Raw genomic sequence first — 275,757 nt, forward strand, 5'->3', positions numbered from 1 at the left:
CCTTGGCCTCTGCCCCAGACGCTAGAGTGGCTCTGGTCACGGCAGAGCGACACCCCGGAGGGGCAGAGCATCGCCCCCTGGTGGGCAGAGCGTCCGCCCCTGGTGGGCGTGCCGGGTGGATCCCGGTCGGGCGCATGCAGGAGTCTGTCTGACTGTCTCTCCCCGTTTCCAGCTTCAGAAACATACCAAAATAAATAAATAAATAAATAAATAAATAGAAAAATAAAAGGAGGCACCAGCAAGCATAGGCGGCAGAGGATCATGGACTAAGCCACCCCTTATGGAACGCGTTTGCTCGGTCATGCGCCTTCTTGGCCTCTGCTACTGTCTTGTCAGAGTTGGGAAGGACAGTACTTTACCGACGTTGGCACAGCCCGTCTCATTGCTCCCTGCTCTCTGGACATCCCCAGGGGCTGCGTTTCTACGCACGGAAGGCTCTCCACCTGCAGAGAGATCACAGCTCACTTCATGGCAGTCCTTGCTTTGTGTCGGTGATCTGGAGCCAAACCCCCAGGTCAATGAGGTATGCCCATGTTCTTTTTAACAATCAAGTGAGTGAAGGAATGAATGAGTGCACGGTCTTACAAAACAGAGCATCTGATACATTGTCAGAAGAGCACTTTCAAAACCAGGTAAGTCACACGTTGTCCTGACAAAGGTACGCTGCCTGCTCCGGCCTGGACTGTCCAATCCCAGGTGAAATGAAGAGCAGGCACATTTCTCTAGCAGAGTCTCAGTTTCACCCGTTGGGTCTACGATTTGATTTCAGCCTCCTCCCAGGGCCACTAGGTTAGCCTGTTCCAGTTTCGTGGATGTGGGAGAAAAAGACAGGAGACTCCTGGGTCAGGGCAAGGAGCTTTATGACTCGGGGCACAGCAAGAGCAAGACCCCCAGCGTGGTCACGTCACGTCACCCTGCCCCCGACTCCACAGGGGTGATGTGCTATACGAGAATGTTGCACACACAGTGGGTCACATTACCCTTAAGGAACCCTGAGCTTAGTGAGCCTATTGCTTTTCTTTGCTTATTTAATTTTTTTTTTTTTTTGGAGGGGGCAGGGGTTTTGCTAACAATCAGCTGGAGACCTCAGTCTTTGTCCCCCGATCAAGCTGTGACTACATCCCTTCAGGTTGTTTGTTGCAAACACGACCTCGAGATATGGCTCACGTCAAGAAGCATTAGGACCTTGGAGTCTAACATACCCAGAAAGACAGAGAGGCGGGCTGGAGACCCGTGGAGGGCTGTCCCTCCTGCCAGAGCTCGTGGTAGCTTCCTCTTAGACTGGCTTCCCTTACTGGCTGCTGCCAACACCCACGGGGGGGAGATATGACTCTGGACAGCTATCTGGACAAGTCCTGAGCTTTCCTGTGCTAGGACCACATGTGAATTAACCGGTGGAGCCAGGGGACTGCCCTGGACTTGCACTTAGTTAGGTTTTATACCCGATTCTGAACTAATCTCTGTGTTAAGGAGAAAAGATTCCTCTGATTGCCTTAGATAAGCAGGTCACCCAAGCTGCCTCACACAATAGCTGCTAGCCAGCTGGGGGGCCAGACAGACTGTTAAGGAGGCAGGCTCTACCCATCCCACTGGTCTCTAGGTGGTACAGCCAGGAATGGGCTTTTCTTCAGATATTCCCAAGTCAGTGAAATGGATGGAGGACAAAGAAACTGGATCTCTTTTCTTTACCTTTATTCTAAGGAATCTTATCTACCCTTTTAGTCTACATTATTGACTGAGCACCAGTTGGATGTCAAGAATGTACTAGACATGGACGTGCAATGCTAGGTTAGTCAGACGGGGTTGATAATTTAACGTAAGTGACCATGGGACGAGAGGGACGGTGCAGGTGATGACAGACGTGGAGGGAGCCCCTGACCTGGACACGGGGGGGGGGTAATGTGACCCACATTAGAGAAGGGGCAGGAAAGGCTTCTTGGAGAACAAAGTCTGATCTGAAGCCAGAGGTATGAGCAGGGGTCCTGTGGTGACCTGTCTGTGGCCTGCAGGAACACCTTAGCAGATGGAGCGGAGAACCCAGTGAGAGAAACTAAAGGGTGTTCTGTGTGTCTGAACCCACAGTCCGAGGTGAGAGATAAGGGGGAGAGGAAGGGAGGAGTGGGAGGCGGAAGGTGTTACCTGTGGAAAGGGGTTTGGACTGTCCTGAGAGCCCTCTAAGGCTAAGGATGCAGGGGCAGCAGGATAGATGCTGCACTTCAGAAACGTCACCCCGTGGAGCAGGAAACAGGGACGGGAAGTGCTGCTGAAACACAGACAGCCGTTAGGAGATGCTGGAATCCAGGCCAGGGACACCGGTAACCACAGCAACGGGAATGGAGGCACGGGCAGGTCTCTGATGCATTCAGAAGGTGGATCTGTAGGTCTCAAAGAGTGACTGGATGCATGAAGTGAGCCTAAGGACGTCAAGAAGCCTGGAGACAGGAGAGCAATGACAGAAACACGTATGTGAAGGTCAGGCGGCAGGCAGTTCAAATCTTGATTCTCCCACTTAGGATCAAAGGCTGAGTTAATTACCAATAAAAGGGAGACACTGATAAGGACCTACCATGGTTGCTTTGAGGATAAATAAAATACTATGTGTCAGTTTCCTGACAGAGTAAATCTTCAGTAAATTTAGCGATTTCTGAGCCCCTGGTTCCCCATGTTAGGGAGCTGGTTGGATGGAGAGGCTATTCTTCCAGTGTAGCTCTTAGGAGTATGATGGCTACAAGTAACAATTCACTGGATCCGCAGAAGTTGAAACAAATACGGGTTGTTTCTCTTGCATAACCAGAGGACTGGAGGTGGGCAGCTGTTGGCATTCAGTCAGTCAGGACCACTGTCTTTGCAGTTACCCTCAGCTTTTACCTCCTGGTCACAAGATGGCTGCCCCAGTGCCAGGCTCCAGCACCGCATTTAACTTCAAGTCAGGGTGAATGGGAGCCAGACATAAGAGACAGGTCATGATGGGGAACACAGGAGGAGAAGCAGACTTTGGGGGGAAATAATGAACTTGATTTTGAATATACTGAGTTGTAGGTTTCTGTGACATGGTCACATAGAAACAGGTTCACTGGACAGTTGGCTATATTGGTGCAGAATCATGGAAAGACATCTGAGATGGAGGAGGAAGGCTGAGTTCTGCGGGGCAATGCGAGAACCCACAGGAGGAGGCCGTGTGAGCAGAGGGCCAGGGCACGGCTCTGGCACAGAGCAACGGCTCATGGGCGAGGAGAGGCGAGAACGGCCAGAGATGAGAGGCCAGCCAAGGGCATGCCATGTCCCGGATGCCACGGCAGAAGGCAGCTGCATGGTGAAAAGCATCAGGTGCTACATAGAAGCAAGGCGGTGTTAGGGACCTCGCCAAGAGCTTCTCCCATTGTGGGGAGAGAGGCTAGACTGGTTGAAAACCGCAAGGGACACGAGGAAGTGGAAAGAAGAAACGTAAATACTTCTTTTTGTTCTTAGAATTCATATTTAGAGTTCACTTGTACAAGTCTGTTCTCCCTCCCTCCCTCCCTCCCTTTTTTCCTTCCTCCCTTCCTTCCTCTCTTTCTTTCTAAGAAAGATTTTGGTAAGGTCAATTTAGCTTTCTGAAGAGAATCCAGCTGCAGAGTGTTTGATCTTGTGACCTTCTAGGGGTCTCTCCCAGTGCCCTCCAGGGCCGGGGACTGTACCCACCTGCCCACTCCGTGATGGAAACACGGGAGTAAAGCCACCTGACCCGATGGGTTTCGGGAGCCGGCAGGTACGTGTTCACCATAGAGCGCTTCCCAGGACAGAAACGGGCAGTGTCCACGACTGCTGCCCCACGTGACACAAACTGACCCTCCCAGGCTCTGTACCTGAGGGTGTCTTCACGTGGATGGCTGTTGTGGAAGAAAGCGCTTGTCATGGGAAAATAAAGATGCTCTATTTGTATAATCTTGGTAGATTTAAAACACTAAAACGTTTTGGGCCACATAGGAAATCAACATTTAGGTTGGACCATTCAGGTTCAAACACGTGATGAGAGACTATACAGATAAGAAACCTGGAGGCAACAGTGTGTCAGGCTGCCCGACTGTTCCGGCTCAAGAAGTGTCTTTCCTGCTAGGAAGAAAATGAAACACTTATTTAAAGGTAAAACACTCCAAACGGTGCAACAGGCCTACTTCTAAGAATGTGGTTTTCAAGAGGAAATCCTCCCTCCTCCAGCCTTGAAAGACGACTTTTAAGAATACGAAGTTTATAAAAACTAATGTTCTGCTTTTAACTTCTCTTCTTACGCGCTTGGTCGCGTTAAGGTGCAGACTGTAAAGCTCAGAGAAAAAACAAACAAACCCGTTTTAGATCCTTTTGTCTGTTTTCATCTTCAGTGTGGTCATTCTCAAAACACTTATCCTCTGGTCCTGGTCGCTGAGCTCTCAGAGTTCATGTTAGGTGTCTGGCGGCCGGAAGGCTAAAGCCCTCCTGTGTCCTCTGCTATTTATAGAATTATTAAGTGAATGGTTTGCAGTCACTGCTTCTTTTAGGTGCCGGGGGTTTCACCCGTCTGTGCTGGAGAGCTTGTGCTCCGGGCCCCATCTTGCCGCAAAAGGGGACTGTCTCCTGGGCGAGCCTCTCCCCTCCCCGAAGGTGGGCCGAGCGAAGGCGCATGACGCAAGAGTGGGCTGTGTCCCCACCGCTGCGCGCGGGGCCCCGGGGACCAGCGCATTCGCGCGTTTGCAGCACAGGCTCCGCGCGCCCTGCCCGCTGCTGCTCCTGCCCGCCGGCGCCCAGGGGAGCGCGCGCGTCTGCCGCCGCGGCCGCCTCGGGGCTCTGTCCGCTGCCTTCCATCCCTGCTGGCTACCCGGCTCCCGGGACAGGATGGGCACCGGGGATTTTATCTGCATTTCCATGACCGGAGGGGCGCCCTGGGGGTTCCGGCTGCAAGGGGGCAAGGATCAGAAGCAGCCCCTCCAGGTGGCCAAGGTAGGACCCCGGAGAAAGGCGTGGCTCCCTCCGAGCTGTGCCGGAGGGAGGCGCGGATGCAACCTGTTGATGGGAGTTGGGAAGTCCATAGATGAGATTGACGTGGGTGCTGTCGTTGAATTGTTATTTTTAGGACGTTGGGTTTGTTTGTTTCCAGGAAACTTTGGAGGAAAACATAGAGCACATGATATAGGTAATGAAGCAGCCACTGATGGGGGAAAGCGTGTCCTGTGGATCGGTTAATGGGCCCCTCGGACCTCTGGCGACACCTGGGCGCTGTCTGGGAGGCGGCCTTGGAAATTCCAGTTGAGTTTCTGTTTCGGGTCCCCAGGCCTGACTCGGGGAGGAGCAGCGCCCCCGCTCGGCCTCACCAATGGCCAGGCTCACTCCCCTGAAGCGCTGGAACTGACCTTTATCATGCAGCATTCACCAAAGGCCAATTTTGGACAATCATTTTAAAAAGTAGGATGATGTCATAAAGTCTATTGGAAAGAATATGCATTTAAGGATTTGACAAATACATGCAAAAATCCAAGCACTCTGCCCCACCCATTTATGAGTCCACAGCCGGTCAAGCTCTCAGAATAAATTTGATGATACTCAAAATATACCTGCAGCTAATGATGATTTTAAACGTTTTCGATGTTTTGGTTGCCGTGGGATGGCTTGTTTCTTCGCTCCATGTGCTCCCGGTTTGCTGGAGGGGATGTGCTCATGGTCCGGCGGGGACCCAGCTGAAGTAAATGTAACATCCATGAGCAGAAGCAGACTTGTATCTGCTGTTGATACTATAGTGTGGTCCTGAGAGAAAGACCGTGTTTGATGGACTTCCTGTTTTGTACTTACATCAGACATGGAGCTAGGCCTGCATGGAATGTATGGGCCACAGTTTTTCTTCACCTTTGGCTTTATTTTATTGTTTTGTGTAACGTTCACTCTGGGGAGAGAGGGAGTTTCTTTGAAATTTTCTGCTCGCAGGCTTCCATCAGAAAATTCTTTCCCAGCGCGATGGTGGAATCCTGCCACCTAGCGAAAATCTCAGGCAGCAGGAATGCGGCACAAAACCAGAGGTGAAGGGCCTGGTTTACAGAACTGGAATGGTTCTCAGAGTGCCTCAGAGTTCTCCAGGCCCTCCACCCCCCACCGCATCGCCAACCCCCCCTCGTGTTGGGTGAGGAGGGGACCTAGAGGTAATGTCACTGGCGGCAGGACTCCAGGCTGGGACTGGCAGGGAGACTCGAGGGTCCAGTAGGCGTTTAGTCGTTGGGTTTCTCCGGGAGGCAGGGCAGGCAGTACCACATCAAACATGGAGGCCTGACTCTGTGCCTGTAGGATTCCTGAGCCTGGCTTTGTTCTGGGTCGAGAATAGCCGTTGGCCGGCTCCAGGTGCTGAGATTTGGGGTCTAATTCCAGCTCTGATCTAACTTGCAGCTGGGCTTGAGACAAATCTCTTAACCTTTTTGACGTGTGTGTGTGTGTGTGTGTGTGTGTGTGGTGTGTGTGTGGTGTGTAGAGGAAGAGAGACATTTTCAGTGGGGTGGGAAGGGAGGGAAGAAAGGAGGGATTGGGTGGCACCACCGTCGAGGGGCTGTGTTGCTCAGTGTCCTAGTCTGTCCAGCAGTTCAAATGTGGGGACAGACGTTGTTGCTTGAAGCTGTCGTTCCCTGGCGGCTCTTCTGTAGCCAGACCTTAAGAACAGAGTGGTTAATGCGTTTTTGCTGACATCTCAGTGCACTGATCTAGAAGTGGAACCACTGTGTGTGTGGACTTTTTGAAGAGCCAAAGACATTGACGAACCGAGGGTGCTCTGCGGTGTGTCTGTGCTGACAGTGGGGCCAGAGAGGCTGTCGACGGCGTGAGGGTCAAACTTTCAGGCCTGCTCTCCCCCGGGTCATCTTTCTGACCACCCAGACAGTGACTTGTGCTTTTAAAAAGATCACTATTAAAGCACCTGGCCACTTGGCCTTAATTTTTGTGTATGCGTGCATGTGTCTGTGTGTGAGAAAGAGAGAGAGCTACTGTAGTCTAGATTTTAGCATATATAAAAACTGATTGGAGAGCCTTCAAAAGAAGATATAATTATTACTATGGTGTGCCCACCTTTTAAAAATCCATCTTGTCTATTTTTTCCTCTGTTCAAACTTAACTGTATTTGATTTGTATACAGCTTTCAAACTGTATTTGAAAGCTAGGATTTCTTATCCTAGCTTTGCTCGTTGTAGAAAAACCCTTGGAGTAAAGTTGTCATCATTTTCTATGTCATCAAGTCCCTGGCCTCACTGGGGTCACTGCTTTTCACTTAAACATTGAATCAACTTGGTTCCATTCATGGTTTCTCACTGAGGTCAAGGTGAGATGAAGGTCACTGGGCGTTGACCTTCTTCTCTTCCTCGGACTAGCAGGAACTTCTTAGGGCCAAGTTATCTCGATGTGATAAAAGATGAAAGAGACAGGAAGGTTGGGTAGGCGATGGTTGTTAGCCAACGAAATACTCATGGCTTAGAAGCACATGCATGCAATTAATTTGGGAATCGAACAATATATATAATTTCCAAAGACAAAATTTCAGATAGTGCTTGGCTCCTGCTGTTTAAACTGGGAATGCTATCAAGCAGTTCTATAGATAACAACACATTTTTTATTTTTGGCTTATAAACTATCTACTGTTTAGATTTCCATAATCCTGTATAGCATGAAAATCTAACAAGCTAAGATAGCAAGAGAAACACTAATGTTACTGCATATGATTAGAAATTGAATAGCTTTATAATGCCCAATAAATATCTTTCTAGTGACAGGACTAAGTTACCTTTGAGAGGTGTTCAAACATTTTTATTCCTTGGCTAGCACACTAATCTCGTGAATGAACCCCAGCTTTCGAAGGTCACTAACAAAAATCTTAATACTCGTAACTTTTCATTGACATGACAGCCCAAGGCCATAAAATCCTGTTTTGTTTTCAAGAGTAAGTTGAATTTTTAAAAGGCCCAGCTAATTAGTCACATTACCCTGGTTTTAAAATGTTTATGTATCTTTTCATTTGTTTTCTAAACACATGTGACGGGAAGCAAATATTTCCAATAGAGTCATAAGACGGTGCTTGGCCAAGTTCGTCCCCAAGAGATCATCTGCAGAAACAGATTGTCCTGACGTCATTACAGCAGAAAAGCCCATTGTGTGTGCAATTGTCCTTGTGAAAGGCACGCTGGCACTTCACAGGCTCTCCTTTTCGGAGCGTGTATTTACAATACATGGCTCTGTCTCTGAACATGCTCTTGGCAAGTCTCCTCGAAAAATCTTCGTATAAAGAAGTGTGGGGGGGGGGGGAGGAAGGGGGAGAGATTTACAGTATTGCAAACAACATCTTCTGAATAATTCAGAAATAACCTGTGTTTTGAAAATAATGACTAACTACATTTTTACACTGTTTATTCTTTACAATTTCTAAATGTTTTAACATTTAGAAATATAAACTGTAAGCCAAAGTTATAGACCATTATGGTTCTTATTTTTCTATTACTTATTATTATTAAGTGAGAGGAGGGGAGGCAGAGACAGACTCCTGCATACGCCCCGACCCAGATCCACCCGGCAAGCCCACTAGGGGGCGATGCTTTGCCCATCTGGGGGCATTGCTCTGTTTCTCACCAACCCAGCTTTTCTTAGCATCTGAGGCAGAAGCCTCTGGAGCCACCCTCAGTGCCCGGGGCCAACTCGCTCCAATGGAGCCATGGCTGCAGGAGGGAAAGAGACAGAGAGAGAGAGAGAGAGAGAAAGAAAAAGAGAGAGAGAGAAAGAGAGAGAGAGAGAAATGAGAGGGGTAGGGATGGAGAAACAGATGGGTGCTTCTCCTGTGTGTCCTCACTGGGAATTGAACCTGGGACTTCCACATGCAGGGCCGATGCTCTACCACTGTGCTAACTGGCCAGCACCTCTATTATATTTTAATTCAAAGTTTCAAATAATTGTTTCTTAAAACTAAAATGACAAATTATGGTTACCCATATAGTATGAGGCAGAAGTGGACTTAATGATTCTTACCTACTACTGTGTATTCTCTCTTTAAAACTTTGAATAAAAATGTGTTATTTAGGCAAAACACAGTCAACTAACATAATTCTTACCCCTTAGATCAGGGGTCGGGAACCTATGGCTCGAGAGCCAGATGTGGCTCTTTTGATGGCTGCATCTGGCTCGCAGACAAATCTTTAATTAAAAAAAATAGTAACGTTAAAAATATAAAACATGACCCTGGCTGTTTGGTTCAGTGGTAGAGCGTTGGCCTGGCGTGCAGGAGTCCCAGGTTCGATTCCCAGCCAGGGCACACAGGAGACGCACTCATCTGCTTCTCCACCCCTTCCCCTTCTCCTTCCTCTCTGTCTCTCTCTTCCCCTCCTGCAGCCAAGGCTCCATTGGAGCAAAGTTGGCCCGGGCACTGAGGATGGCACCATGGCCTCTGCCTCAGGTGCTAGAATGGCTCTGGTTGCAATAGAGCAACGGCCCAGATGGGCAGAGCATCTCCCCCTGGTGGGCATGGCGGGTGGATCCCAGTTGGGCGCATGCAGGAGTCTGTCTGACTGCCTCCCCATTTCCAACTTCAGAAAAATACAAAAAAATAAAAAATATATATATATAAAACATTCTCATGTGTTACAATCCATTTCCTACTGCTCATGTTCATGGTTGCGGGTGGCTGGAGCCAATCACAGCTGTCCTCTGGGACAACACCAAATTTTTATTGGATAATGTGTAACATACACAGGTCATTGTATGGCTCTCACGGAATTACATTTTAAAATATGTGGCATTTATGGCTCTCTCAGCCAAAAAAGGTTCCCAACCCCTGCCTTAGCTCCATCAAGGAGGTTTCTAAAATGTTTCAAATAAAATGACTACAGAAGCATTTTCTATAGGGGAAACAAAGATTTTAATGTGTTTGGTTTGAATGTATATATTTGAGGATAAGTGCTCCCTAAGATGTACGGAAAGCACTCACATCTTTATAGGAAAATAGGACACTTAATTTGTTATTGATTTTTGAGCACTAACTTGGTAAAAATTCTAAAACAGCTGTGCTTACAGAAGTCAGTGCAGCCTAGCTGAATCTATTATACAGATGTTATATAAAATCTTTGTTTGGGAATTGGACATTTTAAGACAGATCACTCTTGAGGGACAATGGGATAAAATGAAGGCATGAACTTTGCCACGGTCTGGTCATAGCACAGAATGCAACATCCTTTACCAGCCCCTTGTCGTGTGCCGGGGAACATTCCAAGTTCTTCGTGGGTATTCTCTCTTCAAACGATTCCGCAAAGGAAAAACGCCCTCATTTTAGAGATGAGGACATCTAGGCAGAGAAACACTAGGTTACCCGCCGAAGGTCATAGAATACAGTAGATTCCATGGCAGGTCTGACTTCTCCTTCTGCGTTGGCAGAAACAGGTGCCCAGAGGATACACGCAGGCTAACGTGGTCCCGAAAATGGAGTTTTGAAAAAAACACCATGGTCTGCATGCAGATCTGACTTAATCAGTCAGGGGAGCCCCTGGGCACCCAGAGGTGACTGGCATGTGGTCAAGATTGGAATCATCACTGTGGAAAGTGGGGGTCACATATGTCCCCCCAGGGCTTCCTGACCAGTGGAGGCACTCCCCTGCAGCTCCTTCCCCCAGGGAAGTCAGGTGAGGACCAGGGAGGGGTGAGCATTGTCCTGCCCTGATTGTAAGCAGTGGGGGGACTTGCCCTGTCTGAAGCCAAGGTGGGTGTGGGTGGGGCATGGGGAAGGAGGGGTGCTGGGAAGCTCAGAGACGACCACTGGGAGGCCTGGCAGTTCATCCCTGGGGATGCCCTCTTTGTCGGGGCAGTTGCTGGTCTGCCTGGTGCCCATTTGAACCGTGGGATGGAGAGGGGGCAGAATAAAACCGGAGAGAGATACAGGGGAAGGCAGGGAAAGATACAGAGAACGCACAGCACCTTGTCTGTTCGGTAAAGCAAGGATCCCTGCCTTTTCCTTGGATGAAGGACTGTCCCAGAAACTGGCTAGACTTGAGCCATCATGCCAGTACCCTGCCCCCACAGGCCAAGCTCTTATGGGCTGGCGCTGGCAGGAAGTAAACTGGCATTGCGAGGAACTCCAGGGGGTTTGGAAGGGACATAAAGGAATTGGGCAAGAGCCTTATTTCCTATAGAAGGAAGCTGTGGGGTGGCACGCTCTCCAGAGCTCCTAGGAGGAACCCCATGAGTGCCCAGCATTTGGATACCAGCACAGAGAGGACAGTGATGGCCACTCATCGTTAACTGGAGAGAAATGCCCCTCATTCATTTTCATTCACAGATAAATATGTCAGATTTACCCCTCCCTCTCCAGCCTTACCTCCTGCCATCAACCTGGGGGGAGGGAGTTTGAGGTGGTAAGAAGCAGACCACACCATCCTTCTCACCCAAAGCCTGAGTCCCAAACCTCGCCACGGATCTTAGGGAGAGAGTTTAGCATCAGGCAGGAGATTGAAACTGGGATTGGACTTGACTGTTTGAATAACCAAGAGCCACCAGAAAATGCATGCAACCCGACCAACGTACTATTAAGGGAGGGCCTTGACTTGGTCAGATCATGGTTGAAATCAGTTGATGGGAGAAATAAAACCATTTCGTGTTTCTAACTGAGTGGGTTTGACATGTCTCAGAAAAATCAGTTACATCACACAGGTTCCTGTGATCAGTCATATGAACTGGATGTTAGCTGTGGAAGTTTATCACCCACCCACATGACTTCCATTGGTGGTCATGTTGAAGTGACGTTTCTCAGCTGAATGAAAAACTACTTAGAATCACAGCTGGGCTTTGGGCTTCACAAGAAATGTAAACCACACTTTCTTCTTCTTCATCTTCTTTTGTTGAACGTGAGCCAGCACTTGAATAACCTAGGATGTTCTGTGCTCTTAGGCAGATGCACACACATTCAGTTTGTCTAGGGAGCTGTTTCTAGAACGTTCTGTCAGAGTCTAAAGCCCTCATGTTAAAAGTAAGTATGCGGGGCTTTTATTTGGACATTAAACTAAAGTGATTGTTGTTTTTAAAAATGTCATATTGCAAATCCTGGAAGTCAGCAGGTAATAGCATGGTGACATTTGCGTCATACCTAACTAGATAACTTTTGCATATTTTTCATGGTAATAGTTTTAAAAAGCAGATTTGCTTCCAAAACAATTTCACCTGCCTCTGTCAGTTCATGTGTTCAAGAATATAAGCTAATTTACATATTTAACTAAAAGTACGTCACCTGTGTGTACCTTTCACTCATCCAGGTGCATTAACATCTGTTATCCCTTTGATACCAGCTGGTACACAAAGTTTGATTACTCTCAGCTTAAAGATTAAAAACCAAAAAACAAACTGATCCCCAAAAAAAATAACTTGCAAAAAAAAATATATATATATCTATATGCAAAGTCAATATAACTCTTTCCCACTCACAGGGGCATCACGCCACCCTCTGCGTCAGATCGAGGCGGGGAACAGGCTTAGTCACGCTGACATGGCAGGGGCTTCAGACGGATAAAATAGACTCTCACCAAATCGAGGCCTCAGCAGCCCTTACAGGCGTCCCCAAACTATGGCCCGTGGGCCGCATGCGGCCCCCTGAGGCCATTTATCCGCCCCCCCCCCCCCCCGCCGCACTTCTGGAAGGGGCATCTCTTTCATTGGTGGTCAGTGAGAGGAGCACTGAATGTGGCGGCCCTCCAACGGTCTGAGGGACAGTGAACTGGCTCCCTGTGTAAAAAGTTTGGGGACCCCTGTAATGTCTTCTTTGAGAGGCCCCCAGGGGAATGCCTCTCCCAGCTCGTGGCCAGTGGGAGATGAGACTGGAAAGGGACACAGTGTACTTGTCAATAGACCTGAGACCAATCTGGACTCCAGGACGTGTGTGTGCCGTGTCTGTGCTCACGGATGCACGATGAAACCTAAGACCAGGAGGCTCTCTGTAAAAGGAAGCAGAGAATTCCCTTAAGAGCTCCATTAAATAAATAACTCTAGCGAGTCAACAGCGGTCGGTCATGGAGTTAAAAACCTCATGTGAGAACCAAGGTGACATCGCTGTTTGCGGGGCGATTGGGAGTGGGGGGGGTGTTCCACTGTTTGGCCACCTCAGTGAGGATGTATTTATAGTGTTGAATTATCTTAGATGCTTTATTTTTCTGAATTATCTACCCTTTTTTTCTTTTTAAAGAGCAGAGGTGGAGAGATTCTCAAAGAAAAAAAAATGTGTTTGGGCCCTGGCCAGTTGGCTCAGCGGTAGAGTGTTGGCCTGGCGTGTGGAAGTTCTGGGTTTGATTCCCGGCCAGGGCACACAGGAGAAGCGCCCATATGCTTCTCCACCCTTCTCCCTCTCTTTCCTCTCTGTCTCTCTCTTCCTCTCCCACAGCCAAGGCTCCATTGGAGCAAAGTTGGCCTGGGCGCTAAGGATGGCTCCATGGCCTCTGCCTCAGGCACTAGAATGGCTCCAATTGCAACGGAGCAATGCCTCAGATGGACAGAGCATTACTCCCTGATGGGCATGCTGGGTGGATCCCAGTCGGGCACATGCGGGAGTCTGTCTGACTGCCTCCCCACTTCTAACTTAGGAAAAATACAAAAAATAAAATAAAATAAAATAAAAAATGTGTTTGTAGTCATCATGAAATCCTTGGTGCATGGCGGGTCCTTGGCAATGGCGGGCAGGGTCTTGGCGTGCCAATGGTCTGGATATTGTTTTTGGGAACTACAATGTAAACGGGGTGTGTTTCAGATAAATGTACTAAGAAATGTGGTGGACTCACCATTTGAAATGTGGTGAATGAAAGATTGGTTCTTGATAAAGCAATAAAGAGCTGTTTCCCCGTCCATTGGTCTTTGGTCCCTGTGACCTACCTTCCTGGGTCCTGGGACATGCTGAGTGCGTGTTCCTGGACAGAATGGAGCCTTTGCATCCCGTGTGACTCTCCCTCGGTGGTCCGCCGCCCTTGACCCTCTTCCTCCGCCCATGTCTCTGTTAGCACAGCTGACCTGGCTTGCATTTCACCTTTGTAGGGCACAGATTATTTTCTAGGGAAGACACCTGTGAGAAAGAGTCCGTGAGTCTCATTTACCCCCAACATCTCGTTGCCTTGAACAGTGCCTTGTGGAGAGAAGGCTATTCCAGAAACTCACGTATCCTGTGTGCTGGGAGCCAGGCACCTCTTTAATAGCCTTCTGGGCATGAGGAGGGAGCCCCTGGGGCATGACCCCTACTACGTGAGATTCCCCCACAGGGGCACAACGGGTAAGTGGCTGCCTGGGGTCCCCTGGGTGGGCAGGGCCAGATGCCTGGAGAGTCTGGCTCCCGGGTTTGTGTTCTGTACAAATCTACACACGACAGCTGCACGCGGCACTGTAGTTTGAGCAGCAGTTAAGGAGGAGAGAAGATCCTAAACAGACCATGGCGGAGAGATTTCCGAGGTTCCCATTGATTTCTCCTGTTCTGACCCTAGGTGTACCTTCACGAATTTAAACTGGTGTCAAATCAGTTCATGTGAAACTTTTATTTCCAGAAGAAATGCTTTAGAAAGTGAAATAGAAACGCTAGAAACTTTCAAGTTGGTTAGAGCATTGCCCAGATATGCTAGGGTAGCCAGTTGTCGGCAGCCAATGAGTGTATGGAGGGGCAGAGCAACACATCTCTCTCTCTCTCTCTCTCTCTCTCTCTCTCTCTTCCTCTCTCTTTCTTCCTCTCTCTCTCTCTTCCTCTCTCTTTCTTCCTCTCTCTCTCTCCCTTCCTCTCTCTCTCTCCCCCTTCCTCTCTCTCTCTCTCCTTTCATCTCTCCTTTTCTCTCTCTCCCCCTTCCTCTCTCTCTCTCCCCCTTCCTCTCTCTCTCTCCCCCTTCCTCTCTCCCCCCTTCCTCTCTCTCCCCCTTCCTCTCTCTCCCCCTTCCTCTCTCTCTCCCCTTCCTCTCTCTCTCCCCCTTCCTCTCGCTCCCCCTTCCTCTCTCTCTTTTCCTCTCTCTCTCTCCCCCTTCTTCTCTCTCCCCCTTCCTCTCTCTCTCCCTTTCTCTCTCTCTCCCCCTTCCTCTCGCTCCCCCTTCCTCTCTCTCTTTTCCTCTCTCTCTCTCCCCCTTCTTCTCTCTCCCCCTTCCTCTCTCTCTCCCTTTCTCTCTCTCTCCCTCCATTCCTCTCTCTCTCACTCCCTTCCTCTCTCTCTCCCTTCCTCTCTCTCACTCCCTTCTCTCTTCCTCCCTTCCTCTCTCTCTCTCCCTTCCTCTCTCTCTCCATCCATTCCTCTCTCTCTCCCTTCCTCTCTCTTCCTCCTTTCCTCTCTCTCCCTCCATTCCTCTCTCTCCCTTCCTCTCTCTCCCTCCCTTCCTCTCTCTCCCTCCATTCCTCTCTCTCCCCCTTGCTCTCTCTCCCCCTTTCTCTCTCTCCCTTCCTCTCTCTCTCCCTTCCTCTCTCTCTCCCCCTTCCTCTCTCTCTCCCTCCCTTCCTCTCTCTCTCTCCCTTCCTCTCTCTCTCCCTTCCTCTCTCTCTCCCTCTATTCCTCTCTCTTCCTCCCTTCCTCTCTCTCTCACTCCCTTCCTCTCTCTTCCTCCCTTCCTCTCTCTCTCACTCCCTTCTTCTCTCTTCCTCCCTTCCTCTCTCTCTCCCTCCATTCCTCTCTCTCCCCCTTCCTCTCTCTCTCCCTTCCTCTCTTTCATAATTCTGTCTTCTGAAGGATAGTTCTTCTTGGATTTCCTCTTTATAAAACTTCCCATGTTGTCTTTTTTTTTTTTTAATTTTTTATTTATTCATTTTAGAGAGGAGAGAGAGAGGGAGAGAGAAAGACAGAGGGGAGGAGCTGGAAGCATCAACTCCCATATGTGCCTTGACCAGGCAAGCCCAGGGTTTCGAACCGGCGACCTCAGCATTTCCAGGTCGACGCTTTATCCACTGCACCACCACAGGTCAGGCCCCCATGTTGTCTTTCAAGTAGGGCATGCTACTTTATCTTTGAAGGAAATCGTGTCTAGCAGGAGGACCATTTTGGAGAATTCTGTCATGTGGGTTAAGACGCAGTACAGGTGAACATATCAGAGGGGTGGGAGCTGGGTACTGCCTTTCTCCTTCCTCAGGGTCCCCACTGTCCCTTCCTCTGTGTGCTGCTGCCATGGCCCTGGCCCAGGCCTCAGCGCTGTCTCTTCGATGAGGACACTGGCCTTTCCACTGTCCCCTGGCCTGAGGTTTCATATTCCTCAGGTCCATGCCACAGAGAGCTGCCAGAGAGATTTCTCTAAATCACCTGTTATATCACTGCTTAAAATACTTCAAAGTGTCCCCATCACAGTCATCAAAATAGCCGTGCGGTTTATGGAAGCTTGTTCTGCATAGACAGGGAAGCGCTCTGAGAGCTTTGCCCCCACAGAGGAGGAGACTGAGACCAGAGAGCATGAGGGAGTCACTGGGATCATGCAGCTGGCGGGGTCAGGACAGGGGTCATCACTCTGGTGCCCAAGCCCGTGCTCTGAATGACCCCGACGCCGGGGCATGTTCCCAGGCTCACAGCCTGTGTGGCGTGCACAGCTTCGGGAGCTGGTCCCTGCCGCACCATCCAGCCCTGTCCCCCCTTTTCCTGCGGATATGCGCTCAGCCCCTGGGAAACTCCCAAAGGCGGCATCCTCCCTTCTGTGGAGACCTTCGGCTGACTGACCCCATGGCCCGCTCTGGGGGACTCTGCTCAGAGTCAGGACCCCAGGAGGTTGACCTCAGTTTCTGGTGGGAGGTGACCGTTTGCTTTGCTGTGTCACACACAGCAGTCCTTCTGCTCCCTCAGGCCACTGCCTACGGAGGCTCCGGTCTGCTCGCTCCATTAGACCAGTGAGCTGCGGAGGTTTGGGTACTGTTACATTGTTGTATAGATAATGTTACATAGCATAATTTTGAGCATATATATGTATCTACACATCTACATACACAGAATGCTCAGAATTCTTACATATAACAATGTAATGTCTAGGAAATGAAATAAATGGAATATATAGACTATCTATTAATACTGTGCAAATAGTTTATGTCTAGTATACTACCTATTAAAAAGTTAGAAAAAATAAAGATAAAAGACGCAACATTTTTAAATGAATTTTTATTTTACTCAGATGGCAGGCGGAGTCTTTTTAGTCCCTGACCAGAAGGGGTTTTTTGTTTGTTTGTTTGTTTGTTTTTTGTTGTTGTTTCTAGTGGGTACCATGTGATTGGCAGACTCTATAATTTTGACTATCTTGTTATGACCCCAGCTGGCACAGTGATTCAGAGGTCTAGTGAAATGTTAATTCATTGCAATACCTGTCTCTAAAGACGGGCGTGGTTGGGAGGGTCCCTCCCTGCACAGGGGCGGCCCCACCATGGGGAACAGTGTCGCCAGCTGCACATCCGTCTTTGTGCCCGTGAACCAACATTGCCTACCTGTGTCGTGACTTGACAGGTGGAGTTCCGTCTTCCTTCAAGTCCACTCTCTGTGCTAACAGAGTAATTGGAATAGGCTGCCTTCTTACGTTTTAGCGTTAAAATCCCGCCGATTACGTTTTGTTCCAAAGATGTGAAAAGCAGTTAGAAAGTATTTTCCAGTGAAGACCATAGATAGACAGGACGTTTTAAAGAACAACACAAGGACTGTCCAGTAGGAAAGGTACATAGTGACGGGAGCACTTGGAACAGCTCTTCAACATCTTCTGTTTCCTTCATTGCCTCTGTAAGTCACTTTCAAAGCTACCAATTGTTAGGGGTTCTGCTGTGTTTGTTATTCTAAAATATATGCCAGGTAACTGATGGCTGAGAGCACTTGGTCATTTCAGAAAAGGTGTCAACAAATGTGTCATATTTATTTGTCTGTTAATAAAACTGGGAGATACCCTTGAGTTCTGCAAACCCCCCCCCCCTTTTTTTTAGTGTGTGTGTGTGTGGGAGCAGACAGGGACAGACACACAAGAAGAGAGAGAGATTAGAAGTATTAACTTGTAGTTGTGTCACTTTAGTTGTTCATTGGGGGGAACTCAAGCTTAGCCAGTGGCCCCTGGCTCAAGCCAACAACCTTGGGCTTCAAGCCAGTGACCTTGGACTTCAAGACAGTGACCTTGGGCTCCTATCAGTGACCCCACGCTCAAGCCGGCAACCTCAGGGTTTCGAACCTGGGAGCTGGGAGCTCAGCGTCCCTGGTTTACGTTCTATCTACTTTGCCACCACCGGTCACGCCTCCTTTGTTTTAAATTCTGTCAAGTTTGAAATCAAGTATTGCCTGACTTTACCCTTTTTTGAAAAAAAAAAATATCTGGAAGTTTCTCACGTGATGACTGCTTCATTATTAAACACCCTTTCAGTCCTGACTGCTTTACAGGGACGCGAGCTGAGACCTCAGGCCACAAGGCAAAGTTCCTCTCTGACAAAGTGGGTTTTACCCGCATTCCAAAGAGTCTTCCTGGGAGTTTTGAGTATTTTACCTGCCTGTCACTTACGATGAGACAGGAACGGTCTTTGTCTCACAGCCTGGCTGATGGAGGTTTCCATAGGAACGTGGGGAAAAGTCAAGTCTGCCATATTCTTCTCGTGAGCTTGTGATGTGTTACCTTGTATTAAAAGCTTCTTTTCAGGCGTGTTTTCAAGGTTGTGTCATTTTGTAAGAGTTAAGACCAGATAATAACAGGGAAATTCACTTATCCAAGGACCGTAAAACATAAGATATGGCAACACCATGTTGAGGAGGTCCCCTGCTGGGGGGGTCACCTGAAGTATGAAATTGATGACTGTCTGGACCAGGAGACATGTCAGTTCACATATTAACATAGACGACACATTATCAGTGCTCATTTCCTTTTCGCAGGGGCTCCAGTGGTCTTGGCAGGTAAGCCGGGGAGCCTTCCAGGCACGGGGTACTCCCAGTATAGAAGGGCCCTGGGCCAGAGGCGTGCCGTGCAGGTCCAAGGACCGCAAAGACGCCAGTGTAGCCAGGACGTATCTCCGTGAGGAATTGCTCCAAGAAGTCCTGTCTTTCCCAGTGAAAAACTGTCTCCCCTGGGGCCCCTGACCATGCGTCGTGTCCCCAACGTGAGACAGTTAACAAACTGGGTCCAGGAGCGGTCCTCTTCATCCATGGCAGCTCCTGTGACAGTGGCAGGTTCCTGGCCAGTCTCTAGGGCACTTACTCTATTGAAGTAAATGATTGCCACCACTTCTTATGGAGAACTTTGGTTCCAAAAAGACATTAAAATTATCTTTATTCTCCCTCTGAAATTGATTCTCCGGTGAGAGAAGAATGTAAGGGGTGTTCTGGAGAACTGGCCGCAAAGATCCTGTTTATTTTGACCTTGATATCAGGAACGAAGAGTTTTGTTATTTTCTTCTAATGTGTCATTTCATTTCTCCTTCAAAAAAAAAGGCTCTCATTTTGATGTTGTTTGGAAGCTGACCCACTGATTAGAGAGAAGCATCTCAGTGCTGACTGCCACTTCCTGTGTAGCTGGAAACCCACATTTCTGAGCCTCAGTTCCCTCATCTGCAAAATGGGTACTGTGTAATGGAATGGCCGTGTTTGTAGATGAAAATGTCACCAGTGTTACAGGTGAGGCATCCAAGACCCAGGGAATCAGTTCATCGTCTATTTCGCAGTACTTTGTGAGGATTCCACAGTAAGGGAATAAATACCTCACACGTAGTATCGAGGCAGCAGAGGGCTCTGCCCTCATTATCCCATTCAGGGATGGAAGTCAGTGTCTTCCATACAAGTTCCTCTTCTTCAGAAACGAAGATAAGCAGTAATCCAGTTCCTTGTGCTCCAGATACGCAGATGAGAGTTAAGGGCACAAAAGTTGAACAAAACGACTTGCGATAGTTCTTTCATCCAGGGAAAATTTTCATTGTTGGTGAAATGCCACATTTCACACAATGTTGGCGGCATGAATTACTTATCAAGAGTTCTTTGTTATACAGTTTAATAAGTTGGAGGCCATGGGTCCTAAAGTTATACTAAAGTTATATATTTTATAAGGCTCAATAGAATGATTGTCCCACTTAAAAACAGTACAGAGTTTTAAAAGGAAAATCCCTCAGCCTGTACAGAATTGGTCGTTTCTAATTACGTTGGGCTGCATTTAGGGGGAGGCAACTCTGACTCTTTTTCTTTTCTTTCTTTTCTTTTTTTTTTTTTTTTTTTGTATTTTTCTGAAGCTGGAAACGGGGAGAGACAGTCAGACAGACTCCCGCATGCGCCCGACCGGGATCCACCCGGCACGCCCACCAGGGGTGATGCTCTGCCCACCAGGGGGCGATGCTCTGCCCCTCCGGGGCGTCACTCTGCCGCAACCAGAGCCACTCTAGTGCCTGGGGCAGAGGCCAAGGAGCCATCCCCAGCGCCGGGGCCATCTTTGCTCCAATGGAGCCTTGGCTGCGGGAGGGGAAGAGAGAGACAGAGAGGAAGGGGGGGGGGGTGGAGAAGCAAATGGGCGCCTCTCCTATGTGCCCTGGCCGGGAATCAACCCGGGTCCCCTGCACGCCAGGCCGACACTCTACCGCTGAGCCAACCGGCCAGGGCCTCTTTCTTTTTTTAAAAAAATATTTTATTTATTGATTTTAGAGAGAGGAGAGAGAGAGAAAGGGTGGGAGGGTGGGGAGGAGCGGGAAACATCAACTCATTGTACTTGCTTCTCATATGTGCCTTGACCGGGCAAGCCTGGGGTTTTGAACCGGCGACCTCAGCATTCAGGTTGACGCTTTATCCACTGCGCCACTGCAGGTTAGGTGACTCTGCCTCTTGCAGTCACATTAGCGCCTGTGCCTCAGTTTTCTCAGTTGTAAAGTGGGTGTAGTGTCTGCACCTGTCTCCCAAGGATTGTTCTCAGGGTTTAGACGTTACACATGTCTAGTGGCTTCGCACACCAGGGACATCCAAGGTCTTGAACGCATCGCTCTGCTCACATTTGTGGCGGTTCGGATTCTATTCGGCCGACCTGCATGACGTTGAAGGGATAGCCGCCGTCTACCATAGCCACGGCCGCCCTCTGGGGTCGGATCTTGGTGTCAGTGGCTGGGCTCCTGCAGCCCGCGGGGCCCCTCCCCGTGAGATGGCCTTTCATGGTTTCCAAACGGGCCTTCCTCCCTCTGAGAACAGCAGCATATGGAAATCATCACAAGGGAAGGTGTCGTTTAGATGCTTTTGAAAATATAAAAGAAAATAAATTGTCCTTGGTGGGTAAATAGAAGACACAGATCTCCAAGGACTCCGGAGGGCTCCCTGCCAGAGCCCCCAGGGCTGGTGGATGAGCCCGCCTCCTTCCCGCCCACCCCCACACTCTTGTCTGCTAAATGAGAAGTTATGACTATATAAGGCTGCTTTTCCTAAGTAAATGATAATGCTCTCAACTCGGTGTTTTTAGCTCTCCAAACAGTGGTGGCTTATTTTCATCCATCACGATCAAGCGAAGGGAAGAGCAGAACTTGTGACAGGCCTCAGGAGTCCAATGAGGCCCCAGAGGTCACCTTTGTTCTTATTCCTTCCGTGAAGAACACAGCATGTTAGCATTGTCCACTGGCCGGTGCGCAGCATGACTGACGCTGATCGTGTTGTGTAAGACTGTGTCACGTTTGTCAGCTGCTGCAGGCAGTCAGAATGTGGGGGCCACTGTAGGTCCTCTGTCTTCTGGCTGCTGGCCAGCCAGCAGAGAGCTGCGGTCAGAACAGTGTCCCCCTGAGGCAAAGCCCTTCAGGAGAGGACACCCCTTCCTGCCTGTGTCCCTGGTGCCAAAGTCACCATGCTGCCTCCTCGTGTTCACTGATTTACCATGAGTTCCCAGAGGCAGGCACAGGCCTGAGCGTAGACACAAACTCAAGTAAGGGGCCCCTGATGACGGCTATTTCATTCTGTGCTTGTTACCTTTCATTTCCTGATTCTGCGCTTCTGTGTCTGGGAAGAAAAACTCTATCCCTGTCGCCCTGTCCTATTCTCTGTCCTCCTCTGTCTCTATGTTCTCACACCTCACATAGCTTCCTGAGCAAGCCAGGACATCGAATCTGATGTTGCCTTATCTGCAGAAGAAAGAGAGTGGTTGTGTGTGTGGGGGGGGGGGGGGGGAAGAAAGGGAGGGAGAGAGAGGGAGGAAGAGAGAGAGGGATAAGAGGGGGAGAGAGGAGAGAAAGGGAGGGAGATAGGAAGAGAGTAAGGGAGAGGGAGGGAGGGAAAGAGAGGGGGAGAGGGAGAGAGAAAGAGAGAGGGAGAGAAAAGGAGGGATGGGAGAGAGGGAGAGAGAGAGGGAGGAAGAGAGAAGGAGAAAGGGACGAAGAGAGGGAAGAAGAGAGAGAGAGGAAGGAAGAGAAGGAGAGAGGGAGGAAGAGAGGGAGTGAGGGGGTAGAGAGAGAGGGAGGAAGAGAGAGAGAGGGAGAGCAGACACAGATTGGGCGATCAGACGAACGAGAATGGAGAGTTACTTTGTCTCCTAACTTTTCTCCAGGAGTGCATTCCGACAGCCCAGCACTCACTCATAGAAATTCCTTTGTAAGGAGGTTAGGCCCTTTCGCCCCTTTCTCTGTCTGGTCGGAGTGGCTCTGCCCTCCTGTGAGGCTGCTCCCGTTTTCTCTGAGAATTGCCCCCTGGTCTCTCCTCCAGGCCTCTGTGCCTGGTCCCGTGGTCTTTTCGGAAACAGAAAGTTCCCCTCTGGACTTCTTTCCAGCATCTGCTATGTATGTAATAAAGATTATTCTTATCATTCAATAAGACTATGATTTTACCACATCGATTAGTAGTGATTTCCATTGTTAACGCAGGAAGTGACAGGTTTCATTCCATTCAGGACCGGTGCACAGCGTTTGGGGAAGTTCACAGGGTGCTCAGAGCCCGTGGGATGAAGATGTGGGTTGACACTCATCACCTGCATCACGGCAGCCAGGGCTTCGGGGTGGAGGGCCCTGTAAAGGCGGGAGGGGCTGGGCGCTGGACAGAAGGGGATGGACGTCCTTGTGCTCAGTGCCCTCACTGCCTCCAGACCTGGATGCCTGCTCAGGCCTCGTCCTGGAGCCAGGGGGCCAAAGGACAACCCCAGTCCTTTTGTGTAAATGTTATCACTGTGTTTTTTAAAATGACATTAAGCATTCATGGACTTAAAACAATTGACTTTTTTTTTTTTTTTAATAGATCTGTCTTCATTACTCAAATTCTAGATCTAACATGATGTTTAGCTTTTTTTTTTGGTATTTTTCTGAAGCTGGAAACAGGGAGAGACAGTCAGACTCCCGCATGCGCCCGACCGGGATCCACCCGGCACGCCCACCAGGGGGACGCTCTGCCCATCAGGGGGTGATGCTCTGCCCCTCCATGGCGTCGCTCTGCCGCGACCAGAGCCACTTTAGCGCCTGGGGCAGAGGCCAAGGAGCCATCCCCAGCGCCCGGGCCACCCCTGCTCCAATGGAGCCCCAGCTGTGGGAGGGGAAGAGAGAGACAGAGAGGAAGGAGGGGGGGTGGAGAAGCAAATGGGCGCCTCTCCTATGTGCCCTGGCTGGTAATCGAACCCGGGTCCCCCGCACGCCAGGCTGACGCTCTACCGCTGAGCCAACCGGCCAGGGCCTGGATGTTTAGCTTTTAAGTCTTGTTCTCAGCCTGCTTAACCCTGCAGAGAGACCACAGAAGGGACCGCGTCAGGGTCAGGCCATTCACGAACCGGACTGCGTGATCACCACTAGGGAGGCCGAGCGGCGTGGGGAAGGCAACTGTGTGTCCCAATCTCCTCTGAGTCCCGGAAACCCTTTCCTGTGGGTGGAATGTGTCAGGGAAGACGAGAGAGTCCTCGATGGACTTGGCCTTGATTAGTTTAGTCCCACATATCAAAAGGCAGGATTCTCAGTCAAGTCGTGGCTCTGCACCAAATGGCGCATATGTGTGTGTGTGTGTGTGTGTGTGTGTGTGTGTGTGTGTGTATATGTGTGTGTGTGTATAAATATATATATATAAATTAAAATAGCTTACAAAAAATAGCACATTGTCATTGTAAAAATATTCAAACATTATTGAAAAGGATAAAATAAAGTAAAAACCCTACCATCCAGAAATAGCACATTATTAACATTTTGGTGAATACTTTTGAGACCCCTCTCTCTGTGTACGTGCACACATACACACACCAACCGACAGTCATATTTACATTCAATTCCAGGTAAAAAAAAACTGTTGGCCCCAGCCAGTTGGCTCAGCGGTAGAGCGTCAGCCCGGCGTGTGGAAGTCCCGGGTTCGATTCCCAGTCAGGGCACACAGGAGAAGCGCCCATCTGCTTCTCCACCCTTCCCCCTCTCCTTTCTGTCTATCTCTCTCTTCCCCTCCCACAGTCAAGGCCCCATTGGAGCAAAGTTGGCCCGGGCACTGAAGATGGCTCTGTAGCCTCTGCCTCAGGCCCTAGAATAGCTCCGGTCACAATGGAGCAACACCCCAGATGGGCAGAGCATTGCCCCTTGGTGGGCATATCGGGTGGATCCTGGTCAGGTGCATGCTGGAGTCTGTCTCTCTGCCTCCTTGCTTCTAACTTTGGAAAAATACAAAAAAAAGAAAAAAAGAAAACTGTTGAAGGAAGTACTCACCAACAGATGAAGGCATCAGCACAATGTGGTCATGGATAGTCACACTGTGTGCCTGTCCCTCTAACTATATTTTTAAAATGTTTATTCATTGGTTGATTCTAGAGAGAGAGGAAGAGAAACATTTCTTGTGTTGTGCCACTTATTTCCGTATTCATTGCTTGGTCCTTGTGTGTGTCCTGACCGAGAATCGAACCCACAGCCTGGGCACACCGGGATGACGCTCCCACCGAGCCACCCCGTTCAGGGACACTCCCGCTTGTTACAGGTGGATGAATGTGGTTCCCACAGCCATGTCTTTGTTTTTCATCCCCAGAACCCGAGTCCCGCCATGGGCCCTCGGCACTGACCCAGCTGCAGTACTGATGGTTCCCCCCGTCCCTCCTGTGTGGCTGCTGTCGGTCTGTGTTCTGTCTTGGCAGCAGTGCACAGTGCCGGGTCTGCCGTTGTGTTAGCTCTGAGGTGGTGCCTGGTGCAGGGGGCAGCCCGGACCTGCCGCCTCCCGCCTGCCTGTGCCCCAGGCCCCTCATGGGACAGGATGCGGGAGGTACAGGAAAAGGGACGGAGGGGCGTGCAGACGGGGTCACTCCATGTGGCTGTTCCCATTCTGTGTGCTGGGACTTTGTTTCTCCATGTCCCCCAATTCGCTTTTGACCTTACAGAACGTGACTTCACTCGTTGCTGAACGAGGAGTGTGGCCTTTGGGAACCTCGTTTTTACAGCATCCACAGCTCCTTAAATGTCGTGAGCACAGATGCTTAGAGATGACTTGATTAATTTCATGTATGTAGATGTACTTATGGGAAAAGGGAGCTTTTAAGAATTGCCTGCTTCTATCAGTTGGTAGGATAGAGAGGGAAGACTGGGATATGCTGAAACCCCCCCCCCCCCCACAAAAAACAGAAGTGCTTTAGGGGGTTTTAACTGATTTCATAGAACAGCCAAGTGGTTTAAAAGCTCACTGTGTGTGTGTGTGGCGGAGGGGGGGCCCAACCACTAGTTCACTTTAAGCGAGGTTAGAGGAGCACAGCATCAGAACAAATCCCTCTTTCTTATCTTACGCAATCCATTAATTTCCCTAATAAGCCTTTCAAATCTAGTTCAGCCCAGTTGTGTTCACACAGCCCTCCCCAAGCAAAATGTGATGCCTTCTTCTTGCCCCCACTCCCCGCCCCATCAGGGCACATATGAGAAAGCAATCAATGAACAACCAAGGTGCCACAACTATGAGTTGAAGCTTATAGTCTGTCTTCCTATCTGTCTGTCTGTCTGTCTGTCTCTCTCTCTCTCACACACACACACATAAAGTAAAAGTAAAAGAAAACTTAATGGGCATGAGGATGGAATTCAGATTTGGAGTTTTCTGATATTTCTAATCATTTTATGCTGTCCTTGGTCCCATCGTCACTGGTGATTGGGAACTGCCTGCGTCGCACCCGTGTGAACCTTCTCAGTCACCATTAATGCAGATCAGCCGCGTGGCACGTCTCTGCTCCCTTCTGAGGAACTCCAGGTGAATGGTCTGTGGCTACCTCTGTCTCTGTCTTTCCTCTTCCCTCACTTCCTTTCCCGCTGAATCTAGTCACCTTTCAAGCTGCCGGAGTAGAAATACCAACATGTTCTGGGATGCCTGATCCTTTGTTCCTTCATTTGTTATTGTTCTTTCCTCGTGCATGCAGGAAAGGTTCTTGGCTGTCTCATTACAAACTCTACATTCTTCTTCCATCATTTTCACGAAATTTTCTGTGTCAGAGTCAAAGGAAAGCCCTCTGCCTACGAGGTCACACTGAAGGTCCGACCATCTCACCGTCATGGAAAGAGGTGAGGTGCCAGCAAACAGAGGCTCTTTAGACCATTAGTTCTAGGCACTGAGACGAGATGTGTACTAAAAACCATTTTGTTCACAAACCCCATTTTCTCTCTTTATAATATCTGTACACAGTGAGAACACAGACTTATTTTCTTTTCTTTTTTATTTTTCCCCCATTTTTTTCTGAAGCTGGAAACAGGGAGAGACAGTCAGACAAACTCCCGCATGCGCCCGACCGGGATCCACTCGGCACACCCACCAGGGGCGACGCTCTGCCCCACCAGGGGGCGATGCTCTGTCCATCCTGGGCATCGCCATGTTGCAACCAGAGCCACTCTAGCGCCTGAGGCAGAGGCCACAGAGCCATCCCCAGCGCCCGGGCCATCTTTGCTCCAATGGAGCCTTGGCTGAGGGAGGGGAAGAGAGAGACAGAGAGGAAAGTGCGGCGGAGGGGTGGAGAAGCAAATGGGCGCTTCTCCTGTGTGCCCTGGCCGGGAATCGAACCCGGGTCCTCCGCATGCTAGGCCGACGCTCTACCGCTGAGCCAACCAGCCAGGGCTCAGACTTATTTTCTAAAGAGGAATTTCCCCAGAGGCGCAGGCATGAATTAACAGGTTACCCCAATCGACAGGATTAAGTCTAAGGGAAACAAGACCGACTGCAGGATGGCGGCAACTGAAAGCTATGAGACATATTCATAGGATCATAAAACCCTCCACTTGAAAGAGGCGTCTCATCTAATGGAGCTGGCCCCTGGATGGAGGACTTGTTTTGACAATGTCACTCATAGATAAACAAGCAGCCTGCAAGGGAAAAAAAAAAATTCTGGTCTTGGGACCTAGTGAAATCCAAAGAATTCATTGTTGATCACCATTATCCACAGAACGATTTTCTTGATGTTTAGGTCACATCTTCCTACTTATAACTTCTACTCCGTGACTCAAACTCTGCCTTTACTGAAGTATTGAACTGTCCACCCCTTCTTCTGGTGACAGCTGTTCAAATGAAGACTTCTGGAAATTCCAATCATTCTTCCCCTGGGATTGCCCTTTCTAATGGAACGCACCAACCTCAAAGCCCTTGCTATGCCAGTAAATGCAGAGCTCTGCATTTAATTTAAAAATAATCAGTTTTATAAGTTGATGGGGGTGACCCTAGCTAGATAGTCGTTGAGAAAAAATAAGGCATTTAGGTTTTTTTTTTGTTGTTTTTTTTTTTGTATTTTTCTGAAGCTGGAAACGGGGAGAGACAGTCAGACAGACTCCCGCATGCACCCGACCGGGATCCACCCAGCACGTCCACCAGGGGGCGATGCTCTGCCCCTCCGGGGCATCGCTCTGTTGCGACCAGAGGCACTCTAGTGCCTGGGGCAGAGGCCAAGGAGCCATCCCCAGCACCTGGGCCATCTCCGCTCCAATGGAGCCTCGGCTGCGGGAGGAGAAGAGAGAGACAGAGAGGAAGGAGAGGGGGAGGGGTGGAGAAGCAGATGGGCGCTTCTCCTGTGTGCCCTGGCTGGGAATCAAACCCGGGACCTCTGCACGCCAGGCCAACGCTCTACCACTGAGCCAGCCGACCAGGGCTGGCATTTAGGGTTTTAAGTTGGCCAGGCTCACTGTCACATTACATGGAGGTTCAGCCACTATGAAATAATGTCAGTCATCGTTACTAATTAGGCAGGTGTTCAGCTAAATGTTTATCACTTCAGCTTCATCGTCAGAACTGTTTTCCATGTAACTTTCCAAGTTGGGTCTGCACCCCTTAGGGGAATGGATTCAGGATAAAATCAACCACACTCCCCAGATTTGTGGGTCTGACTTAATTTTTAGCATCAGCTCCAGAGATGCCTTCTAATTAGGTAAGGTAAGCATACTCACCACTTGCTTTGCAAAAAGTATTATTCGGATGTGGTCGTTTTTCCCCCTCAAGAACACTAGGCATTTCTCCAGGTCTCTGCGGACACTGACCAGGTAGGTATCTGACGTAGTGAGCTCAGTCCCCTTTCCCCTCTGCCTGGAGATGGTGTTGGAGCCCACAGCTTGAGGCTTGGTCCCCCAGGACAGCCCCCTCTTCAGAAGCCATAGATGCAGATAGTTACCCATGCTTCTGACCCATTGGCTATCAATGGAAGGTCCCCAAGACCCCTTCCCACCTTGGATTCCGTTGATTGGTTAGAACGGCTCATGGAACTCAGGGAAGCATTTACCAGTTTACCGCAAATGCTGTTCTAAAGAACGCAGGGAGAGAGCCAGGTGGGGAGATACAGAGTGAGGGCAGGAAGGGTCCTGAGCGCTGGCACTTCTGTCCCTGTGGGACGGGGAGCCGCCCTTCCGGCACATGGATGCGTCTCTGTAACCCCAGTGTTCAAGAGTTTTTATAGCACTGGCTCTGCAGCCTCACCCAGTTTCCTTCCCCTTCCCAGAGCCTGGCAGGCAGGGCTGCAAGCGCCCACCCTTTATTCACTTGGTCTTTCTGGTGACCAGCCCCATCTTGAGGCTGTCAGGGGGTCCCACCCTAAGTCACCTCATTAGCATCAACTCAGGGGTGTCAAAGAAGCTCTTTATGGGTAACAAAGGATGCCCTTGTCACTCAGGAAATTCCAGGGGCTTAGAAGTTTTGAGCCAGGTACCTGAGACAAAGACCAAATTTATTTCTGGCTCCACCACGGCCATGCTAGATTCTGGAGTGAACAAGACATTGTTCTTGCTCTTGAGAAACAAACTTCCATGGAAGAGGCAGAGCTGTAACTGTTGCACAAGGTGACAAGGCTTTTCAATAGAGACAGAGGTCCTGTATTCTAAAATAAAAATCATGAACAGACTAATTCTGCGTAGTGACATCGGGGAGCAGCAGAGGCATCCCCGTATCCAAACTGGACCCTGCCGTGGAGGGGACACTCCTGGCCTCCTGGCCTGGGAGCCCATCCAGCAGGGACACCAGCACCTGCGAGACCGCGGCGTGCTCAGGGACAGCAGGTGGTCGGCAGAGACGTGAGCCTTCTGACAGAACGTTCCGTCCTGGTGCTGCGGTGACTTCTTCTGTGATGTAGTGTAAATGCAGGTGAGTTTTGAATAAGGCAGTTCAATTGCACAGGGTTCAGAACGTCCCCCATGGATGCCTGAGCCTTCTTCTCTTTGCGGTTTCGTGTTTGTGCAGCACAGCAGCTCACTGGTGCGTCTCTGTGGTGATACTGGAGACAATACTCGTCCATAGCTCACGGGAGGTCTGTGTTAGACTGAAAGGAAGCCTCTTTGTGAGAAAGACTGTGGTGACAGTCTGGCCACCTTGCCCTCACGGAGAGAGTTAGAGGACACTACATTTCAGATTCTTTGCTTCATTGACTCAGAAGTTGAGAAGAACCAGGGGCTCATACTCACCAGCTTCCTCCTTTGAAACTCACCATCTCAGGCGTTACTAACCCTCTCCAGTTGTCATGGAAGATGTTCATCGAGGGGTGTGGTACATCCTGGTGCCACTTAGGAAGCTGACAGGTGGAGATGTGCAGGTGATGGGCAGGTGCAGGCTGGGGGTGGAGACTGGGGAGGAGGTGATTCTAATACCGCAGTGACTAACAGGAGACTGTGGATCAGGCTCGTAGCTCTGGGGCGGAGAAAGAAGGAACAGAGACAAATTGTAAGGATGACGGAGGTGGATAACAAGAAGAGGGGAAGAGGGAGCAGCCACGTGGAGGAGGGTGGATGTGACATGTGCCGAAACATTGCACGGGAGGAGCAGGTGGGGCGAGAAGAGACTAAATTGAATCTTCAATAAATCGAATCTGTGTTACCTGGGGACTTACAGAAGGGGCTGTGTGATGAAGAGGTGGGGGTATCAATCTGGGCTCAGGACAGCAGGGGACAATAGCTCAACTCCACGAAGTGGAGGACAGAAGACAGACGCTTGGGGAAGACCTGCATGGACAGCAGGGACCAAGACCGAAGAGCCAGTGAGAGAGGTCAAAAGAGGTCACCAGTGAGACAGCGCGAGCGTGAGTGTTTCTGATTAAGTGGTGAAAGGAGACTGTTGCGAGGAACGGGTCTTCAGGGACAGGTCTCTCAGGGTCCCTGGAGGAGGATGGTGAGAACACACCCGCGACACTGGAGGTTTGGGTGGCCTTTCCTCCGGGGAATGGTGGGAAGGAAGCCACGTAGTACCTGCTGGGAAGGGTGGGGCTGGCGGAAAGCAGGAGACACAAGAGGTGACCATCCTGTGGGAGCTCTGACCACGGGGAAGGGACAGCACTGGTGTGACCGATGGCGGGTCAGAAGAGGGGAGATGGCGTCCACTGAGGGAGAAGGTGGCCCCGGAGCGTGTTTCTGAGAACACTGGGTGGAGAAAGAGAGAAAGATGGTAGGTAAGACCACGTAGTTCCTCTTAGCAAAAACCAGGGGAGGTGGAAGGAATAAACCCATGGCCTTAGTGCTTAATATGTTGATATTGATATTTTATAGATTTCATTTTGGTATTTGGAAGTGTTTTTTATATTATAAAAATATTAGATTTTAAAAATTCCTGTAAAAGAACAGAAAAAAAATACTATATAAATCAGGTCATTATCTGTAAATCTTCCAAAGCATTTGATCCATGGAGTGTGAGTTTTTGTTTATTGAAATTAATTTTTTTTCTTACTCTGGGCAACAGAAGGACAGAATTGGAATAAAGATAATCCTTGGTTCATATGACACATCCTGAGTTATTTTTAATCACCTCACGAGCACACGTGACTCCAACTCCCTAAACAAAAACTAAGACAATATGTGTCCCCACATACCACCCCAGGGGGACCACCAACCTGAATTCCACATCTATCACTGCTTGCCTTTCTTTGTGTGTAGTCTTTTGGAATATTTATGCATTCTTCAGAAGTTGGTATTTTTATTTCAGTTGTTTTAGCTTTACAAAAAGGGTGTCATGCCGTCACTTAAGGCATCATCAGTAGGACCTGTCCCTCTGTCTGCAACTCAGGCAGCAGTGGGAGTCAGCAGGTTTGCAACTGTTCAGCAGAACCGATACCTAATTTTTTGTTGAGTTTGGCGAATAGGTTGTTAAAATGGCTGTTGTCATCAGGGTTCTCTCTAAGGTGGGCATCTGGGCAGCCGCCCAATGTGGAAATCACACATTTACATTCCTTACTCTTTTGTAACGTTGATCTGCACAACAGCGTGTTCTAAGCACCCGTGGTCATGTTCATTCTGTACACAGGTGAAAAACATTGAGAGTGAGGACGCCCATCAAGAAGCAATATGGAAATAGCTTAAATAACAGTTTGATTGTTTTTTTCAGGTATTATTTAATATTTTTCATCAATATTTTAAAACTTTCTTATAACATAATCCAGTTTTGCGTACCTCTTGTTTACGTATTGTTAAGTATTAAATGCATGAAATAATAAGCTGCCTTTCGGTATATTGTTCTTTTACACTTAAAACGGTCATCAGGGCAGAGAACCGGTGGTTCTATTATTTGAATCCCACCCCTGAACTCGGGGTCATCTGTCCTACAGTTTGTTCACCAGCGTCTTGTCCGTGGGCGGGTGGGTGTCCCCTGCATTTGCCGTTGAGCGCAGTGCTGCTAGACTATGTCCCCTGTGGCTCCCTTGGGGCTCCTCCAGTTCTACATGCAGGAGGAGTGATGGACGTGCCTGGCTGTGGGTGTGTGAGCGAGCAGGTTCAGGAGAAGAGGCAGCCCCTTTGCACATCGATGCCAACATTACCATTCCACCAGCATTGCATAAGCACCGGTGGGTCCACATCCTCTCCGACACATGGTCTGATTGGACCTCCTAGGTGTCACGGTTCTGCTCCACAGTGTGATCTGACAGGACCTCCTAGGTGTCACGGTTCCGCTCCGCAGTGTTCTCTCTCCGTGGTCTTCGTTTGTATTTCTCTGACCTCCGTGAAAGCTGGCTACCTCTTCATTTGTGTTTTCTCTTCTGTGAATCGCCTCTTCGTAGCTTTCGGATATTTTCCTCATTGGCTTCTTGCGTTCCCTACATCGATTAGGACGGTCCTGTCCTTTCTCGTTATGTGAAACCCTGTCGGTCGTGTGTATAGTGAATGCTCTCCCAATGTTGTAGCCTGCATATTATTTAAGGTTTCTGTGGATGAATGACAGTTTTACTGTAGCCAAGCATCAATTCATTTTCTTCTGTAGTTCATGTTTTGGGGTCTTTTTAGAGAAATCTTTGATGCCAACATCGTACTTTCTGTAAGATCTTGAGTTCTGAAATTACTTTAAAGTGCCTTTCCTAAGACGTTTTTACCAGATATATATATATATATATATATCAATAAACCTTTTATTTTTCTTACATTCCAGAGAATTTCTACTACTTCCAAAAAGGTTAGTTTAATCATCTTAAAGGTTAAAAGTAATTTGGTTAAAAAGAAACAAACCCCTCGGATTCAGAGATGTGAACCTTTGCTGTCCCTGGTGGGAAATGGCATTGATACATTGTGACTTAAAAGATGGGAATCGAGTATTTTAATTTTTTTAATTCTTTAGCTCCAGCTTTGTTGTTCAGATAAGAAAAGTAGGAAAGACTTTAGTCAAAACCAAAGCCTGGTTCTACATACTATGTAGCTGTGCGTGCGTGTGTGCGTGCCTGTGTGCATGTGTGTGTGACTTCTAGGGAGCAACACTAACATTTTAATCTGTAAGAATGATTTTGTGTGACTGGGTAAACACCTGTCACCCGTGTCTTTAAAAGAAGAATTTCATTATGCCAGGAGTCATTCTTCTAGTTTAGTGGTCGGCAAACTCATTAGTCAACAGAGTCAAATATCAACAATACAACGGTTGAAATTTCTTTTGAGAGCCAAATTTTTTAAACTTAAACTATATAGGTAGGTACATTGTTATTCACTTCATTAGGGTATTCCTAAACTGGCCTTTGCTAAAAACATCCTCAATCTGAGAACCGCATGGGGCTCACGAGCCGCGGTTTGCCGACCAGGGTTCTAGTTCATTCTAAGACACTGACAAAATAGATGAAGGGTAGAACTATTTCAGTATAAAGTGGGAACACTAAAACGATTGGAGAAATTTAGAAAAAGAACTATCCAGCCACCGTATACTAAAATTTTCCGTTCTCTCCCTTTCAAATTCCATGAATGAGAAGGGTCACAGAGAAGTCTACTGGCGAGTGACCGCTTGCCCATCAGCGGTTGCATCGGGCGCGGGGGGGGGGGGTGTCCAGGGGCCCGTGTCTCCTGCAGAAACCCACTTTCAACCATCGTTCCTGTTCATCTTTGTATATGAATCCTTTGCAATACAAATTCTAAGCTTTATACCTTTCCTAGAACCTGCAAGTCCCCCCACCACACACACACACACACACACACACACACACACACACACACACACATTTTATTTTACTTTTAAAAACAAATTTCTTTAAACAAAGCAGCCAAAATATAATTCAAACTGAGACCAGATGTTTTCCTGTTTGCAGAAGAAGTGTCCTTGATCTTCCCATCCCCTGGGTGCCCAGGTACATATGTTTATGCTATGTGTTTATATATCACAGATGACAGCACAGGAGAAAATATTGAACAAGCCCACAGACGGACCGGGCTGTGGGGCGCATCCATCAGGTCATGGATTTTGTAGAACGGTCTTCTTCCGTTGTTGAGAGCTTGTTCAAATGGAAATGGAAAGAGGTTTATCGCCAGAAACAGGTCTGATTTCCTTAAAAGGCAGTTGTTTCGTTTTTCCTTCGCTTCTCTGGAGAATTGGCTACAGGCTGGGGATGGTTGTCCTCTGACTCACTGTCCAAGGCCGTGTTACAGCGTCTGCATCCGGTTTAGAGTAGGACGGGACGGACCCTCATCAGACCTAGTGGGCCGAGAGGGGCATTTAAAAAAGGGCATTGTAAGGGTTGCATTTTCTGAAATCTGCTTTGCAAGAAAAATAAGTTGTTCCTTAAAAAAATAAATAAATAAAAAGACAGCCCAAACATCGAAATAAGATTTTCATTTGCCTTTTTAACTCAGCATAGCTAGTTTTCATATTTGCCAAAAAATGACACATATATTCATATTAGTCAGCAATCCTTTAATTTTTATTCAGACATTTCAAAGGTAATACCAACTCCATCAGCATACACAGAAGAAGGTAGTTGCACCAGGTGGAGTACACAGGCTAAAACTGAGGCTGTTGCAAAATTCTAGGACAGCTCTCTGTGTCAAACAGAAGTGCCCATGGTGGGTTTTCGCCTGGAGTTCCCACTGTGAATATATTCTCTGAAAATGCAGACACCTCCTTCCTTACCCAAAGGGAGATCTCTAAAAATTCTTACTCAGCACTTATTCAACAAAAAGACTTGCTTGTTGAAGACTCACATGGAGGGAGGGGAGAGCAAGCTGAGGGCAGCAATGTGACAGGGGGGGGGGGTCACAAGGGTTGCCACTCTGCTTTTTCAGGGCCTGAAGGGGCCGCCTGTCCCTTCTGCTTGCACCCAATGAGCCTTTTGCAATTGATTAGACTTGGACTTGGAGCCAAAATCTCTGCAATCATTGCACTTGGCAATTTTCCCCCTCAGGTTTCGGTTACTTTCATATACCAAAGTAATGAAATGCAAAGAGAAAAAATATATATATATCAAGTTTTTAAACTGTTCTGATGTTAGTAAACATCCATTAAGGCTCGCTGTGAAGCACACGAGGTCCCTGGGGTGGAGGGGGGGACGTGAACTTTATAAGGTTCTTCTCTTCAGAAAGCTTCCCGTATCACAGCGGGGTCACACGGGGGACACAGTGTAATAAGATTGTGTGTGTGTTCCTGTAGAAGACGGTGTTGGGGACAGTGGAGATACAAAAGGGTACGGGGAGGGGTGTCAGGACATTTTCTAGAAGGTGGGACATCAGCTGAAGCTTGACATGCGAGAGGACATCCATTGGGGTCTTGGGCTGACACTAGAACGTCTGGTAAGAGCCTCCGCATACAGGGCTTTGCTCCGACCATGGGGCAGGCTGAGGGTTTAGAGCAGCAGACCAGAGAGAGAGGTGGAGTCAGGCAGGTGTTCCGTCAGGGCCTCTAGGAAGTCAGAAATTTATAAAGGCAGTGGGAACCCACTAAAACCCTTTTCCATCTTCAAGGAATAACATGATCCACTCACGGAGAAAGAACTGGTGAGGTCAGAGACGGCAGGCTGGGAGAGCCATCACGGATATTGTCCGAGTCAAGGGGACAGAGGGCGGGGTAGGAAAGAGGAGATGACATCACTGATGGAGACCACGAGATTCTGAGGATAAGCTGGTTGGAGGCCTGTGTCCCCCTGGGAGACAGGGATTACAGAAGGAACAGGTACACGGGAAATGTGGAGCATTTATCTTCATGCACTCGAAGCACAGACTTTCCCGGAGGCCACTGCAGACAGAGCCTCCTCAACCCATGTGCACGGATCCGAGTCCAGGAGGAGGGAGGGACTGGGGATCCGTGGGGGTGCCCCTGGTGGGGAAGATTGCTCACTTAAGTTATCCAAGTGCTGGGAGCAGATGCAGCCCACTTGGCACCCACAGGGGGCACGCAGCCAAGATCGAGGGCCCTGAGAATGGAGACCCCAATGCAACAAGGGAAGGCAGGCAGTGCCGTGGGCTTTTTCTCTCTAAACTGCAGAATAATTAAGCCATAAAAAAAAAAAAAACAAGGCCCTGGCCGGTTGGCTCAGCGGTAGAGCGTCGGCCTGGTGTGCGGGGGACCCGGGTTCGATTCCTGGCCAGGGCACATAGGAGAACCGCCCATTTGCTTCTCCACCTCTCTCCCCCTCCTTCCTCTCTGTCTCTCTCTTCCCCTCCCGCAGCCAAGGCTCCATTGGAGCAAAGATGGCCCGGGCGCTGGGGATGGCTCCTTGGCCTCTGCCCCAGGCGCTAGAGTGGCTCTGGTCACGGCAGAGCGACGCCCCGGAGGGGCAGAGCATCAGCCCCTGGTGGGCAGAGCGTCGCCCCTGGTGGGCATGCCGGGTGGATCCCGGTCGGGCGCATGCGGGAGTCTGTCTGACTGTCTCTCCCCGTTTCCAGCTTTAGAAAAATACAAAACAACAACAACAAAAAAACAAAACAAAACCCAAAACAGAAACCTCCTGAGCCCTGGCCGGACAGCTCCACTGGTTAGAGCATTGGCCTGAAGCACAGAGGTTGCCATTTCGATCCCTGGTCAGAGCACAGACAGGAACAGGTCAGTATTCCCCTCTCTCTTCTCCTTCCTCTCTGGTTAAGACAAGAAGATAAATAAATAAAAAACTTCTCGCAGTTTTAGTGTGATAGGATAAGAAATATGTATTTCATGCTCCAACTTTATTAAAATTGCCTGCTGAAACAATTAGGCCGAGCGTGAAATAAATCTTAAACGAAGACAATACACATACGAAACCACTTTTCTGGACACCAGTCAAGTCGTGGAATAACCAGGCAGAAGGTGGGAGAACCGGTCAAATCAAGAATCACCTCCTCTGGTCAGAGGAGACCCCAGGGAAGACCCACGGAGGGACTTCACCTAGCCATTAAGTGTTGCTCCCTGCAGGCTGCAGGGTTCGTGGTCGGTCCACTGTCTCATGCTCAGAGGCCCCGCCCCCTTCCTTCTGTTTCCGGCGCCCACGCCTCCGTGTCCAGCCCGGATCTTTCATTTCACGTCTGTCTTCTGCCAACTGCCAGGATCTCTCTGTGCTGAATCACGGATGGGCCCAGGCCACTTTCCTGATAAAAGCCTTCCCTGTTTCCGCACTGCCTGGCCTGGCCCTCAATCCATTACTTCATCTCAGTGTTTTTGTAACACGGCATATCTCTGTCACTTAACACAATGTTTCACAATTATCGGTGCATATGGCTGTCTGTCTCCATGACGACCCTGGGCGCCCTGGGAGCTGGGGCTGTTTCCTATTCCTCTCCGCCTCCTTCTCCTGGAGCACATGCTACAGAAAGGTCAAATAAACGAGGGAGGAGTGAAAGTCAAAGAAAAACTCAGTCTGTACCTCAGTGTAACATTTTAGCCACTGATGATTCCGGATTTGTTACTGTCCCAGGCTTTGTGTTACTAGTTCTAATCCTGGATTCCTCATCAGATACTGTTGTCTGAAGTCGACACACAGGTCTGCCTCCCGGACAGGGCTGTGTGTCTGTCCCATCCCTCCAGAAATATTTCAGTCTGAGAGAAGAAAAGGTTGGCTCTCTGCTCCAGGAGCTGTAGGTAGACGATCCGTTCTGGAAGTGAAAACCAGGCGAGGTTTGCGGTGCTCCTAACTTCATCCCTCCAGAGAATTCCCCAAGGAAGGTCATACAGTATACTTTCTGGCCTGACAGTTTGGTCAGATGGGTTTGCTCTTAACCCTTTTCAGCCTGCATCATGCCTTTCTACCTACAAATATGCGATTTTTGAAGACTCACATGCCAGGTTTCCTTACGAAGCCAAAGAGGGTTAACAGCTTTTTCCAGTACGTGAACCCTGAGCATTTTTTAAAATTTATGTTACTTGTAAATATAAGGCTGGTGTTAAAATAGTATAGACAGACATAGTGTTGTCGTCTTACACTTTAAACTCAAAGGGAAAGTATCCCAAAGAAGCATGTTGTATTTAGGGATCTCAGACAGCCTGTCAAGAAGAGAGGAGATTTTTTTTTTTTTTACTAGAAGGAAGTGTCCACATAGTACAGCAATCTTTGTTGATACCCTGTGCTCATAGCACAAAGCAAACCCTTCAAATGAAACAGATTCCCTGGATATGTAGTAAAGGCACTAGCGTTCATGTTCCTTGCATATATTTGTGAAGGACAAAGTCTTCGCCGTGCAGCCGCATGCACACGCACACACACGCACGCACAGGTGCATACAGCAGGGTGGCATCCTCAGAATTTCACACGTAATATGTAGTTTAAGAACCGTGGTGTTGACCTTGGAGGTTGCCTCCTAGCTCTAAGTCTAAATGCGACTGGTAATTGAGGGATTAAAGGATTGCTGACTAATATGAATATATGTGTAATTGAGGGTGTCATCACATCTAGAATACGGAAGTCAACTGTGAGGGTGCAGACAGCCCCCCAGATGGCCCCCTGGAGGGGGTCCAGGCCCGTCACACCACTGCAGTCCTTGTGCCTTCTCAGTGCCAACTCCTTCTCAGCCTCCACGGGCCTCTCCTCACAGAAAAACCCCTGCCCCCTGCCCGGGGGAGGGCACATGTGTCAACAGGGTGCCCAGAAAACATCAACAAAGCGGAGTTCATGTGGCCGCAGTCTTTCCAGCAGGTCTCCAGGGTCTCGTTATTCTGAGTTCCAGTTAATTCTGAGCTCAACTGGAATGGTTTGCCCTTGTCTGTCGTCTGTGCTTTGCTTTTGCGCACTTGTATTTGACAGTGGCTGTCTGGGTCTTCAGATCAGACACGTCTGCCAGGGAGGGGGTGGCAGTGTGGAAGGCAAGAGACCGGGGCTCTGTGGGGGCGGGGGCGGGCCCCAGCGGCTTCAGTGCAGAGTGGCTCGTCTGTTACAGGGACACCTTCACTGCAGTGCTGCACGGTTCTGCGGGGAATCTTCACCCATTCTTCCTGGACACGGGGATCCAGAAGCCACAAAAGAGGGGTCTGTGGCCCGACTCTAAGGAGAAGGACAGAAACTTTAACTATGGCAGCCTTTGAAGTGTTACCATTTTGGATGGGACAAAGCCACGGGCACTCTGACTCCATTTCTTTGTAATAACGTGGCTCTCACAAGGGTAGGAATGTGTCCCCAGACATGCACCCTGTGTGTTGGCAACATTGAAGCCAATAGGGGGATTCATAGCAGAAATGATCAGGACCTTCGTCCGTGTTGTTGGATCCTCTCCTGCCCCTGCCCGTCCATGCCCACCTACCAGGGAACCTGACAGGGCGATGGCCCTAATCCCGAGATGTTTGGCACACCGCCTCTGTGTGGACATGGTGAAGGGCTGAAGAATCTCCAAGGAGATGTGGAGAAATTTTCAGACTGTGCCCTCTCCGGCCAGGTGGGTAGCGCTCAGTCCTTGGGAGCTGGACAGTTGGTCCTGCCAGCGGGTCCACTGTTTTCCAGGGAGGTTTCCCTCTGGGCTGCTCTCCAGTCCCTGAAGCAGCTTCTCCCCGATCCTATTTCTGTCTGTCTCTCGCTTGTAAAAGCCCATATAATGTGCATTGGATCGAGTAGCCAGCATATTACTGGATGTTGGGAAACTATTTTGCAAACTGCTGTCTAAAGCAATAAAGTATAATTCGCAATCCTCATAGCCGCGCTAGCTAGTCCAGTAACTAATGTTTCTCAGACTGGGGGCGGCCCTCCCTGCAGGGGCCATGTTCCGGCCACACCGTGCTTCGCCCACAGTGAGTCACGGCGGTCTGCTCGCGCCTCCATCTGTAGTCTGATTCATTTCCTGAGGGGCACCAAAGCTTCCAGTGGGCAGTAATTCCAGTGCCGTGGTAACCCAGAAAACGCGTGCTAGGATGGCGTTAGGATGGAAGCACTTGTGACATGGCAAGAGACGCAAGGAAATTTGACTTACATCCCCTGGATTCACCAGCAAGGGTAGGCATTGGGTGGGAGGCGTGTGGTCCACAGTCGGCAGCCAGGAACCTGCCAGCCTCACACCCCAAGGCTGTCAACCTCAAAGCCCAGCCCACCTGGACATAAGACCTCGACATTATTTTTCCACCCCCAGACCCCACTGCAGTTGTTGGGTTTGGGGCTGGTCATCACATCTTGTCATCACTTAAATCTCAGGGTTTGTGACCTGTGTCCTCTTTCTTGTCCTTTAAGGCTGTTCTGTAAGGACAGAAGCCTGAATATCTTGAGCTCCATGACTTTCCCCCAAGCATGTGTCCCCTTCAGGCCCACTAACGTCTGACCCCAGCAGGGACCCTGACTGTGTTCGGGTGTTACTATAAATCACTGCATCAGGTTAAATCCATCTCTGGTGTATTCAGAGAAAAAGGAGGTGGGAACCGTCCTGAGGAGAAGAGGTGTCCTCCTTTCTCCAGGACCGTGTGGGTGGGCTGTGTGAGGCTCGCACACTGCCCAGCCAGGTGTAGGTACCAGTATAGACAGCCTGACAGGCAGTCACAGCCCAGAGACCTCCGCGTGACCCATTCCCAGAACTGTTTTCAAATTCCAAGATGTGTTCAAAGTGTCTGGGAAATGCCAGGATGTTTCTTTTTAAGTTTTTATTTATTTATTTTAGAGAGAGGAGATAGAAAGAGAGAGAGAAGGGGGAGGAGCTGGAAGCATCAACTCCCATATGTTCCTTGACCAGGCAAGCCCAGGGTTTCAAACCGGCGACCTCAGCATTCCAGGTCGACGCTTTATCCACTGTGCCACCACAGGTCAGACGCCAGGATGTTTGCTAGATGCCGGGAAAATTATGCTAACAGAGACCGGGATCCGGCCCCCACAGTGTGCCCGGCCTCGCCGGGGGCAGGAGGAGAGGATTTTCACCAGGCAGATGAGGGGTCAGTTGGATCCAATGAAACCATGTTTGCATTGGCAAGAAGAAGGGGTGTGGTGTGACTTTGAAGAGCTCCAGACACCTGGGGGATGGAGAATAGAGCTGGGTCTCAGAGCTTGACCTGGGGGGCCCCATCTGCGAGGACTTTGCAAACCAAGATACAGATTTCGAGTGTCATCTAGGAGTGTATCCTGGGGACCTAGGGAGTGAGTTAGCGAGGGTGACGTTTAGTCACGTGATTCCGGGAGGGGAAAATCTGTTTTTTTCCACCCATGTCCGGAGCTGCTGGGAAGCCACAGCAACCGTGGGACCTGGTGGGGACAGGGCCTGTGTGTCCACAGTGAGGAGTGTTGTGGTGATGACACATTTGGGCCATGCGGTGGAAAAGTTTGTGTGATCAGTTGGAGTGGTGACCAGAGATCTGTTTCTCTCCACCTCGACTAACCGGTGCTGGCAGCTACTCAGAAGGGACTAGAGCGCCCCCTGGAGTTGTGCGGAGCAGACTTGTCTCACAATGTGCCACAACCCTGTGGCCATTTGGTCTCCAAACTGTCCAGTAGGCAGAGCAGAAGAAATGCAGTCAGTTACTAGTTAGGTTATTAAACATTGTAATACAACCAAAGTTGTAAAATGCTCTGAAGTTACAGAAAGTCATCAAGGTAAAGTATTACTCTTATAGTCCAGTGTGCTTTTCACTGGGGGGCTGGGGGGGAGCGTCCTCCATGCTCCTGCGTCCGCCAGAACAAAACCAACACTGTCCCCCGGTGGCCCCCTCTGAGTCTGGTCTCACCCGTTTGCCCACCACGCACAGCCTCGCCTAGACCACCCCTCCAAGGTGCTGGGCAGAGGGGCAAGAAGAATTTCCTGCCACATATAAAAGCCCCTGAAATGTGACAGCCTTTGGATTCCTACTCGCACTGCCTTAACTCACAGTGGCTGCTGGGTTCTCTTTCATTTACATGAATGACAAGACAGAAAATGTTGCAATCAGAAGGTACCCTGAAGTCACCCTTCCTCAGTCCTGTCCTCTTCCAGGTGAGGAAACCGAGGCCCAGGAAATGAATGAATTGTTGGAAGCTCTACAACCAGGCAGGGTCGGAGCTGAGTCTGCACTTGAGCGCCCCGCCTCTCGAAGGAGGCGTTCCCCCCCTGGCTACGCACGCTGCTGCCTGGCTCTTTCCTGGAATTGCACCAGCAGGAGGAAGAAAGAAGTGCATCTGTTAGCTTAGAAACATTAGCCTTCTCTGCTGGAAAGGAAGAAGGTCAGAAGAAACCTCTCGTTAACTGTGCCCTTCCGGACAGCGCTGCAGGCGGGCTGCTCTGCGGGCCTCCGAGTGTAGACGCTGGTCCCTCTGCTCACGACACGTGCCAGTTGGGACCAGGGAGGCTTTTAATGGTGCTGATCTAGAGCCTGTTTCTTCCTAAAAGGGATTGAGAAGTCACAACTGTAGCAGAACTTTGAAAGGCGAGGATGCTTCATGTCCTGTTGATGACTGCGAGACTGCAGAGGCCGTTGCTGCTACTGCTGGACTGTAGCCACTCTTAGTTCTACGCATATTCTGTAGATATACCTGAAATTCTTTTCCTGTGGAAAGTTTAGCCATGCTGTCAGTCTTGGAGAAGAGCATCCTGCTTGTATGGGTCGTGCTGGCATCACATAGAACTTGGCCAGGACACTATGTTGCTCTAGGAACACGAAATGTCTTCCCCTGACTTTACCTTTATAAGGCACTGTCTTAAGCACGTACATGGGTTGATTACAGAAACGAATCAAGTATTCTCTTATTAAAAAACCATTTGCAAACACTTCTTGGACCTCGTCCCAGCAGGCGGAGGGTGTCGGCAGAGGCCGGACTGCCTGGCTCCCAGCACTGGGGCTTGCTAGGCAACCAGCACGTGCTTGCAAACAGTGCCGACGTGTCCCCTGCCGGGCCCGCTGCCACTCCAGGGGCGAGGGGGTGCCGTAAATCAGAACAGACTGGAGCAGTGGATACGTTACCCTTTAAGAAGCGTTGATGCTTTCTGGCAGGGGTTTATTTGTACAGAACTAATCGGTCCATGTAGGGGTCTATTAGCTAATTGGTTAGGATCAAAACGTACAGAAAAGCATTTGGGAAATAGTCCGCTGTGATTACCGTGCAGGAGAGAACCCTGTGATGGGGTCGGGAGTGTTGATCTTTGAGAAAGCCTGCCAACCTGCACGTGACTCCGGGTGGGAAGAAACACGTGTAAAATATGTCCTTCTATAGTAAGCTTTATAAAGCTCCCCCAAGCGAGAGAAAACAGGGGGCACCGGTCTCGTGAATTCACAGCCGACACTTGGAGGCTTGAACATCCAGGCCAGTTCGAACGGCATCCGAATGAATGTGGGCAGTGGCGATGCTTTGGAGAGGTTAAACGTCACTTATTAAGCTCAGGTCACTTTCACATAGATACAGAAAGATGCTTTCTTTCTATTTGTTTCTGATTTTTAAATGCATGGTGAAGAGGAGATTAGCCTGTTTATTAAAGTGAGCTAAAATATTTAACACCCAGTTCCCCAGGGATACTGTGAGGCAAAGTTTTACTATGTTGTGTGGTTTTTTTTTTTAATGTTTATGTACTTACATAGAACTACATACATAGTCAACCATAAAGCAACTTCACAAACCCTGCGTACTGAACTGTTTCTTGTTCTGAACTGAAGCCACATTCCACAGCCATGTGCTCCTGCCCAATTATAGCACTTACAGTGAACACGCTTGTGTAATTAACAGTTTTCCATCGATCATAGCCCCATGAGCAAGGAACCCTGTCTGCTTTATTCACTGTTTCTTTGCCAGCACTTAGGAAAGTTCTGGGTCCCTGGCTATGGAAAGAAAGAAAGAGGTAAAGAATTAGAAAGAAAAAGGTAAGGAAAGAAAGGTGGAAGAATGGAAAGAATGAAAGAAGAGAGGAAAGGAGAGAAAGATGGGGGGAAGAGAGAGGAGGGGAGGGAACAGGAGCAAAAAATAAAGCCAGTTGAGTAACTTCCGGAAGTGATTGTGAAGCATGATGACCAACGTTAACAATACTGTACTGGCCCTGGCCGGTTGGCTCAGCCATAGAGTGTCATCCTGGCATGTGGAAATCCTGGGTTTGATTCCTGGCCAGGGCACACAGGAGAAGCACCCATCTGCTTCGCCACCCCTCCCCTTCTCCTTTCTCTCTGTCTCTCTCTTCTCCTCCTGCAGCCAGGGCTCCATTGGAGCAAAGTTGGCCCGGGTGCTGAGGATGGCTCTATAGCCTCTGCCTCAGGTGCTAGAATGGCTCTGGTTGCAACAGAGCAATGCCCCAGATGGGCAGAGCATCGCCTCCTGGTGGGCGTGCCGGGTGGATCCCGGTTGGGTGCATGCAGGAGTTTCTCTGTGTCTGCTTCCTGGCTTCTTTGGAAAATACAAAAAAAAAAAAAATACTGTATCGTTGCTCGTTTCAAAGTTGCTAAGAGAGTAGATCTTAAAATTCTCATCACAAGAAAAAATGTTTTAAGTATGGGAGGTGATGGATGTTGACTTAACTATGTAATATTTTTTTTATGTAATAATTTTTGCATTATTTACATACATCAAATCATCATCTTGCATACCTAGAACTAATACAATGTTATATGTCGATTATATCTCAACAAAACCAAGGAATAGATGCATACAGGGAAAAAAAAGCCAGTTGAGTGGTTGTTTTTTTAATTGCCATAAAAATAAGGAACTGGGACCTTTTTTAAAAAGTAGATGAATGTTTTTTGGTTTGCGTGAATAACTGAATCATTTCTATCTTCAAATTTAGGTCAACAGAAAGATTTATTAGAATGTGCCTTGAGAAAATTAAATAGCCTCTCAAAGTTTTAAAATCAAGAGATTTCTAGTCTCCTTTTTGGCTAATTATATAGAGGAAAATAGAAATATATTTTATGATATTTTCCCAAGGAATGTATAGCTGGCTTTTAATTTCTAATAGAAAAATGTATACTTTATTATTTTATTTAGTTGAATCCCACCCCTCACTTTAGATTTCTTCACATCCTCATAATATTTTTATTTGTTTGTTTGAACTAATAGAGTCCTTCAATTATCTTTCAAGAGTTGACAAAATAAAAAATTTTTTTCCACTAAGTTACCCCTGAGGGAAAATTCCAAAATATACTTGTGCACTTTTTAAAATCAAATGACACAGTGGTTATCATAACTCATAGACAAACTGATCTGTGCTAAGTCAGATTCCGTGAACCAGACCTCGCAATCAGTGATGCATCAGGGACATGTATCCTTTGTGTGTGGTTTATCTGTGTCTACGTTCTGCTTGTAGAAGAAATAGGCAAAGGACTAAGAGAGCAAGTGGATAGTATTAACTTAGTCAACAAGAATTACACCTTCAATATTATATTGCTAGATGAGATGTTTATAATGATCATTCTTTAGATAAACATTGTAAGAATGACCCTGTGGAATTGTAACTAGGCATTTTTGGAGAACTTGTCTGGTGTGTAACATGTATCGGTCCCTCAAGCAGAGAGAATAAGATGGGGTGTGTGTGTGCGTTACCAGGAAGTGGATATCTATTCAATATTAAGCATTTGTCACATGCCAGGTTGAGTGTTAACCGTAAGTAACCCACACACAAGTCTTATGAGCAATTATGTTATTTTGCTCCCATTTGACACACCTAGAAACTAATGGAGAAGGAAGTTGGAAAAGGTCATGTGGCTGGAAATGTACCGTAAGGGGTCCTGAGCCGCTCTCCCATCAGGTGTTCTGACCACCATGTTTTAGCACTTTCTTACGTCTTCCCATGGCTTCCTGCCACACCTGCCCTTCAGCTGTGTTGGGATTTCTGTCATAGCATCTGCATGCCGTACAGGAATCATTTGCAACGTAAAAAAACAAGCTTTGTCTTTCTCAGGAGCATGCAAGCTCCATGAAGTTATGGTAGAGGACATCTTTGTGTTCCGTGTTTGTAGCGAAGGGCCTGCTATCTGGTTGGAGGAAACTCAGCAAAATGTTTGCCCAATAAATGAGGGGTGGTATCTGGGTCTGTCACCATTAGGTCGTGACAAAGTCTCTAACTTGCGACTCCTTTACCCATGCTGATGATTCACATTAACATTTATTGAGTGGAATTAAGGGTTGGCATGAGTGTTCTATTCAATGAGCATTTAATATCACAAAGAACATTGAATTGTATCTCTTATGTTGTGTTGACTAAGATATGGAAATACTATCACATCTTTTGCAGATATTCCAATGGATAGATAGATATCACACCTTCTAGGGCTTTCCACTTTATTTGTTTTTATTGACTTTGTTGGAGTGGCATTAGCTAATAAAATTGTACAGGTTTTAGGTGTACAACTCAATAAAGCCTCATCTGCATATGTGATTGTCCACTCACCGACCAAAGTCATGTCTCCTTTCACGACAATTTATCCCCTCCCCCACCCCTCTCCTCTGGCTATCACCATACCGTGGTCTATGTCTGTTTTTTCTGTTTTGTTTTGTTTTTCACTTGATTCCCTTCATCTTTTTCTCCCAACCTCCCAATCCCCTTACCCTCTGACAGCTGTTGGTCTGTTCTGTGTCTGTGCATCTATTTCTATTTTGTTAGTTCATTAGATTCCACATATGAGTGAAATCACATAGTATTTGTCTTTCTCTGACTGGCTTATTTCACTTAGCATCATGCTCGCCTGGTCCATGCACGCTGTCGCAGAATGTAAGCTTTCCTTTTTTATGGCTGCATAGTATTCCGTTGTATAAGTGTACCACAGCTTTTCTGGCCACTCATTTACTGTTGGGCAGTTGGGCTGCTTCCAGATCTTGGCTATTATTAATAATGCTGCAATGAACATAAGGGTGCCTATATTCTTTTGAATTAGTGTTTTGGGTTTCTTTAAATATATACCCAGAAGTGGGATTGCTGGGTCATAAAACAGTTCTCTTTTAAATTTTTTTGAGATACCTCCATACTGTTTTCTACAGTGGCTGCACCAATCTGTGTTCCCACCAACAATGTAAGAGGGTTCCCCTTTTTTCCACATCCTCGCCAACACTCACTGTTTGTTGGTTTATTGATGATAGCCATTCTGACAAGTATGAGATGATATCTCATGGTGGTTTTAATTTGCATTTCTCTGAATATTAGTGACATTGAGCATGTTTTCATTTGTCTGTTAACCATCTGTATGTCCTCTTTGGAGAAGTGTCTATTCAGGTCTTTTGCCCATTTTTTAATTGGATTGTTTGTTTTCTTGGTGTTGCATTGTATACATTCTTTTGAGTTATATATGTTCTTTATAAATATTGGCTATTAACCCCTTATCAGATATATCATGGCTGAGTATGTTCTTCCATTCAGTGAGTTGTTTTTTCATTTTCTTGATGGTTTCCTTCACTGTGCAAAAAGTGTTTCATTTGATGTAGTCCCATTTATTTATTTTTTCTTTTATTTCCCTTATCCAAGGAGATAGACCAGAAAAAAATATTGCTATGAGAAATGTCTGAGATTTTATTGTCTGTGTCTTCTTCTAGAATATTCATGGTTTTGTGAACCTCATTTGCTGAATTCTCACAATAAACCTGAGAAATTAGAAACTCATGAATATGGAAACCAAGCTCCAAAGCGTGTGTGACCCAACATTTGCCGGCGCTCGGGGTGGGGGGGGGCAGAGCTGAGATGAGAACACGGGCCTCTGACAATGGGTGGGGGTCCTTGCCTGGGTGTTCAGCCACGACACAGGGACCTTTCGGTTTACGAGAACACTGAATTCCCCCAGGGCCCAGCGTCTAGTTTTCAGTAGTTATGGAACACTGACAATATGGTAGACTACATAGTGACAAATGTCAGACAGGCGTGCTGGAGACTCAAGAAGCCTGACTTCCTCCAGGAGGAGCTGTACAGAGACGCCAAGATGAACCCTTAGGACTCCTCTGATTTTATCATCTGGCCGCAGACAGAACCTAGCTCTGCTGCCCAGCTCAGAAATAGCCGGGAGGGAGGGAGGTGTGGGAAAAGGGGTAAGCAGATCGGCAGGCCCCCACCCTACACCCAGCTGTGACACCCCACCCACCCCACCCACGGCCCGTGGCCACTCTCGCCTACTCCTCTGGCTCACAGAGTCAGCAGCCCCTGGCTCAGGAGTGCCAGCAGAGGCCAAGGCATTTACAGACTGGTTCGTCCAGGACCGACCCGACACATCATTAAACATCAGTAAATATTTGTATATTTCCCGGGTGGAAATTTCTTACGACACCAGCCATTCACTGGACTCCGCTGAGTTACAGTTTTATCCTGAATGGGACACTTGTCACCGCTCAGAATTCCTACAGGTTGGGACACCGCTGTTTCTCAACCCCGTTCCGGGAGGCGTGGCCCCCAGCCCGGGACAGCACACACAGTAAGCCTGCTGCTGTAAAATGTTTGATTTTATCCTTTTCCACAATCTTGCCAATCTTTCCCTCACCGGGTCTCTCTCTTCTTTTTTTCCTGACCAAAGTGGCTTAGTTTCCAAAAAGACTTCAAATAATAGGCTTCCTGCTATTTATAAGAGTTTTCACCTCAAAGATTCCAGGGTGTTGGAAAACAGAGGAGAGCGATTTCTTTGAGCTATTTGTGTCCCGAGAGAGAGGCAGCGTGAACCACACCGGGACAAGGCAGCATTCAGGGTGGGGTTCAGAGAACAGAGCACTCACTCTGAGAGGCTCCCCTCCCCCGCCTTCAGAAACAGAGTGGTTCTGAGCTGGTGAAGGTGCCTGTGCTGGACCGGTTGTTTATAAGGGAACACACAACATTTCATCTCACGAAAGCAAGCATCCTAGAAGCAATTTGTCTTCTGCTAGCTATAAAGTTTTAAATTGCTTTGAATGGTTCTTGCACACTTTAGCCAACAAATACCTAGACTTCATTCATTATCCACCATCAGCGGTTTTATCCTGGTTAAATGAGAAACCATCGTGGGAACTGGACATGGGCCCTCTTCAGGGTTGGCGTTTGCCATAAAACGGTGTGATCTGTGTCATCAGCGTGAAGCTGAAATGTATGAGCACCTGCGTAAGAATTTCTTCTCTGCTATCGAAAAGCCCACATGTTCAGTTACTGTTGTTCATGACGGCGGCTGACAGGCACGGTCAGAGTTCAAGGGTACGTCCTGTGGGAACCAGGACCTGGCTTCCGGAGTGTGCCGGGCAGACATCCCGAGGACCTGTGGTGTGGTCAGCGTCTCCCCCCCCCATGTTTAGGGGCCGGAGTCTTGTCCGTGACCAGTGATGAAGTAAGGAAGCACCCGATGACCTGGCACCCCCCCCCCCCCCCCCGGCAAAAATCCACAATGTCTGTTTCAAACCAGAACGTGCTACAATCCACCTTTCTAAGTTGGGACGCTGCGTACGAGGACAGAAACACAGAAACGTAATTTTCAAGGGGAAGAGACAGGTAAGAACATCTCATCTCGTTGCAGGAGCGGGTTGGCCAACTGCGGGACCCCCCGGCGACCCCCATGCGCTCCCTGGGCAGCGACACGGGCTTGTTTATGCAGCCTCAGTTTCCCCACCTGTCCTAGTAGAGGACATAACCCTCCCTTTGTGACAGGATTGTTTGAAGGATCACATCACAAGGCCACACGGTGTGCTCGGGGTGCTTGGCACAGACAGCTGCGCCCTGTGTGTGGGTTGTCCATGCCCTGTGGCTGCCTTCAGGGTGCGTTTGCTCAGGTTAGGCCAGATGCTAGGGAATGAGGCCATTTCTTTTTTTTTTTTTTTGTATTTTTCTGAAGCTGGAAACAGGGAGAGACAGTCAGACAGACTCCCGCATGCGCCCGACCGGGATCCACCCGGCACGCCCACCAGGGGCGACGCTCTGCCCACCAGGGGGCGATGCTCTGCCCCTCCAGGGCTCGCTCTGCCGCGACCAGAGCCACTCTAGCACCTGGGGCAGAGGCCAAGGAGCCATCCCCAGCGCCCGGGCCATCTTTGCTCCAATGGAGCCTTGGCTGTGGGAGGGGAAGAGAGAGACAGAGAGGAAGGGGGGGGGGTGGAGAAGCAAATGGGCGCTTCTCCTATGTGCCCTGGCCGGGAACCGAACCCGGGTCCCCCGCACGCCAGGCCGACGCTCTACCGCTGAGCCAAACGGCCAGAGCCTGAGGCCGTTTCTTGAACAATTCCAGAATGTCACTAGAGAAGTTGTTGCTATGCAAATTAGAGCAGCACTGAAAACCTGTGTTTGTTTGTTTTTTTAACAGATAATATGCGATTCTCCCTAAGCGTGTTTTTCTCATCGTCAAATAGACTGCTTACAAAAATTAGGGGATATTTCAAAATGAGTATGAGGCGATAAAATATCCCCTAATTTTTGTGAGCAGTAGATTTCAACTGAGCCATAATTTCACTTCTCCCTCTGAAATTGTCTTGAACTACGTTGAGTTTTCTTTTAATTTGTATAATATATCTATATATAAGTACTTATTTTTATTAATAGATGGTTTACAAATAATCCACCATGCCTTTTTATATTTTTCCGTTGAGATTGGTGAGTTGAGCACGTTTCAAACACACAGCAAACTGCTTGGGCCTCTCGACAAGGATTTTGTTTCTTTTTTATAAACTCCAACTTTTGGTGGAGAATGGTACCTTTCCCTTTCGTTTACTCCCTCTTTTCCTGGTAGGACTTCTACAGGGTCTGCACAGTCACAGTACTGGTCTGTGTGGAGGGATTGTGACCGTGTGTCAATTTCCACTGGGACGCCTTCCTCTGGGTAAGTAGCGATGTGACACAAGGCATAGCATTTAAAAGAGCCCCGACAGGCCACCCACGTTCCCTCACAACAACAACATTAACGATACTCGCGGGGTAACGGTTAACGGCTGCCCAGCGGCCTCTGGCATGGCAAAGGGAAGACAAAAATATACCCTGGTCTTGGAATATTTATAGCCTCACCAGTTTCACCATTGTGCCCTATTTAGGAATATTTTGAGGGAGCTTGACTCCAAGGTCCAAGAGCACAGCCATCTTTGGCGTCAGGGAAGCCCAAGCTGACCACAGGGAAACACAGACCCACCTCCTAGGACGGACTGAGAGGGAACCCCCCCACTCTTATGGAGATATAATTGACAGGCAACATTGTATTCATTCAGGTGTACAACATAATGATTTGGATACAGTGTGTCCATAAAGTCATGGTGCACTTTTGACCAGTCACAGGAAAGCAACAAAATACGATAGAAATGTGAAATCTGCACCAAATAAAAGGAAAACTCTCCCAGTTTCATACCTATTCAGTGCAGTTCGATGTGGGCTCATGCACAGATTTTTTAGGGCTCCTTAGGTAACTATCCCGTATAGCCTCTCGCAGGGGTCTTCAAACTTTTTATAAAAACCGCCCACTTTTGCAGTGCTGGTCAACCTGGTCCCTACCACGGAACCAAACAGCGCTGCGATTGGCCCACCATGAAAGCTGGACCGCCCACTAGTGGGAGGTAGGGACCAGGTTGACCAGCACTGCAAAAGTGGGTGGTTTTTATAAAAAGTTTGACGACCCCTGCTAGTCACTGACTGATGGCCTACAGAACGGGGTTTCTCCACCAAACTGCCGGTTTCCTTCAACTGCTATCCCACTGAGTAATGTTATTCCTATGTGGTGGTGCTTCATTATAAATGCGCCAATATTCACGTTGCACTTTGGTCATGGATTTAGCAAGCCACAGAACACACTGAACTTTCCTCTGGAGCGTCCACATCTGGACTGGCATGGCCGCGGGCTGCTCCTCTGTATACACGATGTTATGTCATCATCTGCGCATGCGCACATGCTGCCACATCATCCTACAGAAACTGGGAGGGTTTTCCTTTTACTTGGTGCAGATTTCACATTTCTATCGTCTTTTGTTGCTTTCCTGTGACCGGTCAAAAGTGCACCATGACTTTATGGACACACTGTATATGTCTATATTGCAAATGATGAGCTCAATAGGTTTAGTTAAAGTCCATCAGTATCATATATACAGTTACAATGTTTCTCTTGTGATGAGAATATACAGAATCTCCTCTCTTAGCAACTTCCAGAGACACCAGACAGAGTTGGTAGCTGCAGACTCCATGGTGTCCACCGCATCCTCGCCTTGTAACTGGAAGCTTATACTTCGTGATTCCCTGCACGCCTGTCCCACAGCTCGCTGACTTCACGCAAGGGTGTCACAGACGGGATCAAAAACAGTCAACAAAAACAAAAGCTTCTCTTTTAGCTGATTTGAAAGCAGTTCTTTGGCTGAATAGTTCAACACTCTTTAAAAAAAACACTACTAGGAAAATATCCTGAGAAAGCCCGGTGTGTCCATTGGAGGGTGTGGTAGATAAAGGTATGTGAGGATCAGGTGGCTGTCCATCCTGGATGACCGGGTACAGATTGAAAGCAAAGAGAAGGGGCTACACAAGGCAGCTTCCACCCAGAAAGGTTGCCTCATGGAACACCGGAAGTAGGTCCAGACGCTACATACTTAAAAATACGTATTCTGTTGTTGTTTATCTGGTGTTATTATTTTTTGCGTGAGACCTGACCTTGAAGGTGTATGAGGTCAGGCCAAAAGCAGCACTTTCCAGCCAGACATGGGCTCGGGGTTGGCTCTGCGGGGATGGGGGTGGGGTGCTCTTCTGGACGTGGCCGGTGGTCAGCAGGAAGTATTTCTTTCTGGTTCTTTCTGGGACCCAGTTTTAGAATTGGCCACCCCAAAGGAAGAGTCCAGCAGTCAGACCCGGGAACCTGGGTCCTCCAGGTCACTGGCTCACACCCGGCTGTGTCTACACTCTGAAGTTAAAGCAGCAGCTGGTCACTCCTCCTGTGTTCTTTCTTTCAACCTTCCTAGAATCATGACAGTACATTTATGTCCTCATTAATGTTGTGGAAGATGTTGAGATCCTAGAACGTTGTACTTATGTTGGTTTTCTTACCTTTTCACTCTTAAACATTTCAAATCTATTAAAAACACCCATGCAGCGTGTTCTCTTTTCTAAGTGTCTCATGGTAAGCGCCGCGGAAATGCTCCTGGTCCCTTAAGAATGAAACCGTCAAAGGCTCTCCCATCTTCTGAGAACAGCGTGGTTTAGAGGGGGCATGGCTAGGCTCACACTTCTGGGTCGAGCCCTTGGTCGCAACCATTTTTTTTTTTTAACACTGAAATGCTCACTGGTCGAGCTTTTGTGAAACTGCAGGTGAGATTTTTGACTAAAGACTCTTCTTAGTCTCTCTGTTCTATCAAGAGAAATCTTGGGTGGATGTTTCAGGTTTTTGTGCAAGAGATCCCATTTTTTACTTGGCTTCAAGTCGGTTTAATTCATCTTGAAGCGCTGGCCGGATGCCTGTGAACTTGGGAGTCTCTGATGATCCACGTCCCTGTCTTCCCTGCGCTATATCTTTCACAGTCAGATGGAAAGATGGTTTACATCAGGCCCGATGTATATTTGAACAGTAAGGTCACCGCAGAGTTGCATTGCCTTTTATGGGCTGGGGGACAGGCAGCCAGCCTTCAGCTTCAGCCCAGATGGGACACCCTGCTCACTGGTACGCCTGGTTTCCATGGGATATTACTGTCTAAGCACGTCTGTGTCCACCAGCGGAGCCTTATTTAGAGCAGCACATCCTCTTGAAGCAGACTGAGGAGAGGACTTTGGTCCCAGCCCTCTGGAGCAGGGGTCTCCAAACTTTTTACACAGGGGGCCAGTTCACTGTCCCTCAGACTGTTGGAGGGCTGCCACATACAGTGCTCCTCTCACTGACCACCAATGAAAGAGGTGCCCCTTCCAGAAGTGCTGCGGTCGCCGGATAAATGGCCTCAGGGGGCCACATGTGGCCCGCGGGCCGTAGTTTGGGGACGCCTGCCTGGAGTCTGGTTAAAGCCACCTGAAATAAGTGTATGGTATGGCCCCAGACTCTGCTCTCTGTCCCCTGGGGCCTCAGCTGTTCCTTTCCCCAGAAGGGCTGACCATCCAGCATTCATGACGCCTGGCCTGGGGGTAGGAGGACTCTGCCCACTCCAACTCCACAGAACACTGAAACAACTGTTCAATTCTAGCATGGGGGATGTGTTCAGGTTCTGGTAAGACATGCCTCCATAGCTCTGTGTGTGTAATTAATCATAGGACAGTGTAGCTCAGGCATTGGTATGACTTAAATAATAAAGGCCAGTCTGGGTGCCACTATCACCGTAGTCTAAATTGCTTTTCATTTGGCGTCACCCAAGTTTGGGGGATCTGTTTGGTATTTCCAGCAAACATAAAAAAATTACAGTGGTTCATAATGGCCAGCTGAGTCTGTAAGCGAAAGGAGAAATAAATCTTTCTCTCTCTCTCTCTCTCTCTCTTTTTTTTTTTCCTTCTATAGAGTTTGTTTAAAGCAGCGGTTCTCAACCTGTGGGTCGCGACCCCGGCGGGGGTCGAATGACCAAAACACAGGGGTTGCCTAAAGCCATCAGAAAATACATATTTATTATACAATACATTTTTAAATAAAATACATATTTATTATACAATACATTTTTAAATAAAATACATATTTATTATACAATACATTTTTAAATAAAATACATATTTATTATACAATACATTTTTAAATAAAATATGTATTTCCGATGGCTTTAGGTGACCCCTGTGTTTTGGTCGTTCGACCCCCGCCAGGGTCGTGACCCACAGGTTGAGAACCGCTGCTTTAAAGAGAGATTCAAAGTGATTGGTTGAGAGCTGTGTCGGTTCAAGATTCTCAGTTATGGTTTGTGAAAGATGGAACTTTTGAAGTTAGTTGATTGCATTAATAACACTCGTGGTTCATGGGAACAGAATTAAGAACAAATGAACTTAGAACAAGGTAAAAATGAGCAGTAGGAATAAAAAGAGGGTTTTCTTAAGGAGGAAAAGAAACAGTTGGGACCCAGGACATGGAGGAGACCCCTTGACCACCAAGGTTCTCACTGCGGGGTTGTTTGGCCGCACACTTGTGTCCCTCCACCCCCAAATTTCTGATTCAGTGGGTCTGGGGGTGAGGCCCGATAATTTGCATTCAGAACAGGCTGTTGGGGGTCCACTGTAGGGCTGGGGCTCTGGGCCCAGAGAATGCCACTTTGCCGACCCCCAAAGGAAGATGGGGAGTTTCTCCCTCAAACGCCATGTTCCGGGATCCTAATTTTGCTCATGTCCTTTTATTCCAGAAATTTCTCCTCCACTACATCCATCCCCTGACGGTACACGGTGAATCCATATATATACACATATGCATATACACGTACACATACAGATACACAATACATATACACATACACATACATACATGTATACATACATGCACATGCACACGTGCACGCACACACTATACATACACACATATGCACATACACATGCACATGTACACACATACACATATATGCACACACATGCATACACACATATACACATATACACATACACATACATATACATAAACAGGTTTCTATTGCTTTGGGAAAGCAGCGATGTGTGTCACAAGTAAGGTGAATTGCAAAGTCACCCTGCCCTGCTTCTTGGTCAGCTCGTCAACAAATAAGCTATAGGATGTGCTCCTCTCTGCATCGCACTGGAGTGTCTTTCTTGACCGACTCTCACCCACTGGAGGGTTTTAAAATAGCAGAGTCTGGGACCAGACGAGTTATGTTTTCGGTTAGGAGACGCTTCCAGGTAGCTCGGAGTGCAGCCTGCATGTGGAACCTTTGATAGCTCTTCTCACTGGTTCTCAGTGGGTGATAGCGCCCCCAGGGCTGAACACTGGTTCTTGGGTGGGTGGGGGGATATCTTATCTGTTACAAAGGGACACACACACATAGGTATCTAGTCCGACTGTGGTGTTAGCACTTCACAGGGACCAGGTGATAACAGAAAAGAGTACTTAGGAAGAGATCGTGAAAACGAGATTGGGGAACTCTGCCCTGCCTCTCTGCCTTGGGGAGATTGCTGTTAGTGTGTGGGGATCCACCTGCCTTTTGCATTGCAATGCAGATCCAGCAGCGTGCTCTTATAGATACTGACAGGGAAAAATAGCATTTTAAAATTCTATTACACGTTGGTCATCTAGCTAGGTGCTTTTTTATAAATATTACCCAGTAACTCCTCATTACCCTGTGTTGTTTTTTTTCCCTTAAGTGAGAGGCAGGGAGGCAGAGACAGAGACTCCTGCATGTGCCCCAACCAGGATCCACCCAGCAAGCCCACTCGAGGGTGATGCTCTACCCATCTGAGGTTGCTGCTCTGTTGCTTGGCAAGTGAGCTATTTTTGTGCCTGAGGCAAGACTGTGGAGCCATCCTCAGCGCCTGTGGCCAACTTGCTGGAATAAGCCATGGCTACAAGAGGGGAAGGAAGAGAGAAAGAGAGAGAAAGAGAGAGAGAGAGAGAGAGAGAGAGAGAGAGAGAGAAGAGGAGAGAAGAGAGGAGAGGAGAGGGGGAGGGATGGAGAAGCAGATGGTCACTTCTCCTGTATGCCCTAACCAGAAATCGAACCTGGGACTTCCACACACCAGACCAACGCTCTACCACTGAGCCAAATGGCCAGGGCCACCCTCTGTTTTTTGTTTAAAGTATACATCAAAGTTTTAGTTTTGTTTGATTCTGGCTTCAGCTTCACTCTCAAAATATACACTGCTCACAAAAATTAGGGGACATGTCAAAATGAATATGAAGCTATACAATATCCCCTATTTTTTGTGAGTAATGTATTTTGTAATGAAGACAATGTCCGTCCTCCTGTGACTTACAGAAAAATCCACTTTTAACGTGTAAGGCAACCAAGCACCTTCCAATTGCTCTGACTCTCCACCATTGTCAGATGCGCACAACACAACGTTTCATGCTACAACCTCACAGGGGACAGCCACCGCTGTGTCCTGGTCTCAAGCATGCCATTTTTCTAAAGAATTCTAGTAAATTATCATTTCATTCATTTGTAATAACATAACTTTTAGAGTATAACTTGCTACAAAAAAGCAACTAAATCAAAACATCTCTAACTGCGTGCATTCTTTCGCTATGTGCAAGGGTACATTTTCGTTTTAAAGTGTCCCTCAGGAGTTAGTTTTTATTCTGGCCGAGTGAAGCTAACAGATCAGGAGACACTGGGAAGATGGTTTGTCCCCCCTCCCAGTTCTCAAGGGGAGGGGTTGTGTCAGGCCCTGCAGGGCCACAGAGGGAGGGGCCAGGCGGGGTGGTCAGGAGGTGGGGAGCATGGGCAACAGCCTGTGTGTGCTTCCCAGGTGAGCAGGTGTGGGACGGGGTGGTATATGTATGTATGTGTGTGTGTGTGTGTGTGTGTGTGTCTGTCCCCAGCCGTCTGGTCTGCCCCTGAGAGAATTAGGGGAAGAAAGGTAGTTTCCTAGGATGCCGGGTAGAGGAGGCAGCGGAGGGTGTGGACTCAGCATCAATGAGCTTGCGTATCCAAGGTGTCCTTGGAGTAAGCCGCTTACTGTCTCTAGGAGTGGGCAGCCCCTGGGCGGGGTGGGCCATCCCCAGTTACGGGGAGAGGGTCACAGATGTCAGAGCATCAGGAATGCTGGTTGTCTGACCACTGTGCTGGACACCCGAAACTGATACAAAGTAATACTGAGAGTAAACTGTCATTGAAAAATAAGATTTAAATGAAAAAAAAAAGAGAAAGACTGCAGAAAATAAGGAAATATAATGATTATTGTTAAGCATAGTTAATGCAAGGTTGTATCCCAGAAAGTCTGAGCCGCACACTAGCTTGGTTGTGGAGAAGGACAGAGACAGACAGATGTTGTGGAGAGCACATAGCTGGGCACGATTCCATCTGGTCCATCTCTACATAAGCAGGCGGTTTTAACCATGTATGTATGCTCGTCTCCATGGTGTTGTGCACACGGGTCGGGAAGAATCAGCCGTCCCGAACCGTGAGACCTACCGGGAGGGGTTGCGGGAGGGGGCTCGACTGGTGTTCTGGCCTGGTTGGCTCGGGTTCCTGGGTCTGGTGTCTCTGTGCCGGTGTGCGTGGGCAGCGTCAGCGAGCGGAGGCTCTGAGCAGGCAGTCCCTGTGAGCGGACAGCACCAGTATAGGAAGAAACGGCCAGTTTGCTGGGACCCAGGGTTGAAAGCGTGTTGCTCCAAACAGGACCAGGAGTTTTATCATCGCTGTGGTTATGTCCACCGTCCAGCCAGCGGCAGGCAGTGCCGGGTCCTAAGAGGACCCTGGCTCCCGGCTGTGCAGGGAAGTGGCCGCGACCCACGTCCTCACGCGGCCTTTCACTGACCGGCAAACCTCGGGCTACGTGTGTTGTTTCTCCAGACGTGAGCTTCTTTTCATCGTGAAATGCTGACTATATCTATTCCTGAGATTGGAAGCCATTGAGAAACACACGTAGGGAACGGATGAAGTTTTAAATGAAAGATTTTTTGAGAACTACACTGAATGTGCGGAGGTGAAGCCTTAAGGGCCTCTTGATATTCCCCCAGAGTGAGCCCCTCACCCAGACTCTGCCAAGCTGGAGACAGAGCCCCTCTTCTAACCTGGTCTCAGGACCGCTGAGATGCATCCTGCGAAGGGGGTCTCCTGGGTGGGGGGCCCAGAGGGCTCTGACCTGAGCCAGGCTCCCTCAGTCCCTCCTCCCGGGCTCGGCCATCAGGCAAAGCGCTGCCCTTCCTCGTTAAGAGGTGAGTGACCGGCGATGGAACAGCAGACAACAGTCCCCCCCACCCACCCCCGCACGGGAAAGACCAGAGGCCAGGATTGGAAATCCCTGACACTGCTTTGAGGGTTATTATGAGGACAGATGACAGATATGCCGAGCTGGAGGAGGCATTTAGATGGAAGGGGATAAATGCCACATGCTCCTGTCCTTGGAGCCAGTGGGGACTCTCCGTGTCTGCACCATGACGGAAAGCGGAATAACCCCACGCTACGAACTGTGCCACCGTCCTGTGCACTCAGGCGGCGTGTGGGCCCCCAGCCAGTCCCGGTGAGCGCGAGGATGTGCCCTGTCTGCTTCCCTGTGCCCCCAGGTGAGCAGGCAAGCTCTTCCGAGAGGACTGAACAGGGCCTGCGCAGGGCAGGTCCAGGATGCGGACAGGAGGCGCCCAGGAGGAGGCGCGCAGGAGGGAGGGGGGACCTGAGCCAGAATGTCCGCCTCCCTTTGTCTTCATTGAACATGTATCTGTTGAATTTCAGGTGCTCAGCTTGAAAAAGTACATCCAGTTCTGAGTGGCCCCTGTCCCCTGCGGCTCCCCAGTGCCCTGCAGGTGGTGGCTGGATCGACGCCACCACGTGCCAAAGGGAGGCGGACATGTGCAGGGCTCGGCTGGCACAGGGCATTGTTCCAGGGGAGCAGGAGGGGGCCAGTGCCTGGGGCGCCGGTTCAAGTCCAGAGAAGTAGATGTGTCTGGGGAGGCTGCTCACATCCAGAAGTTCCCAGGACATGGTAAGCAGGCCGAGAATTCGGACTTCACTGTCCAGAGGAAGCGGAGTTGTCTTGCGAGGTCAGAAACGAGGTTGGGAGGGGAGTGAGATCGCGTGCAGTGGGGGGCGTCAATCCGGCCACCACCTGCAGGCTACCGGGGAGCCACAAGGGACAGGGCCACTCAGCACTGGGTGCATTTTTTTTCAAGCTGAGCGCCTGAAATTCAACAGATAGGTGTTAAATGAAGACAAAGGAAGGTGGACATTCTAGAAACATTGTTAAGGAAGTGTCAGTAGGAGTTGCCTGGATACTTATGGAGCCGAGGAGAAGTCAGAGAGTACTGCACGGGTGTTACACACGGGCGGGCAGCCGTGTGAGCTGAGACCCCGTGGAAAGCAGGTCTTGCCATCTTCCGTGGCCCCGACCTGTGTGATGCTCTGAGCTGAAACGATTGTGAGAATTAGTGAAGGGCAGTGGGCGGGGGCTGTCTGTGCACCCACCTGTGCCCTTGGGCCACGTCCCATCCCTCTCTGACCCTCCATCCTCGTGACCCACTCAGTGGGCCCGTGTGCTCGGTTATCAGACCTGGATTCGAGCCTCGGCCACCTTGAGGAAAGTGAAGGTGAAATTTAACCTCACAGATTTTCAGACCTGTCCTGTTACCTTAAATCCTCCGATCTTAAGAATAAAGCGTGCTTTTCTCCAACTTTGTTCACCAAGCTACGTGATCGAGCAGTCCATTATAGAATAAGTGCTGAACTTGCTCCAGACAGGCCGGTCCCGGGCTTGTGTGGTTTTGTTCACCCCTTAGGACTTGGGGCAGTGGGGGGCTGCGGGGGGGAGAGCATGGAGAGTGGTCAGAAGTTCACGGCTGCGGTTTCCAGCCCTCCCCCAACAGCTCTGCCCTGCGCCTGTCCACCGTGTGTGAGAGGAGGGAGACGTGGACCGCCCCTCGGCCATCCGGAGAAACAGACGACGTCCATCCTCGTTTCTCTTCTAGAGGCAGGACAACTCTGTCAGATGAAAAGTTGAAGTTTCCCTTCCGTTGCTCGCCCTCGAGTTTTTGAGGGTTCAGCCCCGGCGTGCCCCGACAGCCACTGAGAGAGCTCCGCCTGCAAGCACACCCCAGTGGTTCTGTGTTCCGAGGTCAGACACTCCACTGTGGTTTGATTTGAAATGTGTTTCTCCGAGGGATCCGTTCTGACATAAGACAGGGGACACCTGGACCCTCCGTGGTGTATTTCCATTCAAGGGTTTTGGGGTACGTTTGTTCATCAGTAAGTCAAGCTGAAGTGCATTGACTCTAAAGGTGTTGGTAACGCGGACTCTGTTGTTTTTATAACAAGACAAGCGTGTATTTTCCTCAGGAGCAGGGCACTGATAATTGCATCTCCGAGGTGTATCCCCTGACGGAGTGGAAACAGTTTCCTCGAATCAGCCCTCTCTGTCCCGTTCAGTTCACGGACTGAGTCACAGGGGTTTGGGCCCTAAATTTAGCTTTGGAAACTTGCCGCAAGTGCCAAAGAATTTGCTAAATCGGTTTCAAATGTTAGCGCTGTGGACTCGGGAGTGAAGAAGTCAAACAGGAGTGATGGTCCTGTCATAGCGAGAGCTCGGCACAGAAAGAAACGATCTCCCTCTCTCCTTCCCTCCTTTCCTCCCTCCTACCCTCCCTCCCTCCCTTCCTCCCTCTCTCCTTCTCTCCCTCCTTTCCTCCTTCCCTCCCTCTCTCTCCTTCCCTCCCTCTCTCTCCCTCCCTCTCCCTGTCTCTCTCCCTCTCCCCCTCCTTCTCTCCCTCCCTCCCTCCCCCTTACTCCCTCCCTCTCTCCCTCTCTCCCTCCCTCCTTCTCCTTTCCTCTCTTTCTCCCTCTCTCCCTCTCTCCCTTCCCCTCTCTCCCTCCCTCCCCCTCTCTCTCCCTCTCCCCCCTCCCTCCACATGATCACTTAAAGCAGCACATGTGCGGGTGATAACCCTGAGGCTTTCCAGCCACCTCGGGGCAATTTAAGTACATGGACAATGTGCTTTATAAAAAGATCGCTATATACATTCACTTTTTTTTCACTCAAGGCCTCTTTTAAATTACTCTGGGGTGCATCTGGTACAAAGAAACAGGGAGATACAAAAGAATCAAGAGAGAGAGAGAGCCCCCCTCGCTTGTTGCCTGTGACCCCCCCCCCCCCCTAGTCATTCTTCCCTAGCCGTGGTCCTCTCCCAACTACTCCATGTGCTGGAGTCCCCACAGGGCTCTGTCCTCAAGCGTCAGCGGGGGGGGGTGGGGAGGCCTCTTGTCTTCTCTCTCTTCACCCTCTCCCAGGGTGCAGTGGGCTGAGGGGTGACCCCGAGGAGAGATGTGTCCCCCTAATTCCCTGAGCCTGCGTTGGTTCCCTTTTGTTACCTCCTTTGGGAGAAAGGGGTCTTTGCAGATGTCGTTGAGGGACAGAATCTGAGACGAAGAGTCATCCTGGGTTATTCAGATGGGCCCTAAATCCAACAACAGATGTCCGTGTAAGAGACACAGGGGACAGGCTTGACAAACAGCAGAGAGACGGCAGTGGGACCAAAGACGGGGAGCTCAGAGTGATGGGGCCACGAGGCTGCTAGCCAGGGACCGCTGCAGCCGCTGCAGGCCGAGAGGACCCAGGAACGGGGTCTCCTGGGGGCCTCCAGAGGGAGTTCTGCCCCACAAACACCTGGAATTTTTAGACTTCTGACGTCTGGACTGCAAGAGAACAAGTTTCTGTTGCGTGAAGCCTGTGGTTTGCAGTCGCTTATTACAGCTCCCCGGGAAGCAGGTACCCCAGCGGTCCCATCCACGTCTCCTCCTCAGACCCTCCTCCCCGCCTCCCCCCCGCCCCCCGCAGATCTGACTCTCCAGTCCCGACCTGTCCCCAGAGCGCTAGACCATGCACCTAACTGCCCACTTGACCTCTCCACTTGGACAGCTGATTGATATAACTCAACCGTAATGGCTCACAGAACTCTAGGTTTCTGGCCGCTGCGATCCATGTATAAGATGCACCTTCATTTTGGGGCCCAAAATTTGAAAAAATATATATTACATAAAGTGATTGAACTCAAGTTTTATTCATCATAAAATTCATACAACTCCTCATCACTGTCAAAACTCCCGTCTGCTAGCTTGTCCTCTGTGTCTGATGACGAATCACTGTCTTCATAGATCACCTCGTCCTCAGTTCCATCTATGGCATTTGAAATGCCACAACCACTGTGTAAGACGCACCCAGTTTTTAGACCCCAAAGTTTTCAAAGAAAAAGGTGTGTCATGTACATGGGGAAATACGGTACTAGGAAAATCGAGGCGAACAAAGTCACAAGGTCCCCGATGCCCAAGCCACGGAGCGAGGGAAGTCTGCACGGATAAAGGCAGTGTTGTTAGTGCGTTGCTGGAGTTTTGAGCATGTGTGTTGGGCTGTTCGTTCCTTTTATTAATAGGCAAGTAGCTAAACATCTTCTGGCAAAGCGAAAGTAAACATCGCTTTGAAGAAATGCCTACAACACAGGAAGGTCGTGCAGAGACTCAGATCTGACTTTCCAAAAACCGCAGCCCCTGCTCTGAAACATCCGTGACTGTGAGGGGTGTCCAGGCCCTCCTAGGATCCCTCATGTCCCCAGTGTCTGTCTGACTTGTCGGGCCAGGCTTTGATCCTCTTCCCAAAGCTATCTCCAGAAGGCCAGAGCTAGAAGCCTCTGGCTTCCTTTCATGCTGGGCCAGGTGTTGAGAAATCAGCTTGTGTGGGGGGGAGGGGACTGGCAATAGGAAGAGCTGGCAGAAGCCGCCCTGTACCCCGCATGGACCCAGCCCTGCGTCCATGTTGAGAAATGGTCTCGTCAGCGTGTCCGCACTCTGCTGGCCGGTCATGGCTTGGGAGAATGACGGGTGCTCCCCCCTGTCCCCCACCCTGCACCAACCACCCGTGGCCACAGTCCTGACCTTGAGGAATGCAGACCGTCTACAGCACCCAGAACCCGAGGGAACGTAAACGGAGGGCACGTGACGTGTGGGTGCAGCCACCTCGGGAGGACCAAGCACGTGACGGCCACGCGGGACCGGGCTGGCCTCGTGGCGGTGAAGGCTGTCCCTCCGTGTGAGGAGACAGGTGAAGGAGAGACGTTTTTTAAAGCAGAGTGGAGAGAGAGAGGGGTAAATATTGCATCCGACTCTAAGAAAGAACCATTGTTGGGACACCTTCCGGGAGAGAGTGCGTTCTTGTGCCCAAAGTCAGACTCTCCACCAGGCACCGTGAGCAGATATCCACCCTGCGAGACCAGGACAGGAGGAGTCTCTGTCCCATTTAAGCATGTTTGCACCCCAGAAAGACTAAACTTGACTCCTGTCTACAACCTCACAGCTGAATTAATTCAGATTAAGGGCGTAGCTGCACCGGCCTTCGTACTCAGAGACCTCGGGGCCTGCCCTGCGGGGCTGTCATCCATCGTTGGTGACAATGAGGCAGACTGGTGACATCTGGGTTCTCATGCATTTAGAGCTGATCCCCAAACTTACTTTTTTAAGTTCTGCATCTTTAACTCTTTTTCTTTAAACATCTGAATTTACCTATTTCTTCTATCTATCCATCTAATACAAAGGGATGCGAGGACCAGCTTGCTTTTTTTTTTTTTTTTTTTTTTCCAAAGCTGGAAATAGGGAGGCAGTCAGACAGACTCCCGCATGCGCCCGACCGGAATTCACCTAGCATGCCCACCAGGGGGCGATGCTCTGCCCCTCTGTTGCATCCAGAGTCATTCTAGTGCCTGAGGCAGAGGCCACAGAGCCATCCTCAGCGCCCGGGCCATCTCTGCTCCAATGGAGCCTTGGCTGTGGGAGGGGAAGAGAGAGACAGAGAGGAAGGAGAGGGGGAGGGGTAGAGAAGTAGGTGGGCACTTCTCCTGTGTGCCCTGGCCAGGAATTGAACCCGGGACTCCTGTACGCCAGGCCGACGCTCTACCACTGAGCCAACCGGCCAGGGCTCAGCTTGCTTTTTAAAAGTAGTGTTATGACATGTTGTGATGATTTTAATCGCATTGTCTGTCAAACCCAGTGTTGCAGGGGTGTGTCCTTAGGCCCTCCCACCTGACAGCTTGTATTAAGCTATTTTTACAGCCTGACCAGGTGGTGGTGCAGTGGATAGAACGTGGGACTGGGACTCGGAGGACCCAGGTTTGAAACCCCAAGGTCGCCGGCTTGAGTGTGGGATCATGTGGTTTGAGCAAGGCTCACCAGCTTGAGCCCAAGGTCACTGGCTCGAGCAAGGGGTCACTCACTCTGCTGTAGACCTCCCCCCCCCTTCAAGGCACATATGAGAAAACAATCAATGAACAACTAAGAAACCGCAACAAAGAATTGATGCTTCTCATCGCTCTTCCTTCCTATCTGTTCCTATCTGTCCCTTTCTCTGTCTCTCTCTGTTTCTGTCACAAAAACACAAAAAAACAAAACTTTTTTTGCATAAAGGGCTAGAAAACCTGTCATTCACCCTGAAGTGCTGTCTCCAGACAAGCCCACAGCAGCACGGGGGCCAGAGCAGTCCTGGACATATGCTGTCCTGGAAATGTGAGCACTTCTAGTCACATGCTGGCCAGACAAGGCACAGTCCCTGCTGGGTTGGATGCACAGCCTGCTGGGACAAGCATAGCCTCTGGGTGAGGGCGGGGCCCCAGGAAGACCACTTGCCGGGCTTCTGGGTCCACTCAATCTAATGCTAAAATTCAGAGGTGCCCAGGAAGTTTCAGTGAGTCAGCAATAAGTCAGAAATAAGGAAAGCACATTACCTGAGGACACTTCAGTTCTCGGTATGTTAGGGTTCCGTTCCCCTCCCTCCATGTCCTCTCATTTGATTTTTCATTCATCTGTGGCTGTTCTTACTGAAGAAGATCTATGATAAAACGGTCGTTTATTCATTTAACAAACACTTCCTTACATTTGTTAGACAGTGGGCTAGAGATGCAGATGTTCCTACAAATGTGGAAATAACCCTGCCTCTGAGGAGCTCGTAGCCCAGGGGGTCCCACACAAGAAACTTGACCGTCCCAGCCCCCGTGATTGCGTCCCCACACAGGCTAGAGCGAGCCCCCAACCCCGGATGCACTGGCATCTGCTCCGCCTGGACATCTGCCTTCCAGTCGTCTTGCGTGGTGTGGCTAGCTGCTCCTTTATCTCCGACCTGACGTCAGCCCAGTGCCGGGTCCCTCCATTCCCACACGGCCGTCACGGGGACAGCTGATAGTGCGCCTTAGAAGCTGACCGGAGCACAGTGGGGACATGGGATAGCACAGCCGTGAAGGATGACGATACAGGGCACGTTCCTGCTGTGGGCCTCCCCGGTCCCCACCGCCAGGGCTCTCTCACTGTCCGTGTCGCCCACCCATGCCCAGGCTTCCATCCGGCCTCTGTCCAGCGTACCCACCTCCAGCCCCTCCTGCTCTGTCTGCTCTGGGCCGTCCTTGCTCTCTGCTGTGCAGGCAGTTCTGCGCTTTTCCCGAATTCAGACACAGGCCCGCTCTGCCCAGACCTGACTTGGCCCCGGGCAGAGGTCCTCTCGCGTCCTGGCGTCCACGCTGCAGCCTCGCTGGGAAAGACGGGGTGGCAGCATGCGCTCGCCACTCCTTTCTGCATGCCGACTCACCTCCGTGCTCCTGCAGCAGCATGTGCTGGGTCTGTCTGCTCCATGCCAGGCTCGGGCACCGGGCAGGAAACCGTATGAGCCAGGCACAGGCGCTGTCCTCACGGACACAGGTCCCAGAGCGCCTACGAGATGCTGCAAAGAACTCGAGCCGCCTCCGCGTCCTGGGATGGGGCTGCTGGCCCAGGAGCCGGGTCATAGCACAGGTGGCATGCGTCTCGGTGGACCCCAGACCACAGCCGCACAGAGAGGGGCTTGGGCCTGAGTTGCCCCTGGGGTGCTCCCAGCGCTGGGCTGCTGGAGTGGAGAGAGGAAATGCACGCGGCTGATCTGAGACGTCATCGTCCTCTCCCCTCTGGCTCCTCCTGTACCTCGGGGCTCATGGGCAGAACAGAGGCGTGAGGTCCCCAGGGAGGACGGAACGGCAGGTTGCCCTGGATTTGCAGCTTCTGGCTGAGCCAGCAGATTAGAGAGGAGAGTTAGTGTGTGCTTCCTCCCCCTGGGCAGTGCCAGGCCCAGGGGGTCCATGGCATGGCTGGGAGGCTTGGCCTTGACCATGAAGGACTATGGGGCTGGGATGGACCATTGATGCAAAACTAAAAACATCCTGGCACCACTTCTGGGCAATGCATCCCAGAGACAGAGTATAGGGCCCCCCGCCAGGTCCCCTTGGGAGGGTGTGGCCCCAGTGGGGACCTGGTTTGTCCCCAGCTGTGTGGATTCTATTGCTGTGGGCCCAGAGGACTGATGAGGGTCTTGTGGAACTTGACCCACCGAGGGAGGGGCCTGGAGGGTAGGTTCCTCCTCCTCACAAAGCCCTGAACAGTCACCAAGGAAATGGCCATCCTCAAGAAGCTGCACTGTGGGTGTGTCTTCTCCCTCCTGTCCAGCTACGCAAAAATACCCGTCACGGTGGCCGCCTGACTGCGCGTGCCTGGGGTGGCCGCTGTTCCCCCCACTTAATGTTTAGAGCCTTTGGAGGTGGGACTCAGCCCGTCAGTGGGTCCTAACCGAGAGCCCATCACAGTCCAGGCCCTGTGTCGCTACCCATCGGCTTGCCTTCCCTCCCCTCCTCTCTCCTGCCCCCTCTACCCCCCCATAGGGAGTGAAGAGGCAGCCACTGAGCTTCCTGAGAGCTCTGCCGTGGACCCTGAGCACTGACATTCCCTGAGACGGGGCTCTGCAGACACATAGCTCCCCCCTGTGTGTGTGGGCTCCCCAGGGTCCTGGCGTCGGGCTTCCCGACCAGCATGCGGCACGCCCAGAGCCTGATCCTTGCTGAGTGGTGACCCATGTCAGCGCCCAGGGACACCGAGCTGCACTTGGTCCTCGGCCAAGGCCCTGGGGCTTCACGGACAGCTCAGTTGAAAGCTGGGGGGGGGGTGCCGTACCCACACCCACCTCTGCAGGACCCCCGATTGCTGCTGTACAGAGAGGTGCCACGCTTTCCCTGTGTGTCTGGATACCTCTGGGTGATTCCCTGAGGTACTGACCATCTCCTGAAGAAAGCATGAGATACGCAACATCTGACTAAGATTTGTAACACCAGAGCCTGTGGGAGGTAGCCCCCTTTACTTGGCTTTGGTGGGGTGGGGGCTTTATAACTTAACAAAAAGTAGATCCCCTTAAAATGGGGACCTTTCTGTGCACCTGTGACCTTGGGGAATTGATGCAATGAAGACACGCGGCTAATCCACAGAAGTCTAATGCTGGTGAGAGACCCACACCATCCAGTACACGCATTAACTTCGGGGTCAAGGACCAGCCGAGCGGCTCCTCGTCTGGCTGTGGAAGGACCGGCTGGGGTCAGTCTGGCCCCCCGGACGCCGGGAGGAATTTGGGGGGAGCCCCAGCTGCTTATGTACTTTAAAGAGGCAGGAACCCCCTGGAGTCAGGAGAAGGGCACTGGCGGCCCTTGAACTTGCTAAGGCCAGCCAGGCCTCCTGTGCTCCAGACAGACCCTGGGTCCAGAGGAAATGGTTTCAATGGGACTGTGAGAGCCGCGCCCTGGCCTCCCCAAGATGTCCTCTCTCCCCGACGTTGTTATTTTCTATGTAAAATTACCATTTAACCCACCCTCCCCGTGCTGACATCCCCAACTCAGTAGGGCGTGTGAGTGACAGACCTTCCAGACGGAAGCCCGGACACTGGACGATCAGAGCTAAGCTCATGGCGGGGGCCAGTCGCCATACCACCGAGTAGAATGTGCAGCCAGGGTGCAGCACTGGGGCACGCCGCCAGGCAGGGGACCCTGCGGAGCGGGAGAGACCAGGGCCTGCCCCTGAGCCCTAGGGTTTGGGTTGCCAAGTAACGAGGTCTGCCTTGGGAAGAATGTGAAACAAAATCAATTTGTGAATAGGTAGAGAAACACTGTGAGTTTCCCATGGGCGACATCACGGGTTTATCCCCCCCTGCCCCGCAGAGGGATTTCCTCTCCGAGACCGAAGCGCGCCGGGCCGGGGCCTGAGCAGACCTTTGCGTGTGCGTGTGCGTCTGCGGGGCTGCGTGCCCCAGGTGGGGTGTCCCGGGGAAGCGCTCCAGCGGCCAGAACTCCAGCTGCTCCACGCCGGGAAGCACGGCGTGGTGTGACGAGTCCGCAGGACGAAGGGCGTGAGGACACTGGGGTCCCCGGTTATCCCCGGGCCTCTGTCCAGGTTGCCGAGGACGGGGCGTGGGTGCGCGGTGGGCTCCAGGGCCCTGGCACAGAGCAGGATCACAGTGCTCTGTCCCCGATAGCTCAGCACCGTCGTCGTGTCTGTGACACTGCAGCGAGCGGCCCGTTGGGGGCCGGCGTCTCTCCGCGGTCTTTATAATCCCCTGAAACATTTCTCGGTTGTGTGACGTTGAACTCTTAAGTCCCCAAGATGCTATAGAGACTTTCCATTGCACGGGGCTCGGAAAAGTGAGACCGGGAAAGTGTTGTCTTTCAAACCAACCCACACGTGTGGTGTTGGGAATGGAGCCTGCGGTCGGTTGGGAGGAAATAGACTCCTTCCCCCCGCAGATCCTCGTGAGGAGCCTGCATGGTCCCTCCACAGAGCCTCCACTGCCCTCTGCCGCCCTCGCGGGGAAGGCTGGCCTTGGAGAGCTGGCCCTGCCCCCGGGTGGGGAACAAGGCACATTCCAAGCAAGCGCAGCACCACCGGACTTGGAATTTCCCAACAGTGAAGCCGCCCGTGGCCTGAAGCCACATGAGCAGAGTGTTCTCGTGAGTCAGGGTTTTCTGCAGGGTTCAGGGTTTTATGGAGTTCTGTGTGTTCTTTCCACAAGATCCCTCACAATGGCAAAAGCTGTTTATCTAGAGATTGGTTACAAGAGTTTTTTTTTTCTTTCTTGCTGTAAAATGTTAGTTATGTTTTTCAAACAGGAAGAATTAGTAGATATGGCAACCACCCTGATCTTGGAGAGCCTCTCTTCTTTAAAAGTGGAGTGAAGCTTACTTGATAGAATTGCCTCCTCTTGTGGGAATGGTCTGTAGTTTGCAATTAAATAGTGGGTTCTTGGAATAAGGAGAAGATGGAGAGGGCGCTCTCCATTTCGATTTTGTCTTCTTCTAACTTTTAATTAACAACATCGGGGCCATCTCTGTCCACTCTCTCTCCAGAGCTTCTATTTCATAATAGCAGCAAAAATAATTAATAACGGACACCCAAGAGCCTCCCTGGAGATCTGCTTATCATATGTATTCACTGCTCACCCAGGAAAAGTGTCACCTCACATCTGGTCTACTCCTGAATTGAAAATTACCAACAGCCTGACCAGGCGGTGGTGCAGTGGATAGAGCATTGGACTGGGACTCAGAGGACCCAGGTTCAAAGCCCCAAGGTTGCTGGCTTGAGTGCAGGCTCATCCGGTTTGAACACGGGCTCATCAGCTTGAGCGTGGGGTTGCCGGCTTGAGCATGGAATAGATATGACCCCATGGTCGCTGGCTTGAAGCCCAAGGTCACTGGCTTGAGCAAGGGGTCACTCACTCTGCTGTAGCTCCCTGGTCAAGGCACATATGACAAAGCAATCAATGAACAACTAAGGAGACGCAACAAATAATTGATGCTTCTCATCTCTCTCCCTTCCTGTCTATCTGTCTCTATCTGTCCCTCTGTAAAAAAAAAAAAAAAAAAAAAAAAAAAAAAAAAGAAAAGAAAGAAGAAAGAACATTATCAACAGATTCTACTCACTTACCCATTGGGTGTCAGATGTCAACCAGGCGCCCGGCAAACACTCATATGAGTGAACCGTGCTTGTGTCCTACGGTGCTCACAGTTCAGGTCAACAGGTGCTTTGGTGAGACATTTCCACAGGTTGTGTCCCAGTTGTTCTCAGCTGGAGCCCCAGCAGTTTGCTTTTTTGCTTCTTTTCCATCGGGATCTGTGACATGGTCTCTCATGACTGCTCCTGCCCCTCGCTAGCCCTACATATTCACTAAAGACATGCCTCCCTCTCCTTTTTTAACTGTATACCTGTTAATAACTCGATACCTCCCTGGGACAGGGTACATGCATCTGCCCTAAACACCCCACCTGTTCTCTAGTCACAAGAGTGTTTGTGACTAATAGAAAGATAATGTACATCCAGGTGCAGATAACCTCTTGTTTTGTTTTTTTTTTAATTTATTTTTATTTTTTATTTGTTTTGTGACAGAGAGGGGCAGAGAGAGGGACAGACAGGGATAGACAGACAGGAAAGGAGAGAGATGAGAACCATCAATTCTTTGTTGTAGCACCTTAGCTGTTCATTGATTGCTTTCTCATATGTGCCTTGACCACGGGGGGGCTACAGCAGACCGAGTAACCCCTTGTTCAAGCCAGCGACCTTGGGCTCAAGCTGGTGAGCCTTGCTCAAACCACATGAGCCAGTGATCTTGGGGTTTCAAACCTGGGTCCTCCACATCCCAGCCCGAAGCTCTATCCACTGCGCCACCTCCTGGTCAGGCGATAACCTCTTGTTTTAAATCTGGAGGGACTGTAATAGTAAATGGTCCCACCTTATCCAATTACTGCCCAGACAGAGAGCTGCAGCCTCCACAGCTTCAGGGGGAGATGATGACATGTCACCAGTGAGGCCTCAGTAAACCTATTGAGCAAGTTAGAGTATTCGGTCACCAAGAGCATGTTTTGAAAACATAAGGATTGGAGGTGGGGGGGGGGGGGAGGTGGCTTTGCCAAAGTCCACCTAAGGATTGAATACACAGGCCCTGTTGCTGCTCCATGTCATTCTGTTGTGGTCAAGTAGGGACTTGGTTATGTTGGCTCCAGTTTTTCCTCAGAGTACGTTGTTGGAGTCACACTGTGTGGTGTGCAAGTCAGGAGCTGGGCTGCCTGTCCATATGTGGGAGCCCTGAACAGAAACCCCAAACTTCTCCCTGAGAAGCTGAGTGAGCCGAGCCCAGCCTGTCTCCGGGGGCCACCAGCACGTGGAAACAGCATGGCCTTCTGTCTGGACAGCTCCCTTCTGTCCCCTCCGTCCTGTGGCCAGCGTGTCCGCCAGCAAGGTGAGCGACAGGGACTTGTCAGTGTGTAACATCTCGTGTCCACACTTACCCAGTGTCCAGCCGATGGAAACCTGTCTGTTCTAAGGAATAGTTCAAGAAAACGCTCCATAATTTTTTTTTATATATACAATAAGCGGGTTTTGAAATTTTAGGGGCATTATTCAGTCCTCCCTCCCCTGATTTCTGAATCAATTAAGAGATAGGCCAGAGTTCGACATATGGAGCTAAACATTAAAACAATAATAATAATAAAAAGCCAGCTTTCTGGTTGGTAGAGCTGGCCCCAGTGGGCTTTCTGCAGTCCCCTCACCTCCGAAGCGCGTGCCCATGGGCATGGCCCCAGGACCGGCTCCTTGTTAGCAGTGGGCAGAGGAAGTGGCCAGTGGGACAGGTTGTGCTTTGCTCCTGGGAACGTCATGTAAATTCCGGAACACGTGGCCCATTTCCCTTTACCTTGCACCGGGGGGGCCCTTGCCAGCTGCCAGCAGGAGCCCCTCAGCAGTGGCAGAGCTGGCCTGGCATGGGGGCTGAGCACGTCCTGGTGCCACTGCAGGGCCACCCTCCTCCCCCCCCTTCCTCTCGTTGCTCCATCTTAACCCGCAGCCTGGTCCCTCCGATGGGGAGGTGGACAGCTTGCATTTCTGGGGTTTGCTCAGCGCCTCAGGCCAGCTGCTCCGGCTCAAGGGGGATTAATTTAAACACCAGCTGCTGTTCAGTAACTCACTGCCCTCCATCAACAGACATTTATCATGAGCCTTTTAAATAGAAAGCAAAGAAAAACACAGAACGAGCCCACAATTCTCGAGAGCAGGAAGCTGACCTGTGAGGCCAGGCCACGCCGGGACAGCGGGTGCAGGACGGCTGAGGACGGCGGCCCTCTCTGGGGTCCAGCGCTCCCGGCGGAGCCGTGCTCACACGCTTTCAGGGCCGGCCTCCAGGTTGTTGTGGTGCTTACCCTGAAGGTGGGCCGGGCACCATGACTCGGACCTGAGGCTAAAATCACGCCTCTGGTGGGGGCCAGCCTGACTCGTTCCCGGGAAGAGTTCGCTTCCTCCTGGGGTCTTGAAGCGCAGGCCAGCCTGGTCCCGGACTGGAGGACAAAGAACAGGCCACCCCCCGCTTTTCAGTTCACCTGTAATCCTGGGGAAAGGCATAGGTCAGGGGCTCTCCCCCTATTCAGTTAGCCACTGCCCTCCAGAGAGGAGTGACGGGAGCCCCCAGAACTGTGTCCTGTCCCAACGACGAGAAGAACGGAATTCCCTCCTGTGAGGAAGCTGGGAAAGGTCTCCCAGCCCCAGGTCACTCTACAAGGTGGACCTCACAGTGCTGTCCGTCCGTGCTGGTGGCCTGGGACCTTCCTGGTGCTCTCAGGGCCCTGAGCCGCTGCAGGTTGACAGGTAGAACTCAACCGAATCCTCACAGACATCCTAACATAGGATGCACATGACCTCGATGGGCCCCGACAGAGCCTAAGAGAGAGAGGGAGACCAGACAGCATTTACCACACAGCCCACATGCAAGGCGGACGGACGACTCCTGGGTCCCCACCTGGGAAAATCAAGCATCTGAGACAGATGTTCCTCCCCTCCCCCTCCAACAAGGCAGGAGCTAATCGGGTGGAAGGAACCCACAGGGAAGCCGGGCAGACATCTCTCAGGCGCTGAGCCCGGTTCTCTCCGTCACCTCTGGCCTTCTCCTGGGACTGGCGTCAGGTTTGAGGTTCCGTGGGTGGAAGCATCTCTCCCTGTGCCTAACATAAGTCACACGTCTCTGGGTTTGACCCTTGGCTGTCACAGGGGCTAGCTCTGTGACCTCATCCAGGCCACTGAAATCTCTGAGTCTAAGTTGGTTTTGCACCACAGAGGAAGTGCTTGATACATTTAACGCCTTTCCTTTGAGCATTAGAAATGAATGAGTTATCTTGGACGCAGAGGTGCTGGTTTTGGAAGCTGGCTGTCCCCTCTGACGCCTGCTGCTGCGTCCCACACAGCGACTTGGCCGACAGCAGGCACAGAGGACAGCGGCTGAGCCCCTGTGTGAGACCGTCGTGGGCTTGCGTCCCCGTTCCATTGTCCACCACCAGTTGTGCAGCTGGAGGGCCATTGAAGAGGTCTTATCTGTCCACTACGCTGACAAGGCCGTCCCGATGGGAAAGGAGCCCCACAGCCAGACTCGGGTGGGCAGGAGAGAGTCGTGGAGCCAGCATCGGACTCCCTGCAGGTTAGAAAGGTTTTCGGTATGACAACTCCGTCAGGCGTGGCCCACGCCCTGAGGGTGTGCGCACTGGGAGGTCAGCTTCCTCTCTGGGTGGGGCCTTAGCTTCCTTTCCGGGTGGGGCCCCTTTGTTTGAGGATGCCTCTGCCACTGGTGCCACTGCTAACTGACCTGTTATCATTCTGTCACTGGGGCGCGTGAGGTGGGTCCATCCCCGGGCCGGGCAGGAGGTTTGACCATCCACTGTCAGAATTTCCCTTCATCAAACGTAAGCACAGATGCTGCCAAGTACTCTCCAGTTTTTAAACTTTGTTTTTTGTTGGAAATTAAACCCACGCGTGCCGACGTAGTCACCAAATTCAGAGGGCTGCTGGGCAAACTGCCCGCATCTACCCCTAACGTCCCCACCCCACCAGAGAGCCGTCATAAATGTCCACATTTTGTGTTTCCTTCCTGGCCTTCTGAACCACAATTTTGGATTTTAAGGCTCGGGACCCAAAGAAGCCTGGTTGTTCCGGGGCAGTTACGTTGACCGCACCCATCAGTGGCTTCTGAGCCTAAAGAATCGCCCTGGAGAGAGTGACCCGCCGTCACTCTGACTATATTTTAGGAAGTGTAGATTCTCTGCTGACCAGTGTGGAGACGTCCCTTTCGTCCCAGGAAGAAAGGGCAGCCGCTCACATTGCCCCTCGACAGCCGAGGCCAACTCAGGGACAGCCAGCAACGCGGTCATGCGGGTCACGGGGCACACAGTTTGGAAAGGAGGATTGAGGACGAGGGTTAGATGCCACCCAGAGGGGGCACTTTCGACAACACGGTCAGCACGGGGGGGGGGGGGGACGTGGCCACAGTGACCCGCGTCTGCCTCCCCTCGCAGGCGGAGCTGGGGGCACCCACTCAGGCGTCTTCCCTCCGGCATTCTCACGTGCCTGAGTCCAGTTCCGGAGACGAATCTTCTCAAAGCCAAGTTGTGTCGCTGCTCTGCTGGGGGGTGACTACTTGGTCTGTCCCTGACTCCCCGGCCCATCCTCGGCCAGTGGGCCCGAGAGGCCCAGACCCCAGGATGCTGGGTGCTGTGGACTTCCCGCCGGATTGGGTTTGACTTCCCTGCAGCTCCCTCATCCATCCACGTTCATGACCTTTCTTCCCACATCCGTCCCAGTTGATCCATTTGGCTCTGACGTCTCCTTTCCATTCGAGTCCCATTGCAACAATCGAATTCTGACACCTTCAGGCTGTAAGAGGGATGCTTTCACCATCCCTCCGCTTAAATCCTTGTGAGCAGCGTTCCCCTATACGATCGCTGTCCCTGAAATGTCTTAGCTGGCATCGAGGGTCCTGTCCCCAGTGGTTTCAGTCCCTTCCTTAGACTCCTTTTCCTCTGCCGGTGACACCACCCCATCACGAATTCGCCGTCGCTCACATTTCTGCTCCCCCGGGACCCCGATCTCCCCCGGTGTCTGTGCTCCCCGTCCTGCCCCTCATCTCCCTCCTCTGGGTGGTGATGGACACATGCTAAGGCAGGCTTCCACCACGTCGTTTGCACGGCCCGGGCGGTGTCCTGGTTCCTCTGCCTCTGGTCGTCTCGGTCCGTCCCGCACATGGACGGGTCTCCCCAGGCCGCTCAGGAGCCGTGACGGTTTCCTGTCACGACGGGGTACACCCGAATGGCTCGTCCTGGCCTTCGAAGCTGCTGCTCCAGCCCAGGAGGCCACCTTCCTCCCTTGACCTGCCTCGCGCCCCTCCCCCGCTTCTGCCAGAGGGAGAGGGACGGGGAGGGCCCACGCGTCCCGTGATGGGGCTGGAGGGGCTGAGCAAAGCCCCCTCGTAGGGCGATCAGCCATCTGGGAGATGGGGTCCCAGGAGTAGAAGGAAGACACATCTACCAGGTAGACCAGAGCTCAGGACAAGGAGGAGAACAGGAGGATGGGGGAGGTCTGGGCACGTCTTCCTTGCAGAAAAAAGTCAGACTGCAAGAGTGAAGCCAGGCCTTGGCTGGTGGCTCAGTGGACAGAGCGTTGGTCTGGTGTGTGGACGTCCCGGGTTCAATTCCTGGTCAGGACACACAGGAGAAGTGACCGTCTGCTTCTTTCTCTCTCCCTCTCCCCCTTCTCTCCCTCTTCCCCTCCCACAGCCAGTGGCTCGATGGAGCGTCACCCTGGGTGCTGAGGATAGCTCAGTGCTAAAGCATCCCGGTTGGGGCGCTTGTGGGAGTCTGTCTCTCTGTCTTCCCTGTTTTTTAAAAAAATGGGGGAACCTGCAGTGGTGCAGGGTGGGGTAGCATGCTGAGAAACCCGGCACACAGACAGTACCCGGTTCAGCTGCTGACGGGCGTGGAGGAGCCCAAGCATCCCTGTGAAGGCCACAAGCAGGACCCCACCCTGGGGAGGAGGCAGGGAGGTGTGACAAGGACAAGAGAAGCCTGTCACCATAGAGGAGCTGGGTCATCGTGCACCTCACCAAGGGCAGGATTAGGTCGCAGAGGCTATGAGGGCTGGAAGGTGGCTACGGGCTTGGTTCTGTAGAACAACCTGCCTGTCAAAACCGGGTCACCCCATCAGAGCCGGGTGGCATTGCGCCCCTGGCCCAGGACCCAGCACACGGGGCTGCTCACGTGTGCACCAGAGCCCGAGAGGGACTCTCCCGTGGCTAGAGCCTTCAGACATGGTTTCATTCTCCTGCCTCTGGCGGTGTGATCGTGGGTCAGTTCCTTAACCTCAATTTCTTCATATATAAACACGGGAAGAATGAGAAATTACGCAGATGCGGTCAGATGGTTAAGGACCATGCCTGCCGTGGGATCTGCCATTGAACAACAGGCTCCCTGCCTTCTGCCAGAACTTCTGGACTCTCTGCTGCCCAGGGGAAGGACTGATCTCAGGAGCACCCCCACGAGCAGGACCCCGCCGTTCCACGGAAGGCAGAGGAGAGGCGAGAAATCCGTCCTTCTGGTGGGACTCCTCGCTGGGGTGCGCCCCCTTGTCCGCCCTCACTGGCACCATCCATCGGGAACACGACCCCTCCTCAATGCCGCCCGCCCCTTCTGGGGGGCGTCAGCATTTCCCGCGCACGGGGGCTCTCCATTCTCTAGTCCCTTCCGAGCGGGCATCTCATGCGTCAGCACTGGACCGGGCTTGGTCTCAGCTGTCCCAGCTCGGACTTCTTGCAGGTAATCCCCAGGCGTCATGGCACCGCCCCGTGACCCCGCGGGGATGTGACTTCCGCGCGGGAGTGCTGGTCTGAGCGGTGAGTCACGGCCCCTGTGGCAGCCAAGTTGGCGTGGGGCGGCGTGAATACTTGTGGGGGAAAGACGGGGAGTCGCTGAGGTCTCGATGGCTTCCTCTGCGTGTCACAGCCCACTGCCCTGTGATTTATGTCCAGCTGACACTCACTCTTCAGCCAGATGTGCCTGGAGGGACTGCTGCCTCCCCCGGTGAGGGGAGGGGTTCTTCCTCCTGGTTTCCCCCAAAGCTGTCTCCACGGTGAGCGGCCAGCCCGCTGCTGTCTGTCAATGCCACGACCACATCTTGTGACCAGGTTGCTTAATTTTTGGAATTCTAGATAGTTGTTTTCTTCAGTTGTCCAATTCCATCTAAAAATTTTTTTTTAATGTCACTTTTCTAACATCATAAAGAAGGGGAAGTAAGAGACAAAAGGGTTGGGTCTTACCCTCATTTTTAATGAGAAAAGGATACCACTTGCAGGGAAACCGGGCTCCATGCCATCTCTGTCACCAACGGGCTTCCGACACTCAGGGTCATTGTGTCGCGCGTTCTGTTTATGGGGACATTTCTGGCCCAGAGCCCTACATCATTTCACTAAGAAAGAGGAAGAATTTATTACGCATCACCATTGTCCTGTCCACAGCCTCTGTCCCCGTCCCTGTGTGACACAGCAGGGAAGGACGGATGGACAGACCACTGAATCGAGCGGTTTTCAGGTCCTGATCTGCGTAGAGGGTGGCTGTCCATGAGGCCTGCCCTCCGCACGTCAACCCCTGCCCTGAGCTCAGACCCACCGTGTGCAGGCGAGGACGCGGAGCCCAGGGAGGTGGGGCGCCTCACACACGGTCTGTCATGCGACCACGCTGTGCCCAAGCTAACGCTAGGTCCCGAGTTCTAAGCACAGGGTCCCCTCCCGGATCCCTGCAGCCCCAGGGACCTGCTAGCACTCGTTCCTACTCCCTGGACGAGCCCTGTTCCACTCTGTGTCCAGAAGCAGCTCACGGGAACAAGCCCCTCTGTCACTGAAAACCTGGGCTTGTTAGAGAGTTACAGAAATCAGGGAAGGTCCCAGGAGCCACGGGATAACCAGCGGGACAGCACAAGCCACATGTGCAGCCTGGTGGCTGGGGCTCCTGGCCGGGCAGTCTCCCAGCCCTGAGAGCCACCTGGTCCTGAGCCGGCCAGCCCAGCTGCTTGTCCCTTGTGCACAGACACCGGGGAAGCTGAGCCGCCCTCCCAGGGCATCCACATTCAAGCCCTGCTCTCCGGCACCCCCGGGATTCATGCCATCACCTGACTGACCCCCTTGGGGAACTGTGGTCACAGGGGAAGGGTTGAATGTTTTCTCTGAGCCCCCTATTTCTGGGCAACGTTCGTCCTCAGTCCTGGGACATGATGTCACCAGCACTGATGAGGGCTTCCCCTGAGGAGCTGAGGACTGGCCCCCAAAGGCCCACCGGGGCCAGCGCAGCAGTCCCCCCTTGGCTGGGTCCCCGGGGCCGCGTGTGAGGACCCAGTTACTGGGTAACCAGTAGAAAACAAGCTCGTGGTGCCGCTGCTATTCTTCTTACAACTATATCTCCGAGCGAACATTGGAAAATAAAGCCTCCCTGTTTTTCTCATGACCCTCGGACTTGACACATTATAACATATGTAGATTTTTTTAGGTCCCGGGTGATGGGTTAAGTCACACAAGTCTGGTTGGAAACAGCAGAAAAAAAATCGCTGCCTATTCTCTGACGTGACCACCGGGGGGCAGCATAGCCTCAGGATCAGCCGATCAGACCCGCTCTTGCAGCAGACTTGAATTCAGGAAATAAAGCCACAGGTGGTGAGAATACTACCCCTTCCCCACCCCTGCCCAGGGCAGCTGTCTCACGTTTAAGAATGAAGGTATACATGTCTAATTTTAAACGTACTTACATTGTTTTCTTGTGTAATATAATTGCTAGAGGCAGGCACAACAGAAACCATTCTTGTGAGCAGAGACTTAAAACTACCAGAAGGTTTACCAAAATACCAAGTCCCGGAAGGTATAGAAACAAAGTAAAATAAAACGTATCCTGCCGTTAGCGTGGGGACAAAATCGTGGGTGGTTTTGCAGGTCCTTCTGGTCTTCTTGGGGACACAGCTCTTCACAGAGGACCTTGTCCCCATTAGAGCCCCTCTGAGCCTAATCAGGAGGGCTGCCTTTCTGCCGCATTCTGGGAGCAAGTTGAGGAGGGTAGGAGGGTGAGGGGGGTAGTTCATGAGGGAGAGGCAGGGAGGAGGAAGGCTTGCCCCTGTCCCTGCAGAACCAATGCTCTGGGGAAAGGTCCACAGGGACCCCCGTCGCAGGGAGGCGTGCTGAGCCCTCATCTCTGACCTGCCTCACCAGCGTCAAAACCACCTGGTCGTTTTCACAGGATGCTGCTGAACAGATCACCACTAGTGGGCCTTCCTTCCTTCCTTCCTTCCTTCCTTCCTTCCTTCCTTCCTTCCTTCCTTCCTTCCTTCCTTCCTTCCTCCCTCCCTCCCTCCTTTCCTCCTTCCTTCTTCCTTCCTTCCTTCCTTCCTTCCTTCCTTCCTTCCTTCCTTCCTTCCTTCCTTCCTTCCTTCCTTCCTTCCCTCCCTCCTTCCCTCCCTCCTTTCTCCCTCCCTCCTTTCCTTCTTCCCTCCAGTGTCTGCAGGCCCTTCCCCGATCCCAGTGTGTGGGGCCCAGTCTTTCTCTCCCATGCACTGCAGGCCCGAGCCCCAGCCGGGTGTACCCGAGTCAGCCCGGTCCTCACACCTGTGCATGGGACGGCTCTCCTCCTCGTATGTTTTGCACTTTAGTTCAATGCTTTTCACCTGATGGGCTCTCAGTAAGCAGTGTCTGAATGTCATCAGTCCTGGATCCTCTGAGGATCCAAAGTGAGAACGGATATGAGGCCAATGGCTTCTCTGTGCCGTTAGGAAGCACAAACGTGAGGGGCCCCTCTCAGCCAGTGCTCCTCTCACTGGGGGCCCAGAGCACCAAGACAGGAGCCCCGGCGCTAGCCAACATGCAGGCTCCCAGGCTCCTGCGCCGACCTGCTGCCTCAGGACCTCTGGGGTTGGGTCGGGTGGTCTCAGATTAGAGCAGGCATCACAAGTGACCCTGTGTCCCCTCAAGTGTGAGCGCCTTGGCTCCCAGAGGACAGGGCAGGGTGAGGGAGGTTCTGGGGGCGGAGACTCCCCGAGATTCCTTCAGCTGACCCTGCCTCTGTGCTCCGCATCCTGGGTTCCTGCCAGCCCTTCAGCCTGTGCCCAGCTGTGCCCCGGGCTCCTGGCCCCGCTCACCCTTGGTCTCCCCTTCCCAGAGGCTGACAGCTGAGCTTTCAGGCTCTGAGTCCCTGCAGAAGCTGGACTGGCACCCTCTGCCTGGAAAAGAGTGCCTCCGACTTCAGCCATTAGCCCATCTTCTCTCCTTTCCTGGGACTGCTGCAGGCAGGGGATGGTTTCTGGGTCTAGACACAAAGGTCCCGAGGCAGGAAAGTGTGGAGACCCGCCTAAGCCCCTGAGGTATGAATAGAATGATTGTTGAAAGCCCGGTCGTCCAGCCTGGCATTCCCACTGAGCACTTTGTCAATCAGTAAGTCGATCAACTAATCAACAAGTATTTACCGAAATCCGATTTGGCGCCCAGAAGTGTCCCAGCATCTGCTGGCTGGGCCTGACCCTGTCGGAACTCGGTGCTGTGACCTTATGTTATCCCTGATCTAGGATCTAAATCTAGACCATGCTGTCTGCTCGGGCCGCCTCTGTGGCCATGCCAGCTCCCTGGGATGTGCTTCACGTGGACGAATACTGTTTACGCAACTCAGCAGCCCTCGGAAAGCCCAGAGGAGCAGGGATGGGCTGCTCGGAGGTGACCAGCTGTTCAGGGATCTGCGCGTGCCATGTGCCTCCGACAGTGTTGAGTTTCGCTTGGTCTCGCATGGGGTTAACATGAGAACTTCCGCGGACAGGTCTGTGACCCCATGAAAGAAGCTCTCTTCTTCCCCCAGCCCGGGCGCGCACACTCAGACCCCCACCATCAGCATCTGTGGTCTTCGTAGTCACAAGAGAGCCCTTGACAGCAGTGGTCCCCAACCTTTTTTGGGCCACGGACCTGTTTAATGTCAGAAAATATTTTCACGGACCGGCCTTTAGGGTGAGACGGATAAATGTATCATGTGACCGAGACAAGCGTCAAGAGTGAGTCTTAGATGGATGTAACAGAGGGAATCTGGTCATTTTTTAAAAATAAAACATCGTTCAGACTTAAATATAAATAAAACAGAAATAATGTAAGTTATTTATTCTTTCTCTGCGGACCGGTACCAAATGGCTCACGGACCGGTACCAGTCTGCGGCCCGGGGGTTGGGGACCACTGCTTTACAGGTTATGGTTACCGTTGACGCCCAGTCCTGGGCCCAGCCCTGGGCCCAGCCCCGGGCTCCTGACCAGAACCAGCAGGCAGACGGCATGTTCTCGAGCGCAGGCTGACGTCACAAGCACTTGTCACTTCTCTGGTGACAGTCACGTGGGGACCACAACCGCTTCCTCTCTGTTCTCTCCCTTTACTCTTTTATTGACCAAAGACGGTAAAACAAGTTCAGCAGGTGTCCAAGTGTCAGCTCAGCCCGGAACATCTGGGCCAAGAGTGTCCTAGGTCACTGTTCGTTCTGCAGGGTCATTCAGGATCCCGGAAGCCAGAATTCAGGCGTCCCTGGTTACCTTCAGGGGATCCAGTACAAAGCCCCATGGTGAGGCCTGGAAGACCCTGGTCTCCTTTTTGCTTGGATCCCCGGTGGTTGAAAGGGTAGATGGAAAACTTGACCCTGCTCTCTGCAGGGCACAGCTGGGACGCAGTGTGGGCTGTTCCCTGAGTGATACCTGATGATGGCACCCTCTCCCATCCAGAGCAGGCTGGATTTAGAGCAAGGCCTGAGCACCTGAAAGGGATCTAGCCGGTCATTTCCCACCGCCCCCCATCCCCCGGCCCTGACACCGACCCCCTGGCTGGGTCACAGGAACCAGGAAACAGAATGTTACTCAGCGCGCTGTTGACGTTGCCCCAGAAGCTTCCAACAGCGTCCCCGTCAGCATCTGTGAACGGGCCAGAACATTCCAGCGGGTGGTTGTCCTTCCCCGTGGATTGAGAAGTGTTCCACTTCTCACTCACGAAGCCGCCAGGACGGAGCCTCCCTCAGGGGCTGCGTGGTTTCTTGGCCTTTGTTCTCGGTGAAATTGCCAATAAAGACCATGAGGGAATGAATTGTGGGTATCGACGTGGACATGGGAAAAAGTTAACTATCTGGGTCAAGTGCACAGAGCAAGATAATTAAGGTAGAACAGACCAAAAAAGTGGCGTCTGGTGACTTTCTCCTAGGGCTGCAAGAAAACTGTCTCTCTGGGGACACCGACGGTACCCCCCAAGAACCCTCAGGAGGACTTGAATAACACGCTTTTCGTTCTTCAGGATCCCACCCTGCTTTAAAGTTCTGTTAGTTTCTATTTCACTTCCTTCGCTTATTAAAATACCTCATCTGCACCCTAATCCTAGCTCCTAGAACCTCTGCTTCCCATAATTCTGATGCATCTAAGGGTAAAGTAAGAATTAGATTGCTGTTAAAATACACTAGCAGAGCTCCCACCCCACCCCACCCTTAAGAGAGAGAGAGAGATAGGGAGAGAAAGACAGGAACATTGAGCGAGCTGCTCCTGTGTGTGCCCTGACTGGGGATCGAACCAGCAACCTCTGCGTGTCAGGATGATGCTCCAACTAACTGAGCTATCGGGCCAGGGCCTACTTTTTTTTTTTTGAGACCGAGAGAGGAAGAGGAGGGGGAGAGGGGGAATGGAAGCATTCATTTGTTGTTCCACTCAGTCGTGCATTTTTTGGTTGCTTCCTGTGTTTGCCCCAACCAAGGATCGAATCCACAACCTTGTCATTTTGGGACAAGACCCTTAACTGACTGAGCTAACCGGCCATGGCCTGAGGCTTTTCTGTGTTCCACTTTCATCTTTATCCATTTTTGTATTCACTCGCCCCACGTCTAGCTGTTTAAGATGTGTTTCCTGTCTCCTTCACAACCGCCCATCAAGTCCACGTTGTCGTCCGGACTCTGCAGAGAAGGGGACAGCTCAGGAAAGCTGTGGGGTGTGAAATCACGAGCTCAGTGCCTGACACACAACATGGCCTCAATAACCGTGCGCTGGAATTACCGTTTTCTTCCCCGGGGTCGCACAGGCTACTCAACAGGAGACTTTGCGTTCCAGCTCAAACGCTGCTAGATCCGGGCTGCCTCAGACTTCAGACCAGCTGTTGTGAGCAGACTCTCATTTCAGCCCTGTCCATGGGGACAGGCAGAGCCCACGGTGCAGAAGACCACATTTACCTCTGACGTCCGCTCACGTGCGCACACACCCGTGTGGCTTCCTGGTTTCACCTGCTCTGCATTGGTTTTGTTTTCTTGGTTTTCATGTTGGGCATGTTTATACCTTTAAGGAAACCGCTGGACAGAAGGAAGCTTTCTCCCCCGAGGGAGGGAGGACACGGTTCGTGGACAAGCACAGGGGGCCCCCTGCTCCTAGTGAGGCAGGCACGGCCCTAAAAGCAGAGGTTCCGGGCCCAGCAGCTCCCAAGGCAGGTGGGTTGAGTGACAGCCTCGTTCTAAAAATAGGACTTGCCTGGAACCACCAAGTGAAGCTCTGGCTTCCGGTTGATTTCTAACTGAAGTTTGGGGAGTTACATCCTGGATTGTCTCTAGAAGCACTCCGAGGATGGAGCGTGGATCAGCAAGAATTGGGACTTTTATTTGTAAACTGATAAAGGAAGGAAGGAAATTAATTTACGTTCTAATGAGGGGTTCCAGGTTCAGACCCGCAGCCCCTTTCCTGTCAGGAGGAGGGAGCGGCCGGTGGGCTGCAGGCGTTCTGCAAAGGCAATGGCCACGGAGCCTCAGAGTCGGGCCATTCAGGCCTGAGGGTCTCTGGACTTAGATGGGAGGTTTGGCCCTGAGGACACTCCTGTGGAAGGATTCTCAGGTGTTGGTGCTGAGCAGCAGGCCTCGTGGTTCCTCTCCTTGATTAAACACGCAGGATTAAAGGCAGTCACACTAAGTACGGGGTATCGGGTGGGGCCAGCACTGAGCTTTGGAAATGCACCTGCAGCCCTGGGACACCAGGGATGTGGCTGGCATAGTTTCATGTTTACACCAAGCGGAGCTGATGGGAAAGGCCTGAGGCTGTCCGGCTGGGCCGCAGGCTGCGCGGCCCGGTGCCCGGCCCTGGAGAGTGGACACACAGCCGAGCATGGGGGTCCTGTTCCCGCCACCCAGCTCACTTGGGTCTGGTCTGCTCCCCTGTGACAGGTGAGCTCTGTGAGGGTAGGGGTCCCGTCTGCTCCGCTGACCACTCCGTCCCCAGCCTCAGGCACAGTCTTTGGCGCAAACGGGTGCCCTGTACTTGTGTGTTGAAGAAATACTTGGAGGAGGGGCTTTTGAATTCTTCAAGATCGAGCAAAAATGCTCTTTCCCGGGAGGAGTCAGCAGTCCGCACGCACATACAGGCGGTAGCGGGGAAAAGCCTCTGTGCGCTGCTGGCCGCAGCCCGCGTCTGTGGAACACTCCGCAAAATCCCCCCCGCGGCCCTGCCGTGCACAGCCTGTCCCTAACTAGTGGTTACAGGACTGTGTCACCGGGGAGGCAGGATCACACCCCTCACCTTCTGTTCATAGCTGAGAGCATGCTGCCAGCCATTCCATATGGGTGGAAGAGCCCACCACAAATGAGTGCGGGTCTGTCTGGGAAGGCTCAGGGCATGCTCTCAGGGACTCCCTGGAGAGAGCCACCCAGGGGTGGGGGTGTGCCCCCAAGTCCCTGACCCTTAACCCAGGCCCTGGCTTCTTCTGTCCCTGACACCAGGTCCCCAGAGGCTGCGTGCCCTTGGCCTCTGTGTGCCTCACAGGCTGTTTCCACCTCGGTGGTCAATGAAATACCACAGACGCATCACTCATGACAGTCCTTTGTCGCTTGGAACACAAGCTGGCCTTCTATATTTGCAGCTGAAGTCACCGCTACCACCGATGGTCAGTCATTCAGCAGGATGAGCCGAGGACTCTGGCAAATTCTTGTGGGAAATCAAAAATAGCGCGCTCCTTGTCTCAGATGCTTTCGGGCTTGCGAGGGAGCTAAGATCGCCCAGGATGCACTTAGCGAAAGGCACAAACCAGGGTGGAGTCACCCACCAATGTGAGTCACAGGGTGAGGCCCTGGCGTGCAGCCTCCAGCTCACTGTGCGCTCCACTGCTCCCCGCTTCGTGCAGACATCCCTGCGAGTCCTGTGCGCCGCCGCCCAAAGTCCCAAAGCGGTGGCCCCTCTCCAGCGCTGGCGCAGAGTCTGGCCGGCACTGTTATCACCAGGGCCTGCCCTGGCCACACCTCTTCCAGGTCTTCTGAGAAGAGCACCCGAACTGACTTGGGCCTTTCCAGTCAGCTCTCCTGGGTGTAGACATGGAAGCATGCGGGTCGCATCCCTGGTCCCAGGCATCAGATACATTTCCAAAGTCTGGTTCTGGCCCCACTCAATGCCTCCTATTCTGTGTGACCACATTATTTAATTTATTTGCTTGTTTGTTTGTTTATTATTTTTTAACGAAGGGAAGGCACTACAAGGTCTGCGGGCAGTCTACTCTCACTCTGCAGTGTGGCCCCATGGTTCCTGGGGCCTGGGCCGGTGATGTTTGAACTGCCCAGGGGGTGAGGCACATGCCAGAAATACACAGTTTTGGCAGCAAACCCTGACTTCAGCAACAGCTGGAGGACCACAAAATCTAGAAGTGCCCCGGGTACTCATCTGCTGCACCTGTCGGGCGAATCAGGTGTGAGGCCCATGTGAGCATCTCACGGGGAGAGAGGTTCCCGAGGCCTCCGGATGGGGCACAGGGAGAGAAGGGCTGGAGCAGCTGGGCGTGGAGTGTCCAGTGGGTGGTCGGTTCAGCCCAGAGGGGATGTGAGGCAGGGCCTCCACCTTGCGTGGCATCAGTGGAGGGAGGGACGGGGCGGCAGTCACTTGGATGGGGCAATACCTGAGGGCTTGTCCTCACCTGTGTGCTGGGGTCCCTGGGTGCTGAGGTGTTCTTTAAAACTATCGTGAGGGCTCCTCACCCAGCATCTCAACACGGAGCAGGAAAGCACCGCGGTTTGTGAAAGACAACGCTAACTCCCGCGCATGCCGGCGGTGCCACGTGGCCACCTACGTGGTGGGAAATGGCACGTCATTAACAGGCACAAGCTGGACAGCTCATGTCCACCATGCCCGGTCAGGAGAGCAGCAAGCTCTTGGCTTATGGTGTCTGGCTGTTTAATTTTGTCCTTCCTTTACTCATCCACGTGCCTGTCCACAGGATACTGATGTCATCTGGATGGGACATGTGGTCATCCCAGACCCGTGGTTCAATATGCCTGGATTATAACCAAGCATTAGTCATGGAACCCTGTCTCTGATCATTTTGAGTATTTGATCGCTCACAAAAGGACACAAGAGCAGAAAAAAGTGGGTTCTTCCAATGTGTTTAGTGCATTTGTGTTGATGCCTCGGAGGAAGAGCGAGGTTCTGCATCGACAGTGCCTCAGCACCGTGCCACGGGGTATCGAGCGCCGTCTGGCGGTCTGGGGGCCGTGCTGGTCACAGCTCTTGCTGCCGTGGGGTGACTCCAGCCGATAGCTCTCCTCTGTGGAGTTCTTTAAAGAGGTGCCTTTGTCATGCACCAAAGTCATTTCTTCAAAAGACGGAACCCAGACCAGATGCCCTGGTGGGCACCTGAAGGGAAATACATGTCCCAACCTGGAGCTCCAAGCCCGACATTTGTGGTAGTGACGGCGGCCCCTGCTCACTGCTTGTTGTACGCCCTGTGTCATGGTGACCACTGTCCATGCACTCTGCTGCTCATTCCTCTCAACAGCCCCGTGGGATACGCCTGTTATTCCCGTTCTGCAGATGAGAAAACCTAATCCCACGGTTAAATCGTGTGCTCAAAGCCACACAGGGAGGGAGCCGGGGAGGCAGGACAGCGTGTGGCTGTGGCCTTGGACGCGGCAGCCAGACCAGCTGGGTTTGAATCTTTGCTTTTCCGGTTGACAGCCGATGACAGTGAGACCGGGCCAAGTGACTTCCCGTGTCTGCATGTCACGCTGCCTGTCCCTTCCCTGCGGGATGGGCGAAGTACCCATCTCACAGTGTTGTTTGGGGGACTGAATGTGTTCATATCCGGAAGGCACTAAGAAGGCTGCTCGAACGATGGACGCATTCTCTAGTGGACACTGTTGGTGTTATTCTGTCCATAGGCGCGGTGCCCTCACCCCTGGGATTCAGTAAGCCCCGATTACATCATCATCCTCCGTCTGGACTCCACGGGGGCGAGGCCAGCAGCCCACCCCAGACCCTGGTCCACTCTCCATTCTCCACGACCCGACACGTTTCCACAGGACCGACCTGTGTGTTGGGTCCCAGGTCATTTCCTATGTTTTCGCCTTTGTACTTGTTTGTCCCCTTTTGTTTTGAGTCCTGTTTGGTCTTCTCGGGGATATTTCATTTTTCCTCCGCCTAGCTCGGACCTCACCTCCACAGGAGGCCCCCCAGCCCTGTCTGCTGCCACTCCCTCTTACAATCCTTGAATTCCTGATACTTTTTATTGCTGCCTTGACCACACGCGTGGTCCCTGTCACCCCTCCCCCAGCCACAAGCCTGACTGTCCCGAGGGCTTTCTCACTTCCGCGTGGACACCGAGAAGCAGGGACTGAAGAGACACAGCAAAACACCTGCTCCCAGGAAGAGGCACTTCGGTACAACAAAAATAAACATCACACAAGGCGTAGGCTGTGCCCGAGAGAGGTCAGCGAGTGTCTCTACCAGCGGGCAGCAGACTCGGCCGCTTTTGATGGATGTTTGAAAGGAGGGACACTGCAGTGGGAACCTCTGACCGGCCTCCTGGTAGAAGGGTCTCTGTCGAAGGTGAGCCCACCCTCGGTTGTGCAGATTCTACAACAGCCTTGTCCCTGTGCAAGCAGTAACCCAACCTGGGCATCGAAGCTCGCGCCACCTGCAGACAAAGACGGGGCTGGGGCGGGCTGTGAGTCTGACTTCTTCCTTCAGAGAGAAGTGAGGACGTGGTCATGGAGACCAGACACTCGCATCCTTCAGCCAGTGCCAAGGACTCACTCACTTCCTTAGGATCCAGATGGGTCTGCAGAGCTGGGTCGGTGTGGTGTGTGGGTCAGAACCAAGTCTGCGAGGCGGGATATGCGACGGAGGGTGTCTGCCAGACTGGATTCACCTGCTCATGGGGACGCACCTGTCCCTGCAGACCGAGCCCCCGGCCTGGGCGCCTGCTCTTCTGGGCATCACTTACATGGGCACTGTCTCCTACTCTATCGTCTGATTTCTATTTCCTTCCTTAGACGTGGTTGTGACCCTCCACCAGGTGGCCCAGGCCTGAGCTCCGCCCATTTATCTAAAAGCCATTTCAAACGTGCCTGCCGGCGATCTCAGACTTGGTGCTCAGAGGCAACGCCTGGCCTTGTTTCCCAGATGTCCACGTCCCTGATGCCCGCAGCCACAGCGGGAGGCTCTGATGCAGGGCGGGGCAGGCGCTGGCACGCACTGCCAGAGCACAACAGGGTTCTGTGTTTTAGATTCGCGGTCATCTGGCACTTGGCTGACTGCCCATGCTGGCCAAACACATTTTCCTGAAAGCAGATATCAGTTAATTGGGGAAAATTACAAGGCCCTGAACTTGGCCCTAAAGAAATTTCCATACCCACCCCCCCGCCCCCCACTGGCGTGGTCATGTTCTAAACTTACTGCCTTTGTGCTGCTCAAAGGTATGAACCCAGCAGGTGCTCCCGGGCGGGTTCACTAACCCGCCTGTTAGTGCTGTGGTGACAGCGGAGGAGGAAGCACACTGGGAAGGCGAAATATCTCCTTTGTTGGTGACCCAACAAAAGACAAGCATGTTACCTTGTATATTTTAAGTATGAGTCTGTGTGTTTGGAGACAAGAAAATTATTTTAAAAAATAATGAAAACCCTTCTAGAAATGGCCGTTCTTGCTTCTTGGCAGCCAGAGGAAACACGTTGAGGCAAACAAGCAGACAGACAAGCTCAGGTGTTGGGCAGGTGCCTCCCCGTTCAGCATGTTCCCCTGGGGCTGGCTGGGGGGGTCCGTACTCTCCAGCTGTCTCACCAGCCATGTGGCCTTGAGCTGGGACCCCAGCCGCTGGGCCCGGAGACCCTCTGTGAAAACAGCGAGGACAGGGTATGCCCAGAGTCTCCAGTCTCACAACTCCACACCTCCGCAAGTCTGCGAAGTAGCGGGTCCACCCCACGGGTGAAAGGCTGAGATTTTCACCTCTCTCTTCCCTCCCCGCTCCTAGCGTGTGGCCGAGGGTAAGAGGGCAGATTCTGGCTGGGAGGGCAGGCTCGGGGAAACGCGGGCCACTTCCCGACAGTGTGACCTTGGGCGAGCCACGCCATGCTTCAGAGACTCAGCCTCTTCTTCTTCTGCAAGATGGATGCAGCCCCCTTGGCTGCTGCGAGCTTGGGGAAGGGCAGGTGTGCGGCCAGTGGTGTGGCCAGGGTCCTGAGATCACTGCTTCTCCACATCGGAGACTGAGGAGGTAAACGCAAGGTTGGTGTTTTTCGTGAAGATACGAGTTAGGAGCGGAGATGATGTTTTCTCCTCATTAGAACACAAGTGACAAAGTTCCAGGAAAGAAGTTCAAAGCCACCGTTCGTGAGGTCACAGATGGGATATGTCTGCATGGGGGGCAGGCAGGTGATCGGGGGAAGGGCCTCAGGGAGGGGCCTGTGGGATCTGAGCCCTGAAGGAAACACCAGACTTGAAGACGGGTGAACAGCGCAGGCAGCGGGGGAGAGTCTGAAGAGCGAAGAATTATCTTCCAGTCCACAGCCACAGTCACCTCTCACAGGCACTGTCGCCTGGAACTTTCTAGGGGTTTTGACGTAGAGATGTTGGGTACCACCATATAGTGGTCCAAGAGTGAATTTTCCCCGAAGGATCTGGCAGGGAAAGGACTCTGGAGAGAGAGACACTGTGGGGCTCCCAAGTGTGGCCCCCCTGGGGACGCACATGGTGCCCACAGTGTGACGAGAGAGCTGGGGCCACCCCTCTGTCAGTCTCTCTTTCCAGGTGGCAAGGTTTGGTGACTTAATGACGTGTCAAAAAGCCAAGATGGACTCACACCGAGTCCAGAAGAAGGGACGGCAGAGAGGGTCATTCTCATTTCAACCCCTCTTTGCTTCTAACGTGCAGGACCTTGCTCGTAGGCAAGAACCTCCGAGTTCGGGTGAACACCCAGTGACCTCCTTCCCTCCTGTCGTATGCCAGGGGAGGGGAGGACTTGCTGGTGATTGCCACATAGAACAGGAGACTGCAGAAGAAGACGCCCACGGAACGCAGCCCAGGTCCACGCCCCGGTCTATGCTCGGGTCAGCGCCTGGGTCCACCGAGCAGCCCGAGCTCCGTTGCTCACATTACACAGGCTCCCCGCTGGCCACTGTGGTGCAGGGCAGCAGTGCTGCTGGAACATTCATGCGGCTGTCTCCATACCAGGGCCATATTTTGGAGCCTGTGACCTCATTGCCATCTGAGTTGCCAGAGCCAGGTGCCAGGAGAAGGGGGGAGGGAGGTCGACGGCGGAGAAGCAGCCAAACTCCGCAGGTTGGACAAGTGAAACTGGTCATTCCTATCATTTGCACGGATGGGGTCTGTGCCTCCTCGCAGCCCTCCTCCCTGCCTCCCTCCCTTCTCTCTGAACTGCTGCTGGGACCCCAGCCTAGACAACCTCGAAGCACCAGAGCTCTGAAGTCATTCCTGGGGGCGCCGGTCTGTGGGGTCCAGGGCTCCAAACACATGGAGGAGGTGGGCGTTCCTCTGAGCTGACCGCTGGCTCGTTCTTGCCTCACACTGCTTTCGTCCGCCCTCTCAGGTCCCTGTGAGGGGTCAGAACTCACTGCCACTCACAGCCTCTACTGTGCCCCCAACTCTGTGCCCCCGAGGGGGGGTGTCGGTAACGTGTATGTAGCGTGCTGGGGCCCCTGGCGTTGGCAGTGTCCTGGCCCTGCGGTCCTGCCACGGACACTTCAAGGGAGAATGGATCGATGGACTGGACTGAAACAACAAAGAGAGAGAGAAAGGGAAAGCGCGTCTTCACGTACAGAACACAGCCGCTGATGAGAAACGCATGCACATCGGTGTGTCTGTGGACTGGCCGTGACCGAGGACAGGCACCGAAACAAAAGCAGCATCTTCATATTGTCCTCAGTCAGGCACTTACCTGCTCACACAGGAAGCAGGCAGGCAGCTGATGTTCCCATCCACCGAGCCCACAGATGATTTCTCAGGGTTGGAGGCAGGCACCCTATCCGAAACTGCCCGAATCTAGGCGGACACTAGCGCAGAGCCCCCAGCACCATTATTATCTGCGTATAAAACCATGCACTGAATTTGAGATGATTCCCAAAGGAACATGCTGGTGGTCTATTTTTTATTTTCTTTATGTTATCTGTAATATTTATATAGTATTTGGTATTATTTATTTATTTAGTATTTTTCTGAAGCGAGAAGCAGGGAGGCAGACTCCCGCATGCGCCCCGCCGGGATCCACCTGGCATGCCCACCAGGGGGCGATGCTCTGCCTATCTGGGGTGTCGCTCTGTTGCAACCAGGGCCATTCTAGCGCCTGAGGCAGAGGCCACAGAGCCATCTTCAGCACCCGGGCCAACTTTGCTCCAGTGGAGCCTTGGCTGCGGGAGGAGAAGAGAGAGACAGAAAGGAAGGAGAGGGGGAGGGGTGGAGAAGCAGATGGGTGCTTCTCCTGTGTGCCCTGGCTGGGAACTGAACCCGGGACTTTCACAGGCTGGGCTACTGAGCCAACCGGCAGGGCCTGTAATATTTTATTTTTTTATTGCAGACACATCTGCTAGAAACAGCTCAGTTAGGTTAACCATTTTCTCTTTAGCTCTGAGCCAAATTCTTTTAAAGAAAGAGGAGGAGACTTATTATGGCTTAAATTTTCCTTTGCAACAAATTTGTAAAATTAGAAGAGTCCTTATTTCAAGAAATTAATACTGTATTGTTTTGACCTTCAAAAGGACAATTTCTATAGGTTATTGGGCACTTGTCTCGAGTGATAGCCAATGTTTATATATTAACTTCCACTCATTAAAATACTTTAATATGGTTATCTTCTATTTGAACCAGGCCATTTCCTTCAAATATTAGAAGATGCCATGTTATGCACAGCCAATTTAATTAACGTGGAGATTTTTTTTTTTTAAATGAAACAGAAACAAGCACTTGGTAATTCCGTTTCTTGGCTTCAGGTTTATGTAATTATAGAGAGGAAACTGGAATTCCATCATCTTCGGTTTATTCACCATTGTAGGTCAGGGCTCAGGACACTGTTGTCACAGAAAAACTGCTGTCACCTGTGCGAGGTTCTGCTGGTCTGGTTGTGTCTGGAACACGTTGGCACTGGAGCAGGGTCTGCCCATGCAGAAACAAACAGGTGTGTCCCTCAGTCCCCGCGGGGAGCGTGACCGGCTTTGAATGCCTCTACAGAACACTCACGTGGCCGCGAAGGACGCAGAGGGCGCTTGGCAAGACGTCGGCTTCCCTTGTTGAAGTGCAGGACTTTGGAGAGGTCCACCTGCAGAGGACCTGCCAAGCCGCCCGGGCACCCATGCCCTGTGGCCATGCCCTGCTAGTGTAGCTCCAGCCACGTGCCACCCCACACGTGTGCTGACCTCCACAGACACTTACCAAGGTGGGTGGTTCAACTCTCTCCCTTATGACCTCACCTCTTGCAGGCGGACGGGTCTGGGGCAATTCAGCATCTGCAGGAGCAGCCACGGGCTGCTTACTGAGCCCCAGGGTGGCCATGGTGTGGCTGGGGCCTCCATCATGTCTGATGTCCCATGTGCAGTGGGTCCAGTCCGGTGCACAGGTACTGCAGGCTCTCCCTGGTGACCCCTCAGCACGTGTGTAGCAGCGTCACGCCTGAAAGAGGAGATGAGGAGAGAACAGAGAGTGGAAGGTTTGGGAGCCACTCTTTGCCCGGCGGCTGAAGGAAGCTGAGACCGACATTTGGGTAAAATTCAGTTTACCCACACTGCCACGTGTTCAGCACGTATTTATCGCACGCCTACTGCGTGTAAGACCTGTGTAGGGTGTACAAGGTACAGGGTTCTTGCACGCAGTCACAGCTCACTGCTCGCTTCAGCCAGCCAGTCGTTTGGAGTCGTACTCAAAATGCCAGGGCGCCATTTCCAAAGCCGCCTGGACATTCCAGCACAGGGGAGACGTTCTTCTCCCTGTGTCTCTCCTGTGCATGGATCGTGGACTTTTAACCTCCAGAACCAGGCTGGAACGGTCCGCTAATCCAGTCTCCCAGACCACCAAGGTTGGTGCCCCATGGGGTCCCTTAGTTGGTCGCTTCTCCTGTGTGCCCTGACCGGGAATTGAACTGGGACATCCACGCGGGGGGCTGACGCTCTACCACTGGGCCAGCTGGCCAGGGCCGAGCAACCAAGATCTTAGGAGGCGAGGTGTTGCGGCATAGGAACCACTTAGTTGACGGGAGCCTGTGCCGTTGACAAACCCGCACAGAGATCCGGGAAACCCGCACAGGGATTCTAATTCCTGTCTTTTCTGAGTAACCCTGATTATACCCACGACTTCCTTATCTCACCTTCTAGGTCTCACATGTGTTTTCTATGAGCTCTTTCCAAAGTCTTCTTTCAGAGCCTGTGCAAATGTTTGTGAAAAGAGTCTGTCTGTCATTTGGGGCCTTGGTGCGATCCTTCACAACGGAATCTAACAGAAAGCAGACAGGAACGTGCTTGCCCGGGCTGCGTCCTTCTGAAGGAGCCGGTGTTTACGTCCCCAGGGAGGCCGGGGGCGCGGAGAATACCATTCCATATTTGAATGTGCTCTCCCAACCCCACGGGGCAGCCTCAGCGCACGGCCCATGGATCAGAGCTCTTGCTCCTGTCGAAGCCGGTTATTTACTCCGGGAGCCTGTCCAGGGCCTCTATCAGGAATGCTTTCTACTTTTATGGACACTTGGTCCCTAAGGATCCAGCCAGTCACCTGAGAGGAAGACTTCTGCCAAGTCTCTGGATGTGTAGGAGCACCTGGAGCAGAAGTGCTCCGGCTTCAGCCCCACACTCAATGTGACAACGACCCGACTGAGCCTGAACTGAGGTGCTGAGGGTGGGACCCCTGAAACACCCGGGGTGGTCCGCCTCCACGCCCACGGCCTCCGACCTGCGTGTGCCTTCGCAGGCTGATTTTCACCGTGTAGACACGAGCAGTTTGTCTGATCGTGTCCTGTCTTTGGCTCTGTCTGCGCTGACCGGTGCTATCGTGGAGGAGGAAAGCCTTTCCGGAATCATCTGCCCTCCTCTGGACAGCTGCGCAAGTGGACAGTCATCGCCCGCTTTCCCCGCAAGAGACACTCACACACACAGCGTCTCTTCTCCCTCGCGCGGGTGTCCTCCTGTGTGATCTACAGGGGCTTCCCTGACCATCCTTCCTGCTCCTCAGGGGCCGCCTCCTTCGGCCCCTCCCTCATTCTGCAGACATGCCCCCCTCCCACTCACCTTGCGCCAGCCCCCCACCCCCCACCCCTGCTCTGCCCTGCACCCCGGCCAGAGCGCCCACCTATTCTCCTTCGCAGCATGGAGATGTAGCCGCCCCTCCACAAGAGCTTCTAGTCCTGCTGCTCGGTGTCGGTTCAGAGCTCACTGGCAGGAAAGAGCACCCCCTGGAGTTGTTCTGGTCAGGAAGGGGTTCGGTAGGTCCTGGTGGCCCTGGAAAGGCTGGCCTGAGGCAAGGCCTCCAGGATGGCTTCAGACAACACTCTCAACGGGCCACCCACGGGACTGGCACCGTTTGCCACAGTCAGGAAGCCAGTGGGGCAGCACTGGGTCGTGGGTTTCACGCCTCAGCCTTGATCTGGGCTGGAGGAGCCGCCGGGGGCCCCTCTGTGTCCAGAGGAAACCGCCCCACATGATGGAAGCCACTGTCGGCGTCCCAGGCCCTCTCTGTGTTGCTCAGTTCCAGACCAGGTCCAGCCCCAGGGGCGTCCGGAACAGCACTTTGTCGTCTCCATGCTGCAGCGCACCAGCACCTGGAAGGAGCTCGGAACAGAAGCTGGCCGCCATCTTCTCTCTGACCTTCCTCAGCTGCTACTTGTTTCCCGCTCACTTACCCCGCATTCCCGATATTCTCTCCGGCCGTCCTTTCCGGCTGACCAGCTGAGCTCCTGGTCTCGGTCCCAGGATGCCCTCTGCTTCCTGGGCCATTGCTGCTTTCACTCCTCCCACCGGGTCCCGGCCTGCTTTCCCCTCGTTGCCCTGACAGTTACACTGCTCTCCCCTGTTGGTTCCCTAAAGCGTCGTACCCCCTGTGAGCATGAATCCCAATAGCCGTGCACTCAGCCTCGGTGCTGGGGACCCCCAACCCCATCCCACCCCACCCTGCCAAGAACTGAGGCTGGACCTCAGAGTCCAGAGAGCCAGCCACTCAAAGCGGGTTCCTGACGTCTGAAATTGAGCTGCGTCTTCATCGCTCTGCTGAGCCTCCTGGAGACCTTTCTGACCATTTCCCGGGTCAGTTGAGGATTACAGACCTTCCCAGGGCTTTGGTTTGGGAGCCGGGGGCGGGCGAAGGGGATGCCCACCCAGCCTCGGCTCAGGTGTGAGGGGGGGTCTTGTCCAGGGCCTGATGTGGGGAGGGGGGAGGGGGAGGGCGGGGACTTCGGAGAGAGCTGCTCTCCCCTTCCCATCAGGGCGTCTCTCTCAAACTTTGCCCGTGGTCCATGGTCATCTTTCTCACCCTCTCTCACTTACCTCCAGGTCCCCCAGACTGCACTGAACAGATTAAGAAGAGCCCTCCTCCATTCCATAGGCTAGATCGTTTTCATATATTTTAACAGATAAGAGTCGTGGAATTTGAGAAGGAGATTGTCTTGGTTCTGCCACTGACTGACGCCCTCCCAAAAGGACTTGTCGAGGACTCCCACGTGAACACGCAGCCCGTGAGACGAGGTTCGTTTCACTGACAGGAAGCTGACCGGGTAGATGTGGCAGACATACCTGCCGCAGGCGAGCTGAAGGGCAGGGTCCCAGGAGAGCTCAGACCTGATCCTAGCTTCCGAGCCAGTCCCTGGAAGACTTAGAAATGAAGCTATCATAAGGGGACAGGCAGAAGGAATTCTGTCATTTTGCCAAGGAAGTGTTCATCTGGGAAACTATATAGCGTCGCTGACACTCCTCGGGGGTCCATCCCGTGGTCCAAAAATAAGGCTGTGTTTCCCAGGAAACCTCAGCTTCTGCTTTCACTTGGTTGCCGTGAAGCAGATTGTCCCTGGCAGGGTCAAGAGGTCATAAGCAAGAGGGCAGAATACTTAGTAAAGACTTACATTGCCACCGTCCCGGCTCGTCCTGTGGTCTGATGGCACCAAGAGGCACTGGGAGGGAGATGGCTGGGGGGGGCGTCCACAGTGTGGAACGGTGTCTCTGAGTGGACGCTCTCAGAGAAAAGGGGGTTATCTCAGGTGCTGACACGGGTCACGTCGTATCAGATCACAGTTTGCAAAAGATGAGCATGCTCGACTTGGCATTCGTAACCTAGTGGGTTGTACTGTTGAGTATTCCCCAATTTTTCAAGAATATATATAACTCTTAACATAGTAACCAAGGAGGAAGAAGAAGAAAGAAAACACGATCAAACAAAACCCATCTTTCTCAACCATGGTGCATGCCCTGAGCAGGACAGGGTTTGTCACCTCCACCCGGTCCCTTCCATGTCCTCCCTGACCTTAGTCCCTGCCCTCACCCATTGTCACCCTAGTCTTCTCTCCTCCTGCGAGGGCTCGTGGTCAAGAATTGAGGCTACTGACTAGGGAGACAGTGTGCCTGGTGTTTGAAGATAGGCTCTGCAGTCGGTTCCCCGGGGTTTTGACTCTGGTCCTGGCTGTGCAGTTTTAGGCAAAGTACCTCCTAAGTCTTCTGAGGGTCAGAGCTCCTGCCGATCAAAGTAAGGTAATGACAGTTGATCTGAACATGCGCAGGTGGAAATACCTTTGTCCTTCTCTTTAGGGGGTCTGTAGGGTTAAGTGATATAAAGATGTAAAGGGCTTACTTAGCATCCTAGGTGGTCAACAAAAACAAGCCACAAATGTATAAACATCTGTGTCATTATTTCTGCAGGGAAACATGATGAGTAGGTAGGCTCGTGTTCTTCTGTCTTTCAGTTATGAAACGTGTACGTACTGAGGAAAAGGCAGATGAAACATTATCTTCTACAGTGGTGTGTCCGTAAAGTCATGGTGCACTTTTGACCAGTCACAGGAAAGCAACAAAAGACGATAGAAATGTGAAATCACCAAATAAAAGGAAAACCTCCCAGTTTCTGTAAGATGATGTGGCAGCATGTGCGCATGCGCAGATGATGACGTAACACCGTGTATACAGCGGAGCAGCCCACAGCCATGCCAGTTGAGATGTGGACGGTACAGAGGCAAGTTCAGTGTGTTCTGTGGCTTGCTAAATTCGAATTCGTGACCAAAGTGCAAAGTGAATGTCAGCGCGTTTATAACGAAGCGCCACCACATAGGACTAACATTACTGGGTGGGATAAGCAGTTGAAGGAAACCGGCAGTTTGGTGGAGAAACCCCGTTCTGGTAGGCCACCAGTCAGTGACGAGTCTGTAGAGGCTATACGGGATAGCTACTAAGGAGCCCTAAAAAATCTTTGCGTGAGTCCACATCGAACTGCACTGAATAGGTATGAACTGGGAGAGTTTTCCTTTAATTTGGTGCAGATTTCACATTTCTATCGTCTTTTGTTGCTTTCCTGTGACCAGTCAAAAGTGCATCATGACTTTACGGACACACTGTATTACAGAAAGATAATGCAAAATATATGGATAAGAACTGAAAATAAACCCAGATGTTTTCTTTTTTCTTTTTTGAAATTCAGTGAGAGGAGGGGAGGCAGAGAGACAGAGTCTCGCATATGCCCAACTGGGATCCACCCAGCAAGCCCACTAGGGGGCGATGCTCTGCCCATCTGGGCCCTTGCTCTGTTTCTCAGCAACCAAGCTCCTCTTAGTGCCTGAGGTGGAGGCCATGAAGTCATCCTTTGTGCCCGGGGCCAACTTGCTCTAATCAAGCCATGGCTGCAGGAGATGATGAGAAATTGAGAAACAGAGAGGCAAAAGGTGGAGGGGCAGAGAAGCAGATGGTTGCTTCTCCTGTGTGCCCTGACCAGGAATCAAACCTGGGACTTCCACACATCAGGCTGACACTTTACCACTGGGCAAACCAGCCAGAACCACACCCAGATGTTTTCAAGCATCTTGTGACCAAGTACCAACATTGCATGCCCCTTCCCTTCACCTGGCATGCTCCTCGCCTGTGTGTGTAAAGAGCCAACACAGCCTCACTTTGGCCTCCCGTGAGCACGTCCGAGGACTGTTTCCCGTTGCGCCCACACATACCGCTTCCAGTCCACCTTAGCCGTCGGGAGAGGCCACGCTTACTAGCTCGTTAGAAAACTGAGGCCCGGGTGCAGGAGAACCCATCTAAGTTCAGAGACGCAGTGAAGCCCAGCCATCCTCCATCGGGGCGGCGACCTCCCCGCAACGACACACACATGTCGGGATGACTGACCGCTCCGTCCATCCAGGGTTCATTGCTTTTGCAAGGACCACCTCCTCACCTTGCCCTGCAAACCCATGAAGCTGCTAAAACACACGCAGCTCACAGTGGATAAAGAGAACACGCCCCCCGTAGGTCGGCCATGTGGGGTGCAGGGCATTCCATCACACATTTCAGCAACATAAATAGAACCTTTCTGGTTCTCCGGAGGGTGAATTTTCTGTCCGTATTCCGGTACATCTGACTGGACTGCACGAATGGGTTTGTCTTTATTTTTATTTTTTTAAGATTTTATTTATTGACTTTACAGAGAGAGGAGGGGGGAGTGAGAAGTATCAACTCATAGTTGCTTCGCTTTCGTTATTCATTGGTTACTTGTCATTCGTGCCTTGGTCCAGCAAGCCCAGGGATGTCGAATGAACCAGCAACCTCAGTGTTCCAGGTCAGCACTTTATCCACTGGGCCCCCATACTCCAGGGGTGTACGAATGGGTTTATGCTTCAAAAAAAAAGTTTTATTATCCACCTAACCTTATTTTGTAAAAAATTAAATACATTTAAGTGAAATAAACATAAACAAGAAAACTCTCACCCCTAACTGTAAATGTTCATTGTTGCACATTGTTTTATCCTCCGCATATTGGCTGCTTTCTCCTGAGTCTTTATTTTAACAATTTCATGTGAAACAAAAGAAGGCAGATGTATCTGTCAGTTAAACAGATTATTTTTACAACGTGGGTCCGTACTCTTTTCTCGTTGCCGTTTGTTGCTTCCTTATGGGCCTGGGAATATTCAGTCCATTTGATTTTTTGCAGTAAGTTAGCGTGTGTTCTTCCCAAACACGAGGAATGAGAGGGGCTGGTCAGCAAAGGGGAAGGCCTTCTGTAGATGAGCACTGCGACCCTGAGAGGCTGGAGCCTTCCGGAACAAAGCCTGCGGGACCCACCTCACTCAGGTCGGTGCTTCGGCAGGGAACGGCATTCTTCTGCTTCCAGGAGCTCTCGATTAAAATGTGAACATCCTCAGAGAGACCCACTTCACCTCTTGGTCAGCGAACATATGATCATTTGGGACCATAGCAGGAAATAGCGGGCAGCGCTTAGAGGAACCGAGGTCCGTCTCGTGCCCCATCGGCCACAAGCCTGGCTGTGAAGACAGCCTCTCAGAGGAGCTGCTGACCTGGTGGCGACCTCTCCGACTCAGAACCTTGATTTTAACGGTCAGAGAGGGGTCACCTTCTAGAAGGTGTCAACACTCGTACCTTAAAGTGTTCTCGAGTTTGAGAGTGTGGGACCACGGCACATAGTTCGTGGAGAACTGTGGAACTCACACTGTAAAGTGAAATCTGAACACGTTTGTCACTTGGGGTCCCTGCAGGAAGTCATGTTCAAAGATGAGGGTGACGCACAGACTAGAAAGGCAGGCTCCGCACACCGATGAGAACGCCTTACCTGAGACAAGAGCAGGAGCTGCTTGTCACCCCTGGGCTCGAACACACAGGGAGGTGGTGTGCAGGGATGCACACACTGGGGCAGGACGAGAGTTCCGCCATGGTGGGGGGCAGACAGACGGGACAGGACCTGTGGCCGTCTGGATCAGTAAACAGCTGGGGGCCCAGCAGGGAGATCCCTGCCTGACCGTGTTCCCTTCGTGTTTCGATCTCTGACCGGGGTTCCCTTTGGCCAGATCCAGTCCCCCAGGCCCCCATGGGAAAGGACCTGTTAGGGCAGAGGGACGATGACCAGCCCAACACTGACATTATCGTAAGGATACATATCTAACCCCCCAGTCGCTCCTCACCGAGACCTGGCAGGGGTCTTCTGCTGTTACTTTATCCCACGTGTCTCTTCTCCCGGGGTCTTGTAGGTCTTTTCCCTTTGACATCATTCTTAGTACCCTGGCTGTCTAATCTCCCCGCTCTGCTAGGGTAGTTCCTTGGGTTCATTTCACTGTAAGGCTCCGTCCTTCAGTGGATTGCCGGTCCTGTCTCTCCTTCCGACGGTCAGTGCCCACCTGCCTTCCCGGTTGGACAGGCTTTTTACCTTTTATCTGAATGGGAGAAGTCACTCTCTGATCAGGGTCGGAGTCCATATTCTCTATTCTTTATTTCTTGTGTTCTCATTCCCATGGAATAGATTTCCTCTCCTTTTCTGTTTATCTACAATGCTGTGAATGAAATAGAGATATCCTGGTGCATACTACATGTGTGTGGGGGAGGGGAGGGAACATGTTTAAGACAGTCTCACAGGTTAACAGGTGAACAAAAACTCGGGGCTGATGTTACAGATGGCCCATTGATTTACCTGTCCCAAGTGCAGGTTTTTTGGCAATGGTGGCGTGGTTTTGACAAGTTACACCCCTTTCACTGTTGCCTTTTTTTTTTTTTTTTTTTTTGGCTCCACTCAGATCCGCAGGCAGAGCAAAGCGTCAGGGTCCGGGCTCTGTGAGGGGGATGAAGTGGTCTCCATCAATGGCAACCCATGCTCCGACCTCACCTACTCCCAGGTCATCAGGCTGATGGAGAGCGTAGCGGACTCCCTGCACATGCTCGTCAAACGGTAAGCCCCCTGGGCCGGCACGCAGGCTTCCTCCGGAAGCTGGCTCCGGCTTCCGGCACACGCACGGCGGTCCTTCACGGGGCAATTGGGGGTCCTCGGCCGAAGTCAGGGCAGTTAAATAGAAGAACCACTTCGTCTGGGAAAAGTGGCGACTCCACCCAATCCACTGGATTCTCTGCTTCGTCAAAAATTAACTTCAATAAGCTTTGTTTCAAGAACTCCGTTGAAAAGCTGAGTTATTGGAAACTAGTTTCTAAGAAAGTTCGGTCGGTTGAGCATAATTTAATCCTCCCGGGTCAGGGTTGTGTGGTGGACCGAGATCACTAACTTATAATCCCCAGATTCACAGATGAATTCAAAACAGTTCAACGTTAAACCAATGCACTATCCACCTATTCCTTTTTATCGAAAGAAAACACGTAGGAGAAAGACACAAACAACCACAAAACACCTTGAAGGCAGCCCAATTCCTGCTTGCCAGGACCCCCAACAGAACCAAAGCTTAAGTCTGGCAAGAGCAGGTGGTTAGAATCAAGTCTGGGGGCTGTCAGCGCACATCACTTGTTTAATTTGATCTCCTCAAATCCAACCTCCCCACTAACTGCTTGAAAACGCAGACGTGAAGTTTAAAGGTAAAAGCAAACAACGAGGGCATTCACACACATACACACACACACACACACACACACACACACACACACGATCGTAGCATCCACATTTCATGTGTGTGCAAACCAGAGCCCAGTCTACACTAACGTCGCAGTTAGACCCCAACCATGGCCTTCTAATGACTCCAAAGAGCAAGACGCTGGCCTCCTGGGGGGCGGCTTGCTTGGAGGTGTCAGAGGTCCCCTGACAGAACCGCCACCCCCCCCCCCAGGTTCTGTCCTCACCCTACAGAGACACGACGTACAGCATCCGCCCTCCGACAACCAGTCAGCATGTTTGCGTTTCTGTACGAACAGGAGCTCACACTGTGGCCAATGTCCTATGAATAGGAAAGAAACCTGGCACTGCCCACAGTGTCTCCCATCTAAAGATTTACCCGTGGAGCCCAGTGTGTGCGCCCTGAGGGTGCTGCTTATTGATAGAGCCCCCACTGGCTTTTCAAAGGAACCCAGCAGGAAAGCCGCCCTGTGCCGTCACAGTGCGTGCCACGGGCCCACAGGAACCTGATTCGTTTGAACACTACCCTCTTTGACAAGGTTCCGTCACATCCAAAATGGGGAAAATGCCTTTTCTGGCTGGCTCCCTGTTCAGTGTCTGCATTGACCTAATGAGGCCAGCGTCTCTGGAATGCGCTCGGGTTGGGACGTTCCCTACTAGCTCTTGGTCTGGCTGGAATGACTCTCCCCGGGGAAACCTGCCATGGCTTAAAGTTGAGTCTTACGTACATGTGAACTGTCGGAAATCACTGGACTGGTTCCGTCCTTCAATAAATAGAATCATGACTATTATTAGTTTCTCTTAAGTATTTTGACTTCACCAAATAAGTAATTGGTGATATTGACAGTGGGATTTCCAATTCATCCCCACTCAAAGGCAGTCACCATCATCACCATCATCAGCATCATCGTCATCACTGCCACTCGGTTGCCTGACCATGGTTTCCGGGGTGTAAACCTCTTTCCCGCTCATGTGACTGCCCTCGGTCACTTTAAGGCAGGTGGTTTACTTTTCCTGGGCCATTGCCCGGAAATAGTGGGGGTCAGGCTATCTTAAAACACCTCTTCATCACTGAGTCTCTATTTTCTTAAATGTTATTAAAATAAGACATTTTTAATAATACAGCTATGTATGGGAGAGAAGGAGATTTTACTCTAATCTTCTAGGATCTTCTGGCTGCTCTAACTTGACATGAGAAAGACCAACAGAAGGAAACAAGCAGATTTAATTATGTTTGTATGTATGGAGCTCATTAAGACAAGGGGTCCCAGGGGCCAGGTAGGGTCGTATGCTACCTGGAGCTAAAGAAACAGGTTGGGGTTTGGGACTTGCAAGGGAAGAGGGAGCCACAAGGGACAACGGAGCACAGAGAGGAGTCTGATGGCGGGGCTCCCTCAGTCTCCCCATCCCGCACGCCTGGCTCCCGTTCTGTGTAGATGTCTCCGGTGACAGCTCTGTTCTGGGAAGAGGTAGCCTGTCTCAGTTCTTTTAGGCAGTGAGGGCAGAGGTCAAAGGTTCTTCCTGAGTCTTCTGTTTCTTCAAAATAAAATGATCCCCCCCCACTGCCAGAGAAACCCTTTTTGGGGTGTCAGGGTTGGCTGCCTGACCGACGAGACATCGATCCTGGAATGGTGGACCTGTGCAGACCGAACGAAAACGAGCCCTTCAGGGTGCGGACCTTTAACCACTGGCACTCTCCGGATTTTATTCCTGGATGTCCTCTTACCTTGGCGACCAAGGAGGGCTAACATCTATCTGAGCAACAAGCCTGTCTGACAGCCTCTGCAGCTGGAAGGAGTTCAGACTGGGCTCTGCTTCCGAAGTGATTGCTCACATAATTCGAAGTGATTTGATCCAGCTCCCTCCATGAGGCCTTTGCCCACGAAAACTCTGACCTTCTGGTGCCCTCAGCTTCAGCTGCAGAGAGCGTCTCCATCATCTTCAACTTAAGAAAGAGCTGATTTTCTGTCATCATGTTTTCAAAATACTACATTACAAATTTTTTTTTCCCGGTATCCCTAGGAAGCTGTACCGATTTACATGCTTAGAAAAAGCTGCATTTCATTTGTTTTTGTTGAGTTTTCTTTAGCTAAATGTGGTCCAAAGCCAAGTTAGGAGTAAGTATAATATTCGTCTGAAATGGCACAACCACCTAAATCCTGAGCTAACTCGCTGTAGCAGACAAGAAGGAGTTCCTCCGTCCCTTCATCTGAGGGGGTTCTGCATGAGTCAGGGCACACTTGGAGGGTGGGAGAGAGGGGTAGGGAGACCCTTGCTGCTCCTTAAAAAAACAGAGCTTACCAACAGGAGACATGGAGGAGGCGTCTCCTCCAGCTGGTCTGTGAGTGACGCTTCGCTTCCAAGCGCCGTTCAGAGGTTACAGAGTTTTAGCAAGAATTTCTGTCCATGGACCGCCATTGCTCCTTGCCAATTCACATTTGCAAAACCAAATGGGAATTTTAGGGTCTCTTCAAAAGAAGAGACCTGCACTTCTCAGCGGAGGGGGAGGGGAACAGTCTGACCTCAGAGGTCCTGTAAAGAAAATGCTCCCAGAGGTAGGTTCACACGAGAGAAGGGGAGACGTCTCCGGGTATAAATACTGCATGATGCACTGGTTCATTGCAGCCTGCAGAGAGGGTTTCTCTTTCCCCTGGAGTGCTGGGCTGGGGTCCACTGATGACCAAACACACTCACTGGGGCTTACCAAACAAGCCTGTGTGCCATTCCCTTCGAGAAAGCGCAGCCTCTAAAAGGACTCTTTGAATAATCTGTGTATTAATACCGCTCGGACGCTGCTGAAAGTGTTTATGTGACTTTATACTCCCTAGACCTTACACTTAGTCCATTAAGACACCCAAATGCTTTGTCGCATTGTAACAAACGCAGTTTTTTGGGGAGAACAATCAAATAATTATAGATAAAGAGCATCCATGTGGCTAAAACCTGTCCTTTAAAAAAAGCTGGATTTAGGATGGGTTTAGCTTTTGTAATCTCTTATAAGCTTGGCTTTAAAGAAAAATTCATTTGGGAGATCTTTAAACATACATAAGATATATACATGTTGCCAATGTTTGTTTTCAAATGCTGCCACTGACATTTCGGAGGAAGCACTGTGACTGTGTCACATATTAGATGTATGAAAGCGTCAGGAAGCCCTTTGACAGGTAGGTGTTAGGCACTGGCTCTAACTGGAGTGATTTTTCTGTGTGCAGAACTTCCAGTGGAATAAGTGAGGCATTGATCTCTGGAACCGAAGACCAAGCCCACAAGCACCTCCCCTACGGGGGGTACGTGGAAAGTGCCACACTGCAGATCCGACCGGCCGCCGAGAGCCAGGACAGCGAGCCCTGCATCGCCCCAGCCAAGAGTGGAGCCCCCCTCGCTGAGGACCAAGGACGTGGTCCCACTTTTCCTGGGAGCAAAAAAGAAGAGACAGGCCTCTGCTACTCCGATCCCCCACACGTGCCGGACACCCCGAGAGGATGCTCAGCAGGGGAGGTTACATTACGGGAGAAGATGGACATGGGCTGGCCAGGCCCTGTGGTTGAGCTACAGCTGTCCCTCTCACGGGAGGCACACACAGGCCCTGCTGACCCTGCAGTGGCGGCTGTCCTGGGAGCTGAAACATCTAAGTGTCCTGACCCAGATCCTAACATACACCACAGTGGGATTGCTCACGTCAACTCAGCCTCCACCCGTGAGAAGTGGGACCCTTCTCGGAGGTCCAGCAAGACCATCCAGATCTGCAGCGGCCAAGAGCTGAGAGTGATCCCGGGGCAGGAAGCGGGGGCCGCGGGGCTGCCCCAAGTGGAAGTCATCCTCGACTGCTCTGACAGGCAGCAGACAGGAGGGTGCTGGCTGCCGCCAGGAGCGGGGGGTGTGGACTCTCGGGTAGAAGGAGGGCAGTCAGAAGCACCTCCCCCTCTGGTAGCCTTCGCAGTCTCATCAGAAGGCACAGAGCAGGGGGAAGATCCACGCTCAGAGAGGGATCACAGCAGACCCCACAAGCACAGAGCGCGCCACGCACGTGAGTCCTGCCAGGGGGCTGGCCGAGGGGTTTGGGGGGTCGTGGGCACTCTGCTGCTTGGTCTGCATGGATGGTTTTTTTTTCTTTCAAAGATATTGTTTTTTCTTCTGTCTCTCATTGGCTTTTAAAAAGTATTCATGCACAAAGTAACAACCATGAAACTGTAGACAATACCAATTTCTGAGCTGGAGGCAGTACGTTTGAGCTGTGCAGTAGAGAGTTCAGTGTTTTTAATGCACTTTCTTTTATCTCCCAAAGGCACAAGAATTGTTAAGGACGATGACATGGTTCATGTAGCCTCTTTTGATACGTCTCGGAATGTTGTTCTATTCCATGTTGAAAGGGCACAGGACAGGACTTGAAGGAGCGTGGACTCTGAGTTTAAATGTCAGGAACTGTCGAGCCTGCTGCTCACAGGTGTCTGTAAAATGCAGGCTGCACACCGATTCTCAGGGCAGATTCTCATTTTGAAACAAATCACTGTGCAGCTTGATGATGCTTGCAGAAGTGAGTTGACGGACAAGGACATGTGGGTCCCGGGCAGTTACCCGATCCACTCCGTTTTGTAAGTCTTCACTAGAACTACAGAGCATTCAGTCCACCCCCCACCCCGGTCACCCAAGTTCAGTCTCCAGGGCCACGTGGAAGCATTTCAATGTCCCCAGATAGAAAAATGTGTTTAAATTCGAGTCCTTTCCCAGTGTTTTGGTTTTTACCCAGGGGAGTGATTAGAGAAAGACGAACCAGGATAAGAACAGCCATGAAGTTTTATGATTATTTTTTGTGTGTAAATTTTCTTTCTTTTTTCTCCCCCCCCCCCCAACAAATTTTGGAACATCTTTTGAGAAGGTAAAAGCCGGTGGGCAAAGGCACTCAGATGTCTGAATGATATACAACAGTCATGAACTTGGTTATTCAAAAGAGCCGATTGAGTCTTCTAACCTGTCGTCATTCCTTTCAAAGCATATTTTTAGCATGACCACTTGCAGCTTTATTGGCAAGTGTGCTGTTAATCATTTCATACACGGGAAGCGTCTGTAGGTATCTTCACATTTATAGATTTTAAACAAGTGTATTAAGGCGGACTCACATACTTGACATGTTGGCAGTGATGTCAGCAGCAACTGTGACTGTCAATTTCACATTAAGTTGTATAACCCATCATGAAAAAGTTACATCGAGGAGTCACCATACAGTTATTATTTTTTCTAAGTAAAAATTTTATTACCAGTGAATATCTGTAACTTGGTTATAAAACAACTCTGCTCTTTTTTATTTTTTTTAAGTTCACTAAGAAGGCTGATTTCTTTTTTATTTTTTATGCAAAAAGAGCTAATTTTCAATCATAAAATACGCAAAACTTTTTTTTTGAAACTCCCTTTTACCTGTTTGAGGACTTCAAAACTTCCTTGTGAATTATGCTCGTTATCATAGAATACATGATTGTAATTAATGGAGGCTGTAAATTCATTTGCCACCGATTTTTTATAACAATGATAACATTTTATATTTTTGAATTGTCCAATTCTCACTTTAAATGATTTAAGTTCTGTAGCAGCTCTTACCCACATTTAAAAGGGTCACCAGTTGTATAGTTTTTAAATGTCCCCAAGATTTACACTTATTCTTGCTGCAACTAAAATAGTATTATATTTCTAAAATGTAACAACTCATGATACACAGATTTATCTAGACAGCTTTGTAGCTGAAGTTACATACATGAACAATGATCTAATGTTCTGAATTATTGTTGATCATGATTAGTGAATTATTCATTTTTTATTCAGTTATTATTCATTTCGTTTTCTGAATTTGCACTAATTCAGTCTCCAGGAGCGTAAAGACTTTGGAGGGAAGTCAGAGTCAGAAAAAAATTAAATAAAAAGAAACCTTGAATATTTAAAGTCATTACATTAAAAGTAAATTAAGCTAAATAACACCCCTCTTCTCAACCACCCCTACTTTTTAAAAAAATAAATGCTTGAGAATAGTTTTATATTGACATTTTATTTTTTTTAAAATATGGATGTACAAGCTGTATCTTAACTTTTTTTCTCCACAAAATATTGTCCTTAAATTATCCCCTTTTGATTTTGATCGCATCTGAGTAACTGGTATTCCTGGCAGCCAAGATTTATTGTCAAAGCTTAAGGGTCTACCTAGAAACCAACAATGAGGTGTAGATTCTAATCCGCACACACAAACCGTGCATTTTCAGGAGCAGGCAGATCTCTGCGTGTCACCGTGGACACATGCGGCATTGTGGCCGTGCAGACGGGGAGATGAGGAGCAGAAGGGGGCTGAAAGGCCCCCCCCCCCAGCCCACCGGTGGTCCCCAGTGGCCGGCAAGGTTCCCTCTCTCCTCTCCCGGGTGGGGGGGGCACGTCCTAGTAGCTGGGCGCTTGCCTCGCCCTCCCGGCTCAATGTGACTCTGTCCTTCCCCAGGGCTCCGGAGGAGCGAGAGCCTTTCTGAGAAGCAGGTGAAGGAAGCGAAGTCCAAATGCAGAAGCATCGCGCTGCTGCTGACGGCCGCGCCCAGCCCGCACTCCCGGGGCGTGTTGATGTTTAAGAAGCGCAGGCAGAGGGCCAGGAAGTTCACGCTGGTCAGCTACGGGACCGGGAAGCTCCAGCGGCGGGAGGACTTGGGGGACCCGGAGGACGGCGACTGGGATAGCTCCTTTGAGGCCACGCTTCTGGGCGCCAGCGACTCGGACGGGGACGAGGAGCTACTGTCCGGCACGGACGACAGCGCGCCAGTTGTGACCTTCGACTGGGATTCTGGGCTCGGGGACATTGAGAAGAAACTGACCCGCGGGGACAAGATGGAGATGCTACCTGACACGTCGGGCAAGGGGGCCCTCATGTTCGCCAGGCGCAGGGAGCGGATGGACCAGATCTCGGCCCAGCAGGAGGAGGACGCCGCCGGCACGGGGGCGCGCGCTGACGGCCCGAGCCCAGTGACCGCCTACCGACGGACGGAGGAGGCGACGGTGAGCGCTCAGCGGTCCGTGAGCAGGAGCTACATTGAGGTGAGCCGCGTCCCCAGCAACGCGCCGCAACACAATGGCTTCGGCGCGGCGCCCAACGCGGCGGAGCCCCCGAGATTGGTCCCCATGAACAGGACCGCACGGCCCTTCCCGGGCTCCGGGGCCCTCCCTGCGGCCGCCTTCTCCCCGCCCCGCAGCGTGACCAGCCCCATGGCCGACTTCCCCGCGCCGCCGCCCTACTCCTCGGTCACGCCGCCCCCCGGAGTCTCGGCCCGTGGAGCAGCGACAAGCCCCCTGGCCAACCCCGCGCCGCCCCCGCCGTGGCCGCAGCCCACGCCCTGGTCCCCAGAGCGCATCGCCTCCCGGGACGAGAGGATTGCGGTGCCCGCCAAGAGGACGGGCATCCTGCAGGAGGCCAAGCGCAGGAGCACCACCAAACCCATGTTCACGTTCAAGGAGCCCAAAGTCAGCCCGAATCCTGAACTCCTGTCGCTTCTCCAAAACTCGGAAGGCAAGCGCGGCACCGGAGCTGGGGGCGACTCGGGCCCTGAGGAAGACTACCTCAGTTTAGGGGCAGAGGCCTGCAATTTCATGCAGAGCCCGTCTGCCAAGCAGAAGACCCCCCCTCCTGTCGCTCCAAAACCCTCAGTCAAGTCTTCCTCCTCCCAGCCAGAGACTCCCCTGTCTCCAGTCTGGTCACTGGGCGTGGCCCCAGCCCACCCTCCAGCCTTCCCGGTGGCCACCCAGTCACAGGGACCGGTTGCGTCATCCATCAAAATAGCCCAGCCGCCTTACTCTCCTGCGCGGCCTGCCAGTGCCCTCAACCTGGCCAGCCCCATCAGAGGCCCCCAGGCAGCGGTGGCCAGTGTCAACTACACAGCCAGCCATGCCAAGCCAGCCGCTCCCACACCAACCCGCACCGCTGCTCACCACGTGGGTGCCGCGGAGCCGTCCAGCGAGCTTCCCAGATTGCAGGGGAAAGGGGCCCAGCTCTTCGCCAAAAGGCAGTCGAGGATGGAGAAGTACGTGGTGGATTCCGACACCGTGCAGGCCCACGCCACGCGCGCCCAGTCCCCCACTCCGTCGCTCCCGCCCGGGTGGAAGTACTCCTCCAACATCCGAGCGCCGCCTCCGGTGGCCTACAACCCGATCCACTCGCCCTCCTACCCACTGGCCGCTGTCAAGTCCCAGCCGTCAGCCCTACAGGCCTCCAAAACCAGCAAGAAAAAGGGCAAGAAACCCCTCAACGCTTTGGATGTCATGAAGCACCAACCGTATCAGCTAAATGCATCCCTGTTCACGTTCCAACCTCCGGATGCAAAGGCTGCCCTCCCCCAAAGGTCATCCGCCAAGGTCCAGTCCGTGCCAGCCAGGAAGCAGGCTCTCCCAAGCCCCATGGTGAACGCCAGCTCGCCCACCCACGCGCAGCCCTCCTCCGTGTACTTGGCGCCAGCCCTCAGCCCCCAGCCGGCCTTCTTCCCGGAGGCCACCTCACTGGCCAGCGCATCCCCAGTGCCCCTGGGCGTCCCCAGCTCTCCAAAGCCAGAGTCGGCCTCCACGTCGTATTTTGCGGCACCCAGGCCCAAGTTCTCAGCCAAGAAAAGCGGTGTCACAGCACAGGTGTGGAAACCCTCGATCGCAGAAGGGTAACCTTGTGGCAGAAGCTGGGTATCCATTTTGCTTGCAGCAAATTGTTTGCAGTGTTACTTGATTCCCCATGAATGCCTAGCAAGTCCTTCACTTACTTAATTTCAGATGTCACCTCCCAATATGGGTCCAAGGAGCGTAATATTGTCACTGAGTCATAAATTTGACTCAGATAGGCTTCCACCATATTTATCTTCTTTTTAAAAAAAAAAAAAATCAGGGGACACCCCAAATAGACATGTGCCATGACATTAAGTAAGTAGAGGACTTAGGGTTCATGCATTAGCCACAAGCCAGCAGTGACCACTGTTCTCCAACATCAGGGCACAGCCCTTTTGGGACAGGACAGCTGTGCACGTAGGGTGACAAGTTGGAAGTTGCAAGCACATAACACGCATCGACAGGTTTCTTTTTTTTTTAAGTAGTGATATATCTCTATTAGTAGTGTTCAAGGAGAAGAAGTTTATCAGGGCAGGGGTGGGCTGTGGTCTGCACACCTCAGCCACCTGGGTGACATTGCAGTTCGGGCACAGAGGGATTTGGGGCATGTACATGGTTTTGTTAGTGGGTGAGAGAGAGGCTGTTTGTTGCTAAGTGATTGAGCACTTATGCTGTATTTGGCTCCTTGCGGGATGTCTGAAGCACAGGAACTCATTTTGAGAGACATCTTTAAAGTTAGGCGGATAGGACGAGAAGGAAAACTGCCCTGGGACAGTGATTCCATGGCGCCTCCCTCTCTCACCAGTTACTTGGGAGACTGAGTGAGCATTTCTCCAGTTGCCCCAGAGAGCGCAACTGGTTTCCTGGGCAGAGGCATCCGAAGACGCAGGGACAGGCGAGCTGTGGCTAAGGGTCCACCTGACCATCGTCTTCCCGAGAGACCGCGTGGTTGGGAGAGAGGAGGGAAACCCACCGCAGGTTGACTGTGGAGCAGGGGCAACCCGGTGTGTGGAGGCCGCAGGGTGAGCCCCCGCCATGATTCGCACCACTTCTGAGCGACCTCACAGGTTCTGTTGTTGTTTTTTTCTCGTGTTTGTTTTGCTGTTTGACAACTGCTTCCCCCACTGCTCCTAGCAGTTCCGTCCTTGCCCCTACCTTTGATCATTTCTCTTTGATGGACCAGGAGGACTCAGACAAGGTTACCTTGTAAGTTTGGACTGGTCCCACACCATGCCGTCACCCAGTTGGCCATGAAGTGAGCCACATTACTGACAGGAACCCAAAGACCTTTCTCATATCTATTTTAAGTCTGAGTCTGACCAACCCTGGAAAATATTCAACGTGAATTCGCGTAGAGAATCACAAAGCATTTCTGACAGCTCCGGGGAAACTGTCTACTCCACACAGGGGGTCTGTTCAGAAGCCCCTCCCCACCGCTCTCTGGGGCTCAGGAGGGGGTGGGGGACAGGGCACCACTGTAACCCTCTGGAAGCCTCTGCGTTCCTGACTTTTCCTGCCATCCTTGTCAATCTGCTCTGTTTCCACTCTCCTATTAAAATACGACTTTCTTCTTTATCTGTTCAATGTACTTTAAAAAAAACAAAACAAAAAAAAACAACCTTCCCTGTCTATGAGCTGTTCTGGTCTGTGCCATTTCTCTGACGTTCCCTTACCGCTCCTCAGACACCTGCCTCTCCGTTCTGCAAGCCTGTCTGCTTCTCTGCACCACTGCCTCTCCTGCCCTGTCTCTGGGAGCTCTCCTGTCACCTCCGGTGGCAGTTTTCTCAGAAGTGACAAACACAGGATGCCACTGGGTCTCTCATTTGCTTTTCCGGAAGTCAGTGACAAGGTTCATGCAAGATAAAGGAAGAAGCCGTTTGTCTGTCCCCGAACAGCCCTGCATGCAGGGATTTCTTCCTGCAAAGGAGTCTGTTGGGTGCTGTGCATGTCACATTCTGTTCTAACAGAACAACCAAAAAAGGCTTATTCCAGGTCAAGCAGGGGAGGAGAGATTTTTTTTTTATTACTTTGCATTCCTTGCATAGCATTTAAGGAACAGCATAAATTAGAGGAAAGATCACGGAACACAAGGTAGTCAGTTTGAGCTCATCGGTTCAAAAGGAGCCCAGGGTGGTGGTGACGGCCCAGAGGTGTTCCCAGTTGTCCGGCGTTCTGCGGTATGCAGTCACGACACGTGTTTTCTGTCCACTTCCTGTTGGACAGGTGCTGATCTGAGCAGAGCCACTTTTGGGGGTTCATGACTAACGACACAACAGACATGACTGGGATGGCCATGGGGTTCCCAGAAAGCTTCTGAGACATGTGCCAGGCATGCAGGTGGCAAGCCCACAGCTTTACCTGGGACCTGGGAGCATTGGTCCTCTCTAACCCCGAATCCCAGGGTCCTTCCCACATGGCGATGGACCTCACCTCGAGAGATGGGCGGTGGGAAGCAGAGGGACCATGCCTGCTCTGGGAGAAAGAGAGGTGTCCTCTGCCTTTCCTCCCTGACCAGCTTCTGCCCTGAACTTACTGAGGGCCCTAAGGGCACTTTGTTAATGATGTCAGCATGGCGGGTGGGACTCTTAAGACTCAGGAGCTCATGTCCCGCCCACTGGGCACCCTTTGCAAGCTGGGTGTTGTTGGCTTTGCTGTGGTGGCAGGTGTGGGCTGTGTTGGCTGGTGATGTTTTTTTTTTTTTTTTTTTTTTTTTTTTTGTATTTTTCTGAAGCTGGAAACCGGGAGAGACAGTTAGACAGACTCCCGCATGCGCCCGACCAGGATCCACCCGGCACGCCCACCAGGGGCAACGCTCTGCCCACCAGGGGGCAATGCTCTGCCCCTCCGGGGCGTCGCTCTGCCGCGACCAGAGCCACTCTAGCTCTTGGGGCAGAGGTCAAGGAGCCATCCCCAGCGCTGCCCTGGCCATCTTTGCTCCAATGGAGCCTTGGCTGCGGGAGGGGAAGAGAGAGACAGAGAGGAAGGAGGGGGGGGTGGAGAAGCAAATGGGCGCTTCTCCTATGTGCCCTGGCCGGGAATCGAACCCGGGTCCCCTGCATGCCAGGCCGACGCTCTACCGCTGAGCCAACCGGCCAGGGCCTGGTGATGGGTTTTGAGGAGGCCAATTGTGTTTGGTTTCTAATGCCTTGCCCCCCCCCCTCCCCGGCGTCCTCAGTCAACTGCATGTCCAGGCAGAGCACCGGTGAGGTCGGGTTTTCATCGTCAGCACAAGGGCAGTGCTGATGGACTGAGAGCCTGTGTGATGTCAGGTGCCTGTGAGCCTCACCCCAGGAACCCGCTGCCTGGCTCACAGACACTGAGACGTGAAGTGACATGTCACTACGGGCACAGACTCAGCAGGACCTCATGCAAATTTCTTCCCACCAGTTCCTGCTTCATGTTGTCTCGAACCTCCCATTCGCAGAGACGGACAGCCCCAGCCAGTCTGAACAGCGCTAGGTATCCAAGCCTGCTCGGAGGGCAGGGTGGATCTCACAGCTGGTCACACTGGGCATCTCCCTGTTGCCCCTTGGACCTCACAACATTTTCAGATTTTTTTTTTCCTAATACTTCAACAATAGACACATGCTATTTTGAGGCAAGCAGGTAAAAAAAAAAACCCACGCCATTTCTGCATTTTGACTCTTCATTGATAGTATAAACATTTTAGGGCTATGTTTATAGCACACATTCGGGTTACCATGCAAGAGCACAGAAACGCTTGTCATTAGACTATATCCGATGAGATATATGATCACATATATCTCATCTGATCCTCACGGGAAGCCACTCACTTTGACCGGAGGGAAACCGATCTGGGCAACAGGTAGTGGTTTAAAGTAAGCCAGGGCTCCCGCAACTATCTAGAGAGCTCTGCAGGCCGTCTGGAAGTGGGTGGGCTTTGCAGGAGAACTGGGTCTTCTCCTGCAACCTGAATTCTAGCTGGGCGGCAAGTCATCTCTGAGATGCCAGAACCCAGCGATCTATGTTTGGGGGGGTGCTGGCATAGGGGGACCACTGTCCCGTCTCGGGAACTGTTCACTTTGCTGTCACAAGCACCCTGAACACTTGATTCTGAGCATTCACAGAGAAACCTCAGAGTGCACGGACACATCTGAGCTCTTTCCACCAGATGGCCATGCTGTGGTCTGACCTCAGGCACCTGCCAGCACACCGGTCCCCGGGGCAGTCCTGGAACCGCCGCCCAGGCAGAGAGGGTCCTGGGGACAGTCGCCAGGAAGTGAGACCATCTTCTGAAAAGCTGAATGGGCACAGGGCTTCCCAAGGGAAGCTGTGAGCTCGTCCTCTCTTGAAATCAGAGTTACCGAGTTTGTTTTAAAAATCGTTAAAAGTTCATGAGAAAAATATGTGCATTCTAAGGCCCAACATCATATTCCCAGAAACGCTGACCCTTGGCTAGTCCCATGTCCCCTTATCACCGGACTCTGGGGGACCCGGGGACTCGGGTAACACGGCAGTGCTGCTGAAGTCATCGACAAGTATTCTGGGAAAGTGCAGAACCGCGTTGCCGGGCTTCCCACCAGCAGGCTGGCTGCTGACCGCCCACAGGACCCAAACGCCCGGCAGAACTGCTAAGAGAGGCCAGCCTCTGTTTCCCCACTAATGATTTAATAAATAAAGTACAAAAACCACGAGCCGTCCTTGGGAGCAGGAAGACACAGGCACCAAGTCTGGGGGAGCCCTGAGTCAGCACCCCCTTTCCTTGGTGTTGCCAGGCAGAGCCAGTTTCTTCAGCTCTTTAAAAAAATTAACATTTCCACGATACGCACATTAAAACACTCACTTCCCACCGGGCACCGGGAAACCGCCAAGCTTCCCATCCAAAGGCAACCAGATGTAGAGAACTTTAATTTAAAAGTTTGAATGCCAGATCCTGTCCGACACGTCTCAGACTCCAGCCGAGAGGTGTGCGAGCTGATCAAGGAGGTCTCGAGCATAAAGAGAGAGAGTGAGGCTTCCACAGGGTCCTGTAGTTTAAATAATTATTTTTTTGGTTATTAACAGAATTTTTTAAGTTTTTGTTTTTATTTTTGGGCTTTCAGTGCTTCTTTTATGTAGATCTAAGTCACGTGTGCTTTGTGACTGGTGGAATTTCCACACAGGGTCCCTAATAAAAGTAAAATCACCAGGACAGCCTTGCAGCCTGCCTGCCTGCCTCAGCCCAGTGACATTGACAACACTCAAACTGACGATGACATTCACAGGGACCACGGGAACCCCTGACCCTCACACACCCTCCTGCCTCAATCCCTTGATAATTAATCATGGTTTGTTCATGGAAAATAAAAGGATTACAGTTGGTTCTGAGCTGACAAGAAATGTCCAGTTGGGGAAACTAGAGAAAGCAGACAGCGAAGGGTCTTCTTTTGTTTTCTTCCAGAGGCTTCTGTGGAAGCCCAGCCTCTCTGGTATCTGTGCTTGGCGGGATCACCCATCTTCAAGGCCACCCACAGGCCCTGAGGCCTGCACTGAGGTCTAAGTCAGGGTGGCAGGGTGGGGTGGGGTGGTGGGAGCCCCGGGACCGAGTGTCTCCTCTGCGCCCCAGAGCCAGGTTACATACTTCACACACATTTTATAACGCCAGGTAACGTTACCTGAGCACAGACCTGCGGCCCTGGTTCCTGCTGTGTCTTTCATAGATGTATCTCTTTTTTTGCTGACACGTAATTGACATATATCGGTTTCAGGTGTAAGCCATAATGATACCATGTACTGAAATGATCAACACCAGAAGTCTCAGAGATTTCTCTCTTGTGATGAGAACTTCTAGCAGGTACACTCTCAAGCAGCTTCCACACACACGACACCCGGGACTGTTAACCAGAGTCTCGGGCTGCACTCTTAGCAGCTTCCACACACATGACACCCAGGACTGTTACTCAGAGTCCCTGGGCTGCACCCTTAGCAGCTTCCACACACACGACACACAGGACTGTCAGCCAGAGTCCCCGGGCTGCACCCTTAGCAGCTTCCACACACATGACACCCAGGACTGTTACCCAGAGTCCCTGGGCTGCACCCTTAGCAGCTTCCACACACATGACACCCAGGACTGTTACTCAGAGTCCCTGGGCTGCACCCTTAGCAGCTTCCACACACACGACACACAGGACTGTCAGCCAGAGTCCCCGGGCTGCACCCTTAGCAGCTTCCACACACATGACACCCAGGACTGTTACCCAGAGTCCCTGGGCTGCACCCTTAGCAGCTTCCACACACACGACACACAGGACTGTTAACCAGAGTCCCGGACTGCACGCTTAGCAGCTTCCACACACATGACACACAGGACTGTCAGCCAGAGTCCCTGGGCTGCACCCTTAGCAGCTTCCACACACACGACACACAGGACTGTTAACCAGAGTCCTGGACTGCACACTTAGCAGCTTCCACACACACGACACACAGGACTGTTAACCAGAGTCCCGGACTGCACGCTTAGCAGCTTCCACACACATGACACACAGGACTGTCAGCCAGAGTCCCTGGGCTGCACCCTTAGCAGCTTCCACACACACGACACACAGGACTGTTAACCAGAGTCCTGGACTGCACCCTTAGCAGCTTCCACACACACGACACACAGGACTGTTAACCAGAGTCCCGGACTGCACGCTTAGCAGCTTCCACACACATGACACACAGGACTGTCAGCCAGAGTCCCGGACTGCACGCTTAGCAGCTTCCACACACACGACACACAGGACTGTCAGCCAGAGTCCGGGGCTACACTCTTAGCAGCTTCCACACACACGACACACAGGACTGTTAACCAGAGTCCCGGGCTGCACTCCACCTTCCAGGACTGACTTATTTTATAACTGGAAGTCTGCACCTTTGGGCCCTCTGCCCTCCTCACTCCCACCCCCAAACACAGATGATCTCCTTTCATCAGCAGTCCTTGCAGGGTAGATGACCCCATTCACAGGTCACAGGTGGGGTTCCGAGTCACAGAGAGGCTGAGTAATTGGCCCGAGATCACACGTTGTTCAGCCTAGAAGACCCCACACTCAGTCTGATTGGGCACTCGTGGCCAGCTGCTGCCTGTGGGGTTCATTCCGCTTCTCAGAACCAGCCTGAAAGGGAGTCTGCTCTTGTTCCCATGTTAGAGACGGGGCATCCAGAGCACCTTCTCCAGCACCCCCAGCTCGTCAGCAGTGGGCTGGCATTGAACCTAGAGCTCAGACACCCAGACCTGTGCTGTCCCCACAGCACACACCTCAGGGTCTCCGTGGTCCCGCTGGACCTGGATTCCCCGAGACCTGCCCCGGGTGTGCTCCCCAAGCCCGTCCACAACAGCCCGCTCCGTGGCTGCTCTGTGGATGGCTTTGGCCATGCCGAGCGACCTCAGGAAAGGACCCCGGCCCTCCCATACGATTGCTCGCGAGGGCGGATACCGTGATGGAAGGGGAGAGCCGGTCCACGGGGAGGCATCTGCGTTCTGAAGAAGGTGGACGGGGCAACGATCCGTGTGAGTCACCCCCCCTCCCCCTGCTCTCTCGTTTCTCTATTTTGGGACAAATAGGTTGAGATCATGGGCTGGCAGTGGGAACGAATACCAAATATAAAAATAAAGCAGGATGGAAGTCCCCACATAGCAGGAAGTGTCCCCTGGGCCTCAGGCCATCCTGACCACAAGCCGTGCAGAGGAACTTCTTCAGGAGGAGAGAGACTCCGTGTCCAGCTTGGCTCACTGCTGCACTGATAATAACGTGAGACATCTCAGCAGGAGTGATTCTGAATCTGAATAATGCTGCAAGAATCATGAGGTTTCAGTGTCTCCAGCCACACGCTCAGGAGCCGCTGTCACCGGGTGTCAGGGCAACGTGGTGTCCCCTCCCGCCCCTGTTGTCCTCACTGGAAGACTTCTCAGCGAGGACATCTTTACAACTTACGTTTTTTACAGTCTTTTCCCCCTTACCCTAGGCCCCGTGGTTATTTTGGAAACACCCGAGGAACCAGCGTGGTGGATTCTGAAAGCGGGTGGTTTTGAACATTCCCCTCTCTCTCAGTTCAAGGAGAGGAGGCGTGAGCTTCTTGGTCATTTGTAAAACCCCTCGTGTGTAACCCGCGGAGTTCCACTGTCTTCATTTAAAATCCGAGCTGCCCATTAGCTGCGGGCTTACTGTACGTGAGGCACAGTCGACACACGCCATTTCTTCATCATTGCAGAATGACGTAGGGACTGTTATCCCCCCACCTGACCGAGGAGGAAACAGGTCAAGACAAGGGAAGGAATTTGTCTGCCGTGTTGGGCTCCTGAGCCACATTCTCCAGTCACAGGCCCCACCAGTCCTCTCCATCCCAGGAGCCCAAAGGTCCCAGGGGGGAGGACTTGCCTGTCAGAATCGACAGACAGACTGTCTCAGAAATAACTCAGGCACTTAAATCTTCTCCATCAAAGCCAGACACATTGACAGAACTTCCTGGAGCTGGGCATCCCTGAATGAGAGACAGTTGTAAACCGGGTAGGAGGGACGGGCAAGCTGTCGTTTTTACTTCCGGCAGCCCCTGTGCCCGGTCAGCGGTCGGGGACACCTGAGCTTTTGCCGGTTACCACTCACCGGACACAGCGAGGTCCCTGGCCAGATGCCCCAGACACACGCCCCAGCAAACCCACACCGTAATACTGGGGCTGCCCACAGTCACACCAGGAAAAAGAAGGAAAAAGGAAGTCCTCCCATTCAGTAAGGATAGTGCAAGCAGTTTCCCCCACAATGTTTGAATTAAAACAAAAAGCCATGATTTGAGGTAGGAGAAGGAAGAGGTCATCGTTCCCTAAAGGAAATGCATGGGCAAGGGGGACCCCTTGCAGGCAGGTGGCGTGGGGTGTTTAGAGGCACGTTTTGTGCTGGAGGACACGGATGGGCCAACCCCCCAACGGGATGACAGGGCGCCTCTCTCTGCCTTGGTCCCCACAGGGGAGAGGCTGCAGGTGGACTTCCCTCTTGTTTGCCGGCTGCAGTGCCTTTGCACACTCAATGAGGTAAGCACGTGTTGGAAAGTGCTACTCGTGTGCATAGTCTGTGTAAGGCTATGTGCCCCGTGGGCGATTCCCCCTGCTCCCTGGCGAATGGCCCAATGCCTTTAGGCTCTATGGTTCTCCTGTGACCCGCCCAGACCCAGTGTGAACCTCTCTAGCTGCCGACAACCAGCTAGGGACACGACAGTCCACTCAGCTGGGATGCAGAGACAGGGACAGGCGTCTCCCACAAGCTGTGAGAGCACAAGGGATCCGTGTGCGCCCTGTCAGAGACCAGCACACGGAAAACCTTCCACCCTGCCCACCACCTGATATTGTAAAGGGCGCTCGGGGAACACGAGCTGCTGTTTCAGAGACTTCCGAGGAGAAATACACACACCACACACACCACATACACACCACACACACGCACACCACACATACCACACACACCAAACACACACATATACACACACACCATGCACACATCACACACACATATACACACACACCACGCACACACGCACATACCACACACACACACCAGCTAAACAGGTGCTCCTCTGGTGGGAAGCCCAGCTGAGGGGGCCTAACAGCTACTAGAGCTCAAGCAGCATCTGTCCGTGGCCCGTTGCCATGAGAGACCTTTGTCTCACGCCCTGTCCCTCTCTGGCCAGCCTGCTGCTGTTCTTCCTTCTTTGTCTCCATCTACTGTCCTGGCGCTGTCGGAGTGATGTACAAAGCTGAGACCAGGGTTTAAAAACACTAGCTCCGTAGTTTTTTGTTTTTTAAAGAAATCTAACCTTAGCTGTGTTCCATGCCAAGCCCCAGGGTTAACTATTGTAGACCCAGCGAGGTGCCCTGGCAAAGGGTGGTCTGACAAGGGAAAAACGCTTGTACATTAGATGTATCCACAGACCAGGAGGATGGAAGCTGAAAGAAACCTCTCCCACGGAGAGGGTGGGGGGCTGTGGGCAGGGCCGCCCCCATGCTGACAGGCAGCCAGCTCTCAGGCCAAAGGGGACAGCTGCTCCCATCCCTCTCCCCACTGATGTCCCAGGACAAAGGGTCAGCAACCTGGCCTCCTCCTTGGAGTAACCGATCCCCCTTGCCCCAAGAGTAAGCGGGATCGGTTTGCAAACACCGAAAGGGTGGAGCTGGCTCTGCACACAGGCACAAACCCCTGCTTCCCCGCCAGCCAGCCGGCTGGCCAGCCCAGCCAGCGATGACAAGCAGTTCTCAGAAGCAGTAGCGGGCGGAGGGTGCAGGGAGGGACCTGACATCCCAGCTGCCCAGGGAATTTTTGTGGGTTTTCTAGAACTTCTAGAATTCTTTTGAGTCAGACGCAGAAGCCGGGACTGAGCCCGGAGAGAAAAAAATACATCAATACAAGCTGAAATTCTGGGGAAAAAAAGTATCTTGATTGCAACATTGCTTTTATTTCAAATGCAATTAAGTGAATTCAGTTCATTTTTCCTTTTGACATTTTATTACATTGTTTTCTTTTTTTTTTTTTTTTTTTGTATTTTTCTGGAGCTGTAAATGGGGAGGCAGTCAGACAGACTCCCACATGCGCCCGACCGGGATCCACCCGGCACGCCCACCAGGGGACGATGCTCTGCCCATCCGGGGCGTCGCTCTGTCGCAACCAGAGCCACTCTAGTGCCTGGGACAGAGGCCAAGGAGCCATCCCCAGCGCCAGGCCATCTTTTGCTCCAATGGAGCCTTGGCTGCAGGAGGGGAAGAGAGAGACAGAGAGGAAGGAGAGGGGGAGGGGTGGAGAAGCAGATGGGCGCCCCTCCTGTGTGCCCTGGCCGGGAATCGAACCCGGGACTTCAGCACACCAGGCCGACGCTCTACCACCGAGCCAACCGGCCAGGGCCACATTGTTTTCTTTAAAAGTAAAAAAATACAATAAAAAACTAGGTCTGGGCCCTGGCTGGTTGGCTCAGTGGTAGAGCGTCGGCCTGGCGTGCAGGAGTCCTGGGTTCGATTCCCGGCCAGGGCACACAGGAGGGGTGCCCATCTGCTTCCCCACCCCTCCCCCTCTCCTTCCTCTCTGTCTCTATCTTCCCCTCCCGCAGCGAGGCTCCATTGGAGCAGAGATAGCCCGGGCGCTGGGGATGGCTCCTTGGCCTCTGCCCCAGGCGCTAGAGTGGCTCTGGTCGTGACAGAGCGACGCCCCGGAGGGGCAGAGCATCGCCCCCTGGTGGGCAGAGCGTTGCCCCCTGGTGGGCGTGCTGAGTGGATCCTGGTTGGGCGCTTGCGGGAGTCTGTCTGACTGTCTATCCCCGTTTCCAGCTTCAGAAAAAAAAAATAATAATAAATAAATAAATAAATAAATAAAACAACTAGGTCTATATTTTGCATTGCATACCCCTTACTTAGTCCTTTTTATTTGCCTAGCATGTCCTAGATTGATTTTAAAAAATTTACAAAACCATCCTCTAAGCAGGGGTCCCCAAACTTTTTACACAGGGGCCAGTTCACTGTCCCTCAGACCGTTGGAGGGCCGCCACATACAGTGCTCCTCTCACTGACCACCAATGAAAGAGGTGCCCCTTCCGGAAGTGCGGAGGGAGGCCGGATAAATGGCCTCAGGGGGCCGCATGCACCCCGCGGGCTGTAGTTTGGGGACGCCTGCAAGCTAAAAGAGTCAGTAAGAGACAGGTTGGAGTAATATAAAGTGCTGATTTATCATACCAGTCCTTCCACAATTGGGTTCTTTCTTTCTTCTAATCACATAGAGTATATTGATGGTCTGGTCCTCTGGCCTCCTTGTTAGTACTTCTAAGGGCAAGCATCACTTTCCATAGAGTGACGATGTGGAGTTTGAGTCCTATGTTACAACACAGCCTACAGAATGTCACAGCTCATTCTGGGCGACATTACTGAGATACAGTAAACAAAGCAAAATATACGTGGCTTGGAACCTCTGGGTTTCACTTCACTTTTACTCTGGAATTCACCAACTCCCTGACCTGACTGCCTGGCGCCCAGCCATTCCACCGGCCCCACGCCCACACCTGGTGCCGCACGGCCCTGGTCCCCCACACCCCTGGTCCCCCACACCGCTTCCCAACTTCTGCCCCCCCCCCCCCAGGGAAAGTGAGGGTCCTCTGACCCCACCTGAAAATTTTGGATTTTGTGGGTCTGGGTTGGGGCGAGACCAGGCACCCGTTTCTGTATCAGGGACCCCCAAGTGATTCTGATGCTACTGGGCTGGACGCCCCATTGTGAAAAGTCCTTCCTGAACACCCGGGACACTGGAGTCGACCTCATTCTTGAATCCTGCAAGCAGCTTTCCAGCTCCTCCTGTCCTCACAGACCTGGCAGCAGGCCCTCTCTCCTGTGTCTGCGCGGAGGGAGGGAGTGTCAAGTGCCATCGGCGACTTTGCTGCCGAGGTCCAGCAGGTGGCAGCAAACGCCGGCACCCCGCTCGGGCGGGGCTCCACCGCCGGCCGCCCTCCTGAGCCTTCTGAACCTGCTGGCACAGAATTGGAATCAAACATTCTCTCTCATTTATTTCTGAAACAGAAGAATGCGATTTCATCTGACCGCCTCCCCCTGCCCCGCCCCCGCCTTCTTATCCAGGCAGAGGATAACTATTTCTAGGGACAGAATGATATGGTTTTATCACCCAGAGGAGGGACTGTACCCAAGTTCCTTATCTTTGGGAATGGGACCGCATGACTTCCTGTGGCTGGCAGGCAGTGGTCCGTTATCTCCGATCAAAAATGTTCTCAGCCATAAGTAACCGAAGTCTCTCCGGCATTAATCAAAAACATTTTCACTGGGGGATCTAGGCTAGAGGAAAATGGGGAAGCAGTCGGAGTGCTCATTAGCTTCTCAAAATGAAATATATAGATATATAGATATATAGATAGAGATAGATATACTGTAGATATATGATTGTAAAATTTGCAAAACTGAAAAAAGAAGCTCATGCACTTTCCAGACCCCAGGGAGAGAGCCCAGTCTTTTCGCTGAGCCTTCACTGTACGATGGTGGACTGACCGGCCCTCCAGTCGGAGGAAAGTGTGCGGAACAGCTGGACAGGTGTCCCCACTGAGTGGCCGCTTTGATCCCAGCCAGAGTATTGTTTTCAGACCTTTGACACACTAAAGTGTATTTCTGAAATAGAAAAGGGTGGTGAGGTGTCTGGAGGGTCCGTGACATGTGGTCTACGTCTGTCCACCTCCCGGTGGGGGGAGACAGAGGGCAGGGGGGCAGGGGAGCCGATGTGGAGCACAAGCGAGCGGAGGTCTCTCTCGGTGAAGAGAGAAGAAGTTAGAACTGACCAGCATGCAGTACGTTGCCGTTGAACTGAAGAAAACCTCCCACAGCTGTGGGGAAGGGACGGAGAAGGACTTGACCCTGTGCACCCGGCATATACAATGTGTTATCAAGGCTTTTCACTGCATGGACGTAGCTGAATTTTCACAACAACCTTCTTTGGCGAAAATAATCCTCGTTTAAGGAAAATTTAACGAAATTATTCCTTCACCGAGAAGGACCCTGAAGCTGGGCGAGGGTAGGAAGATTGCCCAGAGAGCTCAGCTGGTAAGGGGGCGGACATGGCAGGTGACCCCAAGCCTGTCCGCTCTCACCTCCGGTGTATTCTGCACGCCACGCCGGTGCCCAGCTCTTGCATAAGGAACTCCTGCACCCCAGGAAACTGCACAGAGGAACCCCAAAACCCCACTCCCAAGATTATAACATTTCATATAGACATCTTCTAAAAAAAAAACCATTCGGGTTTAAACACCAAGGCCAGTTTAAAACCCAGCAAGATAATACTTGTTTATCCCTACCATGCTAATGCCAGGATATTTGAAAGAAAAGACATCTTAGAATGAAATATATATCATTTTTCTTTTTGTTTTATGTCATTTTTCTAATGAGAGAAAATGCAGAGAGCTTAGGAGGTGAGAGACAAATTCTTTCCTCGGAGCGGTGAGCAGAAGCACGGGCTCTCAGCTCAGTGTCTCAACCATGTGATGATGGTGCTGCCCCGACTCTTCTCGAAAAACAGATGCTTCCGAGACGTGAGTGTTCTGAGGCTCAGAGGGACCTCCAGGCCTCGGACAGCCATCGGGCGCTCGCTCGGAGTCAGGGAGGGAATGGGCTCGCCATGCCAGAGGCAGAACTTCTAGAACCTTCTGCCAGTAGTTCCCCTTGAATCACGAGACTGCTCAGCTTTTGCTGTCAAATGCACCTTCCGCTAGAGAAGACGATGTCAAAAGAATTGGGCATTCACACCGAAAGCAATTGTTTACAAAGGAGAACCACTTAGTAACTCTTCCTGTAGGAATTATTTCACCCTTCAACCTGCCCTGTTGTCATTTCGCTTCTTTTTTTTCAAAAACCCCTGTAAATATTCTACCTGATACTGTCCACTGTGCTCAAAGTCAGAACTCTGGGGTGGACACAGTGCATATAAACCGTTTACCAACCTGTTGTCTGACTTCAGGTTTTCCCAGTTAGACTGGTCTAGAGACCAATCTGGCAATATTTGACCCACGGTGACAAATCGTGAGATTCTCCTCTAGGCCCTTTCCATGAGAGAACCAGGAGATAATAAGCCTTCGGGGTAAAATCTACACCAGGGAGTCTGGCTCAGGTCACTGCGTGTGCCGCTAGGTCATCCGCAGTCACTGAGGGTCAGATCTAGACGTTTCTCTTTCCATCTCTTCCCCAGCTTTCCTCCCTCCCTCCCTCCCTCCCTCCCTCCCTTCCTTCCTTCCTCCTTTCCTCCCTCCCTCTCTCCCTCCCTCCCTCCCTTCCTCCTTCCCTCCCTCCCTCCCTTCCTTCCTTCCTTCTTTCCTCCCTCCCTCCCTCCTTCCCTCCCTCCCTTTCTCCCTTCCTCCCTCCCTCTCTCTTTCTTTCTTTTTTAATGAAGAATTGCTAAAGAAGTTCAGACAAAAAAAAGAAAAAGAAACTCAGACCCACACATTATTGAGGCTCACTGCTCTGAACTGTGTGTTTTTGCGGGCCTCAAGGTTTCTATCTCTTGAAGGTTTTTACCTTGGGCTGAGCCCCTGCCATGCAAAGGGGCTCAGAGGGGTGATAAGGTGTCTGCGGCTAATTCACAGGCTTTTTTGATGTCCGCTCTGCACGTGCATGAATCAATGCTGCACTGTGAAAAAGACTGTTGTTGAGCAGTCGGACAGTCAATAATGACCGAACAGCTTACCCAGATGAAGGTGAACTTGGACATGAGGAGTAGGGGGGGGGGGAGGAGTGAGATCCTGGAAATAACTGCGTGGCCGACATAGCAACTCTTGCTGTGTCGGTCCCGATAATCACGCACGGCTGTTCTGTGGGCACATGGAGAAAGTGATGCCAATAGGAAGAGCTGTGTTAGCATCTAATGTCAATGGCAAAACGAAAGACTTGGTCTCTTATGTTTGAAGTCCTATGAATAGACATACTGTTACCTCACGGGACATCGCCTTGACTCATTCAGGGGATTACGGACGTGCCTGGGAGTAGTATTTTCTTTTTCTTTTTTCTTTTTGCATGTCACAGCATTCTAATGATCTGTGTGGGCCCGGAGGCCTGAGCTATGAAAAGCTCCAGGTATATAAATCAGAGATGCACGGGACCTTCATGACGTGCTCTGATGCCGCCATGATGGGAAGATACCAGATCTATGGTTCTCTGTGCTGTCATTCTTGATTTATTTCTGTTTAGTTTTTTTTTTAATTATTATCATTACAGTTTGCATTCAACACTGTTTTGTATTAGTATCAGGTGTGCCGCGCCGTGATCAGCCATTCATAGAGGTTACAAGGTGTTCACTCCGGTCATTCAGGTGCCCAAGTATTTTCAGGTGAAGCAAGTGCTTCCTGTTCTGAAGACATGTGCCTGGGACACATCTGATAGAAGATGTTTCTGAGTTCCCCAGTTTTCCTGGGAAAGCACACCCTCATGACTATCATGTCTTCTATTTCTCTGCTTTAATCTCCTGTCCACCCTCCTCACCCCCTCCAGTAGTCTATCTAGTCCAGAAGAACAGTCATTCGAACCCCACCTGCCTTCTGCTGTTCTTGTGCCTTTAAAATGAGTGACATACATGAGATTTTTCTGTAAATTCCCTCAAACACGAAAGATGTCATTAAGATAAAATTGACCGGCCACCCCAGAAATGTGGTAAGATGATTAAGCAAGATATTTTTTCCCACTCTGTGCTCAAGAAAACAAGTAGGTGGTGATTTCCCAGATGAAACGTTGTATTTTATTATTATTATTCCTAATTTTAAATATCACTCCGAGGCCATGTGTTTGACAAAGGAAAACATAAATGTGGTTTGGCAGTAAATCTTTAGAATTTTCCCAAGAATAGGAGGTTCAACATTTCCCCTAGTGCTCAAGATATGAATCAAAGGATCTGTTAGTTTAAAAACATAATGGACATATAAACAGTTATCAAGATCAAATAAGTGACTTTTATTCATCCCGTTATTTTCCGCGTCCTTGTGACAAAATGCTGTCACAGGCTGTGTAGTTGTGCTGGCCACCAGACTAAAGGGGTCCATTCACCTGCACACATCCAATGAAACACAAACAGGAGTTTGCAGCCAAGAAAGTAGAGGTTTATTAGTTGAGGAAATGGTTGAGTCACAGGTAAGCCAGTGCTCAAAGGCCAGGCTCCCCAGTGGCTTCCAGGGTGTGGGTTACACAGGGGAAAATCACTAATCATGGTGACTAAGGGAGTGGGTCCTGGCCTCTACTGATTGGTTGGGGCCAGGGTAGGAGGTAGTTGATCCCTGCATCAGCTCCTGATGTCAGTGGCATTGTTCTGTCCAGTTTCCTGAGGGTCTATAGGGTCCTCCACTCCCATGGGCCTGGGGCTGAAACACAACTGTAGCCATGATGTCGTCTGTAGCTTCACCAAAACTCCGTGTCTGTGATCATTGTCCTTAAGAGAGTTTGATGCTGACCAGCGTCTGATGTCCTCGGGGTTTTAATGATCACGGAATCGAGCGGACGGACAGAAGGGAGAAAGGGTCAGGTTACAGAAACGGAGTGTCCCTGCACGGTTTCAGTTGTGGGTGGCTCCGTCTTGACCCTTCACCAGCTGTGACTGTCAGTTTCTGGATGGGATTAGCAGTGGTGACCGAGGCTGGCTTAAAAACATGGCCGCGGGAGGTGTGGAGAACGTTGTTGTGCAAAGGGCCCAGGCCAGGGCGTTGGACGGCACACGCACATTTCTCAAAAGAGTTCTTGTTCTTAAAATCACAACTGAAAAATGTTCCTCTGTGCAAGCCACAGCCCTTCGACCTGGGAAGTGGGCTCCCTGCAGGGAGATGTGCACACCTGGAGAGAACTTTGTATCGGGGCGTTGACTGGAGCCACACTGATGACACCTGCCAGGAGCTAGATCTCAGAGGCTCAGGAGGAGGCCAGTGTTGCGGCTTTTCTTGTGCATGCAGAATTCAGGAGGAGCGGCGGGGAGGTGACGTGGAGGCAGGAGAAAGCCAGGCCGGGAAGGACTCCAGGACCCTCGACAGGGCCCTGCGCTCTCCTGAGGGCTAACATCCCCTTCGACAGGTATGGCCTCTGACACTTCCAAGGTGTCTCAGCTACACCCACAGGCACACAGGGGACGGGACGGGGTCGGCTTACAGCCTTTCATGAAAGAACTTACAGGCTGGGGATGAGGTGGGGGTGTGACTGCCCACTGTGACCTGCCCGGTTAGAAATGGATTACAGAGTTTATTATTTATGACCCCTTTTCCACCCATAGATCTACTGCTCACAAAAAATTAGGGGATATTGTATAGCTTCATATGCATTTTGAAATATCCCCTGATTTTTGTAAGCACTGTAGTAGGCACATCATCTATTTAAAAAAAAACCACAAAAAACAACCTCCTCTCTGGTCCCCACTGCTCCTGTAGAGACCAAGGTACGTGCACAGTGGCATTGCTTTTTGTGAATGAGGAAGGAAGGAGAGGGTTGCCCGGGCGTGTTTTGGGAAAGGTAGTTAGGTAGTTAGGTTATAAGGACAGCGGAAGCTGCGCTCACAGAGCTGGACGGATTTTCAGTGGCTTGTAATCATCATCATTCTAATGCTAATAGGATGCATCATGTGGTATTCGTTTTCTACTACTGCTAATTTCTATACCCATAATCTTATTACATGCTCACATGTGCCAGGAAGGGACATTTTTCTCTACAAAAGTCTCCCACTGGCTCAAAAAAAAATTCATTGATTTCATACTGGCTCAACATCCTCTGTTTTCGTGTGAAAAGTACTTTGTTCTCCATGGGCACTGGTGAGAGTCGGACTTTTGTTGTCTGCTATTACTCGAGCTGACCTCAACTGTTTAACTCTTGCGGCGCAAGAGAGCCCTCATCAGAAAATGTTTCGAAATGTGTTTACAAGATTTTATGTTCGAACCAATTAAGGTAAGATTTTATAAATATAGATCAGCTTTTCTCTGAGAATTGCCAGGAAGCCACAATGGACAATTCCAGCTGTCTGACTAGAACGTGACCTCTGGGAACACTACTTTCGTAGGCCACTGCTTTCAGAGTGACAGACCTCCCTTTTGGAGGGTGAGGGAGGGGGACAGGGCCGAAGCCACTGCGACAGCCCTTTTAACTAAGAGATGTGACGCCTTGAAATACAAGATTTTAGAGAAAAGGTTTTGTAACCTACCCATGGCTTGAATTCTTCACGTTCCCTGCACACACGCGTTCTAGCTGCATGACCAAGGGTAAATGACCTAATTTCTGCGCTTCGGTTTCCTGATCTGCGAGATGAAGATGATAAGGGTGTGGAGAGGATCTAGGAGAAGAGCGCCCGGGACTGCGACGCGTAGGTCAAGGAAGAACTCGCGTGTTATTGTCGTCCTCGCTTCCGAGATGAAAGGGACCGCGGACGCATGCACCTGCCAAGCTCCCTCCACCTGCCTCCCTGGCCTTAAACGCGTGTGGTTACTTTTATTAGTTTGTAATAGAAGGTTCAGGAACACGAAGAAGTCTGTGTTTTGGCCCGCCTAGAGCTCGCAGGGCGGTGCGGTCAGCGCTATGTCTCTGGCCAGCCTCCTGCCTGGTTCTGGTGGCACCTGCTATATCTGAGGTGTGGCTGCTAATGCCATGTCAGAGACAAGGACCCTCCTATTTTTATCCCAGGTCAGCAGCCTGGCCGTGCACTTGCCTCTTAAACAAAAGGTTCTGCCAGGTCTCCCAACACCTTTTAGGGACCTCACAGACCCGCCTCCCAGTGACAAGAATCAGCGATGTTTGTTGTGCTCGGTGGCATTTGATTTACCCACACCGTCTGTCCCCTCCCCCTGCAACCCGGAAAGGCTAGCCAGCACGCTGACCATTGTACAACCAAAGAAAGTAAGGCTGTGAAATTGAATCTGGTTGATATTCAACCAGAGGCCAACGCGCAGGACTCCCGGGCCACAGTGACATCCAAGTTCACATGTCCAGGGTATCGTACTGGCTTCCACAGTCACGACCCCCGACCTTTTCTCACAAAGGGGTACCTTCAAACATAAACTAAAACTTGAGGAAAAGGCCATTGCCATAGAGCCAAAAGTTTAATCTAAACTAATCCGGATTGAATCCAGCTGCAATCAGCTTGAGAACTCACGCTACAAGGGGGTATCTCTTCCTTCATGCCCGAGGACGCTGATGGCACTCAGGAAGCTATGTAAGCAGTGCAAACTCCTCTCCTACGCAATAGAAAATACTCAGGAGTCCTGGGGTCTCCTCACTATTCTCGGGGAGCAGAGAGGGACAGCCGCCTCCCCTGAGACAAGCCAGCATTGCCGCCGACAGTTCCAAAAAACTCCCCTTGGCAGAAGAAAATGTTAAGATTCACTTGAAGAAGGCAGGTCCCAGGGAATAGGAGAGAGCAAGAGCCTGTTTTATTAAGAGACCAGAACAGAAATGACCTTAAAATTCTCCTTCTTCCCCCAGTCTTCAAGCCTGACAATATCTTGGTTATCTCCAGGGAACATCTGTCCTGTATTTAAAGATCCAGACAAAGGAACTCGTATCTCTATATAGGATTTTTTCTAAGACTCTTCTCATTTGCAGAGTCAAAGCAGTTTAAACCCCTCACATTTCCACAGGCCCAGCGGCTGGTCTTTTATTTGAAAATCTTCTACCTGCTTAAAAAATGGATTCACTGACAAATAGTTCGTACTTTATTTTATATATTCTATTGAATTTATTGGGAGGTAACGTTGATTAATTATATAAATTTCAGGTGTACACGAGTCTATATTACATCATCTGTATCGTTTGTAAATGTTGATTAATCCTGATTTTCTCTCCAAATGTGGCCTGGCATGTGTGTCGATGCATTTGTTTATGTTGGGGGCGGCGGGGATGAGTTAGTTCACTTGTGTACGAGCCCCTCTGTATGTAACTGACATGGGAGTTGGGCCACGTGTCCCGACACAGCCAGACGTCTCGGTGAAGCTAACCTAATCTCCTGGGTCTGAATGTTTGATAGAGAAGTGGCCATCCGCTCTCCAGTGGACGCTTCCTAAGCATCTACCTATCAGGCACTGTTCTAGGTCTAAGGCTGTCTTAACGAATAAAACGAGAGGAGCCTTTACTCTTAGATAGAGCTGGTGGGAAGAGACAGGGAAGCAAAATAACTAAATAAAACATTTATTAGGTAGGCGTGAGCCTAAGGGGAGAAATAAGGCAGGGGGAGGGGGTGTAGGGAATTTTGAGGTAGAGAGAGAGGGGGAGACTAGCCCAATCATGACTGTATGATATTGGAGTAATGGCCTGAAGGAGAGAAAGCCAGAGTCGTGCACAGCTGTCCGCACGCAGAAGGATCAGCAGGGGTTGATGTGCTGGGGCCCCCACGTGCCTGGTGGACTCATAGCGGAGGAAGAGGCCAGAGTGTTTGGATCAAAGGGACAGGGAGACACAGACGATGTAGTCAGAGGTGTAGGGGGGAGGTGGCAGCAGCTTCGAGAGGGCCTTGTTGGGGGGTCAGTGAAAAGGACGTTGATTTTCCTTTTCTGCAATAAGTAGCCACGAGATGATTTTGAACGGACTAAGTGACCCACAGTCTGCCTTCGGTGTGAGCAGGACCCCTGGGCTGCCGTGTTGAGAGTGGACCAGAGGAGGAGGTTGGAACCAGGGACACTGATTAGGAGACAATGGTCCAGGGAAGAGATGGCGGGGGCTCAGAGGCCGGTGCCAGCCAAGGTGCAGGAGTCTCTTCTCCAAACTAACCTCCTGTGACTAAGCTGCCCTCGCAGAGCTCAAAATGGTCTTGCGTAGTGTGCTTCCTGAGGGCCAGGCCATCTCAGAACGGTCTTTGTGTTTTCCGGCTCCAAGTAGAATGCCTGGAAATAGTACATGTTCAATAAAAACGGTCCTGGAATGAATGAATGAATGAAGCCAATGCGTAAATAATGTCACATGGAAGTCAGGTCCTTCAGTGGTGACTAAAATCAGGCTTACCCGCCCACCACCCTGATTGTAGAGTGAAGAAGACTTGACTATTGGATGGATGTTAGGATAAGATTAATGGAAACAAGTTTTTGCTAGGATTCAACCCATATTGCTGAAGTTTCAATGATTCAAAGAGGGATGAGAACCCATTAGATTGACCACTTTATGCTTCATGGGTGAACCAAGAAGGAACCGTGTACATTTTTGGCGTGCTTGATGGGAACTAAAGTATTCACAAAACTTGAGGGTCAGAGCTGTTCTGTCAGATGCAGGTTTGCTATACTGCTCACAAAAATTAGGGGATATTTCAAAATGAATATGAAGCAATACAAAAAAGAAGCATTTGATTTATTTTTTATTAAACAAGAACATCAGAAAAGCAAACAACAAGTCAAAGAAAATTGTTCAATTATGCAAATGAGATGCAAAGCCAACTTTTATTTCATGGGTGAAACGTACTAGACAAAAGCTGAGAGTACTGTGGTGTGTGCACGGTCCCCAACCCCCTTATTTTTGTGAGCAGTAGTTCACTTAAAGTTTAAGAACTTAAGAAAGAAAAGCTGTTAAAACCGTCCGTAAACGTGGACCCATTCATAAGCACGTTGATGCTTTTTTGTTTGGGAGACACCCTGTTATGATGCCCCCCCGAGGGCGGCTCACTTCCCCAAGTGGACGTCTGCCCAGGTGGACATCTGCTGTCTCAGCCCAGAGTTTGTCTCAGGGCAGATCATGAGGACAGGAGGGCATGTGGGAACACAGAGGAGTGGAGAACTTCCAATAAACTGTATTGTTGTATAGGAGACAGATGGAACAGTAGCTCCCACTGGGGAGTGTGGTGGGGACAGATGCATGCACCTGTCAAAGAAATTCACTGCAGGGGAACAAGGCCAATGGAGCAGCAGGGGAGTGTCCCCCCGCAGAGAAGTGGGCAACACCCCACATGCCAGGCTGTAAAGACCCACGTGATCCTCACCCACGCAGAACTAGGCAGGGACAGGAAAGGACTAGCAACATTAAATACACGCTAAGTAGCTTATGTTTGCTTTTGCTCTATTCGGTGGATTAAGCTGAGATAACTTAGAAAGTCACTTGGGAAAAGGAAAAAGCCCGGAGGTCACGGTCTGCTGCTGGGCTGTAAATAAGCCTGATTTGTTTCTGCCGGGAAGCAGGACTCAAGGGAGGGTGGGCTGTGGGTGCGGACATGAGTGGGTGGAGGGCAGACGGAAGACTGGGGACTCCGGTGAGGATGGTGATCAAGCCTAAGAGATATGGTCGCCTCAGGGTGATGGGTCCAGAGACAGAGAGTGACCAGGAGGCCCTCTGGGAGGCCGGGTTCCAGGCCAGAGCTCCCACGCCAGGCACAGGCAGCCTCCCCTCGGTGCGTGACTAACTAAGCACTGTGGGACACGGTCTTCTAGGGCTTGGTCGTGGGGCCATGGATGCTTTAGAATAACAGGCAGTGGGCACAAACCACAAGAAATAAGATCCCCTGACATTTCCCTCGTTTCTAGGAGAGTGGCCGCTCCCTGTCCCTTCCTGGAAGACCCGTCCCGCCCACCACACCTGTGGCATTCGTCTGGGAGCACCAGCCTGCCAACAGCCACCCTCCCAATCCTACCGATGAGCTGCAGAGAGCAAACAGGAGACTAACTCCCTGGGAGGCTGCTGCCAAGTCTCCTAATGGTCTAGTGGATGACGCCTTCCAACACAGAAACATCCAGGAGTCCATCGCAGCCAATGTGGTCTCAGCAGCGTGGAGGAAGGTGCTTCCAGGGCCCCCGGAGGACCAGATGGACAGGCTCCCCTCCATTCCTCAGGCCCCAAAGGCCAGTGTGGGCTTGTCTGGAAGACGAGAGTCTAATGTCGCATCCCTAGCTGCTAGTAGCATGCCCACCAGCTCCCAGTGTGGCTCAACGATGCTGTATGCATGGTACAGGCAGCCCTCCAGGAATGATTCGGATATGATGTCTCTGGAGACCAGGTCCGACTACTGTCTTTCAGTAGCTGATTCCAACTATAATCCACACCCACGGGGGTGGAGACGCCAAACATGAACATTAGGAGAATTGATCGTGGGCACCCTTAACAGTAATTTAAGAAAAACAAAAGTTCCTTTGCCGGGTTTTTGACTTCTTCAGTTCTTTTAGATTCATGTTGGGCTTAGGTAGGTCCCAGAAGGCACTTATCTGAGTGTGTGTGTGTGAGTATGCAAACACGCAAGTACAAATCATTTCATTGTCTGCGGACACACAGAGAATCTCTTTGAGGAAAAAAATTCATTTTCTGTGTTGACATGCTGGCCCTTTTATCTGATTCATCACCCTAGTCCACTTACTCCCTTGATACGAGGTAGTCTACACAACTAGACCCTGCTCGATGAAAATGAAATTGGGTCTTTTCTCCTACGTGAATTGGTCCGAGAAGGAATTAATGTAATATGGTGTATACCTCCAGGAATATAACATGGGGATGTTATCCATGGGAGCACGCCCGTGAATAATAATTATACAAAAAAATATTTCCTTGGTATTATTTTAAGCACTTCTCAGAAACATTTTTTTTTAAATCTAATAAAATTCAGACTTTATTTTTGTAGAGTTGCAATATAGGCATTCTCAGAAAGAAAGTGACGCCGGTGTAACACAATACTACACAATTCTACATTTCAGAAGGACTTTTGAGGTAAATGGTATCATGTGTGGAGAATAGAAAGATTTAGGTGTAGGACTCGTTTTTGATCTGTTTAAAGCCAGCAGCCTGAGACAGGGAGAAACCGGTCAGATGAGAAGTTCAGAAGACCTGACCTCTTATATCCTCTGATATTCTGAGACTCTCTCGTTCGTAGGATGACTTTGGACGTTCATTCTGGTGGCTCATCAAATAAATAGCAGGTTGACTTTAGGAGTGGATCAGACCCAACGGCGTCACTAGATGTAGCATTTAAAGACCCAGAAGGAATTGTCGGCCGGCAGGTTTTGTGTGCTACGTGTTATGTGGAATGCGGGTTGATGTGAATCAAAAAACTCTTAGTGGATTTAAGGAAGTGGTAGATGGATGTGTCTGTGATTAGGCAACTGAAGGCCATGACCATTTATTTAGTTATAGAAAACATGCCACTGTCGCCCATGCAACAAGTGGTGTTTCTTTAGAAAGCCATGGCTAGGATGTTCCAAGGAAGTTAGATACCTGCCAGGTCAATTCTGTGACCCAGGCCTCGTGAGCATGACCTCAATGAGACTGTCAATCAGTCAACCACCTGCTCCTTATGGTGATACCCACAAAGTACTGACCACAAGCCCATTCCAAATGTTTCATATCAGAAGCAAGTAATTAAGAACATTTTAAAATAAAAAAAACATTTTGGGTATCAAAAATATTCTTAGGTTTTTCAAAGTGATACTTTTGCTTTGTCTTACTTTTTTTTTTTTTGTATTTTTCTGAAGTTGGAAACGGGGAGGCAGTCAGACTCCCACATGCGCCTGACCAGGATCCACCTGGCACGCCCACCAGGGGGCGATACTCTGCCCAGCTGGGGCGTTGCTCTGTTGCAACCAGAGCCATTCTAGCGCCTGAGGCAGAGGCCACAGAGCCATTCTCAGTGCCCGCCCTGGCCAACTTTGCTCCAATGGAGCCTTGGCTGTGGGAGGGGAAGAGAGAGACAGAGAGGAAGCCTATCTGCGCTTCTCCTGTGTGCCCTGGCCGGGAATCTTGACCTTATCATTATGATGTCATTGTTGATTCCTGAGAGTTTCTATGGAATCTTAAAAAATAATGCCTGATCTATTGATTAATCTGTCAACAAATTCCCGGGACTCCCCCACATAAAATACTTATTTGTTTCATACCCTTACACTGTGAAGCTGTCCGTGTTTTAAGGTATGATTAGTGAACTAGCGGAAAAGATTTTGACAGGACCAGGTTATATTTCGTTGCTTTCTGTTATAAATTGTAGAAGTTATGTCCCTTACACCCAGGATTTGCTATACTCCAACTCTTGAGGTTCATGCATCTTATAACAGTCCCTGACACTGTTACTAGACTCAAAATAAAGAGAAGCAGACATGTTGAGTAGGATTATTCTAAAACGGCCACCTCCCTCTCCACACGCACGCACCCCCCTAGATCAAAATGCTCGTTTGTGCGAAGCTCTCTGAATCCATCCAAGACACGCCACGGCAGGGAAGCCGCCCACCCTACACTCATGGGGAGACGAGCGTCTCTCGTGTGCTTATTAGAAACCCACATTTCCAGCCACACGTTGCAGAGAGAATCCCAACACGCAGAAACGTCACTGTCACACCGTCATGGGAGGTGCTCTGTGGGTTCTTAGCTCTTGTTTACTTGAAGAGGAGAAAAACCTTGGATTGCTGACATTCAAGCAGCGTTTGGGACAGGGCCTGTGCCACCTGGGAGCTAAGGGCTGTGAGGGGGGACACATATCTGGGTAACCGTCAGGTGCAAACGGCCCCTTTGGACAGGAGCTGGGGTCTGTGATGACAGGCCATCTTCCTTGTGAGGCCTTTTTATTTTTTTTCCCCCAGTAGCAACCACACAGGCAGAAAGAGTTCCTGTTTCACCGTGGATTAAATGCCAGTCCGTACCAGTTATAGGGACACAAACCTAGCACCTTCCCTCAATCCTGAGTTGAAGTATCTTATCATTGCATGTGTGTGTGAAGTTTGCTATTAAGAAGCTTTAATCTTTGTCTAGTGTTTGGAGTTTTATAAATGCACGATTCTAGTCTGTTTATCTCTGAGTAGGTCTGTCTCCTGTTTTGGCACCGTGATTCACGTGAAGGTGTCAATGAACGAAACGATAAAAATTATGGTATCAAGTAGGCTCAGTTATTCTCATCAGAGAGGAACTGTAGAGCTGTCTGTTTGTTTGGTTTTAAAGAAAGTAGATTTTCACAATTGATTTCTGGTCAAAGAAGTATCTACACTGTCTGCACTTTTTTTTTTTTTTAGAAAAGGACTGTTTTCCTGCTGTTTAGAATGACATTCCCACCGGTGTTTATCCCACATACTGTATTTGAAAGATGCATACTGAAACCCGAAATTATATGCATAATAAAAGGTGACTTGAAAATCAAACCTAAAGAGGCTTTTCATTTTTTTCCTTATACAGAATTGTTTCAGGTTAGTCTTCACCCCAAAGAAGAGTTCATCTTAACTACTATATAGTTTTACATTTTAGTTTCTACAATATCAGCTTCCACACACATCAAAAGAATTCCATGCTCATGGGTAACACGTTCACTGTAACACTGAAAAACTTTAGGAAAAATCTTACCTGGGGCTATGATCAATTTTAAATGTAAGGTAAGAAGTTTGAGATCCAGGTTTTTATATTAGTCTTTTAAAATTTTTTCCTTTATAGTAGATTGAAAATCAGTCCTAAGCACAGCCGTAGCTGATGGTAATATGACTTGATAACATGTTGCTTGAATTTGTAAAGCCACACTGGACTCACTCAGAGAACCTACCAATAACTTATCCTCTTCAGGCTGGCCCAAGACTGACCTCTGCAAAATGGAAGTCTTCCTTATAATAAAAGTATAATTAAGTAAAAATTGTTTATAAATGACTTTGGCTCTTTTCACAGGAGAGTAAAACGATCATTGGAACATGTGTAGCCTGGTTAGTTGTTACCATGCAGCACAACTTCTGGATACTTTTTTCTTTTGGTAATGCTGAGTCAAATGGCTGCTGTTAGAGTTCTGATAAAATTTTATTTATATATATATTTAAAAGAGCTAACACTTTGTAATATATTTGAGAAATGAGGACTGTTTTCATAATTAAAAGGCCAGGAGGATTAGTAGCTCTGCCTGGTCTTACGCTGCGCATGCCTAGGAAGCCCCCATTCTCAGACGACTCCCCTGTGCTTGTGACTGAACACTTCCAGATGTGCTAAGAGGTAGGCTGTGTTACCTCCCTGCGGGGCCAATACCTGGCCTGAGGTGGGGAGAGTTCAAGTCCCTGGGTCGTCACTGGACAACAGCCACAGAGCAACCGTGAGAACAGCCCCGTGTCCCTGCCCTCCGCCCCATCCTTACACTGGGGGAGGCACTGTCTTGACTCACTCCCAGGGAGATGTGGACGTGGACGGAGTGACCATTTCCAGAGCACAGAGAAGACAGTGGCAGGGGTCAGGAGCTTGTGGACCAGTCAGGAGGAGCCTCCGTCCCAGAGGTTGGCTGGGTGGTTTTTCCAGTCTCTCCGTGTGTCATTCGTACCGCAGCTGTCTCCCAGACCAGCACACGGGACAGAGAAGAAGATGCCTTCGAGAAAAGCAGGAGGCAGTTACATATTTTCCCAGAACTGGGTATCACTTGGACCTTTATATGCCAGTTAAAGGCCTCTCTGTCCCTGAATTCAGATGACGTCTGTCTGGCTTCTATTTATAGTAATGACTGTTCTGTCAGCAATACAAGAATGTCTACATTGAAGCTGGTATTTACTAGAGGGCTGGGGAGAAGAAAGAGAACCCTGATTGTGTGATAAAACAGTCAAGGGTCAATGCTCAGCCCAGCCCAGCACCAGTCCCCGTCCCTGCAGAAAACAAAGGGGGGGGGCAGAGGTGTGGTGTCCTACCGTGTCCCCCAGTACAGCTGTTGAAGAGCCTGTGTCCCGTGGAGACCTGGCGGGTTGCACTCGCCACCGGAGGCTCAAATAAGCAAGGTGTCTGGATTGATCACTTGCTCTAAAAAGGGAGAGATTGAGAAAGAAACAAGACTGAACCGTTCAAGGTCTAAAAGGCTACCATGTGTTAAAAACTCCAACGTGTGAGTAGTATGTATCGCAACTTTGCCCAAGGAAGTTGTAAAAGAATTTGTAACACCTTTTTATGTTACTGTTATTTTACTATAAATTTATGCTTAAAGCACATTGGAAGAAGACAGTTCCAAGATAATTTAAAAAAGAAAAGAAAAAAAAAGGAAGGAAAGAGTGAATTTAGTGAATTTTACCCAGATGTATGAAACAAATATTTTTACCACCATGACGACATCGATATTTATGGCACTAGTATTTCCATAAAGCAGGTGTGCTGCGTTCCCTTTAAGAAATTCCAAGCATTAAATTACCTAACTTAACATTTTCCCCCAGTTGCTATTATTTGAAAGTTATCGATGACAAGATTTGATTTTCAACTAAGAAAAGAGAGAGGCTTTGGGGAAGACACCAGAATTCAAGGTTGGCAGGTGACTGCATTCTGCTTTATTCATTTCTCTGACAAAGGCAGACATTACATTGTATCTGTACGCATGGTTGCAGCAGGTTTAATAACAGTGAGTGGTATCTCTCTGCCTGTCCCTGACGCTTTTTCCTGGTACAGTGAAATGACCTAGAATTGGATTAAAGTGACAGCGAACCCAGACGCCGTCCCTGAGTGGGATGCTAAGATAAGTGGGTCCAGAATGGTCTGTGGACATAGACTCTGGGCAGAGTGTCAGGATAATGCCCAAGGGAGGAGAATGACCTATCATGGCCAGTGAACACTTGGTGATTCCTCCAGAATGCAGCGCTTTTGTGGAAGGCATAGAAAGCCCTTCCGTGTCAGCTCCAGGAAGTGGTGTCCGGGGAGACAGATGCATTCACAGGGTCAATCGTCAGCAACCTCAATTGCTTCCCCGTCCCGTGCCCAAACGGTGCTGGCTGCCAGGGAGGCCCCAGGGACTTAAATGTGACCTCTGTGCCGAGGGAGCTGACCGTTCTCAGGAGGGTACGGTGTAAGACACGAGGACAATGACAGAATTGTACCCAGAGTACTGGAAGAGCAGCAAGAGAAACCCACCCTGCAGGGTGTGGAGCTGAGCGTGGGGGGGTGAGCACAGGTCTCTGTGGACAGCTTCCTGGAGGATTTCAGCTGTCGTGTCGAGTCCCAGAGGCTGAGCCGGAGTGCCCAGTGAAGGCCACACCAGGCCAGAGCGAGGCCGTTGCAGACCGAGTCATGCCACACTGCATACCGCCGGGGTTGTTACTGGATGTTAAGGTGGGATCAGTATCTGGGGGCTGTTCCCCGACAGGAAGGGTCAACCCCTCGGGGGTGGAGGAGGCCAGCTGTAGAGAAACACTAGGCTTCGACTCAACACTGCCGAAATGGCCACAGCCGAGGGAAAAATGCGTGGGTGAGGCTTCATGAAAAGTTACGATAGACACTGCCATTGGAATGCTATGTCATTTTTGCAAGTCATGAAATGTGTTATTCTTTAACACATTTTTTTAAGACCCTGGCCAGGTAGCTCAGTTGGTTGGAGCGCCACCCCGATACGCCAAGGTTGCGGGTTGGATAACCGGCCGGGGTATAGAAGAATCAACCAATGTATAAATAAATAGAATAATAACAACCCCTGCCCTCTCTAAAGTCACTCAATAAATAAAACTGAGTTTTAAAAAAGTTTTAAGCTCTTAAAAATGTTGAAACTCTTTGTGACTCACAGTACAAAACCAGACTGCAGGTTGACCGTAGCCCATGGGCCACACATCACATGTCCTTGCTGCAGGGCAACAACAGAGCGCCCTTAAAGGGTTTCCACAGGCCTCAGGCGGGACCGGCCTCTCAGAAGGAAGTTTGTTCTGGCAGCGCCAGGGAAGGGAGGTCGGACAGAGCAGGACAGAGGGAGGATAGACAGAGAGAGCTGCCAATCTTCCCATGAGGACAGGCAGGCAGCCCGTGCCTCCCGGAACACTGTGTAACACATCAGTCAATCCTGGACGGTCCCCAAGTGTCCCTGCCCGTCCCCAGGCTGCTCACCATGTTCTCAGGCCCTGCTCCCTCACCCCCCTGTCTTCCTCCCTTTCTCATCTCGCCACCACCCTCCCGAGCACACTGCCAGCTGGCTTCCCCTTGACAAGCCCTCAGCGGAGCTGAGGACAGAGGACCATGCGGAACCAGCCCTGGCAGCCATGTCCCTGATTTCCGAGGAGAGGGGGACCTGACCTCTCACCAAGTTGTCCCCTTGTCAGACGTGGTTACAAACTTTGGGACACTTACTGTCCGGTTGACAGGAATAACAGCTTTAAAACTTTTTTTTCCTTTTTTATTGGCACTTGGCAGATGAAGTGACGCTGTCTCAGAACCCTGAAACGGGGAACTTCCGTTGCCGCGGTGTTCCTCGGAGATTTGATCCTTTGCCTAAGAGTCATCTTGATTTCCAAGTATTTAAAATTAAGTAGGCACGCAAGGAGACTTTGGTACCGAAAGTTAACTTTTAACAGCTTAAGCACAGAAGTGGGGGTAGATTTTTGGTAGGTGTTGCAAGCTCAGGGACCATTGCCCCCAGAAGAGGACCGAGAGACCCATGTAAGGGGATACAGGGCGGGGCTCAAGGGGCTAACAAAGCCCAAATGAGCCCCAGGTCCTCTCTCCTGCCGACACCGACACCATGTTCCTTCTTCAGAGAACCGATGACAGAGCTTCTCTGTCCCCCGTCTGCCGGATTCGAGACGGCACCCCTGCCCGCCTTCGGGACGAGGCCGTCTCCAAGACTAAGGTGGACACGTTGCTGGTTCCATTTTTAATCTCTGAGGAGGCTCGGGCCTGGCCGACCTGCACCCACCTTCCGCTGCCCTGCACACAGCTCGTGTTAACGCCCCCCCGCTTCCTGGTTGGCAGACGGAGGTGAGGTCGCTGGCAGCAGACAGGAGAGTGTCACGTGGCACTCTATCATCATCTTCATTCCAAAACCCTCCCCCAACAGGGAACGTGAACTCAGCACAACATCCTGGAGGGCGTACAGTCATGCGTGCTTCTAAAAGAGGGAGCCGGGGGCGGATGCCCACAGGTTCTCCTTCCAACAGAGGAGCATCTGGAATCTGGACCCCTGCAGTCTCCGACAGACACCCAAGGAGGGCAGATTGAGGAGGATGTGGAAATCTGTGCAAGACAGTAACAGCGATGAGAACAGAAATATATAGATATAGATACGTAGATATAGATACATCTATCTAGATGTATTTATATCTATCTATATATATTTATATATATAAATTTAAACAGAAATTCACTAGGTTTATCGTGGATTTTTCAAAAACAGAAAAATAATTGGAAAGAGTGTGTCCCAAGAACCAGGTGATGCTGCCGCGTGCACTTTCTGAGCATCTCCGGTGTCACCACGTGGCCCCTGCCCATGGGGCACCCTGGGCCTGGCGAGCCCTCGAGACTCCACCATTGCCTCTCTGTCCCCTGGAGTGATGCAGAGTGGCCTCTGAGCCCGAGTATCCCGCTGTCTCCTCATCCCACCTCCCACAACCCTGAGAGAGCAGAAAGGGCTGGAGGACAGGAATGGGGACATAGAGGACAAGCATGTTCAGAGAGCAGGCGGCCCTGGTTGCTACCCGACGTGCATCCCACCCCACGGGCTCACTCAGGGGCGTTGGGCCCACGGGGATCCTGGGACTTTCCCGGGCGTCAGGGCGAGACGTGTTTGCTGCGTCTGGGAATCAAGGGAAGAGGGACAGGAGAGGGAAGAGCAATGAGAGGAAGGACACGTGACGAAGACGAGGAACGTGGCTGGTGAGTCCCGGTCTTCCCGGTTGTCCGCGTCCTGCTTGGGCTGGGGTCTGGTCTTCCCCGCCCCTCCCCCTGCCCCACTCTCCTCAGTGTGTCCCCCAGCGCCATGGGGCAGGAAGGAGGCCGAGGACGCAGGGACAGGCGGTCTGTCTGGAGTGGATCTGTGTCCAGGACCTGCTTCTGCCATGGGTAGGATCCACAGCTGGGGAGGCCACAGCACAGAAGAAGCTCCAGGTCCAGCCCGGCTCCCTTTATGTAATTCAAACATCACTTTCATGTTCATAAATGACCCACGATTTACCTGCAGGTGGAAATGAGCATAACTGTCTTTCTAGATTGTGTGATATTTGTATCTTGGACAGGTTGGTTGGAGCTGAATGTCTCTCTCTCTCCCTGAGGCTGCAGGCTTGGTTGGCCGGTTCTGACCCCATCCTAGCCCTCACTGACGTTGTGACCTTGGCTGAGTCCCCAGCCGCACTGTCTCCTGTACATTTGGGATTGCACATCCCTTTAATCCCCATGAGTCTATTAGTGATCATTCTCTTTTCATCTCTCTAAACAGAACAACAACTTAAAGTACTTCTGCTCTGGCGTGTGCGTCCCATTGACCTGTGTCTGGAGTAGACACACCAGACAAGCCTGACTTCACTCATTCCAGAAATATTCACCGAGGACCTGCTCAATGTTTGGTGATGAGCAAAGCCGACCAGCACCTGCCTGGTCCAGCTGACGATGTCCAGGGTGCTTGTAGTCGATGGGACCCAGAGGTGGAGCCTGGGGTCCGCCCACGTGTCTGACTTCCAGTGCCTGCCCCTCTAACTCACCTGTTGTCTGGAGGCCTGGGCTCCAATCCTGTTTTGCTTCTCCCTTGCTTTGTGACTTGTACAAGTCTCTCGGCCTCTCTGTCCTGCTGTTACGTCCTCATTTTTACAACAGCAAATCCACATGCCCGGGGTGCCCTTCCTCACCCAGCTGAGCTCTTGGAGGGACCATTCCATGGCCAGGCCTGGTGCTCAGGGGCAGGACGGTGGCCTTAGCGAGGCTGCCCGGAGCTGCTCCCACCGCGGGACTAGCTTTGGGCAGGCTGGTGCCTCACACTTCAGCAGCAGAGAAGAGAATAGATTTCTGTGCCTTTTGTCTTTTGGCTCTTTCTCCTGATACCTTGTTTCCTTCTGTGTATTGTATATACATATATCTATGTTTTTATAAGCTGCTCATTTGTCTGGGGCACTCAGTAAGGCCTGGGAAAAGCGGGTTCTTACAGAAGGACTTCCATTACTTTCCGTCCACTGCCTGAGCACGACCACTCCAGGAGCACTTCAGACTAACTCTTGGCATGGCTGGCCTCTTCCCTGCCCTGGAGCTGGGAGGATTGTGCTGGGTGTCCCAGTTTTATGGAGGGCATGTCCCTTAATAAGCTTCCTGTGCCAGGCTGGCCCTAGGCTCTGTTTTCCATCCCCATAAAACTTCGAAGATACAAGTTCATCCAGGTCAGGCAACGCCTGCCAAGGGTGGACTCGACTTATCTCTCTGGGTTCCCATCTGCGTGGAATCCGTGGCCTGAAAATTCCAGCTTGTGGACACAAACCTGGTGTTTTTTGTTTGTTTGTTTTTTCTTTTTTTCCAACCAGCGTCCTATGTTGTTTTTAGCAGCGGGCTCAGACTGGGCACAGTCCTCCAGCTGTCCTTCACTGTCTGTGCGGTCTGCGCTGGCGTCAGCTTGCCCAGTCACCCTGCTTGGTGACGGCCTCAGACACACTCACGGTGGTTGAGTCCTCATGCTGAGATAGGTTCCGATGACTCAGTTCCCTGAGCCCCCTCCACCCCTTTTGCCTGAGGCAGCTCAGCTGTAGCAGAAAGACAGATGAAGAGGCCTGGTTAACAATCCTCACTGTGGACCCTTCTGAGAAGTCCACGCCTAGGAAAGCTGATTATTTACAAATGTTTGAACATTTTTCTCGCTGACCCCATGGTTGGGTGTGCCTTTGGAATAACAAAAGAATGAATAAGCTCAATAAATTCCATTTTATCCTCGTTTTAAAGGGAAATATTGAAAGCAGGCTTGAGCAACAACAACAACAAGAAAACTAGACCTTGGCAGCCATGCTGGATTCCACCTGGTGAATCTGTTACCACAGCACACATCCCAGAGGTCCGAAAATAGAGGGCGAGACTGTTCAATCTGGAAGGGAAGAGGGGTCACCTAACTCAGCTGTCTCCCATTACTGAGGAGGAAGTCAGAGCCCAGAGAAGTTCCGTGCCCCGGTAAGGACACGCCATGGGCCAGATGCAGGTCCAGGCCCGAGGCTCCGGACTCCTGGGGGGCTGATGTGTTTCCCCTGCATCGTGCTGTCATGTCACAAGCGGATTCCTTTTCCCCCCAAGATGATAAACACACTTATGCTAGATTTTGTAAATGTAGCTTCTTCTGAGTATCCAACGACAGAGACTGAATGAAAAATAAGTGAAAACAGTCTATTGGAACTGAAAAACAAAGCAAACAACAACACTAAAAAACAAACAAACCAAAAACCTTTCTGTTACATGGTGGAAAATAGATTCTTATTTTCCACTATCTTAGCAGTCTTGACCAGCTTGGTGGTTCGAGAAGGAGGCTACATCCAAGTTACTCGGGAACGCAATTCTGACCGCAGGGAAAATTTTTTTTTATGGTTTCCATTTTGAAATAAAGTTAGAAATGTACTTAGCTGTTTAGTGATGAATATGTCATCAGGGTCCCCTGCCATTGTCACCACGTGGGAGACCCAGATAGATGATAGGGAAGGCACCCTGGTGGAGCTCTCGATGAGCTTGAACATGACCCAGAGACCTGTCGGGAGTGAACCTTGGGGCTTCCATCTAATCCACGAGGCCAGAGCGGGAGGCAGAGTGAAGGGTCAAGTTCCCTTCTCGTCACGCGTGGTAAGGCAACAGCAAATCCCCTGGACGGAGGGGCCCCCTGGGGCCTTAGACCCAGACTACAGGGGTGATTGTGTCAGGACGGCTCAGGTGCTCACCACAACGCATCAGTGATTGTATACCCAGAGTCTCATGTTTTTACCTTCTTCAGATTTTAAACAGTTGTAAAATTTCGTCTAAGGGAAAACAGGAGTGACTCCCATTCGGGATTCTTTTTTTGGACACGAGAGAGCTCAAACCTCCTATTTTAAAAACACGCTCAAAGATTCCAGTAGATAACACAGGCTCTCTGCTGCCAGCACGTACCAGACTCTCCAGCTGCCCAGGATTATTAGTCACTGAGGGGTCATTGGACCCAGCAGAGACTTTAGTTTGCTTCCTTTTGGTCTGGGCGTGGACGTAGAGATGGACCAGTACCATCTCGTACTGGTTTTGCTCCCCATGTCCAAGGGCTGAAGGCTGGGGTGGATGGTGCCTGTGGCAACACTAGTCTTGACACCCAAACAGAAGACCATGTGTGTCAGGAAGAGTTTACGTTTCGGATGAACTCTCACAAGCAAAAAATGGAAGAGGGGGTGGTAAGATATGAATAATAACAAGCGCTCAGTCAACAAAATAGAAAAAGGAACTAGTCCATGAAAACCAAACTCCATAAACTATGGAGCTAAAAACAAAAAAAGGTTAAAAAAATGCCAACCTTCTAGCAAAGACAGCCAAGGGTATCCAGCAGCATGTTAGGTGAGTCGTTGCAGAGAATGCCCGTTAAAGAGCATGTCTTCCTGATGGTTTTTACTCCACAATGGACAGGATGAGACAGACTCTGGCAAAGAAAAAATGGATACATGTTAATACTATTGCCGCCTCTCCTTCCCCCCCGCCCCCGCTCCAGTTCCCTAACTTAATTTCCAAAGGGTGCTTAGCTCACTGTAGGGATTTTTCTCCAACTGGAAATTTGACAAACACGAAGGAAAGATTAGTGGAAAGAAGCCAGAGGAGACAGCTTCTGGGAAACGGAGGAAGAAGGATGAGAACGGAAGAGTACAGGAAGGGTGAAGGGCGGGCTAGGACCATGGGATGAGCTGGGACCGTGGGCGGCCGTCTCCTCTGCCCCCACTGAGCGCCTGTGTTCTTCCAGGCACTGGGCATGGGGAAGAAAAGGGGAGACATGCTCCCCTGTCTGAGGCTGAGAGTCCAGAGCAGGGCCGGCTCCCATTGTCGATGAAGAACTAGGTAATAACCGTGTCAGGTGTTGCGTCCCCTACAGCCTCGCTCATGGCTACCTCACCCCACCGTTCTAAGTGCCCATGCTGTCATCCAAGGCGAACAAGTGACATGGCTGTTCTCCAAGCAAGTTTTATTGAGTCTCTGGCTGGTTGGCTCAGCAGTAGAGCATCAGCCTGGCATGTGGAAGTGCCGGGTTCAATTCCCGGCCAGGGCACACAGGAGAAGCGCCAATCTGCTTCTCCACCTTTCCCCTCTCCTTCCTCTCTATCTCTCTCTTCCCCTCCTGCAGCCAAGGCTCCATTGGAGCAAAGTTGGCCTGGACACTGAGGATGGCTCCATGGCCTCCACCTCAGGCACTAGAATGGCTCTGGTTGCAACAGAGCAATGCCCCAGATGGGCCAAGCATCACCCCCTGGTGGGCATGCCGGGTGGATCCCGGTCGGGTGCATATCTCTGTCTCTGCCTCCCTGCTTCTCAATTCAGAAAAATACAAAAACTAAATAAAAAATAAAATGTTTTATTGAAACGGGGGACGGGTCGATGTGGACCACAGGCCGTTGTTTGCCACCCTGTCTGCTAAGTGGACCAAGGGGAGTAAATGGGTGAGGTCATGTCTGGTGGTGATGAAATGCCTTGAAGAAAAGTCCAGCAGGCCGAGGGGACAGAAGGCAACGGTGTGGGGGAGCTTCTGGTTGACACCCTTGGGGACGGTCTTTCTCATGACAGCAGGAAGGTGGTCACAGGGGACAGCTCCGTTCCATACACAAGCCATCACTGATCTTCTACAACAGGAAAGAAGGCAGGTACGTCGTCCTATACAGTTGGGACGGCGGGTGTTCCCTCTGATCGCTGATGGGAAGGGGCGGAAAGGGCTTTCCTCCCACACTTGCTCTCTCCTCTTGGCCCTAGTTCTTTCTTTCTTTCTTTATTTATTTATTTTATTTTTTTTGTATTTTTCTGAAGCTGGAAACGGGGAGAGACAGTCAGACAGACTCCCGCATGCGCCCGACGGGATCCACCCGGCACGCCCACCAGGGGTGATGCTCTGCCCCTCCGGGGCGTTGCTCTGCCGCGACCAGAGCCACTCTAGCGCCTGGGGCAGAGGCCAAGGAGCCATCCCCAGCGCCCGGGCCATCTTTGTTCCAATGGAGCCTTGGCTGCGGGAGGGGAAGAGAGAGACAGAGAGGAAGGGGGGGGTGGAGAAGCAAATGGGCGCCTCTCCTATGTGCCCTGGCCGGAAATCAAACCCGGGTCCCCCGTACGCCAGGCCGACGCTCTACCGCTGAGCCAACCGGCCAGGGCCATTGGCCCTAGTTCTAAACTCCCTGAAGAAAATAAACTCAGAGAGTGTTGTGGGCAGAGAAGCAATGTACAGGAGGAAATTCAGCAGTGTCTTTAGAGGAGGCAAGAGATGGCATTAGGGAGGAGATGGAAGCACGTTGAAGACTGACCAGTGGACAGCACAGCAGCCCTGAGGACGGCTGTTGGAGCTGAACAGAGGGCAGTCCCCGCTCCACAGAGAGCCTGTGCTCCAATGGACAGTGGCTGCCCTTGCTCAAGGGAGGCATGCCCAGAAGAACTTAGAAAATGTTATTAAAAGTTTAAATTTTTATTTAGTCGGCAGGACTCCTACCCATGAGGGCCCTGGAGAGTTCTGAGAATAGGCAGTCCGAGGTGATGCTCAAGGTGACCTGTTAATAGCAGCTATAGAAGAGACGCCAACAAGCAGGCCTGTGGTTCCCGCCCAGTCGGGGTCCTCTCTCGCTTGTCTCATGAAAGACATCCACGCATCAGCCAGCAAGGCCAAGTTTATGTCCTCAAAGCTCAGGATAAAACGTGTGGCAGAGACCCCGCTGTGCAGGACATGACGCCCGACAGAGCTGAGAACTGGGAGCAGACACAGCGAAGAACAAACCTGATAATGAAGAGTGATCAATACAGATGTCGCATTATTTCTGAACTTCTAAGAAACAGCAGATGAAACCGTACCGTGTGAGTCACAGCTCAGAGATAATCATCCCTGTTCAGACAGCAGTGATACCTGTGTGGAGTCAGAGGCCACAGAGCCTCTCCTGAAATGTTACATCACACCACGGAGAAACCAGGTGGGTGTACAGTAAGAGGGCACTGGGTCATGCTGCCCCCTCCCTGAGCCTGCTCACAGCCTGACTTGAGGCCGCCTGATGTTCAAGGCCTTTGTTCTCCAGGACCCAGCGGCTCTCAAGGTACAGTCTGTCCAAAGGAATGAACAGCTGACAGGGGATCTTCACTTTCAGAGGCGAGCTCACAATAAAACCACGAGCTCCCAGCACCAACCTTAGAGACAGAGCCTAATTCAAGTCACTGTCTCCTTGGAGAGCAGTGGCGGTGGTCACATGGAAGAACGAGCCACCGTGACCTTCACAGAAAGACCGTAAGCCCGAGGGGGACGTGATGGGGAATGAGCGATTATGCACAAGCAGGAAGTCCCTTCCTCTCTTTTTGGCCGAGTAAGTGACTCACTGGTGTAATCCTGAGTAAGTCACTTAAGTTCCAAGCACTCAGCTTCCTTCCATCTAGTAACAATGACCTAATGCTCAGAAATCCTGAAAAGACGAGATAATTTCCTGTTTATGAGTATCAGCAGCTAACAGTCACGGGTGACTAAGAAAAAAAAAAAAGAAAAGAAACATAAAGCGTAAAGCAGAAGCACCTCGTTCTCTATCCTGGTGTCTCTACCCCCAAGATGGCGGTGGCCCCTCTAGCAATGTCCCTGAGCGGTTTCAACGTGGGCACTGGAGGAGTTAACTCAAGAAAGAAGGTTCGGTTTCTTTCCACACAAACAGGTTTTCAAGCTCTGGCTCCTTGTCTAGGTGAGAATAAGCGTGCCAGTGTCTTCTCTGAATCCCTGTACTGTGTGCTCATGACTTTGCGTCCTCACCTGCTGGCTCAGTTCAAGAACCCTCACAGGGCCCTGGCCGGTTGGCTCAGTGGTAGAGCGTTGGCCTGGCGTGCAGAAGTCCCGGATTCAATTCCCGGCCAGGGCACACAGGAGAAGCGCCCATCTGCTTCTCCACCCCTCCCCCTCTCCTTCCTCTCTGTCTCTCTCTCCCCCCCGCAGCGAGGCTCCATTGGAGCAAAGATGGCCCAGGCGCTGGGGATGGCTCCTTGGCCTCTGCCCCAGGCGCTAGAGTGGCTCTGGTCGTGGCAGAGCGACACCCCGGAGGGGCAGAGCATCGCCCCCTGGTGGGCGTGCCGGGTGGATCCCGATCGGGCTCATGCAGGAGTCTGTCTGACTGTCTCTACCCGTTTCCAGCTTCAGAAAAATACAAAAAAAAAAAAAAAGAACCCTCACAGGACAGACCGGAAGTCTGTCGTGTCAGCTCAGGAAGCACGCCCTCATGTGTTGGTGTTCAGATGTGTGATGGAAGAACGGGGCTTCCAGCTGTCTCTTTTCCACAACATAAATATTCACATTGGTTTTATTGTTCTGTTTAATGAACCAAAATAACAGTAATAATAAAAAGGAAAGGGTATGACAGGGGTTCAGTATGTAGATGTTGGAACCCATAGGACTGGCCTCTAACCCCATCCTGTTTATCAGCAAGAGGTGGAGGACAAGCTTCCCCGTGCGGAATCTCGGGCTCCTCATTTGCAAAAGGCAGGTAGAGAGGCCTCATCTATGCACTTTGCTGTGAAGGTGAAGCAAGAAAAATACGTGTGTAATAAGGACACAGAAAATACTTAAACAGTGATTCATGCCTCCTCTGACACCTGACTACGCTTGGTTTTTATAAGCGAGAAAACAGTGAAACCACGCCACACAGGGTGATTTTCTTCATCCGCTTTTCAGCTACTCCAAGCTTTATAACAGATTCTTCTTTAGAAAAGAGTGACTTCTGAAAGTCTTCCCGGCCACCCCCAAGTTAGAGCGGGTATTGCCCCTTCCCTTAATTGAATAAGGGTATCTCAGGTTGGTTTTTATCTGCAATGTTCTTCCACTCCAAATATTTGTATCTATTTGTGTTGTTGCTGCTGCTGCTTTTCCCATTAGGGCAATGAGCATGGCCATAGCCCAAGGGTTGCTTCTTTTTGGGAATAAGTGCAAATTCTGCATCAAATCTGAGAGCACCCCCAAATATGAAAACAGTCAGTTATTTCTGAAGAGTTCATTGGTACTCCGTGCGTCACAGTGTAGATCACTGTTCTGGCAAATAAAAGCATGGGATCTGAGAGTACAGGGCACAGCAGGAACGCCCCGGGAAAAACAGGAACAACAGAGCGGAGGGCCTCACCCTTGCCTTCTTTAGCCTCGAAGTATAAATAGTCCAGCCTTGTCATTACATGGCACGGTGAGCTGTGTACAGTAAAAATAAAACAAAGGGCACTTGCAACAAACATGGCTCTCTGGGAGCCAAGGGCACGCCGCCCTGCCCGTCCCTGCGCGTCACGGTGCCCAAGCCAGGACCGGAGAAAGCCAGGTGACTTGGCAAAGAGAAATAAATACCACACTGGATTCATGGAAAGCCGTAAACCCAGATGGGTGAGTCACCTGAACACTCAGGCCAGGGACGATGGCTCTGCTCCCCGTGCTTTTTGCCGTTTGCTTCGGTGGCCTTTTCTGGTAATGGCAGGAGAAGCTGTGAGCAGGATGAGGACGGAGCCCGCTCACACTGACCGGGCACTGGCCCCGATCACACAGCGCGGTGGCTGGGTGGGCGACACACACGTAGGACTTCACACGACCTTGCAACGCCTTCTCTTTCACTCTGGTCCCTCTCTTAACTGCCCGAGGGCACGCCGGGTTGGTTTCATCTTTAATGTTCCTTTCTCTCCGCATATTTACCTTCCGTGGGTATCTGTTCTTGTCCTGGCCGCTTTGCCCAGTGAGTGTAACAAGCATGACCACGGCCACAGGGTCGGAAACAACCAGGTAGAGATGTTTTCCTGTCGCGAGCGACACAGCCTGCAGATGGTCACACATCCCTGTGGAGCGCATCACGTACCCTTTCTAAATGAATTCCTCACCTCCGTGCAGTAGAGCTGAAAGCATTTATCAGTCCCAGTTCATATGAAGATTCTAATCAGAATGACGGGGCTTGACGAGGGTCCTTTAATTCAGGGCCATATTCGTATGCAAAAAAATAAAAATAAAAATCTTGCAATTTATGAAAGATAAAGTCTATATTAACTATATGCATAATATATCATGACATGACTATAGGTACCCAGGTACTTTTTCAGTATAAATAAACTTTTAAGTAATGTTATTTGGGAATAGAGATTCTGGGTCAAGGGTTCTATGATATCAAAATAACCAAAATTTCCTTAAAACAAATGGAAGGGATTAGAGAGAAGATGTTAAGAGACACTGGAACGTGTCATTCTAGAATCCGTGTGAATCCAGAGGATAAAGACCGGCTTCCTGTCATTCAGGAAGAGTGAGCCATCTCATTTTGTTGAGTAAGATGAATAAAGGATGTAGTTAAACCCAATCAGCTGGCTGTGTTTCCAAAATGAACTCTTCTGGGAGGCCGTCAGAATCTATACTTGAGAAAACCCTGCAAGGCTTTTCCCCTTCTCTGGCTTTGATTATTCCAGGCGCCAGGAAATGGGATTCCAAGACTGGCCACAAGGAGCTCCAGCCAGTTCTTAGTGTGCAAGGTCCGGACAGCTTGACTCCAGCCCGGAGCAACAAAGCCCGAGTGCACCTAAGGCGTTTTGGTTTTCGTTCCAGAAATACAGTTTGGAGTGATTTGATTAGCACACATCCAGAGAGTCGAGAGAGAGAACTAGAAACTCGCACCTGAGGTGGCTTACCTCGTCTGGTCGAGAGGGTGACCAGGACAAGTGATGTGCCAATTCCCGAAGGACCACAGACCCCAGCGTGACTGGTGTGATGGAGACCATAGTTTGGGGGACACACGTGGGAATTGGCGTAAGAGCGCCCGTCGGAGTCCTGGGTCTTCTTCCTCACGGCTCCGTTTGTCCGGATGCTTTTCGGAAGCTGCCAAAACCTCACTGGAACTAGTGTAGGCTCAGGACACCAACCCGGCAGGACAAAAACACAATTGTCATTGGGGCAACTGAATCAGGGACACGAGTGTCGCCAGGTCCCTCCCTCCCTGTCCTGTCAGCTTCCTTCTCTGGGACTAGTGTGTGCTCGACCTGCCTTTCACGACAACTCCCAGTGGTTCCCGGGACCAGCTTCCCCGCCAGGGAAGAAGAGGTCACTGTCCCCATCCCCTCCCTCCCTGTCCACAGTGAGGAAACGTTCCAGGGGTCCAGGCTGTCCTCGTGCGTTTGTGAGCTGGCCCAGGAGGGTTGATGGTGTCAGTCCAGCTTAGGTCAAGTGGCCACTGTGGGGTCGGTCGGTGTAGCCCGGGAGGTGGAGGTCACCTTAGAGGAGGCAGCTCCCAATCAAACCTCATTCCGGTGTGTTGGGGGTGGGGGGGATTAGCACAGACACAACTCCCTCAGGCCAAGCGGCCCTCGTGAGGACACACCAGCACAGTAGCTCCTGGGTCTGAGGCAACGTTCCTTACCCCCGGCTTTCTTCAACTATCAGATGGGTAAAATTATAATATTGAACTCACGCCGTCATGGTGAGGGGTTTCTAAATACGATAAAGCATCTTGACAACATAAAATGCTCTACAAATAAGTGGATTTTCAGTTATTTTTTCTTCCCCTCAGACCAGCAAGTTTCTGGAATCTGGTGGAAGCCAGCAGAGACCCGTCTGGCCCTGGGTCCCGACTCTATGTATTGGGTTCCCTGGGAAGTGTGCTAATGGTCAGCAGCCCAGCTGTAGCAAGTTCACCGGGCCAGACGTCAGACGACGCATTAGCGACAAGCAGAACCAGTGGATTTAAGACACTGAAGCCCGGAGAGGCAAAGTTCCTTTCGTAAGAGAAATAATACGGCTGGTTCTGCTCCATATCCGGATCTCTATGTGAGGGGTCAGAACTGCAGAGCGCACTCCTGGGGGATGGAGCAGGACACTTATGTTGAAAAGGAAAATAACCCGGCCCTGGCCGGTTGGCTTAGTGGTAGAGCATCGGCCTGGCATGCAGGAGTCCCAGGTTCAATTCCCGGCCAGGGCACACAGGAGAAGCGCCCATCTGCTTCTCCACCCCTCCCCCTCTCCTTCCTCTCTGTCTCTCTCTTCCCCTCCCGCAGCCAAAGGCTCCACTGGAACAAAGTTTGCCCGGGTGCTTAGGATGGCTCTGTGGCCTCTGCCTCAGGCACTAGAATGGCTCTGATTGCGGCAGAGCGACGCCCCAAGATGGGTAGAGCATCGCCCCCTGGTGGGCATGCCGGGTGGATCCCGGTAGGGCGCATGCGGGAGTCTGTCTGACTGCCTCCCCGTTTCCAAATTCAGAAAAAAAAAAAAAAAAAAAAAAAGGAAAATAACCCTTATCTAGCAGTGCTCCTCACTGCAAACATTCTGAGTCCAGGTTTTGTTTTTGTCTTTGTTTTTTGATGCCCGTTAGTAGCACACAGGCCATCATACAAAGCCATGCTTCTGAAGGAGAAACTAATGCAGGACTCTTTGGCAGCTCACATGACCCAAGTGGCCACCCGAGAGCCCACTCCCGCCTTCCAACCAGCTTCAGGACTTCCACCATCTCTTCGACTGACCATGCTCCTCGTAGGAACGGATACGGATGGTCCCTGGCAAAGCGTGTGGAACAGACAGCTGGCTCTCCATGAGCGTGCAGAAGGCCCCCTGCGCTGTGGCATCTGCTGGGTCTTCCTGCCCTGTCCGGTGTCTGTCTCTGGCAGCAGGGTTGCAGGATTTAAAAGGAGACGCCAGTGTCTCCGAGTCGACGCCCACAGGAAGCCATCCTGACAAACATAAACAGGCCTGCCCCCTCCTCCTCTGTGTGCTGTACACAACCCCCAAGCTCAGCTCCTCTGGGCAGCGCCCTCTGAGTTCCCAAGACTGAGCCAGCTGAGCCCCCGTGGGTCTCACACTACGCTGGCTCAGCTCCTGTGTCATTTGTGTCTCTTTCAATGTCAAAATGCCTCAAAATACAAATGACACCGGCGTGAGCCAGAAAAAAACACTTTCTCCAGCCACTCACATGTCTCTCCAATGCCCGCACGGGGTGCGGCACCCGCTCACTCTGCAGATACGTACCCGGCACCCACAGGATGCCAGGCCTGGTGCCCATCGTTGTGGGAGCTGACGCTTGAAGCGTGGATGACTGAGATCCCATTCCTGGCTGCAGGTGGGCTGGAGAGCCCACCTTGTACCATCGACCCGGGCTCGCTTATGCTCGTCGAGTCAGTCACTCCCCTGGACCAACCCCATTCTTGTGTGTGTGTGTGTCCAGTGATGGTTACAAAGTCTTTCTTGGCTCCACCGGTGCCCCAGCCCCTCGCCGTGGCCGGAACCCTGTCCAGCACCCCAGCTCACCCGGCAAGAACAAGACCCTGTTTATTTCTTGACTGGCTCCTTCTTCTGGAGGCCTGAGCAGCACGGACGCCGTGAGTTACCTGGGCTTACCCATTTCACATGAGCACAGCCGGAACCAGGGCTCGCTGGCCAGGTTAGAGCTGTCCCGGAAGGGCTAGCCAACCAAGGAGGCCTTTCTTCCTGCCGGGCACCTGGGCTCACCAGCACCTGCTGCTGACAGGTCCCAGCATCTTCCGCAAGCTCACGGCCCTTTGGCTGCAACACTGACCACCAGCAAGAAAGGAGTCGTCCGGGAATTAGCACCTTTCTTAAAGAACACCATCTCATTCCTTTTTTCCTTAAAGAAGTAACCTATAAGAACAGAAGGGACAGAGGCCGTGAGGGCCCGTGGCCACCTCTGTGGCAGGGTGCTGACGGAAGCGGGTGATGGAGGGGAAGACACCCAGCAAGACCCGCTACCCACGAGCGCTGCGTGTGTCCCGCGAGACGTCCAGGGCCTTAGCACTTCCAAGTCATCAGAACCGCTTTCCCAGAATGGCGTGACTGGCTCTCATCAAGTCGCTTGGCACCAAGTTCTTGAGATATGTTTTGTTCACCAAGAGATGCAGCTGATACAGCACGCTTGTTCCCTGAGTGCCCAGAGAGGGAGAGTGCACAGATAGTTCATCTCGAAAATCCGGAGTTTTAGGGGCAGAAGGACTGTTAGATCTTCCAGATGCTTCTTAACCTTCCGCACAGTGCACAGCTCGGGAAGGGGTGTTTGTGCGGCACTCTGGGACAGAGACCAGGGACAGGATGTCTGGAGAGTGAGGATGACTTGCGGGGGCTCCTGCTGCCAGGCAAGGCTGGGGTCCAGGAGATGGGTGCCTGCCGGGCCCTCTGTAACCCACCTGCGCGGTCAGACATGCTAGGGAAACCTGGGATGTCCTTTTAGGCATGAGGAAAGTCAAGCTCCTGAGGGTGGCCAGACCCCAGAGTGGTTAAAGCATCATTTATAGGGGACTGTGTTTTCTTTTTTTTTTTTTTTTGTATTTTTTCTGAAGCTGGAAACGGGGAGAGACAGTCAGACAGACTCCCGCATGCACCCGCCCGGGATCCACCCGGCATGCCCACCAGGGGCGACGCTCTGCCCACCAAGGGGCGATGCTCTGCCCCTCCGGGGCGTCACTCTGCCGCGACCAGAGCCATTCTAGCGCCTGGGGCAGAGGCCAAGGAGCCATCCCCAGCGCCCGGGCCATCTTTGCTCCAATGGAGCCTTGGCTGCGGGAGGGGAAGAGAGAGACAGAGAGGAAGGAGGGAGGTGGAGAAGCAAATGGGCGCCTCTCCTATGTGCCCTGGCCGGGAATCGAACCCGGGTCCCCCGCACGCCAGGCCGACGCTCTACTGCTGAGCCAACCAGCCAAGGCCGGGACTGTGTTTTCACAGGTGTCCCTGCAAACAGTGGCTCCCATCCATGTGCCGTTTCAGAAGTTGCCATTTTTGATCGCTGGTGCGGTCATGGTCCAGGGACCCCCACCCCCCACCCCCAATTCACGGAGACACTCAGCATTGGCCCTCGACTACACAGAGACCTTTCCCACAGATATCTTACCATGTCCAATGGTATTTAAATGCTACTTGAGAAAGAGAAACGAATTCATTATTCTCTTAATGCACTGAAAAAGTTGTGAAATAAAATACAAAATAAAATAAAATAGGAACCACGTTGAAGGGTTGAAGGTGAACGGGAGAGGTAGCGAAGAAGCAAGCAGGGACCCAGGAGGTGAGGGGGGGGCGCTGGGTGGATCTCTCCCTCCAGGTCACTCCGGGCTCTGCGTCCTCCACTCCGCCCGTGCTCAGTAAGAGCTGTGCCCCAGGGCAGCGCTCACCAGCAGCCAGTGACCAACCCTTCTCAAAGGCACGCTAGAGAGAGAAACAGCTAGAGAAACTCGGCCCTGGGGCACAAAAGCTCCCCTGTGGATTTGCTACCCCAGAAGGTCCAGACTGATTTCGGATCCACACGTGCACGCTGTTAGCCTGGCAAGGAAGTCGTAGGGGAGACGCTTTCCTTTCTGGGCCCACTGACCCGGATGCAGGTCTGCATACAGGCACTCTCTGGAGGAACAGAGTAGAAGGGTCTAGGGCTTGTGTTTGATTGTGAATGAAAGTGGACGATAAAGGAAAAGATCACAAGCATATGAGAAGCTACGCCATACACACGTGCACACACACACACACACGCCTGTGCGCACACATGTGTGCACAGCCTCATTGACTCTCAGCAACTCACTCTCTCCCCTTCAGCTCACGGCCAGTCCTTTCTTTCTACTTTTCTTTTTCTTTTTTTTAAATTTAAGTGAGAGGAGGAGAGATAGAGAGACAGACTCTCACATGCACCCTGACCAGGATCCACCTAGCCACCCCTGTCTGGGGCTGATGCTCTGCCCATCAGGGGCTATGCTCACAACCAAACTATTTTTAGCACCTAAGGCAGAGACTCCAGGGAGCCATCCTCAGTGCCCAGGGCCATTGCACTCGAACCAATTGCGCCATGGTTGCGGGTGGAGAAGAGAGAGAGAGAGAGAGAGAGAAAGAGAGAAAAGTGGAGGGGGGGAGGGGTGGAGAAGCAGGTGGGCGCTTCTCCTGTGTGCCCTGACCAGGAATCGAACCTGGGACTTCCACATGCGAGGCTGACACTCTACCACTGAACCAGCCGGCCAGGGCCTGGTCCAGTCCTTCACATACATCGCTCCCACCTGCCGTCTGCCCTCCCTTATCCACGCATTCTTGCCTTAAATCTGTTCTCTCTGGGTTCTGCTACCTCCCACTGAAGAGGTTTAAATCCTGCCCAATGACCTCTTCTTGCCAAGTCCGATGACATTCCACCGTACGCGGTTGCCTCTGCGACCTCTGTGACCTCTTCACCTTAAAACTCTCTCTTTTCTGGAACTTTGCTTTTTGGGTTCTTTCCCGATTTCCCTAACTTCTTTCTCATCAGTCCCTTTGCCTACGCCCTCTCTCTCAGCAAGCATTGACTAAGCTCTGACCGACTGCCTTCCACTAGTAGCGGAAAAGTACACGCTGGCTAGCCCCGGGGAGGGAAATGGGACCCAGTGCTGGATAAAGACCGGGATTGTGCAAGCAGAGGGAAAAAATGATGTGCGGGTTTTCTTTGGCAACTTGCATCTTCATATTCCTGTACATGAAACGTCTTTTCCTTCCAAGTTCCGGACACCATTACGTTCGCTTCTGTCCCCAGCGGGCTGGTCCTCAGGGCTCTGTTTATCTCTCCTTTCCTCCCCAGTTTACCATAAGGCTTAATTTAAGGGTCTAGGAGGAAATGACTTTGAGCAGAAGAAATGCATTTGCAGAGGAAGAGCCAGAAAACCTGAGCCCGCCCGTCCACGGGGCTATTTTGGTAGAAAGAGCTGGGCTGGATCCTGCTATTTTGGTGAGGAGGGTGGTGCGTGTGCGCAGGTTGTGCACGGGTCAGGGAGGGAAGGAGCGACCTGCCCCTCGTGGTCTGGGCGTGGCAACAACCTCAGTATTTGCACAGCTGAGGGCGGGGCGGGCACCCTGAGAAGAGGCACCTGGAGGAGGAACCTTAGGAAGTGCACAGACCAGAAAAACACGGGTTTGGAAAAGGGCCACTGATGCTGTCCGAGAAAAACACCGCAGCCGGAGCAAAGCTCGCGTGGAGAGGCCCGCATGGGGAGGCCGTCTTGCCAAGAGCATCGAGGATCCTTCCGCCGGCGCTCAGGTCTGCTTCTTTATTGAGCCGAGAAGCAGTCGATACCGAGATGTTTGGCGTTTAGGAAGAGAGAGATTTCTGCACCGTCTAGTGCAGAACACAAAAGCGGGTCAGGCAGAACCGGGGCTTCACTCCATCTTGGTATCTTTTCAAGTGTGATGAGCGGAGTGGGGGGTGTGGATCGAATCTCTCAAAACCTGCCTCTCCTCGTGCGACAGGAGGGCAACGCCTGGCCTCCCATTAACTAAAGGTGGCTGTCGCGGCCCCTCACCCCTCCGCTGGGCCCGTGGATCTGTACCGCAGTGAGCCCACCTGCAAACTGTCTCCCCTGGGCCAACAGCACGGTCGCCACAGCCCTGCTGATGACGGCTCTGCCTGTGAGTGGCCTGCTGAGCTGGACACTGTGTCCAGCTAGTAGTGTCATGGTGACATGGCAGGCCACCAAGCCCCTGAGGAGAATTCATAAGGAGCCTAGCATGGCCCAGGCCCATGCTCCCTGTGCACACCCTCAGCAGGTGTGACTGTCACACAGGCCCCGCCCTCCCAGGGTCAGCACCCGTCCGAGACACGAAGGCTGGTGACGATCTGGTGGTGACCGTCCCCAGCTTACTCATTCCACACCAGCCCAGCTGTTGCCCTGTCTGGGTGATGTGTGTGTGTCGGTCCAGGATGGAGCCTGGACTGCACCTGTGTGCCATCTGCCCACCTCTCAGACAGGCAGTGCCCACATCCTGCCCACCCACCTCTCCCCCCCCCCCATTCTGGATCCCAGCCTAATCTCTAAACTGCCCACAGCCACCAAATATAGACTGAACATGGGACGGAGAGGGCCACAGACTTGCAAACAAGTGTCTAGCCAGGAAGATCAATGTCGACCTTGTTCTCCACGGGCTAAATAAGGTCGCCTTTCACAAGGCCTCACCGTGTGGCTTTTGGTCAGGTGGTCTATCGGCAGCAGAATTCACCTTATTTAAACTTGTCTTCTTTTCGTGACTGGGGAGGGAGGTGCGTGGGTCACAGCAGCGGCCCCCTCAGCGGCAGTCATGGTGCACAGGGGTGTGGAAGCGTCCATGCCAAACACCTTCCTCACCAGGTTCCCAGGGCACCATAGGCTACGGTAACAGTCCCATCATTCCGCCTGTGAGAACAGTCCTGGTTGTATAGATTAATGTAACGTACTCAGGGCTGTGAGGGGAGTGTGAGGTACTGCTCGGCTTACAGTGGGCTTAGGAGAGATCTTCGGGGACAAGAATGGTGATTAGGACAAGTGTAGGTTCCGAGATCCTGGAGGCGAAGGAGATCTTTTTTTTTTTTTTTTTTTTTTTTTTGGTGTAGAGCATGGGTTTGGAAACTTCTTGGCTGAGAGAGCCATGAACGCCACATATTTTAAAATGTAATTCCGTGAGAGCCATACAACGACCTGTGTACCTTATGCATTATCCAATAAAAATCTGGTGTTGTCCCGGAGGACAGCTGTGATTGGCTCCAGCCACCCGCAACCATGAGCATGAGCAGTAGGAAATGAATGGATTGTAAAACATGAGAATGTTTTATATTTTTATTTATTTTTTCATTTTTCTGAAGCTGGAAACAGGGAGAGACAGTCAGACAGACTCCCGCATGCACCCGACCTGGATCCACCCGGCACGCCCACCAGGGGCTACGCTCTGCCCACCAGGGGGCGATGCTCTGCCCATCCTGGGCGTTGCCATGTTGCGACCAGAGCCACTCTAGCGCCTGAGGCAGAGGCCACAGAGCCATCCCCAGCACCCGGGCCATCTTTACTCCAATGGAGCCTTGGCTGCGGGAGGGGAAGAGAGAGACAGAGAGGAAAGTGCGGCCGAGGGGTGGAGAAGCAAATGGGCGCTTCTCCTGTGTGCCCTGGCCGGGAATCGAACCCGGGTCCTCCGCACGCTAGGCCGACGCTCTACCGCTGAGCCAACCGGCCAGGGCTGTTTTATATTTTTAATGTTATTTTTTTTTATTAAAGATTTGTCTGCGAGGCAGATGCAGCCATCTAAAGAGCCACATCTGGCTTGCGAGCCATAGGTTCCCAACCCCTGGTGTAGAGTGTGCATGAGGGTGGGGACAGTCCTGGGTCTTGGGGGCTGTGGACAAAGGGGACGACTAAGCCACAGGACAAATTCATAGGAAGATCAACCTCGGAGTTCGATCCAGAGCTAGGTCTCTGCAGGTGCAGGAGAACCACGCCCCCCTGTGGCTCAATGTAAAAGGGAAGATGTGTTGGCTGTCGGAGCGGACCACAGCAAGATGCCCAACAGCAGCCGTTCAGCTCTCTCTGAAACGTAGCCCCTGCGTCGTGAGCACACAGAGAGCCCACGCCGGCTGGGGCCACATCACCCTGGTTGGTTTTTTCTCTTCCCAGAACCAACAACAGCTCAGAAGACATTACAAATGAGCTTAAAAATAAGGCAGAAACAAAAACAAAACAGAGTTAGGTATAATTGAAAAAGAAACAAAAACAAGTGAGTTGATATGTTTTTAGAAACACTTAAAATATCTCCTTCCATTTTGGAAACCAAAATTCCTGTGAGCACATCAACCTGAGGGACTAAAAAGAACACGATGTTGCAAACGTACTGAAGCAATCAAACAGGAAAACTGAGGCTTTCTGAATGTATTTTTAGATTTCAGGGAACAATTTAGGTAATAATCCTAAAGTTCTAAATCCTTTCCTGTTGCAGGAATAATAATAGTATTACATTTTTATTAGGTATCAAAAATTTCTAAAATTATTACATATAAAATACCCATGATACTATGTGGTAGAAACTGTCATCTCCATTTTATAGACAAAAACACTAAGAATTTCAGAGGCTAGATGAATAGCACACTACAGTCCATGCTAGTCCAGCAATATAAAGACACTTGACGGGTCTTGAGAGGGATTTTAAATTTGTTGGCTTTGGCAAAACGTTTTGTCACTGGAACCCCCCTGGTACCTTCAATGCAAACATTTGCTGGAAGCAGTTTCAGTAGCTTGGCTTAAACCTGTCACCGACCACCTTGAACCACATCAAGCCCTATGATCGGACACCAGAGTCTATCACCTATCCCTCGTGCGTGGCTACCATCTTCTCCTCTTCACGTGACAGTTTGTTGATGACAGCCGCAGTTCCCCTCAGGGACTTGATGCAACAGGAAGAGAATCCCAAACTGCTGCCAGACCTTTATTGCATTCCATCCACAGCTAATCCCCAGCCCACTCATCTGTTCAATGCACACCGAGTGCCGGCACAGGCTGGATGCAAGTCTGGCTGCTGAAGAGAGAGAGACAGAGCCCACGCCCTTATGGAGTTCATGTTTTAGTAAGGAAAACAGAGCGCAGACAGGGGATGGTGGGATGGATGGATGGATGGATGGATGGATGGATGGATAGACAGACAGAGAGATGGGTGATAAATATATTGATCTACAGATAGGTGAGAGACAGATGGATGACAGATAAAATAATGGGGATATGTTCCCACAGTGACCGTCTCTCTCCATTGAGACTTACTGAGAGGCTAACTCTCTCAGTAAGTTAGCCTCTGAATGTCAGCTGGGCACATGGCCACACTGAATCATTGACGTAACCAACCTCTCCAGCTGCGCATGCCTCTTGGACTAAGTTCTGGCCGAAGAACAGAAGGAACGGGGTCTGAGCAGCGCTGGGTCATGTTCTGAAGGACAGTGTGCCTAGCTCATGACCTTTTTTTCCTGCGGACTGACACACGGGCTCACTCCACACAGCTGGGGCTGCCGTTTAGGTCCAAGGGGTCTGCATTTCAGGGACAGTGGAGTCAACGCTAGAAGGTGACTGAGCCCCTGATGTGGTATTAGTTACACCAAACCTGAGAGGATTTCCTTCCGGACTGAGCGTGTGTGTGGGAAAACCAGTTTCCATCTCTGTAATTTCTGCATTTTGGGTTCTTTTTTTGTCACTCCCATTTGACTTAAATCAGTTAAATGACCACTAACAAAATAAAGTGTTTTGTATGAGACTGAAACAGGTTATACGTTTTGTCGTCTGATCCTAGGATTGATGGTTCAAGGTGGTGGATGGTGGGTGTAAGCAAAGCTATTGCCATGGCTTCCACGCAAATGTTTGTTTGGTAGGTATTCACGAGGCCTCTGTGAGAAACCAGGTTGCCAAAGCCAACAAGATACACACAAATATAAACAGGAGTGGGGGCCGGCGGGTGACACCCCGTGGTGTTTCAGGCAGGAGGCTTGGGACAGGACTCCATGAGACACGATGGGAGTCCTGTCCCCATGAGGGAGCTGCATGGGTGGGTGGGGAGGAAGGCGGATGGTCCAGCAGGTGGATCTGAGAAGCAAAAGCCCAGCAATGGGAGCTGGCCTCTGTGGTGCCGGACGGCGAGGAGACATGGTGCCACCCTTGCGCCCTCTTGTCCTCACCCCTTCCTCCACCCTCAGCAGGAGTTCTCGCCGCCTCCACAGCCGGCAGGCACGGGCCCACTCTGCGTGCATCATCCTCCGGGGAGTCTCTTTATAAAGTGTGACCCATTCATGAGTCTCAGCTTTACTCAGACGCCTTCCTGGTTCATCTTAAGGTCCATTTCAAAATGCTCCCCGCCTCGCCGCCCAAACAGCGCCCGTTTCAGGCGCCTCGCCGAGGGATGACTCTGCTGACCCACCGGCTCCCCATCGCGAGCCTTCTGGACATCCACGGATCGGACGGTTCGTGCTCTGGGTCTCCCTGCTCTCCACCACCTCCCACCTGTTCTCATCCAAGTGCGTCTTGTCTTCAGGCCGCATCTTAACCTTTAGAAAACCCCTTCCGGCCCCCATCTCTTCAAACAGAAGGCGGTCCGCAAACCCTCTGTGTGTGCGCGCTCAGCGGTCCCGCAGACCAGAGACACAATGGACACAGCCTAATCTCTCTCCGGCCCTCCCGGCCGCCAGGAAGATATGAGTAGCTGAAGTATGCGGTGCTATATATAGTCGGTTGATGTCAGCTGCATGCCGGTCTCTTCAGAAGGCTCAGTCCCCGTTGGAGCCAGAGCGAGGGACCATGCCTTCTCCGGCTGGAGGATAAAGTCCATCAGCCCGAGTGCCACGCGCGGATCCCTCCGCCAGGCCTCTCCTCCACAAATCCAGACGCGCCCTGCCGGGAAGCACCGTTGGAGAACAAGGTGAGTGTGTCATTTTCTAACAGGTTTCTTTGCTCACTTGTCCGAGGGGGTTCAGGGACGTGACTCACCAATGGGCATTCTTTGCTTTTAAAAGGACAGCTGTTGATGCCAATTTTAAAACGTACCCTTACCAAAGCGTTCTGGTTCAATGAAGCTGGTATCCTGTCTCCATGCTTACAGTCTGCTGGAAGTGATGTCCCGGGGACGCTGGGACACGCAGGGGCCGGTCCGGAGACAATGACAGATGAAAATAGATGGGAAGAGAATAGGGGGAGGGGACAGAGGCCAGCTCCTTTGCTGTTTCTCATTGTCTGATGGTCATTGTACTGTTGTGTAGATAAGACCCAGCCTGAGACGGGTGACCATCGCCCCTATTCACGGGGAAGCCACCCACCCGTGAATAGCAGGCCCTGTCACCACACCGGGAGTGCATCTGAGAGCCTTTCAGTAGGAGGCCATAGTAAAGTCTTCCTATAGAACAAAGATGCTCTCTTTCAACAAGGGTGATGGTAGACACACTCTCCATGACGTCCTCCTCACAGCGCTTCAGCCATGTCTGTTTGTTTGTTTGCTTTTTTACAGGGGACACAAAGCCATGTTGTCACACAGCACCATGGTGAAGCAGAGGAAGCAACAAGCCTCTGCCATCATGAAGGAAATCCATGGACATGGTACCAATCAAAACCCCTCTGTTGCATGAATGGTCACTCAGCACTAACATGGGTCCTTTCTGAGCGTGTTTGCTGGTCTCTAGTTGATGTCCCTCAAAGTCTCGGTGTTCAGTCATGACAGACAGGCCTGGTGCTCTGGGTGTGTGTGTGTGTGTGTGTGTGTGTGTGTGGAGAAGCCTATGGTAACTAACCCTTTTGTCGTCACCCTTTCTCATCTGGAAGCTATTTTCAGATGAACAACTGCTCTGAAGACAGCTGATGTACATTCTGCAGGGCTGGCCTTGCTCAATAGAAGTGACTGTCACCCTCAACTCTGCTTTCCCCTCTATGGACAGGTTTCATTGTTCAGCCAACCTGGCAATCTTGATTCATTTTCCCTTATATTACATAAGTCATTCATTCAAACTAAGATTCTAACATCAATTTTTTTTTTATTTTTTTTTTACAAAACCTGTTAGGTTCGAATTCATATTCATTGTATAATTTCTCTAACCCGGACACTGGTCATCCTACCAAGTACTTAATTTACCAAGATATTTTGGGTGGAAATCTTTCATTCCTCATTTCTGGGACAGATATAAAGTTCTTATAGTCTGCAAGTGTATGATTCAAAAACATTTCCAATTTAAATGAGATGTGAGGCGATCATCCGGGCTCCCCTTTTCTGTAAGTTCCAGCATATAGCCCCAGAAAGCGATGCTCTGCCCATGGTGCTGTGGTTAGAAAGAAAGTTCGGCTCTGGTCACCAGCCAAGGATAAGTAGAGTATCCAGATCCCGCGAAGGGCTGCTTTGAGCCGTCCCCGCCAGATCTCCGGTGATGGACCCTGCGTTTTTAACGTTTCTGTTTTCTGCAAGACACCACCAGCACGCAGGACGCAATGCGGTTCCCGTGTTTTGTGATGATGTCAGAGGAGCTTGGGATTAAATGAGAATAACTCTCCGTCAGATTCCAGACCTGAAATCAGTCCAGAGTCTCAAAAATACATGCTTCTTTAAAAATGACATGGTTCTATGTATTTCCTGCTTCAGGTAGCTTACTTGAAATTGTTCTTATAGTTTTTCTGACCCCATGGCAAAAAAAAAAAAAAAAAAAATCAGATGGCCACTTGGGTTTAGAGACTGAATTATTTACTTTAAAACCAGACCTGAGATAAGTTGTCAGTTTCTCGTTGCATCAGAATCATAAATCCGTTGAGCCATGTAGTGAATTCCCAGTTTAAAGGGCCTGAGTATCTTTAATTTTTAAATATAGCATAACTTTTGTTTCTGAAATGTAACACGACACAATTATATCTTGGGGGAGAAAGAAAACCTTCAATGGCCCTGTCGGCACCAGCAGGTCCTGGCTGCGGCCAGTCCCCGGAAGCCCCCCTCCCGGTCAAGGCCTGAGTCCTGGCCCCGTAAGTGGAGTCACATGCTTGGCCTTAGTCCGGAGCTCAGGGATCCCAGATAGCACAGGGACCATCACAGACGTGAAATAGCTGCCACACTTGATGAAGCAGCTTCAATCATCCCCCTCCCGCTTCCTCTGACATCGTCTAGGGCAGTGGTCCCCAGCCCCCGGGCCACGGACCGGTACTGGTCTGTGGGCCATTTGGTACTGGTCCGCAGAGGAAGAATAAATAACTTACATTATTTCTGTTTTATTTATATTTAAGTCTGAACAATGTTTTATTTTTAAAAAATGACCAGATTTCCTCTGTTACATCCGTCTAAGACTCACTCTCGACGCTTGTCTCGGTCACATGATACATTTATCCATCCCACTCTAAAGGCCGGTCCGTGAAAATATTTTCTGACATTAAACCGGTCCATGGCCCCAAAAAAGGTTGGGGACCACTGTTCTAGGGGACATCTCTATCTCTCATAGGACGCGGTGTGTAGGGACCCGGAGCCTAGGGGACTAGTGTTTTTCTAAGGCTGCAGAAATGAGGCCCGGCAGGGGACAGAGAGACCCCCCTGAGCACAGTCCTGAGGACTTCCCAACACGTCACCACAGTACAAATCTAGAAGGTTTAAGATCGAGCATCCAACTGTTTCAGTCTTAATTATTGGATCCCTTCGGAAAAATTGGGACAGGATTATCCTTTATCGGAACAACCAGGGAAGGATGTTTCCAAAGCCCTTCTTCTCATGTGTATCAGGACTTACTTAGTTATTTTTTTGGTAGTAGGATAACTACATTTTTGTGTCCCTTTTCAAAATAACAAACAAACATGTAGCCTTGCAGGGGAGTGGCATGTGATGAGGAGACAGCCTACCGAGCCGTCCTTGAAACCTGAGATGGGAGTTCAGTCCAGCCCCGGTAGTGGGGGCACCACAGCTGGGGGAGCCCATGGGGTCAATCCGTAGAGAGAGACCCGAATCAAAAATGAGAGTTTTACATCACAGCACTCATCCCACCTTAAGGAGAAATACCCTCAAAGAATTACTGAGAAAGTCTCACCATATGGACCGAAACACCTGAACGAAACCGGATAGATGGAACTGGGTAAAAATGGACACTCCTCGCCTCAACTAACCCCACCCCAAATCCTTACTCATGATGGACCATTACGTTTGGTGTCACGTTGGGTCCCAGAAGCAAACACACCACAGTCCCCACAAATAACTAAGACAAGGGGTTCCCTGGCACTAAGGTGGTGCATGTGGATTGACGCCCCCTCTGCTTTGGTATCACGGCATCGTGACCAGGCACCTGCCTTAGGAGGAGCAGAGCTGATGGTGAGCGCTGTCCTGGGTTCCTGTTGTGCCACATCTCTGCGTGCTGTGCGGAAGGGTCAGAGCCGCCGGCTGGTTTCTGTGTTCCTTTAAAAGACAGAAACACAAGAGTGTCTAGCCATTCTCTGTGCACGAATGAGTTGTGGGGGCTGGGGAGGTGGCTCTTTACCCGAGTGGGACCTGTTTGTTCTCCATACTGTCCTCCTCTCTCAGGAACTCTGAGACTCAGAGACAGCAGGGGACAGGGGAGAGAAGGAGAAGGGGGAATACAGTGGCAGGAGAGGTGCTGCAAATACCCAGTATTTGTTCAGAAGCAGAGGGGTGGGACCTGGAGAGGAAATACCCACGAGAAAAGCAGGACTGCAGGACTGTGCTGTCCCTTATTGCGGGCACAGGTATCACTGACCGTTCAGCAGGAGAGCTTCCAAGATCTGGAGGACCCCTGGGTCTCTAAAGATGTTTCCATCACCCTTCAGTTTCCTCACCTGAGCTCTGTGGGGGCGTTGTGTGTTTCATTGTTCGTTTTTTGGTTTGTTTGTTTATGTTTTCCCCTCCCCCTCGTGACTGGTGAAGGGCTTTATCCCAGTACCCAGAAGAGGACCGGGCAGACGGTGTTTGTGAGTTAAGGAAAAGGGTTAACAGGAAGCCCAGATCTAGGTGGAGGGCGGTGGTGGGTATGGTAGCAGGAGCCCCGGGTCTGGACCACACCTCGAATTCCTCGCTGCCCAGGAGGAGGCTGGGTGTGCCCACAGGCCTGATCCTCAGATTCTATCCTCCTGTTTTTACTCAGCAATGTGCCAAAGTCAAACGCCAGTGCGCTGGTGTTGCCAACAATAACAAAGGCAGTGATGACATCGGTGTACGTGACGAGGGCTCGTTGAAAAGGACAAGGATAAAAAGCTTGAATTTCAGATGAAAGATGAGGTGAAGACCCTTTTCCTGGCTAAGCCTACCTTACACAGTCATGAATCAAGTCATCAATATCAAAATAAGGACGCTGGGAAGGCCTTGAATCCCACCAATCAAACAGTTGGAGGCAGAAAGAGAATTTAACCTGATGCTTTAGTGTACAACATTGTTAGTTTTCCTTCAGTTTAAAATTTCTCTTAATTCTTAAAAGAAAAAAGAAGAAGGAGAAGGAGAAGAAAAAGAAAGGATGTTTTATTTGGAAAATTGGTGTGCAATAATACCTTGTGAACTCACCGATGTCCTAGGCATGCCTTAGACGCTGGCCCTCGAGTAAGGCCCCGGAAAGGAGCAGCAGAGAACTTGGCTTAATTCCAGTTTACATCACACTTGAAAGGACCATGTGTAAGTCTAGCCACATGGTTCCATCATCCCAAGGTCTTTGTTGGCTTGGTCACCCGTAGGTCTAGGTGTACATCCTATAACCCGTCCTAAACGATTCTGTCTCATCAGTTCGTGTCAGTCAGGCCACCTGTCATCTCCTTTCTCAAATGTTTATAGAGTTACACAGCCGTTAAATGACAGTGTTTTTTAATTCACAGTACATTTTTGAGAACTTTATCAAATAGCCTGAGACCTCAAAGTGAAGAAGTCTAAAAGAAGGAAAAAAAAAATCCCAGATGGATTGCAATATCATTTTTTTTTTACTGTAGGAAAAGAATTATGAATACACTTTTTATCATTGATCATGTTTTCGGCATGATTTAGCAAAGTCCCAGTGTGCACTGTTAGCTTTTATATACTATGTTGTATTATGCCACGATGTGCGTTTCATGAATTCGTATTCCGTCTGCCTGGGCCAGTCGTTTGTGGACAGTCCTGTGCTGGCGGGTGGGGAGAGGCAGAGCCTCTCAGCCTCTGTCAGACTATGAAATGAAGCCACTAGGCCACCGGCAGCTGGTTCTGGTTTTGCCCATTCCGCCCGAATTGCAGCTGCGGGGGGTTCCATGGGGGAGTAGTTTTAAAAGATCTTTCGTCTTACCACGTCCATCGTTTGTAAACAGGCATCTTTACAAAGTGTGAACTGGCTTCACTGGCCTAAAACAACCTGTGTCACTTTGGGAAGATCAACGTTTCAGATTAAAAATACAGAACGACTCGGGCCCACGGAAACGTGGGTTGACTTAGTTTCAGAATGTGAATCTATGCAAATTTTACTTAAGTTTCCTTCCGGAGGGATGTAAGCCTAGTGTCTAAGCATCGGACTAGTCATTGAAGGAAGTAAGATCTGAAACAGGAACTGATCCCATTTTTAATGGTGACTGGCGTTCTCCCAAGAACATGTGGTTTTCCATTCGGTTTTCCATCCTTACAGCCGTGGGGCTCCCCCGTATGCAACATGGAAGGAAGGGATACTCAGAAATCGAGTTACATGTACTTTGAATGCAAGATTTTAAAATCTTGGTTTAACTACAAAAATATTGTACCTTTGAGGATACGACGGAGAAGGAATATCGGTAATAATTATTTAATATTTCTAGCGGATTAAAGATTGTGGGGTGTTTTAATGGAAATTAATTTGATTTTGGTCAAGACCCTCAAGGTGTAGGTCGATACCCTTTTTTTTTTTTTTTTTTTTTTTTTTCATTTTTCTGAAGCTGGAAACAGGGAGAGACAGTCAGACAGACTCCCGCATGCACCCGACCAGGATCCACCCGGCACGCCCACCATGGGGCGACGCTCTGCCCACCAGGGGGCGATGCTCTGCCCATCCTGGGCGTCGCCATGTTGCGACCAGAGCCACTCTAGCGCCTGAGGCAGAGGCCACAGAGCCATCCCCAGCGCCCGGGCCATCTTTGCTCCAATGGAGCCTTGGCTGCGGGAGGGGAAGAGAGAGACAGAGAGGAAAGCGCGGCAGAGGGGTGGAGAAGCAAATGGGCGCTTCTCCTGTGTGCCCTGGCCGGGAATCGAACCCGGGTCCTCTGCACGCTAGGCCGACGCTCTACCGCTGAGCCAACCGGCCAGGGCTCGATACCCTTTTATAGTTAAATATCTATTCAAAGAGAATCCCTGATTTCCTTGGAAGAGAAGCAAGATATCATAATATCATAGGTGCAGTCCTGTGAAATGATTAGAAGAATACAGGGGAAGTTCTGGGTCAGGATCAATGACAGCAATAGGAAAGAATGCCTGGCAATCTTATTTTCAAGAGATGATCTAATGCAACAAAGACAACCGTCAAGGATGCGTATGCTGCATGAGTTATATCATTTATCAGGCATCTGGCTCACATACACAGCCGAGATCCTGCGCAGGGGGTTTGCAGGAAAGGGCAGGGAACAGCTGAACTTGGACTCCGGGTGCCCGGCTGTCAGCCTTCTTCACTCTGGAGGTTTAAGTAATGAGAGTGTCCATACGTTAGCTTCTCCCCTTGCAGAGGGTCTGGGACTCCTGCTCTGGTTACATCACAGGTGTCACCATTGGAAGGGAAGGGAAGAAAGCCTTGGAGAATTTATTTTATGTCTTTTGTTATTTGTTTGTGCAAAATATGTTGACTTAACATATGCCTGTGTCTACTAGTATGCTAGTAAACAGTTGACCACTGGTCCTTTGGGGTAGGGGATGCTTTGGTTTGTAGAGTTGGCTAATTTCTGTGGTAGAAATACTCCCACCATGGCCAATTTCAAAGAGCTGCTGCATGCAGACTTGAGAAGAGAGGTGGATGTGCAGGAATAGGACATTATCTAGTTTCCGCCAAACAGACACATTAGCTATAAATAACATCAAGAACACAGATAATAGCTCCACTTGGGGTTGGAGCAGTGGATAAAGTGTCGACCTGGGATTCTGAGATCCCAGGTTCAAAACCCTGAGGTTGCTGGCTTGAGTACAAGCCCACTAGCTTGAGCAAAGGGTCAGCTGGAGCCCCCGTACCCCCATCTCGGCACATATGAGAAGCAAGCAATGAACAACTAAAATGACGCAACTACAAATTGATGCTTCTCATCTCCTGCCCTTCCTGTCTCTCCCTCTCTCTGTTTCTATCTCTCACACACTCACATACCCATACACACAAAAAGAACACAGATAATAGCAAAAAGTAGTCAATGATTTAGAAAGTATTTTTTTGCTTTGTTGTTACTATAATTTATCTAGTTGTTAACTTTACATAATTTGATCTTAATAATGGCTGCGTTCACAGAGTTTAAGTATCGGCTCACAGAATCCCTGAACATTTTTACCTGTGGACACTGGGGAGTGTGAAATCTTTCCAGACTGGCTTCTCTCACTGAGCAGTGGACATTGAAAGGTCACTCGTGTCTTTTCATGGCTTGATAGCTCTTCATTAAGATAATTATTGCATTTTAAGATAATTGTAGTTTCACAGGCAAATGTAAGAAATAATACCCATGGACCTTTCCCCCCAATGATTACATCTCATAAACAAATACACAGGACCCCAACCAGAATATAGACTTTGAGATAGTCAAGAGACTCCTGCCACTCACTACTCTGTGTGTGTGTGTGTGAGAGAGAGAGTGTGTGTGTGTGTATATATATAACACACACACATCTTTTTCATCTCAAGAACGCTATATAAATGGAATCACGCAGCATGTCACCTTTGAGTCTGGCTTTCTGCACCCAGTGTAACTCTCTGTAGACACACCCAGGTGGTGCAGGCATCAAAGTTTGTCCTTTTTATGGCTGTGTATCCTGCTGTGGACGGGCCAGTGTTTTGGTTTTTTTTTAACCATTTACTTACTGGAGTACATCTGGCTACTTTCTGGTTTTTTATTATTGTTAAGAAATGAAGCGGCTGTGAACATTTGTATGTAGGTTTCTGTGTGAACATAAGTTTCACTTCACTGGGAGAAAAGCCAGTAATGCTGCTAGTTCTGTGTTTGGTTAAAACAGAGCCTGCTGAACTGTTTTCCCAAGTGGCTGTGCCATTTTCCATTCCCAGGGCGGCGTGTGAGGGACGCAGTTCCTCCACACCGTCCCCGGCATCAGATGCTGTCACTAGGACTCATTTCAGCCATTAATATATAGTGATAGCTCAGTGCAAGTCTTCATTTTAGTTTGAATAGTGGTTTTTGATTATCTTTTCATGCGCTTATTTGCCATCTGTGTGTCTTTCTCAGTGACATGTCTCTTCCACGCTCTAATGGCATTGTTTGCTTTTTTTCCCCACTGGTGAGTTCAGAGAGTTCTTTATATAGTCTAGCCAGCGGTCGGCAAGCCGTGGCTCGCGAGCCACATGCGGCTTAATCAGATTGAGGACGTTTTTAGCAAAGGCCAGTTTAGGAGTACCCTAATTAAGTTAATAAAACTATACCTACCTATAGAGTTTAAATTTAAAAAATTTGGCTCTCAAAAGAAATTTCAGTCGTTGTACTGTTGATATTTGGCTCTGTTCATTACTGAGTTTGCCGACCACTGGCCTAGCCTATTGTCCAATATGTGTTTCTCAAAGAGGGTTTCCCACTGGGTAGCTTGTCTTTTCATCCTCTTGACATTGACATACTCTTTCTCAGAATTAAAGCTTTGAATTTTGATAAAGTCCAACTTATTAGTTTATTCTTTCATCGACTGTGCTTTCGGTGTCCACTTTAACAAGACGTTGTCCAGCCCTAGATCCCGTGGTACAGCCACGTGACTTCTTCTGTAGCCTGTTATCTTGATGGGGGGTCAGATCCATTGGTTTTTGAATATCGAACCAGTCTCGTTTCCCTGGAATAAACCCCTCCTTGCTCAGGGGGTAGAATTATTTTTATGTATGGTTGAATTGTGTTCCCTAACATTCTTTGAAGATCTTTTGCTTCTATGTGCGTGAGGGGTATTGGTCTTTCTGTGTGTCACCCTCGTTCGGTTTTGGTGTCAGGGTCATGTTAGCTTCATGAGAAATGGGGACGTGTTCCCTATTCTTCTGTTTTCGGGCAAAGATTGTGAAGCATTGGTGACAATTCTTCCTGAAATGGTAGAATTTTCCAGTGACTCCATCCAGCTCTGAGGAATGCTTTTTTGAGAGACAGGTTGAATTTATAAATTCAGTGGCCTTGTGGATATAGAAGCAATTAGATTGTCTGCTTCACATTGGGTGAGATGTAGTACTTGGTGTTTTTCAAGGACGGAGTCAGTTTTCTCCTATTTTCAAATTTCTGTCCATGTCTGTGCAGTTGTGTGAAGTAGTCTCTTACCAACCATTTGCTGTCTGCAGTGTCTGTAGTGATAACCTGTTTTGTTCCTGATATGGGTAATCTGTGTCTTCTGGGTTTCTATTTTTCTGTGTTAGTGTAGCTAGAAAATCGTCCATTTTATTGCTCTTTTCACAGACCAACTCCATGTCTACTGGTTTTCTGTTGTTAGTTCCTGCTCTTATCTTTCTTATTCCTTACTTCAGCTTGATTTGGGTTCATTTGGCTCTTATTTTTCTCCATTTTTGAGGTAGTAGCTTAGATCATTGGTTTGAGACTGTTCCACTTTTTGGTTTTTTTTAATGTACGTACACCTTTCGTGCTATGCCTGTCCCTTGTGTACTGTGTGAACAATGTCCCAAACATTTTGATAGGCTCTACTCTCCTTTCCATTAATTAGGCTCAATGAACTATTTTACTTCTAAGATGCCCTTATTGACCCATTGATTACTCAGAAGTGTTGTTACTTAGTTTCCAAAGGTTTGGAGAGTTTCCTGTTATCTTTCTGATTTCTAGAGGGGTTCCATTCTATTGAATCATGAGGACAACAAAAATGAAAACACAAATAAAATTCAAACCACAGAATAAGTAAAACGGAACTGAGTCCCTGCGATTCGGCACCGCGGGAATACATCAAAGGCACGAGAGACTGCAAGCAGAGCCATTAGACGTTAGGGGTTCGCGAAGAGGCTCTGATGCTGGGTGGGGAAGGACCGTTTTCTCGGCCCTCATCACCTGCTCCCAGCCGGTCCGGCTCCACGGTGCTGGGTGCAGAAGGCAGTAGAGAAGGGGGTAACATGGGCTGGAGGGTGGGCGTTCTAGAGACAGGGACAGCCAGGCAGATGCATGAAAGAGGGGGAGCGACCCGGAGCTCAGGAAGGGACCTCTAAGCCGTGCTGTTTGAAAACACACTTGGGGTGGAAAGACGCAAGTCTCCTGCTGGAAACGGGAGCTCACGTTCATTCTCTCTTCCTCCGTGCCCCGTACCTGCCAATTCTTTATACCAAGCATTTTCTTTCGACCCTGTGTGGTAGGTCTTATTCCTACGAGCCCCGTCTTAGAGATGAGGGTGCTGAGGTGTAGAAACCACAAGGAACATATCTCTTTATGGTCACATGGTTAGAAAGTGGCGAAGCCAGGACCCCGTCCCCAGCAGCCTGAGGGAAGGGTCCCTGTCCCTGACACCACACCTGCACAGAGCAGGCCACCAGCGGTGAAATTTAGCCAAGCAACTAAATGTTCTACCTTGGGGTTCTCATGCACATCAATGTCGTTTTCCAGACGTGGACGGCATGGACCTGGGCAAAAAGGTCAGCATCCCCAGGGACATCATGTTGGAAGAACTGTCCCACCTCAGTAACCGCGGCGCCCGGCTGTTCAAGATGCGGCAGAGACGGTCGGACAAGTACACGTTCGAAAACTACCAGTATGAGACGAAAGCGCAGATCGATGTAGGTAAACCTTGATCTGGTCTCTAGATAAACGGGCAGCGTTTCTAAATAGATACAGACGACGGGGTCCACAAACCAGTAGCCTATGTCTGTTCTCTCTCTCTGTTGATCCTGATAGATTTCTTTTGTTTCATGACTGAGTGGCTTTGGTGGGTAAACAAAAGAAACATTGTGTATGATTGGGTTATCTCTCTAGTTCCACAGGGACATGGTGAGCTTGTGGACTTGGCAGGGGAAACTCTTTGTTCTGCTGGGAGCTGGGTGGGGAGCAGAGGTCCTGGTACTGGGAGTTAACGCTGTCTTATTGCCGCTGGTTGAACATTGGGGGTGGAAACCCTCTCAGGGCACACAGCACTCCACAGAGCAAGTAGGAGCATTTCGTTTATCTGAGGACATCCCCCGCCCCCAGGGGAGCCTAGGACCTGCAGACACACATGGTCCCCTGAAGCACGGACTCCGATCATGCAGGGACCTCTGGTACCTCATGAACCACAGAACCAGCAAGGGAAAAAACTCTTTGGACAAAAGGTTTCCAAAATTAGAAGCTAGTAAACAACCAAGCAAACTCCCTGGTGATCAATGCCATTGGCTCAAACTATTAAGTATCATTTTAAAAATAGAAAATATAAGTGCCGGTGGGGCGGCCGTGGGGGGGGGGGGGGGCGTAATCCTGCTGCCCAGGAACCGGCCGATTCAAGCCACAGAAACCTTCTTTGACCCACACAGTCACAACAGGCCACAGCTTCCCTACAAAGAGGTGAGGACCCATCACTTGAGCGCGGGCAGGTCTTAAAGCTCTGGGTGGTGAACGATTCGGCTTCCCACACAAAAAGGCGAGAAGGGGAACGGGTGAAGAAAGTAAGCATTTGAGGGAAGATAAGACAAGAGGTTCGTGATCATTAAAATTCTCTTAAGTCACGACAAAAGGATATGGAGCAAGAGAATCCACACTGTCCTGTTAAGGTCACCTATCTATTGAGTAAGCAGGGACTTTGTGACATCCCTAGAAATCTTAAATGCTATTGGGAAAGAGGAAGTTATACTCTAAACTGTTATTCTGAACTAAGACCAAACTAAATATGCTCAGGGTTCTGACTATGTATTCATTTTATTGGGGAAATAACAAAACAACTTTGACTATGTTTATAGAACACCTCAGGTGAGGCCCTTAACTTATGGCTTTGAATTATGGTAAGTAGTTAGGTTTTTAGGACAACATAGTCTTTTATCTTTACGTTTCTATAAAGCTATAAATAAGTATTAAAATGTCAAATTACACTTCACTCTATCACAGGGGTCGGGAACCTATGGCTCATGAGCCAGATGTGGCTCTTTTGATGGCTGCATCTGGCTCGCAGACAAATCTTTAATAAAAATAATAACGTTAAAAATATTAAACATTCTCATGTATTACAATCCATTCATTTCCTACCGCTCATGTTCATAGTTGCCGGTGGCTGTAGCCAATCACAGCTGTCCTCTGGGACAACACCAAATTTTTATTGGATAATGTGTAATGTACACAGGTCATTATATGACTCTCACGGAATTACATTTTAAAATATGTGGTGTTCGGCCTGATCTGTGGTGGCGCAGTGGATAAAGCGTCAACCTGGAAATGCTGAGGTTGCCGGTTCAAAACCCTGTGCTTGTCTGGTCAAGGCACATATGGGAGTTGATGCTTCTTGCTCCTCCACTTTCTCTCTCTCTTTCTCTCTCTCTCTCTCTCCCCTCTCTATAATGAATAAATAAAATCTTAAAAATTTTTTTTAAAATAAATAAAATAAAATATGTGGCGTTCATGGCTCTCTCAGCCAAAAAGGTCCCCAATCCCTGCTCTATCACCTTATAAATATAAAAATAAAAGGCCTTAAAATATTTTCTGCTTATGTCACACAGAAAAAAGTCCAGGTTGATCTTTATTTGCAATGGTTTTTACTAATTTTTTTCTTTCTAAGTTTAAAAGATAATTTGACTTTATATACTTCTTATATACATAGATTGGCTTATTTAAAAACACACACACACATATTTCCCATATATAAGTAAAACCATGTTTTATTATAGAGTTAAGGTCTAGTCACATGTCTGAGGATGTAACCTGTTACAATGTCTATTTTCTCTGTTAAAGTGCTTTATTATTGCCATAGAATAAATTATAAGTTATAATAATAAATAAATTCACCTAAAATGAAAAAGACAAACATCTTTTAAGCATTTTATTTTCTAGAAATCTCAAAGTCTTCCTTCTACAAATGTAAGGAACATTTTTTTTTTGTTACACAGGACTACTATTCTAATATCAGATTCAATTTTAAAATGAGACATATTAAAGAGTCTAATTAAATCCCAACTATGAATAAAAAGTAATGTCATGATGACTAACCCAAATGTTTGACCAGTATGCTGTATACTATGTGAGTAAAGACTTAAGAATTAAATGGATTCACCTTATAAGGATATTGTGAATAGTGAATAAAATAATTGATACAAAGCCCTAGACACAGGACCTGGTGTGCAGTAAGACTCAGTTAATTGTTGTGAAGTAAATTGCCACCATAAAACAAACCTTAGATTGATTTAAGTAAAATTTCTCATTCAGCAGCTCAAACAACAACCATGTAAATGACTGAGGCCCCATGCAACAATGTTGCAACATTGTATTTACATCCTAAATGTATGCATGGAAGCTAGCCCATATGATGTCTGTCTTACTGGTGTGTCCAATATTTCGGAGGCTTCACCAGAGTTTACTTTTGACCAATACAGCACAACCTCGCCATGCAGAACGGGAAACTGGACGAGAGCCTCTTGGACGGTGGTGGCCCACTGCAAGCCCCGTTTACCCCTCCCAACACCCCAGATCCGAGGACCCCCCCAAATCCAGAAAGCATTGCACCAGGTAACTCATCACCTCACCAAGAGAACAACAACACTGCTGTGCATTTAAGTGTCTGACTCGAGTCACACAGGTCCCTTTGTGTGTGCTGTCAGAGTAATCTCACTTGCCTCAGCACACACAGAGGCTGAGTGGGTTGGCAGTTGTACGTACACAGAACCCAGTGTTTATTCTTGTATTTCTGTTTACTCATTACTGTATTTTCCCTATGAAAAACTGTAGGCCTGCTTTCGCCCAACCTGTGTTTGTCTGTGGGTAAAGTTCAAGGTCTGGGTAAAGATTTAGACCTAAAGGAGTCATGCCAAGCATTGCCAGTGGGCTCCTGTTCTTTCAGATGGCCCATTGTATTTGGTGGTCATCCACTGTTACCTTCACAGTGAAGAACTTTGTAGTTATGCGGGAATTCTATTTGTATTAAACAGCACATGCGTGACGTGCTGTGATATGTGTGTGTGTGTGTGTCTTCCTTCACATCCTGATGACTTCACAACGTAGTTTTACAACCTGCATTTCACACACTCAGAAACCAAGGTGACGCATGGCTAGGCATCAGTATCGACTGGTGGAGATTAAAGCCAGGCCTGGTACCCAGTGTACCGTTCTGTGATCATTTTGTCTAGGAGGGGTGAAGGCCAACTGAGGGAAATACACAAAAAATAAAATGATTGTATTAAGGTAATGAGATTTTTAAGAAATTTTAAAAAATATGAAATTAGACAATTTTCCAGGTTCTGGATGCCTGACCTCCGATCGGCTTTCGGAGAGGAAGAAGGAACATAGGGTGATAGTAGGGATCATGGAGTTATGCACACCGTACGAAGGACAGATGCAGGATAGGTGACCTCCCCAGGGTGACAGGAATGGCTATGCAGAAGAGGCCCCCTCGAGCTAGGGCTTGCATAGGAACTGGCAGGTGGCTGGAGTTGCCCAGAGCAGGACCAGGAAGCTCATGGAACAAGGAGGAAGGGTAAGGGATGACAGCTTCAAGTGGATCAGCGGTTCTACACAGAAAATGTGAGAGTGGACTGTCAGGAGGTGAAGCAGGACAGGCTGGTGGGGACATGGGTGTCATGCTGAGTGGTTTAGATTTTTGTCCTGGAGAGGTGAGTGACATGATCAAGCCTTCCCGTTACAAGGTCACTTGGACAGCCGTGTGGAAGGTATCTGGAGTTTGGGGTGGTGGTGGTTGAGAACTAAAGGGTGAACATGAAGGCCATTGTGAGAGGCCAGGCAGGGGGTGAGCAGGGCCTGACCCAGGGAAGTCATCATTAAAAAGGTGGAGGACAGAAGGAATTTTCTAGAGCACAGTTTCCCAGTTTGCTCCTTGCAAAGTACGGGCATGAGATTTGTGAGTCCTCCATGAGGTCAACAGAAGCCGGATCCCCGGAGGGAAAAGCCCTAACATTGGGATGCCTGTCAACATTTCCAATAGGTCCCCAAGGTGATTCAGAAGCAGAAAATCTGAGAGCCACTGTTTTAGGCATTCTTAAGAAGTGTGGTTGGTGATACTTAGGGCCTTGTTGCGGGACTGAGGGGGAGTTTGGGATACGTTTCTGTCTCGGGCATCCGAGGGTAAAGCACCACCGTTTGCTGAGGCAACCATACGGGATAGAAGCAGGATGTGTTAGGACACAGCTGCACCTAGGTCTGGACAGGCTGGAAATGTGCCGATGGGAAATTCATCTGAACAGAAATAGTGGGTCACCATCAGAACCAGGAATAAAAAATCTTCTGGGAAGAATGTGTAGTATAAACCAGGGACTGTGAGTGACACCAGTATTCAAGTGGCAAGTCTAGACCAGGAGGCTTGACAAAGGGACTGCTGGTGGAGGCCAGCAGAAGGAGATGACACTACCACGGCCAAGAACTGCCCAGAGGTGGCTGCCAAGGGTGAAGAGAGGCGAGGCATGGTTTGACGGACGGAACAGGAACTCTCAGAGACGGGGGAGTGCGCAGGGGAACGGGGAGCAGGAGGCCCCCCCCTGGGGGGTGGGCTGGGTGCAGGATCTGGCTGGTGGGGAGAGACTACCTGACCGTCATGGTCAGGCAGTGTGGTCGTGTGGATGGAGAGCGCAGGGCCAGGCCCGGAAGATGCAAAGCCTGTCACTCACTGCGTGTGGAAGTTGGTGTGAACTTTATGCCAAGGCCTTGGGGTGATACTTAAACGCCACTTGGGGAAAATAGCAAGTTCTCGCCAGGGGAGTGTAAGTGGAGGTGATACCAGATGTGGAGGAGATAGGAAAGGAACCCTCAGGGACAGAGCAAACGCAGGACAGACATATCGGGGATTAAAAAGAACCGGGCCTAAGGCTGCATTGGAGCAAGGTTGGCCCAGGCGCTGAGGACGGCTTCATGGCCTCTGCCTCAGGCGCTAGAATGGCTCCGGTTGCAACAGAGCAATGCCCCAGATGGGCAGAGCATCACCGCCTAGTGGGCATGCCGGGTGGATCCCAGTCAGGCTCATGCGGGAGTCTGTTTGCCTCCCCGCTTCTCACTTCAGAAAAATACAAAAAATTAATTAATTAATGTAAAAAAAAAAAAGAGGAAGAAGACCAGGACCTGACAAAAGCCATGGATGCAAATTACTTCGCCATTTTGAAGCTTAAACATCATATGAACCACTCAGCACTTTAAGACAGATGAGACCTGAGCATCACCTCCAACAAATTAACTCCCAGACAAGGGACGTTCTGTCTTCATTGCTATTTCCTGAGAGCCTGGACCACAGCAGATGCTCAATACACATTTTCAAATTCATGCATTGTGATCGCGAAGGCCCCTGGGATAAATTAATGTCAGGAGCCTAGTTAAAAAAAAAAAAAATTAAATGAATAGTTACCCTGAGCAAATAAACACATACTAAGGTAGTGGTTTCTTTGAAAAACTCCTTTCAAGGGGCTCTTCGGCACGGTTGACATACTTTCAGACCACTCATTTCTGAGAAGTCATAGAAAGGATGCGTCCTTCATGTATGTGTTCTGCGTGGCAATTGCACACGGTAAGAGGTCAGGTGGAGTCTCGGCCCCTCTCAGGCGCTCCGTGTTGACTCACCCTTGCTCTGTTTTTCCCAAGGCTATTCTGGGCCTCTGAAGGAAATTCCTCCCGAAAGATTCAACACCACCGCTGTCCCCAGGTACTACCAGTCACCCTGGGAGCAGGCCATTAGCAGCGACCCGGAGCTTCTAGAGGCTTTGTACCCTAAGCTGTTCAAGCCCGAAGGAAGGGTGGAGCTGCCCGATTACAGGAGCTTCAACAGGTATGTCCCTTCTCCTGGGGGACACAGTCGGCGGGCTCTGGCCCGGTTCTCGCGTCACAGCACGGAGAACTGAACCCTGATAGAACATCCCTAAGCCTGGAGGGGGAGTGCTGGGAACATATTTGGTTTTATTGTATCAAACTATTCAAGATTATGAGAAGATACTTTGACCAGAAACATAGTTCCTCACATCATGATTACACGTTTTCTTTTTTAAAAAGTAATAAGTACAAATTTTCCTTCACTTTCTTTTTCTTTCTTTTCTTTTTTTTTTTTTTTAAATTAAGTGAGAGGCAGGAAGGCAGAGAGGCAGACTCCTGCATATGCCCCGACTGGCAAGCCCCTTACCAGGTGATGCTCTGCCCATCTGGGGCTGCTGCTTTGTTGCTTGGCAACCGAGCTATTTTAACACCTGAGGTGGAGGCCATGGAGCCATCGTCAGCACCCAGGGCCAGCTTGCTCAATAGATTCAAGCCATGGCTGTGGGAGGAGAAGAGAGAGAAGGGGAAAGGGAAGGGTGGAGAAGCAGATGGGCACTTCTCACTCTGTGCCCTGACCGGGAATCAAACCCGGTACTTCTACATGCCGGACCAGCACTCTACTGCTGAGCCAACTGGCCAGGGCTTTCCTTCTTGTTCTTAAATAATGCAGTATTATTATATAAAGACTTTATTCTAATACATGTTTTTTTTTCATGTTTACAAAAACAAATGAGAACAGCAGAGAGAGAGAGAGAGAAATAGTTTTCAAATATTCCCAAGGTCCTTTGTGAAGAGTAAAATATTATTTGGTGGCCCCACACTATTAAACATAATTATTAGGTACTGTTAATGAAGTATATTAGGCAGGAAGCGGTCTTTTAGACACATTCAGCATGGATAATGGCAGATAATGACATCTAATCATGACTTCAAAATAGCCCGTAGTTAATACAACGTTGTATTCTTGTATTCATTTTAAATACACTATTTAAATATTGTACTATGTTTAAATAATACGATATTAAACCCATGTTACGTATGAGGAAAATTTAACGAGGAGCGAGATTTCTAGACCGGCTTCAGAAAGCTGTGTGGCCTCTGTCACTTCATGCTCCTTGTGGTCATTTCCTCATCCGTAAAATGAATTCTATGATCATACAATTAAGTACCTTTAAATATATATATTACATATGCTACATATTTAGTTGAATAACTTATTTTAATTTCTATGCAATCATTTCACAACATTCTTTCCCTGATAGAATACTCAATAATCATTAGGGTGTGTTCTAAGTCCAGCACTATGAATTAGTACAAATGCAATCCCGCCCCTGATCAATCAAAATCAACAAGAAAGCATCCACAGACTGTGAATCTGAGTGGAACAGGATTTTCACTCGCTCCATTGATGGTCAAGTGTACAGATCGTGTGAAGCCAGACCTGTGTTTGGGGAATTTTTGTGGGAATTAACAGGGATGTATGGTTGAATTTGGTAGACTGTTCCCAAATGGAAAGTTTTTGCTTCACCACGTTTGACTAGAACTTGAAACTGTTTTCAGGGATCTGAGCTACCCCACCAGCGGTTTCCCTTTGAACGCCACATCTCTGTGACTGGACTTTCTTTACTGTGGAATCCAAGGGCAATAAAAAATTCCGACAAACAGGATATAGCCTCGAGGGTGCCAAAGACAAGAAAACATGGCTTTCCAAACAGCGAGCTTGCCCCGGGTCTATGGAGGGGGGCGGGAGACTGTGAACGGGACGGAAAGGAATGTTTTCATTTACAGGAGAAGAAAATGAACCCCAAATTGGGAGGGAAACGCAGCAGGGAACTGGACAAAAAAAGGGAAAAAGTAATACCCTTAATACCCAAATCTAAATACTGGATTTCGGGGGCTGAGACACATTTCTTCTTTGATGTAATGCAGAAAAAAATAAACAGATGAGTCCAATTCGTTTCTGGACTTCATAAACATACGATCAATAGACCCGATTCAGCCTAAATCCTGACACATAAGGCCAGCCTCTGGTGTCCAGTGGAAGCCATGTATTCTTAAACCCCCCAGGGCTGGCGGCCTGGCCATAGGGGCGGCCCCACGCTGAGGAGGGCCATGCTGGGCTTGATGCCGGGCTGTGTCTGCTTGGCTGTTCTTTTTTTTTTTTTTTTTTTTTTTGTATTTTTCTGAAGCTAGAAATGGGGAGAGACAGTAAGACAGACTTCCACATGCGCCCGACCGGGATCCACCCGGCACGCCCACCAGGGGGCGATGCTCTGCCCCTCCGGGGCGTCACTCTGTCGCAACCAGAGCCACTCCAGCGCCTGGGGCAGAGGCCAAGGAGCCATCCCCAGCGCCCGGGCCATCTTTGCTCCAATGGAGCCTCGGCTGCGGAAGGGAAGAGAGAGACAGAGAGGAAGGAGAGGGGGAGGGGTGGAGAAGCAGATGGGCGCCTGCCCTGTGTGCCCTGGCCGGGAATCGAACCCGGGACCCCTGCACGCCAGGCCGACGCTCTACCACTGAGCCAACCGGCCAGGGCCTGCTTGGCTGTTCTTAACACATTTGAACAAGGGCTACTGCAGTTTCATCTTGCTCTGGGCCCTGCAGATCTCCTTGCTGTGGTCCTTATCTCAGGCTCCAAGCTGAGCGAGTGTTTCCTGAGTACCCAGGTAGACTGGTGCTTTTGACCCCAGGCAGCTGTCTCAGGGTCTTCTTCCCTCAGAGTATCTATCCGGTTCCTCGACCTGCTGGTCTTTCCCTCTTTTGTATTGCAACACCTTAGCTGTTCTTTTTTGTTTTAATTTTTTTTTTTTTTTTTTTTTTTAGAGACAGAGTCAGAGAGAGGGATAGACAGGACAGACAGACAGGAACACAGAGATGGGAAGCATCAATCATCAGTTTTTCATTGCATGTTGCAACACCTTAGCTGTTTATTGATTGCTTTCTCATATATGCCTTAACCATGGGCCTTCAGCAGACCTAGTAATTCCTTGCTCGAGCCAGCGACCTTGGGCTCAAGCCAGTAAGCTTTTGCTCCAACCAGATGAGCCTGCACTCAAGTTGGAGACCTCGGGGTCTCGAACCTGGGTCTTCCGCATCCCAGTCCGATGCTCTATCCACTGCGCCACTGCCCGGTCAGGCTGGTCTTTCCCTCTTGGTTCTTTTTTTTTTTTTTTTTTTTTTTTTTTTTACAGAGACAGAGAGAGAGTCAGAGAGAGGGACAGATAGGGACAGACAGACAGGAACAGAGAGATGAGAAGCATCAATCATTAGTTTTTCGTTACATGTTGCAACACCTTAGCTGTTTATTGATTGCTTTCTTATATATGCTTTGACCACGGGCCTTCAGCAGACCGAGTAACCCCTTGCTCGAGCCAACGACCTTGAGTCCAAGCTGGTGAGCTTTGTTCAAACCAGATGAGCCCGTGCTCAAGCTGGTGACCTCAGGGTCTTGAACCTGGGTCTTCTGCATCCCAGTCCGATGCTCTATCCACTGCACCACCACCTGGTCAGGCTGGTCTTTCCCTCTTGTTGGTGTTTCATGCTTTACTTCTCTGTGAGCTCGCTGAAGTGAAGACTGCTTTGCATTCCTAGCATGTAGCAGAGTGTCTAGCTACCCTGAGCAACCGCTTCTTTTGTTGGATGAATACATGAGTGTGTCAGCAAGTGAACGAACCATTTTATATATTGTGGTGCATTTCTGCAATGATTGAACATTGTCCTGGACATCTTGGGCATCCAGGCACAATGGCTTTCACTTGTGTACGGGATCAAGTCTGAGTCACGGAGGCTCTTCGTTAGATCGAATGGCCAAAAGTGGGGCGTGGAGTCAGAGTCAGATGGCAGCATCACGGGTGGGGCAGCCATAGGGTTTGACATTATTCAGACACAGCCCAAGTGGGTGGACATTCCTAAACCCACTGTATATAGAAAGTGAGTTCAGAAGGCCCAGTACTCATTGAGAATGATCTCACGAGGGCTTAGTTAGAGGGCTATGACTCCAGTGAGTCCGGGGGCCTGGGTTTAAGTCCCGGTTCTACAACATAGTAGGTGGATGACTTTGAGCAAGTCACGTAATGGGCTTGTGTCTCAGTGTCATCTTTCACAGAAGGGATATTAGTAGGACCAACTCCTAAGGTTGCTCTGAGGACTTAATGAGACAGTCCTGGAAAGCCCTGGTACTGAGAGTGCGGGCCACAGACTGGCACGGGCATCACGCGGGAACTGGTCAGAGGCACAGCTCTCAGGAGCACCCTGGGCTGACTAAGTGAGCATCTGTACTTGAACGAGGCCCCAGGTGACTCCTGTACCAACGTCGTTTGAGAAGCGCTTGGAACCGGGGCTAGGTGCATGCTACCCTGCCCCTGACAGCTTTCGCCATTATTATGCCTTGTGACATTTACTGTCACAGAGCACCTGAGTGATGATCAAGTTCTTGGTTGAATTCTCAGATGAATGACAAAATAAGCCCTGACTGGCTGACGTAAGAGAACCCAGGCCACTGAAATCTGGCCCAGGAAGGGAAGATGGGCTGGGATAGTTGTTGAGAGGTTAGAGCTTGCAGGCCACAGGCCAAACGCAGGTGGAGTGGACCCATGGAGGAAGTATCTTATTCAGGCAACATTGTGAGCAAAGACTCCAAAGGCAAGAAATGTTGGTGACAATCTTCAGGTACAGAGAATAGGTGAGATTAGTCCCTTCACACCAGTTTGTTATCAAGCATTGGTCTTATCATCAAGGCATGGTCCTTACATGGAAATGTTTGTCTCAGAGGTCAAAAGCTGAAAATCATACTGAGGATGTGGCCTACTATGTCCATAAAATTTTGAGTTCAGTTGTGTTCTACTTTCCAGTAAATGCATTTAAAAGTTAAGTTACTTTTTTTTCTCTCCCATTTCCTCTAGAGTTGCCACCCCATTTGGAGGTTTTGAAAAAGCATCAAAAATGGTTAAATTCAAGGTTCCAGATTTTGAGCTACTCCTTCTAACGGATTCCAGGTTCATGGCCTTTGCCAATCCCCTTTCTGGCAGACGGTCCTTTAACAGGACTCCTAAGGGGTGGATCTCTGAGAATGTTCCGATAGTGATCACCACTGAGCCTACAGAGGACCCCACGGTGCCGGAATCAGAAGACCTATGAACAAACCGGAAGTTGTATGCACCCCAGAAACCTCTGAACACGAGTGTTGCCATTTCCTTATTCCACTAACTGGTGAAGCCTCTCGCACTCTCTGTCAGTAGCGATAGCCACTTAGCAGTTTTCCTCTAATGGCATTCACTTTCAACCTCAGATCAAAGTACTAATAAACAACTCATGCTCTTGTTTTAAAAACTGTGTAACTCACATGTGTTCGTTCCTCATTTTGTTTTCCACCCAGTCTGAAGCATCTAGGCTTCTAACCCGGGAAGTCCGAGAGAACCGACCACAAAGGGCTTTCCATCCTTTCTCCTTTCGTGGTGAGCTCGTCCCGAATTCTCTTTTCATGGGGAGTTGAGAATCTGAACACAGTCAAGATTTCACATTTGACTTAAGGGATTAGAGTTAGGGAGGGTGACATACAGACATTGACAGAAGAGTGTTGGGTTGGGTACATCCTGGTGACCGTGATGAATGAGCATGTCCAGTTGAACCAAATGTCCTCACGACTTTTGAAGGACTCTGCCTTCTTCTGCATGCTCTGAGTCATTGGTTAATTATTCCAGACATTCTCCAGAGTTCAACTGGGTTGTTATAGACACTTAACACTCAGTCAAAGAGACGGAGACAATGACTCAAGGGACATCACATGCTCCCTAGTTTTAAAGACCTAGGTTACTGGAAATTCGAGTCCTCACACCTCAACTGCGGTGTGCCGATGAGGTTCAACTCCATGTATACATTTTTGGAAGATTAGAAACAAATAAACACACGTGAATATACATAGAAATAAACAAAGAAGAGAGAGAGAGAGAAATTTAAACTGGCAGACATTTTAGATGAATCTTGAAGTTCTGCTCAAATCCTTAAGCACTAGGGAGTACATGCTGTGGAACAGACAAGACTAATCAACAGCAGAGCCGGAGAACAGTGAGGGGGAGGTCCCACACATCCTCCATGCGATGTGTCCCTACTGCGGTGTAAGAGACTCAAACGCATTTATCTTAAAATATGACTAAGTATTGTCACACAGAACTGGCAAGAGATAAATATCCCATTCTTCCCATTTGAATTCAGAGAACAGTACTAGGATAGATGTTTAAATGGAGGAGAAATGTTTCACCCATGGAAAACTATCTATTAGATTAAGTTCAGGAGACGGAAGAAAGCATGTGCACAGTAGAGGGAAAAAAACATGCCACAGAGCAGCACTGCTCATGTACAAGGAATCTGTACCTGGTGCTGGAATCGGTGGTTAATCATCCTCTAGATTTGTAAGTAAAGAAATTTAAAACATTGTTTTTCTTGTTGAAAAATGCAACCCCTAGAAAGTAATAATATCAAGCTGCCATTCGTTCACATTTCATCCCTGTAGATGAAATTGATATAATTTAAAATATGTCTTTAGCCCTGGCCGGTTGGCTCAGCGGTAGAGCGTCGGCCTAGCGTGCGGAGGACCTGGGTTCGATTCCCGGCCAGGGCACACAGGAGAAGCGCCCATTTGCTTCTCCACCCCTCTGCCGCGCTTTCCTCTCTGTCTCTCTCTTCCCCTCCCGCAGCCAAGGCTCCATTGGAGCAAAGATGGCCCGGGCGCTGGGGATGGCTCTGTGGCCTCTGCCTCAGGCGCTAGAGTGGCTCTGGTCGCAACATGGCGACGCCCAGGATGGGCAGAGCATCGCCCCCTGGTGGGCAGAGCGTCGCCCCTGGTGGGCGTCCCGGGTGGATCCCGGTCGGGCGCATGCGGGAGTCTGTCTGACTGTCTCTCCCTGTTTCCAGCTTCAGAAAAATGAAAAAAAAAAAATGTCTTTAAGATGCATTGCTTTTGTTTATGTTTTGGGGCTTAACGTGTTTTAAAATAATAACGTTCTCAACACAAGGGTTTGTAAAAAAGAATAAAAAATAAAATAAAATAATAACGTTTGGGGGGTTCATTTTCATCTTTTCAAGAAAAAAGAAATCACTCATACTCAATTATGCATTTTGCTGCAATGGTTTAGTTTTCATTGGCAGTGTGAAACAAGTTACTATTTTTCATAAACTGGAATTTGATTGGATGGTTCTGTCTCGTATTGGATCACCGTTCAGTCCGCCACCACCAGGGGACCAGCAATGAGATACATTAGCTATAGAACAGGACACTCTGGTACCATGTAGCAGCATTCATTTTAAGATTGGGTAGGAAATGCTGGAAGAACCCTCTATTCACTATTGTATCTCTTTCTTTCCTGGAAGTGTCTATTGAGTCTAGCTCAGCTGTCAGACACCTTTAGAAACGCCAGAATTTCACCTGCCAGTGCTCTCCAATGGAGAGTTCCAGAGGAATTTTTAATGGCTTTTCCACTGACCCATCTTTTGGAGCCTGAAGAAATATGATAGTCCAGAGCAGCAGAGAGAGGGGCATGTCCCCGCCACATCTGTGTATGTGGAAAATGGGGTGAAGGAGAAGGAAATGTAGAGTAAAGGGGTGGCTGTACATGTGTCGATGGGCGATTAAATGCCAAGCGCTACACTCACTGCTTTGCAGACATGGTTTGGTATTTACTGTCATATTATTTCATCTTCACAATTATCCCAGGAGGAAGGAAGGTATTATGAAGGAGCCCGTGTTATACGGGAACACGGGGCCTCAGAGCACACGGGTCCCTCCCCAGACGCCGGCTCACCCGGGGAAGGAGCTGACGAGTCTGACTCTAAAATACACTGCTCTCTAAAATAAGGGGGTCAGGGGCTGTGCAGACACCCTAGTACTCTCAGCCTTTTGTCTGGTGCGTTTTCACCAAGGAAATACAAGTTGGCTTTGCATCTCATTTGCAGAACCGAACAACTTTCTTTGACTTGTCGTTTGCTTTTCTGATGTTCTTGTTTGATAAAAAAAAAAAAAAAAATCAAGTGCTTTTTCATCGCTTCATATTCATTTTGAAATATCCCCTAATTTTTGTGAGCAGTATATACAAGAACTTAACATTCATTGCTTCTCTTTCAGAGTAAAATTGAGCCTTAAATTCTTTTATTACATCTAGACCAAAAAAAAAAAAAATTTTTTTTTAAACCTCTGTTTTCCTTGGGCAAATACAGCTATTCTCAAGGTATTTCAGAATCACTCTCCCAGTCCATTCAAACTCTCTTAATCAGAAAAGGCTGTGCCAGAAGTGACCTAGACTGAACAAGCAACAGGCATGTGTCATTATGGAAACCAGAGGAGCACAGCGTGTGCTCTGATGAACACTGCCCACTTCTGCCTGGCATCTGCCCCCTTCAAATCTGCGTAACCTCCCTGGGCTGGCAAGAATGAGGGGTGGGGGAGGAGGGGTACCCCAGTGACAACCATATATGGTGAAGAAGGAAGTAAGTCACTTCATGGGACAGCATTCCTGTCAATGGAAACATTTTCTGCGTTCCGAGCTCTTGAGGAAGCCCTCCCTACTGCCATTGTATTGTTAGACAGAATTCTGGGCTGGGAAACTGCGTTTCCTATTTCATTGAGCCCATTTCTTGATGATCTATTGTTCTCACAGCTGAGCTCCATTAATAACTAGAACTACAGTTAAAGAAAAAAAGATCCTTCTTGCGTTATAACTCTCCACTGCCTTCAATCATGCCTCCTTTTCCATTCCTAGCTATTGGAAAGGACTTGAAAAGAAAAAAAAACAACACAGAAACTAATTCTTGGTCATTACAAAATCGGGTGCAGACACGAACAATGCTTTTTAGTCGAAATGACCGTCTGTTGCCTCCATTTAAATTTGTACCCCTTTTTAAACAGACACATTTATACAGGTTTCAGCCGCTTGGACACGAAGGGAGCCAATTCCTCTCACACAAAGGTTACTGTGGAGCAAGGCGTCCCGTCATGAGTGTGAAAAGAACACGGTGAACTTCCCAGCACCGGGCACAGCGGTGCCAGCAGACTTATTAATTCTGGAATTTCCTCCCTCTGTTGCTGGTGCGAGATAAAACCAGTGTGACATCACCACCGTCTCTCAGCCGCATGGCTCTGATGACCCCTTTTCTTATAAAGGCTGCTTTTGAGCTCCACACACCCCGTTCTGTAGAAAAACGGGCAGCTCACTTCCCAGGAAGGCCGGACCAGGGCCAGGTTTTCCCCAGAAGGGCAGAGGGCCTTGACTCTGAGCGCACGGACCGCGAATGTGTCAAAGGACTTTTTAAAAAAATGATGATGCTTTAATTAAAAGGTGCAACTTTTCAGAGCTCACACAAAAGTAAAATTTCTAAGGGTTTTCATGGCTGAGGCTGACGGGTTATTAGGTCAGTGAGAGGGTCAGTTTCCTATTTAAATAGAAGAGCTAGCTGTCAACCCTGGATAGCAACATTCCCTGGGTTCCCCGTGTCATTTCCACAGGAAGATTTGGTGCAGACGGGGCACAGAGATGGGAGATATAAGTGATTTCTAAGAGGTTACAATTCCCACCCCAAAGGAAGGCATTTATGACTCAGTATTGGGCACTTACGCAGGGTGGGAGTCAGAGACGTTCCAGGAAACAGGACCGGAAAAGTCCGGAGGAAAAAAGAAAAAGATAAATCCCCTGTCGAACACTATTTTAAAACTACTGATTAAAGAACCAGTAATAGCAGCTGCAGCACCAGCAAAATAAATCTGACAGTGCAGGGAAGAGAGGGTGGCCAGCGTGAGGCTGGCCGAGGGGAACGCAAGACAGGCTGCCCAGAAAGGAGCGGACAGACGGGGCAGCTCCACAGCCTCTGCGGTCTCGCCCCGTCCACGCGGCTCTGTTTGTGCCCGTGCAACTGGCGGAGGTGAACCATCACCCAAAGAGAGGCTCTCCCCCCGTTTGGTCATAGCTAGCTTGCAAATCACACGTGAACGCAGAGTGTGCCAAGGTGCTAGCTGTCCATGATCTGTCACAAATCAGTGATATGATCATAAGCAGTTCACTTTACTCTGAAGGACAAGAGTTTTCTCCAGCTCATTTAAGTGGCTCCAGTGTCACCTCTGGCTGAAGCCATCCCTGGCCACAGTTATTTAAGAGGCCTTATTGCTAACTCAATATCGTGCTTTTATTTTTCTTTATAGCACTGGTTACTCCCTAACATAATGTTAGTCTAGTCTGGGTCCTCTGAGAAGTAGATGCCAAGATGGGGTTAAACCTGCAAGAATTTTTTTTTTTAATTCAGTGAGAGGAGGGGAGGCAGAGACAGACTCCCGCATGTGTCCTGACCAGGATCCACCCAGCAAGCCCATTAGGGGGTGATGTTCTGCCCATCTAGGTGTTGCTTTGTTGCTTAGCAACTGAGCTCTTCTTAGCACCTGAGGCAGAGGCCATGGAGCTATCCTCGGCACCTGGGGACAACTTGCTTCAGTTGAGCCATGGCTGCGAGAGGAGAAGAGAGAGAGAGAGAGAGAGAGAGAGAGAGAGAGAAGCAAGAGGGGGAGGGGTGCAGAAGCAGATGGGTGCTTCTCCAGATGGGCCCTGACCAGGAATTGAACCCAGGATATCCACACGTCAGGCCAATGCTCTACCACAGAGCCAACCAGCCCAAGCCAAACCTGCAAGAATTTTATTAGAAACACTGCCCAAGGAGAGAAAATGGGGAGGGACTCAAGGCCTCCCGTGGACGTGTTCTAGACATGGGCATGGTCTAGACCACTGTGCAGTCCTGGGAAGATTCATCAAGGCCATCGGGGGAATCCTTGAACCAGAGTTGCCGTCAGGAGGGGTCCTGCTCTCATGTCACTGTCACGGTCAGTAGCTGGCTGGGAAGCAGACTGTGGAAGGCAGCCTGGGAGAGAATGTCATGTCACGATGGCTTTCACAGTGCAGAGAATGGGGCCCTTGGTCACTTGTGTTCCTGAAGATCAGCAGGAGCACGGCCTCCACACGGATTATATGTATTTGTTTGTCTCGCCCGCCAGCGTGAGTTCCCGCCAAGGGAGCCAGGGGAGGCCAGGCCTTTTCTACAACCGTAAAGGTTTCACTTTCATCAGTAAGCAATTGTTAACGTGACGATATCGAACCGAAATGAACACCCTTTTCCAAGTAGAAGAGAGGGAATTTCAACGCCGCACTGAAGAAAAAGAGTGAATGTTGCTCCTTCCACTGAACAACTCTGGCTCTGTGTCCTTGGAAACTACAGCTGTGTGCCGCTAAGAGGTCCAGAAATCAATCCAGTGGGTTGTGATAGGCCGCTTTTCACACGAGATGGACAATAAAGTGAAATAAAGCATTAGAGCCTGTCACGCGCAGTCACAGGGCTGTCTCAGCGACTTCTGGTTCAGGTTCACGTGTGTCATGTGAACGGGATCGCACTGTACAGTGTTGCTGCTTCCTCTCGGCGACAAGCTCCTGTTCTGCCTGCTGCTGGTTGCTGTGTCAGAGTAAAATGTTACCATTGTCTGTAGCCCCTGAAACGGCTTCTCTCCATCACACGGAAACTACCGTAACTCGTTTGTTAAGGAGCATTCTTCTGAATTAAGAGTACTAGACACAAGAGAATAAAACTGGTGCAAAACCATTTAATCAGAAGACTTGGACTTTAAAAGGTACAGAAAAGTTTTCCCATGTGTTCCAGGGATATACCTTTTTTGTTTTTTTAATTTCCAGTGTAATTTCAGGTTTAGGACTTGTTTCATAGACAAGAGAATGAAAGGCTCAAGAGCACTAACAATGAAGAATTAGAAACAAACTCATGCCCTGGCCGGAGAGGTTGGTTAGTTACAGCATCATCCATGAGAGCAGAAGTTACTGATTTGATCCCTGGCCAGGGCACCTACAGGAACAGATCGATGTTCTTGTCTCTCCCTCTCTCCCCCTTCCTCTCTCTCTAAAATCACTAAAATAAACATTAAAATAAAAAACAGAGAGAGAGAGAAAGTTGAAAAAAAATGAACTCAGTACTCCAGAATTTCTGCCTTTATAGACACCTATAATTCTTTGAGGTATTTCTGTGACTCAGTACTTTCCAACAATTTTATTACACTATTCAAAATAATAATAATAAAAAAGTCTTCTTTTCCTCTTTTGACTGTAAAGTGAATTTCAACAAGGAAGTTCAACTTGAAAACACTGGTGCCCTGAATATTTCTGTCTCCTTTTCAAAGAAATGTTCTCTCCGGGGCAACTTCCTCGGGTTGGGCTCAGGGCAGCAGCCAGCGTGCCAGGGGCCAAGCACACGTGTCACCCTGCCGTTGGAGTCTTAGAGAACTTCTTTACCATCAGGCCAGTCCGAGACATACTAAACCCTGAAGTTTTTAGTAGAGCCCATCGGCCTTGGACTGTTTCTGCTTGCTGGGCATCCTCGGCCGCAACCCGGCAGTACCCTTTACCTGACGTGTTCTTTTCTCTGGCCGCTCAGCTTGTGTTTACTGAGCGCCTGCCACACGTGATGCTGGGTGCCTCACTTTTCCTGTCTCTGAAATAAGGATATTCGTAAAAACTAAATATTAGCACTTTGGGGTTGTTTGGGGGAGCCTCGTAAAATAATCTGCGTGACACTCTTAGTTCCTGACACATGTTTTGGACTTAGATGACGACAGGGAACAGAGACGGTGGGATCTGTCCCCAGTCGTTACTTAATTAGATCAGCATGGAGAGGTGCGGGGTCCAGGCCTGTCCTTTCTTGTAGGAAGTGGTGAAGTGACCGGCCCACAGCCACACTGCCATGTTTTCAGGTGTCCCTCATTGGTGTCCCTAATTCTCCCTTCACTCTTCTTTCTCTGAACACCAGCAGCTCCAGAAAAAGAAAAAAAAAAAAAACCTGATAGAAACAAAGAAACAAACAAAACACCATATGCAAATAAACATCCGCATGCTGTTGGCAACTCTGCTGATCCTGTCACCAGTCACGGAGTGGGGCTTTAGCCGGGACCCGCTGCGACATACTGAGGGGGACACCGAGGGTTAGAGATGCCAAAAATTGCTGGGGGGGGGCGCCATTGGAATGGCGAGGTCAGGAGCAGAACTGACCCCTGGCACCATGCTGCCCACAGATGTGCGTCCTCTTGGCTCTGCACACAGTTCCAGCGCTGCTGTTTGGGTTCGCTTTGGCTGCGGTGGGAGCCCAGTGTTGAGAATCCAGCATTTCCCTCCCTGAGGTAGCTGAAGACAGAGAAAGACATTCACGCGGCCACACAAAAACCTAGGAAGAACAGTGATTCTTAAGCCAGATGGTGAAAACATCAAAGCCTAAGAGCATGTTTCAAACGCGCCAGGGAAACAGACAATGGAGTTGCTTGTGTTCTGAGGCAGGGCGAGCACTTGGGTCTAAGAAAACATAATGGCGCAGAGATTTGGGAAACCCGGCTTCCTGTGAGTTCATAAAGACACAACGATCAAATAGAAAATTCCGTCTTTTGAACCTAAATTTACATTGGCCAACAAAGTGATACAGTTGCAAAATAAGTTAGAACAATCTTAAAGTGTCCTGATGGAAACCATGGTTGTCTGAAGCAAGAGAGGGTATAATGTCTCCAAACCATAAATCAGGCTAATTGGTGAAAACCTGTTTTTACTTCTGGATGCCAGATTCTTTTTCCCGGAAGTTGATAACAGAAGAGCACAGTGAATTCGGTGCTTCGTGGATGGTCTACACGCCTTGCTGACAAGTGCCTTGTCAGTGAACACAGAGAAGAGCCTCCCTAGATGAAGGGGGGGGTGGGAATGGTCAGGGGGAGAGGGGGACAGACAGCATTTTAGGTGATGACAGAAAAATGTTTTTCTGTTACTGATAACTTAAAAATCATGGCTGCTTTTATCATTATTTTTTTTTTATTTTAGGTCTGAGCCAAACAAGTTTAAGCTACAGGCTTGTGCGTAGCTCTGTTCTTTTGATCTCATTCTTTACGTTCTCCTTGTATTTTAATTCCCTGCAGCTCAGAAGCTTTCTCTTACTTATATTTGACCACTGTTTTGTAGTGTATGCTAGAATTCACTTTAGTTCACGTTACCTTTTAACAAAGGTACCTTAAATCCTTAGGAGGATGAGGTGGAGTTGAGTTGATTCGTCTAATGTTTGCCAGGCCTTCAAACACGGAGACATCTGAGTCTTTTTTGGCTGGAGGGCACAAGAGATGTTTTCAAAGTCAAACAGTCTTACAGAAAAGAGAATAGAGATTTCTGTGGCTACAAAGGACAGAAATAAGACCAGTGTGTGGGACATCATCAGGAAATGAACCGATTGTGATGAAAATGTCATAACAGAGAGGTGTCTTAAAAAGGAATAGGCTGCAGCCCCACAAAGCGTCAGGTTTTCTGTCCCTGTCACCGTATAGCATATAGGAACAGAGGTCAGGCATGATCCTTCAGGGAGAGGAAGGCTGGACCAGGAAAACATCTAAAGCCTCCTGCGTCTTTAAGGCTGTGATAAGATACATTCCACAGCAAGGACAACCATAGATAAATCCTTACAGCGCCACATTATCACCGATGACAATAGTAATAAGAACAGCACTCATGGCCGTAATAACACAGTACAGGACTTCACAGTTGCTTTTATTTAGGGCCTTGTCAGCAGACATCAGGTGTAAGTATTAGTTCTCGTCCCAGTTTTACTGATAAGAAAATTAGAATGTTTCAGAGTGAAACAACACACAAGGGTAATGGAATTGCCGAGGCTGACAGTAAATCAGCAAAAGTTAAGCCACTAGCTGGGGTCAGTTAGCCAATGTTGACTGGTAAGAGGTCATGAATACTGATTTTGATCTTCTGGTGCAGTGGTTCTCAACCTTTCTATTGCCGTGACCCCGCAATACAGTTCCTCATGTTGCGGTGACCCCAAACCAAAAAATAATTTTGGTGGCTACTTCATAACTGTAATTTTGCTACAGTTATGATTCGGAATGTAAATACTTGATATGCATTATTTATTTTCCGATGGCTTTAGGCGACCCGCTATGGGGTCACGACCCACAGGTTGAGAACCGCTGTTCTGGTGTCTCACAAAATGCCATGCTATTCTGAGGAGTCCAGCGAACACTCAACTCCTGGATTCCCTATCTGAAAGAGGACACAGGACCCTCACATTATAGCTTTTTTTTTGGGGGGGGTGTCATTCAGCAAAAAGTATAACATTTTTTTGGTGTGCTGCAGAAATGCAGTAATTAGTTCATGTGTGCCATCAGATGACAAAGGTTGAGACTCGCTGGTTTAGAAGATAAAAGAGGAGCAGGCAGTGAGGTTGGGGCAAAGCCAGGGGAGGGTGGCTGTTGCCTATGAGACTCACATTCCTGTTGGAATGTGAGCGAGTCGAGGGTGGAGCGGTGGATGGTGACGACATTGTTCCGGTGACCTCACCTTCAAGTCACAGCCTGAAGATTTTTCTGAAATTGCTCTGAGTTAGCTCATCTCCTATAATTTCCCTTACCCATCTTCTGTATAGAGTTCTAAACTAATCATCCCGTTCAAGAACACAAAGAAACTTCCTATTATAGCCCTCTGCACGGGTCTTGTTTATTGCTGTTTCTAAAAATATGCTCTAGAACCGGTCGTGTGTCTTTCTCCGCACCTTCAAAATGCTCGCCCACGAACCCTGCAAGCAGAGGCTCCCAGCTTGATTTCTCACAGAAGCCCTGCCCCAACAATTCTGGTCCACAGAGATGTCTCTATTCTCTAAAATGTCACTCCATCCACTGGACACATACTTGCTAGGCATCTGAGCCAGGCACCGTGCCGCCCAGGGAGAGGGGTGAGTGTGAGGGATACTTAAGGAGGTAAGAGTTGATAGAATTTGGTAACAGGACAGAGGAAATGTAACAGAGGGGTACGCGTAGATTTCTGACTTGGGCAACTGGGTGCCGTTATCTGAAATAGGGAATGAAAATGGGCTTGGTTTGGATGCGTGGGAGAGACACAGAGTCTGAGTAGGAAATGGTAGACGCCAGCGTCCAAATGGGACATATTTAAGGGAACTGTGTGAAGGGTGGCACGGTGCCAGGCACAAGAGTACAAATGGAGATGCTGTTGCTTACAAGGGCCTCACCTGAAGATATGCCCTTGGAGAGTCCTTGGTGCACAGGACACCTGGTAGGTAAGTCCATGATGGGGAAGGGGTTGCCCAAGGAGACGAGAGGAGGAACGCTGAACAACAACAAAAACGGAGGCACTAGACACACCAGGGGAGAATATTTAACAGGCATCAGGCAGGCGGTCATAGAACCAGGAGACAGTGGCACCAGGGAAATCAAGAGGAGTTAATAGTGTTATGACTATTTTTTTTAAACGTCGAGTTTTTATCCGCCTCCTCCAAAAGTTTTACATTTCTTGGAGGAAGGAACCATGTTTTAAATCACACTGAATTTCTTTCAAGGCCTAATATAATATAGTAAGTGCTCAATAAATTCTCGTGGGGTCCGTCTGAAGCCCTATTGGCCCATCGCAACCCAAAGTGTTTCTTCACCCTATTTCTTCAAGTGAACTCGGGAATTACCCAGGAGCTCACTTAAATCAGTGTTACAATCTGTAGATCCTAGCTGCACCCGCTTTGGAATGAGTGCCAAGGCTGGCTTGCTTACTTGCTGGGGCATCTCTAACACTAAAGACGCCCGCGGGTGTTTCTTTCACTACTATGCCTAGGAAACATTTATTGTGACGAAACCGGGTCTAACCCAGTTCCCCAAGCAGCAAGCCGCGTGTGATTGAAAACCTGTTGGAAAGCAAGGTCAGAGGGCAGCCACGGTTAACCATTCACTGGGGCCGACACGTTTACGAAGGCTCTCATTTTATTCACTAGTCACGGAGCAGCCAGCCATCTGGGGAACCACGCATCCCCGCAAACAGGTCGCCGTGATCACCCACAGCCAAAGGAGAGCGTGCACCTGCCCGGGGCCCGCGGCCAGGGTGACCCTCGGCTCTCAGGTAGCGCCCCCCAGGCGAAGGCCCGGTGCTGGGCGGACCCGGCCTCCTGGGCTTGGAAACTTCCGAAAGCGCGGCCGGCCCGCAGCGCCGGGAACCACCTGCACTGGGGGGCGCGCCCCTCCTATGTCTGCGTGGGCAGCACCGATCAGCTCCCCGCTCCCACCTTCGGGAAGATGCTCAGGCCCCTGCTCTCGCGGGATCTCGCGCTCCCTCGAACCCCCGCGGGAATACCGCCCGGCAGGTCCAGACCAGACCCGGGAACTCGGGGCGGGGCGGGGTCGGCTGGAGAGCGTGGGGGCGTGGCCATATGGAGGGGCGGGGCGAGCGCGCGGCGGGGAGGGGCGGGGCTTCCCGGGACCTGTTGATCGCAGGTGTCCCTGCCCGGACGGCCCCCGGGGAAGGCGGGCGTGTGCGCATGCTCCGTGCGCCGGGCTGCGCTGGGGACGGCGGAGGGCGGCCGCCTGTGCTCCACTTCCCCGCGCGCGTCCGGGGACGGTGGCGGCGTGTCAGCCGGGGGTCGGCGCGAGGGAACCCTGCGGAGAAGGACGAGCTGAGTGCAGGTAATCTCCGGACCTGGTGGCTGGATGCAGACAGCGCCCTGCGACCCCCGCGGGCCGGGCCGGGGCGGCGCGGCGCGGCTCCAGCCCGGCGACCGCGTCCGCGCCCCACCCCCTGGCCGACGCGGGGTCCTGGCGGGGCCGGGGCCGTGGGGCGGACGGGCGGTCCCGCGGGGGCGCTCAGGGTGTTGCATGCGGCCCCCGGGAAACGGCTCGCAGAGGGGCGCGCACCGCTCGGTGGCCCACCTGGCGGGGACGGCAGGTGACCGGGTCCGCGAGGGCCAGGGGGCCGGTGGTGCCGGCTGGTCGCAAGTTCATGTTCACCTTCTGCACGGCCCGCCCCTGATGGGACATTTACCCGGACTGTTTGAAACGTCGTTGAAGAGCAGGAAGTACCTGCACAGGTGTCACCGGGAGGGTCCCCGAGCCTGCTATCTGAGCGCGTCCTGGGGTTTCTTATCCCCGCTACAAAGTGTCTGATAGATCCGCGGTCTGAGGTTTGCCGAATGCCCCGCGGGGCGTTACTTGTCCCACAGCAGAGTTCGCCAAATGTTGCCTTCGCTGGAAAAAACAGATTTTGCTTTTTTTGTGTGTGTGTGGTTTTTTGTTGTTTTGCAAGGAATTTTCAAGGCTATTTTTCAAGGAATGTTGAACAGTAAACTTAGGAAGTTCTTTTTGATGAGGGTGTCTGATGGGCTTCTAGTTCTGGTCTCTAAAGAAGAGCATTGCTTAATTCCCAGGATTTAAAAGGAGTGTTTCACACAACTCTTAATGCTTGAAATGAACTTTTGACTACATTGATACTTGCTGGTTTTATTTTCTATTCTTTTTAAGTTCCATGATGATGATCTAGGCTTGAGAGCCTTTGTTCTGTTAAAACAGAAATTAAACAAACAAGACTTATTTTGCAAAAGTAATATGTGATTTATCCGTCACTGTTAAAAGAATTCCAAGTAGACTAACTCACTGTTAGGAGTTAATTATAGTCTGGAAAAAAACAACAACCAAGGTTTTTGTTTTTGTTTTATATTTTAGAGGATTTTAACATTAGCTGTTTAGACAGCTTGACTAGGCTTATGATCGCTGGTCATAAACCATGAAAGTGATTTATTTAAATTTGTTCACAGATTAAACTCACTGGTAGTTATGTGTATTCTTTCCCACAGTGTAAAAAATTAGTGCCCAAGAACTGACCTTTCTTTTTTCCCTATTAATTTTTAGAAAAAAAGAGGTTTTATAAATATATTTAGATGATAAATTGTGCACGAAACTTGATACTAATAGACAATCCATTGATATTATTTTCTCTAGAAGATACAAAAAGTAGTTTTTAAAAAGATAGCTATTTTTTTTTCTTTTTTCTTTTTCTTTTCTTTTTTCTGAAGCTGGAAACAGGGAGAGACAGTCAGACAGACTCCCGCATGCGCCCGACTGGGATCCACCCGGCACGCCCACCAGGGGGCGATGCTCTGCCCATCCTGGGCGTCGCTATGTTGCGACTAGAGCCACTCTAGCGCCTGAGGCAGAGGCCACAGAGCCATCCCCAGCGCCCGGGCCATCTTTGCTCCAATGGAGCCTTGGCTGCGGGAGGGGAAGAGAGAGACAGAGAGGAAGGAGAGGCGGAGGGGTGGAGAAGCAAATGGGCGCTTCTCCTGTGTGCCCTGGCCGGGAATCGAGCCCGGGTCCTCCGCACGCTAGGCCGACGCTCTACCGCTGAGCCAACCGGCCAGGGCAAAAGATAGCTATTTTGAAGAGGGTAGGGCACCCTTTTCCACCTAATTTATTCTTTTCCTTCAAGAAAGAGAAAAAAAATCACAAAATCACAATTTTAGCGTGTACTATGATTCAAGATTTTTTTTATATTAGTGTCAGATGCTTCTCTTAAACTATGTAGTCTCAAAAAATACAATCTTGGGATCATATGGTTTAGAAGTTTGTTTTGGCAGGACAAAGAGTTAAAATATGAAAATTCTGATCTATTTTTAAGGCAATAGACACATTTAAACAGCCAGAATCAGAGTTATTTTTCTAGAGGGAACTGTCTGGACTTCACTTACCTACCATCCTGGCGGAGTTGCTTTACCCTTCAATTTTCCTAAAATATGTTTGAAATCTCTAAAGTGGTAGATTAAACTATCCTACAGAGACGTTTAGTTACTAAATATAGTACTTAGCAGATGTTATTGGACCAGTTTAACTATAAGGTGTTTCTTAATTATAGACCCAAGACGACATGCAACAGAGTAGCCTGTGGATTGCGACTGGAAGTGTTTTGAACACCGTTTGTCTACTAGGTATGGCAGAGCCCAAAAGATTGTCAGTCTAGCCTAGGGTTGTTGCTCACGAGCTTCTGGATAAAGGGAGGAATGTGCTAATTTATGTTATCTTTGGAGAGCTAGCTAGACATTATAAAGATGTAGAGTAGGCACAGTATTATTCATTTTGTACAGCTGTGATGATTTTAGGAAATACTGCATTGCAGTGTATGCATACCATAGGAGCAAGAAACACATGGAACCTGGCCTACCGCAAAGTCTCCAAAGGTTATTTCAACTTTACATAACTTTCTATAAAACCCTAATCTTGGCAAGTCATTATATATTTTATTTTTAGTAATAGGCATACTACATATATAGAATTTTTAGGCAAAAAGTTACCTGTTCTTTGCTTTTCCAAGTTAACCCATATCTTCTATCCAGAGTTCTTAAACTGGGCCCCATGATTGAGCCGTAGCCTGTGGTCAGAGCTGAATTTTAACATCATTGGCATTCCTTGTGACCTTGTGACTTTTTCTTTTCTATTTTAACCCTACCGATTTAATTTCATGCATTCACAAACATCCTTCTGAGAAGTCCGCAGGCTACCAAAGGTGTCTGTGGCATGCACCAAAATGCAAGAACCCACTGCATCCGGTTGGAGAGTTTTATTTTTACATGAGTGACTTCAGAAAAGTTACTTCATAGATTCATATTTGTAATTTATCAGGGAAAATATTATGCAACATAAAACATTCTTTTTTCTTTTTTTTTTTTTTTTCCATTTTTCTGAAGCTGGAAACAGGGAGAGACAGTCAGACAGACTCCCGCATGTGCCCGACCGGGATCCACCCGGCACGCCCACCAGGGGCGACGCTCTGCCCACCAGGGGGCGATGCTCTGCCCATCCTCGGCGTCGCCATATTGCGACCAGAGCCACTCTAGCGCCTGAGGCAGAGGCCACAGAGCCATCCCCAGCGCCCGGGCCATCTTTGCTCCAATGGAGCCTTGGCTGCGGGAGGGGAAGAGAGAGACAGAGAGGAAAGCGCAGTGGAGGGGTGGAGAAGCAAATGGGCGCTTCTCCTGTGTGCCCTGGCCGGAATCGAACCCGGGTCCTCTGCACGCTAGGCCGACGCTCTACCACTGAGCCAACCGGCCAGGGCCAAAACATTCTTGAATAACTTAGTTGTTTTAATGAACAGATCAGTTATCTGAGTTGTCACATTTTAAAATTAATTTAGAAATAATTACATTAGTCTTCTATTTTGCAAATATTGACCTGCAGAAATCAGTTTGAAGAAATATTTTTCCTGTGGAATTTGGAAGGTTTCTACTTACCTTTTCTGCTTTTTCCAAGTTAGCTAATTTATTCAATAAACATTCATTGACCTGTAGTTGTATGGTAGCTGCTAGAGATTCAGAAATCAGTGAGACAACTTTAAAGTGGTCAGATACATGAATTCTTCTTCCTTTTCCAAGCCTCATCTCTGACTGTTGCCAGTCCTCCCCCATCTGCACTGAGTTGCTAAAGATAAAATAGTCTTTTCTCTTATCCTCTTGACTTTGCAAAATGCTGTTTCTCTTTTCTTTCTCTTTTTTTTTTTTTTAGAGAAAGGGACAGAGAGGCAGGAAGGGAGAGAGATGAGAAGCATCAATTCTTCATTGCGCTCTTTAGTTGTTTATTGACTACTTTCTCACATGTGCCTTGACTGGGGGGCTACAGCAGAGTGAGTGACCCCTTGCCCAAGCCACCAACCTTGAGCTCAAGCCAGCAACTGTGGGGTCATGTCTCTGATCCCATGCTCAAGCCAGTGACCCCGCTCTCAAGCTGGTGAGCCCATGCTCAAGCGGCGACCAGGGTGTCAAACCTGGGTCCCCTGCATCCCAGTCTGAAGCTCTGTCCACTGCGCCACCACCTGGTCAGGTCCTCTTTCTATTTATTCCCTTTTCAACTCCCAGTGACCACAGCACACCTGACCCAGCAAAGGACAGTAGAGTCCTTCACCCTTGTGTTAGGTACAAGAGTGTCCTCTGGACACTCTTATGTGAAGGATTTGTACCGTGTGGCGTAGAGGGAAGACCGACTACAGGAGCATCTGAAGATGATGACGTGCACTGTCATGTAGAGTGTCAGGCGAGTCTTGGCCCCACTGGGACAGTAATACAGGCGGGGGGGTAATGTCAAGGTAATGTTTTGGGTGCTGTCATTATATTTCGTGGCTGAATGGGTCATCCTGCGATTTATGAATTTAAATTGTCATTAAGTACGTCTGTAGTTATCTTTCTGAAAAGTTATGGACAGTAGTCCCCCCCTTACCTGTGACTTAGCGTACCCCACTCAGTTACCCTCCGTCAACTGCAGTCTGAAATTATGAAATGGAAAATTCCAGAAATAAACAGTTCATAAGTTGTAATTGGGCGCCATACTGAGTAGAGTGATGAAATCGTGCACTGTCCCTTGTTGTCCTGATGTGACTCTACCTCCTGCTCAGTAGTTCCACGCTGTAGATGCCCCTGTCTGTTAGTCACATAGTAGCCCTCTGGGGTATAACAGTGACTGTCTCAATTGTCCAGGGCTTATGTTCAGGTCACCCTTGTTTTACTTAATAATGGCCCCCAAAGCACAAGAGTCATGATGGTGGCCATTCAGACATGCCCGAGAGAAGTTGGAAAGTGCTTCTTTAAGTAAAAGGTGAATTTTCCTGACCCAATGAAGAAAGAGAAAAAATTGTATACTGAGGCTGCTCAGATCGATAGCAAGAATGAATCTTCTATCTGTGAGATTGTGAAGAAGGAAAGAAAAATTGTGCTAATTTGCTGAGGGAGAGAGAGGGGACACATTCACACCCACTTTTACATGTTTCTTACAGTATATAATTTTCCTATTTTATTATGAGTAGTCTCTTATTGTGCCTAATTTATAAATTAAACTTTGTCATAAGAATGTGTGACAGATGTATAGGGTTTGGTACTATTTGCGGCTCTTGAAGTGGAATGAGTAGACAGAAGGAAGTATTTTTCTCTGAAATTTTATTTTTAGCAGGTGGAATACGACTTTGTAGACCATTATGAAGACTTTTGGGTCTCATTCTGCATGTAATAAAGACCCATTGCAAGGGTTTGAGCAGAGAAATAACATGATTTAATCTGAGGAGAGTCTTTTTGTCTACCCTTGAGGATAGACAGTAGGGGTCAGGGTGGAAGCTGGGAGACCGGCGGCCACACTTGCAATCCAGGAGAGATCTGATGGTGGTCAAGAGGGGAGTAGTCGAGCGAAGGTGGTGGGGACTGGTCCCATTCCGACTCAGCTGTATGAGAAAGAGAAGTCAGTCAAAGATGACGCCAACATGTTTGTTCCCAGAGCAGCTGGAAGATGAATGAAGTCACCGTCGGAGGCGGGAGGAAGAGGCTGAAGCAGGAGTTCACTCTGGGGCTTGGTGGAGCAGAGCCAGCTCAGGTGCGCCTGCCCCAGCATGGTTCCCCTATGCGGGTTGTGTCTTAGAGCAGGTCCTCTCTGAGGCTCATTCTGGATGTACGTGATGATGGTCTTGAGTTCTGTGAGAGCAAGCAGCTAGGGAAAAGCCACGGGTTCTCTGTTATACACAAAGAAATAGAGCCAAAAAGTACAAAACATGGAAGTTACTTAACATTTGCTGTTTTTGTTGGTGGTGGTCAAATATTTCATCATTACGTACTTCAATCTTACTTTCTTCATTTTATTAATGTTCTAATACAGTCTGCTCCAGTTCTTCGGTGTGTAGTGACAGTAGTTTTGTACACCAAGGGACATTTCTTTTTCACTTATAGCTTCCTTGCTATAATCCTTCCTTATACACTGTTTTTGTTTGTTTTAATTTTATATGTGTGTACACACACACACACACACACACATATCTTATGTAATGCAGAAATATGATTAATATACATACTGGGTTTTTTAGTGCAGGGTTTTTTTCCTATGTTTATTTTCTAGCTTGGCTATTTCCATTGCAATTAGACACATGCACATTGCTCCTTGCTCAGATACTCATAGAAGGCATATATATTTTCACACACATGTTTTACCAACATGGGATCATATTACATTTCTGCATTTTGTCTTTGCCACTGAAAAACACCCTGTTACATTAATTATGTCCCTCCTGATGGCCGTTGATGTTGTTTCCATCCTTATTTGCTGCACCTACCTACTATATTTCAATAAAGTACTTTTATTTTAGGGGCATAGATTGTCTATATATATATATATTTTAATGTTGAAGTGTGTTTGTTTCTTATTTTAATAGTTGTTGCCAGGTTGATACAGTATAGCTTCAAGGGTATTATAATTACATTTTTTGTTAGTCAATAATAAAAGAAAGTATCTGTTTCCATTTATCCCCTCTAATGATGTTACTTTTAGGTTTTGCCAGCCCCATAGAAACAAAGTAGCTCTTAACCGCTGTGTTGTAACCCCTTGGTGTTGTAGGTTCTAGACCCCGCCCACTCCTGCTGTGCAGTGGCTGTCTGGGAGAACCCGAGCACTGAGCATGTAGTTGATGCATGGCCACGCTGCATCACAGAGACAGGGCAGAAAGCAGAGTTAGCAATGGAGAAGGGTCGTGGTTCTGGAGAAGCCTGGGGGAGTCACTTGGGACACACTCACTTCTCCAGCAATGCACTGTGATGACATGTAAAATGTCCACCAGGAGGTCACAAAGGCGCCCTCACTCAAGGACGGATCACAACTCCAGTTTTGCGGAAGGAGAGCATGTGTCCAGGAGAAACGGCATTGTTTGTATGGTTTCTGTGCAGTGACCTACCTTCCCAGTTTCTGTGGTGGGAATCCTCCCAGAATCCTAAGCTCCCCGAGGCTGAACGTTTGAAAGCAGGCTTTTCCCAGGATAGTGAACTCGGCTGTGTTGTCTTCTCTTAAAAAGCAGCTTTATTGAAATATAATTTATAAATCACCACTTTCACTTATATAAAGTGTACAGTTAAGTGGATTTTAGTCCATTCACAGAAATGCGCATCCATCACCGCAATTTTTGCATGTTTTCATCACTACAAAAAGAATCATCGTACGCATTTGCTCTCATTTGTTGCCCCCATCGCTGCACCCCACATTTCTGTATAAGCAACCAATAATATACCATCTGCAGATTCCTCTGTGTGGACATTTGGGACTGGTGGAGTCATATAACGTGGTCTGTTGTGATTGGCTTCTTACACATAGCAAAATGTTTAAAGTGTTCATCCATAAGTACTTTCTTCCTTTTTATGGTTGAATAATATTCCATTTTGTGAATACTCCTCTCTCTTTCTCTCTCTCTCTCTCTCCCTCCCGCCTTCTCTCTCCCTCTCTCCCCCTTCCTCTCTCCCTCTCCCCCTGTTGCCCTCTCCCCCTCTCCTTCTCCTCTTCTGACCCTCTCCCTCTTTTCCCCTCTCCCTCTCCCCTTTTCCCCCCTCTCCCTCCCCCTCCCCCTCCCCCTCCCCTCCCCCTCTCTCCCTCTCCCTCTCCCTTCCCCTCCCCCTCTCCTTCCCCTCCCTCCCCTCTCCCTCTCACTCTCCCTCTCCCCCTCTCCCCCTCTTCCTTTCTCTCTCCCTCTCTCTCTCCCTCTCTCCCCCTCTCCCCCTCTCCCCCCTCTCTCCCCTCTCCCCCCTCTCCCCCCTCTCCCCCCTCTCCCTCTCCCTCTCTTTCCCCCTCTCCCTCTCTCTTCCCCTCTCTTCTCTCCCTCTCCCTCCCCCTCTCCCCTTCTTCCTCTCTCCCTCTCTCCCCCTCCCTCTCCCTCTCTTCCCCCCTCTCCCTCTCTCTCCCCCTCTCCCCCCCTCTCCCCCCTCTCCCTCTCCCTCTTCCCCCCTCCCCCCTCTCTCCCTCCCCCTCTCCCCCTCTTCCTCTCTCTCCCTCTCTCCCCCCTCTCTCTCCCCCTCTCCCTCTCCCCCTCTTCCTCCCCTTCTCCCTCTCCCTCTCCCTCTCCCTCTCCCCCTCTCCCCCTCCCCCTTCCCCTCCCCCTCCCCCTTCCCCTCCCCCTTCCCCTCCCCCTCCCCCTCCCCCTCCCCCTCCCCCTCCCCCTCCCTCTCCCTCTCCCTCTCCCTCTCCCTCTCCCTCTCCCCCTCTCACTCTCTTTCCCTCTCCCTCTCTTCCCCTCTCACTCTCTCCCTCTCCCTCTCTTCCCCTCTACCTCTCCCCCTCCCTCTCCCCCTCCCCATGTTGTGTTTATCCATTCAGTAGTAGAAGAACATTTGGGTTGTTTCCACCTTTCGGCTGTTTTGATTATTACTGTGTTAGGTCTTTGCCGCATGATCTCCCAGTAGTTATTGGAAGAATAAATATAATCTCATTGATTCCTTGATTATTATTCTTTTCAGCACTACAGGCGGTCTTCGACAAACGGTGACTTGACTCACAGTTTTACTTTATAGTGGTGCGAAAGCAGATATGCATTCAATAGAAATTGTACTTAAAATTCTTAATTTTGATCTTCTTTCTGGGCTAACATGCTGTCCCGTGATGCCAGGCAGCAGGGCAAGCCTCGGCTCTTTGTCTTTGTCAGCCACACGATCACAAGAGCGAAAAGCTGGTGTCTGCAGTGTCTTCAGCGCATTAGCTGCTTTTGCCCAACTGTGGGCTAGTCTACATGTTCTGAGCATGTTTACGGTGGGCCAGACTCAGCTATGATGCTCAGTATGTTAGGTGTAGTATGTGCATTTTCAACTTAATGATGAGCTAACGGAGACCTAAGTTGAGGAGCGTGTGTGTGTGTGTGTGTGTGTGTGTGTGTGTGTGTAAATATTTTGACACATTGATAGATTGTTTGCTAGTTTTTAAGTTATGCACTAATAATTACATGTCAGTGTGGTCTGAGGCTTATCATGTTTCAATATGCAGGTTATGTTCACCTCATGAAATGGTTGGGGGTACCTTGTATTTCTGTGTGGCCTGGCAATAATTTAACTTTAGGAAGATCAGTTCTTTAAAGTTTATATACAATTTAACTTTGAATTCATTGGATCCAGATGCCATTTTCCCTGGGAGGACTTAACATTTTTCTACATTTTAGGGGGTTAACTTTGGTAATTTGTATTTTACTGGGAAATTATCTATTCCTTTAGATTTTAAAAGTTATTGCCCCAAGATTTAAGTGCTATTCCTTTACAATTCTCTGGTTGATTGTGTATCTGTGGTCGTTTCTCCTTTTTCAGTCCCATTGGTGTTTATATTTCTGGGTTATCTCTTAGTCAGGCTTGTGAAGATTTTGTCTCTTGTGTTTGTTTTTTACAAAAGTTTAAGTTTGGATTTACTTTTTCTCGTTTGCCTATAAATGGGTTTGAACAGCTCTCTCTTGTTTAAAGTTTCAGAGTTTTTATCCCACTTCCTTTCATCCCCAAATTATACTTGGGGGTATTTGAGTTGTCCTTTCTGTTTTCTCTCTGGGTTCTTCTGTCTTCTGGGTAAATCTTAATTATTTCTAAAAGTATTTCCTCAATTTACTTTCTCCTCTTTCTTTCAGGGGGTCCTTTTAGATAGACATGGACACTCTCAGGCTTTATCCTTGTTGCTTAGCTGTCTGAAAGCGTTTACGTTGTCCACGTCCTTATTCTTTTCTCAGTGCTTTGTCAGATGATATCTTGAGCTGAGTGTATTGCTCATTAATATTGTGTCCCCTTCTCTTCATTTTGTTAGTGAGCTCACCCTCTTTAAAAATCTCGGCTGTTTCAGAAAGTGTACTCCCACTGACTTCGGTGGACGTTTCCTGTGTATTTTGTACTGGTGCTCCCATGGTCTGTCCCCCGTCCTGTGGCGTGGGCTCCCGTTGGTCTGTCCCTCGTCCTGTGACACGTGCTCCCGTTGGTCTGTCCCCTGTCCTGTGGCGTGGGCTCCCATTGGTCTGTCCCCTGTTTCAGAAAGTGTACTCCCACTGACTTCGGTGGACGTTTCCTGTGTATTTTGTACTGGTGCTCCCATGGTCTGTCCCCCGTCCTGTGGCGTGGGCTCCCGTTGGTCTGTCCCCTGTCCTGTGGCGTGGGCTCCCATTGGTCTGTCCCCTGTCCTGTGGCGTGGGCTCCCGTTGGTCTGTCCCCTGTCCTGTGGCGTGGGCTCCCATTGGTCTGTCCCCCGTCCTGTGACACAGGCTCCCATGGTCTGTCCCCCGTCCTGTGACATGTGCTCCCGTTGGTCTTTCCCTCTGTCCTGTGACACTGGTTCCCATGGTCTGTCCTCTGTCCTGTGACGTGCTCCCGTTGGTCTGTCCCTCTGTCCTGTGACACTGGTTCCCGTTGGTCTGTCCCCCGTCCTGTGACATGTGCTCCCGTTGGTCTGTCCCCCGTCCTGTGACACTGGTTCCCGTTGGTCTGTCCCCCGTCCTGTGACGTGGGCTCCCGTTGGTCTGTCCCTCTGTCCTGTGACATGGGCTCCTGTTGGTCTGTCCCTCTGTCCTGTGGCACGGGATCCCGTTGGTCTGTCTCCCATTGTGTGGTACAGGCTGCCCAGTGGTCACACTCCCTGCACAGTGCTCCTGCAGGGCAGGTGTCTGTTTATCCCTCCTGGGCGGCCCAGCTTACCAGCCAGTGACATTTTCATGAGAAGGGTGAGAACACAGCGTCGTATGTGTTTCTTGGGGTGTTGGGGAGTAGAGGTGGGGCCCCCAGGTGCTCGAGTAGGAGCGGTGCCGCCCTAGCTGGTTCCAGGGAGACTTTCCTGTAGCCTTGCCCGGAGACCTGGTCCTTCTTCCAGGGCCGCATCCTCGGCACTGCCTGTGGAGCAGGGTGAGGGCAGAGCACCCAGGGGCCACTTCCCAAGCCGGCTGTGCTCAGGTGCTGTCCTGTGCTGCGATCTCCCTGACCCTCCTGGTGGCATTGGGGACAGCACAGCCTTCCGGTGTCATTGCACAGTGTGGGGTGCGCACCTCTGCCAAGAGCACCTGAGGAGTGGGAAAGGTCACAGCTGGGCAGGGCGTCCAGTCTGTGACACGAGCCTCTCTCTGTCTCAGCTGCCACTTCCTGCCCCTCTGGCATCCGGTGACATTGGTGTCCTTAGGTCTCCCGGTTTCTCATTCAGCTACCTGTTGCTTTTGTGTCATTGCCAGAGCTGGCGGGGGGGGGGGGGGGGGGACCAGGAGCACAGACTAGCACGAGGTCTCATGCAGGCATGGCAGCCACCGTGCTTCTAATCGTCTGTGTGTCTGCCCCTCACCAGCATGCCCAGAGGGGCAGGGGTTGTTTCATGGTGCAGACCTGGTACCCAGGAAGTGACTGTTGAAAGAAGGTCATTTCAAAAGGATTCTTTCATTACAAGTATGAACTTACTACCAGTTCAGAGCTCCCTGAATGTTGTCAAGTCTTGACTATGTTTACTAAAAACTTAACTTGTATGAAAGGTTTTGGGATCATTTAGATCACTTTAGAAGAGTCTGCAGCCCATAAAGTTAAAATAAAAAGAAGAAACCCCTAGCGTAGGATAGTGTTTTATAATTCATGAAACATTTAACCTTTGGTGATCAGGGCTGGCATTGTGACCCCGGACTACAGGTGAGGAAGCCCGCAGTCAGACAGGACAAGGATCAGATCTCAGAGCTGCACTAGAGAGTGGTGACCTCATACTGGGGTTGGGGACCAAGGCCCCCTTTGTAACTCTCTAGGGCAGGGGTCCCCAAACTTTTTACACAGGGGCCAATTCACTGTCCTTCAGACCATTGGAGGGCCGTCACATACAGTGCTCCTCTCACTGACCACCAGTGGAAGAGGTGCCCCTTCTGGAAGTGCGGCGGGGCCGGATAAATGGCCTCAGGGGCTGCATGCAGCCCGCAGGGCCGTAGTTTGGGGAAGCTTGCTCTAGGGCCTGATGCTTTTCTGCCTTCATCCTCAATGTGTTGCTGTCTTAGTGAACATTTGATTGGCGGTAGTGAGCTGACCTGTGCCACCCTGTCTCCCGTCTTCTTGTGCTGTGCACAGGAAACTTGGTGGCCTTCGCCCAGATTTTAAGCTGAAGTCCTTCCGAAGGGCTTTGGGGCCCGTCCCCTCCCCTCCCCTCCCCCCTGGGTCCACATATCTCTGGCCACTCCAGGTCCCAGCAGGCTGCTCGCTGTCCTTCCAGCGTGCTGGGTGGGCTGCCACCTCTGGGAGGAAGGCCTTCTCCTGGGCAGCTCTTCATCTCTAAGTCCTTGTGCAGTGGGGACCTTCTCTGTGACTCCTGCTTGAATGGAGTCCTGGAAATGACACGTCACACAGTTGACCCTTGAGCAATGTGGGGGTTAAGAATGCCAAGCCCCTTGCCTGTCATTAAAAATCTGTAGAGTGTCGGCCTGGTGTGTAGGAGTCCCGGGTTCGATTCCCGGCCAGGGCACACAGGAGAAGCGCCCATCTGCTTCTCCACCCCTCCCCCTCTCCTTCCTCTCTGTCTCTCTCTTCCCCTCCCGCAGCCAAGGCTCCATTGGAGCAAAGTTTGCCCGGGCGCTGAGGATGTCTCTGTGGCCTCTGCCTCAGGCGCTAGAATGGCTCTGATTGCGGCAGAGCGACACCGCAAGATGGGCAGAGCATCACCCCCTGGTGGGCATGCCGGGTGGATCCCGGTCAGGCACATGCAGGAGTCTGTCTGACTGCCTCCCTGTTTCCAGCTTCGGAAAAATACTAAAAAAAAAAAAAAAATCTGTATAGCTTTTGACTTCCCCAAAACTTAGCTACGGTCCCTCAGAATCCATAGGGGGCTGGTTCCAGCTGACCTTCCATACCCACGGTCCCCAGCTGGGGGGCAGAAAGACTGTTCTTCACTTGCTCCTGAGAATCCATGGATACAAAACCCCCGTAACATGTGGAAGCAGATAATCTATCTCACCTACTTACGTGTTGTCAATGTGCAAGAATACTGTATTTCTTATTTTATTTTATTTTAGAATTATAGTTGACATACAGTATTATTTTCAGGTGTACAACATAGCGATTCGACATTGTATACCTTAGAGTGATCGTGTTAACTCTAGTACCTATCTGCCACCAAATAAATTATTACAGTATTACTGATGATATTCCCCGGGCTGCATGTTACCTCCATGTGACTTACTTTGTAACTGGAAGTTGGTCCCTCTTAACCCCTTGACTTTTTTGCACACCCCCCCACTCCCCTCCCACAGGCAGTTGTCAGTTTGTTTTCTGTAGGGTCTGATGTCACATTGATTTAAAAAAAAAATTAATGATAAACTGTGTTTTCATTTTCATATTTTAGAACATTAGTTCTAATCCCTTTATGATCATATATTCAAATTTTAAATATATATTCAATATTTGTGTTCAAATAGTAAAGTAGGGGTTTTCTTGGTTAGCCTTTACCTTTAAACATGTTTTTCTTTGTTGCAGAGTTGCTTTGAGGTCACACGGATATGAAATATGGAGTCACATTTGTCAACGTCATCTGAGAAAGAGAGAGCCTTCTTTCTTATTGAAAGACCGTAAGGAGAATAGACGACCGAAGGAATCATGCTGGATGCCAATTTTATGTCTTTTATGTCTTAAACCCGTAAGACAAATAGCTCGTGCTGTAAAGAAAATGACTTGTTCAACGTCGTTATTTTTAGCTGTTTTTAAAAAAGCTCTTTTTCATCTTAAGCTATACACATCTCTTTTAAAAGTTAACACGTGAAAATCTTTAAGGCCTTGTTTAAAATAGCCTTCTTTTTTAGTTTTCAGAACTTAATGTTTATCCTGTTTGTACTTGACAAAGCCCTTAAAATTTACAGCCTCAGGAAAGCGATGGGCTTGGAAGCTCACTTTAGAGTACTAGGCAGCAGTGAATTTAAGTGGACAGGTCAGGATATCATCTGTTTTATCAGAAGTATCCCCTATGTCTAGAATTCCTAACTTTCATGCGAACAACATTACTTGAAAATGGCGTGGGTCAAATTCCTCCGGAAACCAGGCAGCAACCTGGGGAGAGTTTACCAGCCCGGGAGTGTGCTGTCCCTGGCGCCCACCAAGGGCCTGCTGAACGAGCCGGGGCAGAACAGCTGCTTTCTCAACAGTGCTGTGCAGGTGAGACCCTCATTCAAACTGCTTTTCAGGGGGTTCTTGGTTGCATGTTTCTTTAACTTATAAATTAAGACTGAAGTCATTATTGACTGGAATGACTTTATTACGATTATTTATTTATTTACTTTTTCTGTATTTTTCTGAAATGAGAAGCAGAGAGGTGGTCAGACTCCTGCATGCACCCGACCGGGATCCACCCAGCATGCCCACCAGGGGGCGATGCTCTGCCCATCTGGGCTGTTGCTCCGTTGCAGCTGGAGCCAGTCTAGCGCCTGAGGCAGAGGCCATGGAGCCATCCTCAGTGCCTGGGCCAACTTTGCTCCAATGCAGCCTTGGCTGCGGGAGTGGGAGAGACAGAGAGGAAGGAGAGGGGGAAGGGTGGAGAAGCAGATGGGAGCTTCTCCTGTGTGCCCTGGCTGGGAATCAAACCTGGGACTTTATACCCTGGGCCAACACTCTACCACTGAGCCAACCAGCCAGGGCCTTTTTTATTACCATTTTTTAATGGTAGCAAAATTATTTTGGCTATGCATTTTGGTTTTTATAACAAATAAAATTGTTTTTCTCAGTAGAATCAGATATTGCTATGATATAGAAATATCTTCTGACTTATACTGATTAGTCAGTTATTTACTAGATAAATTATTTAGTAAAGAATTTATTTAGTAATAAGTTTATTATTTAGTCAAGAATATGTTCCTCAAGTTTATAAAATAACCTTCTGGAATCAGCTCATCTATTCCCCCCCCCGCACACACTTTTTATAAAAGGAAACCCAGGAGACTCCCCATAGACGGCATAGAAAGAAACAAGCTTTCGGGGCTGAAATGAGAATGTTGAGAATGCAGTTTTTAATTTCAGTTCTCTGGCTTTCTTCCACCCTGCCTGTTTGCCCAACTCACCTCTCTGGAATCGGAATTGGGACACCTCTGTTTTTGTTCAGTTGAAGGTTGATTCGTTTTGCTGCAAGTCCCTGCTGAAATTCTTGTAAGGAACAAGTCTGTATCCACCCGCTTCTCTGTCTTAGAGAAACACCCCGTCTGTGTGTAAGGCCGCTTTTATTCACCAGCACCAGATTTTGTAGGATCCTGTGTCCCAACTGTTAGTAATGATGAGGAAGAGTTAGAACACTGGGCTGTTATTCTCTCGACCCTAGAATATCCTTCGGAAGAACTTATTTAAAATAAACCAGTTCGCGTACGTTGTTCTCCAATGCCGTCTTTCCTTCTGAAAGCTGAGGTGGGGAGAGGAGCATGGGTTAATTACTGACTTGTGAAATGAACACATCTAGAGTGCTCAGACGTCTGACTCAGACTTGTGTTCTCAATTGCCCTCTGTTTGGGAAAGATGGCAGATTTAGACGTTGTGTAACTTGCCCAGGGAAAGAGAGGTGACAGGAGGGAAGCATCCGTGATAATCTGCGTCTGGACCCTAAGTGGCAAAGGGCTTGTGTCCTTGACAGCTTTTTCTGTTACCCCCTTTCCGGTCATTTTGTGGTTTTTTTTTCACATTCCCCTCTGTTTCTGTTCATTTCTTTGGCTCCCAAAAGACTGTGTGGTTAGGAGAACTGAAAATGAAAAGCATCACAAGAGAAAAGTCTGAGCCAGGCTGCGTACGTGGCGAAGAAAATGGAGGAGTATTCCTATGGGAATGTTTGTGTTTTTATTTTTAAATGAACATTCCATTGACCTTCACCCTGACGATCACTCACACTTCCCCACATGGTCAGCATCGCTGGCGCGCTCTCCACAGGCTGGTTTCTCCCACAGGAAGGACCTCTCTTAGTGGGCCCTGCCATACACTTGTCGGCGATGGGTTCTTAATGCGTCTGTCTGGGGAAAAACTCGGTTTCATTTTGTCTTTGACATTATTTTCACCCATTCACGAGGTCTGAGTTGACAGCTTTTCTCATTCTGTCCTTTAAAGCAGTGGCCCCCAACCCCCGGGCCGCGGACCGGTACTGGTCCGTGGGCCATTTGGTACTGGTCCGCAGAGAAAGAATAACTTACATTATTTCCGTTTTATTTATATTTAAGTCTGAACGAAGTTTTATTTATTTATTTATTTTTATTTTTTGTATTTTTCTGAAGTTAGAAATGGGGAGGCAGTCAAACTTCCGCATGTGCCTGACCGGGATCCACCCGGCATGCCCACCAGGAGGCGATGCTCTGCCCCTCTGGGGAGTCGCTCTGTTGCAACCAGAGCCATTCTAGCGCCTGAGGCAGAGGCCATGGAGCCATCCTCAGTGCCTAGGCCAACTTTGCTCCAATGGAGCCTTGACTGCAGGAGGGGAAGAGAGAGACAGAAAGAAAGGAGAGGGGGAAAGGTGGAGAAGCACATGGGCGCTTCTCCTGTGTGCCCTGGCTGGGAATCGAACCCGGGACTCCTACACGCCAGGCCGACACTCTACCACTGAGCCAACTGGCCAGGGCTACAATGTTTTATTTTTAAAAAATGACCAGATTCCCCCTGTTACATCTGTCTAAGACTCACTCTTGATGCTTGTCTCGGTCACGTGATACATTTATCTGTCCCACCCTAAAGGCTGGTCCGTGAAAATATTTTCTGACATTAAACCGGTCCGTGGCCCAAAAAAGGTTGGGGACCACTGCTTTAAAGATTCTGCTCCTCCTCCTCCATCTAGCTGTGTTATTTCTGAGGACGGAAAACTGTACTCCTGATCTCTGCTCCTCTAGAGCAGCGGTTCTCAACCTGTGGGTCACGACCCTGGCCGGGGTCGAACGACCAAAACACAGGGGTCGCCTAAAGCCATCGCTGTAGAGCGTCCTGGTGCCCTTCCTCTCTGGGGCCTTTAGAGATGATCTCTCTCAGTGGGTGACAGCTCTTTACGTGTGTGTCCGTGTGTGTCGAGTATGGGGTATAGAGAGAAGTGGTTTATGGATATCATCACGTTTGGGAACTCTTTGACCGTTGTCTCTTCAGAGTGTTCTGTTGCTCCCTGCTGCAGGGGACCGCCCTTACAGGTGCAGCTGGTTGTTGTGGCAGGATTTCCAACAGCAGAGGGCAGGTGACATTCATTGCCGGGTGTGCTCTGGGCTCCGTTCTCGACACTTGCCACGTTGTTCCTTGGTATGTAATCCTGACGAGGACTCTGAGAGGCAGCCATGTGCATCCCCACGGCTCTGAGGCTTTTCAGAATGATTTTTCCGACTGGTTTACAATTACAGTCTTTCTTGTTTATGTTGTTTTTGTCTTCTTGTAGCCAGTGATGAACGGGTACTTGCAGCAGAAACACCCGGGTTATTTCTGGCTGTTTCTGGCCAGGTCGTGTCCCCATCACCAGGGAAATGCCCCCTCCGTCAGTGTCTGGTGACCCCGTGGACCTCTGCTCACCCCCTCTTCTAGCTCACCCCGTACTGACCCCTGTTTGCTACACCCTGCTTTCAGCTCCCATTGCGTTTCCCCTCTAAATGTCAGCTCGTTCCAAGTGTTACAATCGCTTCCTTTTCGCTTCTCTGCCAAGCCCTCCACTCTGTCCCGTTTCCTGTTCCTATAAAGCCCTCACCTGAGGGCTTCATTTTCCCTTGCTCCCTGCCTTGGACCGTGTTTCTACATGTGAATCCATAGGGATTGCTTTTAACTCCATCTCTTAGGACGCACTTCCACATGCAGCCGTTTTCCTCTCGCTGTTCTTTTCAGTGGCTGTGTGTGTTTGTGCACAAGAGACCGAGAGAACTTACTAGCCTTGTGCAGTTTCAAAGCCGCTGAGAAACTGTGAGAAAGCCTGTGTCCTTCCTCTCGTCTCCCTGCTGTGTAGGTCCTGTGGCAGTTGGACATATTTCGAAGAAGCTTGCGGGTTCTGACCGGACACATTTGTCAGGGAGATGCCTGCATATTCTGTGCATTGAAGGTAACCTTTCATAGTTCTGAAATATTACTGTTCATTGTTTCTCCAAATACTTCATTTTACTTGATAGTTTGTTAGCTTATTTGCAATTAAAGTTCATTGTCACTTAATTAGCTTATTTGCAATTAAAGTTCATTGTCAAGTGCTGTATTGTTATTTTTTTTCTGTTTTTATTATTTTTCTGAAGTCAGAAGCAGGGAGGCAGAGACAGCCTCCCGCATGTGTCCATTCAGGATCCACTCGGCAAGCCCACCAGGGGGCGATGCTCTGCCCATCTGGGGCATCACTCCCTTGTGGCAGGAGCCATTCTAGCACCTGAGGTGGAGGTCATGGAGCCATCCTCAGTGCCCGGGCCAACTTTGCTCCAATGGAAGCCTTGGCTGCGGGAGGGGAAGAGAGAGATAGAGAGGAAGGAGAGGGGGAAGAAGAGATGGGTGCTTCTCCTGTGTGCCCTGGCTGGGAATCGAACCCAGGACTTCCACACGCCAGGCCAACACTCTACCACTGGGCCAACCGGCCAGGGCCTCAAGTGATGTATAGTTTTAAAGGTGAATTCTTAGCTTATGATTCACGCAGGTTTATGTCTTCATTTTTGCTTATATAAGGACAGTTAAATTCATATTCTATATGGTATAAAACTTTTAGGAGCGTTACCTTTGACATTACAAATGTTTTTTGAGCTATTGCTGAATTCTGGTTACTAAGGTCACAACAGTGAACAAAACTGATAAAACCTCTGTTTTCATGGAGATTATATTCTTCTAGTGGAGGAGAAAATTAGCAATATGTAAAGTACATTAAGTGGCAATAATTGCAAATGAAGACAAAGTGTGGGAGGGATAGAATGGAGGACCCTCGCAGGGGCTTTCATGGAGTGATCAATGCTGGAACAGGAGTTCACACTGGAGGGGCCTTCGAGGCCTTGGTGAGGACTCTGGCTTTTCCTCCTGGGTGATGTTGGAAGTCTGGGGACCGTTTGAGGTGGAGGTGGGAGAGCACGTGTTCTGAGTCTGTGTACTGTGTGGACTTGACCCCTGGCTGCTGGGATGTGAGGCAGGGGTGGGGTTGTGGGGCCCAGTCCACATTAAAGCTCCGCTGTGCCATAGAGAGCGTTGTCCAAGAATTTAAGACAACACATTCTAATTAATTTATGAACACATTTTAAGAGCTGTTACCAGTTTTTATGTGGATGTTTATTTTTGGTTAACGTCATTTTAACTCCTAAGAGTATACTTTTCCAGTCAAAGTAACTGGTGTGAAAACTCTTCTTGAGGCCTGCGTCAGGATCGGAGGTGCAGCTATCTAAAACTGGCCACCTCTCAGGCCCTCTGGGTCAGAGGATCCTGAGGGTGAGACCCGAGCTGCCCCAGGTTTAATTCTTAGGCGTCCTGTTGTTCGGGTGATGGGCTGGGCACCATGTCTGCACAGGGCTTGTCGTATGGAAGTTCAGCGCAGAAGACTGTCTTGTGTTGGTGTCTGAGTGTAGCCCTCTGCCTGTTGCCGCGTGGTAGTGAAATTGTTGACGTGTTTCTGCAGTTGTTGGCATTGAACTCACGGATGTGCTTATGGATCTGCAGACGATGTTCGCTCAGTTTCAGCACAGCCGGGAGAAGGCCCTGCCATCCGACAATATGCGGCGAGCGCTGGCTGAGAGCTTCAGGGACGAGCAGAGGTTCCAGCTGGGCCTTATGGACGACGCAGCCGAGTGCTTTGTAAGGACGTGGGCGAGGCTTCTGTCCGCAGAGAGCTCTCGCCCCTTCGCTGGTGCTGACTGGCGGACCAGTGCCACAGCTACAGCTGAGGGGAGGGTCAGAGCTGCTCAGTGGCCCCTGGTGCCACCCGCCCTGCAAGGCTCAGCTTAGGGCCATCTGCACCTCATGGACTGCTGGTTTTGACGTTTGTGATGTTCCAAGTTTTACTGGGTGTTAGGCTACTAGACTTTTTTTAAATTATTTTTACCTATATTTTAATTTTTTTATTCAATGAGAGGAGGAGAGGCAGAGATAGACTCCTGCATGTGCCCCAGTTGGAATCCACCCGGCAAGTCCACTAGGCGGTGATGTTCTGCCCATCTGGGGTCTTGTTCTGTTGCTCAATAACCAAGTTCTTCTTAGTACCTGAGGTCAGGCTGTGGAGACATCCTCAGTGCCCGGAGCCAGCTCACTCCAATCGAGCCATGGCTGCAGGAGGAGAAGGGGGTGAAGGGTGGAGAAGCAGATGGGCACTTCTCCTGTGTGCCCTGACCAGGAGTCAAACCTGGGACTTCTATACACCAGGCCGACACTCTACCACTGAGCCAACTGGCCAGAGCCCCTTATAGTCTTGTTTTTTAATGGCCACCAGATTAACATGATTTTCTTCAGATTAATGCTTGCTCCTCAGATATTTAGACTCCAGATTGCCCCTGCTTTCTCCCCGAGTGTTTCTTCCTAGTGAGATGGTCCCATTCATGTTTTTACAGCCTTTGTTCGAGGTCCTTAAGTGTTTGTAACCTTTCTGATCTATTCAGTTGTTCAGGGTCAGCCCCTGTTGTGCCTAAGATAAGGCACGGCCAAAGCCCCCACTCAGATCTCCTGATTTTTTTAGGATTCACTGTGTGGAGGATTCATTTGTCGTTCACGTTACTGTTTTTGTTTTTGTTTTTTGTATTTTTCTGAAGTTGGAAACGGGGAGGCATTCAGACTCCCCCACATGCGCCCAACCAGGATCCACCCGGCATGCCCACCAGGGGGCGATGCTCTGCCCATGTGGGGCGTTGCTTTGTTGCAACCAGGGCCATTCTAGCCTGAGGCAGAGGCCATAGAGCCATCCTCAACACCGGGGCCAACTCTGCTCTGATGGAGCCTTGGCTGTGGGAGGAGAAGAGAGAGACAGAGAGGAAGGAAAGGGAGAGGGGTGGAGAAACAAATGGGCGCCTCTCCTGTGTGCCCTGGCCGGGAATGGAACCCAGGACTCCTGCATGCCAGGCCGATGCTCTACCACTGAGCCAACCGGCCAGGGCCCACATGTTACTGTTTTTTGACGAGCACCTGTCCTGCTCCTCGCATGGATGTGAAGGTCTCGGACAAGGTGTGCACTGTGCACACTCCCATGTTGACTGGGGGGTCTCAGCACAGCACACCCAGTTGTGACATATGCTTTCCACACTTTCTCATTTGTATCGTTGCTCCTTACCGAAATTGTTTACTTTCACTTCAGTGAGATGTACTAACACATGATGTGATAGTTCATGGAACATCTAGAACTCCAGACTTAAAGGTTCCCACGTGCCGTGGGACAGAGGGAGAGGAGGTTAGCTAGTTACCACAACCCATTGTCTAAGCTTTGATAAAAAGAAGTGTGATTTGTTAAAGAAGTAAATGCTACTAATTGATATGTGTTACCATCTGAGCGTTCATACTCCTTGTGTTAGGGGTCAGAGCAGGTGTTAATCACTGATGTGATTATCGACAGTTGATGTGAGTTACAGACTATCCATATGATCCAAGTAGGATTTTTTTTTTTAATTAACTGCTTTGCTCATTGTGAGAACGCTGGAAACATCAACTGTGTTTTCTAATGTTGAGTTCTAGGTGTTAGCCACCATGAGTTGATTTTTAAAAGGACTTTAAAAATTTTTATTAAAACCACAAATTATAATTCTTTTGTTAATTTTTTTTTTTTTGTATTTTTCTAAAGTGAGAAGCAGGAGGCAGTCAGACTCCCACATGCACCTGACCAGGGTCCACCCGGCATGCCCACCAGGGGGCGATGCTCTGCCCATCTGGGGTATTGCTTCATTGCAACCAGACCCATTTTAGCACCTGAGACGGAGGCCATGGAGTCATCCTCAGCGCCAGGGACAACTTTGCTCCAGTGGAGCCTTGGCTCTGGGAGGGGAAGAGAGAGAGAGAGAGGAAGGAGAAGGGGAAGGGTGAGAAGCAGATGGGTGCTTCTCCTGTGTGCCCTGACTGGGAATGGAGCCTGGGACTTCTACACACCAGGTCAACACTCTACTGTTGAGCCAACTGGCCAGGGTCTAATTTTTTTTTTAAGCTGACACTACCAATGGTGAACAGATTGAACAAGATTTGAAGTGAGGATTAAACAGGAAAGCTGAAAAGCTGACACTATGCAAGGCACACCTAAATCTGACACTTCGAGAAACCTTAGAAAGATCTTATGTTTGTAGAGTTACAAAGAGTTGTATTTTGAGGTGTCCTCTGCCGGACTGATGACCTGTCTGTCTTCCGGGTCTTACACTAGGAGAACATCCTGGAGAGGATCCACTTTCACATCGTGCCCGGCCGGGACGCGGACATGTGCACCTCCAGGTGCTGTGTTGCTCACCGGAAGTTCGCCATGACACTGTATGAACAGGTGAGGCGGCCGCCTCTCCCACGGGGTGTCCTGTGCGTGTGTGCGTGCACTGACCGAGCACCTGTTTCCTCCGCAGAGCGTGTGTCGCAGCTGCGGGGCCTCGTCGGACCCCCTGCCGTTCACGGAGTTCGTGCGGTACATTTCCACAACAGCCCTGTGGTAAGAGCCTGGGCTGCCCCCTCCCCGCAGGTGTGCTAACACAGCTGCGGACAAACCCACAGCATGGGGGGGCGGGGGGGGGTCCACCTGGGACCGCCGACCCTCTGCTGTCTGCTATGCCAAGCGGTGTCCATCCTGGTTGGCTGTTTCCACATTAGCCAACCACACAGACCTCTTAGTGATGTGGGCAAAGTGTTAGTCAAAATTCACACCTGTTGATGGTGAGTTCTCAGCACTGTGAAGGAGAGCTTAGGATGACAAAGTCAGAGGTCAGGGACCTGCACACAACTGGTTGATGTCGGCCCAGTGTCACCTGTGCAGTGGTGGCCGTGTCTCCTGGCAACCCATTGTGTCCCTTCATGGGGATGGGACCACGGGCAAGCAGGAAAGAATAGAGCGAGAACAGTCTTCCGTCAGGCTTATTGCTCTCAGGGTTCACTGTGCGCCTGGGGTATGAATCCGCCTGTCAGCCGGCTCCCGCTCTGCCTGCCTGCGGGACGTCACCAGTGAGGGACTCAGAAACGGTCCCCAGACTCGACCTAAGAATCATTTGAACACTTCCCAACAGGTACTAGGGAGTATAAAAGTTTGATGTCTGAGAGACATTGAATAAAATCCTTAAAGTTGGCAGATACTGTAATGCAGAAGCAGAGCATGGATCGTGATGCTCAGTCAGAATGCTTGAGGACCGCGGTCAGTCACTGAACGGTACCAGTATTTGTGTCGTGCGAAGTGAACACCCGGTGCTCATCCACGTCATTCTATTGTTAGCCTTCCCAGCTTTCTTGGATATAGTGCGTTGTTTTTTAAACATTATTGAATAACAACAATGTAGTTATTTGGATGTGTTTATCTTACATACACAGAGTTGGGTAATATTGGTTAAAGAAAATTGCCCTATGGTTCAGTCCATTGTGGGCTCATTTTCTTCACTTTGTATGAAAAGTGGGATGGCTTTGAGCAAGGAGAGACTGTAAAAATTAGGAACTGTAAGGCTTTGTCTACTCTGAGACTCGTGTACAGTGACAGTGTCCTGAGCAGTCAGTCCCTTAGGTAGTGAAAACGAGAGCTCTATCCATCTCTCTCTGGTCCACGCCACAAACTGCAAGAGCCCAGACTTTGAATTCTAGTAATCTAATCTCTGTTTTTTATTGGTATTTAGTACTGAATATCAGTTATTGAATGCTTGCTATGTCCCAGGCTTTACCTAAGCTGTCCCGTAATCTTCACAAAAAAACTATTTCATTGATGAAGAAATAGCTTGAACAAGGTGAACAGGTAACAGAGGATGAAGATGAACCCAGGTCGGGTTTCAGTTCCTGCTCTGTGGTCTGGTTGCCCACGCCCCGAGGCCCAGGGTCTGTGAACCTGCCAGCAGTCCTGCTTGCTTGGAGGAGAGGGTACTTTCCGCTGTGACTGACTGGTGTGCATCCCTTAAACCACTGCCCACAGCATGTCCAGCTGGAGGGCCCCTCTGTTATGGAGTTGGCCATCTGGAAGGGCATTGGGACCTGTACCACGTTGCCTTTTGCTCTGTAAGAAGTTGACTGTAGGGAGGCTGGCTGAGCAGGGGCGCAGACGCCCTGTGGGGACGCTAATGGAAAGGTGACAAAGGTGAGGTCGGGACAGGAAGGGAGGGAGAGGCGCAGTGTGGCTCTAGGAGCTGTGGTCGAGACCTCCGCCTGCATCAGCAAGGACCCTTCCCTGAGCTGGAATAGCTGTTTCTGGGAGCCACAGCCCCAGAAGGAGCCTCTCCTACAGTTTGTTGTACTTGTGAGATCCAAGTTTAGATTCAGGTCCCTTAGTAATTTATGTAATAATTTAAGTGATAATCTAAAAGAAGTATTGGACTGAGAGCTACCTCTAGACAAGAACATCTTACCTCATTCATATAGTTACAGACAGTGGTATAATTTTTGTGTTATTCTGTTCTTGATGTAATTTTGTTTTTATCATATACCTGCCAGATTTCTTGGTTTTTCACTTCATTGAAAATTATGGTTAATTTTTTTACACAAATCATGTTTTGAAGACAGAAAAAGGGATAATACATATATTGATAACTTAGTATTTTTCATGCGTAATTTATCAGTTCTGTTTTAAGTTCATACCCCAAATTCAGGACTGCTTTTTTCTTTCGTAGCAACGAAATTGGAAGGATGATTGAAAGGCATGAACGTTTTAAGCCAGAACTGTTTGCAGAATTGTTGCAAGCAGCAAACACAACTGATGACTACAGGAAATGTCCTGTAAGTATAATTTAGGGACTGTTAGTGTTCTTCTAAGTAAGTTTGAAACTAGACATTTAGAAATTATGTAAATGTTACCTGTGGAAGTAATTTTAAAAGTTTATTTTTGCAATATTATTCTAGGTAACTATACTATGTGAGTTGTTTATCTCAGCACTATTTATCTACTTATTTTTTATTGATTCATTTTTAGATAGAGAGAAGGAGAAGAGAGAGAGAAACATAGATTTGTTGTTCTACTCATGCACTCATTGGTTGTTTCTCGTAGGTGCCCTGACTAGGGATTGAACCTGCAACCTTAGCGTGTTGGGACAATGCTCTAACCAGCTGAGCTACCTGACCAGGGCCTCAGTACTCTTTCTTTAAAAACTTAACTTTGTGAAGAATTTAAGAAAGCATATGTTAGTTTTTTTAAAGTTCTGAAATCTGCCCTTCGACTAAAGACAAAATTTTCTTTTTTCTTTAAATTTTGCAAATGGTGTCATTTTTTTCTGATGTAATATTAATGATTTCAGGGGTTCTATTTCTGGGTTTTTTTAGGCTGAATTCTTGTCTTAACATATTTACAAAAATACCAAAGGAAAGCACTTAGATTTAAAATAAACTTCCTGTTTAATCAGTGATTAAGAAAAATAGTTTGTTAGAAGGTTATTTAGTATGTTAAATAAATTTCAAATGTACGTTAAGATTGCTATTGCATAATACAAACTGTTGAAAGCACTACTTGTTGTTATATCTGTTTAAGTAATTTCAAAACTTGCCTTTTGTATTTTTTCTTTAGAGTAATTGTGGCCAAAAAATAAAAATACGCCGTGTTTTAATGAATTGCCCAGAGATCGTTACCATTGGCTTAGTCTGGGATTCTGAGCACTCGGACTTGACGGAAGACGTTGTGCGGAATCTCGCAACACATCTTTATCTTCCTGGGGTATCTCAGCTGTTTTCCTTCACTTCCCTTTATTTCCGAAAGTTCTCCGACACATATTCCTCTCTTACGTTATACTTGGTTTTTCAGAAGTACGTTTTCTTTCTAAAGGAAACAATGTTCAGATGTAACAGATAAGGTTAACCCAATCAAACTAACCGGAATGGCTTTCAGTTTTAAATACTTTTTGCAGGGGCCTCTTATCACTCTAGAATGTGGGTGATATAAATACAGATCTTAACCAGAGAGTTTTAAGCTGAAAGGTTCATTCTACTGCACTGATCTCTTATGTGCTTATTACCGTCTTTAGTTAACATCGTTTCAATATGGTTGATGTTACAATTAACCTTTCAGAGAGTTACCTTTTATGTGTTATGTTTAATGCATATTCAAATATGTGATTCATTGAGAATGATCAGAAAACATGGGATTAATCTCATCTTTTGAGTTTTGTTTGTAATGTGTCTGTTCTGCATTGTTGGAGACACCGTCTTACTAAACTAGATTTAGTGAGTGCATTTTGTGTGTCTCAGGGACAATTAGAGTAGTGGTTCTACTCTAATTGTGAATAACGCACGTTGGTGGTGTCTTCCTAACAGTGTAACAGACTGAGTTAGGGCTGGGTGCGTGGGAAATGCTTTTTATGGAGAGTCGGATACATGACATCAAATTATTGTTCTTCATTTTTAAAAGCCACAGTAGGAAAGGTACCTTACTAATTTTTTAAACAGCTTTTTTATAGGGTTACTGATGAAAATGCCAAAAACAGTGAGCTCCACCTGGTGGGCGCCATCTGCTACAGCAGCCGGCACTACTGCGCCTTCACCTTCCACACCAAGACATCCAAGTGGGTGTTTTTTGATGATGCCAACGTGAAAGAGGTGAGTGACAGGCACTTCCCCGGGTCACTACCGTGAGTTTCCCTTTTTAGGGGTAGATGATGTAATAATGGCATGATTGGAACAGTGATATAATCCTGTAAATGCTTCTATAAAATAATAAATAATAAAAGTCGACGGATTTAATGATAGTAATCCTTACAGTCCTTTTGTTACTTTTTGAGGTCTGGCGGCCTTTCTGGGAGGCATGGTAAGTGCAGGTTCAGCTCACGCAGTGGCATTGCTGCCCACGGCGACGGCACATCTCTGCCCCTCCAGGCCGCAGTCTGGTTCCCCTTAGCCTCCCAGTGAATGTGCTGTTAGCTCGCTGTGGTCTTCCTGGCAGGGCCGTAGGATTCATAACGTTCTGAACGTCTTTTCATGTGCTTGTTGGCCTATCATCTGGTGAAGGTTCTGTCTGGGTTCTTCAGGCTGGACTGTCTCCTCAGGTAGTTGTAGGGATTCGGTCATCTGCACCCAGCCCTTTCTCAGACATATGTGGCTTGTTTGTTTGTTTTTTCATTTTCTTAATGTTGGGTTTCAGAGAGCAAAGTGGTTTATTTCAACGAGCCCTATTTTATCATTTCTTTCTTTGGGTTAGTTTGAGGTCCTATGTAAGAAATGCTTACCTTCTCCAAGGGTGCTAAAGTTTTCTCTCTGGTTTTCTTTCTTCTGTGAGCTCTAGAGATTCGCATGACTCCTTCTGAGTTAATTCTTGGTCTTTGTCTACACGCGTAGCTGTGTTGTTTCTTCTTTTTGTCTGTTCATGCGGGGCCTCCTTGGCTGAATCGACTGTTGTGTCTGCCCATCAAACTGCCTCAGAATCTCCGTCAAGTCAGTCGGCCCCCCATGCAGAGGGGAACAGCTTTCTAAAATGTGTTGATCCAAATCTGATGGAGAGAGTGTATCATTCTGCCCATCAGGTTTTTTAAATGTTTTAAAGATTTTTATTTAGACTAGTTACTGAAGATGGTTTAGTTGATTGTCTAATACAATGAACAGTTGAGCTGCTACCTTGAATGCCTTCAAGATTTTCTAATGTGCAGATGAAGGCAGCGCACCACTCACAGGCTTGGCTTTGTCCTCGCCGTGTCTTGGTCCAGGTCGGGGCGCGCTGGAAGGATGTGGTCTCCAAGTGCGTCCGCTGCCACTTCCAGCCCCTGCTGCTGTTCTATGCCAACCCGGATGGCACGGCCGTTTCCACCGAGGATGCGCTCAGGCAGGTCGTCAGCTGGTCGCATCACAGACCCATGGCAGAAAATACGGGTAACCCTCTTCTTGTTGTTTAACTTGGAGCTTTTCTGTGATCAGAATCACACCAGGAATACTAAGGTCCAGACTATAAAATAAATGTGGAGGGTAACTTCAAAATCAAGTTTAAGATGGAGTTCAGGGAAATTCTCATACTTGGAGTTAGTCCTTATAACCTCCCCTCATCAGTGGCCTCAGAAGGACCTTCCAGTGCCACCATGACTATGGCCGCACAACGCAGAAGGGGCTACTTGGCCGTCACACTTCCTAGCAGTGAAAACCGAGATTTAAAACGAGTTAGTACCTGGCGATGTCCAAGGAAGCCCGCCCGTTTTTGGGCGCGTTGCAGAGCAGGTAGGAACCCTTAGAAAATGTCAGTCCTGTACAGCTTTAAGTACGTTTGTCGACGGTATTAGAAACACCTGAAAGGATGAGCCAGCCTCTCTTCTCCTGGTTGGGGGAGGGATGGGGTGATGCCCCGTGTCTGTCTGTTTCAGAATGTGAGAAGCCCTCGCTTTGTAAGTCAGACCATTCCAAGGAGAATGGATTTGGTGACCAGGCCAAACCGAGAGAAAATCAGAAATTTCAGACAGATAGTATGTCGTCCCTCAGTCGGAGCCCCATGCAGACAAGTGGTGGTCGAGGGCCAGGTACGTGCTTCTGTTGTCATTTGTGCGTCGTCCCCGAGGAGTCATGCTTGTCCCTTGCTTCACCTACTGAACCTGTAATTCCTGGGAGGGACCGTGAAGAGACAGCAACTAGCAAGTGACAACAAGTTGTCCTTTGATTTATGCGTGTCTCTGAGACCTCTGGTTTCACCTGGACAATCTGACTCGACAATGGTCTGCGTGTCTCCACGCGCTCCAAGCTGTTGTGGGCTGGGGGCCGTCTGGACCATTGCCAAAAAAAAAAAAAATAGGGCCTTTTCTTCAAGGTGTCCGTTATTAACCTGCTGAGGAAAGGCACAAGTTAATAATTTGGCTCATATGCCAGAATTAAATGTACCATTCACAAATGCCGTATTCGTTCAGAGTTGCTGTCGTGTATTATTCCTGATGTCATTTTTATCTGACGCCCTTGTTATTGTCGTCCCACAACTTTAATTTTCACAAGCCCAGTTCTGTGACTGGGAGCCACAGTGAGACATGTGAGACGTCACAGTGTGGTGTGCAGCCATAGGTTAGAACTGCATGAAACTCTGCATGTGCATGGTCAGGGCGGTGTCGTAAGCAACTTTTTAAATGTATCAGTGAAGTAGTGTCTAACCCTGAAAGTAACCCATAGTAAATATATTAATGAAGTATCCCCTAACCATGAAAGTAACCCACAATGAAGGGTGGCAAGATTTAGAATTATCAATTATCATCAACAAAGAAAAACAATAAATGCTTTTAAAAATTCTTAATGGGCCTCTACCTTTTCTCTTAGGTATTGGTGATACTTTTATTTATTTATTTATTTATTTATTTTCATTTTTCTGAAGCTGGAAACAGGGAGAGACAGTCAGACAGACTCCCGCATGCGCCCGACCGGGATCCACCCGGCACGCCCACCATGGGGCGACGCTCTGCCCACCAGGGGGCTATGCTCTGCCCATCCTGGGCGCCGCCATGTTGCGACCAGAGCCACTCTAGCGCCTGAGGCAGAGGCCACAGAGCCATCCCCAGCGCCCGGGCCATCTTTGCTCCAATGGAGCCTTGGCTGCGGGAGGGGAAGAGAGAGACAGAGAGGAAAGCGCGGCAGAGGGGTGGAGAAGCAAATGGGCGCTTCTCCTGTGTGCCCTGGCCGGGAATCGAACCCGGGTCCTCTGCATGCTAGGCCGACGCTCTACCGCTGAGCCAACCGGCCAGGGCGGTATTGGTGATACTTTTAGACTGAGCCAGCGCTTGTCAACCTTTTTCATCCCATGGTGCACATAAACTAATTACTAAAATTCTGTGGCACACCAAAAAATATCTTTTTTGCCAATCCAACAAAACAGACATAATTTTGATTGGTTTGCAAAATAATAATAAAAAAATAGTAATTACCTACCCTTTTTGCTCCAAAATGACATTTTAAAAATCAGATGCCTATAATTGTATATATAAGGATTTCTGATAGCAAGAATTAACCAAATGCAACCTTATTATACGACATAACCAATAAGATGCAACTCTGTCATATGACATATATATTTATAGTTCAAGACAGGGTTTACAGCGATGGGTGCTGTTGTGTCGGCCCTTGTCATGTTCCTGTGTGACCGTGAGGGGAAAGAGGTTGGTGCCCTTGACTCAGTACTTATTGCAGGTTTTAATAATCCATGTGGACCCTGGTTGAAAATAGCTAGATTAAGCCACTATCTGTTTTGCTAAAGATAGTGAAGTTTTAAGCCCAAAAACTGTGTTTAAGAACCAGACAACTTGGGTCTACAATGTACAAGTTAATGTGAACTTGGGCAAGTGTTTACCTTGTGTTTTCCTGATCCCACCTGGAGACAGTAGTTGAACGCACGTTCACCTCAACGAGTTGAGGGAGCAAGACCCGTATTAGCCGTCACTCACTCGAGCCCTTTGTCATTGCAGCCGAAGGCTGCATCTTCTCCTTGACACTCGCTGCAGATACCTGGCAAGAAGTATTAGGAGGCAGTGCACAGGATAAAGCACATTAACTGACTGCTTGTAGTTAAACATAAAGACTAGTTTATGTGTACTGGCATGTGTGTAGTTTGTTCTTACCACACAGGCATCTCAACTATTTTATATGGTTCGTTTATATTTTTATTGAGCACTCAGATAAATGAATCTGCTTCATTATTCTAAAGAGTGGTTTTTCTTTTACAGTTAAGCTAAGTCCCAGTGATCACAGGGAAAAAATAAAAGACATTTCCAGAGAGTGTGCCCTGAGAGCCCTGGAACAGAGGAGCGTCCTGTCCTTGCAGAGGAGGGGGCCGGAGCGGGGGCCGGAGCGAGGGCCGAGGAGAGACGCGGGTCGGCACAGAGGTAAGGCGACAGCTCGTGGCCTTCACTGGCAAAGGGACTGCTAACATCTTCATTCTGCCACTGCGAGCCTGTCCCCCTCTGTGGTTTTGTGCGCTTTTCCTGTGGACGCCCCGGAACATGGCTGGGACTGCAGACCTTAGAAAGCTATGTAATGCCCTGGCTGGTTGGCTCAGCAGTAGAGCGTCGGCCTAGCGTGCAGAGGACCCGGGTTCGATTCCCGGCCAGGGCACACAGGAGAAGCGCCCATTTGCTTCTCCACTCCTCTGCTGCGCTTTCCTCTCTGTCTCTCTCTTCCCCTCCCGCAGCCAAGGCTCCATTGGAGCAAAGATGGCCCGGGCGCTGGGGATGGCTCTGTGGCCTCTGCCTCAGGTGCTAGAGTGGCTCTGGTCGCAACATGGCGACGCCCAGGATGGGCAGAGCATCGCCCCCTGGTGGGCAGAGCGTCGCCCCCATGGTGGGCGTGCCGGGTGGATCCCGGTCGGGCGCATGTGGGAGTCTGACTGTCTCTCCCTGTTTCCAGCTCCAGAAAAATGAAAAAAAAAAAAAAAAAAAAAAAAGCGATGTAAGATTTCCACAGCAGCGACACCTGTCCTGTTGCTTTGCACTGTGTGTGGGGGTAGCTGTAGCCTACGTTGCTTTGGAAGGCCTGCTGGGGGGTGTGCTTGTTTGTCACCTGACCAGTGCAGTTCATCTCGGTCCCCCTCCTGCCACAGGGGCCACCGTGCTCCCAGCGCACTGACTGGGTGTCTCCTCCTCACACGAGCAGTAGCACCTTGTGCTCCTGAACTGTTGAACCTGTGCCAGTGTCAGAGGTAGAAAAGGTTTTTTTTGTTGTTGTTGTTTTTTGTATTTTTCTGAAGTGAGAAGTGGGGGACAGTAGAGAGATTCCTACATGCACCCGACCAGGATCCACCTGGCATGCCCATCTGGGACATTGCTCCATTGTGACAAGAGCCATTCTAGCACCTGAGGCAGAGGCCATGGAGCCATCCTCAGCGCCCAGGCCAACTTTGCTCAGTGGAGCCTTGGGTGCGGGAGGGGAAGAGAGAGACAGAGAGGAAGGAGAGGGGGAGGGGTGGAGAAGCAGATGGGTGCTTCTCCTGTGTGCCCTGACCAGGAATCGAGCCTGGGACATCCACAGGCTGGGCCGATGCTGTACCACTGAGCCAACCAGCCAGGTCGAAAAGATTTTTATTGTTCTGACTTTCATTAATCACGAGTGAGATGGAATACTATTTCTTAAGAGGCTAATTATCTTCTGATCTACTTCAGAGATCCTTTTTAAAAATCAATATATGACCATTTATTTTAATGCCTCTCATTGAGCATAGAACCCATAAAAATACTTTTCAGTCTCCAAGCATAGTGGATGTCATTCAGATACTTAGAATGGTCGCTTACCTCTTCCTGCTTAATGTTTCTTCTCAAGCACGGTAGTTGGTTTATGACCAAGACGAAGCTCTGAGAAGCAGGTCCTGTGTTGTGTATCTTTACGTGCTAATTTGTTTTTAAAGATTTTCCAGATGAAGATTTCTCACATCTCAAGTCCAGATCCCCTCCTGCCCCCAATGGGTACCACCAAGATGACAGTCCCCAGCTCTCCCAGAGTCCGGGGAGAGCACTAGGCAGACTTGACCAGCTTGCAGAGCCGGGCCGAGCGTCCGCACAGACACCGGGTTTGAGCAAGTCCCAGATCCTTGCTCCAGGAGAGAAGATGCCCGGCCGAGCCCGGAGCGACGGTGGCACCGGGTACGACACAGACAGCAGCCAGGATTCTCGGGACAGAAGCAGCGGCTACCATGGTGGCAGCAGAAGCCGGAGCCGAGGCTGGAAACCTATGAGAGAAACATTAAATGTCGACAGCATTTTCAGTGACAGTGAAAAGGGGCAGCACAGTCCACGGCATTCGTCAGGTGTCAGCCACAGACCTAAAGGTGGCAAAGATCAGAGCTTGAACAACTGGCCGAAAGAGACTCCAAGGCAGAAATGTTTAGTGACCATCTACGAGGACGAGGTGAAGCAGGAAACGGCCCACAGGAGTTCCCTGGAAGGTGACGGGAGAGGCGCAGAGAAGAGTAAAGGCCTCCGGGAGACACAGACCCATGCCGACGCCTGGCGGGCACAAAGGACGGAGTCTGGGTACGAGAGCAGCGACCACGTCAGCAAAGGGTCCCCTAACCTGGACTCCTCCATTCTCAACGGCGGCGGTGCTGGGATGGAGCCCGGGGCCCGTGATATCACAGCACCCCTCAGGTGATACACAAGAGCCTGAGTGAGTCCCCCACCAGTCTCTCTGGCTCGTTATTTGCAAGTTTGGGGTCCGTTAAGTAGAGTGGAGAGAGTGGGAGCTCAGAGTTACAAAGCCTGGGAAATTGCAGGTTATTCAGTTATTTCAAGCTTCTGTCTTTGATAGTTATTGTTCTGTTTCCCAGAAATACAACTGTTTATTTTTAGGCCATTTGAAAGTGTAGATGTACATTATCACTGTTGACACTGAACACTATTGATATGTTATATCAATAAGGTTGGTCTCGGGGTGCTATAGAGTTTAAAGCACAGATTTACATTGGTTGCCTCTCAGTCACTAAGTTAGTTGTTTAATTCTTTAGTCTATTTAAGCTTACTATCCCATCTTTGATTTCTGCAACTCACAACCCAGTTCCGTGGAAAACATATTTTTTTTTAGCAGACGTGAAGGAATGCAGTGGATAGCTGAGCCTGTGTTCAGGGAATTCTGACTAGACCCCATTACTGCCCGCCACCCACCCCCAGCACATCTGTATGTGAGCTCTAACACGTGTGCACAGCCTGGCCAGAGGCGGGTTTCTTGGGCCGCTCTGGCGGCCGTTGCTGCTTGTGATCTGTCTCAAACATCTTAATTGGATATTAGCTGGTATTTTATTATCTCAGTTATTAAAAAGCCAGATTTGCAAAAAATCAGCTGTTTGTGTTTCATTAAAATCAGAAACTTTTTTGTATTTGGCAGGGTAATTTAATGACAGTTTTTAGAATGGAATACCTTAGGGTAGTAGAAAGATCAGGATTGTGTGACCAGGGTAGGCTTGGATTTTAATTATTGGACAAAATAATTTGATGCTCACACCTTCATCTGTTGTAAAATGAGAGAATGAGAGTAATGACTTTTAAGTGTAGTTGTGTGATATAAATTAAATATGCACATTAAGCTCCTAGAACATCACATGGCATATAATAACATTTAGAATTGTTATTTCCCTTCTTTGCCTTAAACTACAATAACAATTCATGATAGACAATGTGTCTGGTGTGTGTTTTGTTCTATTTTTTAGTGACCAGATTAAGACAAGCAACCGAAATACAGAACATGTGAGCTGCACCTCCCAACAAAGTAAGAACCACTTAGAAGGTAAGATTTTTACCTAAGTACATTCTAATAGTGACAGTACAGAAGACAGTGTGGCAACCAGAATAAAGAAGCCAGGAGCGGCCCTGGCCGGTTGGCTCAGTGACCTGGCGTGTGAAAGTCCCAGGTTCAATTCCCGGCCAGGGCACACAGGAGAGGTGCCCATCTGCTTCTCCACCCCTCCCCCTCTCCTTCCTCTCTGTCTCTCTCTTCCCCTCCTGCAGCCAAGGCTCCATTGGAGCAAAGTTGGCCCTGGCGCTGAGGATGGCTCCATGGCCTCCTCCTTAGGCACTAGAATGGCTCCTATTACAACGAGCAATGCCCCAGATGGGCAGAGCATCACCCCCTGGTGGGCATGCTGGGTGGATCCCAGTCAGGCGCATGCGGGAGTTTGTCTGACTGCCTCCCAGTTTCTAACTTCTAAAAAATACAAAAAAACGAAAAAAAAAAAAAAAAAAAAAAAAAAGCCAGGAGCAGTCCTGTTGCTGAGTTTGTGAGCCGGGTGGCTGGACATTGGAAGAGCCCATGCTGGGAGCCTATAAAGGATGGGACCAGCTATTCTGGGGAGCGGAGAAGGGAACGCTGTCCCTCAGGATAGGCTAGGACCTCGGCTAGTCCGTGGTGGGGACTTCAACCTCTGTGCCATGACATGGCCTGTCTCTCATTTATGATACATGCCTAGCTGAGGTCAGCCTGCTGGCCCTTCCCAGTAATGGCACGGGGCCCAGGCTGATGGGACTCCCTCTTCACAGATGCTTCTTCAGTCATTGCTTTATGGGATGGGGGTAAGGCTGGAGGAGGACCCAGTCAGAGAATCCTGTGTTAGATCTTAAAGCTTCAGCCCAGGCGTGGTTCCTGGACCCCCACTCATCGGCCAAGGCCGTCTTCCAGCATGCCCTGATTTCAGGGATGGTGGGAAGGGGTCACTCTGCAGGTGCCTGGAAACCAGACTGCCACACGTGCGCACGGTCCTACTGTCTGCGTAGTTAAGGACAGATAGAGAAACTAAGTGCCCGTGGGCAGAGTTCAGTTTGGAAGCAGTAAGTAACGGTGTGCCGTTACCACAGGTGACTTGTTAGCAATGACGAGCAGGCCAGGAGCAGGGATGTGAGGTGTTTGAACATCTGTGGAATTCAGGGGTGCTGTGGAGAGGGGCGTCTGGAGCATCTGTAGGGGGGCGGGGGAAGCAGAGAGTGGGGGGTTACTGAGGTGACATCCTGAAACTCAGAGGGTTAGAAGGGATTTACCGTACTTTTCAAAATAAAAAGTAGTCATGGAAAACACATTTTGATGTTTATTTTTAGGCTCTATCATCCTGCAGGCTTGTGTGAAGATTATTGTTCAGGTTGCAGACTTTGAATATTGTTAAATTATTTTGTTTTCATCTAAGGGTGTAAAATCAGAAGGAAACACTGAAATTAAGGAAATAACTTTCCTTTCCCATATAAAATGTCTCACCTATTTAAAAAATCTGATAAAAGTCTGGTAAGCAAGTTATTACAGGAAACGGTGAAGGGCTGGCCAGAAGCCAGCAGCAGAAGCCGGTGAGCTGGAACAATGACTGCAAGTTCAGGACTCTTTACAAAACAATGCTGGCTTCCTGAGAGGAATGAAAACACAGGGTCGTGGAGTGTGTTGCTGTCAGGGTGTTGGAGTGGGTTTCCCACTTAATGTGAAAGAGGAGGTATGCAGCCCAGTAAAAATAATTTTTTTTTTTATTAAGTAAGAGGCAGGGAAGCAGAGACAGACTCCTGTATGTATTCTGACTGGGATCCACCTGGCAAGCCCTCTACTAGATGATGCTCTGCCCATCTGGGGCCATTGCTCTGTTGCTTGGCAACTGAACTAATTTAGCACCTGACGCGAGGCCATGGAGCCATCCTCAGCGCCCGGGGCCAACTTGCTCGAATGAGCCATGGCTGCAGGAGGTGTAGAGAAAGGGAGAGAGAGAGAGGAGGGAGGGGGGAAGGGTGGAGAAGCAGATGGGCACTTCTGTGTGCCTGCACCAGGGATCGAACCTGGGAATTCCATGTGTCAGGCTGATGCTCTACAACTGAGCCAAACAACCAGGGCCAAAAAAAATTTTATTGTGGTAAAATACACACAAAATTTGCCATCCTAATCGTATAAGTGACAGTTCAGCACATGAACTGTTGTGCAGCCATCAGCACTGCCTGTCCCCAGAACCGTACACCGCATACTGGAGCTTGGTCTGCAGTGAACACCAGCTCCCCACCACCCTCCCCCAACCCTGGCCACCACCCATGTGCTTTCTGCTCTGAATTTGACTGCTTTAGGGACCTCAGATAAGTGGAGTAAAATAATATTTATGTTTTAGCAACTGCCTTGTTTTTCTTAGCTAATGTCTTCACAGGTTATCCATATTGTAGCATGGGTCAGAATTTTATTCCTTTTTAAGTCTAAGTAATATTCCATTGTAGGTTGGCTCAATGGTAGAGTGTCTGTCTGTCATGTAGAAGTCCTAGGTTCAATTTTTCGTCAGGGCACACAGGGGAGGCGACCATCTGCTTCTCTAACCCTTCTCTCTCTCTCTTTCTTTTTCTCTCTCTCCTCTGCCTCTCCCTCTCATCACCTCCTGCAGCCATGGCTCGATTGGTAGGAGTGAGTTGGCCCTAGGTGCTGAGGATGGCTCCATAGCCTCCACCTCAGGTGCTAAAAATAGCTCTGTTGATGAGCAACAGACCTAACTACCCAGATGGGCAGAGCATCGCTCCATAGGGTCTTGCCAGATGGATCCTGGTCAGGGCACATGTGGGAGTCTGTCTCTCTGCCTCCCCTCCTCTCACTTAAAACAAAACAAAAAATAAATAAAAGAGAAGAAGTGGATTTAGCACATGTCTGCATAGGCCTTGGCTGTGATTAGCCACGAGTCAGCGCCTGGAGGAGAAAATGAAACCAGGAGCCTGGTTTCCCGTTTGTGTCGTGAGGGTAAGGAAGTGACAACATGTGGAGGAGGAGAAAGGGGTGAGGAAGAGAGGACAGGGCGGCAGGTCCCTTCCTTGTGCAGTGTGCACCCAGTGGGGCAGTGGAAGGGGTGCTCCCTCAGGGGTCCTCTCTCAGGGGTCTCTCTGCTCTCAGCCAAGGTCATCCACTGACATCAGTAGGAGTTAGGACATTGACATATTCCACATAAATCACAAAGGAACGGTTAGGTCTTTCAGAAGCTCTTGCCTTTGGCTTGGGGGTCTGCAGTACTCGGCAGTCTCCACTGATGGTGTAAGTCAGGATGAGTTCAAGCTGAGAATCTGGATCTTGGAAAAAACAGTGAAACAAGTTAGTGTTCAAAATATCGGTTAGTTCCCTGAATTTTTTACTACTAAAACTTTGTTAAGTGAAGTAGACTACACTTAATATTGTTAAATCTTGGAAAGAGTTTCCACATGTACTTTAGAAAGTTGATTATTTTATTTTGCAAACTGCAGAGTGTATTCATTTAAAACAACTTCATTATGAAGTGTTTCTAGAGAAAGGTGCTTCTAGCAGTTGGCTTTGTTCCTGTGCATACTAAGTTTATTTTCTCTGCATTTCACAGACTATGGAGAGGCAGGGTATTAACACACAGTGCCTTCTCTGTCTCTGCAGCCAGACACACCACCCCATGTTTATCTGAGTCTTTTTTGTTTTAAACCATAAACTTTCAGTATTGAAAGTTAATTTGTAGCAACATCGCAGTGTTTGCTTCTCCTTTAAGTTATAATGCCAGTGAGAAAAAGAAGTTACTGATTCCTGCCTTTTTCTTCTGTTCCATCCCGAAATTTAGTTGCCTGAGAGCCGTTATTCAAGGACCCATTCGTCTTGGTATGTGGTCCATTTTAGCCAACAGTGAAAGCTTTGTGGTCTTTCTAAAGCACTCGGATTTTATTTAAATGTATTGTTATTATAAGTCAGATCATAATTAAGGATGTTACTGCTCTTGGAGGGTCAGACTTTGTCATTGTTGTAACGCCCTTGTATTCTGAAGTCTCCCTGCGCCATGTGAGTGGGGACTGCACTGTCCCCGCCAGCTGTGCAGTTTAGGCTTAACTAGGCCTGGGCTGCCCTTCAGATGAAGTGTATTTGATTTCTTGACTGTTGGGCTTTGGGTTTTTTTTTTTCCTTTGTATACAGTATCCAAATTAGCATTATTAATGAAAGCTTTTTGCCTTGACATTGAGGTAGTTTCTGCACCCAGTGTTAAAATAGGCCTATTTTAGATCCGCAAAGAACCTGGATCCAGAATTCCCAGTAAAGACACGTGGATGTCTGTGTCAGCAGAATGGGAAAATAACACATCTATTTTTAAGTTAGCTGGAATTCTGAACTCAAGCCACCTGTTTGAATGCTTGCCATAGTGATATTAAAATTTCAAGCAGACTTACAAAACCTCTGCTGCCTCCTGCTGCCAGTTGTGTGGATACTTTACCAGAAGTAAAGAATTCAGAATTTGTTCCTTTGTGTTTGTGACTGTCTTAAACTTGACATTGTGAATAAGTTAAAAAAGTAAAACATTCTGAAGTTAAAATTGGAATGGGTAGAGAATTATAATGTAACTTCAACTTACAGTTTTTTTTAGGCTTTAAAGATTGAAAAATTACTAAGATTCTATTTGATTATATATATATATATGGATATATATATCCATATATATATCCACATATATATGTATATATATTATATATACATACAGACAGACACACACACATTTTTTTTAATCAACTGTTAAGAGAGGGGCCTAGTTTTCAAGCCTCAGGCAGTGTGTCAACCTTACAAGCAACTAAGACTTTCTGGGATAAATTACACTGCCTTTTATTTTCTTGGGTCTTAGAAATTGCTTCAAGGTTTAACTTGCAGAACCTGATCAAAATCAAATACAGACAGTGTTTTTGATAGGGTAAAGATTTAGATGTTTTGATCAATTATGGATTCCACTTGAATTTTGAGTGACAGGGTAGTTTTAAAAAATATACCCAGAAGATCCACGGAGGGATAATCAAAAGGGCATATACAGTAGAGTTCCCTAGTGCTGCTTAAACGGGAAGGTTGCTGCTCTGACAGCTTGGTCCTATCTTTGCTCCTCAGCTGAGAGAGAGTGGAAGCTGAGACAAAAGGAAGTGATGAAAAAAGGTCGTTGTCCTAAAGCTGGGAGAACACAGGAAGACCAATCCTAATAGAATCGTACGGAGCATAGGCAGTTAGTTGGAAAAAGTCAAACTAATGCCATACATGCTGTTATCTTCCGTGGGCATCGGCACGTTGGAGTGTGTCCTGTCATTTGCTGTCCAGAACAATGGCCTGGTCCAGTGGACACTCTGTTCAGTGACCTTGTATTTTTAGGGGCATCTGTGCTTGAGAGCTCCTAGGGGTGGGGGTGGGGACCGCTGTGGCTTTGGAGTGAAGCCTGGGTTGGTGGTGTGACTGCTGCCACCTCCCAGCTGCGCAGCATTGCTAGGTCACCTCCCTGCCATGGGTGTAACAGGGGGATTGTCCGACAGAAGAGCTGTGGCAGATTTCAGAAAGGCGGCTGTTTTTCAGCCAGGAACAGTGGTGGTTTTCATACTTTTTAACCTCATGTTATTATACTATTAAAAATATTGAGGGCCTCAAAGACCTTTCGTTTCTATAAGTATATGCCAATATTTGCTGTATTAGGCATTAAAACCGACGATTTTAAGTATTTGTTCAGTTAAAGAATGATTTACTTTACTCATACATGATTTTATAACATCTCTGTATTCTCAGTTGTTGCTACTTTACAGATCTTGTTGAAAACCACATTCGTTAATATCACCACCAATATTAGCAGAAAGTTTTTATCATTATTGGGAAGCTGGGAAACTCCTTGTGGATTCAAGTTTTCTGAAATCCTTACATTCATCTGAAAGCTTAAATTTCATCATTGGCGAGAGATGCTGCCCGTGGTTTGCCTCAAAGCCACATGTTCACTTCTTTAATTTTCAAGAAAATTTCTGCCAAATAACCAACTCCGAATAATCCAGTGTGTTGCCTTTTTGAGTAAAAATGGTGTTCAGTTGTCGAGATTAAGTAAAATAATCACCGTCCACGTCTTACAACTTGAGGCAGCCATCAGGGTAGGGTAGCTGGTTATTGGTGGGGTGACATTTTGCATGTTACATAATAATCCCCTGTCCCATCCGTCAGATGCCGTCCCTAATGCTCCAGGGAGGCAGGTAAGACCAGTACCATCATCTCGTTACTTACGTGTGAGGAAGCTGAGATTGTAAGGGGTTGGGAGGCTTGCTTCAAGTTACAAGTTGGCCAGTGGTGACGCCAGACTTCAGCCCAAGCCCTCTGTCCTCGCATGTGGGATTTCCTCCACTTCCTCAGCAAAGGGTCTCCTGTCATGGAACGTGGGTCTAAGTGACCAAGCAGGAGTAGCAGTATTTGGGCACTGCTGGCCTTTTCAGGTGACCACCAGTTGGGAAAAGAGCCATTCGTTTTATATAAAAGGGTCAGTCAAAAAAGAGTTTTTATTTGAGCCGAGTCTTGAAGAATTAGTTTGTGTTTATTTGTTCGTTGCAAGAATTTAAATTTTGTTTTTCTCCCCTTTTAGGCTTTAAAAGAGATTTCAAGAACTTGGAAGTAGGCTGTAAATCTCATGAGTTCTACCCAGAATCACATCTACAGATAAAAAATCCTTTGATGAAGAGGTAATGAAAGATATTTGAAAATAACTAAAATCTTTTTTCTTTTTGTGACAGTGACATAGAGAGAGAGACAGATAGGGACAGACAGATGGGTAGAGGGAGAGATGAGACGCATCAGTTCTTCATGTGGCGCCCTAGTTGTTCATGGATTGCTTTCTCATTTAAATCCTTTCCTTAAATGCATGTATTAGGAACTCTTTTTATACCAGAAAGGCATAAATACATGTTCCCACTCTGAAAGCAATGGGCCTGCAATACTGTGCTGCCTCTCTCATCGAGGATCACTAGCAGGACGTAGACCTACGGAGAGAGGGCCCACAGGTACAACACAGTTGTTCCAATCCTCATAGCATTCTGCGAAGTAGATGGAATTTTACAAAAGAGGAGATTCTGGGCTTAGATTAAGTAATTTGCCCAAGGCGATGGAGCTGACTTCTGAGAGTCCGTCCTGTCTCCCTGTCTCCCTAGCCAGGTGTCAGCTCCTCCCACCATTCTGCTGTGTGCGAATTCCATGTAATTCACACAATAAAGATAATCAGATGAGGAACAACAATTTGTAGTGTGATATCGTTTATCTTCACCTTAGAACTTAATTACTACCAAAATAGAGGCCCTCTTGATTATATTATTTTAAATTAGCATACTATTCTTATATGTCAAAATTAAAGTACCTCTATTACTATAAACTGTAATGTTGGTGTTTTAGGGTATTAAAGTGTTTGCTTGTAACATCTTAAATCCGTGATTTTATCACAAATACATGTAAATTCAGAGTTTGTAAGTTGAAATTAGTTTATTTCTTTTCTTCTTTTAAAAAATATTTTATTGCTTTTATTGGGGTGTCATTGGTCAATAAAACCACACAGGTTTCAGGTGTATGTAACACATCATCTGTGTGCTACATTGTGTGTTCACCACCCCAAGTCCAGTCTCCCCCCATCACCAAATCTCTCACATCTCCTCTCCTCCACCTCCCCCAACACCAAAGTTAGTATTTTTTTTCCAAGATTTTATTTATTCATTTTAGAGAGGAGACAGAGAGAGAGAGAGAGAGAGAGAGAGAGAGAGAGAAGGGGGAGGAGCAGAAAGCATCAACTCCCATATGTGCCTTGACCAGGCAAGCCCGGGCTTTTGAACTAGCGACCTCAGTGTTCCAGGTCGACACTTGATCCACTGTGTCACCTCAGGTCAGGCCAAAGCTAGTATTTTTAATCACATTTCTCATTAGGAATTTGGTTCTGGTAATTATAGGTGTTTCTGGTAAGCATTCATATATGTTCTGGCATGAAGATTTTAGGGTCAGAGAGTGCAAAATGTTAATGGTTTCAAAAACTTCCTTTCTGTTGTTATGTTGCAAAAATAATAAATTTTGTAGTGGAAGGTTGGCAGGACAGATGCTTGTTTTCCCTCCGGTTTTGCCTGCTCGCACACAGTGGCGCAGCTCCGTTCTGTTTTTCTATTCCAGGCCCCACGTACAGGACACCAGTGGAAAGCTGTTCCCGTCGTCCAGCCCACGGGCACTCAGGGACCACACAGCCAGAGAGCCTCCCCCCCAGCCAAACGAACAGAACCTTGAAAAAATGAGCGAATGCCAGTTCTTGGAGTGGCTAAGTGTAGAAGATGCCGAGAGAACTGGTCTGCTTTCTCACACGGATGATGGTTCTGCTTCTGGAACGAGAGTGAACAGTGCTGAGGCCGCCTCCCTGTCCTCCATGTGGCCCTCACACACGAGAAGTGCGGGGGTAAAGCCAGAAACTGTCCCCCTCTTCCCGCAGCCGGCCGTGATGGGATGGCGCTGCTCCAGCTCTCCCCCCAGGGGCCGTGGAGTTCAGTCGACCAGCCAATCCGATGGCTGTCAGGTGCCAAAACTCACTTGCCAGATTCTACCGCCCCCTTTGCCGCCAAAAAAACACATTCTAGCCAATGTGCCGCAGTCAGAGAAGAACGGTTCCGCCCCCGACGGCAGACTTGCCGAGGTGCCCAGAGCCAGTGCCAGTCTTCCGAAGCACAGTATCTGTGCAGCGTCAGGACCGGATTCCGGGCTGATCAGGCACGCGAAGGACGAAAGACTCAAGGAGATGGTTCAAGGGAGGGAGCACGTGGGTGCCCCACGGAACTCCCCGCCCAGCTCCTCAACCCGCGATTTTCAGGCAGATGTGGGATCAGTCACCGCCGCACCGTGCCAGCCAGAAACAGACTCTGATTCTACCTGTCCCAGCGACACAGTTGCGCTGACCACCTACTTTTCGGTTGATAGCTGCATGACTGATACATATAGACTGAAATACCATCAGCGGCCCAGGCTCTGTTTCCCAGGGGGCCTGGGCGTCTGTGGTGAGACCTCGGGATCTCCAAGTGAGAGAGGGCAAGAGCCTGTGTTACAGAACAGTGTGGGTTCACACTGCCCTCCAGAACAGAGACAGAAACCTAGTGTGTATTGTAATCGGTAGACGATGACACCGGCAGCCTTACGCTCGGAGGCCATGCGCACAGACTGGGGAGCCACTGACCAAATGAAATGAAAATTGCGGCATTTTGAAGTCGTCAATCACCAACTTTCTATATACAGCATATATATCTTTTTACTTTGTGACACTTTATTGGGTATTTTAGAAATCCCTTTGGATATAGTCTTGGCGTGCCTCGTAAAATAGAAAATGGGGGTATGTAAAACGTACATCCTCTGCAGTTGACTAGAAGTGGAATTTGTCCCTTTATTCTGTGGTTAGTAGACCCCTGAGAATTCAACTAACCAGTCCTCGTGTATGTAGACTGGTAACCTGTGCTCGCCGAGAAATGCCAGGTGATGTACTGTGTGCCATCAAAGCAGGACTTGCTGTATGAAGCACTTTCGCATGGGGAGCCAAAAGAACACTTCGCCCACTGGCTTCTGACTGCTGTGAGAGTCAGCTACTCACGATCTCAAGTGTCTTAGAAGATACCCACCCATGATTTGGATAGTATCTGGGGGAAAAAGCCTTAATGATGAAGAAATTTTAAAATGCAGTTCTCAAGGTCAGAACAGAAGGAACTTAATCTTGCCCCTAGGACTCTAATCTCCAGAATGCCTGGTTGACCTAAATTAGGCCTGTGACTCTTGTATGTATCCAGACATTACTTCAGCCAAGTAAGCGGAAATGGATTAAAATACTGTAGTATATTTATTTATCTTGTTATACTTTTTTCCCCCTAATTTTATATGAAATTTGAAAGGTTTTTATTTTGATTTGGTTTACTCTGGGCTGGTCATTTCCAGGGTTAGGAATGACCCTAGTACCCTCTTCCTGGGGGTCTTGCTGTGACCACCTACATTGTCCCTGCCATCATCTTACCTGTCTGTAGGTTGACAGCCCAGGTTGCTGAGTCTCTGATTCTTGAATCTAAAAATCCTTCTGGGTTTCCAGATGAAATTTCTGCCTTCCATTTAGAGGGTCTGACTTGAATGAAATGTCACGTACCCTAACTGCTTTCATCAAGAGGGCTTTATTTCCAAACAAAATAAAGGAATTTTCCATTATTACTATGATGACCTTACAAGTGTGGAAATGTTACTTTAATTGCCTTATTTTGTTGGTGGTTATTTTATTTTGTACTAAGCTAGTAAACTTATTGTGGCTTAGACTAGCTTTATATTATCCACTCCAGAGAATTAAGAATTATAGAATTAAAATTTTCCTTGAATTTATCAATGGATCAAGTTTATAGATATAACTTTATAATTCTATAAACTATTAAATTTAATATTTTGACATTTCACAACTTGCTAAAATATTCCAAAATGTAAATGGTTAAAAATACTTCTGGAAAAACCAAGTCATTACTTATGCAAGTCTAACTTCTCCCAGTTACCAAATCTTGGTCAAAGTTACCTTCTACCAAGAGAAGTTTTTGATAGGCATTTCTTACTGTAACACTGATACTACTTTCTCTTCTAAAGAAATATACTTGAATTCAATGAAATGTTACCTTTTAAGAAAGCTTATTTTTTAACATAACTTTTAGTATGGAACATTTGTAAATACTGTAAACTTTGTAAAGTTGTATTTGAAATATCAGCATATATAAATATTGCCTTTATAACAAAGTACTAGAAAATGAGCTTCCTTCAAGTATTTTTAATAGTTAAATTTTTTTTGTGTGTGTAGGTTTTTTGCTGTTATTTGGTCAAGATGTCTAGGTGAAATGTATTATTTTAAATAGGTAAACTGATTTCTGATATTTAACAGCAATCTCATAGATTTGTATTTTCAACTCACAATTGAGTTGCCAACATCAACTAGAAATGTCCAGTTTGTGCTGTTTAAAGTACTGTCCAGTGAAAACCTCCTGAATCATGTGCTAGTGCTAACAGACTAGGAACCATGTGTTTGTTGATGCAATGATCCAAAGATAGTTTGAATGCATCTTTAGCAACTAGTAATTCACATGTAATATTTTTATTTTTAGGGTGCCCATTTATTTTTATAGGTGTTTTCTTCCAGTTACAAGCTTATTATAACTTTTGAATTAATGTAACCAATTGTAGTGCCCAAAATGACCTGTCTTCCAGATATTGTTTTCATGTGAAATCAGTTTCTCCAGTTCAGATTTCATTTTCAGATAAACTGATCTTGTAAGTTGATATGGTTGGACTGTTCTTTGCATTCATGAACTGCAGCTTCTTCCCCGGTGTGGATTATGTATTTTATGAGAAATGTAAGTCAATTCAGAGTTCAGGGGTACTTGGACTATCACCAATCATAAAATGTTATCACAGGAGCTGGCACTTTCTGTCAAGAGCCCGACAGGAAGTAGGTGCTGTGGCCTGCAGGGTCTCTGCTCTGTCCTTGTCCTGTGAAAGCTCGTGTTCTGCTAAAATGACACCGAGACCTGAGCTTTCGTACAACTTGCACGTCATGAGGTAGTCTTGATTCTTTTCAGTCATTCAGATTGATGGCCCTTATCCTAGAGCACTATCTACATTAAGTGCCCTTACCCTTAATACCCTGTGGTCTCTGCATGTAGACCCGTGTTGCTCAGGGGTTAGGTACATGGGGCACTTGATATCCCCAGGTTTTCGGGTTAACAGACCTCGACAGACCTCCTCACAACTGCTTATCAGCCAATTCCTTTCAAATGGTTATTAAAACAATCATTTTACTTATAAGAAATTAAGTTTGTGAAATTTACCAGATGAAACTCACTGCTGCTAATTCTTTTGATGCCTTTGTTTTTGTCAGAGTTGGCTAGCTTTTCTCAGGTCTCAGAAGTGTGGAAATGTAGATGCCATTGCTGTGGGTGGTGGCTGTGCTTGAGGGGCAGTCCAGTGGCAGGTCGTTCTTAGCGTCTGGAGCCAAGACTCAAACCCGCACACGGCCACCATTTTTGTGTGCCATTGACAGTCCGACTTGAGCAGTAGGATCCCTCCATCTTCCATGGCTGAGACATGCTCAGAATATTCCATATTTGTGGTCGCGGGCTGAGTTTACAAAAGCTCAGAAAGTCAGTATGGATCATAAGCCTTTGTGTGTGACTAACATTAAGCTGTATGAAAACTGGATGTCCTGTTACAATCTCGTGTGGATCAGGCCAAAATTAGCTATGCAATAAACATTTATTGGACAAAATTATCAGCAGGCAACACAGAAACAGTTCATACAGCGATTGGTATACGAAGGAAATCCCAGCTCTGCAGTTCTCAACCTCTGCCTAAAAGGATTTCTACAGATGGCAGCAGTGCCCTGAAGGCACAATTGTCAACCTGGCAGTCAACAGGCAGCCTCCAGAATCAGCCCCAGATTCCCTGTAACCCCAACTGACTTTCTAGAAGTCAGAGGACATAGTTTACCAGATCTATGTCCCGATTCAAAGGGAGGGAAGTATCCCCAAAACACATAGGCAATTCACACATATCAGATGTCACCCACTCTTTTATATAAAAGAACATATGCTATATCATAGGAAGAGCGTCTGACAGGCCTATCACTACTCCAGGAATGGGAACTTTCTGATTAAATCCCAGCAGAGCACTCCTAGAGTGTGAGTTCTTCTTAACATATAATATTTAGATTAAAAAATCAAGGTGGTAAGCTCCATGCAGGCAAGGATTTTTGTTTTGTGCACTGCCATACTCAGCCCATACTAAGTACTCAAATATTTGTTGAATGAGTCAAGATGCTGACTTTGCTGAAGTTGTAAGTTAACAGAAATTATAAAAACAAAACATGTTTTGGCCACAGGTATTCTTTTTTTTTTTTTTTTTGGTATTTTTTCTGAAGTTGGAAACGGGGAGGCAGTCAGACAGACTCCCGCATGCGCCCGACCGGGATCCACCCGGCATGCCCACCAAGGGGGCGATGCTCTGCCCATCTGGGGCATCGCTCTGCTGCAACCAGAGCCATCCTAGCACCTGAGGCAGAGGCCACGGAGCCATCCTCAGTGCCCAGGCCATCTTTGCTCCAATGGAGCCTTGGCTGCGGGAGGGGAAGAGAGACAGAGAGAAAGGAGAGGGGGAGGGGTGGAGAAGCAGATGGGTGCTTCTCCTGTGTGCCCTGGCCGGAAATCGAACCCGGGACTCCTGCATGCCAGGCCGACGCTATACCACTGAGCCAACCGGCCAGGGCCCCACATGCATTCTTAATGCGATTCCAATACTAAGAAAGGTTTGAAACATACCATCCTGTTCTAGGGAGTTGAAGAGCTGAAAAGGAAGGGGGGGAGCTGGAGTAGGGTCCCTGCACTCTAGCTTTCCAACACTGGCTGTTAGATCCTTTCTCTAAGATCACACTAATTTGGCAGTCACAGCAGGGGCCCGCTCAATCTGAAAAGTCAACTGGGTTCTTCCAACCAACCTGTGTAGACCTGCATTTATGTATAGCTCTTAACTCCTTTTCTCAAAAGCCTTCCCTAGCTTTTGAGTAATTTAGTTTTAGATAGATACTTCATCTTATTAACTCACAATATTATCCGCATCATACTAAACCCTGGACAACCCTTAAAATGTTAAGGACATTACTGGAGTTCTTAATGAATACACTACATTTTTCTGCATAAATATTTTAATTCAGCTCCTGTAAAAAGCCATCAGATGTTTTGAAAAAAAGTTTTAAAACCTGTATTAAAGAGTCTCTTAAATATTTTAATTCAGCTTCTGTAAAAAGCCATCAGATGTTTGAAAAAAGTTTTAAAACCTGTATTAAAGAGTCTCTAGTTTAAAGAACTCAGCTATGAAGAGCTGAGATCGTTACCCATTTAAAACAGTCCCCACGTGAGTCAAGAATGCATAAAAAGAAAGGAAGTCCTTGTAGACTTTGAAATTCTTCTGTTGCACAACTGTCTTCTTTGCTTAAGAAGTTGTCATTTTCGGAATCCAGTCCCAGGAATCAACGTCTTAATGTAGGTGTTGGGCAGTCATCTGTAAAAACCGAGTATTTGTCAACAGTATTTCCTTTTTCTTTCCATACTACTATATTTTATGCCAAATTCTGGAAATGACTGTCTTAGTCACTTGCCTACTCCTGACTGACATATTACTAAGAGCAAAAAACACCTTCTTTCCTTTCTTTTATCTTCCCTCCTCCTTGCTCTCCTTCCGTCCTCCTTTTCTCCCTTCCTCCCCCTCTCTCTTTGTCCATTCCTCCTTCCTTTTTTCCTCCCTTTCCTTCCTCCGTTCTTCCTCCCAATAGTAATCCCGTTACTGTGATGAAGGGCAAAACAAAACAAAAAAGTACTATTCATCAAAAGACTTCTGTTTCCTACCAGAGATGAAAATTCAGGTCATGAAAAAAAAAGTCACTGTACTTGAGGTAAGTCTGTACCAGAGAAAAGTGGAGAGTGGACACTCCCCCCTTTACAGACAGCCGGGCAGTGGATTCTATAGAAACACCCAACTCTTCCACCCTCAGCACTCAGCCACCCCTCCCTCCCTCATCTGCCGGACTCTAAATCTGAGGCGAAGGAGCCTCCGATACGAGCTGACGCTCCAATCTCTGCCTACACTGGGGCCAAGGTGGGGAGACACTGCTGTCCATCACGAGCTCCAGCCCCCAAGCGTGATGAATCAACAACCCCCTGCAAAGCCCAAGGCCCTGTCCCCACCTGCGCCGCCTTCGCCCCTGCTCCCCCTGGGCGCCCCTCTGGCCGCCTCCCCCCACGCAGCCGCCCCGTCTTCTGAGCGGCGATGGGGACGGAGAGCTCAGAAGTACCCAGGGAGCCTCCGGGGCTCCGTAACTCGCGCACTGGTGTGCGGGGCGGGGGTGGGGAGCGCGTGGACAGGGGCGGCCGAGCCCCGAGCAGGACGAGCACGTCTCCCGAAATCAGTGCACGCGGCCCCGAGGCCCCTGCGCGGTCCTCCCGGGCGACCGCACCCACATGGCGCGCAGACGGCGGCACAGCCGCCCCGCCGGACCCCCTGCACCCGGGCCACCCGAGTCCCCACGGGTGGGAGGCGGGAGCTCTGCGAGCCCAGGGAGGGCGCGGCACACAGCCCGCCGTCTTGTACCAGACGTCAGGCAGGGGCAGAGACGGGGTCCGGTCCCCTCCCCGCGCCCTTCCCCGCGCCCGTACCCCTCCCCGGGCCCGTCCAGGTGCCCGCGCCCCAGCGCCCGCGCTCACAGGCTCACCACGGCCACAGGTAGACGAACAGGAACAGCACCACGTCCACCAGCACGAACAGCCACAGGTCCAGCCAGTACGAGTGTTTGGGCAGCTGGGCCGCCGCGGGCTGCGGCCGCACCTGGTGGTTCGGCTGCGGCGCGGCGTCGCCCGGGCCTCGCCGCTCCCGGGGCCCGTCCGCACCGCCTCCTGCCGCCGCCGCGAGCCCCTCCATCGCGCACTGCCGCCTGCCGCGCCCCCGCCGGAAGCCCAGCAGCTCGCGAACCTCCGCCTTCCCCGGGCCGGAAAACGGACCGAGGTCGGCCGCCTACGCATGCGCGGCCAGGCGCCGCGCCCCGGAAGTTGGGCCATCTACCCACCCACCCACCCAGTGCGCAGGCGCCGCCCGCGGCCGCTGCTTCCTTGTCCGCCGACAGGAAGCGTGGCGCCGGGCGAACGGCTCGCCCTTTCTCCGCCTGCGCCGCCGGGCAGACAGCTGGCCGTTCAGGTTTCCCTGGAAGGAGTTCTCTGGGCGGACCGAAAGTCTCCGTCACGCCCCTTGCTCAACGAGTTCGGGTTCCACCGGGGACCGGCCCGGCCCGACCCAGGCGCCGCTCTTGTCCTGTTCCGGGCTCCTTGAGGGTCGCTGTGCCAGGGTGTCAGGCTGGCTGCGGTCCCTTCTGTGCCATGCCGCACGTGCCCCGTGGACGTATACACGGGGACCAGTCATCAGTGCCGGCGAGAGCTCCCGAGGGGCCGTGCCCGGGAGAATGCAGGCGTGTCCGCTGTGGCCAGTTGGCAGCGGCCCGAGGGTGGCCGCCCTGGGCGAGCGGAACCCCCAGCCCCGTGTGGGTCCCCAGACTTAAAAGCCACATAAGACAGGTGCACACAGGAGAAGCGCATGCAAGTTTATATTCATCTGGAACACGAGCACGAGAGCCTTCACAGAGTACCCCGACCGGAGGAGGTGACCGGAGCAGAACGCGTTCACCCCTCTTCCCCAAGAAACAGACTAAGACCCAGGGCTTGGGGCTGCTGGTGGCAAATGGTGGACCGAGACAGATGAGAACGTCTGTCTCGCAGATGCAGGGTTTATTTTGTCCAGATTTCTCGTCTGGATGCCACACGCCTGCGGGTGAGAATGTTTCTGCTCCTCCTGGGCGAGGAAGGGCACCTCATCTCCTTGTTCCAGGAAGAAAAGGAAAGGTCTGAGTGCCCTCCGTGCCCCTGCTGTTTCTCAAGGGCGTGCGCTGAATTCAAAATAGTCTGCCAGAGTGGCACAGCTGGGGTGAAATGCTCTGAATGCCTCCTCCTTGTCCCCTGCCAGAAACATTCCCGGACATGTCACAGGGCAGCTGTGTTGGTGGCTGTGGATGGAAGGATTGGGTCAGTGGCCGAGTGGCAGGGGGATCTACAGAGGGAGAGAAGAGCATGGATTAGAGTGAGGACGAGTAAACAGAACATCCCCAATCTGAGCACATTTCCCGTATCACGTGAAATCTGTCTCTCCCATCCTAGGAACGGATCAGTTCTGTAGAATGGCAGAGGCTCTTTGAGTGGATAGAGAGTATTGTATTTATCTTGTCCTTCAAAGGGGCAGACGAGCAGCTCTTTGTCCCAGGAGGAGTCCACAGAGGCAGCATTCCTCGCTCTTGGTTGCACAAGTTCCTCCCTCTTGGGCTGTTCATGTGTCCGGGCGAGGCAAGTTTGACCAGAGGGCACACTATTCGCTCCTGACAGAACAGCTCCCTGTGTTTTGCACAACAATAGCGGACACTTGTTCTGTTACCCTGGGAAGAGTTAGAATTGCCTTTTCCAACTGATGAGCGCCAAGGCCCGGGAAAAGGGATCTCGGTACTGAAAACAACTTAGGACCACGAGGCACAAGCTGGTGTTCTATAACGTCTCATCTTGCGTGTTTTATGTGCCACTAATATAAGAACAAAAGAGCCCAAGTTTGTAATTTGGCTGGTAGGTAGGGCGGAGGAACTGGTGACAGAGGGTGTCAGGAATCCGAGTCCACGTCATCCTGACCATCCAGGTAGGAACCCTTGATCTACCTTATCCCAAAAGACCAGTATTGCTTATAGAGAATATCAGAAAGGAACTGTGACCCACCAGGTGGGCATTGGTGTGTCTGTCACCCAGCGTGTTGGCATCTGCATGTCTCCATCCTCTGCATATTCCTGTCAGTCTGTGGGAGCAGCCCAGGTTGTGAAATACCTGAAAACGGAAGGGCTAAGCTATCGGACTTGGTTTTGTTACCTAACCAACTGAGTCCAGGTTTCTGGTCTACTCATACGTAACCTTTGGTCTTTGGCAGTGAATTCAGAGAGCCGCTGAGCTACGCAAGGTTAATAAGAGTGGCTTGTGAGTAAGATGTCACAACCAGTGATGTGGCAAGTGTCCATACCATGAGTCTGTGCTCAGGCCATTTGTGACCTTCCTGAGAGGCTTGAGGGTGCTACCTGTGGACTCAGGCGGCAGGTGTGGTGGCAGGGCCGCCTGGGTGCGTCACCTGGGAAAGACCCAGCCTCTGGGCTGATTCCAGTGCAGAGGGGGAAATTCCCTTCCAGTGTCTTCAGCTGAGCAGAGACAGTCCTTGAGCCTTTAAAAGTATTTGTGTGTGTTCGTTTTCCATGGGCTCACCAGAAGGAAAAGAGGGACATTTTCTTGGCTGTGGATGCCACACCCTGCCGTGCATCCGTTTTCTGGAGCTGGTCCACTAGGTACTTGCACGGCAGGAACTAAAATTAGGTATTTTGTTGTTGTTGTTCCTTCCAATGAGCTAGATGTTGACATAGCCAGCAATCAGGTCAATTACTGAACATGGCCAGGGTTTGGAAAACTGGTAGAGGTGGGTGTCTGGTCTGTGCTTGACCTGTTGAGAAAACTGTACCGGGTCAAGTTCCTAAGAGTGAGACACAGTATGAGGGAGAGCCCATAGTGGATAGATTGAGACAAGCAAGTTCCTGTCAGCCTTTTAACAAATGGCTAAATCAGGGGTCCCCAAACTACAGCCCATGGGCCGCATGCGGTCTCCTGAGGCCATTTATCCGGCCCCCACTGCACTTCCGGAAGGGGCACCTCTTTCATTGGTGGTCAGTGAGAGGAGCATAGTTCCCATTGATATACTGGTCAGTTTGTTGATTTAAATTTACTTGTTCTTTATTTTAAATATTGTATTTGTTCCCGTTTTGTTTTTTTACTTTAAAATAAGATATGTGCAGTGTGCATAGGGATTTGTTCATAGTTTTTTTATAGTCCGGCCCTCCAACGGTCTTAGGGACAGTGAACTGGCCCCCTGTGTAAAAAGTTTGGGGACCCCTGGGCTAAAGAAAGGGGAAGCTTTGTTTAAAGAAAGATTTTTTTTCCTTTTTTTTTTTTTTTATTTCCCTCTGGGCACCGGAGGACCCACTCAGGGAGGAGGTAGCTGGAAGTGAAGATTTTTGATCTGTCATCTTGGGAAAAGCTGTCTGCTTCATGAGCGTGTCTACTTCTGGGGTACGACGTCCCCAGCTGGCTGTCTATACTCTTCACTGAATCCAGGAATGGGAGGCTTAGGGCAACCAACCCAACACTCTTCAAAAGGGGCTGGTTCAGGTCTTCTGTTTGGAATAGTGCAGATTTTTATGAGGGTTGCCAGTCATGCTTCTGGCCAGTAAAGCCAGTTTCTTGACAGTTTTCCTCAAGTCTTCTGATGCCTAGAGTTTTAGGTTGTATTTTCCCTGAGGACTGGGGGTGGTCCAGGGAATGAAATACTGGTGAACACCCCAGAGCTTTTGGAAAGAAGTGGTTTGTTTCTGCTATAAAATGGGCTCGTGGTCCGCGTTGGCCCACAAAGGAGTGCCGTGGGGAGGGCTAAGCCAAGCCGTTTTCAGCATCCTCTCCGCTGTGCGGCGCCATGTCCAGTTGGAGGGCGTTCAGCCCACCCCGTGGATCCATGGGCAGTGAGCAGGGGGAATAGCCCACAGTTGGAGGTGAATCCGTGGGGTCCCATCTTTAGTGCCGCAGGGGCTGCATGGTGAAGGGAGTGTTTCCTCACCGCAGTTTTGGCAACAAGGAGTGATGGCACCGCCTGGACCCTGGGGCGTTCAACAGAAGTCTACAGAAGGTCAGAATTCCCTCCTGTCACATGCCTACTGCCCTGCGGGGCCCGAAGCCGGTGTCTAAGAGCCAGTCCTGGTCTAGCCCTTTCTAAACCTAGACTGGCTGGGAAGACGCGGGAGCTGGTTCTCTAGGGGGGGGGGGCAGCTCTGGTTTTCTGTTTCTGACAGCTGTAAAGGGGGGGTACGGGGGGGGTCAGTGGTGATGGACGGAAACTTGACTTGGGGGGTGAACACAGTGTGCAGATGATGTGATGTCAAATTTGTTAGCCTGTGTCACCCCAGTAAATTCAATGTAAAAAAAGAAAAGAAGGGTTAAAAAACAATCTCTTTAAACCCCAGCCCCCTCTGAGGGTTCATTTTTCTTCCCTGTATGTGGGACGATGCCCCATCAACAGCTGACAGAGTCACTGGGTCCTCGTTCACACCCCAGAGCTCAGCGTTAGACTGACCGGAGAGGCACGGGCACTGGCCTGCGTGGGCCCGGGCACAGCTGCAGCCCGGACAGAGGCTGGATCTCTGCCTGGCGCCGCCGCTGGTTCTATCCGGGCTGTCGGCGTCTCTGGACAGCCTGCTCACTGCACGTAGCCGAGGCCCCTCCATTTTGAGTTCCCCTCTGTCGTGACTGCTTTATGCACCTAGACAGCTTGCTTTGCGAGCAGTGCCACTGTCATAACAAGTTGCTGCTTGTAGCAGCATCTCTTCTGCCTCCAGCATGGCCTTGGCCCCGTGGCCCTAGTGCAGGTGGTTCTCGTTCAACTGGGAGCTTCCCCAGCTGCCCTAGCCTTACCCGCCCCCTTCCCAATATGAATGCAGCCTCCTAAGGTTTCCCCGCTGCCGCTCACAGCCACTTCTCCATGCTCGGTGGGTCTGACACGCCAGCTGCAGAAAACTGAGGTTCAACTGGTCTCCGACGCCCTGTGTCCCGCTTTCTTCCTGGGGACGAGCTTATCTTCTGAAGGTCCTGCAGGCGTGTCTGCGCCCTCCCTCCTCGTCAGCCCGTACATCCTCCCCTCAGTAGCAGCCAACTGTTGACGAGGCTGTTATCGGACAGGTCATTTTTCGAAATCTCTCTTATCTTCTGCTCAAAAAAAAAAAAAAAAAATAGCATTTTCTTAGCATAGTGTCTGGTGCATTGGCTCACTTTTGTAGAACAAAGTTATGTGAATTGTGTCCCCTGGGAGAGCAATCACGTTCTTTAGAAGGGCAATTGTATCTTTAACATCTTGTGTGGTTTCCACAGTGTCTCAAACAGTACCTTGAACGTGGAGGGAATTAAATACGTGTTCAATTATGTTTTGTCATATTCTGCAACCACTGATATAAGCCTGTCCAAAAAATACTTGTTGAATGATCTCTTCGATACCCATAGTGGTATAATGACCCCACTAAAGCTCCAGCACTGTCCAGGGGTACTTTCTCAGATTTTTCTCAAGTACTGGTCACGGATATGCAGGAATCCATTCCCCCTCCTTTTGGATTTCTTGTCTTTAATTCCAGGAGAGCGTCAGGCACTGTCTGCAGAGCCACAAGCGATGTAGATGCAGTAGTCATTGTTTATTAGGAGCGCCCACCCAGGACATCGCATAGGGTGACGGGATGTTCACACAGCTGTCCTGGGGCCCGCGGGGCATCACAGGTGGGGACTCACAGGCAGGTTTGGCTGTGGATGAACTTCTGCCCTCTGCACCCTGCCTGGTCACACACGCACAGACCTCAGCCCTTGGAGCTCAATCTTACTTATTTTACAGTTTAAGGTCCCATAAAAGATTTTATTTTAAAATAAAGCAGGCATGCTGCTGCTTGTTAAAGTTTAAAAACAACTCAAAGGGCACAGGTGCCTTAATTGGTGGGCAGGCATCGGTGACAGAGGTGTTGAAATCCACAACCTTGAGATGTCATTATGCCCATCAGCAGAGCAAACAACCTGCTTTTGTTTTATTGAAAGGTGTTTCAGGGACAGTCATGGAGGGTGGAGACCGGAGGTTGGTCAGTCCATGGCGTGTCTTCTCTTGTGAAATTATGTCACAGGCCTCCAGAAGTGGACAGGCAGTATAGTGTAGGCGCAATCCAGGATGACAATGAGAGGTACATGGACGCCAGGCGGCCACCGCCGTCAGTGACACACTCACCACAACTAGGCTCTCTCCACACACGTGAGAACCACCAGCAGGTTGCCAACAGCTATGTCTTGGGAAGGGGCCACAGATCAGTTTACTCTGTGCTTTTTCCTGTTTCCCAGTATTTTTCAATGAAAATGTGTTCATTGGAAGTTGGGAAGAAAGTTGTTTTTGTTTTTATTTAGAACAAGTTAGAAAATAAATGAGGCCTAGATTATTATCCAGCTCTTTCTGATGCAAGGGCCCAGGTACCAGTTATGGTGAGTAATGAGGAGCTTCCAGCCTGCGTTTCCTGGGGCCCCGCGACTCCCAGGAAGCTCAGCTCTTCTGCGCCTCTCTGTGAACATCCCTGCTGGAGAACATTTATTTTACTCTTCTACTCTGGGGAGCGCCGTGTCAGCAAGTCACCTTGGGAGACCCATGTTCAAGACGGTGGCGTGGGCAGCTCCAGGCTGCTGTCCCTCCACAGCAACACTGAGAAATACGCAGAAACTATTTGAAACCAGTTTGTCGGGACCCTGCGCATAGTCAGAGGCTACCACCCCAGAGCCGGCGCTGAGTCGGGTTGTGAGAAGACGTGGACTGTGGCGACCTGGGAAACAGACAGCTTCTGGTAATGGCTGACCGTTCCATTACCCTGCTTCCAGTAACAGGTGCAACAACTAGACAGGTCAGGATGAAAATGAGACTCGAACGGCACTGTACACCGTCAGAGCTAACAGATGTATGTGGGACCCCCTGACCCCCCCAGATACACTGTGTATCCATCGGTAGCCCAGGCTTAACGTTCGATAAAAACCTGCTGGGTGTTGTTTTGCGAGAAAATTTCAAACTACATAACCATGTTAATTAAAATGAAAACTGGACTGTAGAACATACATGCTCTAGAACCAGTCGGCTTGGGTTCAAATCCTGGTTCAGCCGCTTCCTGGCTGTTGACAGTGGCCCAGTTCTTACTGTACAGAGTTGCGAGGATTAGCATGAGCTGGTTTTTTGTAAAGCACTTTGAACAGCGTCTGGCCGTTAGAGACACCACTTAGGGTGGAGAGAGTTGCACTTGGCTTCATCCAAGTGAGTGCTGTTCTGCGGCCAACACATTTATTTACTCATATTGACCATTTTCTGTATTTTGGAGCCAATTTGTGTTTTGACAATTTTGTAGGTCCTGGGAAATTGGCCTTTCTATGTCTGGTTACAAATGGAAATAAGGATGGAAGGACCTTGGGGGGACACCAGCCTCTTAGAGCACTCAGGGAAGACCACACAGCCCGCACGTGAGGGGGAGGCTGATGGGAAACGTGGTGGCACCTGTCTCTGGGAGAACCTCCCTGCTCTCTGATGCTCATCACGGTGCTTCTGCCTGTTCCTGTTCAGTGTCGGTCTCTGGCCTCGGGTCTAGCCGAGGCGAGCAAAAGGCTCGTGGGCACAGTAGATCTGTCCTGCTCCCCTGCAGGTAGAGTGGACAGGTGGGCTGTCTGTGTGTAGGGCCCAGCTGGGCTCACCCCCTGAGCGGAGCTTCTGCATGTGTGGGGGCAGAACAGGGTGCGGGGTGGGGTGGGCTGTCTGAGCGGCTGGCTGCCAGCTCGCCCCCGTAGTCACTCAGCTGCAGTGATTAATGTTCACACTGTGTTAGAGGGACGGGGGGGGGGGGGGGTGTGCAGACCTAAGACTGTCCTCACCCAGGGAGAGCGCGCCGACAGCTGGCGGCAGATGAGCAGATGGAGCACCGACTCCTGGTGTGACATTGATGCGCTGGCTGCGCTGTGGGGATGCAGGATGAACACCCTGTGGGGTGTGGGGGACTGCAAGTTGAGAAAAGTCCTCGCCGTTTAAGACTTAAGCCAAAGGGCTGAGCTCTTCCCCACAGCCTCTGGTTGTTGAAGTTGGTGTAGGCAGTTTACATGCCCTTCCCCACAGCTCCGTGTCAGCTGTGATGGTTTCCACACGCCCCATCCCCCATGCCCCTTGAAGAGACTGGAGGCAGTTTTCTTTTTACCGTTTGTTTTGTGAAGTTAAGATGTTATGCATGGTGGGCGCTTTTCTGCACTTGGGAGAATTCTTGGTTTGCCTCAGAAATGTGACTTTGTATCTGAGCTTTCTTTGATTTGCAAATGACTTTGCTTTGCACTATAAAAATAAAGCTTTTGGGAGTGCAGATGCTTTTGATAGACCATCAGCTACCAGAAGACTTCTGAACCTATCCTTTTCCTCTCTGTGTTTATTTTCTAATCCTCCACCGTTCCCACCTGCGACCTAGGAAATTAGGAGTCACGCTGGCTCGTGACAATGGGGGCTGGGTATGCAGTGCTGCATCCACTCTCAGGTTTTCCTGTTCTAAGAACATGTTGACGTGAAGATGTTCTGGGTCACCTTCATGTCCTTTGATGTCCCTGTTAGCTCAATATCTGGTCTAAAAAATGTTCCAAAGCAAAACCAAGAAAGAGCATTCAGCCTTGGGCACTTCCCGTTTGTTTCTTCGTGAACAGAGGGGGAGTGCAGTTCTTTGGCTCTCAGTGTATTGGAGCTATCTTACAAGAACCAGTTACACCTACTCTGGGGACGTGACCGCGGGAGGACGTCCTAGGTTTCTGCCACTCTCTTCCCTTCACCAGAGACCTGCCCCTAGTTACTGCACAGTGTCTCAGGCCTCCCTTCTCTTCCTGGTGACTTAGACCTTGGTGAAGGCAGGCCTGCAGGGCACCCTTTGTCCCAGGGAGGTGCTCAGTGGAGAGGGGTGATGAATAGAAAAGCCCTTTGAACATTCTTCTCACAGTGGGCTCCAGGAGTGTGAGTCTATCAGATGGCATCTCACTGACCTCAGGGTCTTTCCAGTGGCCTCTGACATTGACGTCTTGATATTTGGCACGCAGATTGTGTTAAATAAACACACAGTGTATAAAAGCTGCTTTAGGAGACTGTTCAGGAGCACAAGGAAAGGGGTCTTTGTATGACCTCTGGTTGGTTTAGAAGCTGGAACTGAGGAAGCCTTGGAGACGTAGTTGAAAGAATGTAGTACATCCAGCCTGATTCTGAAATGCACCTGTGTCACGTGGGAGCCCTTGATGGAGTTCACCCGTGACCAGTAGGTGGCAGTCTTACCCTAGAGTTGAGAGGAAGAAAGCATCCTCGTCTGAGGGTCAGAAGCCTTTCCTAACAGTTGGAAGTGTCTGTTCTTCACCTGCCCAGACAGCCTCCCCACCCGCCTGCCCGCCTGGTCACCTCTCTGCAGGGGCCCGCAGATGTCTTCCTACAAGCCACTAGTCGCTCATGGGAGAATCGATGTTACAGGTAGTCACAGAAAGCTCATAGGAGCAGGACCGGCTACGTATGTAGCTTGCAGGGCCCTGTGCGGAACCAAAACGCAGGGCTCCTGTTTGAAAACGTCTGGAGGATTTCAGTACAAGGACAGCTGAATGTTGAGCCCAGCCCGCCCATGGAGCCGGTGTGCCGAGAAACTTAGCGGGAGCTCCTGTCCCCACCCTCTGCCGCCACAGCACTGCCCTGGGGCAGGTGGCACAGGGGCTGCGTGCAGGAGGGTCTCTGAGCGTTGTCCAGGGGTGACGGAGTCTCAGCACTGGAAGGGACTCAGAGATTGTTCAGTCCAGTCGCCTCATTGTAAAGAGGACTGAACTAAATTCCAGGGAGGGCCCTGGCCGGTTGGCTCAGTGGTAGAGCGTTGGCCTGGCGTGCAAGGGGTCCTGGGTTCAATTCCCGGCCAGGGCACACAGGAGAAGCGCCCATCTGCTTCTCCACCCCTCCCCCTCTCCTTCCTCTCTGTCTCTCTCTTCCCCTCCCGCAGTGAGGTTCCATTGGAGCAAAGATGGCCCAGGCGCTGGGGATGGCTCCTTGGCCTCTGCCCCAGGCGCTAGAGTGGCTCTGGTAGCGGCAGAGTGACGCCCCGGAGGGGCAGAGCATCGCCCCCTGGTGGGCAGAGCGTCGCCCCCTGGTGGGCGTGCCAGGTGGATCGCGGTCGGGCGCATGCGGGAGTCTGTCTGACTGTCTCTCCCCGTTTCCAGCTTCAGAAAAATACAAAAAAAAAAAAAAAAAAAATTCCAGGGAGATGACGCCCTCGGCTGGTTGTGTCAGAGACTGCACGGGACTGAGTCCTGGTCATCAGAGCGGGGCCTGTTCCACATAGACGTGGGGACGGTGTGCTGAGAGAAGATTTTCCCCTCAGACAGAGAAGGGCACGGGTGTGGATCCCTGGTGCTTACCCAGCAGGGCTGCGTGCTGGGCGCTGGGCTGGCTGTTGAGGTGTGGTCCCTCAGTGCCCAACAGTCTCAGAAGGTCACCCCATTTCCCTTGCCTTCCCAGGGAGGACAGCTGAGGGTTAGCACTGGCACCTCAGTTAGGAAGCGGAAGGACGGGGTGTGGGAAGTCCATGTGGTCCCCAGACCCATCATTCTGTATGACCGTGCCGTTCCTGAGTGCAAGGGAGGCTGTGTCCCTGCATCCCCTGAACATGACTGTTGTTAGCTGTGATGGTTGTCACCAGTGATGGTTGTCAGCTGTGACTGTTGTCAGCTGTGATGGTTGTCAGCGGTGACCAGCACATTTGGTCTGCACCTCCCCTTCTCCCCAGCCCTGGTGTGAAGAGGAAGCAGTGTGAAGCACACCCCAGACACCACATGTCCCACATGCAGATGTTCCAGCTTGGGTTGCTCCGCTGTCCCCACCATCTGTCCCCTGCTCTCGGCCCCATGGCTCCGCTTGCATGGGGCACATGTACTGGTGACAGTCACTCACTGCCTGCCTGCTCTGTCCTCCTTGACCTTGAGTCCTTCCTACTATCTCCTGTGTGCTTTCTCCAAGTCGGAGAACCACCCCACTCTCTAGGGGTGGTTCTTCTGGGTCCAGTGAGTGGTGGTGGCCCATCTGTACAGAGCCCACGAACCAGCCGGGTGCGTGAGAGGCTGCTGCGGGCTCAGGCACCCTCTGTTGGTCCATCACATTGGCGTGACACCAAGGTCAGTTTCCCAGAGGGGTGAGAGCCGCGGCAGTCCCTGAGCGAGTGATAGGCTGCTCTCCAATACTAACAAGTAGTGGCTATTTCGCACCAGAACAGACGTGAATTGTGAAACAGTGAGCCTACAATGAGGCCAGAGGAGATAAGCCCCTGAGACCTGATGGCCCCCACTTGGCTGTCTGACCGGATCGCCGGGAGTGCTATTCTGGGGCACCGCTGAGGAATTTGGGTATTTTTGTTGGTAGCCGGCTGAGTAATAGCACAGATCAGGATGTACCGGACCACAGGCCAAGCCCTACATTTGATCCCATGTCCACCATGGCCTCCAGACAGTTAAACCAATGCCCTGTGGGCCTTCACTTTCAGGTGAGGCTGCTGCCCGCCTTTTCCTGTTTCAAATACATAGCGAGGTGAGATTTTTTTAAAAAGCCTGTGGAAATCTATTTCCTATGTGACGTTTTCAATGAACTCATACCTGATTAGTGGGTTTAATTTCTTGTTTTTGAAAAGGATTGCGTGTTCTCTGATTGCTTCGTGTACACCACATGCTCGGAAACCCTTCTCCCCGCGTTCTGATGGACCTGCGGAACAGTGCCTGGGTCCGCAGCGGGAACGAGACCGATGCTAGCTGCTGCCACCTTCGCCGGCGTGAAAAAGAGGTTGTCGACGTGAAAGCTCACGGAGGTAAATTCACAAGAAATGGACCTCCCTCTTGGCCCCCAATCACACATGCTCCCATGATGCAGTGGTGTGAAGTCGCTGAGCTTATCTATCCCATGAGGACGAGGGAGGGAAGAGGTCTGGGCCCCAGCCCAGGGTGGTGCACCTGCTGCTAGGTGAAGGCAGGCCGCCACCCTCGTTCTCTCTGCCCTCGTTCTCTGTTCAGGTTCTGACCGAGAGGGAGGGTGTCAACTCTGGGATGTCCCTCAGCCGGAGCTGGGCGTCCCTGGCGGTGTAGAGAAACAGAATGCAGGCCTCTGCTTTCCACATCGCTTGTCTCCTGTCATGTCCTTCGAGGTGATATGTGTGGGGACATGCACGTGTCCGCCCCAGAGAGGAGACCTGGGAGGTGTCTGTTAAGACCAGAATGCTGACTGTAGCCGTGGACCACGGGCTGATACAAATAGTCTCCCCTGTTCCCTTGCCCCCACCCCTTTCCCTCTGGCTACTGCCCCCCCCCCCCCCCCCATGTCTCGTGTACAAGCTTTCTGGCTAATTCCTTCACTCAGCTTCCTGGTTGATTAGGTCTTGGTTTTTGGGGTTTTTTTTACAGGGACAGAGAGAGAGAGAGTCAGAGAGAGGGATAGATAGGGACAGACAGACAGGAATGGAGAGAGATGAGAAACATCAATCATTAGTTTTTCATTGCAACACCTTAGTTGTTCATTGATTGCTTTCTCATATGTGCCTTGACTGTGGGTCTTCAGCAGACCGAGTAACCCCTTGCTCGAGCCAGCGACCTTGGGTCCAAGCTGGTGAGCTTTTTTTTTTTTTTTTTTTTTGCTCAAGCCAGATGAGCCCGCGCTCAAGCTGGCGACCTTGAGGTCTCGACCTGGGTTCTCCGCATCCCAGTCCAACGCTCTATCCACTGCGCCACCACCTGGTCAGGCTAGATATTGTTTTTATATGAATATATTTTACTATGGAAATTATATAAAGCCAGCGCAAGATTTTAAAGACCCCCCCCCATGCAGTCTATGTTTTTAGTTTACCAAATACAGGGGAAAACAAAATGGTATCATCAACACACATATCCAGGTCACGTGTTTTCCCCCAGGGAGAGGTGACTTGTAAAGCAATGTAGGAACAATATTTATTCATCTGTTTTTAAAAATGTCACAGATTCTTTATAACAGCAATAAATGCACCTCTTAGAGAAAGCAAGCCCAGCTACATGCTGACTCGCATTCACTTCTGGTGCATTTTGGCAGGACTGGGTGGGTGTGAGGCCCTGGTCATTGTTGGTAAAGAGACTAGTCAGTCAGTCACCTTCCCAGCAGGACGCGGGTCTGTGCCCGTGGGCGTCCGGGCTGGGCACCAGGGTCGTGCTCAGTCCCTCTTGAAGATCCTCTTAGCTTCAATCCCTTCGTACACGAACGTCTGAAACGTGATGACAGACAGGAGAATTTGCCATCAAGGTGTAAGGCTGACTCAGGAAAAAGATGAGAGTCTATTCATAGACTCTCATTACAGCTTTTGAAATGAATTTATAGTGTTTTTGTCTTGTATTTGATAGCCACATTGTTTACAGACATAGAACACACCTGTTTAAGAACAGGTATTGGGGCCCTGGCCGGTTGGCTCAGCGAGCGGTAAAGCGTCGGCCTGGCGTGCGGGGGACCCGGGTTCGATTCCCGGCCAGGGCACATAGGAGAAGCGCCCATTTGCTTCTCCACCCCCCCCCCCTTCCTCTCTGTCTCTCTCTTCCCCTCCTGCAGCCAAGGCTCCATTGGAGCAAAGATGGCCCGGGCACTGGGGATGGCTCCTTGGCCTCTGCCCCAGGCGCTGGAGTGGCTCTGGTCGCGGCAGAGCGACGCCCCGGAGGGGCAGAGCATCGCCCCCTGGTGGGCAGAGCTGGGTGGATCCCGGTCGGGCGCATGCGGGAGTCTGTCTGACTGTCTCTCCCCGTTTCCAGCTTCAGAAAAATACAAAAAAAAAAAAAAAAAAAAAAAAAAAGAACAGGTATTGGTTTGCAAGTCACATTTTCGGTTAAAATAGGCATCAATGCATTTGACCTACGTCTAAGTTCTCTTCAATAAATAGGCATCAGGAAAGATCTGTATTTTTTAAAATGAGAAGGTTTATGTGAAAAAGAAGAGTCTATTTTACTGAAAATGTAACTCGGCAACCGTGGAAATAAAATTGTTGCCATGTTGTTATTTTGGCTGTGGGAAGAGGCTAGAATTGTCCTATGACTCACCTGGACTAGTTCACTTCCGATAATTTCTCGGACAGTGTGTATTGCGTTTCCGTTGTCGACCCGGTTGAATTCTCCAACAAGTTTATTTCCCTCCATTTTCCAGGTCCCCTGAACAAAAACAAGAACAAAAGAGCGTGTGGAGGGCCTTGCACGCATCGGGCACTGTTCTGAGTGGTATAGGTGAGCCACTTCTGTCTCCATGCCGACCCTCTGTAGGTGGTGGTGTCTCTGCTTCTCACGGAAGCAGTGGGACAGGAGCCCCCGGGTCACAGAGCCAGGACTACACATCAGCCCGTCTCACTCTGGGTTTCCTAGGTGCTTCCTGTTAAAAAGAGTGACCTCAACTGCATCATGGTTCAAATTAGTTTTAGGGACAGACTGGCAACCCTGTGCCTGCTTTAATTGATGTAATTGTTATAGTAATTTTTAAAAGGCCATACTGATAAAATATTTAACAATTTAATTGTCACTGCAGACATCGAATTTACCTAAAAAATTCTGAGGACAAAAGTGTTTTTTAAAAGATTAGTTGAAACATATTTAATATCTAAAATTTAATATCTTTTTTTTTTTGACAGAGACAGAGAGTCAGAGAGAGGGACAGACAGACAGGAAGGGAGAGAGATAAGAAGCATCAAGTCTTCATTGCGGCACGTTAGTTGTTCATTGATTGATTTCTCATATGTGCCTTGACCGGGGAGCCTACAGCAGAGCGAGTGACCCCTTGCTCAAACCAGCGACCTTGGGCTTAAGCCAGTGACCTTTGGCCTCAAGCCAGCAACCATGGGGCCATGTCTGTGATTCCTTGCTCAAGCCAGCAACCCTGTGCTCAAGCTGGTAAGCCCCACTAAAGCCAGATGAGCCCTCGCTCAAGCAGGTGACCTTGGGATTTTGAACCTGGGTCCTCTGTGTCCCAGTCTGATGCTCTATTCACTAAGCCACCGCCTGGTCAGTCGAAAATTTAGTATCATAAACAATAAAAGGTATGACCCACCTTTGGCTTTAGACCTTTGCATCTGGTCACTCATTCACTCATCTTCAATTATTTTGTTTCAATTATATTTATTAAGTGCCTATAGTGTTTAAGTTAAAGAACTAAAAGTTTCTGCTGCTGCCATATATGTATGTAAAGTTGAAAACACCAAGCTTTAGTGTATGAATAGGCCCATACTGAGCCATTCAAAGGATTTTTTTCTAATTCTTATTATTTAATCCAGATTCCTTATAGATGTGTATGAAAATAAAAACATACACACACATCAAAGACTCTGCCAGCTTGTGTGCTGTATCACACAGGCAGGCTCACAAATGAGAGACCCACATTAATTAAACCACACAGTGACAGAACGCAGAGGTTCTTTTAGTATTGTGTAGGACAATGGAGAAGGCATTGTTTCTAAAAAATTTCTTACACTGAGTTCAGTTCCGTCCGCCAGCTCGTACTTAAAAGGAACACCAAGTTCGAAAACAACTTCAATGTTTCGGAAGTTGCTTGTTTCTTTGATTGTGAATCTATTTCCTTCTTGTTTAACTATCAGTTTCAAACCATCATGGCTGGCCAGCTTTCTTTTTACCATGTTAACACCTGCGGAGGGAAAGAGATTGGATACAATGAAGTCAACGCCACATTTCGGTTTTAATTGTTACTGTTTTGAGGGGAGTTGGAAAATCCCACTGCCTTTGCAAAAGGGCATTCCCTTCGCCTCTGCAGAAAAAGTTCAAGGTCAGACAGATAAAAAGCACTGATTCAAGCTATTTCCCCAAAATTTGAGTGTGTGTGAGTGTGTGTGCGTGCACGCACGGTCGAGAGAGGGACAGATAGGGACAGACAGGAAGGGAGAGAGATGAGAAGCATCAATTCTTTGTTGCCACACCTTGGTTGTTCATTGATTGCTTTCTCATGTGTGCCTTGACCCAGGGGGCTACAGCAGACTGAGTGACCCCTTGCTCGAGCCAGCAACCTTGGGCTCAAGCTGAGAACTTTGGGCTCAGGCCGGTGACCTCAGGATTTAGAACCTGGGGCCTCCGCATCCCAGTCCGATGCCACCGCCTGTGCCACGCCTGGTCAGGCTATTTTCCCAAAATTTTGAGAAAAAAAAATGAAGTGAAACTTAGAATTATAGAATCTTAGAACTAAGTAATTTTAAGAAAGTTATGAAACTTCTGGTTTCAGTGTTAAGTAAACCAAATTCCAGATATGACAAGTGAAGGGTTAAAGAAACATATTCCTACACGTACAAGGACACACAGCTTTCATTCTGCACCTTTGCCTTCCATAATGGCTTTACATTCTGAACTTCATAATTCTTTTTGCTTTTTATGGCATTTCTGACTGTCACAAAAGCCAGGAAATGAGCAATGACATTTGTCAAGTTCATTACTGCACAGAGTGCAGATCCCATACATTTGCACCGAAAGCCCCTGAACTGTAGGTTCTAAGGGCTGCAGGGTCTCGATTTTGGCTAACAACAAAGATTTGCTCATCTTGTGCCAGAGTCCTGGGATAGATTATGAAAATCAGTGAAATTAATATCTCTTTTAGGAACTACAGTATGACATGAGATTATTCCAAAAGTCTCGTGAGTCAGAAGGGAAGAGAGGCACATCTCAGTTCTCAGCTCTGTAACTTTGGATTGAACTCCTCTCCTTTGCTTTATTCTGTGGTCCTGGCTTTTCCATGCTCTAGCACTCACCATTTTAAAGTCCGGATGTTATCATTACATGCTGTTGTTTTTTACTTTCTAAATGATAACAACAACATTTGTTAAACTTCTGTTAGTTAAACAACTGATAGTTAAAGAAGATAGTTCACTGATAAACTGGGCTCAGTCAGCAGGTCACACAGATGAAGTGCACGGGGACCAGTCTGTGTGTCAGAGGGCAGCACCCAAGGACCTTTTCCTCCACTAGGGACACGGTGTCCCCTCTGCTGGAAGCCTGGAGAAGGCAGCTTTCCCCAGTTTGCCCCCGCCCATGGCCGGGATCTTCACACCACAGCAGGGTGCTCCCCAAGCCCAGAGTTCAGAGGGAGTTAGCAAAACATCCAAGAGAAGCAACAGAACGAGGCACCGAAGAACGAAGCCCTTACCCATCTTCTCCAGGAACTTGTCATAGTTCTCACTCCGGTCGATCTTCCAGGTCCCATCAAAGGCCATGGTGTCCAGCTGGCTCCACCTGTGGGCAGTCTGACACCGGGCTCTGTCCTCAGGAGAGAATTTATTCCCCTTCTTATCTGAGAACCTCCTTCCTGCTGTGATGTGGAAGTTTAAAGTTCAAGAGGTCACCTAAGTACACCAAATGCCAAGCCGTTCTTCTTTCTACGAACTCCTCAGTTCCTGTCTTGAGACTCAGCTGAGTTAAAGCATGATAAGCATCCCTACTCCTTAGAAACTACAATGTGTAGGCACACTTATTGCAAGGATTAGAATGCATACTACCAGAAGGTAGTTTTCTGCTCCCAAGTACAAAGTGCACGCTCTACTGGAGATGACATAATTTGGAGCGTAAATCAAGTAACACCTGGGAAGTGACACTGTTAATGACCCATTCCATTCCTACAACAGCAGCTACCTTGTAAATAAGACTTTCTGGTGCAATTCAGCTGAAAGCTTCAAGTTAATAGGACTGAAAACGTCTTCATTTTCCTCATATGTTTGGGGGTTGCTGGGAGTTTGGATAAATGTACTGGCACCTGGTTTTGTTTTGGTCTCGAACAGCAAGGGGCCACTGAGGGAAATTCCAAGAGGTGGGAGTGAGGGAGGCTGGATGACATGGAAACTCCCAGGAGAAAGAGAGTGGGCTTTCTTTCGCTGTGCGCGAGGAGAACCATAGCCAGATGTCAGCCACACCGCTAACGGAAACCACTCCTGTCTCTGCTCCCAGGGTCTCCCCCCACCAGGGGCATCCGTCCCGCTGGCCCTGCCACTGGGGGGAAATGTCAAGGCCATTTGCAGAGCAAGGTTTTGGTCATTAAGCAGCCTGAACATGCTAATTACTAGAAGACGATTATTGTGAGTGAACAGGACTATAGGTCATCATTATCATCTTTGTTGTTTTGTCAGCAGAGAATCTGTCGACAGGCCCAAGAGTTCATTCAGGGCCAGGGCAGGTTGTAGGTAACAAAGGGGAGCAGAGCCCTGGAGGATGGAGCCCATTGCTCCAGTCTGAGCGTACCCATGGGGCACATGCTCTTGATGCGGGGGCCCCATGCTTCATTTCTCCCAGGGGGAGTGTTGCCAGGCAGTCCGCACCAGTGCTGGAGGCACAGCATGGAGGTGAACCTGAGACCGAACCATGGGCCGCAGCTCCGAGGTTTCTGACCGCCACCGCACGGCCCCTCGCCAGCCCTGCTGTGCCCTCCAAGCTGTGTGCACAGTTAGCGTCTCCTGAGGGGCATGTTTCCTGCTGCTCAGGTCCTGCGTGGTCACTGACCCCTCCAGAGGCCTGCCCTGCACCCCCACAAGGGGTCAGGCAAGCCTCCTTCAGGGTAATGACCTTCCAAAGGTCTCGGTGCCATTCCTGAGATGTTCCTGGTGCATGATAACCAGGGACACACCGGTGTCCTCAAGAAGTCCAGAGGCCTGTGGGGAAGGGCGGTGCCAATCTCCAGCTCAGAGGCCACTGGGGTCCATCCGGCTGTGCACACAGGAGGCCACAGGGGTCTGTCCCGCCCTGCACACAGGAGGGAAGGATTCTAGAGACCTTTTCAGTGTCATTTATGGGGGTCAGCACTGTTAGGGCTTCTGTAATCTACTTCTGGAATCCCTGAGCCCCGTTCCAGCCCTGAGTTGGCCACCTCACGTGTTGGACAGAGACAGGGCCTGATCAGGGCTGAACCCCGAAGGGTGTGGGGCCAGGGGAAGGGGCACGGGAAGTCTGAAGACCACCCCCTAGCCCCAGCAGTGAGGGGCTGGGACAGCACAGCTGACTTCCCTCTGCTTTAACCATAAGCTGCTCAATTCAAGACACGTTAGACCTGTTGAGTCCTGTCTTAGGTTTTGTAGCTGGGCAGGCGGCTTGGTGCTCTGCCCCGGACTCCAGGGCTGCAGCAGCACAGGGGCATGGCCCTGCGGTGGCGTGTGGCCGCCAGTTCTCGTGGACGAGTGATGGGACAGCCTTCTCAGAGCTCGTGTGGCAGTACCAGGACAGGGAAGGGAGGGGCTGCGTCCCCTCCACCGTCTCCGGTCTTTGTGACCCAGGTCTGTTCCACAAGGATGAGGCCCCGAGTGGCTGGGTGGGAGGCTGCTCAGGTCGGAGCCCTCGCGCCTGCCACATGTGGAGGGAGGTGGGTGTACGTCATCCCCACTCCCCACTGCCACGTCCCACGTCCAAACCGTCACGTTTCTGCCTTTTTTTTTTTTTTTTTAAAGAAAAGCTTTTCTACTGAGCCCATTCCCATCCGGGCATCACCTTCCAGCCTATGCCCCGGCATTCTCTACCCTCACCCACCTGTTGCTGTCTACCATCTGTCCCCATCCAGCTTTGCTGTCTGACGTCTGTCACAGAGAGCCTGGGTCACGGCCATCCCGTGTCCTGCCATCAGCCTGGTGGCCTCAGAGTCCACGTGGACAAGCCACTTCTCACTCTGGCCTTACAATTCTGACTCTCGTCAGCTCAAAGCCTTGTCCACTTATACCCAGGGCTGCAGGCTGTGGTCAGGCAACACTGCAGTCCTCCCTTCTGTATGGGTGTGACAGGCCCCCTGGACCACAGTTCCACAGCTGGGGGGGGGGGGGGCTCAGCTCCTCCCCTCTCCCGCTACATGGGCTCCACTTGGAGAGAACTCCAGACAGCTGAGGCCTCTCTTTTCTCCCCACTGGGAGCCCCTCCTGGTTGATTAACATTCTCTGTCCTATTGATATGCTGTTGCCAATAACAAAGCTCCCTCCCAGTTTTCTCTGTACTGAGCCAGGTGTTCCCCCTGTCCCTGTCCCCAGACATGACCACTCCCTGTCTGCCCACCCTCACCCCATTCTTCCTGCCTGACCCCCGTCAGCCTTTAGGAAGCGGGATGTCACCTGTCAATCAGTAAGCCAGCCTGGGCTCTCTCCTCCTCTGGGCCTGTGCAGTGTCAGCATCATAGTCCTTTACAGCGACTGTCGGCCATGGTGGCCTGTGAGCCTGCTTGTTTCTTCCCAGAGACTTTCCAATTTAGGCGCGGAGATGACACAAATATGTACAAATTTTGTTCAAAATATGTAAATGCTTTACATCATTAAGAAGACTTCTTAAATTACAGGTTACTGAGCAGTCAATGACAGATAGCTTAGAAACTATTAAAAGTCGTAAAGAAAAAAACCAAGGACCGACCCCTGATCCTGCCAACTGGACATAATTACTGTCAGGTTTGTGTACAATTCTTCCAGTTCAAAGGATAGTGTGTGTGTCTGCATATAGTCATGTGTACATATACGTGCATGTTTTCCTACAGCCGACGTGCACAGGTGTGTATGTGTGTGTACACAGATGCATGCAGCATGTGTGCCTTCAGTTGGCACTGAACTCAGGAGGGGCTGGAGGGGCCCGCCTGGCAGAGCAAGCTAGCTGCACGTCACCGCGGGCTTGCTGAGAAAGGGAGAGAACCACGGGCCAGACTGTGGAAACGAAACTGGAGGGAAGAGAAGCAGAGGTATGCAGGGCAGCCTGGCAGCCAGCTGGTCGAGGAGGCTTGTGCCCAGCGGCAGGGGGCCTAGTGTGCCCTCCCCTCACCAGCTAGCTCCTCTGTGCTGGAGAGGGACCTTTGTCATGCAGATAAGCTCCCTGAACAACCCAATCAGTGGGAAGTTGGAATTTGCCCCTAAGCAATCTTGCAATCTTCTTCATTGGCAGTTTGCTTCTTAATCACCTCCCCCTTAAGGTCAGGAGATAATTGAAATAGAAGCACTCTCTTTTTAATCTCTACAGGTTTGCTTATCCCTTCACCCCCCACACTCCCACCCTCCCGTCCATCCTTTGTGACCCTGAAAGCTGAGCAAGACTCTTAGGGAGTGGAACTGAAATGCAAGTTCATCGTTGCCTTTATGGTTTCCAGGGAGGAGATTTCTGCTGTGCCTGCGTAAAACCACCGCAGCTCCCCCCCCCCCCCCATTCCCTTCTGACCATTTTGGTCATAAAACACTCTCCGGGCCTCTGGCCGCACAACCCCGGGGCCGCATTGGCACTGCAGTCTCTGCAGAGCGCCTCCAACAGACTGCGATGGGACGGTTTCCCAGCACGGCCTTGAGTCCTGAGGTCAGCTGGATATGGAAGTCGCAGTTTTAACTTAGGGTTTAGAAGTGATGTGTCTGCCATGTTAGAGAACACTTCTCTCTTCTTTCAGTAAGACTTCTCAGCCCACCTGTCTCCGGGTGAGGGCTGGGTGATGGGTTCTCAGCCATCCTGAGGGCAGAGTGTGCTATGAACCTGGCAGGGCTGGAGGTGAGAGGGAAAGGGGGCTGCCCCCTCTGACTGCTCTGGCCCATGTCTCCTGCCCCACACTAGCAGGGCCTTGCCTGCACCTGCTCACTGCCCACAGCAGCTTATCCCAGAGCTGCCTACTCCAGGCAGCCCTCCAGCCTTTCAGACCATCATCCTACACGGAATGCCTTTGTAATGATCCTCACCTGAGTGAGGTTCCTGCCTCAGTTTCCCGTCTGTTCCCTCCCTCTTGTACTTTGTCCCACATGGTACCTTCCCCGGTCACCCACCTCTCTGCCTGCCACTGTCAGCAGGCAGAGCATAGGCTCAGACATCCTTACCTTGCACCGCTGATCAGGATGGAACCTGGGGGCAGCTAGTGAGGTGCTTGTTTTGAGTGCAGAATTGGGAGAGGGGTAAGTAACAATCAAGATAAACACTATTTTAATGAGATATTTAAAATAAATATTAATGTAAAAAAACCCCACAGTGAACAAGATATCAACATTTCAATAAAGACAGGAATCCCCCAGGCACTCCCGAGTTCTGTGACTGTCCTGGGGTGCCCTGCAAACAGCCCTCGTCCTTGGTCCCCTACGGCACATCTTTCTTTCCACTGAGATGCTCCTCAGAACAGTTCCCTCAGCTGCCATCGTCCCTCAGCTGCGGTCTGTGTTGATATTAGGCTCTGCATCCTAACAGCTCCCTTAGAAATGCATCCTGTGTACTGTTTTGTCAGCCAGAAACTTTCAATGTAAGTGACAGTGACCCAGCCAGTCACCCACCCACTTCTTTATTCGGTTGTGTATGAAGGATAATGCAGACAGTTGTCAGGTGCTAATGGTGTAATTGTTTTCAGAGATGCTTATGTGGGTGGCTGTGACCTGAAACTGTGTACAGTGACAAGAGAAAAGCCTCGCTGGTCGGCCTCACCACGTGTCCCAGCACGATGACCTGTCACACGCAAGAGGGTCACAGCACTTCCTCTCCTGTAGAAATGTCCTATAAAATTTCTCATCTCAACAGCTCTTCTGTTCTGCCTGCACCCCACCTCCCCGGGGTCTACTCCACAAGTTGTTCTGACACAGCTCATCCGCAGTGTCTGCTAGGGTGTGTCGTCACCTGGTGGGGGTGGGGGTGGGGAGTGAGGCTGGTCTTGTTCAGGGAGGGGTGACAGCCGCACTTCAAGCTAGAGAATTGTCACTTCCTTTGCAAAGGGTTTTTTTTTTTGTTTTTTTTTTGTATTTTTCTGAAGCTGGAAACGGGGAGAGACAGACAGACTCCCGCACGCCCCCTACCGGGATCCACCCGGCACGCCCACCAGGGGCGACGCTCTGCCCACCAGGGGGCGATGCTCTGCCCCTCCGGGGCATCGCTCTGCCGCGACCAGAGCCACTCTAGCGCCTGGGGCAGAGGCCAAGGAGCCATCCCCAGCGCCCGGGCCATCTTTGCTCCAATGGAGCCTTGGCTGCAGGAGGGGAAGAGAGAGACAGAGAGGAAGGAGGGGGTGGGGGTGGAGAAGCAAATGGGCGCTTCCCCTATGTGCCCTGGCCGGGAATTGAACCCGGGTCCCCCGCACACCAGGCTGACGCTCTACCGCTGAGCCAACCGGCCAGGGCCACAAAGGGTATTTTTTTAGTCACTGAGCTCCCTGAGGGGTGGTAGTTGGTAACAGAGGCTTAAGTCAAACTTTGTGTCAATTTAGGTATGTCTTTGTAGGCACTGGAGATCTTTTCAGAAACTTATCTTCAAAATTTTCTTGGCCTTGGGAGGTTGGCTCAGTGATAGGGCAGTGGCTTGGCACACTGATGTCCTGGGTTCAATCCCCAGTCAGGGCACACAGGAGAAGCAACCATCTGCTTCCCCTCTCCTCCCTCTCTCTCTTCTCTCCCTTCTCTCCTTCTTCCCCCTCCTGCAGCCAGTGGCTCAGTGGGTTCAAGCTTTGCCCCAGGCACTGAGGATAGCTCATAGGTCTGAGCATTGACCTCAGGTGTCAAAAACGGCTCAGTTGATTCAAGCATTGACCCCAGACGGAGTTGCCAGGTGGATCCTGGTCAGGGTGCATGTGGGAGTCTATCTCCTCTCCTCTCACTTGAAAAAAAATTTCTTTTTTTTAAGTGGGTGTATTAAAGGGGTAATTTACTCAAATATCTGTTATCAGTTTAGTTTAGAACATATAGAGCTATCATTGGTGCCAGTGGTCAAAGGTAATTCTATAAAATCAGTGAATCACCTTTGGCCTTTTTGTGTAACCAGCTATCAATTATCACAATTTCCTGAGTCCAGCTCCAGAGTATTGTTCTGCGTGGTGTCGGTGTCAGCCTCGGTCAACTGAGTGACCCTGCTCCTCAGGTCGAGCCTGCAGAGCGGTTTGGCTTCATAGATTCACCTGGGCCATGCTGGCCACAGAAGGGGAGGTCTTACAGGGCCATTCCTGCACAGAGCAGTGCAACAGGGATCTGAATTAACCGCAGTCCAAAACGTCATCTCAGCCCATGGCAAGTAACATCTGGAACCCTGCATCGTACTGCGTGCAGGCGACCTGTGTCACACAAGAGCGCGTACAAATTGAATTCTGTCTCACACCACGCTGTTTTCCTACCATGTACTGTCACCTAAAGACTTGCAAATCAGATCCTGCAGCTAGGTAGATGACCATGTTTTAAACTGAATCACAATGGCCCTCCTGCAGGGAAAGGCCAGCTTGCCGAAAGAATGGTGTGGGGCCCAGGGACGCCAGGGGCTCTGTGAGCCCAGCCTGCCCCTGAGCAGAGGTCAGTGACCGTGGACGTGTAATAGGAAGTCCGCATTCCTAACAGACGTCTCCTAAGGGATGAAACGGAAATTCAGGACACATGTCCACGTTTACTCAGCACGCATTGTGAGCGTGGGCAGTGATGTGAAGTGGTGCATTTCCCGTGGGTGGTAGAGAAGGGGACCGGAGAAGTCCTCGTGCAGCCTCTCCTCATTTAACAGGAGGACTGGCCCTGTAGCAGGGCGGACACTGGGGACGCAGTGGGGAGCGCAGCAGACCCGGGGGGCAGGCGTTTGACCCTTGGTCTACGGAGGTCAGGGACTGGACCAGCTGTCAAAGTTGTCACTCGCTGAGACCGGGTTGGGTCCCTGATTCCCTCCTCCCCCCAGCACCAGTGACAGGATGCAGGCTGCCCCTGGAGGGACACAGCTGTGAGCTGACACAGCCACAGTCAGAAGCCCTGCGGGCCGGAGCATGGGGGTGTGTCTGTGTCGGGTGCGGGGCGGCGCCGCTCGCTCGCTCGTGTGGGAGACAGATCGGATCCTGAGGGTCGACCCGCTGTCCTGGCTGAGATCTGCCTCCTGCCGGCTCAGACCAGCCCTCCTTACGTAGTGACTTTATTCACGGGGGACTGAGCCTCTGGGTCCTGGCTGCCCTCCTTCCCACGAATAAGTGAAAGGTTTGTGGGGTGAACTGTGAGGCACCTGGTGGCCACGGTCCATGGACTACACTGATGCTTCTGGTACCTCTCCTGTCCCCTCCTGGATTGGCCCGGCACTTGGGACTCTCCCTGGAGCCCTGAGCCCCTGCCATCACGCCCTTCTCACGCCGTGGCTGCTGCTCTCACCCGTTTTCTTTCCAACTTTGGCAGAGAAATGCCGGCATGCTCCCATGGGTGCGAGGGCAGCAGACACATCCACCCCGCCACAGGTCCGGGCAGCCCTGCTCCTGCACACGGCTGCTCGCGCCCGCCAGGAAGCTGACTTTCTGGGAAATGGGGTTCCTGACTCATGGGGACCAGCCTGGAAGGGGGCAGGTGGGGGGGGCAGCATGCTGCTCTGCTGTTACTCTTTATTCCACAGATGCAGGTGTCCCACCTGCTGGACATGGGGCTACTGGTGAGCGACAGCATGCCTTGAGCAGGGTGCCCATGCTAAGGTGTGTGTGCACCTGTTTCCTTAGGAGACACTGCTACAGCACACTTGTGGGCCCAACGGTAAGATGAGCTCCCGTGGGGAGAGTGTGTAAGAACGCCCGGGCTGCTTGCACACACTCTCCCTGTCCGCTCCGCCTGACAAGGGACCCCCGAGGCAGCACTGGGCCCCATTACGGACTGCCCAAGCAGAGAGCTCAGGAGGAGAAAAACAAGATGTGTTTAGCAATGCCCATGACACATCACAGTGAATGCCTCGTGGTTCTGGAAACCGGAGACAGACTCCCCGTGGGGCCTGAGCTCTCTATCCCGAGAACAAAGCGGTCCCTTCCTACAGGAGGTCAGCTCAGCCAAATCTGACAATGGGGAAGCACTTGCTCTCCCCACCAGGCTGTTGCGGTGAATGATTAATCGAGGGGACTATTGCTGATGGCAATGGTTGCCGGATATCAGGTGTGTCCAGGGCAAACAGCCAGCCCAGGACGAGAGGACTGCTGAAACAAGCAGATTGTAGCAGTGCCATTTGGCAGCCTTAGCGGTCAGACGTTCACCTCCGCACCTCCTTTTATCTCATGTACAAGGCAGCCACAGAGGACAAGCGCTGTGGCTGGGAGTGAGGTGTGGCCCGGGGAGGGGACAGTCAGCATCAGTGAGGCTCCCCGGCTCTTTGGCCCCAGCACCCCCCCCCCCCCCCACTTGGGCAGTAGGGCTGTCTCTTGGGACAGCATCATCAGGAGGTGTGTGAGCAGGCGCAGGGACCTCGTGGTTCCTGCCCCTGCCCACCTCGAAGAGTGGGCACCTCGAGGCAGACCTGGGCGACTGGGGGTGAACCTGGAGCCATGGTTTCTGTGTCTCAGCAGGAGCCCCGATGAGACGGCACATTTCCTTTACGTGTGTGTCTCTGAGTGGGCTTCCCTGTCTCCGTGTTCATTGAGGGACATCCTCAGTGGGTCCCTGGCTTCAAGACCACGTTTCTTGCTCTGTGGGCGGGCAACCCCTTCATAACGGACACAAGCAAACCTCTGGAGTCTGACCTGGGCTCAGCTCACTGGCTCGCTGCTCACGTTGTTAACTGGCTTCGCCTTGGCCTCGGGATTTCTCTGACTTTTTTAGGCACTCAAGTATACATTTAAAGGATATTTGCTTTATTTTATATCACATTTCCAAATATTTGTAATCCTTATACTTTATAAATATGTATTTCATCCTTACCATTCATAAGTATCATAATTTGCAAGTATAGAAATACGCCATAAGGGGGCTTTCAAGTTTTCTACTCAGATTTCTTTTGATGCAAATGATTAGTACTTTGATTCCATTCATAACTTTTGTGGGTTTCTATTTTGAACAAATTGTTTGCGAATTGGAAACATACAGCTTTTTCCCTTTCAAGGCTGAAGAGAGCTTAACACACCAGCATAACCTCTGCTTATTTAGAGTCCCTGTGCATTTAGTGTTCGGTAGTTTAAAACAGACAGCTGCCTGGCCGGATAGCTCCTGGGTTAGAGCCTCTGTCGTCCCAAAGCACAGAGGTTGCCGGTTTGACCCCCGCTCAGGGCTCATACAGCAGATCTGTGTTCCTATCTCTCTCTCTCTCCCCCTTCTTCTCTCTCTAAAATTAATACATAAGAAAAAAATTTTTTTAAAGAAATAAGAAATAAAAGAGAAAACCGTCCCCTGACATCTGCACATGTCACACTGAGGCACCCGTCTGAAGAGAAGACAGCACAGCTCAGAGCAGGCGTGTGGGTGCCAACGGCTGTCCAGGACTTCTCTTCTGCAAGAGCACTGTGGCCTCTGTGGACAGAACGAGTGTCCACTGGAGACACTTCACATGGTCAGAATTTATTTGGAGAAAATCATGAAGATGTGATCTCTGGAAAAGGGCAGTAAGTCAGTCATCATTCTCCAGTGACCCCCCCCCCCCATTTATTTTCCTTTCACTAGGAAAAAAAATATTTTTTTAAAAGCAATTCTATTCTTTGCTTGTACCTAGTCAGGGAAGATTGCTCTTTTAAATGAAACTCAACCGCCGGTGCTCTGTCGTGGTCAGACAACCTAAATTAAAGTACTGTTTCCCATGAGCTTCCATTTCCTTTGCCTTTAGCTGTGTGAACTGGGAACAGCCTAGACACTCTGCCTCACACGAAGGGGGCTTGTCTCGCGGCGAGGCACAACTATGAGTGAGACACTCGGCACTGGACACTGCCTTCCTGCCTCTAGACGGGCGGCCCTGGGCGGCTCCAGGACCAGTTGAATGGAAGGGAGGGTCACTGTGCCCCCAAACTCACCGCACCTGCTGGGGCACAGCGCTGGTCTCTAATGCTTCCAGGGGGCCCGCTGGACCCACTCCGGATGGATCTGCAGCCTTCCACAATTAAAATGCATTAAGAGAATGAAGTGGACAAACCAGCCAGCGCTGGCTGGGGCCCAGCGCGTGCGTTGGGCTAGAACTTTACCCTCAACTCAGCTCAGCGCCTTGGTGACAGGGCTG

General features: G+C 49.9%; 5 protein-coding genes, 1 long non-coding RNA gene and 1 other non-coding gene across 10 annotated transcripts; 3 read left to right on the plus strand and 4 right to left on the minus strand.

Annotated features, from left to right (window-relative positions):
* Positions 1 to 4,708: 4,708 nt before the first annotated feature.
* On the plus strand, positions 4,709 to 135,209 carry SYNPO2 (synaptopodin 2). Its single transcript, XM_066384356.1, has 5 exons — positions 4,709 to 4,953; positions 100,910 to 101,061; positions 104,940 to 105,754; positions 108,200 to 110,361; positions 133,270 to 135,209. The coding sequence occupies exons 1-5, from the start codon at positions 4,849 to 4,851 to the stop codon at positions 133,810 to 133,812; spliced, it is 3,777 nt and encodes a 1,258-aa protein (XP_066240453.1). The 5' UTR covers positions 4,709 to 4,848; the 3' UTR covers positions 133,813 to 135,209.
* Positions 110,598 to 115,514, minus strand: LOC136405228 (uncharacterized). The gene is made up of 2 exons (XR_010751484.1): positions 113,428 to 115,514; positions 110,598 to 113,007 (listed from the first exon to the last, which is right to left on the minus strand). It is a non-coding gene; the product is annotated as an uncharacterized lncRNA (long non-coding RNA).
* Positions 135,210 to 157,444: 22,235 nt separating the features above from the next.
* Positions 157,445 to 157,520, minus strand: TRNAA-CGC (transfer RNA alanine (anticodon CGC)). Its single transcript has one exon. It is a non-coding gene; the product is annotated as a tRNA-Ala (tRNA).
* Positions 157,521 to 163,520: 6,000 nt separating this feature from the next.
* Positions 163,521 to 186,130, plus strand: MYOZ2 (myozenin 2). Its single transcript, XM_066384462.1, has 6 exons — positions 163,521 to 163,706; positions 164,289 to 164,377; positions 174,485 to 174,654; positions 177,424 to 177,556; positions 180,626 to 180,809; positions 185,692 to 186,130. The coding sequence occupies exons 1-6, from the start codon at positions 163,534 to 163,536 to the stop codon at positions 185,924 to 185,926; spliced, it is 984 nt and encodes a 327-aa protein (XP_066240559.1). The 5' UTR covers positions 163,521 to 163,533; the 3' UTR covers positions 185,927 to 186,130.
* An 11,999-nt stretch (positions 186,131 to 198,129) lies between these two features.
* Positions 198,130 to 245,317, plus strand: USP53 (ubiquitin specific peptidase 53). Of its 4 annotated transcripts, XM_066384402.1 has the most exons (17): positions 198,130 to 198,308; positions 200,527 to 200,599; positions 211,889 to 212,560; positions 216,336 to 216,428; positions 217,962 to 218,137; positions 220,671 to 220,784; positions 220,861 to 220,943; positions 223,087 to 223,192; positions 223,974 to 224,120; positions 224,849 to 224,998; positions 226,099 to 226,261; positions 226,744 to 226,896; positions 229,072 to 229,230; positions 230,745 to 231,483; positions 232,539 to 232,615; positions 239,184 to 239,280; positions 240,743 to 245,317. In XM_066384402.1, the coding sequence occupies exons 3-17, from the start codon at positions 212,395 to 212,397 to the stop codon at positions 241,725 to 241,727; spliced, it is 3,408 nt and encodes a 1,135-aa protein (XP_066240499.1). In that variant the 5' UTR covers positions 198,130 to 198,308; positions 200,527 to 200,599; positions 211,889 to 212,394; the 3' UTR covers positions 241,728 to 245,317. The 4 variants fall into 4 exon arrangements, with proteins under 4 accessions (XP_066240499.1, XP_066240489.1, XP_066240508.1 ...); XM_066384392.1 differs by lacking the exon at positions 200,527 to 200,599; XM_066384411.1 differs by lacking the exon at positions 200,527 to 200,599 and having other exon boundaries at positions 218,003 to 218,137.
* Positions 245,318 to 246,533: 1,216 nt separating this feature from the next.
* C1H4orf3 (chromosome 1 C4orf3 homolog) lies at positions 246,534 to 255,819 on the minus strand. The gene is given in 7 exon segments (XM_066360163.1): positions 246,534 to 246,670; positions 247,870 to 248,176; positions 248,237 to 248,376; positions 248,545 to 248,669; positions 252,745 to 252,876; positions 252,878 to 252,918; positions 255,754 to 255,819. Coding segments are annotated over 6 exon segments (807 nt in total). The 3' UTR covers positions 246,534 to 246,670; positions 247,870 to 247,873.
* Positions 255,820 to 260,836: 5,017 nt separating this feature from the next.
* Positions 260,837 to 265,205, minus strand: FABP2 (fatty acid binding protein 2). Its single transcript, XM_066360900.1, has 4 exons — positions 265,049 to 265,205; positions 263,373 to 263,545; positions 261,961 to 262,068; positions 260,837 to 261,140 (listed from the first exon to the last, which is right to left on the minus strand). Exons 1-4 carry the CDS (start codon positions 265,113 to 265,115, stop codon positions 261,090 to 261,092), a joined length of 399 nt encoding a protein of 132 aa, XP_066216997.1. The 5' UTR covers positions 265,116 to 265,205; the 3' UTR covers positions 260,837 to 261,089.
* Between the last annotated feature and the right edge of the window lie 10,552 nt (positions 265,206 to 275,757).

Source organism: Saccopteryx leptura, chromosome 1, assembly GCF_036850995.1.
Source record: "Saccopteryx leptura isolate mSacLep1 chromosome 1, mSacLep1_pri_phased_curated, whole genome shotgun sequence".
Classification (NCBI taxonomy): Eukaryota; Metazoa; Chordata; class Mammalia; order Chiroptera; family Emballonuridae; genus Saccopteryx; species Saccopteryx leptura.

What these genes read in the sequence shown, in the direction of transcription:
- SYNPO2 (XM_066384356.1), top strand. Translation starts at nt 4,849, where the DNA reads ATGGGCACCGGGGATTTTATCTGCATTTCCATGACCGGAGGGGCGCCC. An exon ending in CTGCACATGCTCGTCAAACG is followed by an intron (nt 101,062 to 104,939) that starts GTAAGCCCCCTG and finishes TTCTGTGTGCAG; the next exon opens with AACTTCCAGTGGAATAAGTG. An exon ending in AAAGCGGTGTCACAGCACAG is followed by an intron (nt 110,362 to 133,269) that starts GTGTGGAAACCC and finishes CCTCGTTTCTAG; the next exon opens with GAGAGTGGCCGCTCCCTGTC.
- MYOZ2 (XM_066384462.1), top strand. Translation starts at nt 163,534, where the DNA reads ATGCCGGTCTCTTCAGAAGGCTCAGTCCCCGTTGGAGCCAGAGCGAGG. An exon ending in GAAGGAAATCCATGGACATG is followed by an intron (nt 164,378 to 174,484) that starts GTACCAATCAAA and finishes GTCGTTTTCCAG; the next exon opens with ACGTGGACGGCATGGACCTG. An exon ending in GATTACAGGAGCTTCAACAG is followed by an intron (nt 180,810 to 185,691) that starts GTATGTCCCTTC and finishes CATTTCCTCTAG; the next exon opens with AGTTGCCACCCCATTTGGAG.
- USP53 (XM_066384402.1), top strand. Translation starts at nt 212,395, where the DNA reads ATGCGAACAACATTACTTGAAAATGGCGTGGGTCAAATTCCTCCGGAA. An exon ending in ATGATGCCAACGTGAAAGAG is followed by an intron (nt 224,999 to 226,098) that starts GTGAGTGACAGG and finishes GTCTTGGTCCAG; the next exon opens with GTCGGGGCGCGCTGGAAGGA. An exon ending in ACCCATGGCAGAAAATACGG is followed by an intron (nt 226,262 to 226,743) that starts GTAACCCTCTTC and finishes TGTCTGTTTCAG; the next exon opens with AATGTGAGAAGCCCTCGCTT.
- FABP2 (XM_066360900.1), bottom strand. Translation starts at nt 265,115, where the DNA reads ATGGCCTTTGATGGGACCTGGAAGATCGACCGGAGTGAGAACTATGAC. An exon ending in CAAGTTCCTGGAGAAGATGG is followed by an intron (nt 263,546 to 265,048) that starts GTAAGGGCTTCG and finishes TTCCCTCCGCAG; the next exon opens with GTGTTAACATGGTAAAAAGA. An exon ending in TCGGAAGTGAACTAGTCCAG is followed by an intron (nt 261,141 to 261,960) that starts GTGAGTCATAGG and finishes ATCACGTTTCAG; the next exon opens with ACGTTCGTGTACGAAGGGAT.